The 288,358-nt window shown below is 41.9% G+C and overlaps 1 protein-coding gene across 1 annotated transcript; it reads right to left on the reverse strand.

Moving 5' to 3' along the window:
• Positions 1-8,161: 8,161 nt before the first annotated feature.
• ATG10 (autophagy related 10) lies at positions 8,162-226,444 on the reverse strand. The gene is made up of 8 exons (XM_033923911.1): positions 225,952-226,444; positions 207,070-207,195; positions 197,877-197,990; positions 138,894-139,032; positions 109,229-109,326; positions 15,008-15,105; positions 10,375-10,496; positions 8,162-9,070 (listed from the first exon to the last, which is right to left on the reverse strand). The coding sequence occupies exons 2-7, from the start codon at positions 207,193-207,195 to the stop codon at positions 10,385-10,387; spliced, it is 687 nt and encodes a 228-aa protein (XP_033779802.1). The 5' UTR covers positions 225,952-226,444; the 3' UTR covers positions 8,162-9,070; positions 10,375-10,384.
• Between the last annotated feature and the right edge of the window lie 61,914 nt (positions 226,445-288,358).

A 288,358-nucleotide genomic window follows, 5' to 3' on the forward strand; every position in this document is an offset into this window, starting at 1 on the left:
AAACACTCACAAACCGGTGCACTCGTAAACCGAGGTACCACTGTACTTTGATTAAGACCAAGGTTAATGATACTGTAAATGTATACTACAGTACTTTGTTATAAGAAAATATTAGATGCTATATTTTTAACTTGTAAACCGCTTGGAACTTTGTGGTTAACGGGCTATAAACGTGGAATTAAATTGTCCACGCCTAAAAAGAAGGATGTCCTGAGTTAGACCTGTTTCAGTCACTTCCAGGGTACAAAAAGATGCTCTGAATGAGAAGCTGACCATTGGGGGGGTGGGGGTTAAGGCATGATACTTCCTTAATCCCCCAGTGGTTGTTTGTCTCCCTCTCTCTCCCCCTTGGAAGTGAAACTGAAAGGTGGTACCAGGATCTTTGATAGCTTCACGTATTATAGGATAGGATAGGGATTGGGACTTGTATACTTCCTTTTTGTAGTTTTACAATCACACTCAAAGTGGTTTACATACAGGCACTTCAAGCATTTTCCCTATCTGTCCCAGTGGGCTCACAGTCTTATCTAATGTACCTGGGGCAGTGGAGGATTAAGTGACTTAGCCAGGGTCACAAAGAGCAGCACAGTGTTTAAACCCACAACCTCAGGATGTTGAGGTTGTAATTCTAACCATTGCACTACACTGTCCTCAAAGAAATACAATGACAGATAAAGGCCAAATGGCCCATCCAATCTGCCCAATCTACTATCTCCTCCTCTCCCTAATATTTTATGATTTCTTTTGCTTATGAATAACTGTTGGGTATATGAAGGGGGGTATATTTGATGCGAGTTAGAATTTGATGATTTAAGTGATGTTAAAGTATAAATGATTGTATTATATGTTACACTTATTGTGAGTTTTAAAAATGAATAAAGATTAACAGAAAACAAAACAAAACAGTTTTTGAGGCTTTTTCTCCACCTGGTTTGGATCTTAATATTGGATCTTGGAGAGGTAGCCCACTGCTGGTGAGTGACATTTTTTGAATTTTTTGTTTGTCACTACGATAGTGTTCTTGATAGACATTTAAATATTTGAAAGGTATTAATATAGGACCAAATCTTTTCCAGAGAAGGGAAATTGGTAAACCTAGAGGACATAAATTCATGTTGAGTGGTGGTAGGAGCAGTGGCGTACCTAGCACATGTGACACCCGGGGCCCATCACACCCTCCCCCCCATCTGTATGAAAAACATGATTTTTAGTAACAAGCCACATGTCACACATGAGTACCTAGGAAAAGGCAGCATCTTACATACTGCAGTTAGCAGTACAACATCAATATACCCATTGTAAAACTAAACAAGCCAGACTAGTACAGATCAATCCTGCAGTCAATCCTAACAAAAAACCATGTCTTTCGAACACACAGAACACAGAAAACACATTCGCCTAGTATGGAATATGTAATCACAAACTAACCCCTCCCTCTTTTACAAAACTGTAGTGTGGATTTTACTCACGGTGGTAACAGCTCTGACGCTCATAGAATTCTGAGCATCAGAGCTGCTACCACCACGGCTAGCGCTAAAAAACGCTCCACAGTTTTGTAAAAAGGGGGGGAGGGGGGGATAAAATAGAAATACATAGACAAAGGTTAAATTGAATCAGTAAGAAGCTGGACTCTGCATACAGTGCACCACAGAAACAGTGACACATGTCTCCTAAAGCAATAAATAAATAGAAAATTTTTTTCTACCTTTGTCTTCTGTGGTTTCTGCTTTCCTCATCTTCTTGCAACTTTCTTCCTTCCATCCACTGTCTGCCATCTCTCTTCCCCTATATGGCATCTTCTCTCCTTCTATGCCCCTTCCAGAAACTGTATGACTCTCCCTTCGATCTCTCCTTTCACCCCCATTGGTCTGGCATCTCTCTCCTCTCCTTCCCTCTCCCACACCTCTCCTCTGCAATCCCTTTCCCTCATTTTCCTTTTCAATTTATTTTCTGCATCTGTCTAGATTACGTTCTTACTACCCTCTCATCAATGTCCTTTTTTACTGTCTACCTAAATAAAGCTTGCCATCTCTTTCCCTCACCCCTCCAGTGTTTCCCTAACTCAATCCTTTTCTCCCCATCATGTGCCCTCCTTTTATTTATCCCCTCCTTCCATTATGTACCCTCTTTCTCCAACCCTTCCATCTAGTACCTTCTCTCTCTGTCCACTTCCATCCAGCATCTACTCCCCTCTTTCTCTCCTTTCATTCCTTCCTGCATTTGCTCCCTTATCTCTTCCATCTGCACTTCCATCCAGCATAGGCTCCCCACTACCATCCAATGTTTGCCCTTTCTCTCGCCATCCACCCCTCTTCAATCAGCATCTGCCCCCTTTCTTTCCCCCCAATATCCTTCCCCCCTTATGTCTCTCTCCTTTCTCTACATTAATTCTATCAGCACCACCCTTCCATACCACCTGCCCCCTTTCTTTCCCTCCACCACTCTTCCATTCCAGCAATCTTGCTCCTTTCTCTCCCTTCATTCAGCAAGGTCCCATGATGACTGTAGCTGCTGGCTGCCAGTCCACCCCACTCCGACGTACTTGCTCTGGAGTGGACTCAGCAGCCACATGCTGGAAGGTCCTGCGATGACTCGTCTGCTGGCTCTGCTCCGGAAGAAGTAAGTTACATCAGAGGGGGTGGACCCTGCAGACGCAGGGAGTTGTGGCAATCACTGCCTGGCTGGCCTGGAACGTCTTCTCCGACGTCAGAATTGACGTCAGAAAGACTTTTTGTCGGCAGGGGAGGTAGGATTGTAGCAGCGGGGCCAGGGGAAAGGAAGGGCAGGAGGACCTGGCCGGCTGTGCACCCCCCCAAGCCGTGCACCTGGGGCGGACCTCCCTCCTCCCCGCCCCCCCCCTTGGTACGCCACTGGGTAGGAGTAAGGTTAGGAAATTTTTTTTCACGGAGAGGATGGTGGATGCCTGAAATGCCCTCCTGAGGGAGGTGGTGGAGAGGAAAACTGTGATGGAATTTAAAAAAGCGTGGGATGAACACAGAGGATCACTAATTAGAATATGAATGGGCTAACTTTCATGGTCTGAATCCTGAAAATGAGATGGTTTGGACAGGCAGGAGTGAGCATAGATGGCAGCTCTAGTAGTTAGAAACTAGGGTCAGTACCATGTAGACTTCTAAGGTCTATGGCCCAGAAATTACAAAGAAAAAAAAGACATTTTAATTTAATCACTCAGTTAGTTTTCAAAGTACAAGAAATAAGTTTCACTGAAAAACTGGATGGACAATTCAGGTCTGTATCTGCCATCATTTACTATGTTACTATGGGTCTCTGGGCAGATTGTGGGTGAATTGTGGGCAGGGTAATGTGTCTTCTTTTTTGTATTCACAAATATGGTAACCCTTCCCTTTCCACACCTCTCCTGCACCTCTAAATCAGCTGCAAAGTGCAGAGATTTATTTCTTCAATCCAAATGCTATGGCTGTCCTCAGCCAGCTCTAGCCATCAACACTACACAGATGAAATCAGAGGTTTATTTCTTCAATCCAAATGCTATGGATGTCCTCATCCAGCTCTAGCCATCAAAACTACACAGATGAAATCAGGGAGCAAGTACTTCCTGCATCATACAGGAAGTACTTGCTCTTTGATTAGGGTTACCAGATTTTCCGGAACAATAATCCAAACCAATGGTCCTGTTCCCAGGCCTGCCCAGCCCCACCCCATTCTACCCAAGTCACGTCCCATTCTGCCCCCAGCCCCGCCCCTCAATCTGTTCATTTGTTGGGAGGGCACCTGCACTTGCGCTGCTGTGACACGATGTCACTCACATGTGCGTGATGTCACCACGTTGGAATCACGCATGCACAGATGCCATCCCGACGTTGCTGCTAACTGGAAGCTTTTAAAAACCCAAAGTGCTGGGTTTTAAAAAGCCATCCAGACATGTCCAGGGAAATTCGGATGTCTGGTAACCAGCGTTCCCGCTAAGCTGCGCTGGGGTGCGCAGGCGCACAAAATATTACCTCGCAGCGCACAAGTTTCTCGTCACAGCGCACACAGTGTAGAGCACAGTTCTTCAACCGCCGGTCCGCAAACAAAATCTTGCCGGTCCGCGAAGGATTCGGTCCCCGCCGCAACGAAAGGCCGGCGTCAGCTGACTTGCAACTTCCTGTTGCAGTCGCTATGCCGGGACTCCTGCCTTCGCCGGGACTCCTGCCTTCCACCGCGTTTGCCTCCTGCCTTGTCTCCGCACCTCCAGACCAGCAGCGGCAGCTGTGTATGCTTTTAACTTCGGCACAGAGCTGCCCCTAATCAATAGTTTAGCGCGGTTTCATAAGGCAGCCTCGGGGCCTTTGCTAGGCCGGCCCACATCGCATCATCGAAGCGGGCCGGCTATCAAAGGCCCCGAGGCTGCCTCATGAAACCGCGCTAAACTATTGATTAGGGGCAGCTCTGTGCCGAAGTTAAAAGCATACAGAGCTGCCGCTGCTGGTCTGAACTCTTGGGCCGCTGAAGGAGGGCAAAAAGCAGCTGTCCTGGAGGTTTCCCTTCCTCTCGCCTTTACAGGTTCCTTTTTTCCACCTTTTTTTTTTTCCTTCAAACGGCAACGGGCCCCAGCATCGACATCAATCAAGTAAGTTCCACTGTCAATCAAGCGGTTCTGCTCGGCCAAAGCTTCCCCTGTGACATGAGCCACCCTCAGGGGAAAGAAAGTGACCCACAAAGGTGAGGGGAAGGGGGGCAGATGATGGAAGTTGGGGGGGGGGAGAGAGAGAGAAGGGGCAGATGATGGAATGGAGGAGATGAGAGAGAGAGAGAAGGGGACAGATGATGGAAGTGAGAAGAAGGGAGAGAGAGCAGAAGGCAGATGGATGTCAGTTGATTTTTGGCAAAAGAACATTATAATGCAAAAAAATAACATTTTCGCTATATTTTCTAATGCTTGGAGTACATGTTATAACAATCTCTGAAAAATTAAAACAGTTTGCCTCAAATTAGATTTCCCCTCCCTCCCAGTCCCCCCTGATAATCTTGGTAGTGTTAGTGACAGCTGTTTTAAAATAAATTTGAGTTTTTCTGGTAAAAAAAAAAAATAAAGAATTTTGTACTTTCAAGAATTAATGCGTTGTTTTGTGTTCTTAAAAATATTATTTAACGTTATTTAATTTAGCGTGTAGGCCTAAAATTCCTTTGAATACCTCGTCCTCATGTATCAGCAACTTTGACAACATATTTATTTGGCTCATAACTTGCTGGCGCCCGATATTTTTAGCTCACAGTGAAAAAATTTTGCTCACAACACCCGCCCGCTTAGAGGGAACACTGCTGGTAACCCTATCTCTGATTTCAATTCATGCATGGTGGCAGTGGCCAGAGCCAATTGGAAGACAGGCAAAGCAATTGGAAAGAAGAAAATCTCCCACCCCTCTACAGTTGATTTAAAGCAATGGCTCCCAACCCTGTCCTGGAGGACCACCAGGCCAATCGGGTTTTCAGGCTAGCTCTAATGAATATGCATGAGAGAGATTTGCATATAATGAAAGTGACAGGCCTGCAAATCTCCTCCATGCACATTCATTAGGGTTAGCCTGAAAACCCGATTGGCCTGGTGGTCCTCCAGGACAGGGTTGGGAACCATTGATTTAAAGAACATGACAATTTGATTTGGCCCAGCAAAAGTCATGGGCTTTTTCCTCTGCTTGCTCAATGGTAGCTACACCCCTGCTGCCTGGTTCAGACCAGCCCTAGTGCAGATATTTAGTAGAACTTAGCTGGAGACTGCAGCTGAATATTTGCCCTAACTGCAACAACATTCTCTAATTAGTAGCAAGGCAGTCCAGGGGCAAAGTCAGGACAGACCAGAGGTACTTTTCCAGGAACTGCCAATGTTCAATGTCACTGCTTGGATAACTATCTGGGCAAGTAAGGCTGCATTACCATAGCAATCCTAATTTGCTCAGTGATCTGTGTACCAAATATCGCCCAGCATCTGGATAACTTACAGCGGCCTGGGAAGTTCTAGATGTTGATTAGGCCTAGTAAAGAATGCTCAAGCCCACAGCAGCCACTGACCTCCACCAGCTGAATATCAGGCCCATAATCTTTAAAATTTTATTTAAAAACCTGATAGAACTCAGACATACAGTATCTTAAGATAGTCTTTTCTAGGTTGCAGCAAGATCTATGTTTGTACTGGTCTCTTCAAGGACTTAGTTAAGTTGAGAAAAAAAAAAGAACTTAATTTTCCAGTGCTATCACTCAGTCAGTTTTCACAGCACTAGAAATAAGTTTCACTGAAAAACTGTTTAAACTATGAAAACAGAGGGAAGAAATCAGCCTCCTGGATCTTCAATTAGCTGACTGCAGGTGCTTCACAGCATGCTGTCTCGGTCTCTTTCTAATGAGAGAGTCAATTTATGGCTCTTCATAAGCATCTGGTGGTAAGCTGTCTCATAATGAATATAAAATTTGGTTGCCTTGAATTGACATTAGACACATATTTTATAGTTTAATTTGATTAACTGCTTGAATGCAGGACAAAAAAAATAACATGTACAAACTTGAAAGTCTCCATTCACCTCCATGACTTATTTGGAAAAAAAAATGTATTGTAGATAATGATGACAAAAGCAGGGCTTGCCTTTGGACAGAGCAAGGTAGGTGGTCGCCCAGGATACTACGAATTGAGAATCACCGGCATTGCCATAGGGCTGATTAGCCAATAGCCTGGGCAGTAATGATGCTTAGTGAAGCTAAGCTTTCTCATATCCTGGTGGGTTGTTTGGATCCCTGTCATCCCACAGACTGGTGGAGCAGCTGTCTTCTCCTCACCCTTATGCTTATGATCAGCAAGAGGAGGGGTGCCTAACAGTACATCAGCTTTCTCTGCAATGTGAAGTCATTAAATGGTATAAGCCACATGACATGGTCTCCCATGATTCATGAGACTGGCCTCATATAGCAATTCTGCTGTCCATGGGGAGCTCAAAGAAATACTCTTGATACGATTGATGTTGTGAAGGAGAAAATTAAAAGTACAGGGAATTTACAATGGGGGGGGGAAGACTACAGGACATAGTGGATGGCAGGTAGTGGGGCACCTACATGGAATGGGATGAATAGGTGGTGGATGAAGAAGAAGGCAGAGAAGGGAAACTATACATGAGAAGATTATAAGGGGGCAAGGAGAGGGAGACCTTATGGTAGATATGTATGGTGAGACTAAACAAGGGATGGGATGGAGGGCAGAAAGAGGAAGAGTATACATAGAATGAGGTGGAATAGGATGAAGTAGGAAAGAGAAAGTGAGATGGGGAAGGGTGAAGTCAGAAAGGACATTCAGGACAGAGGGAGAGGACCAGGATGGAGATGACAACAGGAAAAGGGAGAATAGATTGGGGCTGGGAAGATACAGTTGGAAAGAGAACCACATTTTGGGCAGAGAGCACAGTGGAGCATACCAAATCTGAAGAGGCAAGAGACAGAGAGATGAGGGTATGATGAAGGGAGATTCAGAGTGGTTTAAGATTGAAAATGGATCCAGGATGGCAGGAAAAAGGACTGACAATAGGGAGGAGACTGAGAGGGAAGGAATTTGAGCTGATAAGAGGGTGATAGGCAGGAGAAAGTAAATGAAGATTGTGAGGGTTAATACAGAGGATGAAAAATGGGGACAAAGGTGGTGAAATTTAGAGAGGGAGAGGGAGCCTGGAGCAGTGGGAATAGAAGGAATGAGATGTGTGGGGCTGGACTGGTAGGGGAATGGCACTGGGAAATGGAATGTTGGTAGGTATGTGAAAGTTAAAAAAAGAGAGAGAGTGAAGGCTGGGAAGGACAACAGGGTTAGGAGACAGAGAGGTAGGATGGTGAAGAATAGTGTATAAAAATAAAATATGTGGAATTAGCAAAGAGAAAGAAGAATGAGTTCAACTGGTGGAATTTAAAAGGAATGGTTGAAGAGAGGATTCCTGCCGGCTCAGCTGATGGGGATTTCCTGACATGATCAGACAAGGTAGTTGCTTTTGTGCGTTTTTCACATGGATGTTTTTATTTTTGAAAATGGCCAAAAATGGTAGACGTCCTAAGAACCAAAACGTCTACATTGGTCATTGGGTTTGTGGACGTCTTGCCCAAAACATCCAACCATTTGCTATCAAAAATGTCCCTCCACATTTTCAAAACAGAATACTGTAGACATAACTGAACAACGTTGTTTATCTGCTCATTTTTTCCAGATAACATAAAACATGATTACAACCTGCGTATTTATAGCACTTCAAGAACTTTCATTTCACAGATAAGCGTGAAATTAACTGATAGGATAGCTACATATCAATTTTTTGGCCAACCATCATTTAACATTCAGCATTTATTATTAGTGTTTTACATAATGAAAGTCTAAACTAGGGGAAATCCTAAGAAATATGTATTTTTTCCTCAACTTAAACAACCTATCATAAGATTTTTTTTTAACCACAGTGACAAATCTGTGCACCATGATTAGACATCCTCACTGAGAAATTGCTGCTTGTACTATACAACAGTGCAGAAAGTTCATATATTCAAAGTATGGCAAGTTTTCTTATTCATAAATGAGTGAAATCCTCACAGGAAGAAAGGAGAAAAACAAAAGTAACATACATTTCTAGGGGATAAAAATGAAAAATAAATGTCTGTGGAATCACCTTGAGCTGCATGGTACAATCACAAACATGAGTTGGTGGCAACAGATTCAGCTTGCTTTTGCATTAAGCAGCCTTATTTACTAAAAAGTCCTCCCTCCATCAACCCATTTTTTTTCTATAGGAAAATGGTTAATAAACAGGGTCCTAAGTTTATGTGCTTTATACTGAAGTCAGTCTGCCTTCTTGACTATAATTCAACAAGAGTGAACTATCCAGGAGATCTTCCTTTGCCAGGAGAGGGAAAGAGCAATACATATCAAAAACGATGCTCTCCTAAATGGTTACATAAAACTTCTGTAAGACTGAGTCTAAGTCTAGAATTTTAAGGCTCCTGCACACCAGATTGCTGCTCAGGCTGCTTTCAGTTGAAGTCACTGTTGCCCTGGCATTAAAGTTAATCAATCTCTGAGATCCTTCTCAGGTACCTGGAGAGAACAAGCCAAACAAAATACAAGATGTGAGGTGAAAGTCCCAAAAAATGAATCTGCACATTACAACTGATCACAAAACTGTAATAAGATAAGCAGACCAGATGAATCTTCCAGGATATCCAAGTGCTGGCACAAGGAGGGCAATTTTCAAAAGCAAGTTGCTTGGCTTTTGAAAATGGCTGTTCCTGTCCCTGTAAGTGCATTTACTGTGGGCAAAATGTGCATACTTTTACTGGCATTATTCCGAGGTATTTCTGGAGGAGGGATTAGTTAGGAAAGGCAACAATTAACATAATTTTGCATTTTCACACTATGCATGTTATTTTACATTACATTACATTACATTAATGACTTCTATTCCGCCTGTACCTTGCAGTTCTAAGCGGATTACAACAAAAAGATAACTGGACATTTCCAGGAATAGGAATACAATTAACGACGTAGGGCCTAATACATCTAAACGATAGCTGGACGTTTTCAGGAAGAGGAATACAGTTAAAGGCGTTAGGTCTAAATCACATGTTGAAGGGAGGATCCTAAGAAGGGGAGAGAGGGGAGAGGAGTGGGGTTAGGAAATTAGAATGTATTTCTTGAATAGTATGGTTTTGATTTCTTTTCGAAAAGCTTTGAGGTCAGTTGAAGCTGTCAGTAGGTTGGTGATGGAGGGGTCCAATTTAGCTGCATGTGTTGCTAGTAGGTTGTCGTACATTTTCCATATAAAAATTTATTTGTAAAAAAAAAGGGCAGGTGAAAATTTCTGCAGGTACTTTTTTTTCAGACCCATTTTATAAACGTTCTTTTGTATGTCAAGACATTTTCACACGTGTAAATGGGCTTTTATAAATACCTACATAAAATTATACCAGTGATAAGAAGGCATGTGCGTTTAGGTGATCCACATACAGGAACGTTCATAGTTGGACTCCAGTTAGAGTTGTGATTTATGTCTGATGTTTATAAAGTATGTGTCGCTGCACGCGCCTGGCCCTGTTGCTGCATCGGCGTCACAGGGAAAGAGCCCAGGCTCCGCAATGGACTTGCACCTTCAGCACAGCACAGCACAGCAAAGCATTGGGGCACCGTAATGTCCTGTTTTCAGAAAGAGAGCAACCCACTAGACTCTAGGGGGCTGATCTCTTTCTGAAAATGGGACATTTCGGCATCCCGAAGCTGTGCTTGGGGACGGGACTATCTATCTAAAAATGGGATAGTCCCGTTCAAAACGGGACATATGGTCACATTACCCATACCTGTACCCTAAATAACTATATAATAACATATTAGAAACATATAAATACCTTGTTCTTCTCAATGTGCACTGGTACTACACCCAGATGTTACTATTCCATAACTTAGAGGCAGATTTAGCCCCACAGCGGGTCCCACTACACTCAGCCATGATGTAACGTAATTGACATATCTAAAAGGAAGAAAAAAAGACCCAAGAAAGGAAAGTGTACAAGCAAGTAAAATTATGTTAGGTGCCATCGACTCATGCTCAAGTCCTAGTGACTTGATAAATTAGAGATCTAAAAAGAAATCGGTTTTGTGCTAATTGATTTTAAGGGGCTCATAATCAAAAGAGAATAATGTCCAAAAACCGGCCTAAGTCGGCACTTGGACGAACATTTCTCAAAAACGTCCAAGCGCCGATAATAAAACCGGGTTTTGGACGTATTTAAAAACGACCTAGGCCTTCATAGCGCCACTCAACTCCAAAGCTAAACGGAGCGTTTCGGGAGGTGTGTCGAGGGCGGGAGTTGGGCGGGATGTGGGCCGGCTTAGACTTGGACGTTGTGACTTAGACCATGTAAAACATGGTCTAAGTCACAAAAAACCACCTAAACTCACCAGATAAGCACTGCAAACACATAACACAGACCCCCACACACACTACTCCAGTGATCACCAACCGTCCCCAACCCCCATAAAAATTTTATTCACAACTTTAAATTTCAGCCTCCAGACCATCATCACCTGGCTGCCTGGCATAGGAAAGCCTAGTCGTCCAGCCCAGAGGCAGCTTAAGTCATCTTAGGGGTGGGTTAGGCACCCATAGAGAGGAGGACACATGCCCATAAGCCCCTGTAATCACTGCATTGATACTGAAACATGTGCACTGCCCTATACACCCCAAAACCCTTTTTTACTGGCATATAAATGGCTCCTGCAGCCATATGGGCTATTGGGGTGGTAGATAGGTGGGTCTAGGGGATTCTGGAGGTGGTTTAGGCCTAGGTGGATTGGCCCAGGTGCCTTAGGCCCCACCTGTGGGCGGGGTTTCAGATGCCTGGGCCAATCCGGCCCCATTCTGGAGCCGGCTGGCCTGCCGGACGGGTGGGCTTGGCACCCATCCATCCGGCCAACGTTGAAGGTATGGGGAAGGGGGGTGGGGGGTGGGGGGTTCGGCCGGGCGGGTCGCAGGTTGGCGGGGGGGGGGGCGATTGGGGGTTCTGGGTGGGCGGTCGTTGGGGGGAGGGGGGTTGTGTCGAGTGCAGGAGGGCCTGGGTATCCCTCCTGCCCGTATTGTAGTGGGGGTGGGGGGTAGGGGGTCGCCAAGGCCAGGAGGGCTTGGGCTCTCTCCTGGCCAGATCGAGTCGGGGGGGGAGGTCTCCGGGACCAAGAGGGCTTGGGCTTCCTCCTGGCCAGATCTAGTCGGGGGGTTGCCGGGGCCAGGAGGGCTTGGGCTCCCTCCTGGCCCGATCGTACTCGGTGGGGGGGGGCATGATCGCCAGGGCAAGAGGGCTTGGGCTCCCTCTTGCCCCGATATTGTCGGGGGTGCCGCGGGTGCCCGGGGCAGGAGGGCTTAGGCTCCCTCTTGCCCCGATGTTATGTGTGTGTGTGGGGGGGTGATGTATCGCGGCAGGAGAGATGCCTCATCTCCCCTACCGCGATGCCATCACTCCTCTACTCGAATTGCCGCGACTCGCGGCAGGAGAGACAGGGCATCTCTCTTGCCGCGGGTCGCGGCAGTTCGGGTAGAGGAGTGATGGCATCGCGGTAGGGGAGATGAGGCATCTCTCTTGCCGCGATGCTTGCGGTGGAGGGGTAGGCAGGTTGCTGGGGCCGCTGAGCTGATCGCAGCAGCCACGATCAGCTCAGCGGCCCCTTTTTCGGCACAGACCTGTTTTGACTTGTTCTAAGTCAAAAACGTATAAATGCCGACTAGGCAACCTGCCTAAGGTTTTGGTTATACCTGCTGCACGCCTAGGGGTAGGTCAGCCCACTTCCCGCCCACCGCCCGCCCTTTCCCCTCCTCTAAACACACCTCTTTTCTCTCTGTGCATTTAGAGGCAGCGGAAAGGCCTAAGCTGGTTTTAGATACGTCTAAAAACCAGCTTTTTTTATGGGTACTTGGACGATCAGGCTTTTTGATTGTCCAAGTAGCCATTTTGGACACTTTTTAGACATTTTTTTTTTTTGATTATGAACCCCTTAGCTTATATGATATTTTCAAGATTTGAATTTATTGGAGTACATTTAGGCCTCCTTCTACTAAGTTGCGCAGCTGAATGCTATGCGGCAAATGCTCCAACGCTCATTCAATTCCTATGTACATCAGAGCATTTACTCTGCTGGCCCGTACTGTTGAGCTTAGTAAAAGGAGGGGTTAGTTCACTAACATATCTTTTTTTGTATTGCATCAAAATTCCCCACTATTTATTTACGCCCCAAAGCAAAAGAAACAGTTATTACACAATATACAACACATACAGCTGTACAGGGTCAGGTGAAGTGTTTCATTAAGCGAGATGTTCTAGGAGGCAGCCTTACTCAGCGTGCTTGTCTTCTGTAGATGGGTCATACTCAGCAAGCCTTGTCTTAAGCTCTCTGTTTTCTTCCAATATAAGTTCATATTTCTGTTTGAGTTCTAACATATCTTAAAATCTGTCATGCATGCATAATTGATTTAAGGCTAGATTCGGTAAATGGCACCCAAATTTGGACGCCGGAAAAATAAACTCTGAGAGTTATTCTATAAAGGGCAATCTGTGATGAGTGCTCTTTATAGAATCGAGTGTGTGCTGATTCCTGTGACTAAAATAAGATGCTAGAACTTATGCCCGCATAAATCCTGGCTTGCTTCCTCCTCCCAAAGCATTTTTTTGCCACTTCAGCTTGTCCACGGTGTTCTTTGCTCACATGTTTAAAGACAATAGACTGCTTTCAGTCCAATTCTTTATATGTGAGGTTGCAAACCATTGGACCCCTAAGGAAGGCGTGTTCGCCGAAATATGGACCGTGTAGGTCCGGTTGGATTTTTATCATTGTACTTTTTTAATTGAATTTTCATGGTTTTATATGTCAGTGTTTAATAAATTATATCCACAGTTTTTGTTTTCATCGGTGGCTTGTTTTCACTGTGGATCATTGGGTCTCCCCATTTTTCTTTGTTGTGTTGCTTCCTCCTCCCCAAAATTCTGTAACATTGCATGTAATTTACGGAAATGTCCTTGATCCACCTATGTCTCTCCCATGGCCACACCCCCTTTTGGGTTGCACAGGACATAATTCAAATGCAGTGCTTTATAGAATTGTGCATAGGCAATTGTGCTTGCATATCCTAATTGTTGTCAATTAAAGTCAATAAATTGTTAGCGATTGATTTCTGCCATTAACTGGCTTGTTAACCAATTAAGCTGCATGCACATATTGGGTTTGCAGTGCACTCACATTTTTGTACATAAATTTGGGCAACCTTGCTAAAAGTTGAGTTTTAACATGTTAACCTATGAATTAACACATTACAATCAAATTGCATTCATTAAAAAAGTTTAATTAAAAGAATGTATGAAAAAAATTTGAAGAAACACCCAAAATTTGGGAAAAATTTCAGTGGAAACAAAGGTGATGTATTTTATTGGACTAAATGTATTTTGACAAGCTTTCAAGAGTTATTGTCTCCATCAGTAAGTGGAGAAAATAATCAATTATACTGGTTTAAATAATACAATCTCATCTATATTCTAGGCTGACTGCATATTCTATTGCAGCTCTGTGAAAGGTGGTGGAGGGATAGATAAAGGTGATGAGGCAGTTAATTCATCAAGTCTAAAAATGAAATATTTTTGCCTATGCGCATCCCTAGAACATGTTTAATTTGTATTTAATCACATATATACTAAACACTTTCAATTGCAACCTGTATATAGGGATTAGTAAATATTGCTTACTGAATGCATGTGCTATCAACCATATATGTACCTGTTAACCACTAGTCCATTGATCCTTCTATGTTTTTATTGTAAAAAAAAAAAAAAAAAATGATCGAAAGAATCATCATTCTGGGTTAATCTGTGTATCCCACCCCCTTTCTTCTTGTTATAAGAGGAATCTATTGCTACATTATCCAAAATTGTATGTAATATGTACCACAGAACGGCAATCTATCAATAATCTCATCTAATAATTTATTTTAGTCATATCTACTTTTTCTATATGAAAGTAGTAATTTGGTTCCACAGGAGTTGAAAGTTAACTGAAGCTACTTCTCTATAAAAAAATTATTTTAATGGATGACAAACAGAACAATGTGTTTTTGTTTATAACCTCAATCGAGTTCTTCAATATAAATGTAACCATAAAACAGAATATTGAAAAGCAACAGTCCATAAATTTAGTTTCCTAAAAAAATGAAATGCTTTCGAAAACAAATTTTCTGCTGAAGCAGCTACTTATAATATCAGCTCACAGAACAAATGGGCTAAATGATCCACGTATTCCAGCCAAGTGGCAATCTATTTCCATATTCCCCCACAACTTCTTAATTATAGAGTTCAGGTTGCCAAGAACAAAAGGCCCAGGTTTGGTTGTTCAAGCCCAATAAGGAACAAGATTACAGCCATTATACTGACACTTTCAGGTATAAGCAAAGCTTTAAGAGTTGTAATGATATATAGAGCATAGTGCATAGATTAGATTATCCCTCACCTTTTATCATTGTTTGAACTGGATAATATGGAAGACATGAATTCATTTGTCCGGCAGGGGTGAAGTACAAAATATGGTTGACCATGCAGTGGGTGTTCCTGCAAGAATTAAAAACCAAACTGTTAGTTACCGAAATGATTTGACAAATGGCACACCAAGAAATATCTTTATAAAATTCCAGGAGAATAGGCATGTAACACCAGAGGCATATATAGTATAATAGAATCACGATTATCCTGCACTCAAGCAACTGGCACTCTTACCCAACCAGCCCCAGAAGCAGCAGCGGTCCTAACCACACAACCTCCCCTCCGTCCCTTCCTCCAGCCCCTGAAGCAGCAGCGGCAGCCAGTTAGCAGAGGTAGCGCTTTAAACAGGGCCTTTCCTCTGCTGTGTCGGAAGTGATACGGCAAAGCAAAGGCCCAGCCGGGGCTGGCTGCGAGCAGCCTGTTTACAGCACTGCCTCTGCTGACTAGCTGCAGCAGCTGCTTCAGGTGAGGGAGGGGGCTTGGCAGGTCAGAACTGCTTCAGGTAAGTGAGGAGAGTCCAGGAGGCCAGACCCCCGCGGAGGGAGGGCAGACCTGGGGGCAGTGGGGGAAGTGCACCAAAAGTGTTTGGGGAAGGAGGGTCCAGAAGGTCCAGCAGGCAGAATAAAGGATAGGGGAGATGGATGGATGCTTGACCTACAAGTGGAGGGGGGGAGGGAGGGGAGAGAAAGTGACCTAGACAAGAAAGGAGGGTGGGAAGGGAGAAACAGATGCTGGACCTACAAATGGAGGGGGGGGGGGGGTTGATAGGAAGAGAAAGATAGTGACATGGGAAGGGAGACAAAACCATTTTTAGAGTAACTCTCAAGCAGCCAGAAACTAGTCATCCGGCATCTACCAATCTGCATGGGTGACAGATAACAGAGTTTACTGTACATACAGCTTTCTAAGCCAAGTAGCCTTTGAAATGCTTGATATTAACCAATAAAAATATTGAAAACCTCTCTAAGTAATCTCTATATAATACGCCCTCACATTCATCGCTCCTCACAGTCTGCCTATTTGTCTTTCCCCACCCTCATGTATGATTCTTGAAATCACTAGGAACACTGCCTTTTCCAATCTGCACTCACAATTGTGGAAACTCTTTACCCCAAGGCATTCATTCTAAACCCTCTTTCCCAAAGTCTAACAAACTAATTCAAGCCTCGCCATTTCAATTAGCCTTTTAATTAATATTTTTCCTCTGCTGTTTATATTACAATCATGTGACCCCATTTCTGAAAGCTTTTCATTGGTTAAGAGCATAAGAATAGACTTACTGGGTCAGACCAATGGTCCATCAAGCCCAGAAGTCCGTCCTCACTGTGGTCAATCCAGGTCACTAGAATCTGGCAAAAATCCAAAGAGTAGCAATGCTCCCCCATGTCTTTCTCAATAACAGACTATGGTATATAAAATCTGTAGCTCTAGTGAAACATTATTTTTGTTGCACTTCCTAAAACCTTATTCACCTCCTTGGTCACTCAGCTCATCTAAATAGAATCGTTTATGTCAGCACTTGGCGACTGATATTTTTTATTCAAGGCCCAGAGCTTTGGAATATGTTTCCCCAGCATCTCAGACTACAGTCTTCTTTTCAGCACTTTAAGACAAACCTTAAATCTTTGGTTCCCAACCCTGTCCTGGAGGACCCCCAGGTCAGTCGGGTTTTCAGGATAGCCCTAATGAATATGCATGAGAGAGATCTACATATAATGAAGGTGCCAGGCATGCAAATCTGTTCCATGCATTTTCATTAGGACTATCCTGAAAACCCGACTGGCCTAGGAGTCCTCCAGGACAGGGTTGGGAACCACTGCCTTAAATCCTTTATTTTTGCTGATGCTCTTTATTAGCCTCTTTTCCAACCCTATTTCTGGATGTACTGGATACAGGTCTTAGCAGCACAGCTTCCCTCCTTATGTATATTCCTCCCTCCCCCATCCACTATGTTATCCAAGATTTTGTAGTTCCCCTCCTTTTATGGGCATTTTTTTCCTTGCCATACCATACCATATAGTTTCCTATTTCTTGCAATTTTCAACAAGAAATCAATGCAGCTTACAATAAGATTGGAATCAGTTATTACATTAGCAATTAGAGTCTAGAGAGAAAATTGGGTAGAAATCAGTCATTATGAGGAGAAAAAATAAGTCTTTAAAATTCTTCTGAAGCTGTAATAGGAGGATATTTGACGTAAGTATTGGGATTTGAAGATGGACTCATATTTTTTTTGTTGCACATGATGAGGTGAGGAGGCAGTTTAAGAAATTATGTCTTTCTTGCGTTAAGGAATGAATGACAATATGGAATAAATGTCACATGACATACAGAATGGGGTCATTACTGTTATGGATGTGGACATCCTGGTTAAAGCTCCCTATAGATGGTCTGAGGGTTAATTTGATGTTGACTATTCCCTATATTTCAACATAAAAAATGAGAAAAAGAATGCTGATCTATGAGCACAAAAGTAATTTATTTAAATTCATCCAAGTATACTTTATGAATAAGAGTTTTGGATTATACTGTATATCAGTCTGTGAGTATTAAAATAGAGTATTCCCTCTATTTGACAATGGAACACTCTTGAGAGCTCTGAGACTGTTGCGGATCCACTTAAAAACAAGCCCAGGGGGTGTCAGTATTAACATGTCTCTTAGAAGGTAGTCCTCAGCAACAGTTCTGGAATAATATGCCTCCTACTCCTCAGCAATCATTTAACGGTTTTCTACAGCCATTAAGGACTATTATTAGAACATTCACTCTGAAGCTCATTCAACTTTTTTGTCCTCTGGGCTCTTATTATGCAGAATATGCTAATAAGCTAAGCTTAAATTTGAAGACCTGGATGAAGATAATTTTATTAAAGACAAATCCAGAGAAAACAGAAGCCTCATGGTTGCGTATAAACCCTATTTTTTTTTTTAAACTCCTGCCATGATTGATGATTATGTCCTACTTTGAAGCAAAGCACCTGAAATTTAGATGTTATTTTTATTTTTCATATTAATTTTATGGAGCATATAATAAGCATTTCTAAAAAGGCATTTGCAAAGCTTCATTCAGTTTTGTCTGCTGCAATTTTTTTAAATTATTATTTAACAAATTTCAGACTTTAAAACTGTGGATCATTCTCTCATCATTTCTGTATGAATTTTGTAGATACCAAAATAATCTATTTATAGACAACTGTTAGCCCTTAATGCAGCCTTGCACTTAGGGCTCTTTTTACAAAGCTGTTGTAGCGATTCCCAGTGTGGCAAATGTGATGAAGCCCATAGGAACTGAATGGGTTTCATGGCATTTGCTGCTTAGGAATCGGTGCCATAGTTTAATAAAAAGAGCCCTTAGTTTCAAGTTGTGGCTAAGAGATAATTGTATTTCAATTTTTACCCTGGATTCTTTTTCTTTTTTGAAATGTCTTTATTAGCATTTGCAAAGGGAACATACAACTAGGAGAGGGGCGAGCATAGAAAATTATAACAGGTGGATTCTTGTATATGTGTTTTGTTTAAACTGCTTTACTGTTAATACTGATAAAAGTTTAGATTGTAAGCCGCCCAAGAGGGTTCCCATTGGAGTGGAATAGTAAGATTTTAATAAACTTGGTTGTGCACAGAGAGGATCGGAGCTTCAAAGGAGGGTCTTTGGAGGACCCCAGGATGTGCGGAAGGATCAAATGGGGGAGCTGTAGTGGAGCAAGATGAGATCAAGTGGAATGGGGGACAGGAGGACCCCTAAGATACATGTAGAAGGGGATTAGATAGGGGGGGTTGCATTGTGAGGAGGGGGACACTGCTGCATCTCCAATGTCAGCTCATTGCACCACTGGACTGCCAATAGCACAGCTGCACTTACTGCCTCCTCTTGAGATAATGACACGTTCAGATGTACCATCAGCAATCATGACAATTAGCAAGCTGTACAAACCCTTGAACTGGCTGTCCTGGCCAGCCATACCTCCACCTGCTCATATCATATACATTTCTACACACACACCCCACAACTTCAACGTATGTCATCTAGTTTTACCATTTCTCCTTTTCTGGAAAATATTTGTTTCCATATTAATATATTTCAAGTATTAAATAACTGCATCATATCTCCGCTATCCCTTCTTTCCCCTATGGCAATGTTTATCAACTCGGTCTTGGAGTACCCCCTTGCCAGTCAGGTTTTCAGGATATCCACAATGAATATGCATGAAAGAACTTTGCATATAATAGAGGCAGTAGATGCAAATCAAGTTTATGCATGTTCATTTTGGATATCCTGAAAACCTGACTGGCAAAGGGGTACTCCAGGACCGAGTTGAGAAACACTGCTCTAGGGTATACATTAGAGCACTGTTCTTCAACCACTGGTCCGTGGACCGGTGTCGGTCCACAGAAATTTCCTGCCGGTCCACAGGGTCAGCACATGCATCAGGCTCAAATCAGTGTTCTTCAACCGCCGGTCCACGGTGCGACTGACGCGGCAATATCTTTGAGCCAGCTCCCTCTTTCTCACTGATTCAGTGCACAAAGCCACGGGCAGTGGCTCCTACGCGCGTCCTGCGAACCAGAAGCCTTCTCTCTGATGTTGCAACATCAGAGGTAAGGCTTCCAGATGAGGCACGGGACGTGCAAGGAGCCGCTACCCGCAGCTTTGTGAACTGCATCAGTGAGGAAGAGGGAACCGGCCTGAAGATAACATTGGGGGGCGGCATAAAATGGCCAGGCGGGAGCAGGCCAGAAGGTAAGGCATAGCATGGAGGGAGGAAGACAACAAAGGTAGGGGGATATGATTTCATTTTTGAATTTAGTGATTGAATTATGTCAATTTTGAGAATTTACATCTGCTGTCAGTGTGCTTTGTGTAGTTTAATTTTGTGGTTAACCATTATGTGTTGTTAATAAGATTATATTGTGTATCTGTGAAAAATGAATGGAAAATATAGTGTTACAATTAGTACTATTATGGGGGCGGGCGCTGGGGTGGAGATTGGGTAGAGATGAGCGGGGTCTGGCCCACGACTTAGCCCAGTGTTCTTCAACCGCCGGTCCACAAAATAATTATTTTATTTCTGCCGGTCCATAGGTGTAAAAAGGTTGAAGAACAATGCATTAGAGCAGTACCAAAAGGCATACTTCACTGTTCAGCCAAAAATGAATATTTACTCTTTTTTTGCCAAATACAAACACTAAATATGAATAATGGGCATTGAACTTTAACATAACAAATAATAAAAGAAGTAATGAGAAATCAGAGATCAAGTGATTATTCAGTAAGATTTAGCACATTAGAGTCCCAGATACTTTAACAGATTATTTTCTTTTCAGGCAGCAGTTAGAGAAAGAGAATTAAGCCAGTTACACTTCTCCCTCCGTATTCGCTGTTTCAGCAATCGCGGTTTCGATTATTCACTGTTTTTAGCTAACTGGCTCCTCCCCCCAAATTACATCAGCTCCTTGTGACCCTGGGCAAGTCACTTAATCCTCCATAGCCCCAGGTACGTTAGATAGATTGTGAGCCCACCGGGACAGATAGGGAAAATGCTTGAGTACCTGATTGTAAAACCGCTTAGAAAAAAACCTTGATAGGCAGTATATAAAATCCTAATAAAACTTAAAACTTAAACTTAAACTTCATAGAGAAATTGCTGATTTCAAGTGCTTACAGAGAAAATCGCTGATTCACAGCACTTTCTTCACCATGTTTTTCTTCTCCTTCAGGAACAGGCCAAGTCTCCCACCATGTTATTTGCAGTTTCACCCTATTCACAATGGTTTTTAATAGAAAATAGTGAATAACATATGAAAAAATTATTCGCAGTTTTTCTGTATTTGCAGCTCTGTTAATCCCCTATCACAGCGAATACGGAGGGAGAAGTGTAATAACTAGTGCAGTGTCCTATAAACATTTCAGAAAGCTCCTTAAAATGTATCTATTTGATAAATTCTTATAAGAGATGATCTGTATTGAACAATTTTGATTTGTAATTCCTGAGAATGTCCCAGTTTCTTCAAATTATAAACCACATAGAACTGGAACGCAATGCGGTATAGAAATGATAATGCAATGTATTCAAATTTAAATTACTATTTGGCCAAATACAAATAACATATTCAGAGCTGAATTGAAACCAATATTCAGTATACCCCTAGTCTACAGGCTCCAGTATACCCCTAGTATATGGTCTTCCAGTCTCTTCTCAAATGCCCTTTGGCACAAGCCCCATACCATTTTTGTCATTTTCCACTGGACTACTTCAAGTCTTTTTACATCCTTAGAAAATATGGCCTCCAAAATGGAACAAGATACTCCAACTAGGGTATTAACACTTCCTTTCTTCTGCTGGTTATGCCTCTCTCTACTGTATGTAGCCTAGCATCCTTCTGTCTATGGCTACTGTCTTGTCACTCTGTTTCATTGCCTTTGGATCTCCAACATCATGCTTCTAATATGCAGCTCCTTTTTTCATGTTTTCCACTCCCTCTGGGTGTCCACTCCTGTTACAAATTTTGGTATCATCTGCAAAAAGGCAAACCATGCCTTTTAACCTAAAGTTAGGTAAGGAAGAGTTAAGTAAATTGCTCAATATCAGAAGGAGTATCAATGGGATTTGAACTCTGGCTTCTCTGGCTCTCATCCTGCCACTTTAAACCCCTATGTGGTTTACAATTTGAGATAGACAGCAGATACTATTGGATCCTGAGATGAAAGAGTGTATTCCAGAAGGAGATTAAGAATGGCACTATACTTGGTTGTTGATCTTGGGCAGATAGAATATTTTTATTTTTATTTATCGGAAACCCTGTTAACTTCGACATTATAGTTTTCAAGGGCTCAAAAGGTGTACAATGAACAATTTCTGCCTGTGTTGCCCGGGAATACCCATGGATTTTTCCCCAGAAACAAAAGAGCAGCCACCTGGACCTTCAAAGACTTAAGAGTTAAGCCTTGCTCCAGGTCCCTCTGCAAAAACTCCAGAATTAAAGCACTTCTGTTTACTAGAGGGAAAGCTTGTATTAGAAATAGCAGTGCTCAAAAGATTCTCCTGAATTGGACATGGGCCAAAGATATAGACCGTGAGCAGAGTAGAAATGACAATCTAAGAAACCCATGTTCCTCAAGCAATGCCTGTCAAATGCCAGGTCATAAAACACAAGGAATAGGGATCCTCCATCACTACCAAGCCCCGACCTCCATAGAAGTGGAGGGACTGCAAATAAGTACACCAGATCTATATACGATGGCCAATGGAGTTAGTTTGGAGCCATCAGGGGCAGGAGGAATGGATGCCTGGCTGTTCTTTGGAGAATTCTGATAATCAAAAGCCAGGGTGAAAAGATATGAACAGATTCTTGCTGCACTCAGGGTTGTACTTGCATATTAACACCTTCCTGCAGCTTTAGAACTGAGCATACTTCATATTCTCACACAAGACCACTAGGTTGAAGCACAGAGGACCTCAGTGACCCAATAGGAACTGAAAGGCAGAGAAGCTCAGTGTCCACAACCCTGGCTGCAGGACATTCCAGTGAGGAAGTCTAGCTAAGCTATTCCGGTCTCCTGTTTTTTTGTTAATGCAAGCCACCAATATTAATGCATGGCGATTAATAGAAACTACAAAAAAATAAAATAACAATAAAAAGGCCATTTTTACAGTTGCAGTAAAAACGGTCTCAGTGTATGGGAAAATCCTGTGCAAGGGCACACCAAGGCTATCTTTTACTAAATTTCAGAACTCTAGACACTTGCTTCATTGTGTATTTATAGTTTCCACATTTTAGCATTAGGACCTTTAATGTTTAAATAATTTTTATTGGAAGATAGGACTGCATACAATCACAAAAATACCTTGAACCAATACACATAAGAACATAAGCAATGCCTCTGCTGGGTCAGACCTGAGGTCCATCTTGCCCAGCAGTCCGCTCACGCGGCGGCCCAACAGGTCCAGGACCTGAGCAGTAATCCTCTATTTATACCTTTCTATTCCCTTTTCCAGCAGGAAAATGTCCAATCCTCTCTTAAATCCCAGTACTGTATTCTGCCCTATAACGTCCTCTGGAAGCGCATTCCAAGTGTCCACCACATGTTGGGTAAAGAAGAACTTCCTAGCATTTGTATTGAATCTGTCCCCTTTCAACTTTTCCGAATGGCCTCTTGTTCTTTTATTTTTTGAAAGTTTGAAGAATCTGTCCCTCTCTACTCTCTCTATGCCCCTCATGATCTTATAAGTCTCTATCATATCCCCTCTAAGTCTCCTCTTCTCCAGGGAAAAGAGACCCAGTTTCTCCACATATGCAGTATCAAAGGGACAGAATCAAAAAAGCACAATAGGACAAGATATTCAATCTTTGAAAGTCTTCTTTCTTTACAATTAATACAAACAGTGTCAAATAGCACCTTTCCTCCCATCTGTATCCCTGGGATGCTGCCCCAATTCAACGATCAAATCAGAAAAAACATTTAACAAGTCTATGAATGTATTATGGGATGTGTAAGATCCAGCTGTGTGCCACAGAGGTGAGTGTGATCCAAAAAAGGTTCCCAAGTCTGTCAAAATGTCATCCCTTGCATCAAGGTAAATCTGTAATTCCATACCATTCCATAGTGAGCAAACGTATCATTTGAATGCACCATAGCACAACTGTTTAGGACCTTTGATATTTGTAACATTTTTTCTAATCCTTAAACAATATTTTTTAAAATTATAGGGCTCCTTTTATCAAGCCGCGCTAGCGTTTTAACGCGCGTAATAGCATGCGTTAAAACACTGGCCGCACTAGCCGCTAATGCCTGCCTTGAGCAGGCAGTAGTTTTTTGACCAGCACGGGGGTTAGCGCGTGATTAAAAGTCGCTAGCGCGGCTTGATAAAAGGAGCCCATAATCTACATTTTATTTAAATTGAGCCTGATGACAGAACTCTGATTTGTCGTAGTTCAGCTCATACATGTGATGCATTATTTTATACAGTCAAGGACACATGCAATTATATTTTATTGCTGTATATAAATTTTAATTATTTACACTTTTTGTTGACTGGCTGTGACTTTCTGAATTTTGTGCACTGCCCAGATTTCAAAGCTAGCTATAGTCAACAATGCATCCATGCAAGTCAAACTTTTGCATGCAATTTTATAAACCAGGAACAGTGTCAATAGTATGTAAACATTTCCTTGTGTGGATAATGGTGAATTTTCAAAACATCCAGATGACATCCAGTTACTACATCCCATCGATCCAGACAATCAAGCAGAAATACACGAAATAAACCAAAAATTGAGAAAATTAGCAACTGGTTAAGTGTTAATATGTTAGCTCTTAACATAGCAAAAACTAAAATAATATTGTTCCCTCATAAAGAAGGAATTTCACTCGCAAGCCCAATACTTCTCAAATCCTCACCATTAAAAATAGCCACATTTATCAAGTTACTAGGCGTTATCTTTGATGAAAAGTTAACACACCATAAACAGATTAGTGCCGTCATACAAAAATATTTCTATGGACTACACACAATATGTTCTCTTTCTAAGCTTTTCGATACTAATTCAATAAACATTCTTATACACTCACTTGTCATTTCAAAACTTGATTACTGTAATGCGTTATACAAAGGTATTATGCAAAAGGAAATTAGACGCTTGCAAATAATATAGAACACAGCAATAAAAATAATAGCTAAAGCAAGGAAATGTGATCATGTGACCCCGTTACTTATTAATGAACACTGGCTTCCCGTTTTAAATCTAAATTAAAATCATTTCTATTCAAGGATGCTTATGATTTATAACCGTCCTATTAAGGACGCATGGTAAACAATTCCCCTAATCCTTAACAGGTTTCCTCTCCCTTATGTATTTCCCTTTTTTTGTTACTCTTTTCTTTTTCTTTTTTTTAATATTCTTTATTCATTTTTAAAACTTACAATAAGTGCAACAGCATATAACATCAATATATATTTAAATACATCACTTAATATCCTATTAAAATTTAATTCAGATCCCATAACCCTCCCACCCCCATATTCAATGACTTTCATCAAACATAAGAAGACATATAAGACACCTCCACATTATTTGCACTCATAGGAAAATCAAAATACCCCCCCCCACACACACACACACCTTGGATGTGCATATTTAAGGGGGGAAAAATGATATTCATTCATTACAATATTTTGTTAATGGTCCCCAAATATCCTGAAATTTCCTTCTTCTCCTTTTTTCCTATTGTTTCATTATGACTGTTTTGTCTGTTTACTAGTCTTATCTTGTTGATATGAAGTATTTTTATGTTGTGATAAGTGGACTATGCCTGCTAGGAATGTCCCTAGTGCAGGTCACAGTTCTAATTCAGGCCCTTCCCATATTCCTCCATTTGAATCATTTCATGACCCAGAAGCTGAATTTCCGGACATGTCCTATAGAGGGCGTAGTAGAGCAGCAGGGCTAGGTTCCCATCCCCCTCTGTGTCCCAAGGTGATTAACAGGAAATCCTTTTCACCTGAGGGTTGGGGGCGGGGCTGCAAGCTGCTATCTCTGAGGACTAAGCTTCTGGAGAATCAGAAGGGGGAGGAACAGCAGCAGGATAGGACACAGCGCTCAGGGCTCGGAGCTCCTGATAGCAGCCAAGCTCATGAGTCCATGGAGTTTTCAGAAGCTGGTGAAGAAGTACCTGGCTCTCTTGTGGAGGAACCATTTGCCATGGAGCTGGAAATGAGCCCTGATACTGGTGCTGGGCTGGTTCCTGAAATTGCTCCCATGGAAGTTTGTCTCATGAAAGCAAGTATCTAAGGGTTTGCTAAGATTACTGCAAGTTTATTTTGCCTGCTGTGTTTTCAAGAACTGAATAATTCTAACTCTTGCTAATGAGAGAATTTTCACTGCTATGGAACCAAGCAAGGACTTTATTTTGCAGTTTGTGTTTTCTTTTTGAAAGTTTAATTGTTCTTTCCCGGTGGGGAAAGTGAACTGTAGTACGCTGAGGCAGTGGGGTTTGCCCCATGTTTCGTGGTGGGATAGTGGGCCTAATTACTGGCAATTGAAGACCACATGGAGCACACTGTCTTACCAGCACTCAGCTGCTGAAGAAGCCAGTATAGTAACACTGACTTGGAGCTGGGTTACCACAGTCCAGAAGTTATTATTCTGTTTTGAAAGTTTTCTTTTCTTTTTATTGTGGACTCTGGCTGGACTGTAAACTCAATGAAAACTTACCTCTTTTTAAGAGAGATTTTTGTGATTTGATTTTGGACTCTCTTGTTTTCTCAACCCAGAGACTATTGTCTAACATTATGTGCATGGGAAGCCCTTTGGCTTCAATTGAATGATCCTGACAAATAAGTCGTTGATTTTCTTTTTGGTTATTTTGAAAGATTAAAAGCCTTAATTTCATTGAAGCTGGGACTATTACTTTTGATGGTGTTCCTTATTCTGAATGCTGAATTATCACTTCCTGGTGCAGCCCGCTGCAGCTCACAAGAGTTTTCTTGTCACTGGTAAACCCAGACACCTTGCCTGGAGCTTGCCGGTCACAAACTATTGCCCTTGTTTTTATTGTGCTCCTCCTTAGAAGCTCGAATAAGCGGAATAACAAATTTTAAATAAACTTGGAATCTTCCACTTTGAAAATTCTGTAAGTCACTTGCAGCTCACATTTGGTAAAGTGTCACTAAGGGGTCCTTTTATTAAGGCGCGCTAACCAATTTAGCGTGCACTAAATGCTAATGTGCTCATTATATTCTATGGACACATTAGCATTTAGCACGCGTTAAATCAGCTAGCACGCCTTAGTAAAAGACCTCCTAAATAAATAAAAATACCAGGAAATTTAGGCATTCACATTTACACTTGATCCTCACTATGCACAAATTTATTAGGTTAATACATTCATTTGCATATTTATTTTCTAAAGTTGTAAAAAGTTGCCCTGTTATAAAATCAAACCCTACGTGAGAAGTCTAAAAGGTCATCTATTTTAAGCCTTTTTAATAATAAACAGCATTTCTGATTCTAGGGGTTTATAATTTATACATTTAATATTTTAATTCAAGCTGATTAGGTGTTTTGGGAGGCTACTTAAACTCTGTGTATACCTGTTTTCACATCATGAAATTAAATTTTAGGCACATTGGGGTCCTTTTACTAAGGCGCGCTAACTGATTTAGGGCGCGCAAACTGATTTAGTGCGTGCTAACTATTAGAGTGCGCTAAATGCTAATGCACCCATTATATTCTATGGACACGTTAGCATTTAGCGCGTGCTAATTGTTAGCGCACGCTAAATCAGTTTGCACGTGCTAAATTGGTTAGTGCGCCTTAGTAAAAGAGGGGGATTATTAGGTGACCTTATAATTATGCATTAATTCTCCCTCAGAATTTCCAGTAGTCACACACACTCTATATCAGTGGTCTCAAACTCGCAGTCCGGGAACCACATGCGGCCCGCCAGGTACCATTTTGAGGCCCTTGGTATGTTTATCATAATCACAAAAGTAAAATAAAACAGTTTCTTGATCATATGTCTCTTTAGCTATGAATTATAATATTATTATTAAGACTTAGCCAAAAGGAAATATTTATAAACTATAAAGTTTTACCTCATGCAAAATTGTCATTTCTTTAATAAGATATTAACTATTTTTTCTGAGGCCCTCCAAGTACCGTATTTTTCGCTTCATAAGATGCACTTTTTTTCCACCCAAAATTGGGTGGAAATTTCAGTGCGTCTTATGAAGCGAAGGTAACTTTGTACACAATACAGCATTGTGGCACTGGAAAAAGCACTGAAATCATAACCCGATGATAATGAAGCCATTATCATCACTTGGGACATTCCCATTCCCCCAACCACCCCGGTGTACCTTTTTAAAATGACCCACTCGTTGGGAGTACGCAGGCCGATTGCTACCCGCCGCTGCTCCTGCTCCCTGCCGCTCGCCACTGCGCTGCAACTCAAAGAACGTAAGGGAAGGGCCAGTGTGCAGCGATTGCACGTGGCCGGCCCACAAGCCTTCTCCTGACGTCAGAACTGACACGCTGTCCCTTCCCTTCCCTAATTTGAGTTGCAGCGCAGCGGCAGCGAACCGGGGCCAGAGGAGGAGGAATCGGCGGAGGAGAGGCAGGTTCCAGCACACAGGGGGAGGAAGACAGTTTCCAGCACAGCAGTGGCGGACCGGGGCCAGAGGAGGAGCAATCGACAGAGGATAGGCAGGTTTCAGTGCGCAGGGGTGGGAGGAAGGCAGTTTCCGGCGCAGCAGGGAGGACGGAGGACAAAGGCTGGAAAGCAGTGAGAGCAAGGAAGCATGAATTCGGGACATGGGAGGGAGGGAACACGAGGGGCAAAGGCTAGAAGGCAGTGAGGGGGCACGAACTCGGGACATGGGAGGGAGGTAGGTCAAAGAAGAAAGGCTGGAAGGCAGTGAGTGGGAGAGGGCACAAACTTGGGACATGGGTGGGAGGGAATAGAAAGGGACAATTCTTGGGCCTGAGTGAAGAAAGGAAGGAAGGAAGGAACCTCATGAAATTACCATACAACAAAAGTAAGAAAAAATATTTTATTTTCAATTTAGTGATCATAATGTGTCAGTTTTGATAATTTATATCTGCTGTGTGTATTGTGTGTATATGAAAAATTGAAAGAACAGCTTGGCAGGGAAGGGGAGACGGGTTGCAGAGCCTGATATATATTAGTACACAATTTGGTTCAGAATGTTTTTTTTCTGGTTTTCCTACTCTAAATCTAGAGTACGTCTTATGGAGTGAAAAAATCTATCCCTATAAATCCAAAATGTGGCCCTGCAAAGGATTTGAGTTTGAGACCACTGCTCTAAATCCACCATCATCACCACAATTTACACTTTATAAACGCCTAGAATCAGAAACCTTTTATAATGTATTATATCAAAAGTTTTTACAGATACAAGGTATGGGTGACCATGGATCACAAAACAAACTGTTTTCCTGACATTTCCCTAATGCATATATAATGGATCACAAACATTTCAGGTTTTAAAATGAATTGCACTCTTGCTCAATGGATGAATTTCTCAAAATCCCACAAAACCTGCCCAGCAAAGAAAGCAAGCCACAGTCCCTCTCTGATCCCTTCCATTATGTAATTTCTGAACTATCCACAGAATCACCTGCTTCTGTCCAGCTATTGTAGCAAACAATCTCCTCAAGCACTTCACTGTGCACCTCTAAGTAGGTCTGACCATGGTGGTATATTACAATTAAAGAATCTACTCCCTTGATTTGGAGGACCTCTGAAACCCCTCCTCAGGGGAGGATCTCCATTCTCCAGTGGCCCTATGGGTTCAATGCCCCCTTCCCCCTCCCCTCCCCATAATTGATGCAGAGCTAAAACTTTTAATCCCTCTCTCCAAAACTCTGCCTTTACCAAAGTAAAACTAAGTGACCCCTAGGAGGAACTGATTTACTGTTCTAGATGGTTGAACCTTCCTGAATCCTCCCCCAGTAAAATATTGTCATCAATATTTTACTGGGGGAGGCTTCTCAATTTTACTGGGTGACAACTCTCAGTTTTATTCACTGGTCGGTGCTTTCAACATATTGCCGATGGAAGGCTCACAAGGTAGAGTTGGGCAAAATGACAGATGCGCTGCAAATGGCTCAGCACATGGGATGTAAGGAAACATACCATCACAACTTCCCAAGCCACAACTTTTCATAGCATGGAGACACAGTCAGAAACATTTCATTGTTTACAATGCACCTCTGGCCTAGTTCACCCTTCCCAAATCTGGGGAGGAGGCTCTCTTAATGAAGTATACTGCTGGAGTCCCTCTTTTGGCCAGGCACTGGGAGTAGATGGTATGCCCAACCCAGCATAATCCTGGCCAGCCATTTTGTAGATGCGTGCATATTTTTGCTCCTGCATGCAAGCCTATTTTATAAAGTGCTTACAGATACTTTATAAATTACATTGAATTGATGAATTATTTGGATCAATTTTCTATCTTACATGACTCCCAATCTGGTTTTCATCCCCTCCTTAGTATGGAAACAGTTTTAGCTTCTTTACTGGATCATCTTCACAAATTATTCAGTATATGTAGGAGTGCATTGGTCTTACAATTTGATTTCAGCAGTGTATTTGATCTCGTGTTTAGATGCAATTGGTATTTCAGGTTGTGTTCTCCAATGGTTTGAAGGATTTTTATGCAGCTAAGGCTAGACTCAGGGCCGCCGCGTGAGCGGACTGCTGGGCACGATGGACCACTGGTCTGACCCAGCAGCACCAATTCTTATGTTCTTATGATGAATAATATTGTATTCTAATGCCTGGAGTAACATAAGTGGAGTTCCGCAGGGTTCTCCACTTTTTCCCTCACTGTTCAATGTTTATTAGGTATCCTTGGGCAATAAACAAACAAGTCTAGGCTTGAAATTATGTAGTTATGCAGATAATATAACTATTGTAGTCCCTATTTCTTCGTTAACATCGGATACTCAACCTTTTTTAATCATTCATAATTATAGGGTCCTTTTATTAAGGCGCGCTAACCAATTTAGCGTGCGCTAAATGCTGACATCTATTTTATTCTATGGGTGCCTTAGCATTTAGCATGTGCTAAATCGGTTAGCGCACCTTAAAAAGACCCCATGTCTGTTGAGCAATGGTCAAAAGAATTTAGACTAAAATCAAACTCTAATAAAATTAAGATTTTTTTGGCAAGTCCAGCTAATAAGATTAAAGAAAATTATTTAACATTGAATGGAATTAATTATCCTATCAGTCCAGTTATTAAAATCTTAGGGGTATATCTTGACCGAAACTTATCGTTCGATGCTCAACTTAATGCTTTAGTAAAGAAAAGTTTTTTTCACACTATGGAAACTTCACACAGTTAATCTTATTTTTACTTTGATTGTGCAGTCCTTGGTTCTGAGTACTTTAGACTATTGTATCATCATTTATCTAGGTTATTATCAAAAAATCATTAGGAGGATGTGAATCATCTAAAATTTGGCTGTGCATCTAATTTTCAATCTAAACCCCCCCCCCCCCCTAGAACTTGTAACACCATACCATTGAAAGTTGCACTAGCTTCCAGTAGAGGCAAGAATAATTTTTAAATTTACATGTATTTGTTATAAAACATTATGGGCTCCTTTTATGAAGGTGCGCTAGCGTTTTTAGCGCACGTACTATAGTGTGCGCTAGCCGAAAATCTACCGCCTACTCAAAAGGAGGCGGTAGCGGCTAGCATGCGTGGCAATTTAGTGCGCACTATTCCGTGCGTTAAGGCCCTAGCACACCTTCGTATAAGGAGCCCTATATGATCTTATACCAAGTTACCTTTTCGATCATTTTGAACTAGTAGAAAACAGACATTCTTCACAAAACACAATCTTATGTTTTCCCCTCAATAAAAGGTTGTATATACAAAAGATTTTTAATAGAACCCTATTCTTTCAGGCAGGACTTTGGAACAAATGTTTTAATGGTTTATTCTTAAATTCTTCTTCTTACCAGGCCTTTAGAAGATCATTAAAAACTTATCTGTTTGATAAATATATATAATCTAGATTAGTTAATAATTTTTTCATGTTATATTTTATATAGAATGTACTGTGCTTTGGGGTGTAAATTTGCACTGTTTTTACCTCTTACTGTAAACCGCAGTGAACCGTGAGGTGTTATGGTATATAAATAAATTTATTATTATTATTATTACAAGCCATATTTAGACACATCCAAATATTTATTTATTTGTTTGTTTTTTATCAGCCGAAAGCCCGAAGTTATAATGCCGTAGTACAGATCCATGGTGAGACCTCATCTGGAATATTGTGTACAATTCTGGAGGCCACATTATCAAAAAGATGTGCTGAGAGTTAAGTCGGTTCAGCGAATGGCCACCAGGATGGTCTCAGGACTCAAGGATCTCCCGTATGAGGAATGGCTGGGTAAGTTGCAGCTATACTCACTCGAGGAACGCAGAGAGAGGGGAGACATGATTGAGACGTTCAAATATGTCACGGGCCGTATCGAGGAAGAAGAAGATATCTTTTTTCTTAAAGGACCTACGGCAATAAGAGGGCATCCGTTGAAAATCAGGGGTGGGAAATTTCATAGTGACACCAGGAAGTATTTCTTCACCGAAAGGGTGGTTGATCATTGGAATGATCTTCCACTGCAGGTAATTGAGGCCAGCAGCGTACCAGATTTAAAAAAAAAAAAAAATGGGATCAGCATGCGGGATCTCTTCATGGAAGAAATTAGGGGGGGGGGGACATTAGAGTGGGCAGACTTGATGGGCTGTGGCCCTTTTCTGCCGTCATTTTCTATGTTTCTAATAGCCTAAGCGGCTTACAATAAAAACATACATAATCATAAATAGGACAAAAAAGACAACTATCTAAACATAAACAGAACCAACAGAGTTATCATGCGAAAGTCATCTCTTAATCATATTTTTTTAAACATTCTTATTTCACATTCATCTAAGGCAGGGGTGAGATCAGAGAATTGTATGATGTTACATGTATAAAAAAGAGAAGAGGTAAAGTATGTAAAATCTACTTTTTTATAACTGGACCCACACTTTGGAATGAGATTTCTGGAGCAATACGATTGTGTAAAAATATACTACAATTTGGGAAACTGCTTAAAACACAATTTTTGGTTCATGCATTTGGTTGAAATGTTCAACTTAGACATTTAGGGCTCCTTTTACTAAGCTGCGATTGAGTTTTTAGCGCACACAGAATTGCCGCACGCGCTAAACCCGCGCTACACGGCTAGAACTAAAACCAGCTCAATGCTGATGTTAGTGTCTAGCGCACGCTAAAACCGCTATTGCAGCTTAGTAAAAGGAGCCCTTAGATCAGGGGTGTCAAAGTCCCTCCTCGAGGGCCGCAATCCAGTTGGGTTTTCAGGATTTCCCCAATGAATATACATGAGATCTATTAGCATACAATGAAAACAGTGTATGCAAATATATCTCATGCATATTCACTGGGGAAATCCTGAAAACTGGACTGGATTGCGGCCCTCAAGGAGGGACTTTGACACCCCTGATCTAAGGGCTCCTTTTACTAAGCTGCAATAGTGATTTTAGCGTGCGCTAGACACTAACATCAGCATTGAGCTGGTTTTAGTTCTAGCCGTGTAGCGCGGGTTTAGCGCGTGCGGCAATTCTGTGTGCGCTAAAAACTCAATCGCAGCTTAGTAAAAGGAGCCCTAAATGTCTAAGTTGAACATTTCAACCAAATGCATGAACCAAAAATTGTGTTTTAAGCAGTTTCCCAAATTGTAGTATATTTTTACACAATCGTATTGCTCCAGAAATCTCATTCCAAAGTGTGGGTCCAGTTATAAAAAAGTAAATTTTACATACTTTACCTCTTCTCTTTTTTATACATGTAACATCATACAATTCTCTGATCTCAGTGATGTTGGCTTATATATAGGGTCATATTATATACCAAACTTCAAGAACAATCAAGAACTTCAAGAACAATCAGTGTAATTATATGCTTCTTATATTTATATTTCAATTAATATTTTTTTTGTTGTAGATTGCCATTCAAGTAGCATAACTCAATTGGCTCTGATCTTCATTGATCCTCATATTTTATCATTTTGTTATCCCAGTTGTGGCGTTGCCGGTGCCCGTGTATATGCTGGACGCCGGTCAGCGCTCAGAACAGCCTGTGTCGTACGTGCTTCCAGAAAAGGCTGGAAGTCCTGCTGGTTCCTCAGTTCAATAAAGAAGCATGAACAGGTCAAAACAGTCAGTTTTAAGTAAAAATAAAGCCCCACTTTATTGTGGTTATCAATCCTGAACAGGGTTCAGTCCATTCTTTTCATAAACATAAGAAAACAAGGAAAAATAAAACTGAGTTGTAAAAACAAACAACTCACACCTTTCTTGCAGGTATCACAGGTAAGTATAAGAGTTCAATCCCAATAGTTCTGCCTTTGGCAAACAGGCAGTAATAAGCTTCTTTTAAATAAAGACAGTGCTGTGCCCAAGCCTAGATAGAAGCAGGCTTGGCCCCAACCAACTTAACAGTAGTTGGTGGGGGAGGGGAGTAGCCGAATCCACTACTTAAACTCTGTGAAACACAGAATGCCACAAATGGCCCCACAATCCCAACCAAGGATATTATGTGGATTCTTCCCCAATAAACTACCATCCCAGGCACACAGTCAAAATTGAAGCTTTTCTTACTTTCAAAAACAAACATAAACCAAACAGTCCAGCAAAAATAAACCTGGAAAAAAAAAGGTTTCCAGTCACAGGCACCTTGCAGTGAGCTCTGCACTGCTCACTGCTTCACACAGGTGCAAACGAGTTCCAATAAACAAACTCAAACAGTTCACAAACTTAAGCACAACCAAGCAAAACCAATGTACTTAGCTTTCCTCCATAGCACAAGGTTCTGTATCCATGCTAGTCTCCATGCAGTCCATGGGCTCTGGTTCAGCTAGCTGGTTGGCTTCGGATACAGGGGCTGTATCCACCATCTCCACATCCTGCAAGTGGTGAGGTTCAGGAGAGCAGTCCTGTGAACCTCCTTCCTGAGCTGACCCAGGGCAGACTGACCGGTTTCTCCTCAGTGCTGCCTCTAAAGCACTGAGGTGACCACGCCCTGTTCTGTGAGGGGGCAGGGCAGCCTGAAACTTGGGCTGAGATTTCCCTGAGCTTCTAATTAAGCTCTGCAGCTGTGGGTTAGCTGAACTGGTGGATTTGCTCTGAGGCTGTTCTAGGCTGTTCCCTCCAGATTCCTCACCTCCCCAGGGTTTTGTGAGCTGGGTTTTGAATGGGAAATCAGAACTTTCTTTTTGTTTTATGTCTAACCTATCACATTGGTTAGCTCTATTTAAGGTAAGGCTAGGGTTAGGAGGGGCCCTATCAGGAGACAATCTAGCTTCCCGGCTAGGGTTGTGACACAGTCTAACATTTTTTTCTACATTACCCCCTCTTTTACATTACATTACATTACATTTGTGATTTCTATTCCGCCTGTGCCTTGCGGTTCTAAGCGGATTACAGTTAAAAGAGATCAGGACATCACCGAGAGAATTACATTACAACGATTTAAGTAAATTACATGTTGTGGTATAGAAATACAAGTATAAGATATCTGGATTTATCGATAGAATAACTTGACAGGGTTCAAGTAGTTACAAGGTTCAGTGGGGAAAACAATATAGGCAATTGAAGAAAGATACCTAACTTTGAAGGAATCAGTTAAGTGGATACCTAAGGGAGATGCTTATTTAGGAGTTTGGATATTTTTCGTAAATGAGGTTCAAGGGGATGACTAGTGTGTTATTGCTGGGGAGAGTGCATATGCGATTGGGGAGGGGAATATTAAGTAAGGACGTGTTTTTTGAAAAGAAATGTTTTGATTTCTTTCCGAAACACTTTGATGTCTGTTGTTTTGATCATCAGTTTGGTGATGGTGGGGTCAATTTTCGCTGCCTGAGTTGCTAGAAGGCTATCATAAAGTTTCTTACGTCGGGTACCATTGTGAGGGGGGAAGGTGAAAAGATTCTGAGTTCTTCTTGATCTGGGTAGTCGGTAGCGGCAAAGACGGTTGTTCAGGTAATTGGGGGCCATACCATGGGTTACTTTGAAAAGTAAGCAGTAGAGTTTGAATTGAGTTCTTGCTTTTATCGGAAGCCAGTGAGAGTCTACATAGGCGGGTGTGACGTGGTCGAATTTGCTGAGCGAGTAGATGAGTCTGATAGCTGTGTTCTGAATGGTCTGTAGTTGTTTTATCATAGTATTTGGGCAAGGTAGATAGAGGCTGTTGCAGTAATCTAAGGAGCTGAGTATGAGGGATTGTACAATGATCTTGAAATGTTCTTTGGAAAAGAATTTTCTTATTTTTCTTAGGTTTCGCATGGTGAAGAATGCTTTTTTTATGGTATTGTGTATTTGTGTTTGCATTGTGCAGCCTCTGTCTAGGTGTGTTCCCAGAATTTTGAGAATTTTGATTGTGTTTACATCTAGTTCTGTTAGGGATGATTTTTGTTCCTTCTCTAGTAGTAGGAATTTGGTTTTCTTCGCATTCAGTTTTAACTTGTGGTTCGTCATCCATTTTTCTACAGTTTCCAATGTTGTTTTCAGGCGTCCGTTGGAGGTGGGGTCTTGGATGTCGAAGGGGAGGAGGATGGTTATATCATCCGCGTAGCTGAAGGATGTAATGTTTAGGGCGTCTAGGGCCGTGCCTAGGGATGCTATGAAGAGGTTGAAAAGTATGGGTGATAGAGGGGATCCTTGTGGAACTCCACAGGGGTTTGACCATGAGTCGGATAGAAGATCATTTGACTTGACTCTATATGATCTTGTTTTGAGGAATCCTTGGAACCAGTTGAGAACATTACCTGATATTCCTATGGCATCTAGTATCTGGAGTAGTATGGAATGGTCAACTAAGTCGAATGCTGCTGAAAGATCGAGTTGGATGATTAGTAACTTATTTCCTTTGCTGAGGTGCTGACGGGCTATGTCTAGTAGGGAAACCAGAAGTGTTTCAGTACTGTGATTGGTTCTGAATCCGGATTGAGTAGGGTGTAGGATGTGGTGGTCTTCTAGGTAATTGGCGAGATATTGTGCTACTAGACCCTCTATGAGTTTGACGTATAGAGGTATAGAAGTGATTAGTCTATAATTTGTTGGGTTGTCTATTGGGCCTTTGGGGTCTTTTAGTATGGGAGTAATTATGATTTCACCAAGTTCCGGGGGGAACTGACCTTCCCTTAGGGTGGTTTGTAGCCATAGCGTGAGACCAGCTGTGAATTTAGTGGACGCTGTAGCTAGTAGATAAGGAGGACAATTGTTCAAATCACATGAAGATTTGCTGTATTTTTTATACAGCCGGTCTAGGTCTGACCATTGCGTCATTGGGAAGTCGGTCCAGATCCTATCTGCTGAGGTGGCTTCGTCTTTTGTGGGTTTTGTTAGTATCTCTTCTAAGATGTTTCGAGAGTTGTTAAATGTGGATCTGATTGTGATGATTTTGTGTTTGAAATGGTCCGCTAGTTGGGAGGCTGTTGGAGTTTGGTTTCCTAGGGTGGCGAGGTGGGGTTTGGTATCAGTGAGATTTCTGACAAGGTTGAAACGTTTTTTTGTGTCCGGTTTATCGGTGCCAATGAGTTTGGAGTAGTAGTCTGTTCTTTTTTCCTTAAGTTTGATTTTGTATTGTTTGATTTGGTGTCTCCATTCTGTTTTGGTGTGGTCTTGTTTCTGTTTTTTCCATGTCCTTTCTAATTGTCTGCATTGTCTTTTTAGGTGTAGGAGTTCGGCGTCAAACCATTTGTCTGATGGTCTGCATATTTTATTTTTTGTTTTTAGTGGTGCTAGTTTGTTTAAAGCGGATTCACTTGTGGAGCGCCAGGTGTTTATGAATCCTTTGGGATTGTTTAGGTCTATTTCTGGGTCTACTGTGTCCCAGAATGTGGTAGGATAGATTTTCTTTCTGGACTTGAAGCTTGTTATGTGTGGCGTGGGTTTGTTGTTATTCTGCACCCAGTTAATTGTAAAGGTGTGCTTGTAATGGTCAGACCATAAGGTGGGATGCCATGAGCCGTTGGTGATGTGGATGTTTTGTGTGTTAAGGTTGGGGTTTGTGTGTTAAGGTTGGGCTATATCAAGTTGATGGCCCTTTTCATGCGTGGGTTCGGGATTGAGTATCTGGTAAGATAGGGTGTTGAGGTATGAAAGAATGTCCGCTACTTGTTTGGAGGTGTGGTCTTCTAAGTGGAGATTGATGTCTCCTAAGATGCACTAGCGTTTTTAGCGCATGCTGCCCCCCGCGCTACGTGTGAAAACTAACGCCAGCTCAATGGTGGCGTTAGCGTCTAGCGCGCAGGGCAATGCAGCGCGCACTAAAACCACTAGCACAGCTTAGTAAAAGGAGCCCTATATTCTTAACGATGAACTTAGCTCTATAGTACAGTGGTGTGAATGGGGAATATCGGTTGCAATTGATGCAATATCGATACGCAAAATCACGTATCATGAACATGTGAATAACGAGAACGGACTATATGTGGTAGTTTCCTTCCCTTAGCCTTCAAGTGTAAGGTAGTCAATAGACCTTTTCCTATGTGTGCCATTTTTTTTTCTTCTCTCATAGCACTGCAATAACTGCAATAGTTGTTATTTTCTGAAGAGCTGTATTAAATTGCTTCAGAACATTCATCATTCTATTTATAGCCTCTCCTTAGTGTCATAATGCAGGCTTTCCATAGCAAAATATTCTATTGCACACACTCCACTGGGCTGTTGCTTTGACAAAGATTAGTAATTGAGTGATTTCACCTATGTCAAGGTTTTTAGCAAGGGCAACACAATAAGTTATTGCCACAATTGAGCACTTATGTTTTAAAAAAATATATATATTTTTTTTTTTTTTGGGGGGGGGGAGGGGCTTACTAGAATTTACTCTCATTCATCTGAGCATACCAGGATATAACAATAGAGCTATTTATCTATATCCTTTTCTATTTCTTTGACTTCCTCAGGAAGAACAATGATGGATGTGATTAATGTGCAGTCCTTGATCACTTGCAGTGTGTAAACAGTTCACTGTTCTGCCAGACTGCATAAGTCATGGCAAATTACTCAATTAAGACACCTCTCTTCCCTGATCCAGCATTGTTGGCCATTAAATATAAGGGCTTTCTACATTGTCTTTAAAAGTTGATCCATTTCTTTTTAAATTACACGAATGGAAGCAGATGCTGATCTGTGGAGCTCCCTCGCTTCCCCCAATATTCTGTTCTTAAAGTGGTGCTATTGGAAAGCTCTCCCCCAATTTTTTTTACACCTGTATCTATGTTTTACACCTTGCAGTATTTTTGCTGCTTCAATCAAAATTTTACCCTCCATATGGCTGACAAATTCCAGTGAAAAGATAGGGAGAAGCCCAAGCTCCCAGATGGCAAAATGGGAAGCTCTGCTTAAAACCAAATAGAATAGCTGACTGAAATTACCGAGTATCCAGATTTTCAGAAAAGTTCCTCATGAGAGGCTACTAAGAAAATTAAAGTGTCATGGGATAGATGGCAAAGTTTAGGTGTGGATTAGGAATTGGTTATCAGATAGAAAACAGAGGATAGGGTTAAATGGTCATTTTTCTCAATGGAGGAGAGTAAACAGTGGAGTGCTGCAGGGGTCTGTCCTGGGACCGGTGCTATTTAACTTATTTATAAATGATCTGGAAATTGGAACGACGAGTGAGGGGATTTAATTTGCAGATGACACTAAACTGTTCAAAGTTGTTAAAATGCATGCAGATTGTGAAAAATTGCAGGCGGACCTTAGGAAATTGGAAGACTGGGCGTCCAAAAGGCAGATGAAATTTAATGTGGACAATTGCAAAGTGATGCACATTGGGAAGAATAACCTGAATCAGTTACCGGATGCTAGGGTCCATCTTGGGGATTAGGGCCCAAGAAAAGGATGCTAGGAATTATTAAAAAAGGGATGGTTAACAAGACTAAGAATGTTATAATGCCCCTATATCGTTCCATGGTGCAATCTCATCTGGAGTATTGTGTTCAATTCTGGTCTCCTTATCTCAAGAAAGATATAGTGGTGCCAGAAAAGGTTCAAAGAAGAGCAACCAAGATGGTAAAGGGGATGGAACTCCTCTCGTATGAGGAAAGACTAAAACAGTTAGGGCTCTTCAGCTTGGAAAAGAGTTGGCTGAGGAGAGATATGATTGAAGTCTACAAAATCCTGAGTGGAATAGAATGGGTACAAGTGGATTGATTTTTCACTCTGTCAAAAATGGTAAAGACTAGGGGACACTCAATGAAGTTACAGAATACTTTAAAAACCAATAGGAGGAAAAATTTTTTCATTCAGAGAATAGTTAAACTCTGGAATACGTTGCCCGAGGATGTGATAAGAGCGGATAGCATAGCTGGTTTTAAGAAAGGTTTAGACAAGTTCCTGGAGGAAAAGTCCATAGTCTGTTATTGAGAAAGACATGGGGGAAGCCACTGCTTGTCGTGTATCGGTAGCATGGAATATTGCTACTCCTTGGGTTTTGGTCAGGTACTAGTGACCTGGATTGGCCACTGTGAGAACAGGCTACTGGCTTGATGGACCATTGGTCTGACCCAGTAAGGCTATTCTTATGTTCTTATGGCTTCCACAGAAGTACATAGAATTGTATCTCTTGTTTTGTATTGTGAATAAGCAGTGGATTTCCCCAAGCCATCTCATTAATTGCCTATGGACTTGTTTTTAAGGAAATTGTCCTATTAAGCTAACTGATTTCACCACATTCTCCAGTAACAAATTCCAGAATTTAATTACAGATGCTATCATATCACAGGGCAGTCAGAGAAACCTGCCTGGAAGCTGCTATAGCTCAATAAGTAAAAGCCCTGTGTTCCTCTTCCAGGTCATAAGTTCAAATCCCAACCAGCTCCCCCAGCACCTATTTTAATTGTGGCATTCTACCTTGCAGGTGCACCTTGATGATCTCACAATGAGGTCACCATTGTGCAGCTGCAAACCTCCATTTGCAATGAAGTAGAAGCCATGCTAAGGTCTGTATCTGTTTATTTATGTTTTTAACCTTTTGAAAATGAAGTTATGTATATAATCTATATATTTTTGGCATGCGCTTTATTTGCTGAATCCACCTGTTTTAAGAATGACCTCATTGGCGCAATCCTTAGTGAGAAAAAAAGGGTAGCTTTTTAGCGAGAAACATAAAGCTTTTTTCATGTGCTGTGCTTCAGTTAATGGATCTTTCTCTCTAGTTAGCAAATAGCATTACTGTTTGCCCAGAAAAATATAGAAGGTTTTGCATGCAATATCTTTGTATTGATGTGCCATGTTTATGTGGTGGCTTAGTAAATGTATTTTGAGCTTAATAAAGCAAAAATAAAAACCCAGCAAGCTATTTAGCAGATCGCATTAAGGACATCCAAACTGTGCCTAAGTTCCGTCCATAGAACTCAGGTCTATCTGAAGCCTAAACTATGCTCAAAAGTAAACTTCCTTACAATGCCTATAAGACCTACTTTTACAATTGCTATGCAGCTTGCTAGCTCATGCTGTAGCACACTGGTTACACCTACAGCTTTCTACCCTAATGTTGCTGGTTCGAATCCCAGTCACTCTGTCTGATGGAAGAGAAATAAATAAAAGCATTAAACAGATCCAACTCCCAGTATTACAATTATAATGAAAAACAGCAAAAAATCACCATTCTAATAACATAATAAAATATTATAACATTAAGGACATTGTTTGGATGTCTAAATCTCACCTAAAACCTGATTCTACAAAGGACACCTAAAAAGTTAGATGCCTAAACAGTGCTGAACTCTGCTGAGCGTGATTCTACAAAGGACGCCTAACTTAGGTGCCTAAATAGCACCTAACTTTAGACGCATTTTGCAGAATCAGGGCAATGTGTACAAAACAAACTGTGATTCTTTAGGTAGCTGCATTATTCAACTGCTTTCTCGCATACTAATATTTGTAGGTGGCCATTGTTGATAGAAATCGTGGTTTTGAGCAAGTTAATTTTTTCTGTGAAGATGCAATGCTTCTAAGTTCAAATCATAAAGATGTCATCAATATATCAATAATATTTAAAGGATTTAGTCTAATATTTATAACTAAATGTCTCTCCCATTTTCCCACAAAAATGTTGGCATAGTTTAATGTCATCCTGGTGCTTGCAGAATAGTAGCAGAACCCGAAAAAATGGGAGATGAAAAAGAGCAAGAAAATCAAATGCTCCCAAACCCCAAGAAGTAGAACTGGATAAGGGGGAGAGACAAGTCCAAGAATAGTAATCCTACTGTGAAACAACCAAATGAAGTAATTTCAGTGAATGGGAGAGCCTTCAGTCACACAGCCTCCCTCTGGGAACTCACAAAAGTAATGGCTGTCACTGGCTTGCACCCAAAAGGGTGTTAACTGTGAAACATCCCCGGGCTCTCTCCGTGTAAATTTAGTGATGAAAGTGCACACAAATAGTGCTGAGTGCAAAAAATAAATAAAAAACACACTCTACAATTCAACGAATTTATCATCTGCTGGCTGTACTTTCCACGGAGAAGCTAAGTACTTCCAATTGGTTTTTGCTTTGCTAGATCTGGACGTTTGATTCTTGTATATTGGCCCCCTGGATAAGGGGTAGAGACAATTTTATTGAATTGTAGAGTGTGTTTTTGATTTATTTTTTGCACTCAGCACTATTTGTGTGCACTTTCATCACTAAATTTACACGGAGAGAGCCCGGGGATGTTTCATAGTTAACACCCTTTTGGGTGCAAGCCAGTGACAGCCATTACTTCTGCGAGTTCCCGGAGGGAGGCTGTGTGACTGAGGGCTCTCCCATTCACTGAAATTACTTCATTTGGTTGTTTCACAGTAGGATTACTATTCTTGCTCTCCCCCTTATCCAGTTCTACTTCTTGGGGTTTGGGAGCATTTGTTTTTCTTTATCCTAGTGCTTGCAGCAGTATCCATAATCTGTAGATGTATCATCACTAAACCTGGAAAAGTTATGGGTCAAAATGAAATTTGATTCATTTTATAATTGTTTGTGGTATGTATTGGTGATGCAGGGTGTGTGTCTTTGGAAATTTGGTACACGTAGTTATGCCATTTGTATGGGTCCTATGAGGGAGTGGGTGAACTACAGCAGGTATATAAGGAAGCCACGGTGAAGCAGCTGAAGAACATTATAGTGAAGCTCTCAGAGAACAGGAAACTTATGAAGCTCTTGTTGGAGTTTCACTTTGAAACTGAGGACCAAGGTGCAGTCAGAAAATGCAGAACTATTGATGAGTCCTTGAGACTTGAAAGTAAAGTATTTGCTTCTTGAGGAGTGTAGAGACTCCAAATTAGTGTTGAGTAGCCCAGAAGAGGGCACCAGAGTAAGCAAGGAAGATCTGTCACATAGAAAACAAAAATGTCCAAAAGAAAAACAAACTAAACAAGCCACTAGGATGTAGGAGGGGCCAGTATTTTTAGCAGACTAGCTACACAGAGCAGTGGGGCACCCTAGGGGACATTGCAGTAAACTTCCCAGGTACACATCTTACCAGAAACCTCTTGCATTGTATGGTGAGCCCTCCAAAACTCACCCAAAACCTACAGAACACCAAAATTCTTATTCCTAGAGCTGCCACCTATATGTAGGTACAGTAGGATTTGGATGGGTTTTGAAGGGTTCTCATGTTCCACCACAAGTGTACTATTTAGATCTCTGTAGTCAATTGCACCAATCAGTAGGCTACTCCAGGAACTGGCCATAACAGCAGAAGTTGTCATACAAGCTTCTATGTACTGTTTCATTCACATCTTTGGGGGGAAAGGAGAGGGTCAGTGACCACAGAGGGAGTATGGGAGGGTTATGCCTTAATCCCTTCAGTGGTCATCTTGTCAGTTTTGGGCACCTTTTTGGCACTTATTCATTACAATTCTGGTCTCCTTATCTCAGTCATCCAACTTTTTGCCCTGGATGTTTTCTACAGTGTTCCATTATTGCAGACAAATGTCCAAATCATAATCCCACCCTAGTCCTCCCAAACCACATCTCCAACATGCCCCCTTGAGATTTAGGCACACAGTAGACAGCATAGAAGGCTGCCTACAAAATGGGTTTTGAAAATAGCAATTTGGATGTTCTGGCAAGAAAAACATCCACCCGCCCCTTTATGCACCTTTTTAGACATTTTTTTCTTTTGAAAATGAACCCTCTAATGTAATGTGCACAAACAACTTTTAATTGAGTGGTATCATCCATCAGAATTAGAATAATTTTTGCGTTTTTCTGCTATATTTTCTTGGTCTGTGGCTGCTTTTGTTGGCACATGAGGATCTTCCCTTTCTCCACAAATAGTACAGAATAGTACTCGGCACCGATACCCCTAGTAGTAATGGTTTTCTTGTACAAAGTTTTTATCTGTAGGAACAGGTAATGTCCCAGGTAATCACAAATTATTCATGCTTGGCAATTCAGTTCATGCTGTGATGCTAGTGTTCTTTTCATTTAGCAATGTCTGGATTTGATTAATCGATTTTACATACTGCTTGCATCAACAAGACATTGAGCATTTCACAAATAAAACCAAATGTCATTCAAACTAACATTAATAAACTAGTACAACCCCTTAACCTTCCAGTTTTATTCTCTCAAAAGACTAAGTCAAGTCATCACAAACCATCCCCACAAACTGAGTGAAGAGCTATGCTTTTGGCTCTTTAGCTTGCAAAATGTTCTAAAAACCTCATCTGATATTATGACAAACTAAAATTATATTAATGTTTTGATATCATCTAAGGCCAACCCATGATCCCTCCACTTCAAAACATTATGCAAAAACACATTCTGAATCTTACCTTACCTTAACGGTACTAGCTCCCAGAACTCAAAGAGCAACAACCTTATCTCTGAAAAGGCAGCATTGTAAACCTTGTACCAAACCTAAAACACCAATACACCACCTAGTGAGAAAACAGAACAAACAGGACTGCATGCCACCTGGAAATGTAAACTCCCTGTTAGTCAGTGTCCCTCTTATATCCCAAGTCCAAATGAAAGGGTTCCCTTTCCTGCCTGGTGGGTCCAATAAATCCCTGGAGGGGCCTGTGATGATTTTATTGAAGAATGATTTGAAAAGGACCAGCAGAAGGACTGAATTTTGTATACCTTAAAAACAAATTTTATAAGTGGGCAGAAAGCCAATAGACTAGGCGACTAGCCAAAGGAAGTGAAGGATTCCATATGTGACTGACTGTGTTTTCAAGTGAGGAGTAGATTGCCAGCCAAGTATGAATCACTTGTTTTTTGCTAGTAATAAATGCACTGAAAAGTCCTGGCAAGAGTTGAGAGCCTCTGTCTCCACTAACTAACATGATGTTTTTTGAGACTCTCTCTTGATTCTTGGTTGAAAAGGTTGAAAATCATTCAGTGCCCACCGCTTTGAATGTCAGTTTTGAAACGGCAAAGTGACAGAAAGGTGGTATACAAGTCCCCAGTCCCTCTTCCTTAATATTTGGGGAGCATGGGTCATTTTCAAGGGAAATAACAATACAGGAAGAGTTGGAAAACACAAACAATTACACAAAGAAGGAAGGGACTGGTGAGATATCCTTACAATCAAAAGTGGAGGAAAAAAGACCTCAAAACAACACAGGGGATATACAAACAGCCAAAAGCTGTATCAAAGTAAACTCACTGTCATCACAGGTTTTAAAAAAAAAACTCCACAAACCAATATAACCCACCAGTTCTCTCCTGAGCAGGTGAATACATTAGCTGTGAGAAAATCAAGAGAGTGGGAGGCAGTAACACAGAAAAAGTTGCTTAAAGTTCAATAGCTAGCTTCAATGTTCATTACAAAACAACAGCAAACAAGCAAGTCCGAAAAATTTCACTTATCTGCGACACCTTCCACCACTACTAATCCAAATTTGTACGATCCCTTAACGGGAGACTCCGTTTCACCAAAGCATCATCAGGGGATAACCAATTCCACAGTGGCTCAGTGGCTACTGAAGGAAGAGGGCTTAAAGCTCCCATTTTGAAGTGCCAAACTACCTCCCACAGCATCATGATGTCATCTCCAATGCTTCAGCTGACCTCATCAATCAGCAATGTCATTCATAAAAACGCTCTCCAATCCACTAAATGATTCAATCCACAGGGATTTACTGAATGCAAATTAAATATCCAGTTTTCATTTTCATAAAGCAACAGAAAAGACATTGGTGCTCAGCATCCCCAAGAACTCCCACGAAAAAAAGTGGGTTAAAAAAAAAAAAGATTTTAAATTGCATTATTACATAAATGTTAAAATGATACTCTAATCTAATCTAAACCTTAAGTTTATATACCGCATCATCTCCATGAGAATGGAGCTCGACACGGTTTACAAGAACTTAAAATAGTGGGTAGAGAAGAAGAAAAAGGATTACATGAACTTATGTGTAGAAGGGGGAAGAGAAAGGGGGGAAGGATAGAGCTACAATTTGCTGAAAAGTCAGGTTTTCAGTTGTTTGCTGAATAACTGAAGGGAGCTCAGGTTCCGCAGCGGGGTGGTGAGGTCGTTCCAAAGACCTGTGATTTTGAAGAGAAGGGATTTTCCCAGTTTGCCTGAATAGTGGATGCCGCGTGGAGAGGGGAAGGCTAATTTAAGCCTTTGGGCAGTTCTGGAGGAGTCGGGACTGGAGGAGTTGAAAGACAGTGGGATAAGAGGAGGCAGGATTCCGTGAATGATCTTGAAAGCCAGGCAGGAACATTTGAAATGGATTCTGGAGATTATTGGGTGCCAATGAAGTTTGGCAAGGAGTGAGGAGGCATGGTCAGACAAAGCTGAATTATAAAAACAGCAACTATGGATGCTAGATGCAATCCATTAAACTCCAAAGCATTTTGCAGCCTTATAAGTGTAACAAAGAAATCTATCAAAGAAATACCTTGCAAGCAACATGAATAAAACAATTGTTTAAAAGAAAAATCTAAAAGAATTACATACCAATGAAAGTATCCATCAAGCATGAATTTGGCATTGCTTAAACAAACGCCGTGCATGCTCAGTATCACTTTTAGGTACACTCCTATTTTATGGCATTAATGAAATTGTTTCATGAGCAAATAGCTACGTATACAAGGAGTTGCCTAGTGGTTAGTGTAGCAGCCTGAGAATCTGGGTTTGTTTCCCATTACAGCTCCTTGTGACTCTGGGCAAGTCAATTAACCCTCCATTGTTCCAGATACAAAATAAACTACTGTATGTATATAATACGTAAATCGCTTTGACTGTAAGATATCACGTCCCATTCCCTTTACTATATATTAGGTATGTCTTCCTCATAATATTTTAATAATTGCTAATATTCTTGATTTTAGTTGTTAATACATCTATGCTAGTTAATTATACAAATCCATTCATTTGCAGTGCAATTTGGGAAAAGTTCATTACTTCACATAAAACTTTATCACATATAAGATTCAATTTGATTTTTTTTTTTTTTATTATATAAACTTTTTTATTCACCAACATGAATGATATACACAGAACCGAGAAAACACAATTATTTTCACAGTACAATGCCTCAATACGGAATATCATGGTACCACCCAACTAGAAATCCCAGATAATAGTGAGAGTCCAGGCCTGTACTCAGATAGCCTGGAGCCCTCCAAAACCAAACTAGAAACAACCCCCCAACCGCTCCAACCCAACACCCCCCACTCCCAAACCCCCGCCCTCAACCCACTGGCAATACGGGGACAACTGGCTTCCGCAAGCGATTGACCACCTGGCTCTTTATCATAGGGGGCAAAGTATCCAAATAAGAAGCCCAAACGGACAGAAAAAGCTTGCTCCGAGATCCAGAAAACCGAGCGGACATGGACTCCCAGACCATTAACAGATGCAATTTATTGCGCCAATACCAAATGGTGGGCGGGGAGTCCTGAAGCCAATGAGCAAGAATACATTTCATTACCACAATATAACCCTTACGAATGAGCAGGCTATCACCTGCAGAAAGTCCGCCCAAATAGCCCTCCGCCAAAAAAATAGTCCCTTCCACCGATGAGGGGAGCCGATAACCCACCAAAGATTCCAAATAACCTCGGACCTCCATCCAAAAGGCAGAAATAGATGCACACACCCACACCCCATGAGCCAAAGAATTAGCAACCTGGTGACATTTCAGACAAATAGCCGTAGGAGCACATCCGAAATAAAAAGCCCGCTGCTGAGAGACATATCCCCGATGTAAAACCCGAAAGTGACATTCCTGAAGCTCGGCGCTCTGCACCACCCGAGGTATCCGGCGCACCAGAGGAGCCAAGGACGCCACCCGCGGGCGACATCCCAGGTCCCGGGCCCAAGACGTCAAAAGCCGCTGATAATCCCGCCGTGGCTGCAAAGCCACCAATCTACGATGAAATTGAGAGATAGAAAGCCAATCCCACTGAGCATCGAAGAAAAAGTCGCGTAAAGTGATAGCAAAAGACTGGGTCAATGAGTCCCTGGGCAAGGAGGCTGCATAATGCGAGAGCTGCAGATAAGCAAACTGATCCGTCGCACCCAAAGACCAGGACGCCTGGAGAGTCAAAAAAGGAACAGCGCTACCATCCGTCTGTAGAAACTGCTCCAAAGTTCGGAGCCCCTTCCTCGCCCACCGTTTGAAAGCCACATTTTCCTGTCCCGGACTGAATGCCGCATTGCCCACTATGGGCAGCAGAACACAACTAAAAGGCGAGTGACCCCACAACTGAGAAACACATCTCCAAGCCCGACGAAGCGGCTCCACCAAGCAACTACGGGCCCCAGGCCCCAACCGCACCTTCCCATCCCATTGTAGAAGATAAGGCAGAGCCCACGGAAAAAAATAGTCAACCTCCAGCTCCCGATCGGTATGCTGAGAGCTAAGAAAAAGCCAATCCCGGACATGCCGAAGCAAGCAGGCCAAATTATACAGACGAATCGAGGGAAGACCCAATCCTCCCTGTGCCCAGGACCCCTGAAGAAAAGAACGATGCATTTTACCTTTCTTACCCCCCCAGCAAAATGAAATCACCAGTCTCTGAAGACCCAGGATATCTTTTTTCAAAAGAAAGAAAGGAAGCGTTTGCAAGACAAATAACCATTTCGGGAAGATGATCATGCGAAAAAGATGAACACGGCCCATCAAGGACAGAGGAAGATTCAACCAGCGCCGTAAAAGCCCCTTAGTTTCCTGCAACAAACGATCAACATTCAAACGGTAGAGCGCGGAGACATCCATAGACAACAAAATACCAAGGTACCTAAAAGAGGGTCCCGCCCAGCGCAAAGGAAACTCCGGCCCCCACTCCACCCGCAAAGAGTCCGGAGACGCCATAGCCTCCGACTTCTGCTTATTTAAACGGAAACCAGAAAAATCCCCATACTCACGAAAACACTCCAAAAGAGCGGGGAGGGAGGCCCGAGGATCCGTCAAATAGACCAAAAGGTCATCGGCAAAAGCCGCCAGTTTAAAGTGATGAGCCCCCACGACCATTCCCATGATGTCCGGGTTACCCTGCACATCCCGAATAAGAGGATCCAGGGTCAGGACAAATAACAAAGGTGAAAGGGGGCATCCCTGACGAGTACCCCTACAAATTGGAAAGGGATCAGAAAGGGTATTATTGGCCCACACCCGGGCCACAGGGTTTGCATAAAGAGTCCGCACCGCCTGAATGAACCATGGGCCTAGACCGTACACTCGCAGGACCTCAAACATAAAGCCCCAATCCACCTGGTCAAAGGCCTTCTCGGCGTCAAAGCTGATTATCAAAGAAGGCACCTGATCCTGTGCAGTCCGCTCCAACGCCGCCAAAATACGGCGTACATTTTTAGCAATCGCGCGGCCCTTCACAAAGCCCACTTGCTGATCAGAAATAAGACTCGGGAGTACCAAGGCAAGACGGGTGGCCAAAACTTTAGCAAAAAGCTTAGCCTCAAAATTCAACAAAGAGATCGGCCTGTACGACTCGGGTCTATTCGAATCCTTCCCAGGTTTCAACAGAACAATAATCTGAGCTACATTCAAGTGGCGAGGAAGCTCCCCCAATCCGACCGCCTCGTTAAACACCGAGGCCAACAAAGGCGCCACCTCAGCTCGCAAGATCTTATAAAACTCACTACGTAGCCCATCCGGGCCAGGAGACTTACCCAAAGCGCTAGCCTGGATCTCCCGCTCAATCTCCCCTGCAGTAAACTCCGCCTCCAACTGCACCCGAGAGGAAGCGGAAATAGACGGGAGATCCCGACCAGCCAAATATACCCCCCCATCCAGCAGAGGGTCAGAGGGAGCAGCATACAGGTGCTCAAAGAAATCCCGCAACTCCCTGTTGATGTCTCCATCAGTATGCACTATCTCCGAGTTCCGCGTCTGCAGAGCAGCAATACGCGAACTACCCCGCTGCTGTCGAGCCAGCTTTGCAAGAAATTTACTACTCTTATTCGCAAAACGATAAAGATGATACCTATAGTGCTCCATAGACCGACGAGCGTGTTGATGTAACAGAGAATTAAGCGAACACTGAGCCTCCAGCAATCTAGCCCTATCCGGGAGTGCCTGGGTAGTGCCGTAGCGTCGACGGAGAGAAGAGACCAGTCTCTCCAGCCGAAGCAGCTCTCGCTTGCGCACTTTACGCTGAAAACTAGCATATGAAATAATCTCACCCCGAAGGACCGCCTTTGCCGTCTCCCAAGCCAACGAAGGAGTACCAAAATGAGCTGCATTTGTGTCCTGAAAAGAGCGCCACCGGGCTACCAAATGTTCATGAAATTTACTATCACGATAAAGGTGGCAAGGAAAGCGCCAACCACGAGGGGTCCCCGGAGTCCGAGATAACTGCCATACCAACGCCACCCAAGCATGGTCCGATACCTCTATAGGCCCCAGCGTAGACTCTACGATCTCTGCAAACAAAGAGCGGGAACAGAGAATATAGTCTATGCGAGATAAGGAAGCATGGGCCCGAGAAACGTGAGTAAAATCCTTCTCCAAGGGATGCAAGACCCTCCAGGCGTCCACCAAGTCAAGAGAAGCACAAAGAATCGCAATTCCAGTAGCAGATTTCCGAGATTCCCTCCCCACCCCAGACGATCTATCCCAAAGAGGATCCGCCACCTCATTGAAATCACCCCCCACCAACAGGGGAACATCTCCATAGACCGACAAAAGGTCTGCTAAATGATGAAAAAAACCCACGCCCGGGCTATTGGGAGCATAAAGGTTGCAGAGAATATAAGGTTTAGAGTTCAAATTAACCGAGGCTATCACATACCTACCCTCCGGGTCCCTAATGACAGTCCGTACTACCAAATGAAGATGTTTACCCACCAAAATAGCCACTCCAGCCTTCTTACCCAACGCAGGGGAATCCAGGACATCCCCCACCCACCAGGTTCGCAGTTTGGCATGCTCCGCCGCAGTCAAATGCGTCTCCTGCAAAAAGGCCACGTCCGCCCGGCTCCTCCGCAGCTGTCGAAGCACCTTCTGTCGCTTTATTGGGGAATGAATGCCCCCCACGTTCCAAGATAATAACTTAAGGGACATAAAAATGAAACAAAACTACCCAACCAGGAATCAAAAAATTCAAAAGCCAAGGAAGAGGCGTCCCAGCAAGCCCCCTTCCTAAGGCCACTGCCATGCGGAAGCCAGTGCCAGCAGTCACCCCGAAACAAGAACAACAACCCTCCCCACCCCACCCTCCCCTCCCCCCCAAAACCAACCCACCCCCACCCACCACCCACCCCAACCCAACCCCCAAACCCAACCAGACCAGTCCTACCCCACTAGACTCCTCCCATCCCATCCACCCCAACCCTTCCGGTCCCCACAGGAACCCAATCACTACAGACGCCCCCTCCACAGAAACCCCCCCAAAATAGCAAAATAACTAGACAAACCCCAAAGAGCGACCTTGCAGAAATAGAACCCATCTCCCAATCTCAAGACATCCTCATATAAGGCCTCACTGGCCCAGGAAGGGCCCCCGACCCAAAGGAACCCAATCCCAGACCCCATCCACCCCCATATATCCCTTGAGGATGGTCACCACAAACCCCAAATCACATACTCAACAGGAACCACACAACCCCCACTCGAACTCCCCTCCCCCCCTCCTCACCCATCGCATCATACACACCTCCAACCGCTCGTCCCCAAGCACGCACCACACCCCAGGCAACAAGCTCAACAACACCCGCTCCAGAGGGTGAATCAAGGCCACCGTCCATCCAAAACAGCCTAGGCCGCCCAGGAGTAGAGAGAGGCCCTGGACACCCTCAATAATCGCCCCACAAAACCAAGGGCACTGAGACAGCTTATAGCAAAAGCACAGAGGCTGAGCAGCACCCCCGTCAAGGACAGAAGTCCAACCAAGGTCCCAGCAAAATCCAAGAAGGAGTCCCAAGGTGTAGGCGAGCCAGAAGAAGGAGGAGCTCCGAAGACAGAAATCCAGCAAAAGTCCAGGGACTCCGCAACATCTGGAAGCACAAGATCCGAGCAGTGCCTCCCTCAAAGTCAGAGCCGCACCGGGCCATCCAAGGACCTAACAGAAGTCCAAGGAGGAGACCAGAGCTGCACCCAAGCCAGAAGAAAGCGTGTCCCCGAAGACCGGCTTCCATCAAGCCGGACCAGCAGTAGAGGAGATCACACCAGCGGCACTAGTAGAAGGCAGGTCCACATTCCACGCATCCAGCATGTTTTGCGCCTCCGCTACGGTAGAACAAAACTGAGTAGTGCCATTGTGATGAACCCGCAACCTCGCAGGGTAGAGGAGGGCGAAGCGAACATGGCGGGCCGCCAATGTAGAACACACCGAAGCAAACGCCCGCCGTTGCTGAGCCACTTTTGTAGAATAGTCCTGAAAACAGAGCACCCTGCCGTTTTGATAGGAGAGAGCGCGCTCGCCCCGAGCCGCCTGAAGAATAGACTGTTTGTGAGCATAGTTCAAGATCTTTGCTATTACCACCCGTGGCCGGGCCTGATGAGCTGAACTGAGACCCAGGCGATGCGCCCTCTCGATACGAAGCGGGCCGAGGTCCGCAGGAAAGGTAACGGAGGCAGCCAACCAGGCTTCCAGCGTGCCTCTCAAGTCCCGCTCCGCCACAGCTTCTGGAAAGCCGATGAAACGCAAATTGGACCGGCGTGATCTATTCTCCAGGTCCTCAATGCGATCCTCGAGAGCAGAGATAAGGCGCTGATGTGTTGTCTGGGCATCCTCCACGTGCTGCAGTCTATCCTCCACATCGCTCACCCGCTGCCGGAACGCCGCCGCCTCCTGGCCCATAGCATCCAGCGAAGCCTGGACCACAGCCAGCTTGTGATCCAACGGCAGGAGCTTTTGTTCCAACACATGCTCCATCGCCGCCGTAACTCCGGCCGTGATTTCAGCTATCCAAGCCGGCCCCCCCGTAGCTGCTCCAGGACTCGGCGGCGCCGCCATCTTGATTTCCCCTTGCTTGCCGCGGTCCTTTTCTCTGCGGGCCGACTTCAGCGACATACCACCGCAAAAGCGGCCCGAAACTCACTCACAGAGTCCGGAGGGGGGGAGATATCGGAGGGTCCGGTCCAAAGGCTCAATAGCCGGAGAATGCCCAAAAAGGGAGGGGAAGCTGCGTAGGGCCGCGGGAGAGAGAGACACAGACTAGCGTCCGTCCCGCTGCACGACGTCACGGATCCAAGACTGCTCTATGGAAAGACGATTAAATTCTGTGATCCTAGCTCTCTGGGACCAAGCACAGTCACTCTCAGAAGTACACTGGGAAATCCTTACCAGCGAGTCCAACCCCAGTGCAACACCCGTCTCCACGTGGCTCCTGTTATTTTTCTTTGTAGTAAAGCTGGATGCAGTTGCAAACCTCCCCTCTCCTAATTTCCCCGCGGTTCATGGCCGGAAATGCTTCCTTACAGTCAGCTGCAGACAGGATTCCGTAGCTGTTCCAGGGCACGGCAGCGCCGCCATCTTGACCTCCCCCTGCGTGCCGCGGTCCGTTTCTTTGCGGGCCGATTCCTGCTACACGCCACGGCGAAATCGGCCCGAAACTCGCCCACCGTGTCCGGAGGAGGGGAGGTATCGGAGGGTCCGGTCCAGCGCCTCAAAATCCGGAGAGTGCCCGAAGAGGGAGGGGAATCTGCGGAGGGCCGCGGGAGAGACACAGACTAGCGTCTGTCCCGCAGCATGGCGTCACGTGATCTCAATTTGATTTTTAATGTGTACTTTTATGTAGTCATTTAGGGCCTCTTTTATCAAACTGCGCTAGCAGTTTTTAGAGCAGAGTCATGCTGAATGGCCCACACTGCTCCCGCCGCTCACAGGAACTCAATGAGCGTCAGGAGCAGCGCGGGCCATTCAGCGCAGCTCTTTGCGCTAAAAACTGGCTATATTTTTTATGCTTTGTAAGTAGACATAAACACACATGTAATAATTTTATGTTTGACATAGGTATTTATGTATTATTTTATAATCCTGGACTCCTGATGTAGGCACGTACCCCAAAACATGGCCATGTTGAGTCTCCAATGTTTTTTGTGATCTTTACTATAATTGATAATAAATAGACAAGACTTTTTACATCATTTGGGCTCTGATTTGGGGGGGGGGGGTATGACAATGCTTCACCCTCTTTGGTTGCTACCATGTATATCATGTATATCATAAATCTTTGTACAAATGCTAGTAGTGTTGTTCTGTCCCCACTTTCATGGAGGCAAGGTGTCTGTGTATAGAATGTGTAAACAGAGTGTGTTTATTTGACTCAAGCTCCCAGTGTCCTCTGCTGCAGCCACTGGGCTGAGCCCCCTTTGCTCCAACAGACAGAGCTCATGCTGCATGAATAATGCATAAGACACGTCTAGCTAGAGATGGAGTTGGCCTCCACCTTTCAGCTTACATTGTTGCAAACACTGCATCAATTTCAGCACAAGCACAGCTAGAAGCACTTGTAAAACAGCTTAAGGAGAGAAAAAAGGTTTATTTTTTATTCAGTACATTGTGGAAGAGCAAGTTACTGAACCAGGTTTGTCACAGACCTACCTTGGTAGACAAAAAGCCACAGATCTAGCACACCAGCCCACAGTATCAGAGGCCCTTGGGGGAATAGAGCAATACACAGGGCCCCAGGCAAGAGACACTGAGTCCCAGTATTCTGACAGCTTAAACGCTCCATGAGGAGTTCCAGAACCTCCAGATCACACAGAAACAACCAATCAGGTCAGTCAACTGCCAGTTCAGCAGCCATTTGAGCTAGAGCCAAGGCAGCAGCTACAAGAGCAAAGGTTCTTTATAGCCAGCAAGAAAAAAAGGGAGAAACACTAGAGAATAAACAGAATGTTGCTGTTGCTGACACCACATCTGTGGCCTCAGAATGCAAAAAGGCAGAGACAGACATCGCTTTGGAGGTGCTCCAACAAGAGAAGGAACTAGCCGCTACTGAGGCTCAGATTAAGGTGCCGAAAGAAGCCACTAGGCCTGAAGGCGGAGAGATGTGCCTGCTCAGCACATCAGAATATGTAAAGGCCCAGGCCTCAGCGCAGGAGGGCAAACCATCACAGTCTTGACTCCGAAGAGCCATTGGGCTCAGGGAAAACACTTTCCTCTGCAGCAGAGTTCAACTCACCTGAGGGAAGCAAGTCTAAGGTGAAGCATGCCACGGAGACAAAATGCCATTAAAGTGATCCATATGTAAGTATGCACATGGATGCATTGCCACCGGCTCTCGCTCCAGAAAGGCACATTAAGGGAAACATTTTGAAGCACGGACTCTGGCACTATACAGGAACTTGGCTCAAGTAAAGACTGAGCAGCCATGTCCAATTCAACAAGTTGTGATTAAGCAAGAGGCACCCGAAATGCCATACTCTGCACCTGATTCCAGGCAGACAACATCAAGTAGTCAGCCACAGATAATCACTGCCAGCATGCTACAGACCTTACAGAGGGAAGATCTAGCAACATAGATGGCATGCAAAAAGTTGGAGAAAATGGGACTCACCCAGTTTAATGACCATCCAGAAAGGTATCAAAGGTGGAAAGCTAACTTCAAAGACGCCATAGCTGTCATGAAGCCCACACCAAAGCAAGAGATGAACCCGATAAGATGGTTGGGCCATGAATCATCAGAGAAGATAAAAGAGATTGAAAGATGCATTTCAGCAAGATAATGCCTGGGCCTGCAAGAAATGTGGGAGAGGCTCAAGCAGCAATATGGCAATCCAGAAGCCAAACAACAAGCATTGTTGAGGAGAATAGACAATTTTCCAAAAATTCACAAGCAAGATAATAACAAGCTTCTAGATCTTCTCTTGTATTGTACCATCACTCAAACTGTATTGTAATGTATCTTTTGTGATATCCTTGTACTGTACTAAATCGTATCACCTTAAATTGTACTGTAAATCACCTTGAACCTTTTTAGGCATAGTGTGATTCATAAATCCCAGATTAGATTAGATCTAAGAGATCTGCTCCAAGAACTGGAAGCACTCAAAGCTGATCCATTTATTCTAGGCCTAAGCTACCAAGATACATCCTGTGGCTTAAAAAAGTTTACAGCAAAACTGTCATATGATGTCAAAGAAAAATTGGCATTTATAGGCATGCAGTACAAAGAGGACAATCAAGGGAAGGTCCCTCCATTTATAGTCTTCACAGTGTTTATCAGAAAACTGGCAAAAAGAAAATATGATGCTAGTGCCTCTTCCTTGCCCTGCAGATCCTGCAATTGTGTGGCTTTAATATGATCTTTAACATATAACGCTACTCCCCCCTCCTTTTCTTTCTTCCTTGTATAGCATGGTATAACTACATCCCATTCATGGTACTCCGTGAACCATGTCACCATGATCGCCACTATATCCAACTCATCTTCTTCCATCACAGCTTCTAGATCCAGAATCTTGTTTCCCATACTTAAAGCATTAGTATATACTGGTTTCCAGACTCCTGAGGAAGGGACTTAGTTTCCAAAATACTACCAGTGTTGAGTCAGTTGGTTATTGTTTACAATGAAGTTCCAATTGACACATCTCTTCAATCTCTACTCGGTTTTGTCTGATATTCTATAGAGGTGTTTCTTCCATTCCCTGATTTTCCTTTGCCAATAGTCTATGACATGCAGTGACAACATATGGGCTTAGAAGGAAGGACAGCAAGAATATGGCACAGATACAAGACACTTCATTGAAAAAGACTTTTACGTAGATGATGGCTTGAAATCCTTGTCTACAGCTGGAGAAGCAATTGATCAGCTAAAAAGAACATGAGCAATGTTGACAGAAGCCAATCTCAGATGCACAAAATCGCATCTAACATTCCTGAAGTAATGGCAGCATTTCCTGCAGAGGATCATGTCAAGGATTTAAAAGATCTAGATCTTAGAGTAGATACCCCACCACTTCAAATATGCCTTAGTGTGCATTGAGATCTAAAGAGAGACATTTTTTACATTTCAAGTGTCTACCCAAGAAAAACCATATACACACAGATGTGTTTTATCAACAGTTAATAGTCTGTACGATCCACTAGGGTTCATGGCTCCAGTAACCATTCAAGGGACATCCCTACTAAGAAATCCTTCTCAAAGTACTAATGAGCTGGATGTTCCATTGCTACCAGAAATGTGAAAAGAATGGGAGAAATTGAATGATTCTCTAAAGACTCTTGAAAAACTTCACATCCCACACACTTATGTTCCTGCAGCACTCGGTACTACCTGTCACAGAGAAATCTGCATCTTCTCAGATGCTTCTGAAAAAGCCCTAGCAGCAGTGGCCTACTTGAAAACTACAGATACAGATGGAGTATCCCAAGTGGGATTCATCTTTGGCAGAGCCAAATTATCACCTCAACCTAATCATACCATTCCATACTTCTAATTGTGAGGAATAATATTAGCTGTAGAAATAGCAGAAATTATATTTGAAGAACTTGATATTTAAGTCAATGAAGTCATCTTCTACAGTAATAGCAAAGTTTTCCATGGATACAACTACAACCAAGTCAGGAGATTTATGTATATGTCAGAAACAGAGCTGAACATATAAGAAAGCCAACACAACCAGAGTAGCGGCATTACGTGTCAACAAACCAGAATCCAGCAGATTATGCAACAAGAGCTGTGATAGCATCCCAGCTAATGGAAATTACCTGGTTAACAGGACCAGAATTTCTCCTAAAACCTGATCATACATCTTCAGTTATAGAGAACTCTTTTGAGCTCATAGACCTTGACCCTGACATAGAGAACAGTCTAGAGGTGAACAGTCTTGCCACCAGCATTGTGGCTTCAACTCATCAACCAGCATCCAAGTGCCACCAGAGAGGCAGAACTTCAAATCACCAAGAACAACTTGGCACCACCTGGGAACCTGGACATCAGACTTCCACAAAAAAAACACAGTTCTTCAGCAGAGCTATCATTGATCCAGTGATCTTTCTACATTGTAAATGAATCTAATGATGAGGATGTCATGGGCAGTTGTCCAATCCAGAGATACAGAGACTCTTTTTCTCTCTCTTTTATGTTGCTTGCTTATCTGTGTTTAGTCTCTCATTTCAGCTCCTGTGAGACTGCCAGAGAGAATTTATCTGCATGTCAGAGATGTCAAGATAAGCTGGAAATCACCAAGTCTTCAAGCTCCAGTTGTTTATGGACTTTAAAAGATCTATGTGGTATTATTACACCTCCCCCCCCTTTTTTTTTTTTTTACAAAACTATGAAAGTGTTTTTTAGCGCTGTCTGGCTTGCTGAATGCTCTGTGCTGCTCCTGACAATCATAGAGTTCCTATGACCATTGGGAGCAGCGTAGAGCATTCAGCACGCTGGGCTGCACTAAAAACCACTTCCACGGTTTTGAAAAAAAGGGAAGGGGGTGAATTTAGCAATAATAGGCAGAGGTGTCTGCCCCCACTTCCATGGAGGCAGGGTGTCTATGTAGTGAATGTGTAAACAAAGTGTGTTTAATTGACTCAAGCTCCCAGTGTGCTTTGTTGCAGCTTTATGGCTGTAGCACACCCTTCTTTTCTGCTATGTTCAGAGAAGACTCCATGTTACATAGCACACACCAACAGAAAAGCATAGGATAGGCATTGTTTTCCCATTAGATTTTTACAGTGACTGGCTTTCTCTTAGAAGATCCCAGACAGTTAAACTCTTTAAAACTGTAGCCCTTAATGTCATCAGACTGAACTGTGAGTCTGTTAATTTCTTCAAGTTCTATTAAACAAACTTGTTCAAGGAAACACAGAGTTCAGTCTGATGACATTAACAGCTACAGTTTTAATGAGTTTAACTATCTAGGATCTTCTAAGAGACAGCCAGTCACAAGTGTCCCAGGTAAATGAAAAAAATAAATAACAGCAACAAGTCAATGCGGATTGCTCACTTTAAATTCCATTTAATATTACAAAAAAACACCTCATAAAAATCAAATATAAACTATAACAGGAATCTGAGTCTATGCTACTATAATAAATATAAAGCCTGAACACAGTAACAAAAAAAGGGGGGGAGGGGGTTTCAATAAAAATGAAATAATGCAACTAGACAGAGTATCTCCTGGGTATTTATCGGAGAAGGAAAACGGAGAACTTTATTCCTTTCTATGGCAACCAATTTAAGGAGGCAACATGCTTAATAAAACCTGTTCCAACTGAAAAAGCCAAATGTGCCTCAACAAGCATTACATCACAGCAGTCTATCCTGAAAGTGCTCAGAATATGTCTCACATTTAATCAGGTAGTTAATTCTCTTGTCATCCCAGAAATAATGCTTATCGATTTTTGTGTTAACTTGGTCATAAATTAGGTGATGCAGTGGACAAGATGATTTTCTAACTATAAGGAGTTAGCTTTTAGGTGCCTAAACAATTGCAAGAATGATCATGCTGCTGGATAGCTGTGAAAATAAAGTATGACACCATCAATCCCTGACTGTTATGCAAGAGAACAAAGTTTAAAAATGGTTCCTTTCCAACAAATAGATAAAAAAAGCCACATGAAATAAAGAAAAAAGATTGGGTTCCATAAGGAATTTTTTTCATAAAATCCCATGTTTACTTACACAACAGTGGCAGGAACCAGGGGAAGAAAGTCACAGAACTGTACACCACAAGTAGATTTCTAAGCCTTGAAATGTTTACTATCTATCCCATAACCATATCAGATAGTGACGGAAAACTAAGAACATAATTTTCATACTGGGTCATACCGAAGGCCCATCTAGTCCAGCATCCTGCTTCCAACAGTGGCCAATCCAGGTCACACGTACCTGGCAGAGCCTCAAAAAATAACAAGATTCCATGCTACTGATCCCAGGGATAAGTAGTAGCTTTCTCTGTATTTGCCTTAATAGCAGCTTATGGACTTTTCCTTCTTTTTTTAAACCCAAATACACTAACAGCTTTTAAATCTTCTGGCAACAAGTTCCATAGCTTAACTATTTATTGAGTGAAAATATTTTTTTTTTTCTGATTTAACAGTATTATGCAACCTCATGGAGTGTCTCTTAGTCTTTGTACATTTTGAAAGCATAAACAATCAATTCAAGTTTACCCCTTCTGCTCCACTCATAATTTTATAGACCTTAAACATATCCCTCCCCCCAGTCATCTTCTCTAAGCTTGAAGATATCTAAAGGCATATTTTCAAAGCACTTAGACTCACAAAATTATCTGGTAACCTATGAAACTTTGTAAGTCGAAGTACTTTCAAAATGAGACCCATAACCTCTTAAACCTTTCCTCATATAAAAGGAGTTACATCCCCTTCATTATTTTGGTAGCCCTTCTTTGAACCCTTTCCCTTTTCTAATTCAGTTCTATCTTTTATACGGTGTGGTGACTGGAACTGAACAGGGTACTACTATCTGGGCCCAGAAAGACCCTTTGCCCCTTTACAGTACTCAAGGTGAGGTCAAACCATAGAGCAATACAAATGTATTCTAATATTTTGTGCTATTTTCAATTCCTTTCCTAATAATTCCTAATGTTGTTTGCTTTTTTGGTTGCCACCACAAACTTGGCAGAAGATTCCAATGTATTGTCCACGAAGACACCTAGATCATTTTCTTGGGTATTGACTCCTAACGTGGAACCTAGCATCAAGTAGCTATGATTTGGATTATTCTTACCAATGTGCATCACTGGCACTAGTCCACATTCAATTCCTTCTGCCATTTGGGAGCCCAAGTTTCCAGTTTCCCAAGGTCCTCCTGAATTTCTCACAGTCCACATACAATTTAACTCTGAATAGTTTTGCATCTGCAAATTTTATAACCTTATTCACTATCCCCATTTCTAAATCACTTATAAACATTTTAAAAAGCAAGAGTACCATTACAGATCCCTGTGGCACTCTACTATCCACCTTCCTCCTTTGAAATTTAGCCATTTAAGCTCACCCTCTAATTTCTATCTTTTAACCAGTTCCCAAAGCCCCAACAGAACATTGCCTCTTACATCATGGCCTTTTCAATTTCTTAGGCGTCTCCCATGAGGGACTTTGTCAAGAGCTTTCTGAAAATCTAAATATACTACATCAATTGACTCATCTTTATTCATGTTTGTTCATACCTTTAAAAAATATAGCAAATTGGTAATGGAGATGGAGTTGGCTATAGAGGAGAAGGATACAGATAAGAGAGACTTATCCAAAGAGTGGAGTGCCCGGGGGGGGGGGGGGGGGGGGAGTGTGGGGAGAAAGGAAAGATACTGAGAATCTGAAGAGCGAATACACCTGTAGGTCATTAAGAGGAGTTTGAACAGTATGCAGAGCCAATGAAGTGACTTGAGAGGGGCAATGTGGGCATAACCACTTTGACGGAATATGAGACATGCAGCAGAGATAGTTCAGCAGAAGGCCAGTAAGAAGCAGGTTGCAATAGTCTAGGCAACAGGTGATGAAGGTAGGGATGAGGGTCTTGGCAGTGAAATCAGAAAGAAAGGGTTTGATTTTAATGATATTGTAGAGAAAGAAATGACATGTTTTGGCAGTCTGTTGGATATGTGAAAAGAAGAGAGATGAGTCAAAGATGAACCTTGTCATAGAAGTACTCAGTCAGTCTGGGGGGAGAGTGATGGAGGGATTGGAGGTGGGGAGACCTTGAATAAGGAGTTCAGTGTGGCAAAGATCTCTTATAGCCTCCTCAGTATAGCCTGAAGTAAAGAATTAATATAGTCTTTCTGCTTTAGCCTTGTCCTTCCTGAGTGCCCCTTTTACTCCTTGATTACACAGGTCTGCGACTGAAAAGCTGTTTGATTATTTTCATCTAATTTCTATGAGTTTTGGTGTGATGAAAACAAATAGAATATTGAAAAAAACTCCTAGACATCATGATTTGCCACAAAATGCAAAATTGTCTTCAAATTTATCAATTTTTTAATATTATGGGTTTTAACCAAATGTAAAGTCCAAATTACTATTAATTAATTCACATAAGTGCATTTAAGATATAAAATGCCAAAAAAACCTTAAAGGGGTTGTCCGAGTTAGGTAAATCTGATGGTCAGCAATATATACATAAGCTAAGCAAGTTTTAGGGGAAAACATTCTATTTCCCTAGTTCTCTTTTGGCCCTTTGTTGTTATTTGCAGGTAAACAATCTCTGCCCCTCCCCCCCCCCTGCAAAGGGGGTGAATACAAGTGCTGCTCTGAGTGACATGTCTGACTACTGGGATACTCAGCAGCATGCTGTATGTGTAAGCCTCAGCCCTGAGTCTGTGCTTTTAATGGTAGAAGGGGTTAATCTTTCCAGAAGAATCCAATGGGAGGGAGACTCAGGGCACATAGCAGCAGCTCCAGTCAGTGCAGGGGGGCGTGGCTAGCACTGTGACGACTCGTATAAAGACAAAGAGCTGCAATCCACACATGTGCACGAATCATCATCAGGTTCTTGGTTCTAGGCTGTTCACACTTTTTTATCGCAGTTCGTGTTAGCTCATCATTCTTCAACCATTATGTTATGGCTCTGTGAAAGTGTATTAATTCGCCAGACAGTTTCTGTTTCATCTGTGGTGAATATACAGTGTTGAAGCAACAGCAGAATATTACAGATTTTGTGAAAAAAGTATACTTTGCATACTTTGGACTAAAAATTGGACATCAAGATAAAGTTTGGTAGCCTCATAAAGTGTGCAAACGGAGTGTTGAGGACCTCCAAAACTGGTTCAAGGGTAAGAAAAAATATTTCCATTATGGGATTCCTATGGTATGGCGAGAGCAAAAGAACCATAGTGACGACTGTTACTTTTGTTCATGCAATGTGAAAGGGTTTAATTCCAAATAGAAGCATGGAATCTTCACTCAACAATTCGTTCCATCCTCCATGGCACAGATATACTAGTACCCAAGTCCCCTGCTACCTTGGAAGAGATACCTAACTCCGATGAAGGTGGAGTCATACCTGAACCAGATGATGAATCAAGTTCTTACTTTGAAGATGATACAAGACCAAAATTTTTTTCTCGGGAGGAGATGAATGATTTGGTAAGAGACTTGAATTTTCCCAAAGATGCCACTGAGTTACTCAGATCAAGGCTGAAAAGCAGGAATTTATTGTTGACAGGAGTGTCATCTTCATGGTTCAGACAACGTGAAAAGGAGTTCATTCCTTACTTCACCCAGGAAAACAAGTTGGTTTATTGCATCGATGTCGAAGGTCTGATTGGTCAATTTAAAATCCAATATGATTCAAAGCAATGGCATCTTTTTATAGATTCTTCAAAAAGAAGTCTCAAAGCAGTTTTACTCCACAACGGTGGTTTTTACACTTCCATACCTGTAGGTTATTCCATACACTTGAAGGAAACCTACGAGAACTTGGAATTGGTTCTTCCTAAACTTAAATATGAAGACCATGGTTGGCAAGTGTGTGGGGACTTGAAGGTCTTATGCATGCTGCTCGGGCAACAAGCAAATACCTTTGTTTTCTGTGTCTATGGGACAGTCGAGACAGACAAAATCACTGGACCAAGAAGAGTTGGCAGCCGAGGGTGCTAACAGTCGGTGAAAAAATGTCCTCTGAGAAACTTTGGTACCTTCCCATAAAGTTCTTCTACCACCTCTCCACATAAAATTGGGATTGATGAAGCAATTTGTAAAATCACTTCCAAGAGATGGAGAATGCTTCAAATACTTGGTCACCAAGTTTCCAGGCCTGTCGGAGGCAAAATTGGAATGAGGTCAGGAGGAGAGGAAGCATACAGGCTAAAAGAAGGGAAGAAAGATTGGATGCACAGTCAGAAGAAGAAAGTGCAACCAGAGACTCATGAAATCACCAGACAAGGTAGGAAAAATGATTTTATTTTAAATTTAGTGATCAAAATGTGTCTGAATTTATATCTGCTCTCTATATTTTACAATATGGTCCCCTTTTACTAAACCGCAATAGAGGTTTTTAGCGCAGGGAGCCTATGAGCGTTGAGAGCAGCGCTGGGCATTCAGCGCAGTTCCCTGTGCTAAAAACTGCTTTCGTGGTTTAGTAAAAAGGGAGGGGGTGGGTATTTGTCTATTTTTGTATGGTTGTTACTGAGGTGACAGTGCATAGAGTCATCTGCTTTGACCTCTTTGGAAAAAACCCCGGAATAGGAATGATAATTAACAATTGTATGCGTACAGTGTGCGTTGTGTTTTTTTTTTAAATTTTATTGTTGGTAGATCATTTTGACTTGGTCATTTTAAAAGTAGCTCGCAAGCCCAAAAAGTGTGGGCACCCCTGCCTTAGAGGGACAAAGTGCTAATAATAAAAGTAGAGAGAGAATAAGTTTTTTCCCCCACTTTCTCTGTATATTATTGTTTGGAGAAGTGCTGGCATCTGAAGTGCCTCAGCAGTGCTGGCAAGGACTGTGGCTTGGAGTAGCCAGTAGCCCTTGGAAGGGCAATCTAGGATTCTGAGACACTGAGAAGTCATATTTTTTATTTTTGCTTATAAAGAGATGGCAAGGACTGTCCAGTCCTTGAACTGTAACTCCAATAACAGACACTGGAATTCTGTAAAGTGAACTGTGTGACAAGTGGTTGTGAAAAGTGGGTTATTTAGTTTTGGATTTTCTTTTTTCTTATAATAAACCCGGTGAAGTTTTGTTTGAACTGAATCCAGTGTCCGGGTTTCCCTTTCACCGACCACATAAAGAGCGCATAAAAATCTTACCTGTGGTCCGAGTGGAGTTTTCCCACTTGCTCGGGGCCTGGTCTGGCCACACTAGTAGTAGTAAATTAGGCATAGATAGAAGGCACACAGTACTATAATAGATGATGGCAAATAAAGGCCAAAATAGTCCACCTAGTAAGGTAGTTAGGATTGGAACCATGGCTTGGGCAGGTTACACCCCACCTCTTGCCTAATGGCATGGAGGAGTAGTCATACTTCAAGTTTCAAGTTTATTTAAAAATGTATTATACCTGGTTTATTAAGGTTCTGTAAGTATTAATGTATGATTATTTTGAATATTTGAAATCAGGGGGGAGGGGGGTGAAAATGATTCTTAAGTATTTTATTGTTGGACTAGTCTTTAAGCCCGTTACATTAACGGGTGCTAGAATATATGTATGTCTGTCTGTCTTTCTGTCTCACTCCCTGCCCTTGTGTCTTTCTTATTTTATTTCTGTCTCCCTCCCTCCTATTATTTGTCTTTCTTTCTATTTATCTCTCTTTCTGCCCCCTATGCAGCATTTATCTCCCCTTGTCCACCTTCCTGTACAGTAGCCATATCAGCATTCCCTCCCCCTCCATTTCCTTGTGCATCAGCATTTCCCCCCTCCCTACTTCCCTGTGCAGCATTTTCCTCCCTCGGGCTAGAATATATGTGTGTGTGTCTGTCTTTATTTCTTTCTCTCTCTGTCTCCTTAGCCACTTTTTCCTGTCCATTCTCCCTTCTTTTTACCTCCCCTGTGTCCACGACCACCCCTTCACTGCTCCCTTTATCCAGCAACAGCCCTTCCCCCTTTGTTTTACCTCCCCCCTGTCCATCAGTACCTCTTCCTTCTCCCCCTGTCCAACAATAGGCATCCCTTCCTTTTTCCCCCTGTCCATCATCACCTCTTCCTGCTCCCTCTGTCCAGCAGTAGGCCTCCCTTTATTTTTTCCCCCTGTCCATCAGCATCTCTTCCTGCTCCCCCTGTCCAGCAGTAGGCATCCCTTAATTTTTTTCCCCCTGTCCATCAGCACCTCTTCCTGCTCCCCCTGTCCAGCATTAGGCCTCCCTTCATTTTTCCCCCCTGTCCACCACCACCTCTTCATTGCTCCCCTTATCCAGCAGCAGCCCTTCTCCCTTTGTTTTACCTCCCCCCCTGTCCATCAGCACCTCTTCTTGCTCCCCCTGTCCAGCAGTAGGCCTCCCTTCATTTCCCCCCCTGTCCATCAGCAGGTCTCCCTTAATTTCCCCCGCTGTCCATCTGCACCTCTTCCTGCTCCCCCTGTCCAACAATAGGCCTCCCTTCCTTTCCCCCCCTGTCCATCATCATCTCTTCCTGCTCCCCTTGTGCAGAGTTTTTTAATTAATCGGATAGAGTCATTGCGGCCCCCCCCCCGCCCCCGCTCCCTTTCACTTGTAAGTCGGCGATTCAAGAAGCCTGTGCAGCAGTCTTCACACGCTGCTTCGGGTCCTTCTACTGCGCTTATTTGCTCTGCCGCGTCTCTGATGACATCATCAGAGACGCGGCAGAGCAAATCAGGGCAGTAGAAGGGCCTGAAGCAGCGTGTGAAGACTGCTGCACAGGCTTCTTGAATCGCCGGGTAGGTATTCGGGTCAGCGGCAAGGGAAGGGGTGTGAGCGGCAAAGAACTCCTCTGGTCTGTTGCGGAGGGCGGCCCGGCTCGATTTATTGATTCGTTGGGGGGGGGGAATGCGCTGTGTTGGGGGGAAGGGGGGGGAATGCGCTGTGTTGGGGGGAAGGGTAGGCAGACGCGGGGACCGTCCAGTTCAAGAGAGGAGCCGGGGGTGAGGAAGGCCGCCGCAGCTATGGAAAATTTTTTTTTTATTTGAAAGCCGCCGCCGGGGCCGCGCATGCGCAATTGTTTTTTTCGCTACAGCTCACGGAACACGTTTTTTTTAGTGCGCATGCGCGGCTTACCATTTTATTATATTAGATGTAAGTGCTGTTTTTCAAATAACTTGAAAATGAATTCTTGTATGCACTGTTCTTGGTTTGAAAATGAATAAAGATATTTAAAAAATAAATAAATTATTATACCGCCTCATCAGGCTTCTAGGTGGTGTACATTAATCATTAAAAACAATCAAGTTAACAAACTTGACTTTCTGGATAAAACAAATTCTCTATACTCAAATAAAACTGGTTTCCACATACAGAAAGATCACTTATTCGTCTCACAACAAAAATGTCTTATTAGTTAGACCAGGGGTGCCCACACTTTTTGGGCTTGCGAGCTACTTTTAAAATGACCAAGTCAAAATGATCTACCAACAATAAATTTTTATAAAAAACACAAAGCACACTGTATGCAGAGAAAATGTTAATTATCATTTATGTTCTGGGGTTTTTTCAAAGAGGTCAAGGCAGAAGAATCTATGCAATTTCACCTCAGTAACAACTATACAAAAATAGACAAATATATCCCCCTCCCTTTTTACTAAACTGCGATAGCAATTTTTAGCACAGGGAGCTGCGCTGAATGCCCTGCGCTGCTCTCAACGCTCATAGGCTCCCTGCACTAAAAAACACTATTGCGGTCTAGTAAAAGGGGGCCATAGTGCAAAATATAGACAGCAGGTATAAATTCTCAAAACGGACACATTTTGATCACTAAATTGAAAATAAAATCATTTTTCCTACCTTTGTTGTCTGGTGATTTCATGAGTCTCTGGTTGCACTTTCTTCTTCTGACTATGCATCTAATATTTCTTCCCTTCTTTCAGCCTACTGTATACTTCCTCTCCTTCAGACCTCATTCCCTCCCCCAACTTTTTCTTCTTCTCTCCCTGCCCCCTCCCATTTCTTTCTTTCTTCCTGCCCCCTTCTTTCTTTCTGTCTGATTTTCTGTCTACCTGCCCGCTTTCTTTATGTCTCTCTGCCTGCCCCTTTTCTTTCTTTCTGTCTCCCTGTTCCCCCTTCTTTCTTTCTTTCTCTTTCCCTTCTTTCTTTCTGTCTCCCTGCCTACCCCCTTTCTTTCTCCCTACCCTCCCCCAACCCACTGCCACCGCCATTGAGGAACAGGCCCCCAAGCCACAGCCACCCCAAACTCTCCCTGCTTCCTGATGCAAATGTATCGGACTGACCAGAATTCCTCTCCCCGACATCAATTCTGACGTCAGAGAGGAAGTTCCGGGCCAGCCAGGCAGCGATTGTTTGGCCCGGAACTTCCTCTCTGACGTCAGAATTGACGGCGGGGAGAGGAAGGCTGATCAGCCTGGAGTTTCCACATCCTGTTTATGGCATCGGGATGCAGGTAGAGCACGACGGCAAAACGAGACAATCATGGAGCCCGGGATAGGCTCCACGATCGACTCGCATTGTCTTCACGATCGACCTTTTGGGCACCCCTGACTTAGACCATCACCAATCTGCAATCCTCATCTCACTAGACCTCACCACAGCCTTTGAGATTGTTGATCATTCCGTACTTCTCAGATGTTTTCAATCAATTGGTATCACTGGAACCTTTTTGTCATGGTTGAGATCCTATCTCCAAGAACAGAATTACACAGTTTAGTTTCACAATATTTTATCCAACCCATTCACCTTATCTTGTGGAGTCTCCCAAGGATCAATTCTTGCCTCTCTACTATTCAATATGTTTATAACACCTTTACTTACTCTTGCTCAATCCATTGGTTTTAGCATTTTCATTTATGCTGATGACATTCAACTTCTTCATCCCATCAATCCCTCTGACTCCTCACAAATCAGTGAGATAAACTCCCATCTCAGTGCTATCACAAACTGGTTAAGTAAAAAGATACAGAGGGAACTACAAGAAGCAAGAAAAAGCACAAAGGACCTTCAAGTACTGGCAAATTAAACCTAATTTTATTGGACCCAACAAAGACTGTGTTTTGGTGTATGTCAGGATTAATCAACGGTATGTCAAATCAAAAGGCCAACTCTCCTGGGCCCAGGGTCACAAGAAGCTGCAGTGGGAATTGAAAACAGTTCCTTAGGATCAAAGTCTGCTGCACTAACTATTTAAGCTACTCCTCCACCCCTGATGATTTAAATCTGGCCTACAGATTTGTTCATTTTTACCACAAGATTTGGGGGGCCTAATCAGCAGTCAGGAGATGGGAGTGGCAAGGATGCTGGGCATAGACAACTCAAAATCTTTTGATTCACTTTTCCAGTGCTGGGCGGTAGTTAACTACTTTGTAGTTTAACTACATTTTAAGTAATTAACAATACAAAAATATCTCAGCTGTGTTTTTAAGTTCTTTTGCACTGCTTGCTTACTGTCTAACATCCCAGGTATATAGTTCTCTTGTGATACATCATCTTTGGTTCTGGAGCAAGTGATCAGATAAAATGAGAAACAGCACTGGGATTGGATGGATACTTAAGAACATAAGAATAGTAATACTAGGTCAGACCAATGGTCAATCTAGTCCAGTATCCTCTTCCCACATATGCCAATCCAGGTCACAAGTACCTGGCAGAAACCCAAACAATAGCAACATTCCATGCTACCAATCCCAGTACAAACAGTAATTGGATAAAATGAGGAACTGCATTGGGGTATTTTCTTTTGTGTTATGGCACAGCTATGCTTGTTCAAGATATAAGAATCAGTTACTGTTTAAATAAGCCAGAATGAATAGTTTAATATGAGGGAATTTCATGAGAAACCAAGATTGAAAAGCGATAAACTAGATGAGAAAAGTTTTGTAGTGATCGGTAAAATTCTGTGTGCGACTTGAGATCAGTGGCAATATCACGCACCAACTTCATCAAGCATCTCAAGGTGAATATTGCAGGCTGATGCACAGATTGTCCACTTGTTAGTGTCTCATTTACATATAATTTTTCATTTATATGGTGCTGGCTTAAAAGGTTAAAATGTAGCAGCAGTACTACTGCTGCAATATGTTAAAATGCTGTTGCAATTAAAACTATCTAACAACTATTTGTTGTAGACCCAATGAAGGTACTGTGCGCCGAAACATGGCAGGTGTTGGGTCAATAAAGACTTGTCCCCTTTCACTGAGGTCCTTTGGGCTCAGTACATAGGCCCATAATGCCAGCTGCCTCTTATCTGAAACACACTGTCAACATCCTTTAGTGTTTAAATTCCTTAATAGGTTTTCACACAAAGTGACATATTTTTGAAATTCATCATTTAAATGTAATCACTGTTGCCCACTTAGGTACTGCACACATTAATTTCATCTGACACTGGGTTGGTGAGATCTCTTTTGAAATAGTCCATAATAACATCATTTACCAAATTACATTAAACCTATTCCTATGTTCATTACTTTATTAATTTGTATCATCTTTCAACCGATACTCTTTCCTGTGACCCTTTCATGAAAGGCAAAGTTCTTATACCACTATAGAAGCTGGGACATAATGCTGATGTATGGCCCTCTAAATGTATGTTTTTGTGCTGCTGCTATATAACTGAATTCTGAAGTGATGCCTCAGTTAATGCTTGGAAGCCAGGCATATTGCAAGTTAGTATTAATGATTAACACCATTCATCAGTATTAGCAGCTATAATCTAATCTTCTCGCCTATGGTCCATTTCAGATCATGCCCTGCCCACCTCAGCTAGTGTTAGTAGAGCTGGAAACGGATTACTCTCAGGTTTGCTTCTATTTCTATTAACTATTAGTTTGCTTCACTTGATTCAGAATTTAGTTTACAGGAAAAATGGGTAATTTATATGTTTTTATTACCTAAAACGGGGATTTTAATAGCTAAACTTTTGTATCTTAACACTCGGGGCTCCTTTTAGTACGCTGCGCTAGCGGTTTTAGCACGTGCAGCTTTGCCGCACACGCTAGACGCTAATGCCACCATTGAGCTAGCGCGCAGCACAAGCTAAAAACGCTATCGCAGCTTAGCAAAAGGAGCCCTCCGTCTAACAAAAAAATCATTATTACCTACTATCCTCTTAGTTTCTTTTGACAAATCCCCCCCCCCCCTTTTATGAAGCCGTGTTAGGGTTGTTGGATTTTTTTTTTTTTTTTTTTTTATTCAATATGTTTTATTGAATTTTTATAACACAATACAGTTTGAGAACATGAATATCAAAACAAAACACCAGCCGTGGTGGTAAAAGATCCGATGCTCATAAAATTCCTATGAGAGTTGGAATTTTTACCACTGAGGCTGGCGATAAAAAATGCTAACGCAGTTTCATGAAAGGGTTGGTTTTTTTTTTTATTTTTCATGAGATAAGAGTAGTCTACATACAAGTGAGGTAATGGGTATGCAAATTTATCTCACTAAAAATATAGTGAACCATGTTAGATTGCATGAATTTCTGTTTGTTGGTGCCAAATGTTTGAACCATGAAAGATTGTACGTATTCTTGTTTAAGGACATCTGTCTATTAAGGACAATGGTGAATTTAGGACTTCTATACACATTATTTGAATTATGTTAGATTGCAAGAATTTCTGTTTGTTGGTACAATTTGAAACCTGAATGAAGTCCTTTAAATCATTCAGGTTTCAAATAGTTTGACTTCAAGGACTTCTGTTTATTAGGATATCTGTTTATTAAGGACATCTGTGGATTTATGGCACTACTTTGGTTTTGATTATAATTTACTGCTCCTATTTTTAGTGCTCCCATATTAATTTGAGTTTGAGGTGGTTATTTTAAAAAAAGAATTATCATTGGGGTTTTTTGTCTTTTTTTGTTTGTTTGTGTATCATTCTTTTTTAAGGCCAGTTCAGCAGATCTGAGGTTGCACAATGCTTTGTATCTTTTGGCTTTGTATTATTGACACTTTCTTTTCTTTTTTTTTAAATTCTTTATTCATGTTCAATATTTTCAATAAGTGCAATACAAATTAAATACATTTTATATTTAAGACATCACTTAATATTTTTTCAAGAAACAAAGCAATCTATATCCCTCCCCCCACCCTATCCCATAACTATTATACATTTTTTAATAGATAATCAAATCTTCAAAAAGCTCATTATGATATACATTTCATATCCATAAGAGATAATAAGCACTATTATTATTATTATTATTGACACTTTCAAGTAACACTCAATATTTATAAAGCTTACTTAAGGGTAGATCATAGTCTTTTTTTTTTCTTCAACATACACATATCCTATAGCAGTGTTCTTCAACCTTTTTACACCCGTGGACCGGCAGAAATAAAATAATTATTTTGTGGACCGGCAAACTACTAGGACTAAAATTTAAAAACCCCGTTTACGCCCCATCTCCGCGAGCTCGGTCCCCGCAAACCATCTGATCCCATCTGTACAAGCCGCAATTATGATTTTATATTGAACGTATTTTATTAAAGTATAAAAAGAAACAATATTCTGAACAATTGTGATTTTATAAATACAAATATACAGAGCACGGACCAACAAAACCCCTGTCTCCCCTCCCCTTCACATATATCCCCTCTACTATCAAGAAAACTGAACAAGCCAAGTTATTATAGAATGCTACATAGAAATATCATGCTAACAGAATACTGCAGTCCCCAGTTATGTCTCTAGCAGGATATATATTTCAAATCTGATATATTCTAATGACAAAATAGAAATAAAATTATTTTTTTCTACCTTTTGTTGTCTCTGGTTTCTGCTTTCATCTTCTTTTCACTCTTTTCCTTCCAGCATCTGCCCGTTCCATCCAATGTCTGCCCTCTCCCCCTTCCATATGTATCTGACTTCTTTCTATGCCCCTCTTCCCTGTCCATCCAGCCTGTTCCTCCTCTCTCCTTTTTACATCATTAATTCCAGCTTCACTGCCTTCTTCATTTTTATCTCTCCTACACCAGATCTAGCATCTTTATCCCTCTCTCATTTCTCTGCTGACCCCCTTTCCAGCATCAATGTCTCTCTTCTTTCTCATTCCTCTCTCTCCCCTTTCCCTCATCTGATCTCTCCATTCCACCCTGACCCCCTTCCCCTCCTGTAATCTCCCTGCCAGCTGTTTCCTTCCTTTTTTCTTTCTCTCTTCCCTCCTCCCTCTATCCAACATTAACTCTCTTCCCATCCCTTTCCCTCCTCCCCTCCCAGCAGCATCTCTCCTTCTTCTCCCTTCCCTTCAATCTTCCCCTCTATCCAACATTAAACTCTCTTCCCATCCCTTTCCCTCCTCCCCTTCCAGCAGCATCTATCCTTCTCCCTTCCTTCCTCCCTCTATCCAACATTAACTCTCTTCCCATCCTTTTCCCTCCTCCCCTCCCAGCAGCATCTCTCCTTCTTCTCCCTTCCCTTCACTCTTCCCTCTATCCAACATTAACTCTCTTCCCATCCCTTTCCCTCCTCCCCTTCCAGAAGCATCTCTCCTTCTCCCTTCCCTCCTCCCTTTATCCAACATTAACTCTCTTCCCATCCCTTTCCCTCCTCCCCTCCCAGCAGCATCTCTCCTTCTAATTCTCTCCAAGTCCAGTAACAGCTCTCCCTTTATCCAGCAGCTTCCCAGCCTCCTACAGTGGCTTCCTCCCCTTCCTGCAGCTCTCAGTACTTGCCTGCAGGAAGTTGCCGGTAAATCACTGCCCTGGCAAGTAGGAGAGCTGGTGGGAGGGGAGACAACCACTGTGAAGGCTCCCCAGGATCTTGCTCGCACACGCTGACCTTCTCCCTCCACCTGCACCTGTATCTGCAGCTCTCTCCATTCTACTCGCGACTTCCCCACGGCCCTCTTCAGCAACTCAGCAGGGGCGGCGATCAAAACAGGCTGCCGACATCGGGACCTTCACTCTCTGAGTCCCGCCTATTTTGTTTCAACTTCCTGTTTCCTAACAGGCGAGACTCAGAGAGGGAAGGCCCCGACGTCGGCAGCCTGTCTTAATCGCCTGAGGCTGGGAGGAACATTAGTCGGGAGGAACCGCAGTCGGCAGGAAATTTAACTGCCGACTGGATCTCGCCGGCCCTGCGCGGACCGGCAGAAATTTTTTGCGGACCGACACTGGTCCGCAGACCAGCGGTTGAAGAACTGTGTCCTATAGCATATCTTCATAAGACCTCATCGGTACTGCTGTGCAAAACAAGTTTTTTACCATACAGACTTGTGGCACCAAAATCGTCACTAGTCTTATCTTATTTACTTTATTTAAATACTTTAATATTTTTTATTTTCAATAAATTATGTTTATTTAAGTTAATACTCATCTTTCTGTATCAGCCCGGAAGGGGGATTTTTAGTTCCAACATAGAACTGTGTTTCGTCGTGACTTTTTCCAGGAAGTTCCCCTTGTGCAGCCGAGTTTGTTAGTCCTATATCGTGTGTTTGTATTATTGAGGCCAGCAGCGTGCCTGATTTTAAGGCCAAATGGGATAGACACGTGGGATCTATTTATAGAGAAAGGTAGGGGAGGGTCTTTGGGGTGGGCAGACTTGATGGGCCCTGGCCCTTATCTGCCGTCTATTTCTATGTTTCTATGTTTACCTTTTAGCCTATCTTGTTGAACTAGTTCACTGTATTAGGTATTCTTAAATAACTAATAGCCTATATAACCCTTGACCCTGATACACTTGGCTTTTGAAATTAAAGTCCTTCACCTGACAACAGTTTCACCACAGTTGCAGTTTGCAAGGTAGAGGAGAGAAGGTATGTGATTTTTAGACCGGCTGAAGCTACATTTTTAACTGATTTGGGAAAGATTCCACAGATGTCTAATGACTGCTTTTTTAATGTTTTAAGCTATTGCAAATAGGTGATACTTGTTGAATAATACCTTCTGGGTATGTTTTAATAATTTTTTATGTGATCTTATTTATTAGCACAGTCTGTGATTTTATGTTCTTATGTTTTTGATTGAATCATTTATTATGAAAATACTAATATATTTTTATTTATTGTCAGTTTTTACAGTCTCTGATGCAGCCCTTATATTTATGATTTTATATGATGAATAAATTTTGCACTGGGGTTTTGGACCTCTATTTTGATCCACTGTTTGTTTGTTTGTTTGTTTTGGGGGGGGTTTGATCCCGGATCTTGTTTGCTTTCTTGGATCTATCTCCTTTAAAGGCAAATTCCACCCTGGTCAACTTAGAGAACCTCCTTTCAAATAAGGCATCCTCTTTGTCAAAATGATTCCCAGTTCTTACGAAACCTAAAGCCCTATTACTTACACCATCGTCTCATCCACACGCTGAAACTCCAGATATCTGCCTGCCTCTGGCATCCTGCATGTTCAACAGGGAACATTTCTTTTTTTTTTTTTAACTGTATTTTTTAAGTGCATGGTAAATAAAGAATAACAACAACACAGTGTAAGGATTTCAGTATACAGGTGTCCGCAAGGCAAATACAATGAAAAGGCACAAAAATCTGCAAATCAAAGCTCAGACATATCAACTATTCAGAGTGGTGTTCAAAAGTATGATACCAGTTCGAGGTATGTCCATGGGAGTGATAGGTAAACAAAAGAAAAAGGAAAGAAGGAATTCTTGCATTCCCCACATTGCTATAATATACAGTAGCAGATAAACCTGAAAAAAAAAATATCTTAGATGATCACAGAGTCTAGGGACCTTTTAACAGTACAAGAATAATATAACATAACAGAGATGGATTCCCCCATACAGTATAGAAATGCACCATTTTCACAAAAAAGTCCACCCTGTAATAATAAATGAGTACGAAGAGATCATCTTAAGAATAACTAGGGGTAAGAATTAGATGAAGAATCCACTGTCTGTATAATGTCCAAGGTCAAGAACATATCAAGAGTGTAAAGAACAGTAAAATCAAATCTCCCGGTTCCCACTAACCTTAGCAAGAAAGGAGAAAATATAGAGCATGTAATAGAGAATGACATTGGATATGAAACAAACCCCACCAAGAAACAGAGCATGGAGGTGGCAACCCCAGTGAAAGCAAAAGCTGCAACTCGTACAGGACTATGGGCACACACCACAGACCAACTCTCTGAATTCAAACATTGTTCCACCTGCAGAGCAGTCTGAGCGCTACAATTAAACTGGAGTTTTGTCATTTAAAAGCACCAGCAATCTCTGCCACAGTTCTTTATAATGTTGCCAGTCAGGTTTCATGCGAGAGTGATGCACCCACAGTTCAAAATGTGCTACAGTAGCAACTTTGATGCTCCAATCCATATAGGTAAGGGCTTGGGTAGACGCCCACTATTTCATAATTGTTTGTTTGGCGAGAATAATGTCAAAGGACAGAAACCATCGGATTACCAGAGGGAGACCCCGATCCACAAAAACCTGCTCATCACCAAGCAGCAAAGCTGAATAGTCCTACTCCAAAGGTGCCTGCAAAACCTTCTCCAGAACCTGAAAAATGTCATTCCACAGTAGCAGCTTGGAACATTCCAAGAAAGTATGAAGGAGTGTGCCTCTCTGGGATGTACATCTCAAGCAATCCTCCGATGGCCACAAGCTTATCCATGCCCCTCGCACTCTGGGAAGATAGAAGAGGTGCAGAAACTTAAATTGAGTTTCTTGCATAGAGACTGTTTTGACATAAGTACACAGACCTTGAAATTGATTGCACAAATCGCCAGGCATCATGGGGAAATCTAAATCAGTCACCCAGACATCCACCAGGCATTGTAAATATTGATCTCCTCTATAAGCCATGCAGACCTTATACCAAAAAGACAATCGATTGGAGGTACAAAGGGGTGGTAGTAAGGTATTTGGTAAGAGGGCCATCCTCCGTGCCATGCCCATGCATTAAAGACAGTTGGTAATAATAATTATGAATTTGCAAGTATTGATAAAACTGTCAGGTAGTTGCCATGACCGCTGTAACTGTTGAAAAAAGGGGAATTGCCCACTGCCAAGGGATAACAGTTGAGCAAATGTCTGATGATGGTCTTTTCCCCAGGGTTTAAAATGTTCCACCGCTGACACCCGGTGGGAAAGCCAGGTTGTAAACAAGAGGAAAATATGGTGACGCTCGCTCAGAATGCGATTCTTGCTTTCTCCACCACCACCAGGCCCTCCGGAGTGGTTGTATACAGGAGGGGGTCTCCAGTTCCTCCCAACGGCACATTGTTGCAAGAAATTTTTCGGAGAGTATTTGAAGAAACCTGTAACCTCCTCAATAATCCAGTGTTTAAGTGCAGCAACACTGTAAAGTCACAAATCAGGTAATCCAAGCCCCACCCCCCTTCTTGGCCTTAGGACTGGTGAGACAGTCATATTTGATGTGGGCCCTCCTGTTCCATATAAAGGAACTCACCATAAAATGGAAATAAAGGATGTCTTTGCCGGTAATCCACAAGGGTAAGGCCTGAAGGGGGTAGAGTATTTTAAACAAAAGCACCATCTTCACCAGTGCCATTCTTCCCATGAGAAACAGCAGGAGGTCTTTCCAATGAAAACATAATTGTTTTAGTTTCTCAAGGACAGCTCTCATGTTTTTCTGATATAGCTCTCAAGCATCTAGACTCAAAATAATACCAAGGTATTTAATGTGGCCTTCAGGAAGACCCACTCCTAAATAATTATGCCAAACTGCATCTTTGTCAAGTGGTAGAGCTTCAGACTTATCATAACTGATGTGGAGCCCAGTAAAGCTGCCGTAGTCATTTATGAGGGTCATAGGTCTTGGCATAGCGTGTTCCACATGGGAAACATAAAGGAGCATGTCATCCACAAACAGGCTAAAATGAAATTCATGCTGGTCCACATCAATACTGTGGACTGATATATCCAGTCATATTTTTGTGGCGCAAGGAGAAACAATAAAGGAGACAATGGACACCCTTGACACGTGCCCCGATGAAATGCAAAAGAAGGAGAGAGACAACCATTGATGAGAAGCTGGGCTGTGGGACTGGTGTACAAGCTCTGTATCCAAGTAACAAATTCACCTTCATAGCCAAACCTCTTCATGGTCCAAAAGAGATGTTGCCCGGAAACCATGTCAAAGGCCTTCTCCATATCCAGGCTGGCTATCAGCGATTTAGCTTCCGGACAATGTTTAGCCTGTAAGATAGAAAGCACTTTCAAGAGATTCAAGGATGCGTACTTCCCAGGAACAAAGCCAATCTGGTCAGGATGTATAAGCAGAGGTAGCAAGGTGTTGAGCCGAGCTGCAAGGATAGTGGCTAGCAGTTATCCTGATTCAGAAGTGAGATGGAGCGGTACGACTCTAATTGGTCCGACTTGGGCAAGATGACCACATGTGCTTTATTTCACAGGGGGTCCAAAGAAGTCTTCACTAGAAGTCCCTCAAATAATCTTTGCAAGGGTTCCTGTAAATCAGAGCAAAATATCTTGTAGAACTCGGGGCCCAGGCCGTCCTGTCCAGGGGACTGAGCCAACTTTAGCTTTTTAATAGCCTGAAGAATTTCCACAGTAGTAATAGGAGAGTTCAACTTCTGTTTATGGTTCTGGGGTGATGGATAACAGTGGCAGTTCTCGGAAGAAGGAGTCTCGCACCTCCAAATCCTCTGGTCCAGCACTGTAAAGCTGCTCACAGGAGGAGACAAATTGGTACATGATATCTAAATAGGCTATATACCTATGGCCATCTCTGCCCACTATATTGGTGATTAGAAGCTTGGATTTTGTTGGTCTAGTCAAACATGCCAACAAACAAAATACCTGCTTTGTTGCCCCACCGATAGAAATTATAGTGATGAGAGCGCATAGTGTGCTTTGCCCGTTGGTTAAGCAATATATTAATTTGTTCTCTAATTGTTGCATTTGAGTTCTGAGTATGGGAGTCATCTGAGAAATATGCTGCCTCTGGAGGACACTTAGTTGAGAAGTCAGGGAAAGTAATTCACCCTCCCTACGCTTCTTCTGCGCAACACTATAGGCAAGTATATGGCCTCTCATCACTGCTTTTACCGTGTCCCATAGGGTCACCGGATTAACTTCCCCTGTGTCATTAAGAGTCATATAGTCTTTCCACTTAGACCAGATAAACAAGTGGAACTCAGTGTCATTGTACAAATAAATGGGCATACGCCATATCCTAGTGTTGTCCGTAACAGCAAACTGCAATGTAAGGTGCACCATCGTATGGTCTGAAAAAGCTAATTCCATAATGTGTGCAGTGATCAGCTTGGGAAATAGGGAGTCTGACAAAAGCAAATAGTTCAGACGGGCATACACTCGATGGGGATGAGAATAAAAGGTAAAATCAAGGTCATCCAGATGTAGTGCCCTCCATGAGTCCACCAATACAAGTTCTTGAACCAAAAGATTTACCCCTCTACTGGTAGCGGTCTTTGGCGGTTTACAATCAATCAGAGAATTTGCTGTGGTGTTAAAGTCGCCCCCACAGAACAAGCTGATAGCCCTAAAAAGACAATAACTTAGCACTACTGAAAAGAATTTATGGTCATATACATTGAAGGAATAGATATTTCCCCACAAGCCACCCACAAAAAAGTTATAACCATCCTGGGGGTAACATAAAACATAACATAAAACACACTTCTATACCACAAATACTGCTAAGGTCTATATGGTTCACAAAAGATCATGTGTACAAAAGATGAGAAGAAAGGCAGAGCATGCCTAATTTTCAAAATATTCAGTAAAAAGATACTTTTTAAGACACGTCAAAATTGTAGATAAGAATCAGTTGACATAATTAAGAAAGTCAAATCCTTATCCCATAGTGATGCATGAAAGGACAGCAGACATGGTTAAAATCTTTTAAATTTACAACCCATGGCAGATGGAAAAGAGAATAGTGCATGTGATTTCCTGGAATGTTTGGAGTTATTGATTCCAAGAGATATTCTGGAATTAAACCTGCCAGTACCTTAAAGCAGAAACAACCAAACTTGAACTTATTTGCGCTTCAATCGGTAGCCAATGCAATTGACAATAGTAAGTGGGAGGGTTGGGGTTTGATTTTTACAGAGATTAATGTTGGAAAGCTTATTGAAGGAATCTATATATTTATGTTTTTCTTTATTAGTCATTTGGGTGGGTGGGAAGGAGTAAAAATGATTGTTTATGTATTTCTGAATGATGAATGTGATTTTTCTAACAAAATTATTCTATGTACAATTGTTTATTGTACTTTGATAGTTTGGAAAATCAATAAAGATTAATAAAATATATATATATAGTAAGGCGTAATATGATCATACCGTTGCATTCGTTTTCTGACTATGAAAGGGGAGTTGTTTATGTATCAATGTGGCCACTCCCCGTTTCCTATCAGAAAAAGAAGAGAAACCCAGCTGTCCTACCCAATCACGCTTCAGCTTAAAATGTTCTGTGTCAGACAGATGAGTCTCTTGAAGAAAGGCTATAGAAATACAAGATATCCGGAGATGTCAGAATTTTTGACCTCTTGATCGGCAAATGGATGCCATCAACATTCCCCCCTCCCATAAAGCATGTCACTACAACCTCCTTGTCCCAAAAATAAAAATTCCACAACAATTTTGGTGGCAGAAAGAAGAAAACATAAGAAAGAAAAACAATACACAATCCCTCCCCCAACATTTACTCAACCCCCCTCCATAAGCATTCATACTCTTCACGCCAACAATCAACCCTCCCCCCTCCCCCTTTGGAAGACTAGAAAGTTTACCCCTTTACAATAATAGAGTCCAGCTGAGGCACAGAACCAAACATTTTGATGAATATGTACGAACTTGAGGAAAAAATGGTGAACAATAACAGTATCAAGAGCAATGCGCCCCCTCACGTTCCCCCTCCCCTCCAACAGTGACAGCAGGTCCAAAAGATAGAGCTATCTTAAGCAAAGTAAAAAGTGAACATTTAGAGCAGGTCTTGCTTCCCAGTGTCCCAAGCCTAATACAGTACTCAGTCCCTGGGACCCAGGACACTCCCCTCAAAGCAACGCAAGTCAGGCTCAGTGGTAGGCCATACAAAGAAAACTCCCTACCCCTCAATGAGCCGCAACCCCAAATACACAATAAGTATAGTGAGCACCCCACATTTAAAGTAGGACATGTCAGGGCTCATTGATAAACAAACTGGAAAACCAGGGTCAAAAATCACTGTGAAGATCTCCGCTGGCCAGACTCTCTTCCATGTTCCGCAGCAGGTGGAAGTGAAGTAACAAAGCACTCCATCTGACACACATTATCAATAAAGAGAATTTTGTTAGCATGATGAATCCTCACTCGTTTGGGGAATAACAGCGCAAACTTTATGCGGCGGTTGTACAATTCCATACAATAGGTGATGTGGCCCATCTTTTAGCCGCCACTTGTGCTGAGAAATCTTGGAATAAAAGGATTGTGTGATCACCATATTTGAAGCTCTGGGATTTCTGATACTTTTGCATGACCCACTCTTTATCTGGAAAATTCAGGAAACATGCAATGACTGGTCTAGGCTTCTGATCATTCTCTTGTACCGCTCCAGGAGGATCAGGGCTGATGGTACAGCAGCCTGGAATAAGCCTGTTAACCAGGATTCCAAGGTGGGCCATAGATCTCTGTCTTTAATAGAACCAGGCAACCCAATAAATTGGATGTTATTCCGCTTGCTTCTGTTTTCAGAGTACTCTGTCCAGTATAGCTTTGGATGAAGACTCCAGGTTGAGAATGCGCTCCTTAAAATTGTGGGCCCTATCCTCCTGTTGTGTGATCCGGTCCTCCGCCCACTGAATCCTGCTTGCCTGGTGATCAAAATTTTCTTTCAATCGCTGCATGAATTATTGATAACTTATCATCCATTACGGCGGTGAGATTCTTTGTTAACTTCTGCACCGCTGCCTCATGCAGAGTGAACATCGGGCCGGCAGTGAACTCCACCATCTTAGCGTCTTAGGCTTTAGGTTTGTCCCGAGTGGTTTTTGAGCCTTATCAAGGGTGCTGCCTTTTCCAAATCCAGAAATTGAGGTAGCCAAAGAGGGAGTCAACATGAGGGCGAGAAGAATCTCACAGAAATTCACTGATATTTTTTGATATTTTTGAAAGAATTACTAAAAAGTGCCCCAGAGCTGGTGTGAGGAACGTGCACTCAAGTCCAGAGCATCACGCGACCCCCCCCCCCTCAAAAAAAAAACAGGGAGCAGTTCTGAAGCTTTTATTTTTCAGTTTTCTACCTAGAATCCTAGATTTGTCTTCCAGAATATTTCTCCTATATTTCTGTACGTTGCTGATACCCATGTGCACCACAACCGCCAGCTTCTCCTAAATTAAAGGTTAGAACACAATTATAGAACATAAAAACATGACAGCAGATAAAAGTGTCTGCCACAAAACTCTAAAGAGTTTTAATATAAAAGGATCAAAGAATGGTAACATGATGTGTTTGCAGAGGAGAGAAAAATGGAAACAAACATCATGAACTCAGTTCTATAAATGGTGTCCAGATTTGGGTACTGATAAGAATTAGAGTTAAGCACTATTCTATAAATGGTGCACAGAGCTGGTATAAATTCTCACGCCTAAATTAGGCACGGACCTCCTTTATTCAGTAAAACTATGTGCAAATTCCAGGAATTCCCCTGATCTGCCTATTCCCCCCACCCCCCACCCCCACCCCATGGCTGTGCCCCCTTTTCAGATCTGTGCAATCCTGGTGCCTAAAGATGTGCATGCAAATTTAAATCAATGACAAATAGTGTCGATAATCAACTATTAGCACACAATTTTCAGTGCTAATTGGCTTTTCAATTAAATTGTGCACCCATTCTTTTTTTTTTTTAAGTTTTCATTATTACATACCAAGTAAACAAACACTTGTACAGAAAGTGAATTAGTCTGAGTACAACTTCATAAAGTATAAATCATACCTTAATACAATTTACAAAGAAAAATTAAAAACTAAGAAAAATTTGATTAAGTCGCTCAAGTCCTCAACCTAGGATTCCAAGATTACACATAGATGAAAAATAAACGAAAAAAAATACTACAATATAGCAAGATGAACTACAGATAGTGCTGAGGTAGGAGCATCTTCTGTGCACCCATTCTTGTGTATGTAATTTTGAGCACTGCATATAGAATTATTTTTTATTTAAAATTTTTTTAAATATACATTTCCCATAATCATAAAAAAGAAACAAATATAATATGACTACTAATTACCATCATGGCTGGAAAACACATGGCCATATTTGCACAGAAATAATTGATTTATAACCAACCCATACCTAGGGAGAAGAAAGAAAAACTAAAAACACCAAAAAATATGAATACAGTCGACTCCACCTAAGTGCACATTGGTTAAGTGCACACTTCGGTTATTCGTAGACTATCACCACAGTCCCGATTTTTTTACATTAAGGTCAATGGATGTAAACTCCGGATATCTGCAATTTGGATAAGCACACAATCCGCTTATGCACACTGATGTCATAGGTTCAACCTCTATTCTTTCACGTTAAGTTCACTCCGGTTAAATGCAATCACGTTCTGACTGGGAATGGCTAGACTTCACACAGCAGCTTAAGCGCTGGGACAGCTGGGAAAGTGAGTGCTGGGACAGCTGGGATAGTGAGTGCTCCACTTCCACTCAAGCTGTAGGGCATAGCTTTCCTGTACTTTAGGCTCCAGCAGCCCACACACCATATTTAAACTGAGCCGGCTTCGCTACAGCCTCACCCTACCATCTCTCCCACTCCTATTAAGCGCACACTCCTTTTAAGCGCACGTTGAGATTTGGTCCGAAGGGTGTGCATTTAAGTGGAGTCGACTGTACAGTAGAAATCTTACAAGATCTTTCCAATTCTGAGTAATTTGCTGAATGGCGACCCCTGTTAGAATTAATAAAAGTTTATTATTGTTAGCTGATATCGGACTCTGTGTTCTCATTGTTGTTCCAAATAATATTGTATCATATGATAGTCCAACATGATTTTCTAATAATTTATTAATTTGGGGCCAAATTAATTTCCAAAAGGAATTAATACAGGGACAAAAGAATAATAAATGATCTAATGTCCCCACTTCTATCTTACAATGCCAGCATCTATTAGATCTACTACTATCTAATTTCTGTAATCTTGTAGGGGTCCATAAAACTCTATGTAATAAAAACATCCATGTTTGACTCATAGATGCTGACCTTGTAGTATGTATTCTCCAGGACCAAAATTTTTGCCATTGAGATGCAGAAATTGTCTGTCCTATCTCAATACTCCAAATGTCCCTAAGTCCTGTTCTCTTTTTTTTGTTAGAAAATTCATATATAATCTTATACCATTTTGCAGCTTGGTGTCCTAGAAAATCTGCTTGAAAACAAAGGATTGGCAAACTATATTGATTATTAAGATTCTTCCATTCAGGGAACCCTTCCTGAATAGCCTGCTTCAATTGCATCCATTTAAAATATTGTGTTTTTTCTAATCCAAATTTTTGTTGCAATTGTGAAAAACTAAGCAGTGATCCATTTATTATTACATCTTTTAAAGTACGTATACCTGCTATTATCCATTGTTTCCATACTATTTTAAATCCACCAATTTTGATCCTGGAGTTTACCCAAATAGATTGATTTAAAGATTTAGCCAATGAATTTGTTGATAAATTGCTTATAAATCTTAATGTTTTCCATGTATCTATTAGAATTCTATGATCTTTATAACTCCTGGGCATTGTTATACTAATGAAATGTTCTGGATGTAAAGGGAACATGAGGCGCCATTCTAAATATAACCAATCAGGTACATTTTCCATGAGATCTGGGAGGATCCAATACATACCCTGTCTTAAAATATAGGCTTGATGGTACCTATAGAAATTTGGAAAATTTACCCCTCCCTCCTTAATTGTTTTTTGTAATGATGCTAAAGCGATTCTGGGTCTTTTCCCAAACCAAACAAATTTTGTTAGTATACTGTTTAACTTTTTATAAAATGACCCCTGAAAAAATATTGGGATCATACTCATTTGATAACAAACCACAGGTAAAATCATCATTTTAATTGTTTGAACTCTTCCCCACCAAGAAAGATGTAAAGGATTCCATTGCTCGCACATTTCTGTTATTTTCTTTAATAAAAGTTTTTCATTCTCTTTTACTGTGTCATCAATTGTATTTTTTATAAGAATACCTAAATATTTTAGTCCTTCCTCTTTCCATTTAAATGAATATGAATCAAATAATCCTTTGGTACAATGGATATTAATTGGAAGAACTTCAGATTTTTCCCAATTGATTTTATATCCAGAAAACTTTCCAAACTTTTCTATTAAGTTAAGTAGATCTGGAATGGTGTCTTCTGGTTCTCTTAAATATAATAAAATATCATCTGCATACGCAGATAATTTAAATTCCCAATTAGAAAATGTGATTCCCTTTATTCCCTTAGTTTGATTTATTGCAATTAATAAGGGTTCCAGAACGATATCAAAAAGTAAGGGAGATAAAGGACAACCTTGTCTAACTCCCCTTAGCAAGTTAAATTTATCAGATAAGTTATTGTTTATATTTAATCTTGCTCCAGGGGAGCTATATAATGTTTGAATCATTTTAATAAAACCAGGTCCTACACCAAACCATTCTAGAGCTTGATACATAAACTTCCATTCTACTCTATCAAATGCTTTTTCTGCATCTAATGATATTAGAAAAGCTGGATCATTCAAATTTTTTGCTAAATTTAAAGAATGAAATGCTAATCTAGTGTTATGTGAAGAGTGTCTTTTAGCAACAAATCCTGTTTGATGTACATCAATGATAAAAGGAAGAGCTTTTGCTAGCCTTATAGCTAGCACTTTAGCAATTAATTTAGCATCTACATTCATCAAAGATATAGGCCTATAGTTTGTTATCAATGTCGGATCCCTGTTTGGTTTTGGCAAGACAATTATAACAGAATCAGCCATAGTTCCTGATATATTTCCATTATTCATTTGATATTGGTATAAATTTAATAGATAAGGTAATAAAGTATTTTGAAATGTTTTATAATATTCAACAGTATATCCATCTCCACCTGGAGCGGATCCAACTCTAAGAGCCTTCAATGCTGATTCTATTTCTTTTAAATATATATGTTCTTCTAAGCTTCTTTTTATATGATCCGGAACATTTGGTCCAATAAATGACTTTAAAAACTCTAAACCATCTTGTTCTTTATTTTCATAAGTATTAGAAGTATATAAATCCTTATAAAAATCAAGAAATTGTTTTATAATTTCTTCAATGTTGGTGTGTGTATTGCCCTGCTTATCTTTAATTGCAATTATTTTAGTTTTTCTTTTTTTTGCTTTAATAAAATTTGCTAACAATCTTCCAGCCTTATTTGAATTTCCATAATACTGTACTTGTCTATAGAACATATCTTTTCTTACAAATTGAGAAGAAATCTCATTATATTTAACTTTTGTTTTTAATAATTTCTGTAATGTATCATGTTCCCATTTTATAATTAATTTATGTTCTAGTAATTTAATTTCTTGCTCCAATTCTATAAATTGTTTTTTAAGTTGTTTTTTCTTATATGCGGAATATGATATAATATTTCCTCTCATTGTTGCTTTATAAGCATCCCATAAAATTTCAATATTTATGTTGTCTGAATTATTAATTTGAAAAAATTCATCCATTTTTACTTTAATATCTTCTATAAAGTTCATGTCTGCAAGCAAAGCATTATCAAATCTCCAAATTGGTTTAGAAAAAACTGATATATCATCCTGCAGATCAACCCACACACCAGCATGATCTGAAATAATTATAGGATCAATAATTGCTTTTATCACTCTTTGTGCAATATTATTAGAAACAAATATATAATCAATTCTTGAAAAGGATTTATGGACCTGAGAACAAAAAGAATATTCCTGATCATTAAAATGAAGGATACGCCATATATCAACTAAATCACAAGATTGTATCAAATTGTCTAATCCTAATGATTTCATAATTTTACTTGGTTTTTTATCCAAAATAGGATCCATTACAGCATTGAAATCTCCAGCTACTATTAAATTAGAAGCAGCCAGTGGTAGTAATATCTGTTGAATATTTTTGAAAAACTCCATTTGATTTGAATTAGGAGCATCTGAGTATTTCTCAGATTCATTTTAATATGTACCCATCTTCCTAGTGGATCAAATTTTATTAATTTGAAATCTGCTATGAATTTCTTATTTATGAGAATAGCTACTCCCGCTTTTTTACCAATAGCAGGTGCAAAAAAACATTTGGACACCCAACCCCCTATTAGTTTATTAGATTCAAGTCCTGTCAGATGGGTCTCTTGTATGAAATATATGTCAGCGTTTTGCTTATGAAGAAAATTCAGTATTCTCTTTCTTTTGATTGGATGGTTAAGACCATTGACATTAAGAGAATAAATTTTAAGAGCCATCTAAATTAATAAGTAATGTTTGAATTAGAACTCTATAATAAAAGTTTAGATCAGACATCCACACATGTATAATATTTATTCCTTTTCTTATTATCAATTCCTTACTTATATCTAATTCCATTCCCCTTTTCCGATCCCCCTCCCATCCCTCCCCAATTAACAAAAGTTGTGTACACTTGGCCTCACGCATATCAAGATCAGCAATAACACACTCCAAGAAGACCTTAAAACTTTCAATATTCAATTTAAGTCATCTGAATATTAAAATTATATTAAAATGTAAGTAATAATTCATATATTTTAGTAATCATGAATTAACTAAATAAATTTCATATATATTTCTTAATATATCAAAATTTTTATATTCAATATTATTAAATCTTTAATATCTTTTTATTATTATATATATATTTCTTTTTTTTTTTTCCCCTGTTAAATATAAATTGTTTATTGTAAAAACAAATAAATATATATTGTTTATCTTTACTTGCAGCTTTGTCTCTGGTTTTACAGCCTTTTTAATGTGTTTCTTTGCATCCAGTAGTGCAAGCCGATGGTTAGAGTCCAAGCAAAGATCTTTGATTTATGCCTCAATTGAATCTGCGACCAAAATTAGCTGCTTGGTTTTGGCAGAAACTGAAAGCATTAATGAAATCACAGACAGATATTGTTTATCTTTACTTATATTCTAAAACTTTAAAACGTTTCCCCCCTTTTTTTTTTTTTCCGTTTTTATTTTTTCATCTTTTACTTTATCATCGTGATATTATTAATATGGGAGTATAATGTTATGTGAAAAGTGATTCCACGAGCAAAGATTCCTCCCCCCTACGAGAGATCACCACGAAACCACACACCAGCTATTATGTATTTTTCTCTTTTTGTCTCTCTCTCTTCCTCTCTCTTCTCTTTTCCTTTTCTTTTCTTTACTGTCCTTATCTTCTTTCTTCTTTTTTTCCCTTGAAGGAGAACAGTTTAAATAGGTCTTTACAAGTTTCCCTTTTCTTGTAGATTACACTAAATTAAATTACACTTTCTGGTGGAATTCAATTTGTCATATATATAAAATGGAAAAAGTAATGGCATTACAACAAGGTTATATTAAAAAATTTAATAAAATATGGGGACCATTGACAAATTATTCTACTGATCAGATATCATAACACATGTATAGAACATATAGAGGGGGTAGGGAAGGGAAAAATATTGTAATAATAATATGATATAAAATTTTGATAAAGGGTTTCTTTAATTTACAATGTAAGAACATTTATTGATAATTTCAAGTGTTTCTTCATAATTGAATGTAATACATGTATTTCACTTGATGTAAGAATTTAAAAAAGAATAAAAATTATTTACAAAAAAAAAAAAGAAATCTTACAAGATCTAATTAATAGGTCTTGACATATCTGGGCTATAACAAATTATACTAACTCCTAATTACAACATCCCAACCTCCTGTAGAATTAGGGTGCATACTTTATTACTACAGGATTGTGTCTGGTTTTCTCACTCATTACCAGTGTCATTAGTTAGTTCCCTTGTCAATTTTAATTTCAAATGCCTTATGTTCCTGCGCAGTTTTTGAAGTTCCCTTTAAGTACCCTGATCATAAGGAGCCAATATTTAAGATTAACCCTGATAACTCGCAAGCTTACCTGGAAAAATCTCTCCCTTCTGTACCCCCCCTACCCAAATACTTTGGAGTTTAAATTTGTTCTTGCCCACTCTGCTGTCCAAAATTTAGCTGCTTCCAAAAAAGTGGTGCTGGAGAGGTATGTAGCTCAAGTTTACCTGTACAATATGTTACATCAGTGCAGTCTGGCTCAACTTATCCAAACAACTTTGGTCCTGCTGGAGGGCAGTTATCTGGGTATATTCAGCGACACTAATATCTGAACAAGAATTCTCTGTGCATGAGTTTCGATCGCTCTTACAGCTGTAGGGCGTGCGTCCAATCAGATCATTTGCATGTAAACTCGGTTGTGTATCAGTTGCTTGGCAAAAATCAGCCAGAGAATAGGCTAACAACGATCCCGTCAGTGAGTTTAGTGAATCAGGCTCCTAGTTAGCCAAACAAAAATATCTGGTTAACTTTTCTGCTCACTGTAATGTTGAATACTATCCTTGTCCAGAGTGTTGATGATTTTATGACCTGTTTCACCAAACAGCAACCCTTGACATTTTTTGCATTCAATATGATAGAGCAGTGGTCTCCAATCTTTTTCATGTAAATGGCCGTAGTGTGATTTGAAGCTTATATATACTACTAATTTTGTGAATTGCCTTGACCTGCTTGTTCAGACTGGGTATCAAACATTAAAAATTAATACTAATATTGATTCTATAACACTTCAAAGATATATTATAAAAACATACTTTATTTTGGTTTGTCAATAGTAGCAAATTCCATAAATGAAACACCTGAGTAACACACTTAAGAGATTGTTTGCAGTTACTATATCAAGTGATTATTAAACATGAAATATTGATTCTACAACACAAATACATGTAGGATATATTTAAATTCCCATAACTGTGGCCTGTCAACTGTAGCAAATATCATTAATGAAATACCTGTGTCTGCATATAAGAAGGATCTTGTGATTTTTCTATATGACTCCTATATATTATTGAGGCTTTTCCTACCCTCTGGTTTAGTATATATGGTGGCACTAAAAATAAATATGATTTGAAGTGAACTATGTATAGGATTTTTGACCTAAGCTTACTACCCCCAGTATAAACAATATATTGTCTGAATATTGTTTGGCTTCATAGCAAATTGTGGTTCATAATTTGTCTTGTACATTCATAAGGCTTAAGAGACTGTTTGGAGTTAGTCTGTTCCTCAGTTTTGACTTTAAAACATTCATATTGGAAATTTCTGTTCACACCAATAAGTGGAGCCAAAAAATGAAGAAACATTTCCTGAACACGAATATGAACCCTGACCTTTGACCTGTCCTACAGACTTATACATGTATGGTGCAAGTGTAGTAGGAACCTACACTTGCCCTAAATCAATACTTTTTTAAGACATTTAGGGGGGAATTCGTGGAAGGCCATTAAGCAAGTTAGCAAACATGCTAATCACTAGAGGATGTATTTAGTGGTTAGTGTATGCTAATGCATCTAATGTCCTTAATGCACTATCTGAATAGACAAGATTGAAATTAACAAATTTAAAGGATTTAAAGAGCATTTCAGCCAATTGTTTGAGGAGCACAGTGGAGGACTGTGGGGCGGGGTCACACATTGGAGACCACTATATTAGAGTAAAATGAATGCAGATTCCTTATGTATTTGCAGATTGCAAAATCTACAGAATACAAAAACATAGAAACATGAAGGCAGATAAAGGCTAAATGGCCTATCCAGTCTGCCCATCCACTATTTCCTCCTCTCCCTAAGAGATCCCATATGCCCATCCCACACTTTTTTGAATTCAGACACAATCTTTTTCTCTACCAGCTCTACCGGGAGCCTATTCTGCCACCCTTTCTCTAAAAAAGAATTTCCTTAAATTACTAATTTCAAGTTTTAATAAAATTTGATATACCACCTATCAAACTTCTAGGTGGTTATACATATTTAAAATTATAAAATTGGGATAACAAACATTGTGACAAGAAAGACATACTATAACAATAGGGATGGAGGTACGAAGTACATTTCAAAATAGGAAAGAGAGCCATCTTAATGTCATCCTCTTAATTTCATCCTATGACCTCTCATTCTGGAGCTTCCTTTCAAATGAAAGAGACTTGCTTCATGTGTAGTTTTGCCACATAGGTATTTAAATGTCTCTCAACATTGTTGATAAGCTGAGGCTTTTTCTCCACCTATTATAAATGTACTTTCATGGGGTATCTCCACCACTAGGCTAATAACAATTTTTTGCTGATTGTATTTAAATGTCTCTATCATATCTCCCCTCTCCCACATTTCCTCCAAAGTATACATATTTGAGATCTTTAAATCTGTCCCCATACGTCTTATGATGAAGCCAACCTACGATTTTAGTAGCCTTCCTCTAGACTGATTCCATCCTGTTTACATATTTTTGAAGATGCAGTCTCCAGAACTGTACACAATATTAAGAACATAAGAACATGAGCAGTGCCTCTGCTGGGTCAGAGCAGAGGTCCATCTAGCCCAGCAGTCTGCTCATGCGGCGGCCCATCAGGTCCAAGACCTGTATAGTAATCCTCTATCTATACCCTTCTATCCCCTTTTCCTTCAGGAAATTATCTAATCATTTCTTGAACCCCAATACCGTACTCTGTCCTATCACACCCTCTGGAAGCGCATTCCAGGCATCCACCACCCTTTGGGTGAAGAAGAACTTCCTAGCATTGGTTCTGAATCCGTCCCCTCTTAATTTTTCCAAATGCTCTCTCGTTCTTGTAGTTTTTGAAAGTTTGAAGAATCTGTCCCTCTCCACTTTCTCTATACCCTTCATGATCTTGTAAGTCTCTATCATGTCCCCTTTAAGTCTCCGCTTTTTCAGGGAAAAGAGCCCCAGTTTCTCTAATCTTTCAGCATATAAAAGGTTTTCCATACCTTTTATCAATCATGCCGCTCTTTTCTGGACCCTCTCGAGTATCGCCATATCCTTCTTAAGGTACGGCGACCAAAACTGGACGCAGTACTCCAGATGTGGGCACACCATCGCCCAATACAACGGCAAGATAACTTCTTTCGTTCTGGTTGTAATACCTTTCTTGATGATACCTAGCATTCTATTCACCTTCTTTGAGGCCACTGCGCACTGTGCCGACGGCTTCATTGTCTTGTCCACTATTACCCCCAGGTCCCTTTCTAGGGTACTTTCACCCATTACCAACCCTCCAATCGTATAGCTGTACTTCGGGTTTCTGTTCCCTACATGCAAGACTTTACATTTCTCTACATTAAACTTCATCTGAGATCTCGTCGCCCACTCTCCTAGTTTGTTCAGGTCCCTTTGTAAATCTTCAGTCCTCTTTAGTCCTAACTCCACTAAATAGTTTGGCGTTGTCTGCGAATTTTATTACTTCTCTCTTCGTCCCTGTTTCTAGATCATTTATAAATACATTGAACAGCAGCGGTCTGAGTACCCACCCCTGCGGAACACCACTCGTGACCCTCCTCCAGTCAGAGTAATGGCCCTTCACTCCTACCCTTTGCTTCCTACCCGCCAACCAATTTTTGATCCATCTATGTACATCTCCTTCCACCCCATGATTCTTCAGTTTCCGTAGTAGGTGTTCATGGGGTACCTTGTCAAAGGCTTTTTGGAAATCTAAGTATACGATGTCTATGAGGTCCCCTTTGTCCATCCGTTTGTTAATTCCTTCGAAGAAGTGCAATAAATTCATTAGGCACGATCTTCCCTTGCAGAAGCCATGTTGGCTTGTTTTCATCAGTTTATTCCTTTCTAGATGCTCATCGATGCTGTCTTTTATCAACGCTTCCACCATCTTCCCCGGAATCAAAGTCAAACTTACCGGTCTGTAGTTCCCCGGATCACCTCTCGATCCTTTTTTAAAGATGGGCGTAACATTTGCTATCTTCCAATCCTCCAGGATCACGCCTGTTTTCAGGGATAGATTACAAACCTGCTGTAGTAGTTCCGCTATTTCCTCCTTTAGTTCTTTCAATACTCCAGGCCCAGAGATTTGTCAGTTTTTAATCTATCTATCTGCTTGTGTACGTCTTCAAGGCTTACTTCCATGGATGTTAATTTTTCTGCTTGATCTCCTTTGAAGATTTTTTCAGGTTCCGGCACGTTGGATATGTCCTCTTTTGTAAATACTGATGAAAAGGACATGTTTAGTCTATCTGCCACTCCTTTTTCCTCCTTCACCACTCCTTTCCTGTCTCCGTCATCCAGGGTCCCACCTCTTCCCTTGCCGGCTGTTTCCCTTTAACGTATCTGAAGAACGGTTTGAAATTTCGTGCTTCCCTGGCTAGCCTCTCTTCATATTCTCTTTTCGCTCTTCTAACCATGAGGTGACATTCTTTTTGATGCTTCCTGTGCTCTTTCCAGTTCTCCTCGGTTTTGTCCTTTTTCCATTTCCGGAATGATTTTTCTTATCTCCTATCACTTTCTTCACTTTTTTAGTTATCCACGCCGGGTCTTTTGTTCGGCTCTTTTTGCATCCTTTTCTAAATCTGGGGATATACAGATTTTGTGCCTCGCTCACAGTGTCCTTCAATAAAGACCAGGCTTGCTCTACATTCTGCAATTTCTTTGAGCTGGTTCCTAAGTTTCTTTCTTACCATTATTCTCATCGCTTGGTAGTTACTTTTCTAAATAAGGTCTCACCAGGGTCTTGCCAGGGGCCCTGAAATTCAGTCCTCAAGGTCCATAACTCAGCCTGGTTTTAAATTTTCCATAATGAATATGCATGAGATCTATTTGCATTCATTGCTTTCATTGCGTTTAAATAGATCTTATATGTAATCATTGTGGAAATTTGAAAAACCAGGCTGGGTTATGGACCTAGAGGCCTGGATTTGAGGACCTCTGATTATTCCATTTTTCTTTTTCATTGTAAGTGGTCTATCATACTCTATGAGTAAGTTCTGCAGCATATACTCAAAGTACGTAATGATAGGAAGAGGTGAAAGGAATGACAAGTAGAGAAGAAGGAGAGAGAAGAGGATGAAAGACTGGAGAGGAGGTAGCAAACAAGACTACAGAACAAAAGAAGAAAAGGGAAGTGAAGGCAGACCAAACCAAATCAGAGTCATGAGGAAAAGATGTCAATCACTCAGCCGTAGGCTATTCAGGATATACTTTATTGTTAGAAGCACTATGTAGACTCGATACAGACAGTGTTTCGGCAATGATACCTTTATCAAGAGTCTATTAAACCATAAAAATAAAGATAAACCATTTTAAAAACACATACGATTAATATTGCACAATAATATTAAATAAAATTGGATAAAACTAAACAGGACAATCCATATATAAAAATCAGTACATAAAACCAATGACTAAAACATGCACAATACATATTTTGAAAAAATAATGAGTAAAGAAAAAAATCACCTGAAGCCCAATTGAAGTTACAACTGTCTTATTTTGGTCACACTGCCAGAAGAGAAAGATCATTGGAGAAGGACATCATGTTTGGGAAGATCGAAGGAACCAGATGAAGAGGGCGATCTGCAATCAGATGGCTGGACACATTGAAAACAATCATGGGGATGACACTGGAGGACCTTACCGGTCTAGCACCTAATTAACTAACAAATTATAGGGATGGGCAGCAGTTTACAGTAACAGAAGAAATGTCAAATGACATCAATTCAAGCACTTCCCCCCCCCTTTGGCCTATCTCCCTGGAGGTCTAGTGGGGTCCACTGGGGAAGGAGCATTGCAGATCCACCTCTGGTACTAGCATTATTGTGATACTATGGAGGAAGGTTATGGCCGCCATATTGGATGCATCCATGGCCAACAGCAAAAATGGATCAGCATCTCTCAAGACCCATTGGATCCTGCCAGACCACCATAGAAGTAGGCCTGGGAGGGGGGCCCAGGGGGTGTTAGAAAAGTTTCAACGTGTTGTCTACTGTGCCAACTCAAGGGACTAACCCCCAGAAGATCTTCTAAATTATATGGAAAATGACATGAAACAAAAATTTTCTGATGACTGTCCTCAGCAAATTAGGCCCATAGATGGTAAGTTCTCTGAGCTTAACACAATAATAAGTTATTACAGTATAACTGACTCAATTTAGCTACCAACAAAAAGACAGAAGCTAAATACATATAAAATGACAAACTATATATAAATATGCCATAAAATCTTGCAACTTATGTCACAAAATTTTCTGTTCTCTGTTGAAGATTGTTAGCTGGCAGAGGCTACAATAATCTGGAGGCATTAGCTACTCTGCTATAAAATACCAAAAGGAAGATTAAGCTTCACTGTGGGCACAGTGATTTTCTGTTAATTGTGACTTGATTTTCCACTTGAGATATAAGAACTTCGATAAAATACTGCAAGATTTAAAATGATCCAAATTCACTATAAATCTAGAATTAATGTAGAAATTATAAACTGTTTTCCCTTTTGGGCTCCCAAATGAAACAATATTTAGAACACATCATTGCATGTACTTTTGTCTGCTTTAACTATTTGAATTTCTTGCAATAAAATAACATTGAAATTCATTGCCTTGAGGTATAAAAAAACTCCTTGCATCTTTTAATGGGATTGCTTAATTCCCAGTTTAATGATTTCATACATCATTAAATTGATCACCAATCTAACCACTTTGCTTTTCTCTTTTATTACCAGTAAACTAAGAATTAATAATGACTTAACAAATATCTACCGTGTGAGTAGTAACATACGTGATATTTGTACAATGATTACACATACCCCTAGTTCACAAAACAAACCTTCTTAAAAAGCATTCTCTTATTCTGTGACCACTTCAACCCTCATCTCTACTATTAATCAGGTTGCCAGTAAGTCATGAATTGGCAAAGCTTTAGAAGGGCAAGCGCATACATGTATTTGAATTTAGTCTACCCAACAAAACTGTAAATAACCAAGCTCCACCCTCACTCAACTTTTAACTCTCTTTATTTTATTTTTTAACACTCTTTCCCAGTCATCAATGCATGCCTTGTAAAGGAAAAGATTTATTTATTTTAGTATTTATATACCCCTTATAGCCTAAGTGGTTTACATTCAGGTGCTCAAGCATTTTTCCCTATCTGTCCTGGTGGGCTCACACTCTAATGCGCCTGGGGCAATAAGGGGAATAAGTGACTTGCCCAGGATCACAAGGATCAGCATGGCATTTGAACTCAGCAACTTTTGGCGATTCCTGAAGATGCGTTTAAGGACTGTTTCCAGAAGTGGAAATGACGTTGGGAAAAGTGTATACGTAGGGAAGGGGAGCACTTTGAAGGAGACCCAATGGAATAAGTTGTAAGATTGTTTAATACATTTTTATAAAATCAGTCCTGGAACTTTTTGAACAGATCTCATATGTGTAGATGACATCATCAAATTTGTGGATTAGAACAATTTAAATTTTTATTAGGAGTCTAGAATGTTATTAACTACCTAATCAATAAGTAGCAATTCAGTGGAACCTTGGTTTACGAGCATACTTCATTCCAGAAGCATGCTCGTAAACCAAATTGCTCGTTTATCAAAGCAAGTTTCCCCATAGGAAGGGAAACTCGCTTGATTCGTTCCCAACCCCCCCCCAGGCAATGCTACATCCCCTCCTCTCCCCCCCTCCCGAGAACTGGCATCGCACCCTCCCCCCCCCGTGCAAACAGGCATCCCCCGCCAGCCCAAACAGAAGCCTTACCCCATCTGGCACCAGCATGCAGCCCCAGTATGTGCCAGTGCCGGTGAATGAAGATCCTTCCTGTTGCCTGGGCCTTGAGCATCTGCACATGCTCAAGGCCTTCTGGCTCTCGCTCATCTCCAAGAATCTTGGAGAGAGTGAGAACCAGAAGGCCTTGAGCATGTACAGATGCTCAAGGCCCAGGCAACAGGAAGGATCTTCATTCACCGGCACATCCTGTGGGCTGCATGCCTGTGTCAGATGGGGTAAGGCTTCTGTTTGGGTGGGCGGAGGATGCCAGTTCGCGAGTGGGGGAGAGCGATGCCGGTTCTGGAGGGGGGGCATTCGCGGGTGGGCAGATCGGGGGGGGGTGTTTGACTGTATATTATTCTTCACTGTCCACATTACATCCTTGCATTCCATATACCCCCAAATTCAAGCTTCACTAGACAGTATAAGAGTACATCTTTACTTCTACATATTTGCTACTATCACAAAACACTAGTCTCTTTTCTACAGTTGTAACTCAACCACTTCTGGCTTTGACATGATCCTTGTATTAATAGAATTAAAGTATATTGTGCTTTATTACCATAGTCCTAACCTATTTCACTCTGTGTTTTTCAGTGTTCAGCATTGCTTTATTAATGCGTACCACTCCATTCTCCCATAGTAGCAAGACAATATTATCAGCTTCGCTATTCATTTTGAGAGCACAGCATAATAAAATAATGCAAAATACAGTTTCTGACTTAATTCAACATCTCTTTAGAGTAAATGTTTGTGGACAACATCAAGATTATATAACAAGGTGACAAAAACAAAATTATTTAGCTATTACAGGTACAAGATCCTTTATTAGAAATTCTTGGGACCAGATATATTTTGGGTTTTGAAGCTTTTCGGATTATGGAATGGTAATGTTAAGTCAGAAAAAGAAAGGCTATAAAACCATAAAATTGCAACTCTTTTGTCATTTTTCCAGCCTTCCAAATTGAAATGCACAGAGAACAGGAGAAACACCCGCACATTTATTGGTTTCAGTGTATGTCATGTCAGGGAAATTGACCACTTCAAATTTCGGTTTTCAGAATTTTGGATAAAGGATCTTGTACTCGTACCTGTATTATATACAAGCTGGAAGCTATGAGTCAGTCTTACGTACATAAGAACAGCCGCTGCTGGGTCAGACCAGTGGTCCATCGCGCCCAGCAGTCTGCTCAATGCCCTAACCGAGACCAGCCCTACCTACGTTCGTTCTGGTTCAACAGGGACTTGTCCAACCTTGTCTTGAATTCCTGGAGGGTGTTTTCCCTTATAACATCTTCTAGAAGAGCATTCTAGTTCTCTACCACTCTGTGGGTGAAGAAGAACTTACTTACATTTGTACGGAATCTATCCCCTTTTAACTTTAGAGAATGCCCTATCGTTCTCTCTACCTAGGAGACGGTGAACAACCAGTCTTTATCTACTAAGTCTATTCCCTTCATTGAATGTTTTGATCATGTCCCCTCTCAGTCTCCTCTTTTCAAGGGAGAAGAGGCCCAGTTTCGCTAATCTCTCACTGTACGGCAACTCCTCCAACCTCTTAACCATTTTAGTCGCTCTTCTCTGGACCCTTTTGAGTAGTACCGTGTCCTTCTTCATGTACGGTGACCAGTGCTGGACGCAGTATTCCAGGTGAGGGTGTTCCATGGCCCGGTAAAGCGGCATGATAACCTTCTCCGATCTGTTCGTGATCCCCTTAATCATTCATAGCATTCTGTTTGCTCTTTTCGCCGCCGCCACACATTGCACAGACGGCTTCATTGACTTGTCGACCAGTACTCCCAAGTCTCTTTCTTGGGGGGGTCTCTCCAAGTACTGCCCCGGACATCTTGCATCATGTATAGGATTTTTGATACCGACATGCATTACCTTACACTTATCTCTTTGAATCATAAATATCAGGAGAAGAATCACATAGTAAACATAAAACAATCAACTGCACTTACTGAGGTTACCTTACCCTCCAAAGGTGCGTATACAATGCATAATAATTAACCCTTAGAATGCCAATACCAATAAAAGGCTAAATACAGACCCTGGTATCATACCATGCTTATGCTGCATTCGAAAATGCTTTGGAAATAGAGCCAAAGTTTGAGTTGGCAGCAGTCCTAGAGAGGCAATGGTAATCTACAAACAGTTTGTTCACTCTTTTGTCTTTTCTAAAAAGCTATTTCAAGCTTACAGAAATCCTACCAGGTGTGCTAAATTGTTGTCATTATTAACCTTTAGGAAATACAGGCAGAGACAAGTAGCACTGCTCTGAAGTTTTCTTATACAGTTGTATAGTGTACTACAGTACTTAAGGATGTTGAAGACATTGCATGCTAATGCATAAGCAAAGAGCAAGAGCACAATATGCAAAAGTCTGCTGTCACATAAAGACAAGAATGTAGCTTAGTGGTTAGAGCTACAGCCTCAGCCTCCTGAGGGTGTAGGTTCAAACCCTGCACTACTCCCTGTGACCCTGGGCAAGTCACTTAATCTTACACTGCCACAGACTGTGAGCCCACTGGGACAGATAGGGAAAATGCTAGAAATACATGTATTTAAACCGCTTTGAGTGTGGATGTATAACTACAAAAAGGCAATATACAAGTCTCAGTTCGTTTCCTTTCCAAATACTGAAAAGCCTATGTGTTTAGGTAAGCTGCTAAGTGTGCAGTCCTTTACTTATATAAATAACTTGTTTAGAGCAGTGTTTCTCAACACGCGGTATGTGTACCCTTAGGGGTACGCAATCTGCTTGTTGGGGGTACGCAGCACTGGTTGCCAAGGATATTGCCTGCCCACCTGCCCCCCTCCACCGAAGCCACAACCGTGGATCCCTCCTTACTGCCCACTATCCCTCTGCCGATGATGCCACTGGGGATCACTCCTTCCTGCCCACCTCCCTCCGATGTCACAGCTGACATGCAGGGCCTTAAGGTAGTAATGAGATGCAAAATATGCAAATGCATATTTTGCATTCATTACTATGCAACATGACTTCTGTAATACACCACAAATCATATTAAGTCCACAGAACCGCTGGGGTTATTTTACTATCCAGAAGCATCAGGTTGCAAAAGTGTGACCCGATGTACCCAGGCCTGCAGATCTTCCACCTCCCCCCACTAGACCACCAATGATTTATACAGATAGCCCCTATCTGTGGGAGGGGCTTGTACAGGGGGGAAGAGTGCACAGCTTCAGGTTACCATATTTGCTAAGTCAAAAAAGAGGACATTTGACCCCACCCCATTCATGCCACACCCACAGTGCTTTGCCCCACCCCATCCCTGCCTCCAGCTAGTCTCGCCCTTAAACTGCCCCACCACCCAGCACAGCCCCTCTCTCTCTCCAGCCAACCATCCAGGCCAGTCGGAGTCAGGAATGGCTTTTGTGAGTTCCCCCCATCCCTAATAATTTCTCTGATGCTGCAATTTAAAAACTTTGGTCAGCCAGCAGTATTAGCGATGTGATCCTTCTGCTGTTGGCCTGCCTCGGAAGTCATCATTCTGCAGCATCCTGCCTATGCAGAAACAGAAGTACTGCAGAATGAAGGCTTCCAGAGGGGGCTGACATCAGAAGGATCACACTGTTAACACTGTCAGCTGCTCAAACTCCCTCCAGTCACCTGGACAATCCTCTAAAATGAGGAAATGTCTGGGTAAATCTTGACATCTGTTAATCCTAACACAGTTTAAGTAGGCGGAATGGAGGATATACAGGCTGCGGCTTTGCTGGAGGACCTTTCCAGACTAGCACAAAACTGATTTCTTTTTAGATCCGCAATTCATCAAGTTGCTTGGACTCAAGCATGCGTCAATGTCACATAACAAATAAGCAAACAGCTCCTGGGCCACAGGTATAATGCTGCTTGCGAAGTGGCTAACAAGCAGCTTTATTCCTCAAAGGCAGGATTCAGCAACCTGCGGTACCAGGATCCCGCAGGTTTGCGAATACTGTAGGGAATCAAAGAACAGTAAAAGGTGATCTTTCACTGCACCTTGACGAGTACCCTCCTTACTGTTTAAAATATTTTATTATAATTTTCAAAGATAACTATAAACCCATATCAAATAAGAACCAAAAACAATAAACCAGACAAAAATTCCCCAAATCCTCTCAAGAATCACTTAACATATAAGAATCCAATAACTCTCACTTGCATACACCTTTAGGAATCTTAAGGCCCCTGTCTTCAAGTATTTTTTTCTGAATAAGCAGACACAGCGCCACCATAAATTGACATGCACATCACAATTGTTCTTCCAGTAATTTACACTTGCCTTTACTACTAATCATTTCTATAGTGCTACTAAACCTAGCAGCTACTGAGACTAAATAATCAAAGATATTTTGTAGCTTTTGGAGTAGCAGCTGGAAGAATCATAGACTTCCAAATAATTGTCCTAAGAGACAATGGAACATCAACACACAAGTAGGGGCATTTTCAAAACACTAACCCCCTCCCCCCTTTACAAAACCATACCGCGGTTTTTAGCGTCAGCCGCAGTGGTAACATCTCTGACACTCATACAATTCCTATGAGCGTTGGAGCTGTTATCGTCGCGGCCGGTGCTAAAAACTGCGCTATGGTTTTGTAAAACGGGTGGGGGGGGGGGTAAGACATTCAAAAATGGCATAAATCGACCCTTGGATGTCCTAATCGCCAGGACATCCAAGTGCCTCTTTTCGAAACTGTGTTTCTGGATGTCTTGCGAGGCATCCAAGCCACTTTGCATCCAAAACTAAAGGGGACATGTTGGAAGCGTGTTTTGGGCAGGCTTAGATTCATAAAATATGCTTATGCAACCATAACCATAACAAACAGTTAATAAATAGCTCATAAACACTTCAATCAATAAATAGATAAAAACCTCATCATAATAATTACTCAATAAATAAACAAGGCAAACCACTCTAGAATCAGTAAAAGAGGAGATGATTTACCCAGCTGGTATAAAATCACAAACTACTGCTCTGACAGCTGGATTTTTGCAAAACATGGTCATGTCAAGCAACTGTTATTAGTTCCTGGGAACCCTTAAGTACCAATAAAGACTGAATTTCTTTACAAGATCTGCTTCTTTGCCTTTTTCCATGTTGGATCTAGCAGACCATCTGCTTTGTTGTTTTCTTAACCTTAACTTGGTAATCAGGGCATTCGTTTACAATTTGCAGAGCTACAGTATTTGTAATATACATTATGTATTAAGCTCTGGGAAAAACACATGTATTTGGAAGAATGTATATGGTTTATTAAATTTAATATTCTGCCTTTGTTCAAGAATAAAGCAGATCACAAAACAAATCAATTAAAAAAAAAACTAACAAAGGAAAGAAATTTCATCATGTAAACATGAAAAGATAAAATAAAGGAACATAAGAAACATGATAAACATATAGACAGTGACAACTCCCTTATATTATTAATAATACAGACATGTCAAAATCTGGCCCACAGTGTAATAAAATTTGGCCCACCAAACAATTACAAAATTTCACTTAAGCTGGCCCAACGACAGACAGGTACAAGCGCCGCATCAGATATAAGTTCATGCGGTTTCCTGCTCTCACATTAAAGCAACCTGTAGAGGATCGCTGGTCAACTGTAGCGATCCTTGCAGGCTGCTGTAGCCTCAGCAGCACATTTCCTCTGCCGTGGTCCCATACATTAGAGGAGGGACAGGACCGCGGAAGAGGGAACGTGCTGCGGAGGCTGACGGCAGCCTTCTAGGATCGCTAAAGCTGACCATCGATCCTCTGCAGGCTGCTTTAATGTGAGATCAGGAAGCCAAGATGGAGGGAGGGAAGGAACAGAAGGCCAAATCTCGAGCCAAAAGGAAAGATGCCAGACCTCCGGGGAAGGGAAGGGAAACAGAAGGGAAGAAGAAAGAAGGAGACCCTGGCATGCAAGTTATCAGAAGACAACCAGAGCCTGGGACCACAACATGATTTGAATAATGACCCAACAACAAAAGGTAGAAAAAATAATTTTATTTTCTGTTTTGTGATTACAATATGTCAGATTTGAAATGTGTACCCTGCCAGAGATAGCAGGTGTGAACTAGGACCTAAAAGAGAGGAAAAGTCTCTTTTAATTTATTTTGTTTACATCACAGAGCCGGCTTGGGGTTGGAGAGATTGTAATCCTATACTTCTACTAAGACTAAGGGGTCCTTTTATTAAGGTGCATATGCGCTAAATCGGTCACCGTACCTTAATAAAAGGACCTCCAAGTATCTTAATAAAAAAATCTGGCCCGCGACTTAGATTTTGGTCCCTTATGTGACTGAGTTTGACACCCCTGCTCTAGAAAGACAAAATCAGCTAGGATGCATTAATGATATGTAACAACTACTCGATTCAAGTCTGTCAGTGCACAGTCATTAGAGCAAAAAAATGCCCAGGAGGTAGGAAAAAACCTCAGAACCCTTCCCACACCAACCAAATCAATCAAGTGTGGAAATATCTTACAAGGGTAAACGTTACCTCATTGGTATAAAAAAAAAAAAACCTCCTCAACTGGACTGCTTCTAAATAAGCCTTGTGCAATGCAGAGAACAAGAAGTCAAAAAGGACAAGTAATATACATTTAAATCCTCATCCAGTGCTACAGAGAAAATAGAAATAAAGTGATGTGAATGACTTATCTCAGTCTCAATCAACAAGTGAGGTGATTAAATTTGCAGACGATATGAAGTTATTCATAGTAGTGAAGACGCAGGAGGATTGCGAAGATGTACAACAGGACATAAGCACGCTACAGAAATGGGCCGCGACATGGCAAATGAGGTTTTTTGTTTTTTTTTTAAGTTCAAATATTTTTATTGATTATGGTAAGAAAAAATACAAAATCTTATGAAAAGATGTACATATAATCACAGTCATCTCTCCAACAACTCAGACATGCACATGAACACATTTGTATACAATTTATATCCTGCTCACAGTGAATTTTCTAAGTACATGTATCCTATGAAATATACATATGGTAAAGACACAAAAAGGTCAATCAGAACAGTAATCAAGTAATGGTTTCCATATATCGTAATATTTAGACATTAGATGAGATTTTTCAGCGTAGATTTTTTCATATTTACCAGTGTTACAAAGAGCATTCCACCACATGTGAAACTCAACTTTAGTGAGATCCTTCCAACAATATAAAATTGTTTGTAAAGCTAGCGCCAACATAATGGTAAGTAAACATTCTGAGGGTTTAGATATGGGGGTTGATAATGATTGACTCATACCAATGAGTATGGCAGGTGACCTTGTTTCTTGTATCTGAAGAACTGCACATACAGTTTCCCAAACTCTATCCCAGAAGATTTGGACGTGTGAACAGGAGAAAAGTAGATGTTCCAAGGAGCCCTCATCTGAGTTGCAAGACCAGCTAAGAGGGGACATTTTTGTGTCAATTTTATGAGACAATTGTGGGGTCCATACGGCTCTGTGAATCACAAAGTAAATAGATTGCAATAGGGAAGCTGAGCGAATGGATTTGAAGAAGATCTTCCAGAGCTCTTCCCAATCAATAGCATCGGATGGGAGGCTAAGTTTGTAATTCCATTTCTGTTCTAGTTCCGTAGATCCAGGAAAAGCTGTCATCTGCAGTATTTTATACCATATTGATGCGGTGAGTACCTGTCCATTGTTCCTATGTAGAAAACTTCGTAGACCAGAGTCAACGTTGGAGGTGAGTATCTTAGGTGTGGCATTTCGAATGCAATGCAGAAGTTGTAGCCATCTGTAATGTTGAGCGGCAGGAATTCCTTTGTTCTCAACAAGTAGTTGAAACGGGGTCCAATCAGCTGCAGTCATTAAATCTTGCACAGTCCAAATGTCACAACCCTGCCATTCTCTCCAGGATACATTTGAGTTTTGGATTTTAAAGCGATCATTCCTCCAAATAGGAATCAGGGTCGATGTTTCCCATTTATCCTTAAAAGTTAAGTCAAGATTATGGATGGTTGATTTGTAGGCTTGAAGAATAGGGTCAGTGGCGTCCATTTTAGGCAGTAACGCACCCGCCAATAGTTGAAGTCTATGTTCCCCATATAGCTCTCGTTCAATCAGTATCCATGTTGGAGGGTCGGGATCTCTAACCATAAGGTAATGCCCCAGCGACCATTGTCTCATGATGAATGCATTATGGTAGTGAATGAATGACGGAAAGTTGACCCCTCCAGATTTACGTGGAGCCTTCAATTTGTTTAACGCAATGCGTGGTTGTTTAGAGTTCCATAAAAACTTCGTGAGTATGGAATCAACTTGTTTGTAAAAATGAGAGGGCAACTGAAATGGAAGCATGTAAAGTATATAGTTGATTTTAGGGGTCAACATCATCTTGATGGTCTCAAGTCTTCCCCACCAAGTCAACGTCAGGGGAGACCATTTAGTTACTGTCGATTTAAGAATTTCCAGGAGATGTGCACAATTTAGTTGTATAGATTCAGATATGGTAGGACCAAAGAGCACTCCTAAGTATTTCATAGAGGAAGAAGACCATTTAACCCCATGTGATGTTATGTCAAATTCAGCAGCCGGGCAAGTGATCGACATCACCTCCGTCTTGCCCGTGTTCAATTTATAACCTGATACCGCAGCATATTCCTTGATGGTTTCCAGCAGGTGAGGAAATGAAGCAGGAGTCATGTACAGCAGAACATCATCCGCGTACGCCGATAGTTTGAGTTCATGACTTTCCATCTTTAGACCGGTAATCCTAGGGTCGTGACGTATGTTTTGTAACAAGGGCTCGAGTGCCAGATTAAACAGGAGTGGCGAGAGGGGTGGCAAATGAGGTTTAACGTGGATAAGTGTAAGGTGATGCGTGTCGGTAACAAAAATCTTATACACGAATACAGGATGTCCGGTGCAGTACTTGGAGAGACCCCCCAGGAAAGAGACTTGGGAATACTGGTCGACAAGTCGATGAAGCCGTCTACGCAATGCGCGGCGGCAGCGAAAAGGGCGAACAGAATGCTAAGAATGATTAAGAAGGGAATCATGAACAGATCGGAGAAGGTTATCATGCCGCTGTACCGGGCCATGGTGCGCCCTCACCTGGAATACTGCGTCCAGCACTGGTCGCCGTACATGAAGAAGGACACGGTACTACTCGAAAGGGTCCAGAGAAGAGCGACTAAAATGGTTAAGGGGCTGGAGGAGTTGCCGTACAGTGAGAGATTAGAAAAACTGGGCCTCTTCTCCCTTGAAAAGAGGAGACTGAGAGGGGTTTGATTTGTACGACTTGCTAGGTGGAACAGTTGAGCATCAAGAGTTCTGTTAAAAATTCCACAGTGTATAAGTCCTTCAAATTGGAGGGTATCATATCACAGGACCCTACAAGGTTCATATTTGGGCCTAAAGGCCTTCCTCGGGGTCCTAAGATTATTGCATCAAAAATGTGTAAATACGCAATAAAATGCCTAGAAAAGCAATTGTTGTACTGCACATCCACTGAAGTGATCATCCAGCTCAACTGTTCACACTTCCTGTTGTTTTTTGTGGAGCATAGTGTTTTTTTTTCTTTTGGTTTTACTTCACAGAATAAATAAATGCTAAATTTCCGCCTGTAAATATAGTAAGGGGCTCATTAAAAAAAAAAAAAAATAGACATGCAAAAGACGGCATAAATTGGCACTTGGATGTCTTACTAGTCAAAACATCCAAGTAGGCATTTTCGAAACTGACTTTTTAGACAGCTTTATGGTTGTTTTGTCTTCAGTGCGTCTAAATTTTAAGAGGCAAGATTAGGATGGGCTTAGCATTTGGACATTTTACAGCGATAATCAAACATTTTACAAAATGTCCAGGGCACAGTATGTTGAATATTTCCAATAGTATCCCTCTGAGGAAGGCATCTCCTATATGCCGAAATAGGGATCCTTATTGGGACCACTGTTTCAAATAAAAACTTTATCATTGGTTGAAAAGACACCTCCCTTGCCTTTTTTTGTTGGACTGTCTATATCCCAATACAAGGTGTTCTTCTCTCTGCAGGGCAGTTTGTACATTTTGGGCTAGACCTGTTTTTAAAACAAAAAAGGGCAAAAAGGTAAACAGAATGATGAGATGACCATTGGAGGTAAGGAAATATGGCCCCCATACACCCCCTAGTGATCAATAGCCCCCTCCCACCCCTAAATATCTGCATGAAACAGTACATTTCTGTTTCAAGCAGATATTTGGGGGTGGGAGGCGGTCAGTGACCACTGCAGATAATATAGCCAGTCCTAGTAGAGTTGCAAGCAGGTCTCTGGAGTAGCTTGGTGAGCAGTGATAGCACAGATAAGACTTCTTTTTTTAAATTTTAACGTATGTTGCTTTAAAGGTATCCCATTGTATTGGGATCAAAGCTCTGGGGATTCATGGAAAGAAAAATAATCATCTATGGATTCCGCTTAGAACTGCAAGGTACAGGCGGAATAGAAGTCATCAATGGGACCCAACCCATATGCCACCCTAACTAGTACACTTATGGTGGAAAGTGTGAACCCACCAAAACCCTCTGTTTGCCTGTCTTGAATAGATTGCATGCTCTGTCAAGGAAGTACTCTCTGAAACACATTTAGTGTTTAGAGCTGCATACATCTAGTAAAGCTAAAGAAATGACAGTAGTAGTAGAACCCTGTAATAATGGGCCCTAATCCAGTTACTATGTATTGTTATTGCAAAAGGAATAACTTCTCCCCTCCCCTCCCTCTTTCCAGGGCTTATGAGCATTACATGTAAAGAGCAAAATCCAGCCTATAAAAAGACCAGCTATTTTACTCCTAACACAGAGGTGCCCAAGCAAAGACAGGGCAATACATTAATATCTAATAAAGAAATAGCTATATTTTGCCACATACAAGCATAAAACCTTAACCATCATACATTTACTTTAGGAAAAGAAGAGAACATTTTTCATTTTACAAATACACACAAAACTAAATCACCATATCAAGTGCACCAGAGTATAAATATTTATAGCAAACACACAGGATAGATTATCCTAACAATCCAAAGTGAATTCAGCCCATATTGCATTGTATAGGGCAGGGGTGTCAAAATGCAATTCTAGAGGGTCATTAACCAGTTGGGTTTTCAAGCTATTCGTTAGGGATCAAACTGGCTTGCAGCCCTCTAGGACTGCAAATATTCTTGGTATAGGGCTTCCTGTTAGTATCCTGTAAGCATTTTTAGCTGGTGAGCATCAGTTAAAGGGCTGTAAGAACATAAGCAGTGCCTCTGCTGGGTCAGACCACGGGTCCATCCTGCCCAGCAGTCCGCTCACGTGGTGGCCCATCAGGTCCAGGACCTGTATTGCGAACTCTATACCCTTCAATCCCTTTTTCCTTCAGGAATTCATCCAATCCTTTCTTGAACCCTGATACCATACCCTGTCCTATCACACCCTCTGGAAGCTCATTACAGGCATCCACCTCCCTTTGGGTGAAAAACTTCCTAACATTGGTTCTGAATCTGTTCCCTCTTAATTTTTCCATATTCCCTCTCGTTCTTGTAGTTTCTGAAAGTTTGAAGAATCTGTCCCTTTCCACTTTCTCTATGCCCTTCATGATCTTGAAGGCTCTATCATGTCCCTTCTAAATCTCCACTTTTCCAGGGAAAAGAGCCCCAGTTTCTCTAATCTTTCAGCATATGAAAGGTTTTCCATACATCTTATCAATCGCATCGCTCTTCTCTGAACCCTCTCGAGTATTGCCATATCCTTCTTAAGGTACGGCGACCAATATTGGACGCAGCACTCCAGATGCGGGCGCACCATTGTCCGATACAATGGCAGGATGACCTCTTTCAATCTTGTTCTAATGCCTTTTTTGATAATACCCAGCATTCTATTTGCCTTCTTAGAGGCCGCTGTGCACTGTGCTGATTGCTTCCTTGTGTTGTCCACTATTACCCCCAAGTCTTTTTCTTGGGTACTTTCACCCATTACCAGCCCTCCCATCGTATATTTGTACTTCGGGTTTCTGTTCCCTACATACAAGACTTTACATTTCTCTACATTAAACTTCATCTGCCATCTCATCGCCCACTCTTCTAGCTTATTCATGTCCTTTTGTAATTCCTCGCAGTCCTCTTTAGTCCCAACTCCACTAAATAGTTTGGTGTCGTCTGCGAATTTTATTACTTCGCACTTCGTGCCTGTTTCTAGATCGTTTATAAATATATTGAACGGGTAGCGGTCTGAGTACTGACCCCTGCGGAACACAACTTGTGACCCTCCTCCAGTCAGAGTACTGGCCCTTCACTCCGACCCTTTGCTTCCTACCCGCCAACCAATTTTTGATCCATCTATGAATGTCTCCTTCCACCCCATGGTTCTTCAGTTTCCGTAGTAGGCGTTCATGGGGTACCATGTCAAAGGCCTTTTGGAAATCCAAGTATACGATGTCTCTGGGATCCCCTTTGTCCATTTGTTTGTTAATTCCTTTGAAGAAGTGCAATAAGTTCGTTAGGCACGATCTTCTCTTGCAGAAGCCGTGCTGGCTTGTTTTCATCAGTTTGTTTCTATCTAGATGTTCATCAATGCTTTCTTTTATCAGCGCTTCCGCCATCTCCCCCAGAACCAAGGTCAGACTTTAATTCCCCGGGTCACCTCTCGATCATTTTTTAAAGATGGGTGTAACATTAGCTATCCTCCAATCCTCCGGGATCACGCCTGTTTTCAGGGATAGGTTACAAACCTGCTGTAGTAGTTCCGCTATTTCCACCCTAGGGTGGATTCCGTCCGGGCCTGGAGATTTGTCACTTTTTAATCTACCTATCTGCTTATATTGACACAGCTTATATTGGTGATAAACTTATTTTATGAATTAAGGAAAGTGCTGCATATACTCAGATTATTTAAGGCTATGAGTTTTAACTGAATAACAAAATGTTTCTTTAAGAAGACAATCTTCTGCATGCCAACATAAAGTGCTATTTATGCACATCCCCAACCTGTTGTGTAATTGTGTCCCATGGCCCCTGTAGTAGACGAGCTTTGTAGCTTTCATGAACACCTTCCCATATCTCATCCAGCGTCAAAGGTCTTCCATCTGTAAATAATGATAAAGTATATATATATATATATTACTACATTCATATAGAAACTCTTAGGAACAAATATTGAACATCGCTATTGGTTCAAGTTTCAAGTTTTATTAAAATTTGATGTACACGCAATATCAAATATTTCAATGCGTATTACAAATTTAAAAAAGTGGACAAACAATAAGACAAAATAAAATATATACCTACAAATGTATTAACGATACAAAAGGAAAGGGGGGCCACAAATGAAGATACAGAAGAAAAGAAGAAAAAGAGAAAGAAGGCGAAAGAAGAGAGGAGGATTTGAATCCTGTGAATCCAATTTTGTCAAGTCAACTTATCATATAAATACTCACAAACAGCAGAGCAAAGTACTCTAGTTTAATGAACTTCAAGCAGTTAAAAAATTGGCATTGGTGACAAGTGCGAGCTTCTGAAATCTTGATCTGAAAGGCATTATTGGTGGTTTACCTGCTCCTCCATTGCTGTTGCTATGGGAAAGAGGAAACGAAAGATACATACCTACCCTCCTGGTGTAGGACAAGCTCCATGAGTGATCCTGAAGAAGCAGTTTAATCACATGTGACAACTGACAAGCCAGACCATGGGCAGAACCAAAGGAAAGCAAAGGGAGAAGGCAACACGTGGAGTTCCCAGGAACTCCCTCTTCTGCCCTGAAAGTGTATGATTAGATAACTACTGCAGAGAGGTACCCTGCCTAGATCTCTTCTACATTGGGACCTTTATGTGAAGAAAATAAATAAAAACAAGAGAAAAAGGAAGCCGATATGGTTCTCCAAACTAGTGGTGGAGAAAATAAAGGCGAAAGAGTTGGCGTTCGTGAAATATAAAAAAAACCAAGAAGACGAGTAGAGAAAGGACTACAGGGTGAAAAAATTTTTGTCTCCCTCTTTTACATTTATAGCCATTTGTTCTTCCGCCCATGCTTTCGCCAGACATATCTCTATGTCTGGCGAAAGCACAGGCAGAAGAACAAATGGCTAAAAATGTAAAAAAGGGAGACAAAATTTTTTTCAGATATATTAGTGAAAGGAGGAAGATGTAAAATGGAATTGCTAAACTAAAAGATGCTGGGAATCGATATGTGGAGAGTAATGAGGAAAAAGCAAATGTGCTAAACAAATACTTCTGTTCTGTGTTCACAGAAGAAAATCCTGGAGAAGGACCGAGATTGTCTGGCAAAGTTACACGAGAAAATGAAGTAGGTTCTGTGCCGTTCACGGAGGAAAGTGTTTATCAGCAACTTGAAAAACTGAAAGTGGACAAAACGATGGGACCAGACGGAATCCATCCCAGGATACTAAAATTAAAGTTAGGCGCGAGACGTTTTGGCTCTAGTTGGCAACAGTTCAGATAAACGAGACATTACTTTCCTTTTTTGAATTTTGGTTAAATCCACGTGGGTGGCAGTATTCTTCAAATATCATCATTCGTGATTCTGAAGACTCCTGAGGCAGGCCTGTTGGCCGAAACATGTACATGTCGAGTCATTGAGTCATTGAATCGTTGAATGTACCATTGTGCTATTGGAGGAATAAAGATCTTCACATTATCAGATGAGTTGGAGGACACTTTCTTAGTGCACATCATTCTGATCTGGACAATTCCATTTTGGTTTCTTTGCACTTTTTCAGCATACACTACTGCTGTTGGACCCCTGGAGAACACTGCACCCCTATGGGCAGGATATTACCGTCACGTCCTAGGTACATAATTCTTTCTCAAACATAGATTATGCGCTGATTTCTAAACCCATTATACCTTAAGTAGAATCAGCATCTACAGAGTCTACTACTGTTTTGGACCATGTAAGTATTTCTGTAACTTTTCAGGATTTTCAGCCAAATCAATCTATACCTTTCTAGTACTTTAATAACACTTAGTTCAGAGACCCAGTTTTCATTCATATGTTATACAATCCATAGACGATTATTTTTCTTTCCATGAATCCCCAGAGCTTTAATCCCAATACAATGGGATATCTTTAAAGCAACATACCTTAAAGTTAAAAAAAAAAGAAGTCTTTATCTGTGCTATCAGAGGGACACCTCCAAAAACAGGTGTCCAACTATAAGTCCATCTCCCTGATAAACATGGATGAAAAAATTATACTACAGTATTAACTAATTATCTGATGGCATCGTTAGAGGGCTCTATCTATCCAGATCAGACAGGTTTGTATCTAGTATGAACTGTATCAATAGCACTCAATTGTGCCTCCAACTGATTACTCCTACTAAATCTATGGTGTCCTTAAACGCTGAGAAGGTCTTTGATAGAGCGGAGTGGCCCTATGTGTTTCAAGTTTTGCCCTGGTTTGGCTTTGGGAAAAATTCATGAACATGATTAAATTACGTACTCTAATCCTACTGCTCAGCTCTATATTAACAATACGGTGCTTATCATTTACATAGAGGCATCAGGTAAGGGTGCCCTTTCTTGCCCTTGCTGCTCAATTTGAATCTTAAATTCTTGTTCTGTGTGATCAGACAATTTCAAACTATATATGGTATTTTGGTGAGTAAGGTAGAATGCAAACTCTCTGGTATGCAGATAATGTTCACTTCTTCCTGTCCAAACCTGAGGAATCCTTTCCTCCTTTACTTGAGCTAATTGGATCATAAGAACATAAGAATTGCCGCTGTTAGGTCAGACCAGTGGTCCATCGTGCCCAGCAGTTCACTCACACGGCGGCCCTTAGGTCAAAAACCAGTGCCCTTCCTGAGACTAGCTTTATCTGCGTATTTTCTGGTTCAGCAGGAACTTGTGTAACTTTATCTTGAATCCCTGGAGAGTGTTTTCCCCTATAACAGCCTCCGGAAGAGCGTTCCAGTTTTCTACCACTCTCTGGGTGAAGAAGAACTTCCTTACGTTTGTATGGAATCTATCCCCTTTTATCTTTAGATAGTACTCTCTCGTTCTCTCTACCTTGGAGAGGGTGAACAACCTGTCTCTATCTACTAAGTCTATTCCCTTCATTATAGTGAATGTTTCAATCATGTCCCCTCTCAGCCTCCTCTTTTCAAGGGAGAAGAGGCTCAGTTTCTCTAATCTCTCGCTGTACAGCAACTTCTCCAGCCCCTTAACCATTTTAGTTGTTCTTCTCTGGACCCTTTCGAGTAGTACCGTGTCCTTCTTCATGTACAGCGACCAGTGCTGAATGCAGTATTCCAGATGGGAGGCGTACCAGAAATAGCTAAGAAGAAAAAATTTAAAAAATTTAAATTGAATCAGGTTGGGCAGACTGGATGGACCATTCAGGTCTTTATCTGCTATCATCTACTATGTTACTATGTTACCATGGCCCAGTACAGCAGCATGATAACCTTCTCCGATCTGCTTTTGATCCCCTTCTTAATCATTCCTAACATTCTGTTCACCCTTTTCACAGCTGCCACGTATTGCGCGGACGGCTTCATCGACTTGTCGATCAGTACTCCCAGATCTCTTTCCTGGGGGAGTGTCTCTGAGTACCCACACCAGACATCCTGTATTCGTGTATAAGATTTTTGTTACTGACATGCATCACCTTACACTTATCCACGTTAAACCTCATTTTCCATGTTGTGCCCCATTTCTCAAGCGTGTTTATGTCACGTTGCAGGTCTTCATAATCCTTCTGTGTCTGATTAACTTTGTACCGTGTTTCCCCGAAAATAAGACAGGGTCTTATATTAATTTTGGGTCCAAAAAATGCACTAGGGCTTATTTTTGGGGATGTTTTATTTTTTCATGTACATCAATCATCTCTCCCTTCCTCTCTTCTACCCCAATTCTTCCTCTTTTCTTTCTTCCCCCCCCCATGTGCACCATCATTACTCCCCTCTCACCCATCCCCTTGTGCAGCAGAAGCCCACCAACCCTTCCCACCATGAGACTGACATACCTTTGCTCCGAGACCTCCTAAAGTAGCAGGGGTGGGGGTTGCTGAATCGACGAGTCCGATTTTTTCAGCAAATCAGGCAGCACTAGTGTCAGGGATGGTGTCGGGGGGGGGGGAGGTTCGGGGGTCGATCTTACCTAGGGCTTATTTTTGGGGTAGGGCTTATATTAGGAGTATCTTTAAAAATCATGCTAGGGCTTATTTTCGGGACAGGTCTTATTTTCGGGGAAACAGGGTATCACCTGCAAATTTAATCACTTCGCTCATTGTACCAATTTCCAGGTCATTTATAAATATGTTGAAGAGCACGGGTCCAAGCACCGAACCCTGCGGCACTCCACTCATGACGCTTTTCCAGTCCAAGTATTGTCCATTTACCCCCACTCTCTGTTTCCTGTCCGCCAACCAGTTTTTAATCCACATGAGTATGTCACCCTTAATTTAATGGCTCGCAATTTTTCAAAGTAGTCGTTCATGTGGAACCTTGTTGAACGCCTTCTGAAAATCCAGATATACAATGTCGACCGGCTTGCCCTTGTCTATCTGCATGTTTACTCCATTGAAGAAGTACAGCAAGATTGACTACACTATGTCAGAGCTTATGCCCTTAAATGCCCACTGTAACAAAGGCATGGTTCAAAGATTTCCTTTCCAATGGTAAAGCCAAGAGTTGAAATAGCAGGGCATTTAATTAGTTCCTACCTTCCTACATCCTATTAAAATGAATGAGAATAAGAACATAAGAATAGCCTTACTGGGTCAGATCAAAGGTTCATCAAGCCCAGTAGCCCATTCTCATGGTGGCCAATACAGATCACTAGTACCTGGCCAAAACCCCAAAAGTAGCAATATTCTAAGAAAGTTAAAGGTCTATGTGCACAATGGTCTCCTCTCTTCCTAAGCTGATGGTAAGGCTGGCGACAATTAAGATGTCCATTGTCCTTATAATAATGCACAAGTATGGTGCCTGCTTTCTTTTCTAAACAACTGTATAAAGAAATTGATAATCTATTAATAACATTTTTAAGAAAAAATAAGAGACCCAATATAGAACCGCAGACCCTTCAAAGGACTAAATACTGGAGGGGTTAACTTTCTCCATTTCTATAAGTACCATGCAGCTGTTATTCTCAGACAAAAGTCACCTTGGTGGATACAGCTGGAAGCACACCAAATGTTGCCCAAGCAACTTATATTCTTGGCACATCTTTACCTAGGAATTTGTGTGAAAGTTCTCTTTTGCTAACTACGTCTTAAGCTCTTGATCAAAGGTCTGGTCCTGAAAGCAAATACCTCAATGGTGGAATAAATGTTTTCAGTTTGATGGGCATACACTTCAATGGCAAGTGTGGATGGATACTAACCTACTACTACTACTAATAAAATTTCTGGATTGCTACCAGATGTATGCAGCGCTGTACAGTCATGAAGGAGGCAGTCCCTGCTCGAATGAGCTCACAATCTAATCAATCAATCAAGATAAACAGGATACCAGGGTAGGGGTTGCGGTTAGCAGGGGATGGTTAAACTGATGGCTAGGGTGATAAGCAGAGGGAGGGAGTTAAGTGTTGAAGGCAGTCTCGAAAAAGTGGACACTTGACCAAGTTCTCTTTGGATCACAAATTATTTCATTTTCATAAGAAACTTCTCTTTGCCATTCTCATAGTAGTTCAAATGGATGCAGTTCCACCACAGCAAACATGATTTTGAAATGTATCTTTGCTTTTCTTGCTAAGGAATCTGGTTTATCTGTTCTGTTTGCTCAGGCAATTGCTACATCACTGTCTTTATCATTCATTTACCAACAGCTACAGTATGGCCCTCCCAGCCCCTCTATATATGCTGTTAAACATATCTGGGGAACTGAGGCCAACAACTTGTATCTGATGCTCACTAGCATGCTTTTTGAACTAGAAATATTCAGCCTCCTCAACTCACTCTTTTTTTCCTTGTGGTACACGGAGTGATTTGGATGCCAGTGTGGCTGCAATATGAAAGTATCTCCTTTGGATCTCTGATGGTCTTGTATAACTGCAAAAGGTACACAGGCTCATATGCCTTTTACTGCCCTCTTGTTCGGGGTTTCTGGCACAGAGTCAGGGGGCAAGATCTGTGGGATTCTGCATCTTCAGGTACCTTTGTCACACTATTTATCTACAATATTTGTATTCCACACTAACCAATGTCTTGAGCGGATCACAAAATAAAACATATATAATAAAATATATATATTTATATACAGTGGTACCTCGGTTTACGAGTGCACCGGTTTGCGAGTGTTTTGCAAGACGAGCAAAACATTCGCAAAATCGGCGCCTCGGAAACCGAGCGCGTTTCGATTTGCGAGCGCCCCACCTGCGAACCAGCACCCTCCCCCCCGCGAACCGGCATCCCCCCGCCATGACCTGAGGTCCCCCCAACCCACCCGAACCCTCTTCTTACTTTTCTGTAGCCGCGGCAGCGGCACCGGCACCAGCATGTCCTGTGCGTGGTGCCGGTGCCTGAAGATCTGCTTCCTGTGCAAGGCCTGAGAGTTCACGTCGAACGTGAACTCTAAAGGCCCAGCACAGGAAGCAGATCTTCAGGCACTGGCACCACGCACAGGACATGCTGGTGCCGGTGCCGCTGCGGAGACTACAGAAAAGTAAGAAGAGGGTTCGGGTGGGATGGGGGGGACTTCAGGTCACGGCGGGGGGGTGCCGGATCGCGGGGGAGGGGGCCTTCGGGGGGAGCAATGCTGGTTCTCGTGGGGGGGAGGTGGGGGGGGGGACATATCAAAGCAAGTTTCCCTTACTTCCTATGGGGAAACTTGCTTTGATATACGAGCATTTTGGATTACGAGCATGCTCCTGGAACGGATTATGCTCGTAATCCAAGGTACCACTGTATCAAACTTAAAACCAACAAACTTCTGCCACCCATTTCTTCAGATAGATATTCAAGCTCATAATCCAGATTGAAAGTTCATCTTGTCTAACCTGTTTCAAAGTTCTGTTCAAACAGGTATGTTTTTAAACCCTTCTTGAATTAAGTCAAGGTTTTGTAGTGTTCTCAACTTTGATAGCAATGAGTTCTGTAGTTTTGGCCCAACTATCCAAAATACAGATTTTCTATACTCCACCAGTCTAACTACATGAAAGGAGGGAATCTCCATTAGGGTCTGAATGGCAAATATAATGCAAGAGTCATCAAAATTCAGTCCTCAAGGTCCACAAACCAATCTAGTTTTCAGGAATTCCACCATGAATATGTATGAGATGGAAGCAATGAATGCAAATGGAGCTCATACATATTCATGATGGAAATCCGGAAAACCAGGCGGGGTTATGGACCTCAAGGACTGGATTTGAAGACCCTGGCTACAATGTTCTAATTGCCTCAGTCCTTGACCTGAGAAACCTCAGTGTTCACTTTAGGTGGAACTCTCTATGTTTGATTTATGAGCAACTGCAACTGAAAAGGTGGGGCATTTTCAGCAATTCAGAGAGACATGGTCCTTTCTAAGATTATTTCTGGAGAATTCTGCTTAGCTTTGGCCTTTGCAATTATTCTTACTCTGGAATTGGGTGGGATGGGTGGTGAATAGGGTGTTACTCACTGTCCTGCATTCTGAATCTTTGTACAACTCTCTTATAAGAAGATTCAACAAAATCCTGAACAAATTTTTAGATTGAATCAGTTTGTGAAGACTGGATGGACCATTCGGGTCTTTATCTGCCTTCATCTACTATGTTACTATGTAACTTAAAAAAAAGTAATTTTGTATAATATTGTAATAATATATATATATTGTAATAATGTAATAATATATAATATTGTAATAATATATATATATATAATATTGTAATAATATATATATAATATTGTAATAATTTTGTATAATATTAAGCTCCTGAGCTATTAGGCAAACATCTTAAAGAATAAACACAGTCATACGACTGATAATGGCTATGTACTGCAAGTGGAGCTGTTGGCACATAATACAGAGATTACCTACCAGCAACAGCAAAGCTTAAATCCAGCTAAAAGCAGTCATGTTTCAACACCTCCTATTCCCTGATGCTGACGAGCTAAACAACCTGTTTTGTCTCTGGGAGCTCGTCTCTGGTGTTTAACTGCTTATGGCGAATACTAATTATATGAATGATTCTCTTAAAATGGAGAACCCTGTTACCTTTACCTGAAGTACTAACACCCCTCTCCCTGAAACACACGCACACACACACACACACTGTATATAGATAAGAACTGCAATCCATTCAACTACAGCTACAAGCTACAGCTTGAGAGATTTTTACCTCATCTCTTCCCTTCTCCTATGCATAAATTACTTGTCTTAACACTATGCAAAAGCATTTTGAGTTTGCAGGAAGCTCTTGGCAGGATAGAAAGCACTTTTTAACCTTTGAAACATACTATCACCCTACCAGATTACACTAACAGTGGGTAGATGGGGGAGGGGTGTGAACATAGTATGTGTATAAGGGATACACTTTATATACATACAAGATCTCGTGGTTTGTAGCTAATTTCATATATGCCAGTGGTCTCAAACTTTGCAGGGCCACATTTTGGATTTGTAGGTACTTGAAGGGCTGCAGAAAAAAATAGTTAATGTCTTATTAAAGAAATGACAATTAGCTAAAGAGACATATGATCAAGAAACTATTTTATTTTACTTTTGTGATTATGCTAAACATACCGAGGGCATCAAAATAGTACCTGGCAGGCCGCAGGTTTGAGACCACTGATATATGCTGTGCTGCAAGTTTTCCCCTCTACCATTAGTACTGAGAAAAGTGAACAGTGGAGTAGAATATTCTAAATGAAATATATTAGCATTTATTTATTTGAGTTCTATTCCGCCATTACCTTGCAGTTCAAGGCGGATTAGAAAAGGCCATTTCCAGAGGAATTGAAGAGTAGAGTGGGTTGCTTCAGAGAATTGGGACAAGTCTTGCGATGTTAAAGCCCACCTATCACCTAAGTAGGTTATAAGCATTCTTTCCTTTCACTTAAATGCTCTAGTTAGACAGAAATGATTCAAAAATCAGAAGAATGAACATAAGAACATAAGCAATGCCTCGCTGGGTCAGACCTGAGGTCCATCGTACCCAGCAATCCGCTCACGCGGCAGCCCAACAGGTCCAGGACCTGTGCAGTAATCCTCTATCTATATCCTTCTATCCCCTTTTCCAGCAGGAAATTGTCCAATCCTTTATTAAACCCCAGTACCATACTCTGCCCTATTACGTCCTCTGGAAGCGCATTCCAGGTGTCCACCATACGTTGGGTAAAGAAAAACTTCCTAGCATTTGTTTTGAATCTGTCCCCTTTCAACTTTTCCAAATGCCCTTTTGTTCTTTTATTTTTCGAAAGTTTGAAGAATCTGTCCCTCTCCACACTCTCTATGCCCTTCATGATCTTGTAAGTCTCTATCATATCCCCTCTAAGTCTCCTCTTCTCCAGGGAAAAGAGACCCAGTTTCTCCAATCTCTCAGTGTATGAAAGGTTTTCCATCCCCTTTATCAGACACGTCGCTCTCCTTTGAACCCTCTCAAGTAACGCCATATCCTTCTTAAGGTACGGCGACCAATATTGGACGCAATACTCCATCCAGTACACCATCACCTGATACAACGGCAGGATAACTTCTTTCGTTCTGGTTGTAATATCCTTCTTGATTATACCTAGCATTCTATTCGCTGTCTTAGCGGCCACTGTGCACTGTGCCGTCGGCTTCATTGTCATGTCCACCATTACCCCCAAGTCCCTTTCTTGGGTACTCTCATTCAATAATATCCCTCCCATCGCATAGCTGTACCTCGAGTTTCTGCTTTCCACATGTAATACTTTACATTTCTCAATGTTGAATTTCATCTGCCAACTCGTCACCTATTCCCCTAGTTTGTTCAAGTCCCTTTGCAATTCTTCGCAGTCCTCTTTAGTCCAAGCTCCACTAAATAGTTTGGTGTCGTCTGCAAATTTTATTATCTCACACTTCATCCCTGTTTCTAGATCATTTATGAATATATTAAATAGCAGCGGCTCGAGCTGAGCCCTGCGGGACACCACTCGTGACCCTCCTCCAGTCCAAGTAGTGGCCTTTCACTCCTACCCTCTGTTTACTACCCTCCAACCAGTTTCTGATCCATCTATGTACGTCTCCTTCCACCCCATGGTTCTTCAGTTTCTGGAGTAGACGTTCATGGGGCACCTTGTCAAAGGCTTTTTGGAAATCTTGATATATGATGTCTATGCGGTCTCCTTTGTCCATCCGTTTGTTAATCCTTTCGAAGGAGTGCAATAAGTTCATTAGGCACGATCTCCCCTTGGAGAAACCATGTTGGCTGGTTATCAGAAGTTCGTTTTTTTCAAAATGTTCATCGATGTTTTCTTTTATCAGTGCTTCTGCCATTTTCCCCGGAACCGAGGTCAGGCTCACCGGTCTGTAGTTTCCCAGGTCACCTCTTGATCCCTTTTTAAAGATGGGTTTAACATTGGCTATCTTCCAATCCTCCGGGATCACGCCTGTTTTCAAGGATAAGTTGCAAATTTGCTGCAGTAATTCCGCTATCTCCTCCTTTAATTCCTTCAGAACCCTTGGATGTATTCTGTCCAGACCCAGAAATTTGTCAGTTTTTAGTTTTTCTATCTGCCTGCGCACATCTTCAAGGCTCACTTCCATGGATGTTAATTTTTCTGCTTGACTTCCATTGAAGAATTGCTCAGGTTCCGGTATGTTGGATGTGTCTTTGTTTGTAAATACAGACTATAAGAACATGTTAAGCCTTTCTGCCACTTCTTTCTCCTCCTTCACCACTCCCTTCCTGGCTCCGTCGTCCAGCGGTCCCACCTCCTCCCTAGCCTGCTGCTTCCCTTTAACATATCTGAAGAACGGTTTGAAATTTTGTGCTTCCCTGACTAGCCTCTTTTCATACTCTCTTTTGGCTTTTCGAACCACACGGTGACATTCTTTTTGATATTTCCTGTGCTCTTTCCAGTTCCCCTCAGTTTTGTCCTTTTTCCATTTCCTGAATGAATTTTTCTTATTGCCTATCACTTCCTTCACTATTTTGGTTATCCTCGCCGGGTCTTTTGTTCGACTCTTTTTGCACCCCTTCCTGAATCTGGAGATATATAGATTTTGAGCCTCGCTCACCGTGTCCTTGAAAAAAGACCAGGCATGATTTACCGTTTAATGATGAAGACTATATGAAACCTCAACGAATAAACATTGTGCAACAAATTTCTAACACACAACTTAAAAGTTGTAACTTTGTTGAGAGGAAAGATCTCAGAAATCCTGCTACGTTCAATAAATGAACAACAAGATAATAATGCAGGTAGGATTCTCATTCATCTACCGAAACCTCTCACTCAGTGATTTAAAGCATTTGAACTTATATTGTTATGTATTATATGCTTAGCTCAATAAATAAAAAGGTGCACTTATCTTAAAATTTGAGAAAAGTGCCTCAGTGAAAAAGTGCTTTAAGCAGTGCAGTGTTCGCCCGACGGGACCCGTTTCGCCAACAATCAATGCCTTCTTCGGGAGTCCTTTCCTGAAGTTAAAAGTTGTCGCTATGGTTCTTTTTCCTTTCGGTACTCCTACCTCAACCTTGAACTTGATCATATTATGATCACTGTTTCCCAACAGTCCCACTTCTTCCACTTCCTTTGCAGGTCCCCTTAACCCATTTAGGATTAGATCCAGAATAGCATTTCCTCTCGTCGGATCTCTAACAAGCTGCTCCATGAAGCAATCTTGTGTAGCCTCCAGGAATTCTGTCTCCCTAGCGCATTTTGAGCTTCCAAGACTCCAGTCTATCCCGGGGTAGTTGAAGTCTCCCATAATAACCGTGTTGCCGCTTTTGCATTCTCGCTTCATCTCGGCTTCCATTTCTCCGGTTTGCCCGGGTGGACGATAGTATTGGCCCATCTTTATTTCAGGCCCTTTCCTTCCCGGTATTTTAACTCATAGAGATTCCAGCTTGTTGGTCGTCTCTGCTGTGTCCATTCTTGTCGATTGTAACATAGTAACATAGTAGATGATGGCAGATAAAGACTCGAATGGTCCATCCAGTCTGCCCAACCTGATTCAATTTAAATTTTTAAATTTTTTCTTCTTAGCTATTTCTGGGCAAGAATCCAAAGCTCTACTCTGTACTGTGCTTGGGTTCCTATTGCTGAAATCTCCGTTAAAACCTACTCCAGCCCATCTACGCCCTCCTAGCCATTGAAGCCCTCCCCAGCCCATCCTCCACCAAATGGCCATATACACACACAGACCGCGCAAGTCTGCCCAGTACTGGCTTTAGTTCAATTTTTAATATTATTTTCTGATTCTAGATCCTCTGTGTTCATCCCACACTTCTTTGAACTCAATCACAGTTTTACTCTCCACCACCTCTCTCGGGAGCGCATTCCAGGCATCCACCACCCTCTCCACAAAGCAGAATTTCCTAACATACCCTTCAAGTATTTGAACGTCTGAATCATATCTCCCCTGTCTCTCCTTTCCTCTAGGGTATACATATTCAAGGCTTCCAGTCTCTCCTCTTACGTCTTCTGGCACAAGCCTCCTATCATTTTCGTCGCCCTCCTCTGCACCGCTTCAAGTCTTCTTACGTCCTTCGCCAGATACAGTCTCCAAAACTGAACACAATACTCCAAGTGGGGCCTTACCAATGACCTGTACAGGGGCATCAACACTTTCTTCCTTCTACTGGCTACGCCTCTCTTTATACAGCCCAGCATCCTTCTGGCAGCAGCCACTGCCTTGTCACACTGTTTTTTCGCCTTTAGATCTTCGGACACCATCACCCCAAGGTCCCTCTCCCTGTCCGTGCATATCAGGTTCTCTCCTCCTAGCATATACTGTTCCTTCTGATTATTAATCCCCAAATGCATTACTCTGCATTTCTTTGCATTGAAATTTTAGTTGCTAGGCATTAGACCATTCCTCTAACTTTTGCAGATCATTTTTCATATTTTCCACTCCCTCTTTGGTGTCTACTCTGTTACAAATCTTGGTATCATCTGCAAAAAGGCACACTTTTCCTTCTAACCCTTTAGCAATGTCACTCACAAACATATTGAACAGGATTGGCCCCAACACCGAACCCTGAGGGACTCCACTACTCACCTTTCCTTCCTCCGAGCAACTTCCATTAACCACCACCCTCTGGCGTCTGTCCGACAGCCAGTTTCTAACCCAGTTCACCACTTTGGGTCCTAACTTCAGCCCTTCAAGTTTGTTCAACAGCCTCCTATGAGGAACTGTATCAAAGGCTTTGCTGAAATCTAAGTAAATTACATCTAGCATATGTCCTCGATCCAGCTCTTTGGTCACCCAATCAAAAAATTAAATCAGGTTCATTTGGCTTGATTTACCTTTTGTAAAGCCATGTTGCCTCAGTTCCTGTAACCTATTAGATTCAAGGAAGTACACTATCCTTTCTTTCAGCAACACTTCCATTATTTTTCCAACAACTGAAGTGAGGCTCACCGGCCTGTAGTTTCCTGCTTCATCCCTCTAACCACCTTTATGAATAGGGACCACATCCACTCTCCTCCAATCCCCAGGAATCACTCCCGTCTCCAGAGATTTGTTGAACAAGTCTTTAATAGGACTCGCCAGAACCTCTCTGAGCTCCCTTAGTATCCTGGGATGGATCCCATCTGGTCCCATCGCTTTGTCCACCTTCAGTTTTTCAAGTTGCTCATAAACACTCTCCTCCAGAATCTACTCCATTTTCTCATGTAACTTTGCCAGACAATCTCGGTCCTTCTCCAGGATTTTCTTCTGTGAACACAGAACAGAAGTATTTGTTTAGCACATTTGCTTTTTCCTCATCACTCTCCACATATCGGTTCCCAGCATCTTTTAGTTTAGCAATTCCATTTTTCATCTGCCTCCTTTCACTAATATATCTGAAAAAATTTTTGTCTCCCTTTTTTACATTTTTAGCCATTTGTTCTTCCACCTGTGCTTTCGCCAGACGTATGTATAGGGCTATTCCTCCTCCTTTTTGTCCTGACCTGTCCTGGCGATAGAGCTTGTACCCCGGCAGTGCTGTATCCCATTTGTTTTCCTCATTCCACCATGTTTCAGAGATTCCAATGATGTCTATGTCTTCTGCATTAGTATATATGCAATTTAGATCCTGGTATTTTGTTGTCTTCATTTCCCTTCCCTGTGCTTCGGTCTTTAGTTTCTTCTCTTTTGCTACAATCTTTCTAACCTCCTCTTCTGGGTTAGTCAACTCCTGCAATTTGTCCCTTGTTTCTTCCTAGCCTTTTTTCCTCTTAGTAACTTCACGGGATACCTTCTTCCGAATCGTCGATGCTTGGTCGACTGTCGGCTTTCCCCTTCTTCTTAGTTTAAAGCCTGTTCTATTCCTCTCTTTATGTTGTTTGCTAGAAGTCTGGTTCCCGCCACGCTCAGGTGCAGTCCATCTCTCCTGTAGAGCTTGCTCTTGCCCCAAAACGTTGTCCAGTTCCTCACGAAGTGGAATCCTTCTTCCTCACACCATTTCCTCATCCATGCATTTATTGATTGTAGCTCCTCCTGCCTTTTCACATCTGCCCTCAGTACCGGTAGGATCTCTGAGAACGCTATCTTCTGGGTCCTCATCTTCAGCTTCCTTCCCAGAATCTTGAACTGTTCTATCATGTAAGATCATGAGTAAGAAACTTCAAAATTAGAGGTCCTTTTACTAAAGTATGTTAACATAAGAACATAAGAATTGCCACTGCTGAGTCAGACCACTGGTCCATCATGCCCAGCAGTCAGCTCACATGGCGGCCCTCTGGTCTAAGACCAGCACCTTAACTGAGACTACCCCTACCAGCGCACGTTCTTGTTCAACAGAAACTTGTCTAACTTTGTCTTGAATCCTTGGAGGGTGTTTTCCCCTATAACAGCCTCTGGAAGGGCGTTCCAGCTTTCTACCACTCTCTGGGTGAAGAAGAACTTCCTTACGTTTGTACGGAATCTATCCCCTTTCAACTTTAGAGAGTGCCCTCTTGTTCTCCCTACCTTGGAGAGAGTGAACAACCTGTCCTTATCTACTAAGTCTATCCCCTTCAGTACCTTGAATGTTTTGATCATGTCCCCTCTCAATCTCCTCTGTTCGCGAGAGAAGAGGCCCAGTTTCTCTAATCTTTCGCTGTACGGCAGCTCCTCCAGCCCCTTAACCATCTTAATCGCTCTTCTCTGGATTCTTTCGAGTAGTACCTTGTCCTTCTTCAGGTACGGCGACCAGTGCTGGACGCAGTACTCCAGGTGAGGGCATACCATGGCCCGGTACAGCGGCACTTAGGCCCCAATTTGCCTAAAACCTAGGTGCCAAGTAGTGTGTCACTTAAGTGCAATTCTATAAAAGTTGGGCCCATTTTATAGAATCATGCTTACTGGCGCCTAAAGTGGGCTTAGGTAACGATAGACGTCCTAACCTTAGGCGCACTCATTTAGGCCAAGGAAACCTGATATAAATAAGGTGTACCTAAGTTAGACACTTACCAGCACCTAAGTCCAAAACAGGCACCTACATGAAAAGCATGCCCACGATCAGCCCAACCATGCCTGCCTTCTGGTAGGCAACTTGGACTAGGCGTTTACCTCAAAGTGGTAGGCACCTTCCAGGTTAGGCGTCCACTATCCAATTAAGTGCAATCAGTAATTACAAGGTGCCAATTGTTAATTATCAGTGCCAATTAAGCTAGGCGCACCAATCTAGGTACCTAACTTGAGACATCATTTATAGAATCAAGGCCTTAATGCATGGTTTATGCCTGGAAACAGGCTCCCACACAACCACATTAAGGGATTTTGTAGTATGCCTGTTTCTGTACATTAAACCATCTGTTACTTTTAAAATTAAATTATATTTTACTGTTAGGGGCATTACATGGGTAGAGAATGGGCATGGAAGTGTGCTACACTTACAACATGTTAATTGGCTAATGCACTGTTAATGCAGGATCATTTACTCCTATAGCAGCCGGTAAATGACCCCACATTATCAGCAGGTACTGCTGTCTTAAAGGGGGGATTTGGGTCTTGGGCCCTCTTCAAACCTGTAATACTCCTTAAACAGCTGGCGGGGATGCTGAAGCCCCACCAGCAAAAGAAATGCAGTACCTGAGCTGCTACCCCTACTCCTTGCACTGCTTTTGTAATGCAGAACTCAACAGCATGCCTCCTGCTGCCGATGTCAGGACTTCTTATGCATGCTCAGTTCGCACAACTGAGCATGCTTGGGGAGTCCTGGAGATGGTAGCAACACTGTCAACTCAGGCAGTGCACTTCTTTGGATGGTGGGACTCCACCGGCAAAGATATGTTTAGAGCAAACGGACAGATTCAGCATGGGTTCATGCAAGGGAGGTCTTGTCACCAATTTGCTACATTTCTTTGAAGGTTTGAGCAAACATGTATATATAGAACAATGGACTTGGAGGCTCATTTTCAAAATACTTAAACACACAAAGTACCATAGAAACCAATGGTAGTTTGTGTGTCTAAGTGCTTTGAAAATAAGCCCCATAGTTTATCTACACTGTCAGAAAGCTTTCAAAACAGTTCATCATGAGAGACTCCTGAGAAAATTAAGGAGTAGGATAGGAGGCAATGTTCTGTTGTGGATTAGGAATTGGTTATTGGACAGAAAACAGAGGGTAGGGTTAAATGGCCATTTTTTTCAACAGAGGAAGGTAACTAGTGGAGTGCCACAGGGATCTGTACTGGGTCTGGTGCTATTTAACATATTTATAAATGATCTGAAAATTGAAGCATGTGAGGTTATTAAATTTGCAGATGACACTAAGCTGTTCAAGGTTGTTAAAACGCATGCAGAATGAAAAATTGCAGGAAGACCTTAGGAAATCAGAAGACTGAGCATCCAAATGGCAGGTGAAATTTAATGTGGACAAATGCAAAGTGATGTACATTGGGAAGAATAATCCAAATCATAGTTACTAGATGTTAGGGTCCACCTTAGGGATCAGTGCCCAAGAAAAACATCTAGGTGTCATCGTAGATAATAAGCTGAAATCTTCCACCAAATGTGTGGCGGTGGTGGCCAAAAAAGCAAACAGGTTGCTAGGAATTAATATAAAAGGGATAGTAAATAAGACTAAGAATATTATATGCCTCTGTATCATTCCACGGTGTATTCTGTTATCTGCCTAGGGTCAGGAGGGTACAAATGTTTTAAATAAATACATTTGGAGAACAAAATGGAGAATATCATTAGCCCTCTGTATATTTCCATGGTACAACCTCATTTGGAGTACTGTATGCAGTTCCAGTCACCCCATCTCAAAAAGGATATTGATGAACTAGAAAAAGTGCAGAAAAGTGCAACAAAAGAACTTAGAGAGAGGGTGGACTACCTACTTTATGAAGAAAGGCTAACAGGTTAAGGTTTCTCAGCTTGGAAAAAAAAAAAAAAAAGCTGATCGGGGATATGATAAAAGTTTAGGGAATCACGAGCAGGGTGAAACAGTTAAATAGATAATATAAACATGAAACTAAGAACCAGCATAATTAACAGAAATCATACATACAAATTATTTTTTTCATGCAAAAGCTATGGAATCTTTGCCAAAGGATATGATCAAAGTGACTAACATAGTAGGTCGAAAAGAGGTAGAAGTTACTGGAAGAAAAATCCATAAAACATTATTACTCTAGCATACCTGGGGAAACCGATGACGTTATGGATTCTGTCATCATCGGACATTTAAACTGAGGCTACCTAGCCACGCAACAATTTCTGTCGCTTAGTATGGAAGAGTGTGACGATGAGCAGTAAGCATGATTTAAATCATGAGATGTGATATATTGAGCAGTCCGGTTAACCAGATTTACTAAAGCAGTGTTTTTGTTTCAGAGAAATACGTTCAACTACCCTGACGCAGCTTACAGCGAAACGCTGGCTAGCTAATGTGGGAGGAATGCACTGAAGGACGCTATGCATAGTTCTGGGAGACAGGCAGCAGAACTGAAAAGCAGAACAGCTGCTGTCAACAGATAAGATAAGATAAGTACTTATCGCCTGAGCTCCAAATACACTTTGCAACATACAGGAATTCATTTGAATTCATTTAACTGTTTGAACTGTGTTACAATAAGAAATCTAAGGTTAACTAGCTCCACCTTGAAATATAGAGTTAACATTGAACAAGGAGGTTTTTTTTTAACCTATGAGGTTGTTACCCTTTCTAGTCCTTAAGCAAGATTTGTTCTGGCTTTGCGCAGGGATCTGAGGCTTTTTTCCTCCTGATAAAGTACTTCTCATGGCATTAGTAATAACAATTAGGGTTTATGACATATAAGAACTGGGCAGGTATACTGTATTGGATTTAATAAGACCTATTCTCCCCTGCATATACACGGTAGTAGAAACCATCATTTATCCCTTGAAATGTGGATTTAATAGGACCTATTCCCCCTGCATATACACGGTAGTAGAAACCATCATTAATCCCTTGAAATAAGATATGAAAAACATGATCCTTTTCAAATCTTCCAAGTACTTGTGATGAGCTTAAAGACCTCAATATGTACTGTATACTTTGGAGGAAAGGCGCGAGAGGAGAGATATGATAGAGATATTTAAATACCTATATGGCATAAATGTGCATAAGGCAAATCTCTTTCAAATGAAAGGAAGCTCTGGAATGAGGGGGCATAGGATGAAGGTAAAAAGGGATAGACTCAGAATTAACCTCAGAAAATACTCTTTCATGGAAAGGGAGAGTGAATGCATTGAATGGCCTCTCGGCAGAGGTGGTGGAGACAAAAAATGTATCTGAATTCAAGAAAGATTGGGACAAGTACATTGGATCTTTAAGGGACAGGAAGGAATAGTAGATAGTATGGATAGACAGACTAGATAAGCCATATGATTACTGATTAGAAAAGGCTTCTCGACATTATGGAAACTAAGAACCATCAGAAAGTACTTTGATGCAGCATCATTCCGCTTACTGGTGCAATCTTCCATTTTAAGCTTACTCGACTATTGTAACATCATTTATCTGGGATCTTTCAAAAAAACCATTCAAAGACTCCAAATTATACAAAATTTGGCAGTTTGACTGATTTTTGGTATTAAAAAATGGGAACATATAACCCCCTACTATCAAAAACTTCATTGGCTGCCCCTGGAAGCAAGAGAGTTGTTCAAATCTGCTTGTCTTTGTTTCAAATCTATTCTAGGCCTGGCCCCTATATACCTGGACTCTCATTTTAATCTGGATAGTTCCATCAGGCCCACACACAGAGTTCATATGTTTAACCACCCAACAATAAAGGCCTGCCGATACAAAAGATACCTGGACAGAACTCTTGCTTTCCAAGCAGGCCAACAGAACGATTGGCTGGGTAACATCATTAAGCACTCCTCATCCTACTTTAGCTTTAGAAAACTAGTAAAAACAAACTTGTTTAACCGATTTGTAACCTAAGAACTCGTATAGCCTTAACTCTGTATTCTACCTACATGTACTCGATGACCCTACTTTGTGTCTAATACTCTGACTTTCTCCCTTTCTCTGCTTACCTACATGTATTTGACGACTTTCATTGAAATTATTTCGCTGATTGTCCAGCTCTTCTTATTGTAAACCGCTTTGAACTACTATGTCTTTGGCGGTATATAAGAATAAAATTATTATTATTATTTTATCCACCTTCATTTTTCTCTGTTTCAAAATAGCTCATTTTAGGTTCTAATGTTAACCATAATATAACAAAAATAAATCCAGTCTTTTTTTCCTATATGCTTTTTTAAAATTTTATTTTTAGTAAAATATTACAGAGAAATGGAGCTATCAAGTTCAATAGAATTTATAGAAATCTTGTATTAGAAACAAGAGTAATGCTGTCACTGAAGCAGGACATGATACTGGCCCCTCCTGAATGTGTGCATAACCCTTGCAGTGTCCTCAATAAAGGTACACAAGAACCCTGCAGTGCTGTACTTATTCATACATAGAAACTATCAACCCCTTATCCATACTAATACGAGAACCCCCCTGCAAGTGGTGTTGGAGTCGTTCGAAAGGATGTTGAGGTTCCCCCATTATCCATATAGTGACTTGGAATTCTATAAGTATATAAGAGAACAGTGGCTAAACTATTGTCACCATAACAGGACTCCAGATATTGAACCTGTGCTGTTTTGGGAATGCTCCAACGCTTATAGGAATTGAATGAAGCTTGAATGAATGAATGATTGAATGAAGATTGAATGAAGCTACCGCAGCTTGATAAAAAGGGGCCATAGTGTTTACAAAGTTTCCAATGGAAGAGCCTTGCCATTTTTCTCTTGTCAGAACTTTGCAGCCAGCTATGAGTAGCTGTGTCCAACTTTTCCCTACAGAATCCATATAAAGTTCCTGAAATAATAAGTTTCCCACTATATTTGTGCATTTGCTACTTATTTTTCTTTGTCTACTGATTCAATTCTTTAAACAGCTTGCTTGTTTTACAAATTCATTTGCTTCTACAACTACTTGTATTGATGGATTCTTGCTATTTTTTTCTATTCATCAGAATGCCTGTTCGCATTCAAGGCTGCCGTTTTAAGTAGGCATGGAGGCCTGTAATAGTAGCTCTATACATACGATTTATTTCTGTAACAGCTACATACTGGCTAAGTCATTCAATTTTATGGGCTTCCTTTTTACCTCTACATAAATATTATTTTTTTGTTTTTCCTGTCTTAGATGAAGAGTGTTCAGCATTAGCAGATTTTCTGATTCTAAAGACAGTATGAGATGCAGGATCTTGGAATAGATGATATCATTCAATCCAGAATATGTTTGATCTTTAGTCTTTTGGCATTATGCCTACAATTAACTAAGCCTGCTGGCCATTTTTCATAAATATTTCAAACAAGCACAGACAATGTATAGTTTTAAGTTTTAGGCCAAACTTTGCATTCAGTAATCAGTGCTCATTGTGCTTTACAAATGTTTTAATTGTTCAGTACTTTGCATGATTCCACCACAGAAAAAAAAGGAATACATCAAATAGACAATGTACATGACAATTTACCAGTTGATTCACTTTGAAGGACTGCCATAGCAGCTGGACTTTAAAAACTTTTTTTATATATTTGCTTTAGAAATTTGTCTTCCTCCACTTACAGAATGAAAATGTAATAAAGTCTGCCAGACTATTTTGGGGGCCACCAATTTTGTCCTAAGAATATTCAAAACTTTTGTTGGCATCCAATTATTCATTTTGCTACTGCCTAATAGCCAAGGCCTTCAAGGTGGTTTACAATAATCAATTGACAAGAAATGGCCTTGATTATCCTGGTTATCCAGAACATGTCAGAATCTAACTTAGCAAAACAACTTTGTATAGTAAAAAGCTTTTCCGATAACACTGCAATGACTTGATTTGAACAAATGGTTCACCAAGACAGGGATCCTAAAAAGACAGGTGTGACAGTGTGAAATCTCTTAGATTCCCCTTAATATAAGACCATTAGGAAGGTAGGGTCCATTGAGCCAACCTCATATGAAGGTGCGCCAAGGGTATAACATATACCGTTAAAACAATGTGACCTAACAACCTCAATTTCTGCTGAGCTGATATTGTTAAATATGGAAAAAACTGACTTCAATGAAGTTACTATCTCCAGAGAGTGATCAAATTTTATATAATACGCTCAGAGATATGAAACTCCAAAAGAGGGGGTGTATCACCACCTTCGCAGTAAGAGTTCACCATCCAGTCATTGCAAACTTTATACATATGATCACTCTCTGAGACTTGAATGAGGGCAGAAAAAGGTGACAGGCCGAACTTTCCGCTCGACAAAGAGTCTTTGTGGCCGGAAGGAATCGTCCATCTTCTGCTCTTCTCTCTCCTCCATCCCTTATGTAGAGGAAGAAGAGCCCCAAGAGGGAAATGGCTGCAGGAGCTTCTGCTCACATACAACCGCTAATCACGGAGATTTACAAACTTGTTAAAGCTTCATTTTGAATTGAGAACTTTGAAAGTTTCTACTTGGTCTCCTGAAGCAGATCTCAAACGGGGCCACGTTGGGTCCCCTCAGATCATTTTCAAAAGTTAAGTGAAGTGTTCATTAATTATTCCAGTGATCCTTTCGCCTATTTGAAATTTAAGATATTTATAAATCATCCAAGAAAATTAAGAAATGAAATAATTTAAAACGTAAAAAATATAAATAAAACTCATTCAAGTCTCAAAGAGTGATCATATATATAAAGTTTGCAATGATGGACGGTGAACTCTTACCTCGAGGGTGGTGATACACCCCCTCTTTTGGAGTTTCATATCTCTGAGCGTATTATATAAAATTTGATCCCTCTCTGGAGACAGTAACTTCATTGAAGTCAGTTTTTCCATATTTATCTTGAATGCTTTTCTGACTTCCTTTATTGAATCTACATTCCCTGATTTCTCTAAGGAAATGGAGCTAATATTGTTGGTTTTGGCAGACCTGCAATATGAAAGAAATCATGTTTCTTATGTACTACTCTGGAAGAAAGGCCCTGGCCTGAACCATGTCTAAAAGGGCTCCTATTAATCCCAATGTCTGAAGGTAATCAAGATGGGTTGGGTAGGTGATTACGAATGCTACTAGCTTCAACACCCAAAGAGCGCTGTACATGTATTCTTGTGCTCCTTCCTTCAACATGCTCTTGACCAGCCAATCATTCAGATAGAGAAATGCACACACTCCCCGATCTGTGTAGTGATGCTGCAACTACTGCTAGTCAATTTGTAAAGACTTTAGGAGCTGATGAGAAGCCGAAAGACAGAATGTAGTACAATTCCCTTCTAAGAATTGCAGATATTTCCTGTGGTTTGGATTTATGTGTATGTGGGTGTAGGCATTCTTAAAGTCCAGAGAGCATAGGTAATCTTGTTCCTGGATCATGGGGAGTAGACTGGCCAGGAAAACCATCATGAACTAATTTGCCAAGTATTTGTTTAAGTCCCTCAAGTCTAAGATGGGGCTGTATCTTTTCCGTGATCAGGATGTACTTGGAATAGAATCCTCTCTCTTTTCCCTAGTGGTATAAGTTTGACTGCTCTAGCCTACAAAAGGGAAAAGTTCCTGCTCTTACAGCTTAGTTTTGATGCTCTCTGGGGCATAGACTCAAATTGTAAGGCATAACCCATCTGATCTATTTTGAGACTTCATTTGAGCTTTCTGATCAAGGACTTGTTGCTGAACAATTATTGTAGTTTCAATAAATGTAACTGGTGGTTAGTATAGACATCTCTCTTGCCTCTTTTTTTGCTGGTTTGTCTTATTACGAGACTAGTCCCCCTTCTTTTGCTTTTGAGAACACTTATCTGAGGTTATAAAAGGCCACCTTTCTTGGACAAAATTCAGCCTCCCTCCTACTAATAGTTCAGCTACTTTTATTTTGGTTATGCTCTCTTGGAGCCAGTCACAAGCTTGCTCCCTGTTTTGACTGAGGAACTGGCTCAAGATCTGAGGTTTCTGCAGCCATGGATCAGAGCAAGAGGCCTGGGAAGTAGGGAGGAAGCAGCATACAACTTTGAGAAAAATAAACCCTTTTACTATTTCCACCCCGATACCTCCTGGAAAAGAGGGCAAGGACAGTAACTTGATGGCATCAAAATGTTTCTTGATATGGTAAGCAGCCTCTTCCACCTCGTCACCAAAAAGATGGTCTCCACAGCAAGGGATGTTCGCCTACTTTTCTTAAACCACTGGCTCTAGGTCTGAGACATGTAGCCAGGTAAGTCCGCACATGCCATTACCTTTTGTGGAGGACATATATTCCATATCAAAAGCAACACAGGTTGCCCAACCTGCTTTCAAAAATCCTTCTTCTTGGCTACTATCTGGCAAAGTTCTTCAGCTTTATCCACAGAGAGAGTGTCCATACCACTCACTAAGTTCCACATATATATGTTCATGAAGAGCAGGTAAGAATGTATGTGTGATGTTAGCATTCTGAAATACATTCCATCCTGAAGAATCCAATTTTGTAGCCTCCTTCCCAAGGGTCACCGAAGAGTGAATCTTTGAGGGCAAATTCTCGAATCCAGGAGCCTTCAGTACTTTGTACATTGATCCAGCCTTCTTTTGAACAGGAAGAACAGAGAGTGGGTTCTCCCACATCTTCATCTGTACAAACTGAAAAATTCTGTACACAGGCACTGTTTTAGCATCCTTTGGTAAGGAAGTAAACTTAAGGATGTTCAGCAATTCAGCCCTGTGGTCATCCTCAATTTCTAAATTAAATAGGATATACTTAGCCATCTCCTTGAAAAAATCAGTAAAAGAGGGCTCCTCAGAGGGAGATCTTCTCCTCTTATGTAGTGGCAAAAGGTCTACAAGGATACCAAGGGACCCCCTCCTTTGAAAGATCCTCTGTTTATTTCACAGACATCTAAGAACAGTCCATAATCAGGCTCATGAAAATACTCCTCCATAGGAGTCAGTCTGCACCTACCTTAGTATACTGTCAGGAAGGTCAGATGAAGGCACTTTGGGATGGGAGACTGTCAGGTCCCTGAGGAAGCTCTCTCCCTGGACTGGAGACAGACACCCCTTTGGGTCTCAGCTTCAAAGAACACATGACAGGTAATGCATGGGTCTCCAAAACAAGCTGGAGATTCAGCAGGCCCAATGTCAATGCCCCCAAATGCTGGAGTATTATGGCAAGCCAATAGGTACTCCATCTCTTTTTGAAGAACCACCCAGAAATGTTCCTCTATATCCACCATCAGCAAAGGCAGGGGCTCAGCCAGAGTGGTCAAGATTCTCAAAGCCATCAGAGTAAAATCAATGGATTGGTGGAGGCTGATGCATCATCTCCAGGCCCTGGAAGGGGAGCTGCCTTCATGGCATGGATGTTTCTCAGGTATCAGTGAAAACCAATGCCTCAGTTTTCTTACTACTGTGCCTTGAGCAGGAACGATGATTGGTCCTTCTTCGCTTCTGCCCAACATACAATCTCAGGGTCCCACTACTATACTCGGTGTCAAATCAGAGGGAGACCTCATCAATGTTGAAGCAACTCCAATGTCCAGTGTAGCTTAAGAAGCCATAGAGACTGAAGCTGCCAATGCCGATGTCCCTGAATATGACTTAACAGGGCACCAAAATGTTGTTTGTGCTGCTTCTCATAATTTCTAACACTTCTTTTTCATCTTTGAACAAAGTTAAGGTCAGGTCCCAGATACCACAGGCACCAAAAATAGGTGATCATACAAGCTGTCTTCAGTTGAATCCCTCATGAAAGAAGTAAAGAAACTGAGAGAGAGGAGGTGGCAAGACTGAGAAGCAATGAAATGGTTCATGAGACGTCAAATATTTCCAGCAGTGGGGAAGAAGAGGCTGTGCTGAGAGAAAACAGCTGGACTCAGATTACGGAACCCTGCAAGATTGGTACTGTGACTCCACCCACCCTTGAACTGAAGAACTGGTATGCTGCCCTGGAAGTGGAGGAGATGAAGCATCCCAAGGGGAGGAAGAACAAAAGCTTGAAATCACCAAAATTGCTGGATCCATGACCACTAGGAGGTGCAAGGTAATGGTGGTTGATAATTCCCTTCTGAGGGGTACAGAAATGTCCATCTGCAGACCAGACATGATGTCCTGGGAGGTATGCTGTCTGCCTGGTGCCAAGATCCAAGATATTACGGAGAGATTGTCAAAATGCATCAACCCTGATGACTATTATCCGATGCTGCTCATCTACGTTGGTATCTACTAATAATACTGCCAGGTACCCCTGCAAACGTATCAAAAGTGACTTTGTGGCTCAGAGAGAAGGTGAAGCAGTCAGGTGTGCAGGTGGTATTCCTGTCCATCCTTCCTATTGAGGGTAAGGGCCAGGTCAGAGAAGCATGCATCCTGGAGATGAATTTGTCACTACGTGGATGGTGTCATTGGGAGCGTTTTGGCTTCCTGAACCATGGGATGATTTTCCAAGTGCTGCTGAGGAGGGATGGTATACATCTATCAAAGAAGGGAAGAAGTGTCTTTGGTGGCAGGCTGGCTAATCTATTGAAGAGGGTTTTAAACTGGACGTGATGAGGCAGGGTGCTCAAAGCCCCCGAGTATAAGTCCTCAGGTAAGCAAATCACTGAATACCTCTACACGGATGGGAAAAGGAGGCAATGTGTGAAAAGCAGTATATTCTAATACTCGAAGTATGGGAAACAAGATTCTGGATCTAGAAGCTGTGATGGAAGAAGATGAGTTGGATATAATGACGATCACAGAGACGTGGTTCATATGACTGGTATGTAGTTATACCAGGCTATAATCTGTTCAGGAAAGACAGGATAGGAAAAAAAGGAGGGGGAGTAGCGTTACATGTTAAAGATCATATTAAAGCCACACAACTGCAGGATCTGCAGGGTAAGGAAGAGGCACTGTGAAGATCAGATAAGAAAGTTATGTAATAAATTTGGGCGAAGTAAATGTTCTTTGTATCCATTTCCATCTTATATTTTTTTGAAAAATCTCTTCCCAGGCTGTTTCTTGGTTAACATTACTGATAAATTATCTCTTAGACAATGGTTATTTTCCTGTGTGCAAGGGACATATAGCTCTTACCCCTTTTTTGAAAGGTGTTAGTTAGACTCAACTGTCCCATTGCATTACCGTCCGATTGCCAACATTCCTTAATTAACTAAGATGATTTAGGCCATTATCTCTAAACAACTTTCCAACCATATAGATAAAATTTTCTTTCCTCTTCAACATGGCTTTTGACCCAATTTCAGCACTGAAACTCTACTAGTATCTTTGATTTCTAACATTCAAAGTTTACTATCCCAGAATTGATATGCTATCTTTTTACAATTCGATCTTTCTGAGGCTTTTGATGTAGTCAACCATGATATCCTGATTCCATTACTCTCAGATACAGGATTATATCAAAAAGTTTTAAAATGGTTTCTAGGATTTCTTACATCGTGTTCATGTTTCTTTAGTCTTTGCATGTTGAGAAAAGTTTGCCATCTTGTTTCATCAATATCATTTCACAGTTCAAACTATTATCCTGGCACAGTTGGATTATTGCAACTCTATCTATATGGGATTAAGTTTCAAGTTTGTTTAAAATTTGATAAAAATGCTTATAAAAAGAATTTCTAAGTGAAGTACATAGAAATGGGGAATACCAAACAATTAAAGTTAAAACAGACTTAATGAATAATGGACGATTTACAAACAGAAACATGACGGAAAAAAAAGGGTAGAACTACAATGTTTGTAGGAGAGATAACAATAATGGAAAAAGTATAGGGTTTGGGGACACAACAAGATCAAAATCTTTTAGAGGAGGTGGTGTAGGGCAAAGGAATAAGCATTGTTCTGTTTGGACAGGATTGGATTAATGTTCTTAAATTTCAAACGTGTCCTTAAATAAAAAAGTTTTCAAGGAACATTTGAATCTGTCTAAAGAGGTTTATTCTCTAAGGTGGGCTGGAAGTGAGTTCCATAATTGGGGAGCAGTGATTGAAAAGATTTTGTTACATCTACTGTTAATGATTTTTAATAAGGGCACTGAAAGTAAATTTTGCTTGCCTGAACGTAAGTCTCTTGAAGGGCAGTGGGGTATTAATAGTCTGTCTAAGCAAGTAGGGCAGTATGTTTGTTGAATTTTTAATGAGAAATGGCTACAGTTGATTCAAAATACTGCAGCCAGACTGGGAAAAAAGAAGTCTGATCATGTGTCACCTCTACTGAGGAATCTTCATTGGCTTCCCTTTAGATTGAGAGTTTGATTTAAATGTGCCTATATAGTTTTTAAAATCTTACACAGATTTTTTGTTCCTCTAATCATTTTATCTCTAAACACCATGAAATCTTTGGGTACAAGAACAACTTACATGTATAAGCTCTCTTTTCCATCCTTAAAAGAAATAAAGTCTGCCAGCAAAATTTACTGTTTCTTTCCATATCTATTAACAGCGATATGGAATGAATTGCCATCTTATATAAGATCTTGTCTATTTCTTCAGATCTTCTGCAAAACCTTGAAAACTGACTTGTTCCAGCATTTTTAGGTAATAGTTCCAACAAGTGTTAATAGATTCCTTTTTTGTAATCTAATTATGTACACCAAATCGAGCTCTTAACTCTATGAGATGATTTGGTATATAAGTCTAAGATTTAGATTTGATTAGATTACATTGGTGTGATATACAGGCCTCCATCACAGACAGAAGAAGTGGACAGAGATTTAATAGTAGACATTGAGAATATATCTAAAAAAGGGGAAGTTTTACTAACAGGTGATTTTAATATACCGGATGTTGATTAGGGTATCTCTATTGCGGGATCTTCTAGAAGTAGGATGGGGTCACACTGGACTTAGTGCTTATAAATGGGGAAAGTGTTTCTGATGTTACAGTGGGTGATCATCTGGCATCCAGTGATCACTGCATGGTACGGTTTAATATTAACACGGGTATAAAGAGGGCTCATTCAAAAGTAAAGGTTCTAGACTTTTAAAAAAACTAACTTTGTTCAGATGGGGGATTAGGTCAAGGAATTGTTAACTGGATGGAAACATCTGGAAGGAACAGAAATACAGTGGGCAAAACTGAAAGGAGTTATTGTAAGGGTGACAAACCTTTTTGTGAAGCAAGTAAGTAAGAGTAAGAGGAAAAGAAAGACGCTTTGGTTCTCATAAGTAGTTGCTAAGGAGTAAGGGGTTAGCTTTCATAAACTACAAAAGATCACAGAAAGAGGAAGACAGGCAAAAATATCTGGAAAAGTTAAGAGAGGCTGGTCGAGTAATCAGGAAAGCAAAGATACAAATGGAAGAAAATATAGCTGACATGGTAAAACGGGGAGACAAGACATTTTTTAGATATATCATTGATAGGAAGAAGTATGAAAGTGGCATTGTGAGACTCAACAGTGAAGGGGAGGAATATGTAGAAACTGAAAAACAAATATTTCTGTTCTGTGTTCACGGCTGAAGCGCCGGGAGCAGGACCACAGAAGACAATTGCAAATAGGTGAAGGAGGATTGGTAGATCAATTTTCAGAGGGTTATGTTCATGAGGAGCTAGCTAAATTAAAGGTGGACAAAGCAATGGGGCCGGATGGTGTATATCCGAAGGTGCTGAAAGAAATTAGGGAAGTTCTGGTGGCTCTGCTGACTGACCTTTTCAATGGTCCCTCTTCACAAAAGTGGAAGTAAGGAAGAAGTAGGAAATTACAGGCCAGTAAGTCTGACTTCTGTGGTAAGCAAATTAATGGAAAAACTTTTAAAACAGAGAATGGTCAAGTTTCTGGAATCTGGTGGATTACAGGACCAGAGGCAACATGGATTTACTAGAGGTAGGTCTTGTCAGACAAATCAGATCAATTTCTTTGACTGGGTGAGAAGAGAATTGGGTAGGGAGTACGCTAGATGTGGTATACAGTACTTCCCCAATATTCGCGGGGGTTCCTGGAACAGAACCCCCGCGAATGTTGAAAAAACACGAATACGGTTTTTAGCGGGGGAGGCAGGAGAGGGCCGTGTGAATCTATCAACCTGTTTGGCCTCAGAGAACATAGTTTGATATAAATTACCTGTTAAAACTGAAAAAGAAAACATTGCCTTTTAATTATTGTATGCCATGTCTTGCAGTTAGTAGCTTTCAAAAATAGCTCCTTACCTAAATAACTAGCTCTGAAGTATAGCACAGGTGCTTGATAGCTGCTGGAATACAAGACATGGTATTCATAGCGGATCACTTCTGATTCTGCAGGGACCACAGTGACTTGAAAATCATCTGCAACAACTCCCAGCTCATCCTATTACAAAATAATGAAGACATTTAAGTTATTAATGTGTATGTAATAGAAATCAGGAATGAAAGTTCAGGGTTCTTCCACGACAACAGTTTAAATAACCAAGATAGTGAATCGGTTTCATTGATAAAAGAAAATGTTTTTCACTGGAAACCACATAGGCTCCTTTTATTTTCAGTTTGCTAATGCATTTAGGCACCCTTTTATTAAGCTGCATTAGGTTTTATTTGGTTTTTATCACAGGTCGCTGAGGTAAAAGCTTCAATGCTCAAAGAATTCCTATAAGTGTCGGAGCTTTAACTGCAGTGACCTGCAATAAAAAAACACACTAATGCAGCTTGATAAAACGGGGCCTTAGTTTGTTAACCACTTTGAACTCTATAATGAAGGATCTGGCAGTGGTATACCATATTTGAAAATTATAAAACTAAAACCAGAAGGCTTACCAGCAGCTACATTTACTGCTCTGGCACTCCTCTGATGAAGCTTTGACAAAGCAGAGGCCATTTGATAGGAGTACTAAAATTTGAAAAATCTGTTTGGATAAATTTTGAAATGACTTTCTTTGCTACCCTGGTAAATCTACACTTGAATGGTGCCTTTCTCCTGGAAAGTTAATTTTTTCATGTTTGTTTGAATTTTGAAGTATATATAAAATTATTTGGGACTGTTTTTGCATATCATTAGAATAGTAGAATTTTTCTGACCAATGATGGTGATTTTTTTTTCTACTCATGAGTTCAATTACATTGGGTAATTTGTGTAGTTTACTGAGGTCTTTTCGCCTTGAATTTAATTCCCCCTTTACAAAACAGTAGTGCATTTTTTAGTGCTGGCTGCGGCAGTAACAGCTCTGACACTCATAGGAATTCTATGAAGAAGAAGAGAGGAGTGATGAGGGTTGAAAGCAGACTTCCTAGAGCAGGGGTGTCCAACCTGTGGCCCAGTGAAGTATTTTGTGCGGCCCCGGTCGAGAGCGATGCAGTGTTTTCCTCTGCTGCCCCTGGGTGTTTACCGTCTTGCCGACTCCCTCTTCTGTCTTGCTGCAGCGTTTGCAGTTTTTTATTCTGCCTATGATCGATGGATGGTAATGAGGGTTACCCCACCTATATAACTGAGGCTTTTTCTTTTGTTTTGCTATGAAAGCAACACTGCTCTGGCAGCTGGTGTGTTTGGTAGTTCTAAATATTTCTGGGGGGAGTTTTTTGTTCTGTTTGTGTGGTATTATTACCCTTCCCCCACTCCAGCCTCTTTTTTCAAAACTATTGTAGACCATTTAAATGCAATGCATTGATTGGCTGATTTGGCAACATCATTTAGATCAGGGGTGCCCAACGCGTCAATCGCGATCGACCGGTAGCTCAGGAAGGCAATGTGAGTCGATCGCAGAGCCCATCCCGGGCTCTGTGATAGACTCGTGTTGCCGTCCCGATCTAGCGGGCCTATCAGCCTTCCTCTCTCCGACGTCAAAGACGCCGACGCCGGGCATTAGGCTGTTTTTGTCATTTCGGGGGGAGGGGGGGGCGTGGTGGCGTGGCGGCGGCAGCAGCAACAGCCTGAAAAAGAAATCATCCTGGCCCGGGTCGGTGTCATACTCCGGAACTTCTACCTCTTCCAGCAGCCCTCTCCCTTCTACCTGCTTCCGGCCACACCCCCTGCTCCGCGGCTCTCTTCGGCAACTCAGCAGCAGCGATCGACACAAGCTTCTGACGTCGGGGCCTACCCTCTGCGAGTCCCGCTTGTTTCAACTTCCTTTTTCCACAAAGGCGGGACTCGTAGAGGGAAGGCCTCGATGTCGGCAGCTTGTCTTGATCACCGCTGCTGACGAGTTGCTGAAGAGAGCCGCGGAGCAGGGGTTTTTTGCCAGGTGCAGGTAGAAGGGAGAGGGCCAGATGGTGAGGGAGCAGAAGAGAGAGAGAAAGAGAGAGGGGAGGGAAACAAAAGGAAATATTTCATACTGGGCTGGGCCGGAGTGGAGAGTGGAGGGAGGGTGGAAAGATTCTGGCTACAGGGTGCATTAACAAAGGAAAAGGGGGGAAAGCTGAAAATGGAGATAGTGACACAAAGAAGAGAAAGAGTAAGCAGGACCTACTGAATAAGGATAGAGATACAGAGGGGACATGAAGAGGAGGTGAAATAGAGACATAGAAGTAATGCTGAAAAAGTGTGTGGGGGGGAGATAAAGACATTGAAAGGGCAAATGGTGAACATGGGGTAAAGACAAGGACAGAGACAAATGAAGATTCTGAAAAAGTGGTGAGATAGGGATATAGGTGAGATGGACACAAAGAAGGGTAATGCTGGAAAATAGGTGGAATGGTAATTCTGACAGACACAGAAGGGAAATGCTGGATCAAGGAGAGATGGGGCTCAGGCTGGATGGAATGAGGAGAAATGCCTTGTTGGCCCGGAACTTCCTCTCCTACGACAGAATTGACGTCAGGGAGCGGAATGCTGGTCAGCGCGATGCTTCTGCAGGGAAAGCTTGGGATGGTGGTGGCTTGGGTGCTGTTCCCCGATGGCGGTGGCAGCAAACCGAGTGGCTTGGGGGAGGGCACGGAGAAAGAAAGGGGGCAGACAGGGAGACAGAAAGAAGGGGGAACAGGGAGACAAAAAGAAAAAGTTGGGGGAGAGAATGAGGTCTGGAGGAGAGGAAACATACAGGAGGCTGAAAGAAAGGAAGAAAGATTGGATGCACAGTCAGAAGAAGAAAGTGCAACCAGAGACTCATGAAATCACCAAACAGCAAAGGTAGGAAAAATGATTTTATTTTCAATTTAGTGATCAAAATGTGTCGGTTTTGAGAATTTATATCTGCTGTCTATATTTAGCACTATGGCTCCCTTTTACTAAACTGCAATAGCGTTTTTTAGCGCAGGGAGCCTATGAGCATTGAGAGCAGCATGAGGCATTCAGCGTAACTCCCTGTGCTAAAACCTACTATTGTGGTTTAGTAAAAAGGGAGGGGGTGTATTTGTCTATTTTTGTATTTTGTTACTGAGGTGACATTGCATAGAATCATCTGCCGTGACCTCTTTGAAAAAACTCAGAATATGAATAATTAACATTTTCTCTGCCTTTCAGTGTGCTTTGTGTTTTTTTTTTAAATTTTATTGTTGGTAGATCATTTTGACTTAGTCATTATAAAAGTAGCTCGCAAGCCCATAAAGTGTGGGCACCCCTGATTTAGATGCATTCTCCAAAGGAAATGGCAGTGGTGTATTTAACATTTGTACAATAAGATAAACACTTTCTTTTTTTTTAATTCTTTATTCATTTTCAAAATTACATTAAGTGCATATATATATATTCAATCACATTAACAACAAATACATCACTTACATTCTATCCTTTGTACAATACAACCGTTTTGGTGAGGTGGGAGGGCCCTTTCTGAGGCTTTTTTCCTTCATTTTTGGGTGAACTGGACTATGCGGTTCCTGTTTACTTTATTCGACATTACCACACTCATTTTGAAAGTGTTTATCTTATTGTACATTGAGTTTTCATAACATCTGGGTTTCTACTGGCTATGTATTTAGCATTTGTGACACCCGGGGCCCATCATTTTTCGACACCCCCCTCATCTATATGAAAAACATGATTTTTAGTAACAATCCACATATCGCACAAGAAGAGAGTACCTAGGAAAAGGCAACATCTACATACTGTAGTGAGCAGTAAAACATAATACACCCATTGTAAAACTAAACAAGCCAGATTAGTACATATTGATCCTGCACAGTCAATGCTAACAGAGAACCATGTTTTTCATACACACAGAACACAGAAAACACCTTCACCAAGTATGGAATATGTAATCACAAACTACCCCCCACCCCACCCCTTTTACAAAATCGTAGCCCGGTTTATAGCAATGGCCACAGTGTAACAGCTTTGAAGCTCATTGAATTTCTATGAGTTTCAGAGCTAATATCGCCGCGGCTGGCAATTAAAAAGCCTGCCTCTGCCCCTCTCTCCTCCCCGCTTTCATAAAGTGAGGGCCAATTTGAGTCCAAAACGGGTGAAGGAGAGCTGACAAATATGTTCCTATTTTGGGCCATGACATCAATAACGTTTCTCGTCATTCATTCCTACCAGAACATCTGGCCCTAATCACACATGCAGAACACAGATCAACCCTATGGAAATACAGGAACACAAATTAAAAGTCCCAGTATACATATACAAAACCCTAATGCCAGGCTCTGCATGCATGTAGTACAACACCAGAGAAATAGAAACAAATGCACAGACAGCAGATGTAAATTCTCAAAACCAACATATTTCAATCATTAAGTTGAAAATAAAATCATTTTTCCTACCTTTGTTGTCCACCGCTCTCCTTCCTTTTCTCCCTTTTTATGGTTTGTTATCTCCTCTTCTCTCCTTCTCCTCCTCTTATTGCCTGGCATTTCTGTCCTCCCCTTCCCTGTCCCAGAGGTCTGGCATCTTTCTTTTTTCCCTCTCCATCATTTCTCTAATGCCCCCATCCCCCAAATGCCTAACCTGGAACTTTATAATTAATACCCCTCCCCCCAGCCCTGCTTTGTACTTGAAAAAAACAAACCCATATAGTCCAGGCCCAGCATGTTCTTACTTCTTTCCTGTCCAGTCCGATGTCCCTTTACCTTCCATCAAGCTGAAAACACTGCCGACCTCGGCAGTGATTCAGTGACGTTGCCCACAGCTCCCCTTCCTGCTTTCCGTTTGCTGCAGTCCACCCGGGCGGAAACAGGAAGTTGCATCATTGGCAGACATGGAAAGCAGGAGGGGGAGCCGCAGGCAATGTAGCTAAATCACTGCCAAGGCCGGCAGTGTTTTCAGCTTGACGGAAGGTAAAGGGACATCAGACCAGACAAGAGAGAAGGGCCGTGAGAAGGGGAAGTTCCCGGATCATGACTCCAAGGCTGGGAACACCCCTTCATGCTTGCACCCAGGGCGGTCCACCCCTCCCACCCTGCCCTTGGTACACCACTGCTCCCTCATTCACTCCCACCCTCATGATGCCACATGACCCAGACAGCTGCTTATCACAATGCTGTGAGCCAATGAGGGAGAGAGAGGAAAGAGGCAGGACTGCTCAATCAACCTCACTGGCTCTCAATTCTGTGATGTTCCACCTGTACAACCAGGAAGGGTGCTGGTTCCCTGCCTTTTCCTTCCTTGCCTAGGTGACTAAATAAGTTCCATCTAGGCAGTCTCATCAAACTTTCAATTATCGCTACAAGATGACTAAGTTTGGTCAGCCCACATCCTGCCCACCTCCTGCTCTGACCACCCCTCGAAAAACACCTCTTTTCGCTCTGGGTGCACAGCGGCAGTCAAAAGGCCTAAGCTACCTCTAGGTCCGTCTAAAACCCGTTTCGATTATCGGCACTTGGAAACCTGTCTTTTAGGTCATCTAAGTGCCGATTTAGGTGGGTTTTTAGATGTATTTTTGTTTTGATTATGAACCTCTTAGCCTGCTGGACTCCCTACACATGTAGGAGGCGGCTTGACATTGTGTTACACAGAGTACAACTGCCAACTGCTACAGATGGCTAGCTTTGTGAAAGAATGTTATATGATGATGAAAATCCTGCATCCTCAGTGGTGAACATAGATGAACTGCCTGTGGATCTCCCAGCTGGAGTAATGGCTTAGGAGCTTAATTGTTATATGTCAGTTTATGATGACCTTCAGACATCTGCTGATATAAACAATGCTGAGATTTTGTTCAGACCTGCAGTTTGCAGTTGAGGATGCTGGAGACTCAGATGATGAGCCAACAGGGCTGGAAGTTGGCAACACGTGTGACGCAAGACCTACTGTGACATTTGCTGCTGCATTACACAGCTTGAACAATGTGAGGGCTTATCTTGAGGATAATGGATGCCAGAGCTATAAACGTTATTATGACTTACTTGACTTAGTTTACATCATGAATACACAAAACACTGTACAGCAATCTATTACTGATTTTTTCCCATTTAACAGACTTGACAATGGTTATGTGCGAAAAGTTTTACTGATGATTTTGGAAAAAATTTTTGTCTTACAATGTTCAGGAAAATTGCTGACTGTTCTATAACAGTAATAAATAAGTTGTGCCACACTGGCTCTGTATGGTTACTGCAATAATGCTATGAAAGGATAACATCGGTTATGTGCACACTCTGTTAAGTGCAAGTTAAACTTCGGTACAGAGACCTTGCACTTAACTCCAGTGTACTGTGTTATGAGGAAGAAAAACCCCCAAAAGTAGTACCGTATTTTCGCGGATATAACGCGCACCATTGTAAAACGCGCACAGGGGTATAGCGCGCAGAAATCACGATGATATGTACAAAAACTTTTCTATACCGCGCTCAGGCATATAACGCGCATGCTGCCCGACTCTCCTCTGGCCACCCCGACTCTCCTTTCGCTCTCCCCGACTCTCCTCTGGCCACCCCGACTCTCCTTTCGCCCTCCCCGACTCTCATCTGGTTGCCCCGACTCACCCTGGCTTTCGGTGCACTGCCCCGACTCTCCTCTGGTTGCCCCGACTCACCGTTCACCCGCCCTGACTTTCGGTGCACTGCCCCGCCTCTCCGTGCCTGTCCCCCTTGAAGTCCTGTCCCCCCTTGAAGGTCTGCCTGTCCCCCCTTGAAGGTCTGCCTGTCCCCCCTTGAAGTCCTGTCCCCCTTGAAGGTCTGCCTGTCCCCCTTGAAGATCTGCCTGTCCCCCCTTGAAGTCCTGTCCCCATCCTGAAAGCCTGATGCCCCCCCTCGACGTCCGATTCTTCTCCCCCCTCGGCAGGACCACTCGCACCCCCACCCCGAAGGACCGCCGACTCCCCGACAATATTGGGCCAGGAGGGAGCCCAAATCCTCCTGGCCACGGCGACCCCCTAACCCCACCCCGCACTACATTACGGGCAGGAGGGATCCCAGGCCCTCCTGCCCTCGACGCAAACCCCCTCCCCCCAACGACCGCCCCCCCCCCAAGAACCTCCGACCGACCCGCGACCCCCCTGGCCGACCCCCCCACCCCCCTTCCCCGTACCTTTGGAAGTTGGCCGGACAGACGGGAGCCAAACCCGCCTGTCCGGCAGGCAGCCAACGAAGGAATGAGGCCGGATTGGCCCATCCGTCCTAAAGCTCCGCCTACTGGTGGGGCCTAAGGCGCGTGGGCCAATCAGAATAGGCCCTGGAGCCTTAGGTCCCACCTGGGGGCGCGGCCTGAGACACATGGTCGGGTTTGGCCCATGTGCCTCAGGCCGCGCCCCCAGGTGGGACCTAAGGCTCCAGGGCCTATTCTGATTGGCCCACGCGCCTTAGGCCCCACCAGTAGGCGGAGCTTTAGGACGGATGGGCCAATCCGGCCTCATTCCTTCGTTGGCTGCCTGCCGGACAGGCGGGTTTGGCTCCCGTCTGTCCGGCCAACTTCCAAAGGTACGGGGAAGGGGGGTGGGGGGGTCGGCCAGGGGGGTCGCGGGTCGGTCGGAGGTTCTTGGGGGGGGGCGGTCGTTGGAGGGAGGGGGGTTTGCGTCGAGGGCAGGAGGGCCTGGGATCCCTCCTGCCCGTAATGTAGTGCGGGGTGGGGTTAGGGGGTCGCCGTGGCCAGGAGGGTTTGGGCTCCCTTCTGGCCCAACTACACAAAGTACGGGGAAGGCGGGTGGGGGTGTCGTGGGGGTCGGCCAGGGGGGTCGCGGGTCGGCTGGGGGACGGGCGGAGGTTCTTGGGGGGGGGCGGTCGTTGGGGGGAGGGGGTTTGCGTCGAGGGCAGGAGGGCCTGGGATCCCTCCTGCCCGTAATGTAGTGCGGGGTGGGGTTAGGGGGTCGCCGTGGCCAGGAGGGTTTGGGCTCCCTCCTGGCCCGATATTGTTGGGGAGTCGGCGGTCCTTCGGGGTGAGGGTGCGAGTGGTCCTGCCGGGGGGGGGGGATGTATCGGACGTCGGGGAGTCGGCCGGGCAAGAGGGCATGGGCTCCCTCTTGCTCCGATCGTGGATGCGGGTGCGGGTGGGAGCGCGTGCGAGCGGTCGTTCGGGGTGGGGGTGCGAGCGGTCCTGCTGGGGGGGTGAATCGGGCGTCGGGCGGGGTGGGAACTATGTTTAAAAACTTTTGTATACCGCGCTCAGGCATATAACGCGCGAGGGGTATGCGCGGTTCGTAAAATCACGTATAACGCGCGCGTTATATCCGCGAAAATACGGTATTAGCTTTATTATTGCATTTAAGTCCACTACATTTTAAAAGAAAACATACCGGTGCTTTAAAAGATAAAATAACTTCCAATGGGAACGGGCATCCTTCACAACCATCTGTCCAGAAGTGAACTGTTCTACAGCAATGATTAGAGCAGTGTTTAAGAAAATGTGAGAGATAAGACAAGCAGCCTTGGTTTACCACATCTCTACATTTGATGGTAAAAGAGGTAGTTTGTACTTGCTCCCATGGAAACAAACACTTTGAGATTAGGCTATGGCAGAAAAAAAAAAAAAAAAAAGTCATGCCATGCTTTTCCTTAATAAGAAAAAAAAAATAAAAAACCTGAAAGATCATTATTATTAAAAATTGGTTTGCAGCATGTTTGTGAGCATTTAGAAAAATAATTCCCTGAATGAATATTGTCCTTAAATACTACAGAAAGCACAGGGCTATGAAGGAAGAAAGAAAATGAGAAGGTCTTTCATATTTCAGGTCCAGAGACCTTTGAACATACAGCAATTTGTTTTGTGGCTAGAATTAATCTGAAGGTAGCTGATGGATGATATAAAGATTTTGATTTTAATGTGAGGAAATTAACTCTTCTTGCTGTAAATTTTGTGACAAAATGGAGCCTTTCAAGAGATCAACATTTTGCAGGTAAAAAGAGAGATGTTTTTAGAACCTTGCTGAATCATACACTATGATCCCTTTTATTAAGGTGCACTAAAAGCTAAGACACCCCTGTGAATAAAATGGGCATCTTAACATCTAGGGCTCCTTTTACAAAGGTGCACTAGCGGTTTTAGCACAAGCCTGACTCATTTTGTACCTTCAGCCCCAGAAGAGGGAGGGTGGTGATAGCTGTGCAGGCTCAAAGGAGGAAGGGAACAAGGGGAGAAGCTTATGGGGGATATGGAAGATAAGAGAAATGGAGATGCTGGACTATGAGGCAGGTGGGAGGGAGCAGGGGAGATGCTGAACTATGAGGGGGAGGGGTAAGCCATTGAGCCACCCCAGGTTGGAGTGGCAGGAAGCACGACTAAAGGATTGCCTAGGGCATTAGATACTCTTGGGCCCAGTTCTCATCAAAAGTAAAACCCTATCAGAAATTCAAAGTGTAAAATCAAACACTAGTTCAAATGACCTAAGTGCTTTCCACTAAATACTAAATCGATTAACAGAACAGTCTAGTTTAACGCAATGTACAGTATAAACACACTTTTGAAATACTTCCAATGATAGGGTTACCATACATCTGGGAAAACCCAGACATGTCCTCTTTTTAGAGGACTATCCGGGCTCTCCAAAACTTGGTGTTTGTCTGGGTTTTAGAAAGCCCCTACAAGCTGGAGGGCCTCCGAGCATCCGCACATGCGAGGAGCTTTCTGGGAGTGTGGCTGGAGGGGGTAACCGGGCAGTGCTAGAGGCGGAACTGGGCAGGGCTTGAGTCAGAACCAGGTGGGGCTAAAGGCAGAATGGGGCAGGGTTATTTATCCTTCTTTTAAAAAAAAAAAATATGGTAACCCTACCCAATGAAGATTTTCCGTTGAGTACAGTAGAAAGCAGGGCTACCAACAGTTCTGGCTTCACCCTATTGTATGTGTGGGTTTGTAGTTCTGATTTTCACATTGATTTCCTTATGAAAATCAGAATGATAAATCCAACATATATTGGGGTAAAGCTAGGACTGGATTGGCCTGTTATGCCACTTTGATGGAAGTCTCAAAGCTTTCTTCGTGGCCTTAAATCTGATGAACAGTAGGCTCATCATCAGCATCCGCTTCTTGAATGCTGCAGGATGAACAGAATTCCATGAAAGCAACAAAATCTAATTTTCTTGATTACAGGAAAATAAAGTCACTTAAAGAGATGTCAGGGGGAAGCCACAGAAAGATATATAAAGAATGTGAGAGAGATGATGGTGAGAGATCTTTGAGATAGTGCTGTGAACTTCTAAAAGCTAAGTTACTCAGCATTTCATATTCTGCTTTTTTCACTCTTTTCACTGTTTCAGCATTATATTTGCTTAATTTCTCTTCTCCTCCCTGTTTCTTACTTTAAAAAAAAAAACCAAAAAAGCACAAAAAATAAATCCTTCTCTTTCCTTTGTTAAATCTTATTTCCTCTTCCTCTTCATAGGACTAAGGGTAAGACTTATAGTCCCACCCACCCCAGGAACCACTGTTCATATATAGAGAACCAAATAATCAGGACTACTCAAATCAAGTCACTTCACAACCAATCAAGATGACCTTTATTCTATGCAATCACTGTGGTGCTTTAATTCCAAGACACACTATTTGGAGGCTTAAGGCTTGCCCCATATGTCTTCAACTTGCTAGTATTAAGGAGGAGCTTTGCAAACTTAATTAGGAATTGAATACAATTAAAGCAGCTTCCATCACTCCACAAAATCATACCAACTTACCACTTCTACCTCAAAGAATAAAACAGCCCAGGAATAAATGGGTCACAGTAGACTCAGGAAGACTGCGACATGTAACACAGAAACATCCACCTTCACTAATATTACCTCTACAGAATTCCTTCGCTCCTCTAGTGCACTGCGATACTCAAGAAAACAGAAGGGAGGTGGGACTGGAACCAATGAAGATAACTCAAGAGAACAAGCGCACCCTAAGCACAAATAAAAAAGCCCAAAACAGAAAACTATTACTGTTGGGGGATTCCATCATCAGAGGCATTAACCTTGGAACACAGGGCAAGGAGATCAAAATAGTGAAATGTCTTCCAGGATCCTCAGCTACCAGGAGTTCCAGGCAAATATTGACTATAGTTAAGGAAGAAACTAAGGATTTTAACACTGATGTTGTTATCCATCTGGGAACAAATGACCTGGCCAACAACTCCACATTTGCAGCACAGAAAGCTTTTCGGGAGCTTGGTGAGGGTTTGAAACCTTTTGTAAAGACTTTAGCTTTTTCTGAAATGCTGCCTGCATATGGAAAGGGAGAGCAAAGAGTGAAAAACACAGAGGACTTTAATAGATGGCTCAAAGCCTGGTGTCATCAAGAAGGCTTCAGGTACATAGGAGGATGGGGAAATACATGGAAGGACAAGAAGCTATATTGCACTGATGGGCTACATATTATTACAGCAGGAAAAAGAAACTTGCAGAGAAATTTAGACAATATGTTTCTAGGCATTTAAACTAGAAGGTGGGGGTGGTGTATGTATGAAGGACAATTATAGAGACTACCCTCGGCAAAAGAAAAGATGTGATAGTAGTAAAGATTGCAACATAAACAATAACATAAACTCATTTCTTAGTATTGCAACGGAAAGTGAAACGAAACAAAAGTCCATACGAAAAAGGAGATTACCGCTGAAAAATAGCTGGAAAGCGATGACCACAAATGCTCGCAGTCTAAGCAACAAAGTTCATGATCTGCAAGCCCTGATGTTAGAGGCAGATCTAGATATTGTCGCTATCACAGAGACATGGTTCAGTGAATCCCATGGATGGGATGCAAACATACCGGGATATAATCTTTTTAGGAAGGACAGAGATGGTCAAAAAGGTGGAGGAGTAGCTCTCTATGTAAAGATCAATATCCAAGCGACCGAAATGCAAGGGACCTGGGGAAAGGAAGAAGCGATATGGATTGCTCTGAAAAGAGAAGATGGAACTTCTATCTAGGTGGGTGTAGTCTACACACCGCCGACTCAATCACAGCAAATTGATAAAGATCTGATTGTGGATATCCAAAAGTTTGGAAGGAAAGAGGAGGTTCTGCTGTTGGGAGATTTCAACCTGCCAGATGTGGACTGGAATGTTCCGTCAGCGGAATCGGAAAGAAGTAGGGAGATTGTGGATGCCTTTCAAGAGGCTCTGCTCAGACAAATGGTGATGGAACTCACAAGGGAAAAAGCGATATTGGATCTGGTACTAACAAATGTAGAGAGTATCTCTAATGTTCGAGTGGGTGCTCATCTGGGAAGTAGCGATCATCAAACGGTTTGGTTTGATATAACGGCTAAAGTGGAGAGCGGCCGCATGTTACTTAAAGTTTTAGATTTCAAACGTACGGACTTTAATGCAATGGGAGAGTACCTGAAGAAAGAGCTGTTAGGATGGGAGGACATAAGAGAAGTGGAAACACAGTGGTCTAAGCTGAAAGGAGCGATAAAAATGGCTACAGACCTTTATGTGAAGAACATCAATAAAAACAAGAGAAAAAGGAAGCCGATATGGTTTTCCAAACTAGTGGCTGAGAAAATAAAGGCGAAAGAGTTGGCGTTCGTGAAATATAAAAAAAACCAAGAAGAGGAGTGCAGAAAGGGCTACAGGGTGAAACTGAAAGAAGCCATGAGAGGGATACGAAAGCACAGGCGAAAGCACAGGCAGAAGAACAAATGGCTAAAAATGTAAAAAAGGGAGACAAAAATTTTTTCAGGTATATTAGTGAAAGGAGGAAGATGAAAAATGGAATTGCTAAACTAAAAGATGCTGGGAACCGATATGTGGAGAGTGATGAGGAAAAAGCAAATGTGCTAAACAAATACTTCTGTTCTGTGTTCACAGAAGAAAATCCTGGAGAAGGACCGAGATTGTCTGGCATAATTACACGAGAAAATGGAGTAGATTCTGTGCCGTTCATGAAGGAGAGTGTTTATGAGCAACTTGAAAAACTGAAGGTGGACAAAGCGATGGGACCAGACGGGATCCATCCCAGGATACTAAGGGAGCTTAGAGAGGTTCTGGCGTGTCCTATTAAAGACTTGTTCAACAAATCTCTGGAGACAGGAGTAATTCCTGGGGATTGGAGGAGAGCGGATGTGGTCCCTATTCATAAAAGTGGTCAGAGAGATGAAGCAGAAAACTACAGGTCGGTAAGCATCACTTCAGTTGTTGGAAAAATAATGGAAGTGTTGCTGAAAGAAAGGATAGTGTACTTCCTTGAATCTAATGGGTTACAGGATCCGAGGCAACATGGCTTTACAAAAGGTAAATCGTGCCAAACGAACCTGATTGAATTTTTTGATTGGGTGACCAGAGAGCTGGATTGAGGACATATGCTAGATGTAATTTACTTAGATTTCAGCAAAGCCTTTGATACAGTTCCTCACAAGAGGCTGTTGAACAAACTTGAAGGGCTGAAGTTAGGACCCAAAGTGGTTAACTGGGTTAGAAACTGGCTGTCAGACAGACGCCAGAGAGTGGTGGTTAATGGAAGTCGCTCGGAGGAAGGAAAGGTGAGTAGTGGAGTCCCTCAATGTTTAGTGCTGGGGCCAATCCTGTTCAATATGTTTGTGAGTGACATTGCTGAAGGGTTAGAAGGAAAAGTGTGCCTTTTTGCAGATGATACCAAGATTTGTAACAGAGTAGACACCGAAGAGGGAGTGGAAAATATGAAAAAGGATCTGCAAAACTTAGAGGAATAGTCTAAATGCCTGGCAACTAAAATTCAATGCAAAGAAATGCAGAGTAATGCATTTGGGGATTAATAATCGGAAGGAACCGTAAATGCTAGGAGCAGAGAAGCTGATATGCACGGACGGGGAGAGGGACCTTGGGGTGATAGTGTCCAAAGATCTAAAGGCGAACAAACAGTGTGACAAGGCAGTGGCTGCTGCCAGAAGGATGCTGGGCTGTATAATGAGAGGCGTAGCCAGTAGAAGGAAGAAAGTGTTGATGCCCCTGTACAGGTCATTGGTAAGGCCCCACTTGGAGTATTGTGTTCAGTTTTGGAGACCGTATCTGGCGAAGGACGTAAGAAGACTTGAAGCGGTCCAGAGGAGGGCGACGAAAATGATAGGAGGCTTGTGCCAGAAGACGTATGAGGAGAGACTGGAAGCCCTGAATATGTATACCCTAGAGGAAAGGAGAGACAGGGGAGATATGATTCAGACGTTCAAATACTTGAAGGGTATTAACGTAGAACATAATCTTTTCCAGAGAAAGGAAAATGGTAAAACCAGAGGACATAATTTGAGGTTGAGCGGTGGTAGAGTCAAAGGCAATGTTAGGAAATTTACAGAGAGAGTGGTGGATGCCTGGAATGCGCTCCTGAGAGAGGTGGTGGAGAGTAAAACTGTGACTGAGTTCAAAGAAGCATGGGATGAACACAGAGGATCTAGAATCAGAAAATAATATTAAAAATTGAACTAAGGCCAGTACTGGGCAGACTTGCACAGTCTGTGTCTGTATATGGCCATTTGGTAGAGGATGGGCTGGGGAGGGCTTCAATGGCTGGGAGGTTGTAGATGGGCTGGAGTAGGTTTTAACGGAGATTTCGGCAGTAGGAACCCAAGCACAGTACCGGGTAGAGCTTTGGATTCTTGCCCAGAAATAGCTAAGAAGAAAAAAATAAAAAAATTTAAATTGAATCAGGTTGGGCAGACTGGATGGACCATTCGGGTCTTTATCGGCCGTCATCTACTATGTTACTATGTTTATCATTGTAAATCCATTTCTATCAACCTCTGCTGCTGAGACAAAAGAGGAGGAGAGGTTATAATTATTTTTAATCATTATTTGTACTTGAATTTCAGTTTTTGTTGTTAGGTGCCATCAACTCATGTTTGAGTCCTAATGACTTGATAATGATATCAAGTTTTCTTGGCAGAATACAAGAGAAGATTGCTGGGTCTTTCTTCTGTGCAGTATAAATCCAATGTTGTTGCATAAAACACGATTCTCTGCCTACAAAACTGCTCATTTGCTGCTGCCCAGATGGGTGGTACATCGTTAGTCTGACATCTCTGCTGAAACCTGTTCACCTTAGGAAGACCAGCTGGTAATGAAAATAGCAATGGCATAGCTTTTGGCTTCACAAATGCACGCAAGCCCCAGTGGTAGGACAAGCCATAGAGGCCCTTTTACTATACTGCCCTAAAAAGTGGTGTGTGCTGTTTTTAGCACGTGAGTTACTCATGACACCCAAGGCCACATTTTTAGCATGGCTCTAATAAGACAGCTGAGGGGACATATGATAGAGTAGTGGTTCTCAACCCTGTCCTGGAGAACCACCAGGCCAATCGGGTTTTCAGGCTAGCCCTAATGAATATGTGAGAGATTTGCATATAATGACAGTGACAGGCATGCAAATCTGCTCCATGTATATTCATTAGGGCTATCCTGAAAACCCGATTGGCCTGGTGGTCCTCCAGGACAGGGTTGGGAACCACTGTGATAGAGGGACAGAGGTCTATAAAATACTGAGTGGAGTGGAACGAGTAGACATGAATCACTTGTTTACTCTTTCCCAAATATACAAGGACTAGAGGGCACACAATGAAGCTACTAGTAGTAAATTTAAAACAAAACAAAGAAAATATTTCTTCACACTGTGGGTAATTGAACAAATTCCTAAAAGAAAAGGCCATAAACCATTATTAAGATGGACTTGGAAAAATCAACTGCTCTCCAGGGATATGAAGCATGAAACCTGTTTTACTCTTTTGAGATCTTGCCAGGTATTTGTGACCTGGAATAGACATTGTTGGGAACTGGATACTGGGCTTGAATGACCTTCACTCTATCCCAGTATGTCAATTCTTATGTACTTATGAAACAAGAAATAAGGTTTTAATAAATTCTATTAGAGCATGATACCAAAAAGCCTTCAAAGACTACCTCCAGAACCACACTATCACCTACATTTTTTCCAAGATAATATATACTAAAAATGAGTGCCCTGAGTAGGATAGGGATCACATCCTCAGCAAGAAAACACTGTACCATGTTATATCTATATTCTCCGCTAGTTTGGTTTGGGTACCCTGGCACAAGACGGGGGTCACTGCATACTTACCCCAGCATTTCCCTTGAAAATATATTGTGGCCTATCCCATACAAGGCTTCATATTCTTTTTCTAGGTTACTGTTAAAAGTTCCTGCCTAATGTCCAATAGTTATACCTTTTCCTCAAGACCCAGTCCCATGCTCTCCACTTGAAGAGCGTGCATGTCCACAGTACCATTAGGAGTACATATTTGCTTTGCCAGTACTGTTATGTTTAGCTGCAGGCACGACAACATTCATTGAGTCATTCTGCTGCCCTAGTAAACTTTGCTGGTTGATGGTCCGTAACCTTGGAAATAGCATGATTATCACACCAGAAATCTCTTTGTCATGTTTCTCTACTTGTCAAACAAAGATGATTGAACAAAGACAAGCTCGAGGGGAGAAAAAACAACTAGAAGCGGAGTGTAGAATAGGAGCTTTTTGCCAACTAGCTTTCTCCTTTCTAAAGGATACCCCAGTCCCTTCTTGCTACTGCTGCTGCCACCACCCAGCCAACTGGAAGACGCCTATTTCATCCCTTCCTGCTGTCATCACAGGCTGATTTAATAGGAGTTGACCTTGGGAAGTTCAGTAAGAGTAATTGATCTTTACTTGTCTAGGCTTCCTCTGGTAACAGGTTGTTTGTGCAGTTCTCAGACTAAATGCTCCCTCTGTTAGAGGATTAAGGGAAAGTTAGAATAGCTATATTGGATGGGGGAAGAGTGTTGCACAATGGTTAAAGCTACAGCTTCGGCACCTTGAGGTCATGAGTTCAAACCCATGCTGCTCCTTGTGACCCTAGGCAAGTCACTTAATTACCCCCCTCTCCCCCCCAATTGCCCCAACTACATTAAATTGATTGTGAGCCCACTGGGACAGAGAGGAAAAAATGCTTGAGAACCTGAACAAAAATTCATGTAAAACTGGGGAGACCAGTATAGAAAATTGAATAAATAAATTGATGTAAACTTAAATCATTTTAGCTTTTATTAGATACTTCTACTACGAGAATTCGTGGGAGCCATTTAGCACCAACCAGCAGCATCAAAGCACACTCCTGTTCAGTACCACTCTGCTGCTGAAGCCGGAACTCGATGCAGCGACTGACAGGGTTAGCAGCACCCACTACACCTCTGGACTACCAGGGATTCCAGCGGCAGAGGAGGTAAGATGGACAGGGCAGGGAGGGGGGACAGGGTGCAGAGCCTGACAGAGGAGGGAGGGAAGGGGGTTGTGTGCAGTGCCTGGGAGCTGGGTGCAGAGCCTGATAGGGATTGGAGGGAAGGGGGTTGTGTGCAGTGCCTGGCAGAGAGGGGGCTGGGTGCAAAGCCTGACAGGGGATGGAGGATGTGAGCGAGTTCTGTGAGAACTGACGGCAGCCATTCAGAGAGTGGCGCGGGCCCAGGCTGGAGCATGAAAAGCTCGCTTCTGCCTTGTGCGCCGCTGGCCCCAAGATAATGAGGCAGCCATCCAGCAAGGGAGGGGCAGGAGCACGGAAAGCTCATTCCTGCCGATACACCACTGACCCACCAGAATTTAAAGGCTGGGAGGCTGGGAGGGTGTGCTGGGACTGCCTATCACTTAAACCTGCCCTACCACTTAGACTTGCCCTGTACCCTGTCCTGGCCTACCACTAGACCACCAGAGGAGGTACAGGGGACAGAACAGGGCAGGGCAGGGGGGACAGGGTGCAAGGCCTGGCAGGGAAGGGAAGGGGGGACAGGGTGCAGAGCCTGGCAGGGATGGGGGGACAGGGTGCAGAGCCTGGCAAGGATGGGGGATAGGGTTAAAAATTTATATTCGCTCCATAAAACGCACAGACATCTCCACCCACTTGGGGGGGGGGAGTGTGTCTTATGGAGTACAAAATACAGTAATCCTCTTATAACAGAAGGGAAAAGCCAAGTCACCTTGGTCCTTTTAAATATTTGACACAATTCAGTTAAGTCAAGACAGCACTCCCTTAAAAACTCTCCTGAACCAAAGTGTCACTTTACATCAAACCAAGAAGCAGAACTTAACATAAATCAGCTTCCTTTAACAGACAATGAGAAGATTACTTAAAGGTCTGTTGAATTATATGGTTTAAATTTTAATGGAAACTGAAATCATTTATCAAAACCTCTACACAGACCAGCAGCTTCATAAAAACTCTATTCAGTAGATAAGCTTTTAAATTCACAATTACACACAGAGCCAAATAATCTCACGAGCTCTATATTGTTTAACTACACAAACTCTCAAAATTTACCCACAAAATATAACTAAGGCAGCTTCCAACACAAAGCTGCCTCTCACAAAGGCTCCCTCCCAACAGCCTCACTGTAATAGGGGGAGCAAGGAAAGGAGAGAAACACAGGACACAAGGCAAGGAGGGTGTGAGGCACTGCATTGAGGGAAGGGTGAACAAGGAGGGAAAGAGATGCTGCATGGAGGAGGGAAAGAGATGGGGGCATGGAGAGGAAATAGAAATGAGTCCATGATAGAGCTGAGAAGGAAATGGGGGCCTAGATAGTAGATGAAAGATAGAGTGGAAACTACAGATAAACAAGTGGTTTATGACTGGATTTCAGGATTTTTTTTTGTTTGTTGCATTTTCTTTAAAAATATCTTACGTATTATTCATGATTAATTACCAACACACAACACAATTAATTGCAATAAAAATTTTTAGTCTTCTTGCAGCCTATATATATATATATACATACTGAATATACATATACACACCACCCTGTTCTCAAACACCTGACAAGTTTTCTGCTAATAGCCTGTTCTGTAAATACTGGGCTTGGTATATTGTACAACAGCTTTATAAACCAAGATAGATCGATCCTTTCATTATCCACATTTTGCCCATTGCTTCTGTGTTGACATTAATAAACCATAAAGTTTTCTCCCTGTCACTATCAGTTTATTATATAATAGTTCACTGTAGCCAAACCTTCACAGTTCACAGGAGAAAGTCTGAGAAGGCAGAATTGAGACATCCAGCTCATAATGCCCCAAAACACTGTGCTTCTCACAGCAATTTTCAAAACAGGAAAAATGTTAGTATTTCCTTTTTTAAAACATGCAAAAATGAATGCCAAAAAACAGGGACAAGGCCATCCATCTGGTGGCATTGGTACAAAATAGACACACAGATATCCCTGTAGAGCAGAGGTGCAACCTAGTGGTCAGTGTGATGAACTTTAATCAATGATAACCAGGGCTCATATTCCACTGCAACTCTGTTATTTTAAATAGTCATCTCTCCAGAAACAGGGAAATACGTATTGTGCTTGACTGTACACCACTTCCATAGCCCTCAGACTTGCAGGTGTCTTTAATATTTAGGAACAGTAGGTATGACTATTTCTAGAGGGCTCATAATTTAAAGCACTGATTATTAACCTTTTTTTGAGTCATGGACCCCTTTAAGAATCTGATGAAAGCTATGGACTCCCTTCCCCAGAAATATTCACTTAAACACAATTTTGCATGCAATGAATATGATGTAATTTATTTATCGAGATTTTGTCGCCTCATATATATATGGCATACACAAAGTATTATTAAATTTTAAAGTAAACAATCTTTAAAAAAAAAAACCTTTATGCAAAAGGTAATGGCCACTCATAATTATGAAATACAACCCTCTTGTGCAAATTAAAACAGATATACTGCTACTACTGCATCTACTCTCTCATTATCTGTGAGAAAAATCAACAGTGCCGAGCTGTCTACTGAATATAAATGTTAATTTTTATCTGACCCTCACTGAAACCCATCCATGGACCTGCTAGGGGTCCAAGGACCCCAGGTTAAGAACCCCTGATTTAAAGGTTTTTAAAAAAGAGAGAAAAAAAGTTGAAGTGGAATTTGAACCTGGGTCCTCTTGTTTACCATCCATTCCACTGATCACTAGGCTCTATTCTTCAGACCTGCTTGCTACTGTGTTCGGAATGCCCGCAATATCTGATGTTAGGGAGCCTAGTTCCCCTTTCCAATGTCACTTTCAGGGGTGAGGGAGGAGGACAGTAACCACTGGGGTTTCACAAGGAGTCATACCTTTATCCTTCTACTGATCAGCTACTCAATTGGGTCACTATTTTGTACCCTGGACATGACTGTAATACTTAAGACATCTTTCTTTTTTGATTTGGATAATTCTTCCAATTCAATTATCACTGTTGGATGTCCTAATTCAGGACTTCCATATTCCTGCCCTAAACATGCCTACAACATTTCCGCTTGGACAAACTGCAATGTAAAATGTCAAAATTCTATCTTTTGAAAATCGCAATTTGGATGTTTTGGGCAACTGGACTATTTTGGGGCATTTTGAGATATCCATCTGCTTTGGAAAAAAGCACCTTAGTGTCTAAGTAATTTTTTCACAGCACCTCTAAGCAACATAGTTCCTCTTAGGTATTGCCCCCCCCCCCCCCATTCAACATCATTGTTATTGAGTCCTACCTTTGCTTGCAGGGATACCCAAGCCTAGCCAGTTAGTTAAAGTGGTCCGCTGCCTGAGCCCCAAGTTCCATGCTGCCTGAGCAGTGAGGAAGCAGTCAGCATGCTTTTATCCAGCGTGTGCTCTCTCTCTCCCCTCTCATCCAGCATGTGCCCTTTCTCTACCTCTTCTAGTATCTGTCCACTTGCTTCTCTCTTCCATCTAGTGTCTGCTGTCTCTCCTCCCCCCTTCCATCCAGCTTCTGTCCTCCGCCCCCTCCCCACTTTCATCCAACCTCTGCCTCTCTTCTCATGCCCATTTTTTTCTAGCATTACCCCTCTGTCCTGCTCACTTCCATCCAGCATTTGCCCTTTCCCCTCCCCCCACCACTGCTCCTGCTTCCCCAGACTAGCAGTAAAACAAAGTACAAGTAGTTGTCGACTTATGACCACATCCATTTCCGACTGACCAGTCAAAACCCAATTCGGTCATAAGTCAAAAAAATGGCTGCCTTCAAAAAAATGGTCTCCATGGCAACCTCATGAGATTGCCAAACCTCAAGGCACTCTTGTGAGATTGCCACAGGAACTCACAACAGCCATTTTTTTCTGCAAGACTGCATGGACAGGAGTGCAAGAGGAAGATTGCTCCTGCCCTGCCTCACTACACTGGACCGCCAGAGTCTAAGGTAGGCCCAGGAGGAGGCCAATGCTGGTTCCAGAGGGAAGGAAGGAAGGAAAGTAGCTGCCACAGTTAGGTCCAGTCGTAAAGTCAAACAGTTATAAGTCAGGTAGGTCGTAAGTCAAACATTACCTCTACAGCTAATGTGGCATTGCATTGTACAAATACCCAAAAATGCAAAAATGTGAACAAGTAAGCTAACTCATAAAAAGTACATTAACACAAGAGAGAAGATTAGCGCTTTGCACATGTGCTGGCATCCTGTGTTTAAAGGCACCATTTTTATTTATATTTATTTATTTCATTTCTTCCATTTGTGCATCGCACATATCTATACAAGCTCTAGGTAGTTTTTGAACAGCACGGTTTGCCTTAGCGGTCCAAGAAAATTTTGAGGCAAATTAGTAAGTTCTGGTTGTATACCTTTTAGTTTCCATTTCACATTTTTGATTTGTTGACTATGGGGCTCATAATAATAATAAAAAGTTTAAAAAGTGGCCTAAATTGGTACTTGGATGATCAAAAAACCTGATTGTCCAAGTACCCATAACCAAAGCTGGTTTTAGACATACCTAAAACCAGCTTAGGCCTTTCCGCTGCCTCTAAACGCATAGAGCGAAAAGAGGCATTTTTTAGAGAAGGGGAAAGGGCGGGAGGTGGGCCAACCTAGACATAGTAGTACAGCAGGTATAACCAAAACTAAAACCAGGCTGCCTACTCGGCACTTATACATTTTGTCTTAGGCCAAGTAAAAATAGGTATAAGTGCCGAATAAGGGGCCGCTGAGCTGATCGCAGCTGCCGCGATGAGCTCAGTGGCTCCAGCAATCTGCCCACCCCCTACCGCAACCATTGCAGCAGGAGACATTGGTCATCTCTCTTGCCGCGAAGGCAATCGGCCACCCTCCCCCCCCGAACCGCAGCACTTCGGGGTGAGGATAGCAAGGTGGTGGCTGATCGCTGTCATGGCAGGAGAGATGACCAATCTCTCCTGCCGTGATCCACCCCTCCCCCCGACAAGATCGGGGGCAGAAGGGAGCCCAACCCCATCCTGTCCCGGCGACCAGCGAAACCCCCCTGACACAATCAGGGCAGAAGGGAGCCCAACCTCTCCTGCCCCACCGAAACCCCACCCGCACCTGGCCAACATGATCGGGGCAGAAGAGGGCCCAACTCCTCCTGCCCCGCCAAAACCCCCTACCCCCACCCCCACTAAGATACAGGCAGAAGGGATCCCAGGCCCTCCTGCCCTCAATGCACCCACCCACGATCGCCCCCCCAACCCCGCTCGACCCCCCCACCTAGCATCCCACCACCCCTGATACACACCCCCCTGTACCTGAACAAAGTTGGACGTTCAGGTCCCAAACTCGTCCATCCGGCAGGCCTGCCATCCTTAGAATGGCGAGCCTTAGGGCCTGATTGGCCCAGGTGCCTCAAGCCCCACCCACAGGTGAGGCCTTAGGCGCCTGGGCCAACCGAAATTGGCCCAGTTGCCTTAGGCCCCTCCTGTGGGCAGGGCCTTAGGCACATAGGCCCATCCCAAGTTTAGGTACAGGGGAAGGGTGTCGGAGGTGGGGGGTCGCTAGGTGGGGGGGTCATGGGGTTTAGGAGGGCCAAGCGGGGATTGGAGGGTGATCATAAGGGGGGTGCATCGAGCACAGGAGGGCCTGTGATCCCTCCTGTCCGTATCTTAGTGGGGGGGCAGGGGGTTTCGGCGGGGCAGAAGGGGTTGGGCTCCCTCCTGCCCTGATTATGTCGGGGAGTCGCCGGGGCAGGAGGGCCTGGACTCCCTCCTTCCCGATCCGATCAGGGTGGGGGAGTGGATCGCAGCAGGAGAGATTGGCTATCTCTCCTGCCGTGATCGTTGCTGGGGGAGGGGGGTGTGGATTCTGTAGCCGGTGTTCTTTTTGACAGACACCAGTTACAGAATCCAGCTTTGAGGTGAAGGACTGGCCCCTCCTTCAACTAAAAGCCCTTGTGTTGGGCGTTTGGGTCTTAAGCTTTTTTTTGGTTGGTTGTTTTGGTTGTTTTTTTGGTTGTTAGTGTAGACGTAGTGGTGGTCTGGGCATTTAAACAGCTGAACGTAGAGGCAGGCTATTTTTTTTTTTTTTTTTAAACCCTTTTGGACGTTTTTTTTTGAGAATGGACATTTTCCCTGCGTCTACTTTCAGCGTTTAGGCCCTGATTTAACATAGTGTGTCCTGATTTTAGGCAGCTGTAGGCGTCCTACAGCTGTCTAATCAGCCAATCGGGATGCACATTTTTTTTTTTTAAATGCTCTCCAGGTAGGCTTTCTATATTGAAGGCGAGGCCCGCAAGACACCTAAGCTCGCCTAAGAGCCTTAGGCGGGCCTTAGGCGAACCTAGGCGGCCCTACGCATCTCCCTAGTAGAGGAAGAGACGCTTACAATGTAGGCCAACAAAATGCTGGTCTACATTGTAAGTAGACGCGGCCGCTATACTTATTGCGGCAAGGGATCTCTCTGCTGCTATAAGTATACCGACCGCCCCCCCCCCCCCCCCGACACTACCGATCGCTGGCAGGAGGGTGCCCAATCCCTCCTGCCAGAAGACGCACCCCATCCGCTCTAAGGCGCCTGGGCCAATCAGGCCTTAGACTTAGTGGGGATGGGCGGACCCGCTATGCCTAATGCCTGATTGGTCCAGGCTTCTAGAGCTTGGGCCAATCAGGCCTTAGGCTTCGGAAGGATGGGCCGGGAAGGGGCGGGCCCGCCACATTTCGACGAGACGGGCTTGCCGGCTGGACGGGCAAGTCCCGTCTGGCCAACAAGGAAAGGTTAGTTTGGTTGGGGGGAGGTTTGAGGGCTGTTAGCGCGGGGGGGGCGGTGCGGAGGGGGGGCGTCTTCCGGCGGGAGTTATTGGGCACCCTACTGCCAGCGATCGGTAGTGTCGGGGGGGGCGGTCGGTAGTGTCGGGGGGGCCATCTTCTGGCAGGAGGGATTGGGCACCCTCCTGCCAGCGATCGGTAGTGTCGGGGGGGGGGCGGTCGGTATACTTATAACAGGAGGGATTGGGCACCCTAGGTTCACCTAAGGCCCGCCTAAGGCCTTAGGCGAGCTTAGGTGTCTTGCGGGCCTCGCCTTCAATATAGAAAGCCTGCCTGGGGAGCATTTTTTTTTAAAAAAAACGTGCATCCCGATTGGCTGATTAGACAGCTGTAGGACGCCTACAGCTGCCTAAAATCGGGACGCACTATGTAGAATCAGGGCCTTAGGGCCTAGGCCAAAAGTGAACTTAAACATTTTTTTTATGATGCCCCTCTGTGTGTTTTCAACCTTTGCATTTTAGATTATGCATAAACCTTGAAGAAGTCAATTCGGCAAAACTGATCTGTCGGATTTGTTTGTTGCTATTACAAAGAGGGCAGAGTTTCCTAACAGCACAGCTCAGTTATTATCCTTCATCTTCATGAGGAACCAGCTGAGCCACTGCTTGCAAGTTTAAGATAAGTGGTTCTTAATTTTGTGGTAGTATTTTGGTCATTTTGAAAGAGTTTATCTGCTACATTGTTACTTGTCATGGCCTGCCGGTTTGTTATTTGAAACACTGTTGCAACGCTGCAACCATTTTATCAATCAGCTATCTCAATTAGGATTTTGTCTCTGCTTTATATCTCTGTATAGCTTTTTTGTGTCTGTTGACATAATAAGACACAATAGCCAAGGGCTTTAAAATTATTCATTTCATTGAAGATAGTCTAAAGATAATTCAATTAATACTTTAAAATAAAAGAAGGTGTTTTAGGATCATCCAGTAATAACCAACAGACTGACAATTTGTTTGTGGTTTTAATGTCTGAGATCCTCTTTTCCATCACAAAAAAACCTCTGTTAAATATCTCTCATATCTCTTCTTTTCTTTGGTTTATTTATCTTTACATATCCAGGGGGGTGGGGGGTTGGAGGGAGGGGAATAAATATTGATAGTGATATTTGGGTAACTTTATTATTTATTTGTATTGTATATTAGGATATATTATGATATTATTATATTCTGGAAAATGAAATTATGGAATGATATTTATGTTACCTGCATAGATAATAGTGTAATATCTTTTTTTCTTTCATTTGTATGACACTGTTTTTGATTAAAAATCAATAAAGAATTTAAAAAAAAAAACACCCCTCTGTTGTTATATGGTCAAGATGTTATGATGCTATGCATTGTACAAACCCATGGTTGCTGGCTCTGCCAGGGATCAAGAAGTGATGTCAGAGGGGATAGAATTGGCAGCCATGGGTTTGTAGCGCAGCTCCATGATGGCTGTAAATTGTTCTGCCCCTGCTGCTACTAGTCTGGGAAAGCAACAGCAGGAGGAGGTAGATGGAACAGGTCTTAAATATGCCATGGCTCCCCCCATGAGTTTGATGTGGCACCCAGTTTGGGAACCACTGTATTAGCATATAGATCAACATAATTACAGTCAAGCCTCGGTTTATGAGTGTACCTGTTTGCGAGTGTTTTGCAAGACGAGCAAAACATTCTCGCAAATCGTGACTCACAAACCAAGCACTGACTCGATTTGCGAGTGCCCCCCCGCCCGCTAACCGGCATCACCCCCCGCCCGCAAACTCTGCCCCCCCCCACGAACCGGCATCCCCCCCCCCCTCACGATTGCAGCAGGGGAATCCTTTAATGTCCCAAGATACATTGGGAGGGGACCAAGGCCCTGATTAGCTTATGGCCTTAGGCCCCTCCCAGTGCATCCTACTGGGAGGAGGAACGGCCACCAATTTGAAGAGGTGGCCTTATCAGTATGAGGGAGTGGGCATCTCTCCTGCTGATGTTTCATGCAAAGGTACAAGGGAGGTGTGTGGAAATGTCAGAGGGATGTTAGGGGTGTGGGAGGTGTCGGGAGAGGGGCTGGGGGTTATCAGGAGGTTTGGGGGTGTTGAGGTATGTGGGTACTGGGCTCAGCGGGAGGGGGATGTTTTTGGAGAGGGGCCAAGGGGATCAGTGGGTTGGAGGGATGGAGGGAGAGAGGAAATAGAGATCTCCTTTCCAGTTCAGCTGACTGCAGGAGGGGAATCCCCAATCAACTGAGCCTGTAGGACTCCCTGAAGCCGCGATTTTGGGGAGCCCTGCCGGCTCAGCGGATCGTGGATTCCCCTGCCGCGATCAGCTGATGGCAAGTTGTTCACTATTTTCAAGCTCCTCCCGTCAAAGATAGGCGCCAGAAATGGAGACCAGGGTTTTCCAGGCCTACATTTCCAGCACCTATCTTTGCATGAATCGCACCTACATAGCTACCAAATGCCACTTCTATCACTGACCATGCCTACTTTGGCATTTGGCGGCCTAAAGCACATATGCAGGCGTGATTCCGGTGTCTTTTATTTAGGCACTGGTAGGTGCTTTATTTTTGCCATTTTAAATGTAGTTTCTCAATTAACTTAGGCGTCTATTGGTGCCTAAGGGCTCCTTTTACAAAGGTGCGCTAGCGGTTTTAGTGCGCGCGCTAGCCGCTACTGCCTCCTTTTAAGCAGGCAGTAGTTTTTCAGCTAGCGTGCGCTAATCGTGTGCGTGCGCTAAAAACGCTAGCGCACCTTCGTAAAAGGAGCCCTAAGTTTCAGCACCATTTATAGAATATCCCCCTTAATCTCAATTCATTTATAAATTGAATAAATTATAGAGGAAAACCCAAAACTGCTCATATTATCGCTGCTGAGAAAGAATGAGCTGAGAGCATTTCTGAAAATGAATCTTAGAGCAATATTTTTAAAAAATTAGCCTGTGAATTGATCCTTGATTTTCATTTTATAGCCACTACTAAGGGCTCCTTTTATCAAGCCGCGCTAGCAGGGTTAGCGCGCGCGACTTTTAATCACGCGCTGGCCAAAAAACTACCGCCTGCTCAAGGCAGGCGTTAGTGGCTAGCGCGGCCGGGGGCTTAATGCGCGCTATTACGCATGTTAAACCGCTAGCGCGGCTTGATAAAAGGAGCCCTAATTCTTTTGGGTTTACACAGAAATTATTTTCACACAAATTTAAATGGGAAAAAGACTACATAGCTAATTGTAACTTTAAAAACTCATACTTTCTAGAAAAAGATTCAAGTCAGTTCTATTACATTTATGAAGCAATTTGAATGTTCCCAGTCATCCTCAAGACTGTTTAAAAACAAGATTTCAGTATGTTAAGAGGTTAATTTGTTCTTATTTTTCTTCACCAAAGTATTTTGAGTATCCTGAAGGCATTCCAAAACAGGAAGCCACATAGAAACAGAGTCGGGTACATTAATCTCACATAGATCTTTTGGAAGGCACATTTCTAACTGCTTTGTGAAAGAACCTTTTCTTATGCTGCATGCTCTTACATGCAGCCAAAGCGGTCCAAAAGACATGAGACATTCTTGCACTGAAGATTGCATACAGCCGTCAGTTATTCAAAACCTTTTCTACATTACGCTGGACGGTTAATTTACAAAAAATACAATCAGCAAAAAATGTATAATTTGCAATTTAAAGGAAATGAGAATGCTTCATATACCTATAGTAGGCTACATCCTGCTTCCCAAGGGAACAAATCAACGTAGAAATGCAAAGCCACTTAAAGTGAAATGTGTACAAAGTGAGAGAATGTGGCTACTCAAAGCCAACAACCAACCAGCGGCATGGAATTCATAATAACTATGAGATCATTACCACAAAACAGGCAGCTGATATTCCAAATATAGCCAATAACGTATGTGGACAGTGTGATGATTTCTGATCATAGATCAAATAAGCTTCCTAAATGCAAACAGTACATGTTCCAGGAGCCCCTCTGAACTTACCACTGCCAGAATTCTCACCCTTCCTCCGCTTTAAAGCAGTCAACAAGGGCAATATCAAAATCTTAATCTCCCTTCTAATTATCAGGTTAGGGAAATTATTTTGGGCAGTACCATATTCTGTAAATGCAAAGTGAGGCTAACTGTTACCCAAGCTGCCATAAGAACAGCCTCACTGGGTCAGATCAATGGTCTATCTAGCCCAGTATCCCGTCTTCACGGAGGCCAAGCCAAGTCACAAGTACCTGGTAAAAGCCCAAATTGTAGCAGCATTCCATGTCACTGATCCATGACATGCAGTGGCTTCCTCCATGTCTGTCTAAACAGCAGATTATGGACTTTTCATCCAGGAACTTATCCTAACCTTTTATAAAACCAGCTACATTAGCCATTCTTATAACATCCTCTGGAAACATGTTCCAGAGTTTAACTATTCTCTGAGTGACAAAATATTTCTTCCTATTGGTTTTAAAAGTATTACTCTGTAACTTCATCAAGTGTCCCCTAGTCTTTGTAAATCTTGATGCAGTAAAAAAAAAAAAAAAAATTGATCCACTTGTGCCTGTTCTACACCACTCAGGATTTTGTAGACTTCAATCAAATCTCTCCTCAGCTGTCTCTTTTCCACGCTGAAGAGCCCTAACTTCTTTAGTCTTTCCTCATACAAGAGGAGTTCCATCCCCTTTATCATCTTAGTTGCTCTTCTTTGAACCTTTTCTAGTGTTGATATATCTTTTTTGAGATAAGGAGACCAGAACTGAATGCAATACTCAAGATGAGATCGCATCATGGAGCAATACAGAGGCATTATAACATTCTTAGTTTTGTTCTCTTAGTCTTCTGTGGCTGGCGTCATGATTGTAGCAGGTTTCCAGGTCTTGTCACGCCTATGTAGTACAAACTGATGTCTTTATATATTTATTCGATTATATAGCGGGTTCACGGACTTGATTGAGAACAGGGTAGTCTGTGGGTCAAGAAATTTGAATTTTTGGCGGGAAAGTTTGTAGGCTGACCTGATTGAGAACAGGGAAGTCTGTAGGTCATGAATTTGAATTTTGGCGGGAAAATTCATTGGAGGTCCAAGTTTCAATTTGAATTTTGGCAGGAAAGTTCATTGGAAATCCAGGATTGAATGTTGGATATTGGCAGGAGCATTCGGGATCCAATTTTTAATGTATGGAGAGAGAGTCTGAGGTCTCATTTTTAAATTCTGTCAGAAAAGAGGCTGGGACTTTTTGAGATGGAGGAAGAAGGCATTTGTTCTCAGCCCCAGTCCTTTTTGCACTAAACTTCTTTTGGATGAAAGGTTGCCATGCTTTTTTATGGAGAGCCCTTTATCTGCATTGAAGTTATTGGGGTGTCTTGCAATTTCCATTGCCTCTTTGATTCTTCCTTGCCACCAACGGTCTTCTTTCTCCAGGATTTTTGTGTTTTCAAATTTAATTGTATGATTATATTATGTGTGTATATATGAAAAATGAATGGACAAAATGGTGATACAATTAGTACTATTAAGGGGGCGAAGCGGAGATTAAACATGGTCTGGCCTACGACTTACTCTGTGTTTTGGATTTCGGCCCCTTAATTTGACTGAGTTTGACACCCCTGATATAGGGTTTTAAGAATTGCAGCATCAAGTTAAAAAAATGTTGCACTATCTTCGGTCCAAAGTCAAATAAGCACTCAGCATAGCATAATTATACTGGATTGTGTCACTTAGCAACCAATATTTCTTCAAAAATGCTTAGAGTATGATTTCTTTTTGTGAGTTGTGTCTGCATTGTCACGGCACAACATCCAGCAGTAGTCGGCCATCATACTCTCATTCCAGGAATCTTGGTAATGAAGTTCCATTAACTGAATGTCCTGGTGAAAACATTTTCCTTGCTCACCACTCACCATACTAAGGTTTTCCTTAAAAAAAAGTCAAGATGTGAGTACAAAAAGTGTATTTCTAATGACATGCGACAGCCAAGTTTCTGATCTGAGTCAAGGAGATTCTGAACTCCTTCCTTGTATGAAGGAGACTTATGGTTGTCCAGAAAGTTTTCCACTAACCACTTGAATGCCTCCCAAGCTTCAAGGGGAGTGTGTGGCGCAGTGGTTACATCCTCAGCACTCTGGGGTTGTGGGTTCAAACCCACATTGCTCCTTGTGACCCTGGGCAAATCACCCCCCCCCCCCATTGCCCCAGGTACATTAGGTAGATTATGAGCCCGTCGGAACAGACAGGGAAAAATGTTTGAGTGCCTGAATAAATTTACCAAAATGCCACCATCAATATTTATTTTCCTCCCTCCAACCCCCCTCCCAAAGATTTAGATCACAAATAAGATCATTGAGCTCAGCTTGTGTAAAGGTATCTGGTTCTGAATCTTCATCATTCATCACATAATCAGGATCAGATAATTTTGGATTGTGACCAGCTGCTGTATCTTCATGACATTCCTCATTATGTTCCACAGAAGCAAGTCCATCTTGTGAAGGTACAGGGGCAGGCAGTGAGTCATCATGAGGAAAAGGCCTAATAGCAGAATCAAGAGTAGGATATATAATTTTATGCTCAGTTTCAGCTGAGAATCTACTTGTGTTCACAAGGCAAAAGTAGCAATCTTTAATATGGTCTCGTGGTTCCCTCCATATCATTGGGATTGCAAATGACATTGCTGCCTTTCGTCGATTGAGCCAGTCACGAAGTCCATTGGAACAACTGGTACAAATGATATGTGGAGCCCAAGACTTATCCTGGTCACCCAGTGGACAGCTAAAGTACAATTTGTATACCTTCTTCAGATCTACAGTAATTGAGCAACATTGTGCTTTCGTCATGAATGACCTACAGACGTAAAGGAAACTATCTGGATGATTAGTACAATGTCTTGGCATTATAAAGATATTAATCACCGTCTGTAGCATAAAATAAAAATAAAAATAATAATAATAATAATTTTATTTCTTATATACCGCTATATCCTAAATTCGAAGCGGTTTACAGTGAAGTCGTGTCTAGAGAGAGTACAGTGTTAACAATAGGATACAGGATACAAAGTGAGCAGGTACTGGGGTGATTACAATAAGGTACGAGATATTAACACGAAAAACAGTTACAGTATGTTTACAATGAGGTTCAGGGTATTGGGGTGTTTACAATAAGGTACAAGATATTAACAAGAGAACAGTTACAGGATGTTTACAATAAGAAACAGGAAGTACAAAGTGAGTGGGTACTGGGGTGATTACAGTAGGTTCAAGATATTAACAAGAGAATAGTTACAGGATGTTTACAATTAGATACAGGATGTTATACTAAGTTATAGGATGATACAATATGAACAGTTACAAGGGATCAGTGCTGTTTACAGCTAGATATATATGATGAGCGTAAGAGAGGTACAGCATTAAACGTTGGGGGAGGGGAAAAGGAGGGGGAGGACTTTCGAGGCGGTTTTTAATTGGTAGGGGGGGAGAGTTTAGGTGGTGTTGAAGAGGCGGGTCTTCAGAGATTTTCTGAAGTCCACGTATGATGTGGCTTCGAGTATTGGTTTTGCTAGCCATGTGTTCAGTTGGGCTGCCTGGAAAGAAAGCATTCTGTTTAGGTACTTCTTGTAGTGACATGATTTCAGGGATGGGTATGTAAAGAGGTTTGTTCTGCGGGAGGTCTTTTTTGGGCAGTAGGTGAGGAATTGGGAAGCTAGGTAAGTTGGTAGCATTCCGAAGATCGCTTTGAAGCTGATGCAGGCAAACTTGAAAAGTTTGAAAAGACAACTGCAGTTAACCCTCCTTATAAGTTTATCCTATAAACGCATGATATATCGCCCAATTAACGTTCATAATTATATATATTGAGCCTCATTACAAAAATGTGACAACTAGTGAAAAACTAAACACAGATTTGAAATCAGAATGAAAAATACTACATAACCCTCCCAACATTAACTCTGATGAAAATGATGTGTTGACCTGTGTTATCAACCACTGTCAGTTTCAGAAAACATAGATGCCTTTGATTTTAAAATAGCAGACATACATGTTTAAGTGCCAGCCTATAAATGTGTACAAATATATTCTGAAATACCATTAGAACAGATGATGACCCAGAATTCACTCCAGTGCTATACAAGCCCAAAAATATGAGTCTTAACTCTGAATTTTATCTATTCACTATGGGGCTCATAATTGAAAGAGAAAAACATCCAAAAACCGGCCTAAGTCGGCACTTGGACGAACATTTCTCAAAAACATCCAAGCGCCGAAAATAAAAATGGGTTTTGGACGTATTTCTAAACGACCTAGGCCTTCATAGTGCCGCTCAACGTTCAAAGCTAAATGGGGCGTTTTGGGAGGCGTGTCGAGGGCGGGACGTGGGCTGGCTTAGACTTAGATGTACAGCATGTACAACCGAAAGTTATACAGCACAGCATTGACGAAATTTGAACGTTGTGACTTAGACCTTGTAAAACATGGTCTAAGTCACAGTTCTTCAACCGCCGGTCCGCGGACTGGTGTCAGTCCGCAGAAAATTCCTGCCGATCTGTGCAGAACCAGCGAGATCAACATCTCCAATTTCCTGCCGGTCCGCGCAGGAGTGGCAAGATCGAGGAGTTGTAGTTGGCGCAGGGCCAGAGAGATAATGGGGAGCCTCAGACAGTGTGCTTTCTCCCCTCCCAGTGGCTCTCCTTACTTACAAGCGCAGCGATTCAGGAAGGAAGCCTTGGAGCTTTTGCTGAGTCGGGCCGCCTCTGATGATGCAGCTTCCGCTTTCCTCAGAGGCGGTGCAACCCAACAAAGGACTCGAGGCTGCCTTACTGAATCGCGGCGCTGGCAAGTAAGGAGAGTTGCTGGGAGGGGAGAAAGCCACTGTTAGAGGCTGGGAAGCTGCTGGGCATTGGTGGAAAAAAAAGGGGCAGCTGCTACTGGACCTGGAGAGGGAGAAGGAGAGATGCTGCTGGGAGGGGAGGAGGGAAAGGAGTCTGGGAAGCTGCTGGGCAAGGGGGAAAAGGGACAGCTGCTACTGGACCTGGAGAGGGATAAGGCGAGATGCTGCTGGGAGGGAAGGAGAAGCTGCTGGGCAAGGGGAAAAAGGGACAGTTGCTACTGGACCTGGAGAGGGATAAGGAGAGATGCTGCTGAGAGGGGAGGAGGGAAAGAAGTCTGGGAAGCTGCTGGGCAAGGGGAAAAAGGGGACAGCTGCTACTGGACCTGGAGGGAGGGAGAAGGAGAGATGCTGCTGGGAGGGGAGGAGGGAAAGGAAAGGGAAGAGAGTTACTGCTGGACAGGGGGAGAAGGGAAGGGAGAAGAAAAAAGGAAGGAAACAGCTGGCAAGGAGATTAGAGAAGGGGAATGGGAGAGACAGGAATGAGATGGGAAGGGGGTCATCAGAGAAATTGAGAGGGACAAAGATGCTAGATCTGGTATAGGAGAGATAAAAATGAAGAGAGCAGTGAAGCTGGAGTGAATTATGTAAAAAGGAGAGAAGGGCATAGGCTGGATGGAAAGGGGAGAGGGGCATAGAAAGAAGACAAATACCATATGAAAGGGGGAGAGGTCAGACAGTAGATGAAAGGGGCAGATGCTGGATTGAAGAGACAGAGAGGGCAGACGCTGGAAGGAAGAGAGTGAAAAGAAGATGAAAGCAGAAACCAGAGACAAGAAAAGGTAGAAACAAATAATTTTATTTATATTTTGTGATTAGAATATATCAGATTTGAAATATATATCCTGCTAGAGCTGGTGTTAGACATAACTGGGGACTGCAAAGTCCAGGCAGTGACTTAGGTTTCTCTCTGACCAGGGGGGCAGTTGCCCTAGTTGCACTCCACTAACCCTATTCCTGCTATGTGTGACTGCGGTATTCTGTTAGCATGATATTTCTGTGTAGCATTCTGTAATAATTTGGCTTATTCAGTTTTCTTGATAGTAGAGGGGATATATGTGAAGGGGAGGGGAGACAGGGTTTTTTTTGATCCTTGCTCTGTATTATTTGTATTTATAAAATGACAATTGTACAGAATATTGTTTATTTTTATACTTTAATAAAATACATTCAGTATAAAATCATAACTGAGGCTTGTGCGGATGGGATCAGATGGTTTACGAGGACCGAGCTCGCAGACGGGGTGGAAATGGGGTTTTAAAATTTCAGTCCTAGTAGTTTGCCGGTCCACAAAATAATTTTTTTTCCGCCGGTCCATAGGTGTAAAAAGGTTGAAGAACACTGGTCTAAGTCACAAAAACCCACCTAAAGTCACCAGATAAGCACTGCAAACACATAACACAGACCCCCACACACTACCCTAGTGCTCACCAACCTCCCCCACCCCCATAAAAATTTTATTCACAACTTTAAATTTCAGCCTCCAAACCATCATCACCTGGCCGCCTGGCATAGGAAAGCCTAGTCGTCCAGCCCAGAGGCAGCTTATGTCATCTTGGGGGTGGGTTAGGGACCCATAGAGAGGAGGACCCATGCCCATAAGCCCCTGTAATCACTGCATTGATACTTAAACATGTGCATTGCCCTATACACCTCAAAACCCTTTTTTACTGGCATATAAGTGGCTCCTGCAGTCATAAGGGCTATTGGGGTGGTAGATAAGTGGGTCTAGAGGATTCTGGAGATGGTTTGGGGGGCTTACCATGACCTATAAGGGAGCTGTAGGGAGGAGAAGCCATGGCACCCTTTTTGTGAAGTTCACAGCAGTGCCCTGTAAGGTACCCCACTATTTAGGTGGCATGTCTGGGTGTTCAATCCATCACTTTGCAGACTCTTCCCACATCCAACAGGGCTTGTTCTAGATGTTTTGACTTGGAAGGAATGTTGGACAAAAATGTGGTATAAAGATGGACGATTTAGCAGCTTGGATGATCAGATCGGCAGGACATATAATTAGATGATTTTCGAAAGTAAAAAAAAGTTGGACATCTCTTTCGAAAATGTGTCTTAGGCTCTTTTTAACTTTGGACGACTTGCGAGATGGACGTAAACAGACTTAAGACATCTTTTTCGATTATGCTCCTCCACACATTTAATGGACTTTATATATTGGACAATGATTAAAAATACTGTTCATTTAATTCTTAAAAATAATTTTGGGATGTATTTTAGACTTGTGATGTGCTCTATATGGCGCTGTTTGGCGTATAGATACCATTTAAGTGGGTTCCTGGAGCCATTTCAGCTACTGATGTCTTTCCTTCATGAACAAAGAAAACCTTGAAAAACCAATGATGTGAATACAAACATTTTCCTCAATACTGGCTACATATAAGTTAGTGACATCTGGAGTCAACATTGCACCCATCGCAGTGCTATGAATTTGACAATACAAAACACTAACCCCCCCCCACACACACACACCCTCCTTTTTATAAAACCGTGCTAGCGATTTTTAGTGCGGGCTGGTGCACTAATTGCTCTGTGCAGCTCCGACGCTCATAGAGCTCCTATTAGTGTTGCCCAATTTCTGATTCAAATCAATTCACTGATTCACTTCGGGTGAATCAATTCAAATCGATTCATTTAAAAAAAATAAATAAATAAATAAAAAATCGGCCTGGCCGATTCGGAGCCCAACCCTCCTCCCCGTGTCTCCTAAAGCAGGTACGGCCAGTCCACTGCCACTCCTGCTTTAAGGGGCGGGTGGAGGGTCAATCAGGAAGTGCTGCAGTGCTTAGGCTGTGGGTTTTTCACTAACCAAGGGACCAAGCCTGCCTAGAGCCGCACACAGGAATTCATGTGCTGGGCTCAATGTTGACGGAAAAAACATTGGTAGTAGACCCAGGAAGTAGGTGCAGGATTCCTGTCCCCCCCCCCCCTCGCTGTTGCATTGACGAACATCAGTAGTAGACCCAGGAAGCGGGCGTGGGATTTGTGTGCAGGATTCCTCTCCCCCACGCCCCCCGGGGATCGAATGGAGCCTTTTACAAGGAATCGGAGATAGCCCACCATTTAGTTGGAGTGGTTTTTTTGAGTTCCTGCTTTCCGGTGGTTGTTACTCGGGTCCCTTTGCATTCTTCGTGCGCTGCTAAGCTTGATTAAGTTAAGCCACTACGTACCTGTCTTCAACCTCTAGCTCGGCTCTTAACATAACTTATTGATCTAAAAGGCCTAAGTAAAAGTGCAGTTAAGTGCAAAATTCTAAACCATATGAGGCAAGTCACAATACCAGATCAAAATTGATTAGCTACTTCTGGTCACCATAATTGTTGCTGATCAAGTAGCAAAACACATAGGGCTACTTTTTACTAAGCTGTGGTAAGCACTATATATGCTTACATATATCCATACTTATATCCAAGCAGGCTGCCGTCATCCACCGCAGCACATTCCCTCTGCCGCTATCCTGCCCCTGATGTCAGAAGAGGGACGGGATCGCGGCAGAGGGAACGTGCTGTAGAGGCAGATGGCAGCCTACTAGGATCGCTACAGCACTGATGATCCTTTTCAGGCTGCTGAAATTGGCCGAAGGAAAAAATGGAAGGCCAGGGGAGAAGCCGGAGGACGCCACAAAGAAGGAGGGAACATGCAGGCCTTCAGGAGGGGGGCCCTGGTGTAGAAGTACACGGACGGAGGGAGGGATGGAAAGGGTGGTCCAAAGAGATGTGCATATGCCGGATGAAGGGGGGGAGAAATAATGGGTTTAAAAATGGAGAGATGGTGGGCAATGGGACTTAGGGAGGGAAGGAACAGAAAGAGAGAGAAGATGGAAACAAGGGATGGTGTAGAGGAGGGGAGGATAGAGATACTGGATAGGAGGGTAGTTGGGAAGAGAAAGGGAGAGATAGTAGACCCTGGTGTGGTGGGGAAGGAGGGAGAGATGCTGGATGAAAGGGTAGTTGAGAAAAGGAAAGATGGTGGATCTGGGGTTGGTGGGGTCCATTGCTGCAGCTGCGGGGATGGAGACATAAAAAAGGAAAGATGCCTGACCTCCGGGGGAGGGAAGGGAAACGGAAGGGGAGGACAGAGATGGATGGTTAGTAGCATGGAGAAAGAAGGAAACGATAAATGAGCAGGAGACCCTGGAAAGCGAGTTATCAGAAAACAACCAGAGCCTAGGACCAACATGATTTAAATAATGACCAGACAACAAAAGGTAGAAAAAATTATTTTATTTTCTGTTTTATGATTACAATATGTCAGATTTGAAATATGCCAGAGTTGGTATTAGACCACGAACGTGAGCTAGGATTTAACAGAGAGAGGAAAAGTCTTTTTTGTTTGTTTATTTTGTTTACACCACAGCACCGGTGTGGGTAAGAGAGGGCAAAGGGTATGAAAAGGCTATAAAAGGGGTGAAGAGGCTAGAAAATAAACCCACCAGGATGTTTGAAAAACAAAAAACAAAAAACACCCAACTGGGCAGGAAAATAGAATCAAAAAATTAATTCAATAGGCTGAATCGAATCAAAATTTTTTTCCTGAATCAGGCAGCACTAGTTCCTATGAGCATCGAAGCAGCGCAGAGCATTCAGCATACCAGCCATCACTAAAACCCACTTGTGCAGTTTTGTAAAAGGGGGTGGTATATAACATAATTAGCACACAGTGCAATGTTGACTACTGCACAATGAAGATGGAATATGATGGAATAAATACCTTAAAGATGGAACTAGAGAGATCACTTCAATGGCTGCATTTTATGCTTTATTTGTATGAACAGCCTCAATATCTAGAGAATAAAATACTTTCTGATGATATAAACAACTTACAAAAAACTTGATAAATCTTGCATGTAAAACTACATTGCTGAACAGCTGATCTCAGAAAATGATATATAAAAACTGACAGAAGATCCAGCATAGACCACTTTGCAGACAAATGCCCAGTGATTAATTCAAATTCTGATATAGATAAATAAAATATGCGGATATTTTACCAAAAGGAAATGTACGTTATCAATTGAAAAGACTTGAGTCAAATCATCTTTCTGCAATAATTCAACCGCTTGTTGGATCTGAGGCCTAAGATCTCCTAAGAAATTTTTGTAGTATGCTTTATCACATAATTGACATCCGATTTACATGACATACTGACCACAATTCTGAACAGCTGCTCCTCACTTATCTGCTGGTTAGCAGCTTCCGAAGCCACTGTTTAACTAATCAGAAGAGGAGCATGCTGAGAGACCCTACTGGTTGACACACTTTATTCTGGCTTTTATAGGTGTACTGATTTCTGTTACTTTGCAGTCATAGAAAATCAGATGTGTGAATTGAGGCAAATAGAGATACAGCTTTGCAGATTTTATAGGATGATACTTCTGTTCCTGAAGCATAAGAATTCAAAATGTAGTAGAGTATTAAATTCAGGAAAAAGTTCCCTCTGAAAACAAAACAATGTCTACAGCACATCCATACCACTACAGTTTTGCTTTACGAAGCCTCTTGATGGCTTGTCAGTATTTATTTGGGTTACTGTCTGCTTCTCCACCTATACTCTCTGCCAGAGCACACAGTCCAGGTCCTTCTGCTCCAAATGTTCAACAGTTTGCCCCAAAACTTTGCCTTCATGCACTTTTTTTTTTTTTTTTGCTGCTTAACAAACATTTGTTTGCGTGCCATTTATTGTAAGGGTGGGCATGCAATAAGCAGCTGCCTATACTATAACCTGAGTATGTATAATTCCCTCTAATAAACAATATTTATTTGGTTGGGACAAAGGCCAGGACCGGAAGCAGTTTCTCATGTATACAATAATTTAAGCTGTTGCTCTTTACTGAAATGAAGTCTCTGGACAAACAAATACGATATGGCCGAGGCAAGCACTTAGCAAAGGAAACAAATACAAACGGAATAATTTACAACAATGTTTCCCATTACAGTCCTGGAGTGCCAATCAAGTTTTCAGGATATCCACAATGAATATGCATGAAATTGATTTGCAAACACACTGCCTCCATTGTTTGCAATCTCTTTCATGCATATTTATTGTAGATATCCTGAAAACCTGACTTGCTATCTAATCTAAATCTTTGACTTATATACCGAGTCATCCATGATACACAGGGCTCGACTCGGTTAACAATAATTGTAATTATATGAAGAAGTTATCATCATTAAAAGTTATCTGCTAAATAACATTGAAACAGAACAGTCTTCAATATTTTTTGGAAGAACAAAAGTGATAAGCAAGATCTTAATTGAGAAGGTAAGTCATTCCAAATCGCAGTTAATAAGTAATGCAAAGAATGGGTAATTTTGCTAACAGATTTGTTGCCTTTTACAGATGGAAAGGAAAGTTTGAACATATGAACGATTCTACAACTTGAAGATCTCGTAGAGTTTAAAGATAAAGGAATCAAGGGATCAAAAAGTCCATATAGAATCTTAAAAACAATTCACACACATTTAAACTGAACTCTCAGTCAAAAAGGGAGCAAATGTAAACTCCTCAATAGAGGAGATACATGATGGTATTTTGTTTTCCCAAAAATCAATCTTGCAGCAGTGTTTTGGATTAACTGGAGTCTTTTTTTTATTTCCATTGCTTAAACTCACATATATGGAATTACAATAGTCCAGTTGTGCCAAAATAATAGAATGAACCAGTATTGTGAAATGATGTTGGTAGAACAGATGACAAAAACTTTACAATGTACACATACTGAAAAAACATTTCTTAGTTAAATGGTTTACCTGACGATGAAAAGAAGGGAAGAATCTAAAATAATACCCAACACTCTTGAAGAAGACTCAATTGACAAGGCGTCGCCGGAGTTAAGGGTGATTGAGCTGGGGAGAGTTGCAATTTCAGGACCATACCAAAGTAATTTTGTTTTTATACTATTCAATTTCATTTGAACCTGAGATGTCCAAGACTGTAATTTGGAAATGCAGAAATTTATGTTATCTGTAAATTTACTCAGATTGGGATCAACTTCAAGTAGGGTGAAAATATCATCCGCATAGGTAAATAGTGATTCAATAGGACTTGGGAAGCACTGATTTACAATGTCTCCAAATCCCTGATGAAGCCCAGTCTTCTGTCTTTATGCCTACTACTGTTTGTAGCAGGAAATCAATACAGTCTGAAGTTACACTTCAGGTTAGTGCTGCCAAGAGACTCAAGGACTCTAAGACTCTTTAGCTGAGATATTCTTTGATCCTCAGGAATCCTGTAGATTTTGGGTGGTAAAATGTCCTTCAGCTTAGATTTAAAAGCCAAGTTATGATGCCTAATGCTGAAAAATCAGGACAATGCTCCTCAGCTTTTTTCCATCCCTAAATCTGCCCCTGTTGCAACCCACTTTATAGGCTTTTAAAATTATGATTTAATAAAATTGTGTTAGATGACAGGCTTAAACAATAGTTTCTACAAGGTGCAATATCAATAATAACACAAGGTGATGTACAGGAAGGGTTATTCAAGCCAGAACACATACCACATGCAAGTCGGCTTGGGTTGTATATATTATCATCTGCCCTTGCCCCTTGGTATACGTGGGTCGCACCAAGCGTGCAATGCAGTTGAGGCTCAATGAACATAAATCTAGAATAGTCACAGGCAACCAGTCAGCACCCTTAGTCCAACGTTGGCTATCTAAACAACATGAGTTAGATCAGATTAGGTGGATAATTATTTATGCTCTATGTATACAAGGGATGGAGGGAGATTTGGAAGCCAAGTTAAATTATCTGGAACAAAGATGGATATATTGTTTAAATACTGTTATTCCTCATGGTTTAAACCTTGAATTGGAATGGTCATCCCTTCTGTGATTTTTCCCTGGGAGTGAAAACCCTTCCTATAATATGATGGGAGGATAGTAAATATTGATTGACATTCTGTTGGTAGTTCCCTCCCGGGTTGGGGTGATGTAGTGGTTCGGGCTTTTGGCCCCTCCCCCTTCACACCTCATTTCCGGGATCAGGGAGATTTAAAGACGCTCTTTACCACGCCGTGGCCATCTTGAGAACTTAGATCGGGTGGTTACGTCGTGAATATCTAGCACCAAAAAGGTATGAATACATAGTTATATCTATAGTGTGAATGTTATTTGGTATTATACTTAGCGTTTCCCTTACTAAAGCGAGGTTTCTCGTTGCAGGGATAGTAGCCCTGAGGAAACCCCCTCTATGGGTGAAACATGTTGGCTTGTTTATCCCTTAACAACCACCAATTACCATCCCGGTTAAGCTAAGTATTCATTCTAAAACTCTTTATGAATATTTATTATTTTAAGCTATTATAAGAGTAAAATTAGAAAAAAATATATAAAAAAAACGATACACTAGTTTCACACTTTGCACCGACCCAGTGACGATCATGTGCGTAAAGCCAGGGGATATGATTGTTTGATCCCCTGGTGGCATCTCTGAGGGCCGAGAACAACTATTGTAACTCTTTTGTTACAAAAAAAAATTTTTCTTACAAGGCATTTAGGGTGACTTAGAACATCACCTTGTGTTATTATTAATAAAATTGTGAGCATAAATTCAGGCACTCAGCCCTTGTATATTTTCAGAGAGGTATGTTCAGGAGCCTGTGGCACTTATTTTCAAAACAGAAAAACATATCAAAAGCAGCACAAAGCACCAGATGGACATCTTTCATGGAAAAATGTCCAAGTCATGATTTTTAAGCCTCAGATTTGAGACAGTTTTCTCAGAAATCGTCTAAAATTGCAAGATGATATGTTGGGGGGGGGTGTTTTGTGTGGAATATAGATGGGCCCAGAATCTGGATGTTTTGTTGGGTTGTCAAGGGCCGCAATCCATTCAGGTTTTCAGGATTTCCCCAATGAATTCGCACGAGACATGTTTGCATGCACTGCTCCCATTGTATGCAAACAGATCTCATGCATATTCATTGGGGAAAACCTTACCTGACAAGGGCCAAGGTTGGACGCCCCTGGGATAATGGAATAAGACAAAAATAACCAGGCAAAAATTGGTACATTTTTATCTGGGCCTGTTTCAATCGAGACTGAGTCACAAAGAGGTGCCCTATCTGAATATCTGACCACTGCAGGGATTAAGACATGACCTCCTCACCCTCCAAAGATTTGACAGTATATGCTAGACTCTACGCAACTTCAGATATTATGGTCTTTCCTATTAGAGCAGCGGACTCGTCTCAGGAGCAAGCTATTAGGTACAGTAGGTTTTTAGGTGATCCTAGGAGGGGTCATGATACAAAACAGCAATCCCCATTGAGATTTATTGATTCAACACCACAGAATCAGTCAAGTTGGTAATTGTAAAAAAAAAAAATTTAAAAACACTTTATTCTATAACTTAGTGTCTTAATTTAGGTGTAATGAAGACATCTGGGTACTCCTAAATCATAATAGAACACCAACTTAGAACCACATTAGCATACCACATTTTAAATGGAACTACTTATACCAGGTCACTGGCTGACCTAAGTTGGTGCACTTAAATGTGGCATTCAGTTCATGTAACTGATAATATTCAGAGTTGTATACTTGGTTTAACAATTTTTTTCCTGGTTTATATAAAAAAAAAAAAGTTTTATTTTTAACCTAATTGACCTGCAGAATCTATTTGCTAATTCAATTCTATCCAAGGTCATTTATACCATTTTTCCATCTGTTTTGCTGCAATATTGCTATTCTTTTTTGCTTGCAACGTTGCCTTTGGCTGTTTAACTGCACATTTTGACCAAATGTTACAGCAGGAAATTTAAAAAAATCTGTTGGCAGGATTTGCCTGAAGCATAATAAGCAGCCTAATAGTAAAGGATGTTTTACATGAGGCAACTGGGATACTGAAAGTCTATTTCCTCAAGATGTCAGTCAAGATATTAAAATCAGTTTAACTATCTTAGACAAGTTCCAGACTCCCACTTAAAGAGAATTATTGCTGTTATGCTGTCTGCAGCCAGTACACCTTACTATATCAAGTCGAGTATGCTGGTAGAAATTAGAGGGGTGGTAGCACATAGTAGATTGGATTTAATTATCAGTACTTACTGACTTGCAGGTTAAAATGAAGAACTGCAGTTTCTCCATTTATTTCCTAGTACTAAAATGTAGTTAATGTATTTTTCAGTTTCTCTCTTAAGTCACACTAATTCAGAAGACATGAAAATGATTTTATAAAATGGTAGCCAGCAAGTAACGCCCGGGCAATTCCCCCGGAAAGTTTCCATCCACCAAATGCTGTTGCCATCTAGAACAGTGGTTCCCAACCCTGTCCTGGAGGACCACCAGGCCAATCGGGTTTTCAGGATCGCCCTAATGAATATGCATGGAGCAGATTTGCATATCTGTCACTTCGATTATATGCAAATCTCTCTCATGCATATTCATTAGGGCTACCCTGAAAACCCGATTGGCCTTGTGGTCCTCCAGGACAGGGTTGGGAACCACTGATCTAGACTATAACCAATGCATAGTTCCCACCCGGACAGTATCCCCTCCTCCCCCGGTATCATCTGTGACATGTTTTGGTGATCGCTATAAATCGTTCTTCCAGCGGAGCAGCAAACGAGAAGAGCAGGCTTATCAGAGCAGATAATAGGGGGGGGCCGCTAACAGCATCAGTCAGCTTCCGGGACCCCTCAAGACAGCATTTTCAGCTGACTGGCACTGCCAGGAGGCCCAAAGATTTCAAATGAGAGGTACCCATCCCACCGGGGGAGAAGGGGAGAAATGTTATACCTGATTTAGGGAGGAGGGGGTAGGGAGGGGTAAAGGAATGGGAAGGGAGAGAAGAGAGAGATGCTAGACCATGGCAGAGTAAGGGAAGGGAAGGTATTTTAGAGATAGGAAAGTATTTTTAGTGATGAGAAATTATGAAGAATGGTGGGTTATCATTCTTCATATATCAATAAGACAGTAGCCTGAAAGACCTTACATTGTATATCAGTAGGCGATTTGTTTATAACTTAGCTGATATTTTTGGAAGTGATTGTATTGTAGTGTGCTAGAATTTGCAGTATTTTCAAGAAACATGAATGGTGACTACTGTTTTATATCTTCTAAAGGGGTATGCTGGCGACACCTTCATTCTTCTCTGGATTGGCACAATTTTATAAAATGGCTTTAATTTTTTACAATTGTTTTTTTAGTATTGGCTATATGTCTGATTTGATGATAATATTGTTTTTCCTTATAAGTAAAGTGTGTTGTACATACATTATGTTTGGTCTTGTAAATATTATGGTGGGAAATTGTCTATCATAGGTGGATGGGAACTGGTTAGGGAGGAATTGAACTGGGTAGTAATTTTCCAGGTGGGTGGCAACTGTCCAGGTGGTTACTAATCTAGAACCCAAAAAATATATACAATACACTTGAATATAAACCTGTCCAAATATAAACCGAGGTAACTCCTCCCCCCCACAAAAAAAAAAGTGGGGAAAAGGTTGACTCAAATATAAACCAAAGGTTTATATCCAAGTACGGCAATATTCTCTCTCCTTTCTCTCCCCCCCAGCACCAATAATGTTACCTTCCTTGAGGTGTCCTGTCCCGTACCAATCCAGCAGCCCATTTCAGGCCTTCCCCAGATGTTCCAACTATAAGCCAGGAAAGAAGCAATTTTCTTTTCAGAGATAATAATAAAAAGATTTGACATCGATATGTAAAAATTTCTTAAGAAAGAACTGAATATTTCATGGGGTGTCCTAATTTTTTCACATGACTGTAAAGGTCCTATCTTTAAGTAGTATCATTTAGGCGGTTAAGTGCTGACTATCACACTTAACCACATAAGAGATAACCAGCCACATGAACCCAGATATTCATTGTTGCTGTTCAGATATGGCTAGTCATTGAATATTTGGCTACAATGACAGTGGAGGTTAAAACTGCTCGCTGCTGTTGGTTGAATATATACTTCAAAATATTTAAAATTTCACCTTTTCTATATTGAACAATACACATCAGGTTGTGTGAATTTAAAGAAATGTACACACACAAACTTTTTGGCAGCCAAGGATCACCAGAAGAATGTGCACACATATCTTTGCAGTTATCATATCTGTCACATTATCTACCCAAAATATTACATGGTCCAAGATTCCAATTCTACATAGGAGACCTTGCTAAGCAATTCATGCATTTTAGGATTTTTCAGCTTCCTAAGTAATGCTAAATTAAACTTTGCCATCTGATACTGGTCAACAAACATGTTCTGCGGAGTTAACATGTGCAGTACTGAATCTCATGTCTCATACTTCACCCTAAGATCATGCCAGTCTTTTCTCTAAGCACTGTGTACATTCCTCCTCTGCACATCACAAATTCATCATCTAGAAAACGGTGATATAGCCGCTTTTCCACCTTGCTCAGTGGAAAAGAAAACAATTACAGCATCTGCATTAAAGCAAGTCACTGTGATGAAGAAACATGACTCAGAGGTTCTATTACTGCTATCAACTGGCCACCACAACTAGGAACCGTTTATGTCTCACTCAAAGTAAATCCCAGAAACAGCATGCTGGAATGTTTTTCAGCCACAAAAAAACCACAATTTCCACCATTACAAAAATACAAGCAACAATGTTTTAAAAATGCCCATTGTGGGGCGATCACCTCAGTAAAATGGTCATTCCCCTAACATGAATGAACAATGCTTTCTAATGTTATCTTAACTCATTAGCTTAGAAGATGAAATTAAGAGCTAGCATGCTATTACAAGCAACTTGCAAAAATATCAAATTTATATATGAATTTCAAATCACAACAACTAGGATCTTTGACTCCTAATATTCACCATGATGGAAGATTATCCTTGAGTATTACATTTACAAAAGATGAGTATGCACACTGCTTTAATAAAATAATTTACCTATAGCTCAATTTTTGAGATTACAGAGATTGTGTTCCACAGTCCTGAATGAAGTTTTAAAAAACACAAGCAGTTGTTATGCACGCAATATTAGAGAACAATAATGGCCTATGGACTTCCCTTTTAGGAAATTATCTAAACCTTTTTATAAACCCTGCTAAGCTAACTGAATTCACTACATTCTCCAGTAACAAATTCCAGAGTTTAATTACACATTAAGGGCTAGATTCACTAAGGACACTGATCGTGTCCTGACCACTTTGCGACGCCAACCCGATTCACTAACCTTACGCCCGATCCGATCTGTGCATGCAAATGAGGAAGAATGGGATGCTAATGTAGGAAGGCAGCAATTCACTAAAAAATTTCATGAACACCAACTGGGCTGGCCGATCAAAAAATAAGCGACTGCTGAGGATCAGTCGCTCAGGTCCTTTCCGACTGACCTGCTCTCTGCCCCGACTCACCGCCCTGCTCTCTGCCCTGACTCTCCTCTTGCCACCCTGCTCTCTGCCCTGACTCTCCTCTTGCCGCCCTGCTCTCTGCCCCAACTCGCCACCCTGCTCCCTTTCTCACAGTGCGAGCCTGTAGTTTTAACCCACAGGTTTAAAGCAGGTGAAAATCACAGGCTCGCAAAGTAAAAAAGTTTTTTTTAAAAAAAGTTTCAAGCTCTGTAAGCATGCGCAGACCATCCACAGGCAAAGAAGATGGTCTGCGCATGTATCGGGATCGCTCTTCAGCGATCACTGCAGTCAATTGGGGGTGTGACTCCGATCGCCCTCATTTGCATGAGGATGCTTCATGAATCAGCCCCCCGGCCAAGGATCAGATCGGATCGGATCCGTGGCCTTAGTGAAGAAATATTTTCTCCAGTTTTAAATCTACTACTTAGTAGCTTCTTCGTATGCCCCCTAGTCCTAGCATTTTTGGAAAGAGTAAACAAGCGATTTGTATCTACCCTTTACACTCCACTCAGTATTTTATAGACCTCCACCATATCACCCCTGAGCCATCTCTTCTTCAAGCTAAAGAGCCCTAGCTGCTTTAGCTTTTCCTCATAGAAAAGTCGTCCCAGCTCTTTTAGCATTTTCATCACCCTTCTCTGTACCTTTTCTAATTCCACTATATATTTTCTGAGATATGGCGATCTGAATTGTACAAAATATTTGAGGTGCGGTCATACTATAGAGCAATACAAGGACATTATAACACTTTGCACTTGCTCACATTAGCCATCTGTCATTTTGACGCCCAGTCTCCCAAAGTCCTTTTGCAATTTTTCACAATCCTCTTGTGATTTAACAACTTTGTGTCATCAGCAAATTTAATTATCTCACTAGTTATTCCCATCTCCAGATCATAGATAAATAGATAAATAAATAAAAAGAAACAATCCCAGCACAGACCCCTGGGGAACACTACTATTTGAGCATAATAGTGAGAAAGTTATAGGACGTAGAATTTGATTTCCTTTCTCATTCCTGTATATGAGGTTTTTTTGGTGATACAAGAACACCACAAATTTACCCATCTCCATTGAGAATATTGACCATTTAAACCTACTCTCCAGTTTCTGTCTTTCAACCAGGTCTCAATCCATAATAGGACCTTACCTCCTACTCCATGACTGTCTAATTTCCTCAGAAGTTTTTTATGAGGTACTTTTTCAAATGCTTTTTGAAAATCTAAATACACAATATCAACCTGCTCACCGTTATCCACATGTTCATTCACCCCTTCAAAGAAATGCAGTAGATTAGTGAGGCAAAATTTCCTTTGACTAAATCCGTGTTGGCTTTCTCTCATTAAGAGGCTATTAGAGCCAAAAAAACATCCTTTAAAGAATGGAAAAAAGATCCAAATGAAGAAAATAAGAAGAAACACAAGCACTGGCAAGTTAGATGCAAAGCATTGATAAAGAATATGAAGAGAAACTTGCATCAGAAGTAGAAAACCTGTGAGGGAATCTGTGGGACTGTTGGATGACCAAGGAGCAAAAGGGGTGCTCAGGGAGGATAAGGCCATAGCTGAAAGACTGGATGAGTTCTTTGATTTGGTCTTTACGGAAGAAGATGTAAGAGATCTACCTGAACCAGAAATGGTTTTCAAGGGTGATGATGTGGAGGAACTGAAAGAAATCTCCGTGAACCTAGAACATGTACTGAGCCAAATCGACAAGTTAAAAAGTGATAAATTGCCAGAGTACTAAAAGAACTCAAACATGAAATTGCTGCCCTGATCTGTAACCTGTCGCTACAATCGTCTGTAGTACCTCAAGATTGGAGGGTGTCCAATGTTACGCCGATTTTTAAAAAGGGCTCCAGGGAGATCCGGCATATTACAGACCAGTAAGCCTCATTTCGGTGCCAGGCAAAATGGAAGAACCGATTATAAAAAATAAAACAGTGGAACACGTAGACAAACATGATTTAATGAGACGGAGTCAGCATGGGTTCAGCCGAGGGAGATCTTGCTTCACCAATTTGCTTGACTTCTTTGAAGGTGTAAATAAACATGTGGATAAAGGTGAGCCGGCTGATATAGTATATCTAGATTTTCAGAAAGCTTTTGATAAAGTTTCTCACGAGAGGCTCCTGAAAAAATTAGTCATGGGATAGGTGGCAAAGTTCAGTTGTGGATTAGGAATTGGTTAGCGGATAGAAAACAGAGGGTAGGGTAAATGGTCATTTTTCTCAATGGAGGAGAGTAAACAGTGCCGCAGGGGTCTGTACTGGGACCGGTGCTATTTAACTTATTTATAAATGATCTGGAAATTGTAATGACGAGTGAGGTGATTAAATTTGCAGGTGACACTAAACTGTTCAAAGTTGCTAAAAGCATGCGGATTGTGAAAAATTGCAGGCAGACCTTAGGAAATTGGAAGACTGGGCGTCCAAGTGAATGATGAAATTTAATGTGGACAAATGCAAAGTGATGCACATTGGAAAGAATAACCTGAATCAAAGTTACCGGATGCTAGGGTCCACCTTGGGGGTTAGCGCCCAAGAAAAGGATCTGGGTATCATTGTAGATAATATGATGAAACCTTCCACCCAATTTGCGGCAGCAGACAAAAAAGTAACCAGGATGCTGGGAATTATTAAAAAAGTGTTGGTTAACAAGACTAAGAATGTCATAATGCCCCTGTATCACTCCATGGTGCAACCTCATTTGGAGTATTGCATTCAATTCTGGTCTCCTTATCTCAAGAAAGATATAGTGGCGCTAGAACAGGTTCAAATAAGAGCGATCAAGATGGTAAAGGGGATGAAACTCCTCTCATATGAGGAAAGACTAAAACAGTTAGAGCTCTACAACTTGGAAAAGAGACGGCTGAGGAGAGATATAATTGAAGTCTACAAAATCCTGAGTGGAGTAGAACGGGTACAAGTGGATCGATTTTTCACTGTCAAAAATTGCAAAGGCTAGGGGACACTTGTTGAAATTACAGGGAAATACTTTTAAAACCAATAGAAGGAAAATTTTTTTCACTCAGAGAATAGTTAAGTTCTCGAACGCATTGCCAGAGATTGTGGTAAGAGCGGATAGCGTAACTGGTTTTAAGAAAAGTTTGGACAAGTTCTTGGAGGAAAAGTCCATAGTCTGCTATTGAGAAAGACAAGGGGGAAGCCACTGCTTGCCCTTTATTGATAGCATGGAATTTTGCTACACCTTGGATTTTGGTCAGGTACTAGTGACCTGGATTGGCCACCGTGAGAACGGGCAACTGGGCTTGATGGACCATTGGTCTGACCCAGTAAGGCTATTTTTATGTTCTTACTCCATGCTTATGTATATGTTCTGTCATTTTGTTCTTTATAATAGTCTCTACCATTTTACTCAGCACAGACATCAGACTCACTGGTCTATAATTTCCCGGATCACCTCTGGAATCCTTTTTAAAAATCAGCATCACATTGGCCACCCTCCAGTCTTCCGGTACTATGCTGGATTTTAGAGAAAAATTACAAATCACTAACAATAGCTCTGCAAGTTCATCTTTCAAATCTATCAGCACTTGGATTACCATCCAATCCAGGTAATTTACTATTGTTCAATTTGTTAAACTATTGTTCAATTTGTTCAATTGTTCATTATATCAGTGTATCGCAAACTGTGTGCCGCGGCATACCAGTGTGCCTCCTGAGATTTCAGGTGTGCCACAGTACACTGGGGAAGAGGAGAGGTGCCGGCACCTCACAAAGAGGTATGTCCTGTAAGCAATCTCCTAACGCCGGCACCTCTTCTCTCTGACAGCCCTTCTCCCCAGTGCAGGTCCTTCTCTCAGTGCAAGGCCTATTTAAAGGGCCCTTACGCATGCACTGACATTGGCACGCTGATGTCACGTGCACTTCTGGTGTCTTGAACCAGGGACAATAAGTTTAGTGTGCCCCGGCTCGAAAAGGTTTGCGAGACACTACATTATATCTTCATTGTCGGTTTCTGTGATCTATCAGCATTGAATACAATTTGTGGCACTGGTAACTCCCTCACATCTTCCTCAGTGAAGACCAAAGCAAAGAATTCATTTAACTCTTTGCATCTTATGGAGCGAATATTCAACCCCAAACACCCCCCACCCCGTTACCTTATTTTAGTTCCTCCGGCAGTCCAGCGATCCAGCCCTTCCCTCCGGTTGACTCCCGAACTAGTTGCAGCAGCATCAGAGTGGCGCATAGATTTTCACGTACCTGCCTTGTCCCGCACCACTCCGTGAATAGCTGCTGTCAGTTCTCGCCTGCCACTAGGCCTGCCTGCCCTGTGCCCTGTCCCGGCCTACCACTAGACCATCAGATGGGGGACAGGGTGCAGAGCCTGGCAAGGAGTGTGGGGTTGGGTGCAGCGCCTGGCAGGGAGAATTTGGTTCAGAATGTTTTTTTTCTTGTTTTCCTCCTCTAAATCTAGGATGTGTCTTATGGCCAGGTGCGTCTTATGGAGCAAAAAATACGGGAAATGCTGTTGTATTGGATTTCCTGTGTGAAATTATTCCAAGGATTATATCAGATATGACCACTGTTATCAAACGATCCCAGCAGCATTACCTTCAGCATCAATTCATGCTCTCCACTAAGAACTAGGTCTAGAATTGCTTCGTCTCTTGCAGTTCCTGAACCAGCTGCTCCATAAAGCAGTCTTTGATTTCATCAAGAAATTTTATCTCCGTAGCATGCCCCGATCTTACATTTTCCCAGTCAATATCGGATAGCTGAAATCACCCTTTATTATTATGTTACCCAATTGTTAGCCTCCCTAATTTCTGATAACATTTTGGCATCTATCCTTTCATCCTGGACGGTAGTACACTCCTATCACCATCCTTTTCTCCTTTACACATGGAATTTCTACCCTTAGAGATTCCTAGGTTTGTTTCAGCTCCTGTAGAATTTTCAGTCCACTTTAATTCAAGGCCCTCCTTAACAAATACCTCCACCACACACAGTCTTCTCCAACCATAGCTCACATTCGTAAATTCATGGTATTCACATTGTGGCCACCCCTGTAGCCCAGAGCAGGGCTCAGTAGAGATACAGGTGGCTACAAAACACAGTACATTAGCGTGTGACCCGGGATGGAGTCACCCTGCAGGACTGGACTGGAGTTAACCAGAAAATCAAAACTCACAAATCAGGTTCATGAAAATATAATTCAGCTTTACTGATCTCCAACATAAAGTTAAACAGTTCATCAGAAAAGATGCAAATATCAGTAGGCCAAAACACCAGCAAAGCAAAATGCAAAAGGCAAAAAAAACAAAATAAAGTCCAAGATGGCAACTAAGGGTTCAGCTCTCCTCAACCAGCACAAGCCTACTCCTAAGTAGTTTGTGCAATATACAAAAAATACAGTTCAGTGCACTGGTTCCAACAATTCCACAGTGCTTATAACTAAATCCAAGTAGCTTGTGCAATATACAAAAATACAGTTCAGTGCACTGTTTCTAGCAACTCCACAGTGCTTAAAACAAAATAAAGCCTCTGGCAGGTTTATGGTAATGCCAGGAATAGGAGATAGCATTAGGTTTTGCAAATTAAAGCCAACAGATAGCTTTTCAAAATTCCCTCCCAAGGTGGAAGCAAAACCTCTCCCCAATCTCACTAAGCTTTCTCACAACAAACCAAAAACCAGCAATTTAGAGAAAAGGAAAAGAAAAACAGCACACAAACAGTTCAACAGCAATAACACTCACTGTTTGTGGCAACAAGCCAAGTCCACCTGCATACTCTCAGGATAATTGGTTTCCAAGCCAGCACAGGCTTCCTCAAAATCCATAGGTTCCTCGCTGAGACCTGACAAGTCCTTAGCTGGTTCAGTCTCAGTCAAATCCATGGGAACAGGACGGTTGTCCCTGTTTGGCTTAGGTGGATCTTTAGGGAGGCAAGACCCAAACTTCCTCCCTAACCGGCTTCCTTGTTTGAATGCCACTGCTGGCTTATCTACCCTAGGGGCGTGGTCTGATCTGGCAGTGTCAGCAGTAGACCAGGGGCCTCTAGAGCTCCCCTGGTGGAGGCTTATATTATCTTCCTCAAACTCATCCTGGAAGATCCTGGAATTTTCATGCCGGGTTTCTACTTTTACCCTTGTTTTTTTTAGTTTATCTAGAATTCTGGCAGGGCTTGCATCTGACTGGTCACAACATGGGGGAGGGGCCTGCACCACCAATCCCCGTGAATATGGAAGGAGATCTGTATTCTGTTTAATAGCGCTATGTGCTCCCCAAAATCCTAACTCATAAGTTCAAACTCATTCATGTAATGTGACACTCAAACAGACTAGCTATTCAAAAGATGGTACCAAAAACAAGCCTCAAGAAAAAGTATAGTGGGAGAGCGCCATCTTGAAGGGGATGGAGGTAGAGACAAGATGAAGGAGGTTGACAGAGTAGGTACCACTTAGTCAGGTGGTGGTCTTAGATCTCACATTGTTTTGTTTTTTGGTTTGTTTTTTTTACACTGGCCCGTGCTTGGAAAACAGCAAACATCTCTGGTCTAAATTAAGTTTTATGTATATAGCTGCATATGTAAGTCTTACTTAATATCGGCACCTTCAAAACAGTAGAGATAAAAGAGGAGACTTGAGAAAGGGCAGCAGACAAAGCCAAGGATAAAATGAAAGTGGTAAACGGGATTGCAGCCCAGACTGATCTTAAAGTACTACGAGCTGCAGAGAGGTTAATGTAAGCCATGATGACACAGTCATCCAAGGAGAATACTAACCAGGTACAACCACTACCATTACTTCCTTATGTTCCTTATTTTCATGTTCACTTAAATTCTGGAAAAGAATGGTGATCATAGATGTCAACACTTAATATTTTATGAAGATGCTTTATGGAACATGTTACAGACTAGAACAGAGGTTAAAAGTAAATAAGAAAGTACAAATTATATTACCTCCTAGGATTTCTGACAATTTAAAATAACAATGAAACATATTTTAAGTCAATGTATTGATTGCCAACATCAGAGATCATCAGTTCTGCAGCATGTTAAACCATCAATATCACAGTTTGTGTGTGTCACTCAAAGGTGTTTTTCCAGCCTTTACTTATTTTCCATCTACTCACTAAATCAAATAGAAAAGGCTGAAGTGCTCTGGGCAAGACTATCATGATATACTGTATGAGATAGTACAGGAAGCTGCTTAGCAAGGCATGCTGCAATAGAAGAAAAATCAGAATCAAACAGACCGCCACTGGGGAATCCCTTTGGGTAAATTTGGCCAGAGGGAAGGACAAATGCCTGTATCTTGGCGTAGTATACAGACCCCCAAGACATCAAGATGACCTAGATAAGGAATTAATTGGAGATATAGAGAATATCACCTTGCGGGGTGACACAGTATTGGTAGGTGACTTCAACATGCCTGATGTGGATTGGGTCACACTTTCCTCTGCTTCCGGCAACAGCAGGAAGCTATTAAACTCTTTGAATGGAGCAAGACTCAGGCAACTGGTATCTGAACCAACAAGGGATCAGGCAATACTGGACCTAGTACTTACCAATGGGGAAAGTATCACAGAGGTCTCGGTGGGTGAAACTTTGGCCTCCAGTGACCACAATATGATATGGTTCAATCTCAGGAAAGGTTTCACAAAATCTACCTCAATGACCAAGGTTCTCAAATTCAAAGACACAAACTTCCAAGACATGAGAGACTTCGTTCACCAGGCGCTACAAAGCCAAGCAGACACTGACAGCGTGGAAGAAATGTGGTCAACTCTGAAAGCCACCATACAGGAAGCAACAACCCGCTATGTTAAATCAGTAAGCAAACGGAATAGGAACAACAAGCCACAGTGGTTCTCTACGGAGATCTCGGACATCATCAAAGAGAAGAAAAAAGCATTCATCTCTTACAAACAATCAGGGACACAGGACTCTAGAGTAAAATATCTGGCCAAGTCAAGGGCCGTCAAAGCAGCAGTTAGGGAGGCCAAATTCTGCATGGAGGAGTCCCTAGCAAAGAACATCCAGAAAGGAGATAAATCTTTCTTTAGGTATATCAGTGACAGAAATAAGAACTCGGGAGGGATAGTACGTCTCAGAAAACCAGACGGAGACTATGTAGAAACGGACTCGGAAAAAGCCCAACTGTTAAATGAATACTTCTGCTCAGTCTTCACCCGCGAGGCGCCGGGAATCGGCCCTCAGCCACAAACAAGGGTTAAATCAGTTGACCCTTTTAGTAATTTCAAGTTTACACCCAGCAGCGTCTATTGCGAGCTGTCAAAAATCAAGGTCAACAAGGCAATGGGGCCTGACAACCTACACCCTAGGGTGCTCAGGGAGTTGGGTGATGTCCTAGCGGAACCGCTGTCCGCGCTCTTCAATCTCTCCCTTAGTACAGGTAACGTCCCGATGGACTGGAAGACAGCTAACGTCATCCCACTCCACAAGAAAGGCTCCAAGATGGAGATGGCAAATTACAGACCAGTGAGTCTCACATCGATAGTGAGCAAACTAATGGAAACCCTAATCAAACACCAATTGGATAGAATCATGGACGAGGAGAAACTACGGGATCCCCGCCAACATGGATTTACTAAGGGGAGATCCTGCCAATCCAACCTGATCAGCTTCTTTGACTGGGTGACGAGGAAGCTGGATGCTGGTGAGTCCCTGGACATTGTCTACCTAGATTTCAGCAAGGCATTTGATAGCGTACCACACCGCAGGTTGCTAAGCAAGATGAGTTCTTTAGGTTTGGGCGACACATTGACAAATTGGGTTGGGAACTGGCTTGGAGGTAGGCTTCAGAGGGTGGTGGTGAATGGCACCCCCTCCGAAATGTCGGAGGTGATAAGTGGAGTGCCACAGGGCTCCGTCCTGGGCCCAATCTTGTTCAACATCTACATAAGAGACTTGACAGAAGGGCTCCGAGGAAGAATAACATTATTCGCCGATGATGCCAAGCTAAGCAATTTAGTGAACAAGAGCACAACAGACAAAAATTCGATGGTAGATGATATGATGCATGATCTACTTCTACTGGAGCGCTGGTCTAGGTCCTGGCAACTCAGTTTCAATGCCAAAAAATGCAAAGTCATGCACCTGGGAAGCCGAAATCCATGCAAGATTTACACCCTAAATGGCGAGATCTTGACAAAAACTGAAGCAGAAAGAGACTTAGGGGTGATTGTCAGGGATGACATGAAGTCTGCAAACCAAGTTGAGCAAGCTTCATCCAAAGCAAGGCAAATCATAGGTTGCATACGCAGGAGTTTCGTCAGCCGTAAACCTGAAGTCATTATGCCACTATATAGATCCATGGTGAGACCGCACCTGGAGTACTGTGTGCAATTTTGGAAGCCACATTACCGCAAGGATGTACTGAGACTGGAATCGGTCCAGAGAATGGCCACCAGGATGGTCTCGGGACTCAAGGAGCTCCCATACGAGGAGCGGTTAGGGAAGTTGCAGCTCTACACACTCGAGGAACGTAGAGAGAGGGGAGATATGATCGAGACTTTCAAGTACCTCACGGGTCGCATCGAAGTGGAAGAGGATATATTCTTTTTCAAGGGTCCCGCGGCAACAAGGGGACATCAGTGGAAAATCAGGGGCGGGAAACTGCACGGTGACACTAGGAAGTTCTTCTTCACCGAAAGGGTGGTTGATCGCTGGAATAGTCTTCCACTTCAGGTTATTGAGGCCAGAAGCGTGCCAGATTTTAAGGCCAAATGGGACAAACATGTGGGATCTATCCGCAAAGATAGATAGGGAGGGTCATTGGAGTGGGCAGACTTGATGGGCCGTGGCCCTTATCTGCCGTCTATTTCTATGTTTCTCTATGTTTCTAAGTTGACCTCCACAGTCAGACCACTACTACCACCTCTAGGGTACCTCTGGCCACCGCCCACTGCCCACCAAAACTCCCATGCTGAAAGCATTTTCTTCCTTTAATGAATCAGTTCATGTGCATGCTTTCCTCCTGCCTCCCTCACATACCTTATGTAACCCTGGTGGTCCAGTGGAGGCTGGGACAGGAGGGATCCCTCCCGTCTCCTTTCCCAGCGCTATTCTAATTATATTTATCTCGCTCCCGCCTTCCCCATGTACCTTCAGTATCCCTGGTGATCCAGCGGAAAATCATGGCATGAGCGACCTTCTTTCGCTCCTGCCCATGCAGAACCACTAGCTAATTAGTTGCAAGCAGTGTCTCACTTCCGGTTCACCACACAATTGTTTCCCACATACTCACCTTTATAGGACCCCCAAGGACCCCTGAAGAAGACTTTTTGTCAAAACGTGGACAGTGTTGGGTCCTGTATACCTAGCAGACTAGGTCCTTTAAGGCTCTTATGTGGATGATTTACTTTTATGTGGATGGAATTATTTTATGTGGATGATTTTAGTGTACCTTTGGAACTTTGATACTTTCAAATAAAGTCCATTTGGGAACATCGTCACTCCAGAGTTTTTTTGGTTTTCTCTGGATTTTCTTCTTTGTGGATATTTTGGGATCAGTTCCTTTTGTTTTTTGCTTATGAATTTATAATGCATGTGTATAAACCTTTTTCTGATGACATTTACTAAATTATTAATGAACAGGCTAGAGCACTGTACAGACTAAAATTTAGCAGTTTTTGTAAAAAATCAAATCCTGATTTTTGCCCACATAAAATCTTTTGATTACTGCTTTGAAATAGCTTCCTTATAACAGACCACAATGTAATATGAAACGCAAATCAACAATATTGCAAAGTGTGTGTCAAGATAAACCAACAATAATATTTGAAAGCAAACAATAAAATGTACTTAAAGCAATCAAACACAAGCTTAAAAACTTAATTTGTTTTTCTAAAATGTAGTGTCTATTTGCTATCAAACCTATAATGAACTAGCTGCTGGAGATTCTCAAGCCCCACTAGCTTAAGACCACCACTGAAGGCACCCAGAACTCCTTACTGCCCTGCTTGGTAGTCATCAGCACACCACACATACTCAATTTTACACCTGTGAGAAAACTGAACATACGTGGCTCAGAAATGCCTCTACTTGGTAGCAAACAGTTCTGGGCGTCTTCAGAGGAAGTTTCTGTTAGTAGAGCCTGGGACAGTGGTTCTCAACCCTGTTCTAGGGGACCCCCCAGGCAGTCGGGTTTTCAGGATATCCGTAATGAATATGCATGAGACATATTTGCATGCCTGTCTCCTCCATTATATGAAAATCTCTCTCATGCATATTCAATGCATTTCACTTTATACTTTAAATTTTAATGCCCCATTGTAGCCATGGTACTAATTCTTTCAGAATTCACTAGCATGTATACCATGTTATATACATTCAAGTTTTAAGAATTTCAACAGTTAAGTTTTTGTTTAAGCATGTTTTATTGTCTAGCTCCCAAAAGTCTTTAAAACAGCTAGCAGGTTTCAGGTCACTGGATGCTGGTTTGGTTTTTTTAAATCTTTATTGAATTTCCGAACTATAATTGTGCAAGCAACATCTATGAATAATATTGCAAGAAATGCACAATGAACTTACAGAGAATAATATACAATTATTTTCCCCCACCCTCCCTCCCAACAATCAAGTAAAATAAAACTTACAAGAAACATTCCATAAATTTCCTTAATCCAATTCTAATGTAAATCCCTCCCCCCCCTGGATGTGTATGTTTAAAGATCCATAAATAAAATCAGATATTATTCCTTACAAAATTTAGTCAATGGTTCCCAAACATTCAAAAATTTCCTATATCGCCCATGTTGTATGGCCATCAGACGTTCAGTTTTAAAAATATGACAAAGAGATTCCCACCAAAAGGTGTAATTTAATCTGTCCCAGTTCTTCCAATTCCTCAATATAAGTTGTATGGCCACCCCTGTCATTATAAAGAAAAGCTTGTTATTCCGAGCCGATATTTGGCTCTTAGCTCTCATTAACGTACCAAATAGAATGGTATCGTACATCAATGCCACTGAATTTTTCAATAAATTGTTCACTTGATCCCAGATGGATCTCCAAAATTTAAGTATCAAAGGACAATAGTACAATAGATGATCTAGCGTCCCAGCTTCAAGATGACAATGCCAGCATCTATTAGACTTTGAACTATCTAATTTCTGTAACCTAACAGGGGTCCAAAAAGCTCTATGTAACATGAAAAACCATGATTGTCTCATAGATGCAGACATCATACATCTCATCATCCAAATTCAAATTCATGGCCATTGAGATGCAGTAATCTAATGCTTTATCTCAATGCTCCAAATGTCACTAAGACCAGTCTTTGGTTTTTTAATCAAAAATCCAGATATTAATTTATACCACTGAGCAGCTGTTTAGGCATAAAGCATCATGTAGTTTTTCAAGCACAATGAAAAATGGTCAAGAAGGGTATGATTTATAATACTTAAGTAGGCATAGAAACCAACAAACTAGGACATATTTTGTCATTTCCCCAAGAATTAGACTTATTTATTTACTTATTGAAGACTTTCTATACCGCCTTTAATTTCGTATGCAGAGCAAAGTGATTAACAATCTACACAATAGGTATTAGAAAAGAACTACAAGTTCAGATAGGACAAAATCAATCATACTCAAGTACACTCTTTTAAACAAACACATTTTTAAAAAAAGGAAGGTCAGAGCCCTTAAGTGAAATGTGAGAGGTTCATTTTTGCCTCTAATTTCAGCTTGTTTCTTTTAATACAATAAATTCCAAGATTCTCAGGCAATGTAATTTTAAAAAAATTGAAAACCTTGATGTTAATCCCCCAATAAAGTGCATTTACAAACACTGACCTCATCAGTGGTAATACATGCTTCATCTTCTTCAGCATTCTTCTCCAGTTCCAATTCTGTGCACAAGACCTTTGATCGGAAAAGTGTTTTACTCATGTAGCCTTCATTACATTCCTGTTTCGAGAGAGAGAAACACATATAAACATAGAAAATTATGGCACAAAAAGCATCTGTAGCAGGTGTTATCCAAGGACAGCAGGCATATATTCTCACATGTGGATGATGTCATCCATGGAAACCGGCACTTTAAAAGTTTAAGACTGCCCATACCACACGCATGCTGGTGCCTTCCCACCCAATGTTGGTTTGCAGGACCATCTGTTCAGTAACAAACCTATGAAGCCAACTAGAGGAGGGAGGGTTGTGAGAATATATGACTGCTGTCCTTAGATAACACCTGCTACAGGTGGGTAACTATGCTTTGTCCAAGGACAAGCAGGCATTATAGAAACATAGAAAAATGATGGCAGATAAAGGCCAAATGGCCCATCCAGTCTGCCCATCAACAGAAACCAATATCTCTTCCTCTCTCTAAGAGATCCCACAAGCTTATCCCATGCTTTCTTAAAATCAGACACAGTCTCTGTCTCCACCACCTCTTCCGGGAGATTGTTCCACACATCTACCACCCTTTCTGTAAAAAGTATTTCCTTAGATTACTCCTGAGCCTATCACCTCTTAACTTCATCCTAAGCCCCCTCATTCCAGAGCTTCTTTTCAAATGAAAGAGACTCAACTCATGCACATTTACACCACGTAGGTATTTAAATGTCTCTATCATATCTCCCCTCTCCCACCTTTCCTCCAAAGTATACATATTGAGATCTTTAAGTCTGTTCTATACACCTTATGATGACGACCACGCACCATTTTAGTAGCCTTCCTTTGGACCGACTCCATCCTTTTTATATCTTTTTGAAGTTGTGGCCTCAGAATTGTACACAATATTCTAAATGAAGTCTCACCAAAGTCTTTTACCTTTCCCTATGTACCCTAGCATCCTTCTAGCTTTCACAATCACCTTTTCAACCTGTTTGGCCACCTTAAGATCATCATATACAACCACCCACTTTTATGTCATGCACATAAGTTCTTCACCTCCTAAACTGTACCATCTGATTTCAAGAAAGCCTGGGATAGGCATGTGGGATCTCTTAGAGAGAGGAAGAGATAATGGATGGGCAGACTGGATGGGTCATTTGGCCTTTATCTGCCATCATTTTTCTATGTGAGAATATAATGCCTGCTTGTCTTTGGATAAAGACCATACCACCTATTGAGTCTGCCCATCCATATTTACAAAGCCCTACAATCCCCTTCTCTCCCTCAGAGATCCTCTGCATTTGTCCAGTGCTTTCTTGAAATAGAAGGCCATTCCATGCATTTACCACCTTTTCCGTAAATAAATATTTCTTTAAATTACTACCAATTTTTTTTGCAATTCTTTAAGCAACTACTGATATACTGGTGTTCTATTGATCTCAAGACTGGTTGATGTTATGTCACTTGTAAAGCCACAGCTAACCAGAAAATGAATCAAGATTCCCATTGTCTCACATTTTAAGTCTTCCCAGCTTTAATGAAACTAATTAACCACACCTTATTAAGTATAAAGCCCTTAAGTTATAATTCTACAAGTGATAAAGCTTCAAACGTGCTTAATTAAACTCAAAGTAAAAACTGTAATAGCTGAATCTGATACACAGTGGGAGTGCTTGGTACTGTGTACTGCATTATTACAGTATTTTTCCTGTTTTATTCTCTATTACATTTTGCAATTATTCCAAGCATTCTATTTACTTTTAATTTTTTTTTGTCACTACCAAATACCGTATTTCCAGAATAATACCATTGTCTGTTTGTTGAGTGCTAAACTTTAGCTTGGCACCAGGCAGCATGTACTTTGCACTTATATACTTCAAATTAAGTTGTCATGTAGTTGTCCAGTTCTTAAATCTCACAAGATTATCCTATATTATAATTCCTTACAGCCAGTTTGTATTGTCATCCAAGTTGAAAACTCCCCCTCTTGTGTTACTTACCATAGTTGACAACCCCTTAGGAGGAAGGGGTTGTGGTCACTGCTTAAAAGTGACACCTAATAGTTTGATCTAGGACACAATTGGTGCTCTGGAAGTCCTAATGCATCACCTCTTACTGCAGGGGTGTCAAACTCAATCAAATAAGGGGCCGAAATCTGAAAAAAAGGCTAAGTCACGGGCCAAATTTTTTTTTTTTAAGATACTTAGAGGTACCTTTATTAAGGTATGCTAACCGATTTAGCACGACCTAAATGTGAACCTTAATAAAAGGACCCCTTAGTCTTAGTAGAAGTATAGGGTTACAACCTCTCCAACCCCACGCTGGCTCTGTGGTGTAAACAAAATAAATAAAAAAGACTTTTCCTCTCTCTTTTAGGTCCTAGTTCACGCTCGCTGTCTAACCCCAGCTCTCGCGGGGTACACATTTCAAATCTGACATATTGTAATCACAAAACAGAAAATAAAATTATTGCCAGGGTCTCCTTCTTTCTTCTTCCCTTTCTTTTTTGAAGTTCGAGGGATGGATTGAACAGCGCCGAGCTCATTTCTTCTTCTGCTTGTCCCGTGTAGCAGTGTGTGTAAATGAGAGCTTCCCAGCACTGGGGATCAGCAGGGCAGTGGAAGATATTTCTGTGTCTATATAATTCTCACTTCTTGTGCAAATCTCTCTGGAGGCTGAACAGATGGGATCTTGCATCTCTGATAGCTTCAGCTGCAGGGCAACTAAAAGGTGATCCCTCTCCTTTGGGCAACTGCCCTCTTTCAGCTTCACTGCTTGGTTTCATTTCAGTTAATTCTGCTCGTGATTTGTTTTCAATTCCTAGTTCTTTTTCATTTTTTTTTTCCGCGGGTTTGCCCACGTGCTGGGGATCAACTCTGTGCGAGTGATCCTTCGGCAGGAGATCGCAGACATTTTGAAGTTTGTCTGCTTTTGGAGGTGCTCTGTAAGCCTGAAACTGCAGTAAACCCTCCGGACAGCCTGCAGATTGAATCGGGTCTTTAGGTTCGGGAGCCATCTCTCCCCTGGTTCATCCACAAAGGGGTAGATCGCAGACTGCTACGGTTCCTAGGAGCTATGCCAGGAGATATATTTTTTAATTGGATACTGTGGAACCACATGGATTGAATGGGGAAATAGAATGGATTTCAGTCATTGGGTAGAGGTTGGGCCAATGAGACACAGGGGGAGGTACTAGATAGTTAATGATACGATGTAGTATTTAAACTCTGGGGTTAGATGCCGTCGCCATCTTTCTCTTTATACAAACTAGAGTGAGGCAATGAAAGGGCATGAATTAGGAGGGGTAGCTTGACACGAAAGACATTAATGTAATGTAATGTAATGTAATTTATTTCTTATATACCGCTACATCCGTTAGGTTCTAAGCGGTTTACAGAAAATATACATTAAGATTAGAAATAAGAAAGCTTAATAGCTTCCTTTTTCCTCTTATACATGGAGACCCTTGATACAGCACTAGTCGGTGCAAAACATGTCACGTCGGATCAGACTCCCAGGCGTTGGCTGATATAAAGCTAAGTACACAAATCACCTTTTTATATAAAGAAAGAAATTAAAAAACAGACAAAATATTAGTATTTTATTGTTGAAGAATTGAACGTAAATGGGCAGCCAATGATGAAGTGCCATGTAATTCTTCCTGCAGTTATAAGATAGCACAGCGGTGGAGTGGTGGGGCTGAGGCTTACTCATAAAAGATACGAGTCTTTATTATCCAGTTCAATAGGACAAGCTTGTTACATGAATGTTAGGACTGGAAATAGATAGATATTAAGTAGATTTCGGAGGGCACAGTTATTACACAGCATTACAATGTGTCTCCTACACCTTCTCATCAGATTGTCAAGCTTCTGGAACGGTGTCGCATTTTTGTTGCTTTTATATTCAACAGGCAGGCTTTTAATGTTTTTGAAGCACCGAGGATTTCGATTCTTCCCAATCACCAGTTGCTAGAGCTTTTCACTACCATCCATATTGCAACTGAGCAACAATGTCAATCGTTCCTTTGGCACCTTGAATCCAACAGTTTTGCTGTGTTTGAAAGCCAATATTCCATCAGGGATGGCACACCAGTATAGGCCCGTCTCATTGGTGCTGAAAAAGTCACATGGTTCATATCCACCAATGACTGATGGCAACACTTCCATGACCCATCTTTCTGCACCAAACTCAACAGCATCTTGTTTTTCGCCATGCTGCTTCTTAAATTTTATGCCATTATGAACTTTCCACCTCTCTAGCCATCCATTTGTTACTTTGAAGTCTTCTATGCCCAGTTCTTCGGATAGCTGTGCTGCTTTCTTCAACAGCAGAGGCCCACTGATTGGCAGTTGCCGACTTCTAGCTTCAGCAAACCATCATAGCAACGCCTGTTCAACGTCTCCAGCCTTTCCAACTCTTTTCCGTTTCCTGGTAGGATTGCTGTTGTTTTGCCAGTCTTTCAATATGGCTTGCTTTCTTTTTGTGAATCTGAGAAATCTGGCTAGGATGAACGCTGTAATGTTTTGCAATGTTCAGCCAAAGACAATTACTTTTGTCCAGTGTGGTGGACACGTTCAGCCAGAGCCAATGACTTTTGATTAGCCATATCTAGAGGTTAATATCCAGGCAGATACCAAATTGTTATATTCTGAGAATGAAAAGCCATTACTGAAAAGGCTAGTGCTGTGGGAAACCTTGCCACTTTCTTTGTCAGGTAAAATCTTTCTATATAACATGTTGATTATCTCGCACTGGCTTTACATCTTGCAGTAGTTGCCTGTGTCTGTGAGGTATAAGGATTATTTGTATCTGTATAAGGCATTAAGGTGACATTTATGGGGAGGGGAGCATCCCAGGAAAAACATTAATGTTGCCATGAGGGAAGGATGGATAGAATCTGATTAATTTGAAACTGTATAATTTAGCTCGAGGAAGGCAAACTATTTGGACCTGGATATTGGGTATTTTTTACTCCACCCCAGGAGACTTTGTTATTGCCCTTATCAGGCTCTAACTTGTTACATGCTAAGTCTATTAGTTTGGGAGACAGTGTTGCTAGCCATTTGGTTTGGTTTTATGAAGAGTAGTTGGTAACAGATCTACTATAAACTTTGTTTAAATCCAACCTTATTGCCTATGATTGAAAACAAAGATTTTCCTCCAGGATTATTAGGGGGGAATCTTTAAGCAATAGAGAAACAGAAGTTTGAGGTACATGGGAGATATGATGGATGACTATGAAAAACAAATCCCCTTTTCAACTCTTAGTACCATCCTTTGAACACCATGCTACAAATCATTTTGGTTATATATAAGTTTACCATTATATATTGGGTCTATCAGAGCAGGATTTGATGGTAGAAGCAGCACAAAAATTAAATAATTATTTGGACCTAGGAGAGGATGGTAAAAAAATCTTTTAACCTATTTGCAGAGGATTTTGCTGTCTCTTCTCCCAGAACTCCCTTTGAATACTCTATCTGCTGCTTGGTCAGAAGATTTGGGAACTCAGAGACTCTTCTGAGATATAATCAGAAAAATCTTTCCTGTGTATTTTTTAATATGATCCTCAGAGAAGGTTAATATAAGGAAAGATTATGTTTTTATCTTGATAGTCTTCTTTCTAGTAGACAGACACATTATTCCTGAACCTGTGGGTAATCGATCTATTCCAGTGAGAATTCTTGTAGAGATCCTCACTCCTCTGAGTGCACCAAGCTTAGAAACACTTCCAGGCTTTCACATATACAGCTAGAGTAACTTTCTTCCCATATCTTAGAAGGGTGGACACCACACCATCCGAATAGCCTTTGTGCGTAGGTGCCATGAACTCAAGAGCCCTGATATAAGACCAAAGCTTTCCAGATCCTCCAGGGCAATTGGGCCCTGTTTGAGAAGTCTTGGATGACATGGAAATCTGAGACCTTGGTCCCTTTGCAGATGGACCAGATCTGCATATCACGGTTGCCCCGGTCAGTCTGCAGAATCACCTGCCCTTGGTGTGTCATGATGCTTTGCAGAAATCTGCCTATCATAGGCCACGGAGGGAAGATGAAAAGAAATCCTTTCTTTGGCCAAGTTTGCACCAGGGCGTCCCAACCTTTGCTTCTGAGCTGCTTTCTTGCTGGCTGTTGATACCATCAGATCGAAAGTTGGGTGCCACCACTGATTAACAATGTAGGTGAAGGCTTCCTGAGGCAACAACCACTCCCTAAGATCCAAAGTCTTCTGGCTGAGGAAATCTGCTTGCACATTATCCACTCTTGCCACGTATGCCAAAAGCACCAAGAGATGGGACTCTACCCACCAGAAAAACATCTGTGCTTCCAAGCATAGAGGAGCACTCTTGGTGCCCTCCCTCCCTTCTCCTTCCTGGTGACTGACATAAGCTATTGCTGTTGAGTTGTCCAAGAAAACTCATACTGCTTTGCTCTGCGAATGCCTGAATTGCCAGGCGGATGGTTGAACATTCCAAGTGGTTAATAAACTGCTTCCTCTGAAAAGGGGACCAGCATCTCTAAACCAGATGCCCTTCACAGTGTGCACACCAGCCATTTAGGCTGGCATCCATCATGAGGATCACTCATGCAGAGATGTAAAGTAGAACTCCTCTAGCTAGTGACTCAGGCTCCAACCACTAGACTTAGCTGCAATGTGCTTCTGCTGTCCAAAGAAGCTGCTGCTGCAGCTTATCCCTCTGCAGGCACCATCAAGAAAGAACTGCATTCTAGAACAGAGACAAGTGCACCCATGCCCAGGGAATCACATCCAAAGCTGTTACCATTGATCCCAGCACCTGCAAGTAATACCAAGATGTTGGAGCTGTCTCGCTCTGAAACTCCCATATCTGACGCAGGAATTTCTCTCTCTGGGCCTCCAGGAGAAACACTGTGTGGATTCTAGGTGGCTTTTCCTAAAGTTGACCACCTAGCCCAGCCTCTGAAATAGCTGAATTATTCTTTGCACAGTCGGTCTGACCAGATTCAGACTGGGCTCTTATCAGCCAATCGCCAAGATAGGGATATAACTGTATACCTACTCTGTGTAGGTGAGCTGAAACTGGCACCATTGCCTTGGTGAAGGTGCGAGGTGCATGGCCAGACCAAAGGGTAAAGCAATGAACAGGAAGTGATGCTCAAGCACATGGAAATGCAAGAACTTCCTGTGCTCTGGAAAAATGGAAACATGCAGAAAGGCTTCTGTAAAATCCAGTGAGGAAAGAAATTCCCCAGGCACAACCGAAGCAATTACTGATCTCACCATTTCCATCCAAAAACGTGGTATCTTGAAGGTCACATTGACCATCTTGAGGGTCTAGAATCAGCCTCCAGCCTTCTGAGCCTCTTTTGGGCACTATGAAGAATACTGAGTATCTGCCAGAGCCTAAGTCTTCTTCTGGTACGGGCTCTATGGCTTCCAGAAATAGCAACTTTTGTAACATTGCTTGGATTCTGACCACTTTTTCTGTCTTCCCAGCCTGAGAGTCCAGAAAGAGATCGGGAGGAGACGAACGAGCTCAAGCTTGTACCCCCTCCTGTATAATATCCACCACCCAGCGGTCTGTAGTAATCTCTGCCCATGCTTCCCAATACCCTCCCCCCAATGCATGGAGGCCAAGTTGACAGCTTGAATTTATAATTGCTTCTTGGGAGTGGCTATGAAACAGGATCCTGAAGACTGGGGGTACCTGGCACCTCCAAATTTTTGTCTTGAGCTTTGAAATGATCTCTTGCCTGAAGGCCCTCCCAAAAACTGGCGATATCGCCTTGAGGCCTGAAAATTACTGCACCCTGATCCCTTAGGGGTTCTAGGTCTGCTGTCTGGTAAGATCTTTGGCTTGATTTCTGACAAGATTTCAGCTGGATTTCTGCCAAGTACTTGTGAGCTGGATTGGTCAACAGGATACTGGGCTAGATGGACCACTGGTCTGACCCAGTATGGCTATTCTTATGTTCTTATATTCATTGTGAATATTCTCAAACTCTTACTGGCTACAGAATCCCCAGGACATGTTTGGGAACCAGTGCCCTAGGTATAAGTGGCTTTCAACAGAAACAAAAGGGAAAATTAATTCTTCTACTTGCTGCAGCCAGTGGCACTGTCCACACACTGTTACTTCAGAGGAGAGGTTGGTGCCATAGCAGCATAAGGATGGTGCTACTGGCTGCAGCAAATAGGAGAATGAGCTGTTCTGGCTGCTAGAAGGTCTCTTCCAGGTGGCAGGGCTTGTGGATCCCTCAGCTCAAGTATTTGTTGGAGGTCACTGGTGCAGTAGCAGGAGTGGAGGCAGTACGTGCAGGGGTAGAAGGGAAATTGTTTGCCCAATCAATCACTCAGTGCTCAGGACCATCCAAAATATCATCTCTGGATATGCCTCTGTTACAGGTGTAATCAGCATGGGTAAATGTTAACACCTACTTTATAGATTTGCCCCAATCATTCTTATCATCAGTGAGGATGTAACAGGGCAGCCTAACAGTCAGTCACACTGTGCCTCTGAAATGGATTTTGCTGTTTATGGCAGCTTCTTTTAAAGTTTCTATACCTCAGCTGCTCCTGCCTGGGGAACTAAACTTCCTCTGACGAGACTGGTAACTAGCAAGAATGACTATGGTAAGAGAGAGAGAATGAAACTGAAAGTCACATTCTGACTTCAGGGTAATGAATTATTATAATGCACCACTGCTGTTCTCTTCATCCTGATACCAAAAACGTTGAAATGAGCCAGCACAGGGTAGGAAGGAGGTAAAGGAGAAAAACTGCCATTTCTTGCACAGTCCCAGCCCCCATGGCAAGAAATCTGCTGTAGGACAGATGGAGGGGCACAATTAGAAAATGCAAAAACACAATAGCAGATAAAGATTAAAGGCCCATCTTGTCTAGTTACTGCAACTCACTTATTCACTGGACTCATAAATTTATTATGAAAAACAAAAAAAAAATTTTATCTGTACAAATTGTCTGGTTGATTTCTATAATGCACCCTTCTCAGGTTCAACAAATACTTTTTGGATTGCACTGAAGACTAGGGTACAAGAATTACATTACTACTTGCTACTTTTTTCAGATTCAATTGCACATTTGTAAATATTAGGAAGAGATTCCTCAAATACAGGTGACTTCTTTCTGAAATGATAAATCTCTGTACCTTCAGATCCTTCCACTCCCAGCCATCTCCTATTTGTTGAGAATGTTTGATGAAGTCCACACAATGCTGCTTAAATTTTCTCTCTCCCAGGAAGGTGTCACCTTCTGCCTCTGGGTCAGACGACATCTGAACAAAAACACTGAATTTTAATACTAATAGCTTGCAAGTGCCCAGAAGAAACTGCTAGTGATATTACATACCACCAAAAAAAAAACCCCAACTCTCTTAATGCATTATTTTCTGTCCCATTTCCATCCCTTCTCCTGTGAGTCACTTTCTAACCCCTTCTGTTATCAAGTTGTGCGAAAGGTTTTAAGCGCAAGTCGGCAAGGTAAGTGCTCCGACGCTCATATGAATTCTATGAGTGTTGGAGCATTTACCGTGCCACACCGTGCTAAAAACCTCTAGCGCAGCTTGATAAAAGGGGCCGTAAATTCTCAATTGTTCCATGCCTTTAGATTTTCTAGTGGCGAAGGACATGAACAGATGCTTCCACTAAAGCTAAACTCTCTACTGGTGCTCTGCCTGAAAACTTTTTTTCTCTTGTCATCACATTATATAATATGCACTGTGTTTATAACACTCCCAGCCCAGAATTTCATAGTGCTTGTGGAATACAAGAGTAATTGTAATGGATGTAATGAAATATAGAGAATATGCCTATTCCACTGTGCACAAAACCAAGCCCCAGTATGCAACCCATGAAACAGCAGGCAATCTAAGTCAGACTGTACATATATACTGTATTAAGTGCCAGCAACTTATGTTTGAGTCTTAGCAACTTGATAATTTAAAGATTTTTTTTTTTAAATTGGTTTTGTGTTAGTCCAGTAAGATCCTCCAGTATCAACCCCATGGTTGTTTTCAACATGTCCAGCCATCTGATTGCAGGTTGTCCTCTTTGCCTGGTTTCTTTGATCTTCCTAAACATGATGTCCTTCTCCAATGATCTTTCTCCTATGGTGTGACCAAAATAAGAGTCGTAACTTCATCATTTGGGCTTCAAGTGACATAGCCAGTTTGTTCTCTTCCAAAATTGATTTGTTAGTTCTTTTGGCTGTCCATGGCACACACAAAAACTTTCTACAGCACCAAAGCTCAAATGAAGTCAATCGTCTTTCTGTCTCATTTCTATAGTGTCCAGATTTTGCATCTGTAATTATCTACTGAGAAAATGAGTGCATGGACATGTCTGATCTTCCTTTAGAGTGTTATTTCCTTGCCCTTGAATACTTTGTCGAGAGCCTTCATTGAAGAGCAACCCAGTGCTATTCTGTGGAGTATTTCTTCCCTGCTAGTTGTTTCTTTGTTTATACATAGTAATATAGTAACATAGTAGATGACGGCAGATAAAGACCCGAATGATCCATCTAGTCTGCCTAACCTGATTCAATCTAAAAATTTGTGGGGGTTTTCTTCTTCTCTTTAGCTATTTCTGGGCAAAAATCCAAAGCTCTGCCCTATACTGTTCTTAGGTTTCAACTATTGAAGTCTCCGTCAAAGCTCACTCCAGTCCATCTACACCAGGGGTGTCAAAGACCCTCCTCGAGGGCCGAAATCCAGTTGGGTTTTCAGGATTTCCCCAATGAATATGAATGAGGAGATCTATTAGCAAACAATGAAAGCAATGAATGCAAATAGATCTCATGCATATTCTTTGGGGAAATCCTGAAGCTCCCTAGCCCATCCTCCCCCAAACGGCCATATACAAACACAGATCGTGCAATTCTGCCCAGTACTGGCCTTAGTTCTTCAATATTTACTATTATTTTCTGATTCTAGATTCTGTGTGTTCATCCCACGCTTTTTTGAACTCCGTCACCATTTTCCTCTCCACTACCTCTCTCGGGAACGCATTCCAGGCATCCACCACCCTCTCCGTAAAGAAGAATTTCCTTGGAGATTGAAATCCTTAAGCTCAAAATCCTTATCGATTTCCATGTTCATGATCTTAGTCTTGTTTATGTTCAGTTCTAATCCCATGTTATGACTTTCGGCTTTGACTTTTCCCAGTAGATGCAGCATGTCTTCTTTGCTGCTGGTGATGAACATTGTATGATCTGCATAGCGGAGGTTGTTTGTATTTCGGCCACCAACTTTGAAACCAACGCTCTCTTCTTCCAAATTTGCTTTTCTGAAGATGGCTTTGCCATAAAGTTTGAAAAGGTAAGGTGACAAGATGCATCCTTTCCTGACACCACGTTTTACTGGAAACCAATCAGTGTTGCTATATTCAGTTTTCACTGCTGCTTCTTGATTTTCATAGAGGCTCTTTATCAGTTGAGTTATGTGTATGGGTATTCCCATTTATGCAAGAGGTCTCCATAGTTTATAGTGATCCATAGTGACATAGTAAATAACGGCAGATAAAGACCTGAATGGTCCATCCAGTCTGCCCATAAGTTATACTCATTAAAAAACACATGATTAGAGTAACTTGTCTAAGACTGGTAGATCAATTATTTCAATTTTGAAAAAGTTTTAAAACCTGGTTGTTTTCACAATAGTTAATCTGATTTTAGCTGTCATATAGTAATTTTAAGTAATTCAACATACTTTTTTCTAACTTTTTCCATCCATCTAATCTAACCAATTTCTGTTTTTATCCCCCAGTTTTTACTTGTTATGTTTCATTTTTTAACGAACTGTAAACCAAGTCGAGCTCCTTAGGGAGTAGATTTGGTATATAAAATGAAGATTAGATTGTCTCTTCTTTGATATTTCTGGGCAGTAAACTGTAAAGTCTGGTATTGTCCTAGGTTCCAAATGCTGAAGTTTCCATCCAAGCTCACTCCAGCCTATCAAACCAACCAGTTGTTTGCAGGACATCTACCATAAAGTCTGGCCAGTAACATCCTCCTGTTCCACATTAGTGGAGCTCACATTGATGCCCACCCCAACCCATCCTACACCGAATCACCATATATGGAACACAGACCGTGCAGGTCTGTCCAATAACGGCCTTAGTTCTTTACTTTACATTCATCATTTTCTAATTAGAGATCCTCTATTTTTATCCCCCGCTTTTTGGAATTCCTCACTGTTTCCTCTCCACCACTTCCCTCAAGAGGGCATTCCAGGTATCTATCACCCTCTCCGTGAAGAAGAATTTCCTAACATTGCTCCTAAGTCTTCCTCCCTGTAACCTCAAATTATGCCCCATTTTTTTCTTCTCTGGAAAAGATTTGGTTCTATATCAATACCTTTCAAGTATTTAAACATCTGTAACATATCTCCTCTGTTCCTCCTGTCCTCCAGAGTACACATCTTTAGTTCTTCCAGTCTCTTCTCATACTTCTTTTGGTTCAAACCTCTTACCATTTTTGTCACCTTCCTCTGGACCACTTCAATTCTTTTTATATCCTTCGCCAGATATGGCCTCCAAAACTAAACACAATACTCCAAGTGCGGCCTCACCAACAACCTATACAGGGGCATCAACACCTCTCTTCTTCTGCTGGTTACTCCTCTTTCTATACAGCCTAGCATCCTTCTGGCTGCAGCCACCACCTTATCACACTATTTAGATGCCTTTAGATCCAAAGAAACAATCACCCCAAGGTCCCTCTCGCCATCTGTGCTTATCAGCCTCTCACCTCCCAGCACATACGGTTTCCTCTGATTTCTACCCCCCAAATGCATCACTCTGCACTTCTTTGCATTGAATTTTAGTTGCCAGATGCTAGACCATTCTTCTAACTTTTGCAGATTCTTTTTCATGTTTTCCACTCTCCCGGGGTATCCACTCTTGGTATCATCCGCAAAAAGGTTAACCTTACCTTCTAACCCTTCAGTAATGTCACTCACAAACATATTGAACAGAATCTGTCCCAGCACCAAGCCTTGAGGCACTACACTACTCACCTGACCCTCCTCTGAGTGAATTCCATTTAACACTACCCTCTGGCATCAAAAGCTTTGCTGTAATCGATGAAGCAAAAGGATAGGGGCTTTTGATATTCTTTGCTCTTCTCCAATATCTATCTAACATTGGCAATAATGTCTCTTCTTTCTTGACCTTTTCTGAAACCAGATTGAACTTCAGATAGTTCTTGTTCAATGTATCATTGTACCTTCAATGTATTATTTTCAGTAATATTTTGCTAACATGTGGAATTAATGCAATCACTCTATAGTTGTTACAGTCCTTGGTGTCACCTTTCTTCAGTATAGGTATGAACAGTTATCTTCTCCAATCAGTTGGCTATGTTTTTTCCTTCCAAATCTGCTTACAGTCGAGTGAGGGCCACCTTCTAAGCTTTTGATTAATTCAGTTGGAATACCATCGATACTAGGTGACTTGTTTTTCAATAAAGCTTTAATTGCTGCTATGACTTCTTTTAAAATACCTGGTTCTTCTTCAGCGTCAGTTTCCAGTTCAATTTCCCCAATGTTATCCTCATTGCCTTTTTTATATAAATTTTCTGTATATCCTTTCCATAAGTCAGGAAAATTGATATCTAGGACTACATGGCAAAACTGTGATAGTATTTGATAGAACAAAGAACAAAATTTCAGATTTACTTAACTTCGAAAAAATAATCAACGAAAACTATAATACTAACCGATACCTTTGCCTGAATAGATTTTGTTTTATGTATAACTCTGTTTAATTTTCCTGTAGTTTGTTATCTTTAGTAACAAAAATCAATAAAGTATAATAATAAAGAAAAAAAAAACCTGATACCATAACACCAGCAAATAAATTAAAAAAAAAAATGTTAAGGAAAAACCATATTCTGACCTACAGCTGCTAAAAAAGAAGCAGCTTTTGCATCAATATTCAAAAGCATTTATCCAGTTAACTTCAGGAATCAATGCGACATGTACTTAAAATGTCCTCAGTCGCTAAATGTACAAAGTTTAACTGAACATCTATGTCCAGACAAATGTTATCCATTAGAAACTGAAAGAGCTGCACATACCTTATGAAATGCAGGATGGCCACCCCAGTACTCTCTCATTTGAGAAGGGGCAATCAGAACTGCACACAATGTTCAAGATGCTGTCACCCATGTATTCAGACAAAGGTTATTACAATATTCACAGTTTTTGTTTTATATTCCTTTCTGAATTGTTCCTAACTTTCTATTTACTTTCTGGAACACAGCTATTGAGCTGAGAATTTCAATGTACCATTTTAATTTCTTTATAAAATTATGCAATTCCCAGCTCAAGCTTCTAAGCAACTCACAAACAAACATAAGATATCATAAAATATGAACAAACAATAAATACAGTATAATATGCTTTAAAAATATATAGTATATTACCTTCAATGGCTCCAAGATTCTGTTTCTCCATGGAGTTACTAATGTAAAATCTAATACTGTTTACATATAGTTACATTTAGTTTTCCCTATGCACATCATTTTGTTTTAATCAACATTACATTTTTCCTGTCATTCAGATGTCCAGTCGTGCAAAGTCCTCTTTCAATTCCCTAGTGGCTGCTTATGCTTTAACTACTTTGAAGAATGTTGTGCCATCTGTAAATCTGATCTCTTCATTCATTGCTCTGATTACTGGATAATTAATAAAGTTGTTAAACAAGACTGTTTAACACAGATGCCTAGGACAATCTACTCCTCACCTCTCTCCCTTAGGAAAACTGGTTGTAATTTTTTTTCTTGTTTCCTATCATTTATCTAACCCAGTGTCTAGCAAACTATTTCTAGCTGTGGCACACTAAACAGGGCACCTGGACATGCATGGACATCGACACAATGACATCACACGCACATGTGATGTTATCACGTCAATGTGTAAGGCCCTGCAGTCAGGGCCTAGAGCCAGCAGTGTGTGTGTGTGGGGGGGAGGGGGGGTTGTCAACAGGAGAGGCGTACATAAGAGTAGAGATGCCAGGGAGGAGGTAAAGCGCTGGTGCCAGCTGACTGTTTACAGGATGTGCCTCTCTCCATGGCATCCTGTAGGCAGTCAGCTGGCACCCATAGCAACTCTCCTCTTTGCCAGCATCTTGCGATTTAAAATATGCAGTGTCACCTCAGTAACAACTATACAAAAATAGACAAATATACCCCTCCCCTTTTACTAAACCGCGATAGAGGTTTTTAGCACAGGGAGCTGTGCTGAATGCCCTGTGCTGCTCATAGGCTCCCTGCGCTAAAAAACACTATCACGGTTTAGTAAAAGGGGGCCATAGTGCAAAATATAGACAGCAGATATAAATTCAGACACATTTTGATCACTAAATTTAAAATAAAGCAGACACATTTTGATCATTAAATTTAAAATAAAATCATTTTTGCTTTCTGGTGATTTCATGAATCTCTGGTTGCACTTCCTTCTTCTGACTGTAAATCCAATATTTCTTTCTTTCTTCCTTTCATTCTGCCTCCTGAATGCTTCCTCTCCTCCACACCTCTTTCCATTCCCTAACCAACATCTCTCTCTGTCCCTCCATGAGTCCAACTTTTCCTTCCTCTCCCTGCCCCCTCTCCTTTAACATAAGAACATAAGCAGTGCATCCTCTGGGTCAGACCCGAGGTCCATCATGCCCAGAAGTCCGCTCACGCAGCGGCCCATCAGGTCCAGGACCTGCATAGTATCCCCTATCTGTACCCTTCAATCCCCTTTTCCTTCAGGAAATCATCCAATCCCTTCTTGAAACCCAGTAGCGTACTCTGTCGTATCACACTTTCTGGAAGCGCATTCCAGGTGTCCACCACCCTTTGGGTGAAGAAGAACTTCCTAGCATTGGTTCTGAATCTGTCCCCTCTCAATTTTTCCGAGTGCCCTCTCGTTCTTGTAGTTTTTGAGAGTTTGAAAAATATGTCCCTCTCCACTTTCTCCATGCCCTTCATGATCTTGTAAGTCTCTATCATGTCCCCTCTAAGCCTTCGCTTCTCCAGGGCAACTATAGAATCAGCTTGGAGAAGCATAAACAGACTGAAAACTGTAAGCAGGTGCAGGAAGGACAGGGCAGGAGTCCAGAATGTCTATCTACTGGAAAAGAGCTTACCAGGGTAAGTACATAATCTCTTTTTCTAGTGCAAAAGGTGACAGTAGGGATGCACAAAAGAGTCCCCCAAAAAGCTAGATTGGACTTGCTGCGCCAACCTTTAAGACCTTTAAGATCCAAAAGCAGGGTCCTATCTTGCTGCCACATCCACTCTGTACAACTTGACAAAAGTGTGAAGAAAAGATCACGTTGCCACTCTGCAAATCTTCTCAGGGGATACAGCTCTAGCTTCGGCCCACAAAGAAGCCACACTCCTGGTAGGATGTGCCTTGACAGAAACAGGAGATTGTTTCTCAGCAAGAATGTAGTTTGACAAAATGGCTCTATAGATCCATCTGGAAACCGTGACCTTGGAAGCAGGAGCACCCCGCTTAGCTAAATGAGTCAGCACAAACAAATGGTCAGAGAGATGAAACTTGTTAGTAACCTCCAGAAAACGTAATTTCTTCAGCAGTTGACCATGTGTCCTGGAACCAGTAGGCTGAAAGGCAGACAAACACACTTCCTGATTAACGTGGAAAGCCGAAACCAACTTTGGAAGGAAGGAAGAAAACCCCCAGTCTCCGAAATACAGAGCCTGTAGGTAAGACACACATCGTGCCGAACCAGTGTCAAAGTTAAGATGGAAGCATCTCGATGGGGCTCAAAAGACGCCTTGGAAAGGCTAGACAGCACCAGGTACAGGTCCCCGAAAGGAAAAAGTTGCTGAACCAGCAGTCTGACATGAAGAGACCCCTGTAGAAATCTTGCAACAGCAGAAAGAGACACCAACAAGGACTGATGCTCCCAGGTCACCTGAACCCACACAGAAGCCTTTATCCAGACCAGCCTGAAGGCAGGCAAGAATCATTGGGATTGGACCTGAATAAGGGTCCACCCGGTCCTGGGCATACCAACATTGGAAGGCCTTCTACGTCTTAACGTAAGCTGTAACCATGAATGACTTCTTATGCTCGAGAAGAGTATCAGCACCAATAGCAGAATATCCTGTGTGCTTAAGAGCCACACTGTAAGAGCAAAGGGACCCGGAACCTCCAATGACACTAGATTCAGCAAGAGGAGGTCCAGATGATCACTCAACTGAAGGTTGCAACTCCTGCGCAGACACATCAGATCTGCGTACCACGGTCCATAAGGCCATTCTGGAGACACCAGAACTACATGGCCCAGAGGAGGCCGCAATCTGTCAAACATCAGCCAAAGACGAAAGACATACAGGAGAATCTCCTGAGGCCATGACTGCACTAGCTTCCAGGCTCTGATCTGCAACTAAAGAACATAAGAATTGCCATCTCCGGATCAGACCCTGGGTCCATCAAGTCCGGTGATCCGCACATGCGGAGGCCCCGCCAGGTGTATCCTGGCATAGCTTTAGTCCCCATATCACTGTATGCTTATCAAGGGAGATGTGCATCTAATTTACCCTTACCCGTATCACTCTATGCCACTCTTAAAGAGATGTGCATCTAGTTTACCCTTAAATCCTAGAACGGTGGATTCTGCAATTACTTCCTCTGGGAGAGCATTCCAGGTGTCCACCACTTGCTGCATGAAACAGAACTTCCTGATATTCGTCCTGGACCTATCCCCCCTCAGTCTATGTCCTCTTGTCCGTGTCAAATTGGACATTGTAAACATCTGCTTTCCCTGCTCTATTTTGTCAAATCCTTTCAGTATTTTGAAAGTCTCGATCAGATCCCCTCGCAGTCTCCTCTTCTCAAGGGAGAACAACCCCAGTCTCCTGAGTCGTATCTCGTAGTCCAGGTTCTCCATACCTTTCACTTTCACTCCATACCGATCCGCTTTCTTGATTCTTGCCATAGGCAGGAGGTTGAAGCAGGCCTGACCTACGCACTTCACTCAGAACACTGCTGCGGACAGGGTTCATTTGCATGGATCTAGAATTTGTCTGCTGAAGAAGTCTGCTTGAACATTGTCTATTCCTGCCACATGCGATGCAGTCAGTGCTAGGAGGTGATGTTCTGCCTAAAGAACAAGAAGGCGGGCTTCCTGAGCCAGAGGAGTGCTCTTGATCCCTCCCTGGTGATTGAGATAGGCTACTGCCATTGCATTGATGGAGAAGACTCTGACCACTTGGCCCTCCAGAGTCTTCTGCAATATCATCAGAGCTAGCCAAATGGCTCTGAGCACCAACTGGTTGAGTGACCATTTTCGCTGAGAGAGCATCCAACTCCCTTGAACAGGAGAACAATTGCAATGGGCTCCCCATCCCTGAAGGCTGGCATCTGACATCACTACGATCCAGAAGGCAACAGGTAGCAGTCCACCCCACAAAGCAATTGTGGGAAAAGCCACCAATCCATGCTTGCTCGGGCTTCCAGAGTCCAAAGTAGACAGGCTTGCAAGGCATCCCTGTGCAGAGCCTAGCGAGAGAGCAAAGCATGCAGAAGAGGACACATGTGCTCCCTCGCGCAAGAACCACATCCAGTATGGCAACCATGGATCCCAGAAATTGAAGATAATTCTATGCCGACAGAGCTGGCTACTGTAGAAGGGGAGGAATCTGGGCAGAAATCTGCGGGCTTCTGGCAGAAAAACACGGTCCACAGCCGAGTCGAGGAGAACTCCCAGATATTCCAGCAACTGCATGAACATCAGATGGCTCTTCCTGAAGTTGACAATCCAGCCCAGGTCCTCCAGCACCTCACGTAAGGGTGAACTTGGAGACCCATTATTCGCAAGTAAGCCACCATGACCTTGGTGAAGGTCTGGGGCGCTGTCACCAGCCCAAACGGCAGAGCCAAGAAACTGCAAAAGGTTGCGGTGGGCCTGAATAAAGGAAATGTGCAAATATGCTTCCATGAGATCCAAAGAGGCAAGAAGTAGGGAACCTTGTGAGCTGTATTCATGAGCTGAAGATCCAGAATAAATCTCCAATCTTCTAAGCTTTTCTTGGGCATGAGAAAGTGTATAGAGTATCTGCCTGAGTGTTCAGACGGCACCGGCTCTATAGCTTGAATATCCTGCCAGCGCTTAATGGTGGCTTGAACCTCGAGTGCTTTCTGGGCAATCTGTAGGAGAATCCACAAACCAATTTGGCAAAGGCTGGGCAAATTTCAGCTTGTAGCCCAAACTAAGAAAGTCCAAGATCGACTTGTCGGACGTAAGGTGCATTTAGATGGGAAGAAAGACGGAGAGCTGACCCCCTATATGAAGAGGAGCATCCCTCGGCCTGGCCCCACTGTTCCTCTTCAGCAGGGGGCGCAGACTGGAGGTGGAAGGCTGGGAACACCTGTAGCCATTTTACTGTCATCGGTAGCCCTGTGAAAATATCTGCGACATGTTACTTGCATACAGTTGGAATTGATGTGAGCCACGAAATTAGAACGACAAGAACCCTGGGAGGGTCTGGGTCTGCTAATAGGCAGAGTCTTAGGGTGAAGGTCCATCCCAGAATCCATGAGGTCATCCAGACCTTTGCCAAGCAATAAGTGCTCCTGAAAAGGCAGTGTAGCCCAAGTATCCTTGGAAGTGGAATCACCAGCCCACTGTCTGAACCAAACCATTCTGCAGGTAGCAGAGATGGAATGTGCTGACACCTTTGCCAAACCCGCATGTCATACAATGCATGCACCATATTATCCATCCTAACCATGGGGTTAGGTGAGAAACTAACTGCATGGGTCAAGGAGTGGCTGAGTGGAAGACTTCAGAGGGTGGTGGTCAATGGCACCCTCTCTGAGACATCGGAAGTGACTAGCGGAGTGCCGCAGGGCTCAGTCCTGGGACCATCCCTTTTCAACATATTCATAAGGGACTTGACCCGAGGACTACAGGGTAAAGTAGCACTGTTTGCCGACGACGCCAAACTGTGTAATATAGTAGGTGAAAGCAATCTCAAAGATAGTATGATGCAGGATCTGATCATATTGGAAAACTGGTCCTCAACATGGCAGCTGGGCTTCAACGCTAAGAAGTGTAAGGTCATGCATCTCGGTAGCAGAAATCCATGCAGAACATACACCTTGAATGGAGAAATACTAGCTAAGACTTCAGAAGAACGGGACTTGGGAGTGATTATCAGCGCAGACATGAAGGCAAGACAAATGATGGGATGTATCAATAGAAGCTTCGTCAGCCGCAAACCTGAAGTCATAATGCCACTCTACAGAGCCATGGTGAGACCTCATCTGGAATACTGTGTGCAATTCTGGAGGCCACATTACCGGAAAGATGTGCTTCGAGCTGAGTCGGTCCAGCGGATGGCCACTAGGATGGTCGCTGGACTCAAGGGTCTCTCATACGAAGAAAGACTGGGCAAGCTGCAGCTCTATACCCTAGAGGAGCACAGGGAAAGGGGTGACATGATCGAGACATTCAAGTACGTCACAGGTCGTGTAGAGGTGGAAAACGATATATTCTTTCCCAAGGGACCCTCGGTCACAAGGGGGCACCCACTCAAACTCAGAGGAGGGAAATTTAGTGGTGACATCAGGAAGTATTTCTTCACAGAAAGGGTGATAGATCACTGGAACAAACTTCTGGTGCAGGTGATCAAGACCACCAGTGTGCTCGACTTTAAGAATAAATGGGACCCCTGCGACGGTCGAGTTAAGGAACTAAGTCATTAGCACTCAGACTTAATAGGCTGGGTAAATCGAGTGGGCAGACTTGATGGGCTGTGGCCCTTTTCTGCCGTCATCTTTCTATGTTTCTATGTTTCTATGTTCTATCCCTGCCCAAAAAAAGTTCAGGAGGGGAAACCACTGCCTCAGTCTCCAGTGTGCATATTTGAGACAGGCGTGTGCGACAAAAGACTTCGCCAAAGCAGCTTTAATGACCCAAAAATCTCAGTTTATATTAGAGTATATACAGTATAGTTTTCATTTATTTTATTTATTAACCTTTAAGGTTGACTAACATGGCAACCACACTACTTTATCTTGAATTACAAGAGACAGACATTGGTTACGACAGTACCCTATTTGCTGCAAAACACAGGCAGCAAATATTTCCTCACAAAAGTCCTGATAAACCTCTGCAAACATATAGCGTTCTCTGGTGATTTGAAGTGTACATAACCGTTTAACCATTTCACAGACTATTTTGCTATCACGCTTCAGAAATTTTAAGGTAATACATATGGATTGAAAGCATAGAATTACTATGGTACATCTCAGTACTCCAACAGAAGCATGCTAAAGACAGAAAATAAAGGAAATTACACAACATCAGTAGATCTAAACCAGATAAACCTAGATTACAGCTGGCACTGACAGGATGCAAGATTCACTCCCCCACTGAGCATGGTTAAAGGTGTTTTTCAGCAGTGAGGAGGGAAAAATCAGAAGAGATGACAAGAAAGATAACATTAAACAATCTTGAGCTTAGTGATGCATTAAAAATAAATAAAAGCAACATAAAAAGAGAAAAAAATAGTAAATGGAGTATAAAAAATATACATAAGATCAGTGCTGCTAAAAGACTTGGGACAGGACGCACAACGCTCCGACAACATGGTAAAAAAATATTGTGTTGGGAGTGATTTTCTTTTTCAGGGCTATGCACAAATAGCATGCAAATCATATTATGCTATTTTTGCAGAGTAGTCTCATAAAGAGGAGAGGAATTGTGTCTGGTGCCTGCTCAGAAGAGCAACCACTAGGCATAGCTCCTCCTCCTGCCTGCAACTGCTGCTCTTCTCTACCCAGCTGATGGCGGCTCTGAAGCCAAGTACAGTATATCTAAGCACAGCTCCTACATGCAATGTAGCGTTGAAAGATTTCAATAATCACAAAATCTGTGATGAACTGATCTCAGGGCTGGCTAAAAAGTCAGGCATGATTAGGTGGTTGCCTAGGATAGTAGCTTGATAAGGAAGGGGACAAACAGCAGCAGTGCTATAAAAAGTCACCTTAATAGTTACATAAAATTTCCCAATAGTCCATTTACCCATGTAAATGGCTTTTGCACATTGGCCCCTGCAGGTCCCACCTCCGTGAGGACAGGAAGTTGCTGCAGAGGCATCTTCCAGGGCAGGCCGACAGCAGTGGCTCACATCATTGAGCTTCCGGCAGCCTGAAGAAAACTGAACTGCAGTGCCAAGGTAAGAGGGGAAGAGCTACCGGATTCCTTGTAAGCCAGTCCTGCCAAGGTGCCTTCTGGAAGGCTAGACCAGGAACAGGGAGAAGGTGGATCCAGGGGGTAGGGGGTGGGTTCATGTGTCCTCTTTTTTTTCAGGTCAAAAACATAGTAACCCTACATTAAGGTTATCAGGGTTAAGTTTATCAAAATCTCAGAGATGTGTCTAGGTCAGTGGTCTCCACCCTGTAAAGGGCCAGGGCATGAAAACAAGAAAGCTACAAGGGCCACCAAAAAATTTCAAGCTTATTGGTACACATACTCAGATCCAGATAGGCATAGGCTAACTATGTACATACCTCAGCCCAAAGGTTTAGGGGGGCATATCATATATGCTGAGGACTCAGGAGCCTTGAATTGACAATTGTCTAGATTTTTTTATTTTTTTTTTTAAATTCTACAAATTTGTAAATTTCCAGGCTTGAAGTCAGAATGATAGCTAAAGTATCAGGGTAGTTTTCACAATTTAGCCTTTTATAGTCTCCAATGCTTCCCCTTCAAATGCAGAGACAGTGATAGGAAATCACAGGAAGAAGGGGCTGCGCCCTCCCTATGGGGCTTTGGAGAAAGCTGTGGAACCAGTGAGTATTCGGGGGAATGGGATTGTTGAAAGGGAGTAGGAATTTAAGAATGGGTAAAAGTGTTAAGGGTCTGCTGCACACTGAGTTAAAGAACCGGAAGCAATGATGGTGTGGAGATGGGAACACTGGTTAAGAGAGTACATGCACTCATTTATGTTTCTGTGTCAGTGAGGAGAGTGTGGCGCAGTGGTTAAAGCTAGAGCCTCAGCACCCTAGGGTTGTGGGTTCAAATGCACGCTGCTCCTTGCGATCCTGGGCAAGTCATTTAATCCCCTCATTGCCCCAGGTACATTAGATAGATTGTGAGCCCACCAGGACAGACAGGGAAAACTGCTTGAGTACCTGAATAAATTCATGTAAACCGTTCTGAGCTCTCCTGGGAGAACGGTATAGAAAAATGAACATAAATATAAATAGAGCTTCCCTTGAAAATGTGGGCTGCTACAAATGTACATGTTTGCATACTAAAGGAAGGGAAGCATTTACCCAGCTAGCTATTACGTTTCCTGGGCAATTTCCTTTGAATGCTGTCCTAATACGAGGGACCGCTGAAAAGTTCTTAGCCCAGCCAACATAGTTGGGGGAAGTCTCCAACGAGGGCTAGGCATTTAGTCCATTGATTTTCCAATTTTTTCGTCCCATATTTTTCCAACAGAATGAAAACAGTGGAAAATAACTGTACTAAGTATATAGCCCTCGATGGAGACCGCCCCAACTTTGTTGGTTGGGCTAAGAACTTTTCAGCGGTCCTTAATGCTACAGAAAACAAGAAACATGATGGCAGATAAAGGCCAAATTGCCCATTCTTCTGTCTATCACAGGTGTCAAAGTCGGTCCTCGAGGGCCAGAATCCAGTCGGGTTTTCAGGATTTCCCCAATGAATCTGCATGAGATCTATTTGCATGCACTGCTTTCAATGCATATTCATTGGGGAAATCCAGAAAACCCGACTGGATTCCGGCCCTCGAGGAGGGACTTTGACACCCTCTATATCCTTTCAGAAACACCAAAGAAAGTGATGACTTTTATTTTGCTGCTTCCATTTATGAAGCTTTTCTTACAAGTAAAACTTTGTAAATATATACCATTACACTGTCTGTTGGCACCTCTAGTTTGTACCAGAGGCGATGGAAGGTGAAAATGGCTTATAGAATCTCTATGGTTTTGGCTCACTGCTGCAGAACTGCCAAGTTACTCAGCTCTAGGAAGGAGACTTTCTGGATAATCCATTAGTTAATTTATCTCCAAATTCAGTGTGCTATTTGTAGTCTCTGATGCTACCAAATGAAATCAGTGTTTCACATCTCATAATGTACCGAGATACGGGTGCAGAGATTCAGGACTAGTTCAGAATCTCCCTTCTGGAACTGGGTAGCTTGGTAGTTCTTCAGTACCATCAAGCCTTTCCATTTAAGGCATGTGCTCATCCACCAAGTATTACTGCCCCTATGCCTATAGATAGGCTCTAAATTTTTTCCTTGCTACTTCTGGAGAAGTGAAAATGTGTGTTTGATGGGGGAGAGGATAGGAGTGATAGGTTCTACACTTTCCCTGCTACTTCTGGAGAAGTAAAATGTTGGGGGAGGGGGGCGAGGTTAAGAAAGAAATAAATCACAGAGAGGGTGAAGGGGGAAATCCTGTTAGGGGGGCCCACAACTATATGCTTGCCTAGGACCCAATATAGTGTTAATCCATGCCCCACACATACTACCAATTTTGTAAACTTGCCTTGACTTGCTTGTTCAGACTGGATATTAAAAATTAATACTAATATATTAATTCTACATCACTTCAAGGATAAAGTGAGTTTTTAAAATATGTCTTGGATTGCCAACTAGCAAATTTGATAAGTGAGGCACCTGAGTAACACACTTGAGATCGTTTGCAGTTACTATATCAAGTGGGAAAGACTGAAATTGATGCATTTAGAGCAGAGATCTCAAAGTCCCTCCTTGAGGGCCGCAATCCAGTCAGGTTTTTAGGATTTCCCCAATGAATATGCATGAGTTTTATTTGCATGCACTGCTTTCATTGTATGCTAATAGATCTCATGCATATTCATTGGGGAAATCCTGAAAACCCGACTGGATTGCAGCCCTCAAGGAGGGATTTTGAGAACCCTGATTTAGAGGATCTGAAGAGCATTTTAGCCAACTGTTCAAGGGTTACAGTAGAGGACTTCAGGGGCTGCGCATTAGGAGCCTAGGAAGTAGAGAATGACACGGTGACAAAATTCATCACCGTTCCCGTTCCCGCGGATAACCGCGGGAAACCATCTTCATGTCATTCTTTAAAGAGAGAGGGAAGAATCAGAGTATGAATGGCCACAACCACTGACCTGCAGGCTTTGCTTTGAAGAATGCTGGTGTAGAAGGACTGAGATTGAAATAGATACTAGAAAATGACATGAGATTATTTCCCGCGGTTATCCGCGGGGACGGGAACGGTGATGAATTTTGTCACCGTGTCATTCTCTACTAGGAAGCACAAAATGGAGGAGTAACTTCATAGTTAATTCAGCAGGCTGAGAACCTGCAGCTACCTGTGACTTTGGGCAAGTCACCTAACCCAGTGGTTCCCAACCCTGTCCTGGAGGACCACCAGGCCAGGCCAGCCAGGATAGCCCTAATGAATAAACATGGAGCAGATTTCATGCCTGGTACTTCCATTATATGCAGATCTCACTTATGCATATTCATTAGGGCTATTCTGAAAACCCAACTGGCCTGGTGGTCCTCCAGGACAGGGTTGGGAACCACTGACCTAACCCTCTAGTGCAGTGGTTCCCAACCCTGTCCTGGAGGAACACCAGGCCAATCGGGTTTTCAGGCTAGCCCTAATGAATATGCATGAAGCAAATTTGCATGCCTATCACTTCCATCATATGCAAATCTCTCTCATGCATATTCATTAGGGCTAGCCTGAAAACCCGATTGGCCTGGTGTTCCTCCAGGACAGGGTTGGGAATCACTGCTCTAGTGCACAGGTGTCAAAGTCGGTCCTCAAGGGCCACAATCCAGTCGGGTTTTCAGGATTTCCCCAATGAATATGTATTGAAAGCAATGCATGCAAATAGATCTCAGGCATATTCATTGGGGAAATCCTGAAAACCCGACTGGATTCCGGCCCTCGAGGAGGGACTTTGACACCCCTGCTCTAGTGGCCTAACCCTCTAGTAATACATATGTGCATTACTACCATGCAAATATGTAAGCCACTTTGATTTTAATCACAAAAATGTGGCACTTCAAAATCCCATACCCTTTTCCTAATGAAGCAGTGTATAAGGCTGCAGATTTACCCAGGGCGCCTAACACCCTTGCATAGACCCTGATTTTATTTTTTTTTTTGTTCCAATTTCTTTAAAGCTATTACATCTCAGATGCCTCAAGGTTGGCTTCTCCAAGGCTAAGATACTAAAAACTTAACACCAGCGCTAGAAGCAATTAGGTCAGGAACTGTACGCATGCTAACATGCATGGCATGCATAAAGCCTTCAAAGAAGAGAGTGGGGAGTGGGATAAAACACGTCAACTTTGGGACAAACAAACTTTTATTTCTATAAATTAAAAATAAATATAAGAGCACATCAATAAGAGCACATGTATAAAAAGTCCTATGGACATAATGTCCTTTTATTGAAAGGATCCAGCCAATGACCCGACACGGTCCATGTTTCGGCCCCCAGGTGGAGGCCTGCCTCCGGGGTGTGTCTGTTGGTCCACTAGGTGTCACTCCAATGCTGGAAATACAAACTTTAAAAATTCTTTTAAAATACTAAGAGCATTTAAAAGGCTCATAGAAAATTCAAAATCAACAGGGTACACAGAAATCTCCTGCCACAAAGCCTCCATCATGCATGCTAATCTATGCACTGAAGATCAGTGCAAATTGTATTGAAATTGACTCAAATCATTTTTAAAATTAAATTGCTGATATTCGGCTTCTTTTGAAAGGAGAAAGAAGATTGTGCAGCCTGAAGTGCTGATAGTAAGAAAAAAAAAATCTGCAAGTCCGAGCAAAGCCAAGGGTGAAGGTGGGCATTGGCACATGGCGTCCTGCGCTTTAGTGTGAGTCTTACAGGTGATTTAATTTATAACATTTTATTGAAGGAAATAATATAATACTACAAAGCTACAAAAATTTGACAGGGGAGTTTAAATTTCATAGTGCAGGGGAAGGGTACCAGTGCTCTTGCATATCCTGTTTTGCTTGGTACATGCACACAGGGGTTTTGCAGTAAGCGTAGTTCTTGTGTGCATGCATCGGTCAAGATCCTCTCCCTTGTTTTTGCATTACTACCATGCATAAAATGTGCATCCTATTTGCTTTCTGGGTCTAGTTTTCAGCACTGTTCTTGCACTGTGGGATGTACACTCTTGCCTCTAATGCCAGCTTTGAGCATCAGACTTCAAAAGTGTCTAGCTGCATATTGCACTAGAGCCCCACCAGGATTAGCTCCTAATGCATCCAGACCTTGCTAAGTGAAGTGATTAGACTTTCCATGTTGAACTGGAGATATATAATAAATACTGTATTTTCCAATCCTGCAATATTTCAAACTGTGTTCTAATGCAATTTAATTCCCTGAGAAGGGGCAAGGGCAGTATAGATGTTTTATTAGCCTCTTAGTCTTACTGGATCACGTTAAGGGAATCAGACTAAAGTTAGAGTATCTGCCTATATAGGAACTCAGTAATCCAGGGGGGAAAGAAAAGAAAAGAAAAGGCATCCCAGGTCTTGTGTAAGTTCTACTGAAATGCTTTACTCCAGTCAATTGACTAACGAAGGGTATGTGTATGATAAAGTACAGTAGGGCATTAAAACACATACTAAAGATAGCATCTGTAAAGCACTTCACTTCTCCACCCAACTGCTTCTATGCAACCTCAAACTCCCCCCCCCCCCAACACCTCCGCCCCCCCTCCCCCAGCAAGTCAGTCTTCACATTCCCACCGTACAAAATATACTGTATATGTTTTAAATAATTTTCAGGAACACGGTATCTGCCAAGCCTCTAGCAATTTAAAGTTTAAACTAATAGGTCCCCTCTCCCTCTGATTGGGCGTCTTCCAGCACAAATCATCTCTTTATCCAGTGCTAGAGCTCCAGAGAGCCCCCAGGCACTCCCCTTCCCCCTCCAGACAGGGGCAGAGGCGTGGGCTGCGCTGCACTGCACTATAATAAATGCAAAACGAAGGTGGGCACGAAACATACCGGCTAGAGAGGCGTGAGCTAGCTGCCGAGAAACTTCTTCCAGCAGCGAGCGTGAGAGTCAAAGAGGTAGCGCGGCTTCCGGGCTGCAGTGGCAGAGGGAGGGAAGCCACGTGCACGAAACAGCAAATGCTATTCAGTGCGGCGGTTTCAAGCCGCCCCTGCTGGGGAATTGCTGTAGTCTAGCTCGCGCTCCTACCACCGGCGCTGAGTGCGTGCGTGCACTAGGGAGGGGCGGGGGGAGCTGCAGCGGGGCGGCCAGCAACCTCAGCTGTAGGAAGGCGGGAAAGGGGAATGGGGGTTAACTTGAGCTCCACGGGTTCTGGGCTCTGCTCGTGCTGTGCGCTTTTCTCCCTTTCCGACAGGACCCTCCGAAATGTATTCTTGGGAAGACTGACAGCCCGGGTCAAGAAACAGCTGTTGAAGTTAATGTTTCTTCCTCCCACTTCGTCTCATGCTTGTGACCGGCCAGCACAAAGTGAGATTCGTGCTGGCGCTGCTTCCTTCCTTTCCAAACGCAATTAAGAAAAAAGTATGTTTGCTCTTTGCTGGAACAGCTCAGAAATGAAACCTTCTAGCTCCTGAGTTTCTGTAAAATAATGCCAGTGGATTTGTAGCTGTGAAATATTTTGGCCCTTTCGTTTATAAAGGATTTTCTCCTTATTTGGGGGCACGGGCAAAACGGCTATAAAGTGTTGTTGTTGTTTTTTTGTTTTGTTTCTCTTTTATGTAATATATTGCGAACTGCTTTATAAAGCTTCGGGAGAGCAGACAGCTTTGGGGGGGAAAATGAGGTGCTTGAACTTTTGTATATAAAATAATTTGCTTGTTCTACCCTTTTTCATTTACCAGCAAGAGAAAAAGATCCTCTGTAAGTGACCTCACTGTTCTATTTGCCAGTCCATTATTGTGATATTTTGGATTTCCGTTGGAACTTTCTGACAGACGGGATATAGGTATTTTGGAACCCGCAGTTTGACAGCTGCTGTGAACGTCGGTGGGAGAGTATTGTTTATTTACCATATTTTATATGCCGCTTATATCAAAGCAGCTCACAAAGAAACATAAAAATTTAAAAACTTGACCAAATAACATATATTTAAAATTAAATACATTCCACACACATCCATTCAATAACATAACTTACAGTATCCACTCCAACTTACTTGGCTATTAGACCATGCAATCAGGCAGTAGGAAAAGCATGTAAAAACTGGAACAGTTTTTGATCAGTAATACTTAGTTACAAGTGGCTAAACTTGTGGAAGTAAAGAGGATAATTTTGTAAAAAGGCAGCTACTATAGGCATTAGTTATGGTGCCTGTTTTAAGCTTATTGTAGAAAGTAAAGTAGGCACCTATTTTGCTTTATGGAATACCAGCATAAGTGGCATAGAACATGCTTGCATCTAGGCATGACAACTTAAACTAGCCCTATAGCCAGTGTAAATGCCTGCACCTAGATGTAGGCTTGTTTCGCTTTCTGGCTTTTATTCATCATCAGACCTTAGTTTTGTTTAAAGTGCTTGTGCTCTATATTCTTCGTGTTGTGCAAATCGATAAACTTTTCTTATACAACTTTAAAACTTTTGTACTTAGCTTTAGCTATTTCTTCATTCTTTTTTTAAACCTCGGGAAGCTAAAGCTAAGTACAAAAGTTTTTTAAAGTTGTATAAGAAAAGTTTATCGATTTGCACAAAACATAGAATATAGAGCACGAGCACTTTAAAAAAAAAAAACTTAAGGTCTGATGATGAATAAAAGCCAGAAAGAGAAACAAGCCTTCAAATAATTTGGCTGGTGGTTGGCTGGAACTGAAGACCATAGAGGTACTTAGAAAGGTATTATCTGAAAAAAAGATCACTTAGAAATTAGGCACTTTGAAGTTTATTATATGCCGTTGTGGATTGATGGTGCACCTAGATGTATGCATGAAAATGCATAAATTATATAGAATTTCTATAATGTAGTTGCATATATGGTGACTCTACCCATGCACAGGCCCACCAGCAGAGTAAGTACCAGCAGAGTATGGCGCATACTTTGCTACTAGTTAATATTATATAAAAGGTCTGTGTGAATGACTAATATTACTAATTACGTTCCTTCAAGCCACCAAAAATTAAATGGTACCTTATAGAATTATCTTCTTAGTGATTTATGCAGAAAAAGATGGCACAGCAGATCTGAACTTCAATGAGAAGTTTGCTGGTATAGGGCAGAATTTGCTTTGTAGAACAGATTTTGGTTCTATAAGTTAGCCCGAGAGCGAGTCTCGATGGGCTTGGGTAACACGGGGCTGGATGGCTCTCATGTCAACCCATCGGGATTGGCTCTGGGAGGGCAAGTAGGAAGGACAGGCTAGCGTTAGCTGTTAGGATTGGGTAGGGCTGTCCCTTTGGGTTTGAGAGTCGGGGATTGGTGGGGAATAGGATGCGGGGCGGGGTTAGTCAATTTTAATGTAGAAGCAGCCGCAGAAGTCGGGGTTTGCTAGGTTCATGGCGGCGGGTTTTTCCCACCCTCCCTCCCCTTTTTGTTGGGTTTTTGATTGGTTCACGGGTTGGGAGCTCACAAGTTGCAGGCGGGGTCTGAGCTGCAAAAAGCCGGGGCTCATCTGGAGATGAGCAGCAGAAGGGCTGCTGGTTCGGAAGCGGGTCCCAGGTGGGCTGGTGACCCGGCCGAAGGGGCAGGGCAGCACCTGCCACCCCCTTGACCCTTGCTAACAGGGGCGGAGCCAAAAAGCTGTTTATGGTTACTGTGTTGTAGCTTGATGGTTGTATAATTGGTTATTTGTTATTCTAATAAACAGAGCTGCGACTCGTTTTTTCCAAACTGTTGTTGTGTGATTTATTTGAGGGATATATGTGTGTGTGGTAGGGGTCAGGGGGGATGTGCGGAGTGGGGGGTGGGGGAAGACCGAGGGGCCATTCTAGACCCAGCTGTTACTAGAATCCCAACCTCTCACCCACCCCATTCCTTTTCCTGTTTTCAAGGGCAGCCAAACACTTTTTTGGCTGGACAGTCTAACCAACTTCCAGCTTCACCCCAAGAGCTTGAGTTGCTGATGCTGTGTTGGGCAACATGTTGGTTGTGCCATTGCCACAATGGTTTACCACATTCCACTACCTGTGCCAGCTTTCCTTTTAAAGACAGATGAAATGGTCTAATCGGGACTAGGGAAGCCAGGATTTTAAATCTATACCTCCTGTGTCCCAGAGCTCTAAATGCTCCCAACACTACTATGATGCTCTATACCCTCTTTTACTAAGCTGCAGTGGAGGTTTCTACTATGGCCCAGAGCGCTAAATGCTCCGATGCTCATAGGAATTCTATGAGCTTCAGAGCATTTTCTCCCTAGGCCACGGTAGAAACCTCTACCGCAACTTAGTAAAAGAGGGCATATGTTAATTTGTGACCCTAGGCAAATCGTTTTATCTCTCATTGAAACAGGTACCCCTTTAGAATGTGAGCTGTGACATCTAGCACTTATCACCATATTAAAGATAGTTTCCTCAAAATAAAGTTTGAACTCTTACAGTTAGAAATGCAATTCATAAATCATAAAATGTCATTAATTTGTCAGCAGGTAGGGGGTAGAAATACTGATGTTAAAAATCTTACATTGTATTCTTTAATATTTATCTCTTTGTTCTTTTCATATTTCTCTAGAATGTCTTTAAATACTTCTTACATACCGTAGATACTATAATTAGACTGTGAGCCCACTAGGACAGAGGGGGAACATTTTCTAATGATTGAAAATGTAATCCTTATTTCTAATGTATTAGTATTTTAAACTGCTTAATACTCAAGTACAAGAGGTATATCAAACAAAACAGGGAGGGGGTTAGGGTGTTAAAGTATTCATTTTATGCATTTTAAAAGTTTATTATTTTATAGATTCATTTACTTTGGCACCCTAGGACCTTATATTTATTCCCTGATATATGTTTTTAAAATTTCTGGTGTCAGGTCTTATTGCTGTAAGTTTGTTTAATAGCTTAATAGAGGGGTTTTTTGGTATGATTTGGGGGAATTTAAAGGGTATTCATTGATCATATTATTAAACTATATTTGTTTGTGTAATTTCACTAATGAAATTCCACATAGGTAGGCAATGAACTTTTATTTTGTTGTTATATTTTATTAATTATTTGTCCACTTCTTAGAAAATATTTATCTATTTATATTGGTATCCATTAAATTTTTTAGTTTATAGGGGTTGATTAATTGTAATTGTATATGGGGAGGTAATGTGTTAGGTTGCCTGAGGGAGGGATATGGCTACTAGTCTAAATATATGATAAGGGGAGGGCTGGGAATATGGGGAGAAAGGGGGGTTTAAGGGGTTTAGGATGTGTATTGAATAAAGGGTGTATTTGCGTGGTGTATTTGATATACTATTATGAGTTCTCATTTGAAATTTTGCAATGAATTTTAAATTGTTTTCTTTAAATGTTAATGGCCTCAATCAACCTGTTAAGAAGAAGAAAACACTCAATTTTTTAAAGTAGCAAGATGCGGATATATGTATGATACAGGAAACTCATTTGACTGCGGGGGAATCTATGAAACTGGGAGGTTGGGTCAAGCAGTGTTTTTTGCGCCGGCTGTGGGAAAGAAAGCGGGGGTGGCTATTTTAGTCCATAAGAAATGTTCAGCTGTATTTAATTTTATTTCTGCAGATCCTTCAGGAAGGTGGGTTCAGGTATAGATGACCTTGGGGAAACATGCTCTGACACTGTTTTGTGTTTATGCCCCTAATTCAAATCACATATAAGTGAGACTGACCTCAATTAAGTAACCACCCACAGTGAGTGATCAACAAGATTTTGGTCCGCTCAGATATGAAACTCCGAGAGAGAAGGGGAACCCTTACTTCCAAAATGGGTTTACCGTCCAGTCATTGCGAACTTCTAAATGTTAGATCACTCTCTGAGACAATATATATAATTAAAGTTTTCTTCTTAATTGGACTTGTTCTTTTTCTTTTCTTTGTAATAATTTATGTTGGTTTGCATACAGACAGAGATACCACCAATTGTATGAAAAAACTTCACTTATCTTTGAACATTTTGAGGGTTCCCAACGTGGCCCTGTTTCGGAATCTGCTTCAGAAGACCCGAACAAAAATTCTTAATTAGTGTGAAAAGTTTAACTTATCTCCGTGGTAGTATGGTCGTATCTGCAATGCAAATATGTTGAAAAACAGCATCTGCTATATGGACACAACTTTATGTCCACTACACAGTGCTACTTAAAGTATGTCATTGGCAAAAATTCAGATTGGAAAACACTTAACTCTTTACATACCTTTGTAGAGTGTACAAAATTATTTCAACCAACAAGAACGCTGACATTCGATCCTTCTTTTAAAGGAAAGGGGAGGTACACGACGTACTTTGCGTGCTGACATGACTCACAAATGAAAAGAAATTCATAAAAGGTTGCAATAAATTAACACTTTCAACAACACTGACAACACCATTGTCGGACTTGTAAAGCACGCTGCTTATACTCATCACAGAAAAGCTATCCACTCGATCTCATTGTTAAGTCCATTCGGGTGGAGTGAGTTTAAAGAATAGATCCATTTCTGTTCTTTTTTCCACAAGATGGAGACAGCAAACTACAGACCTGTGAGTCTCACATCAATAGTGTGCAAACTAATGGAAATTCTAATCAAACGCCAATTGGATATGATCCTGAACGAGAAGAATCTACGGGATCCCCGTCAACATGGATTTACTAAGGGGAGATCTGCCAATCCAACCTGATCAGCTTCTTTGACTGGGTGACGAGGAAGCTGGATGTTGAGGAGTCCCTGGACATCGTATACCTGGACTTCAGTAAAGCATTCGATAGCGTACCACACCGCAGGTTGCTGAACAAGATGTGTTCTATAGGATTGGGCGACACATTGACGAAATGGTTTGGGAACTGGCTTGGAGGTAGGCTTCAGAGGGTAGTGGTGAACGGCACCCCCTCCGAAATGATGGAGGTAATCAGTGGAGTGCCGCAGGGCTCGATCCTGGGCCCGATCCTATTCAACATCTTTATAAGAGACATGGCAGAAGGGCTGCGAGGTAAAATAACATTATTCTCCAATGACGCCAAACTAAGCAATGTAGTGGGCAAAAGCACAACAGACATAAATTCAATGTCCGACAACATGATGCACGACCTACTCCTACTGGAGCGCTGATCTAGGTCCTGGCAACTCAGCTTCAATGCCAAAAAATGCAAAGTCATGCACCCGGGCAGCCAAAATCCATGCAAGACTTACACCCTTAATGGCGAGATCCTAATGAGAACTGAAGCAGAACGAGACTTAGGGGTGATCGTCAGTGAGAACATGAAGACTGCCAATCAAGTGGAGCAAGCTTCATCCAAGGCAAGGCAAATCATAGGTTGCATACGCAGGAGTTTCGTCAGCCGTAAGCCTGAAGTCATTATGCCATTGTATAGATCCATGGTGAGGCCCCACCTGGAATACTGTGTGCAATTCTAGAGGCCGCATTACCGTAAGGATGTACTGAGACTGGAGTTGGGCCACCCGGATGGTCTCGGGACTCAAGGATCTCCCGTACGAGGAACAGCTGGATAAGTTGCAGCTGTACTCACTCGAGGAATGCAGAGAGAGGGGTGACATGATCGAGACATTCAAGTATCTCACGGGCCTCATCGAGGTGGAAGAAGATATCTTCTTTTTCAAGGGTCCCGTGGCAACAAGAGGGCATCCGTGGAAAATCAGGGGTGGGAAACTGCACGGGGACACCAGGAAATTCTTTTTCACTGAAAGGGTGGTTGATCGCTGGAATAGTCTTCCACTTCAGGTTATTGAAGCTAGCAGCGTGCCTGATTTTAAGGCCAAATAGGATAAACACAGAGAAAGGTAGGGGATGGTCATTGGGGTGGGCAGACTTGATGGGCCGTGACCCTTATCTGCCGTCTATTTCTATGTTTCTATATAATAACAGGGTCCAAAACTGAATACCTTAAATCTGCAGGGTCATGTTGCTGGTTTGTCAGTGTTGTTGAAAGTGCTAAAAATAGCGGCGTTTTTGGCTCAAAGTAAGGGCTTTCTTAACTAAAAATGATTGTGTCTGTATTAAAGGAGGCATAGCCCCTGATGAAACCAGAAGTGAAACGGTTGGGCAGCCGTCGGGCATAAAGATAAGTGCCTTTCCTTTACAGCACTGTATAGCACTTTATAGCACTCTATGCACTTTATAATTTATGCAGAGCCGGAAAAGAAAATTAATTTATATAAAAACATTTTTGCACATGCTACTTGCTAAGACCAGTGATGAAAACATCACCCCAGTAAGGATACAAATAGAAATACTAAGTAGTACCTTGGGTGTTTGAGGTCTAGCGGAAAAATACATTTAATGTAGTTTTGTCCTCATTATCTGGAGATTTGAAATGTGTATCAAGCCAGAGCTGGTGTTAGACAGCAACTGTGAACTAGGACCTAAAAGAGAGAAGAAAAGTCTTTTTTATTTATTTTGTTTACATCAAAGAGCCAGCATGGGGTTGGAGAGGTTGTAACCCTATACTTCTACTAAGACTAAGGGGGTCCTTTTATTAAGGTGTGCATTTAGCACACGCTAAATTGGTTAGTGTACCTTAATAAAAGATCCCCTAAGTATCTTAATACAAAATTCAGCCCGCAACTTAGCCTATGTTTTAGATTTTGGCCTCTTATGTGATTGAATTTGACACCCCTGCAATAGAAGAAGTGGAGAGAAAAACTGTGTCTGAATTCAAGAAAGCATGGGACGGGTACATGGTAGTGCTGCCCAATTCACGATTCGAATCGGTTCACCGATCACTTCAGGTGAATCGATTCGAAACCAAAAAAAAAATTGGTTCCCGATTCGGCTGACCCTCCCTCTTGCCCCCTAAAGCAGGAGCGGCAGCACTGCTCTTGCTGACCAACTGCTGCCACACGTTCTTTAGAAGGCAAGGGGGGAGGGTCAGTTGGGAAGTGCTGCTATCCGGCTTCCCCCCCCCTCCTGGCATATCTTTTCCCTCCCCTGGCGTCCGTTTCCCTCCCCTGGCATTCGGCTTCCCACCCTTGGCCTCCCACTTACCCCCCAGGCCTTCCCGCACCATTTACCTGTGAGGAACAGCCTGCAGATAAGATCGCGATGCTAGCAATCTTTCCACTGCTTCGGAGCTGTTTCCTCTGCGATCCTGCCTCCGGCGTCAGAGGAGGAGCGGGACCGCGGCAGAGGAAACAGCTCTGAAGCAGTAGAAAGATCGCTAGCATTGCGATCTTATCTGCAGGCTGTTCCTCACAGGTAAACGGTGCGGGGAGGCCAGGGGGGAAGCCGGACACCAGGGGAGGCCAGGGGGAACATGCAGGCCTTCCAGGGGGGGTGAGCAGTCCTTCGGGGTGGGGGGGGGGCTGGGACAAGCCTTCAAGGGGGGGGCAGGCCTTCAGGGGGAGGTTCAGACTTTCAAGGAGGGGACAGGCAGGCCTTCAGGGGTGGGACGCAGGCCTTTAAGGGGGGGAAAGGCTTAAAGGAGAAAGCAGGCCTTCAGAGATGGTGGCACATGCCTTCAGGGGAGATGGGCAGACCTTTAGGGATGGGGTGCAGGCCTTCAGGGGGGGACAGACCTTTAGGGGAGGGGGGCCCTGGTGTAGAAGTGCACAGAGGGAGGGAGGGAAGGCGGGGTTCAAAGTGACGTGCATATGCCGGACTTGGGGGGGAAGAAATAATGGGTCTGAAAATAGAGGAGAGGGAGAGAGATGATGGGCAATGGGATTTAGGGAGGGAAGGAACAGAAAGGGAGATAAATTGGACACAAGGGATGGTGTGGAGGGGGGATAGAGATACTTGATAGGAGGGCAGTTGGGAAAAGAAAGGGAGAGATGGTGGACCCTGGGGTGGTGGGAAAGGAGGGAGAGATGCTGGATGAAAGGGTAGTTGAGAAAAGGTGGATCTGTGGATGGAAACAAAAAAAGGGAAGACGCCAGATCTCCTGGGGAGGGAAGGGAAACGAAAGATGGATGGTTAGCATGGAGAAAGAAGAAAGAAGGAGACCCTGGTAAGCAAGTTATCAGAAGACAACCAGAGCCTGGGACCAACAAGATTTGAATAATGACCAGACAACAAAAGGTAGAAAAACTAATTTTATTTTCTGTTTTGATCGCTGGACTAGTCTTCCACTTCAGGTTATTGAGGCCAGCAGCGTGCCTGATTTTAAGGCCAAATGGGATAGACACGTGGGATCTATTCACAGAGAAAGGTAGGAGAGGGTCATTGGGGTGGGCAGACTAAATGGGCCGTGGCCCTTATCTGCCGTCTATTTCTATGTGATTACAATATGTCAGATTTGAAAAGTGTATCCTGCCAGAGCTGGTGTTAGACCGCAAACGTGAGCTAGGATTTAACAGAGAGAGGAAAAGTCCTTTTTGTTTGTTTATTTTGTTTACACCACAGCAGCAGTGTGGTTAGGATAAGGCAAAGGGGGTGAAGAGGTTATAACATAAACCCATCAGGATGTTTTGGAAAAAAAACAAAAAAAAAAAAACCACCCAATTGAGCAGGAAAATCGAATCGAAAAACCAATTCAATAGGCTGAATTGAATCGAATCAAATCATTTTTTTTTTTTCCTGAATCGGGCAGCACTAATACATGGGATCTCTTAGGGAGAGCAGGAGATAGTGGATGCTGCGGATGGACAGACTGGAGGGGCCATTTGGCCTTTATCTGTTGTCATGTTTCTATGAGTGATTTATCATTACATTACATTACATGACTTCTATTCCACCTGTGCCTTGCGGTTCTAAGCGGATTACATTGGAAGATAGCTGGACATTTCCAGGAAGTTACAACTTTGGAAGATAGCTGGACATTTCCAGGAAGTTATATTACATTGGAAGATAGCGGGGCATTTCCAGGAGGATACATTACATTGGTAGATAGCCGGGTTTCAAGTTACATAGTGAGGTTTCAGGTTATATTTTGTGACATAGAGAGGGGTTACCAGAGGGATGGGTAGTTCGCAGGATATTTGCAGAGGGGATGTGAGGAGGGGGAGGGTAAGTTAACTGAATATGTTTTTTGAATAGTAGTGTTTTTATCTCTTTTCGGAATGCTTTAAAGTCAGTTGTTGTGGTCAACAGATTGGAGATGGCGGGGTCAATTTTCGCTGCTTTTGTCGCTAGGAGGCTGTCATATCCCCAAACAAACAGGGAAGCAAAGTACAATCTTATGGCACACTTCTAAAATTGAATATATGCAAAGAAACAAAGACTAGAAGTGGCTCTATACTTATAACTGTGATTAACACACTCTTATTCTTCAGTGCTCAGAGATTACTTGATTTCAGACCATGGGACCAAGTCCAAGCAGATGAACATCTGTAATTTTCTCCTCTAATCATCGCACTGACTTTTAAAGTGTGAATATTTTCAAAAATAGAAATGTGAAAAACTGCATGAATTTATCTGAAATAATTAGAAGTATATAGCAGATTCTGGGTTCTGACACGTTTCGCGATTCTGCTTCCTCAGAAAACCCATAAGATGTGTTCTTTGACGTTCAAAAATAAATCTGTCCAATACAGCCTTAACTTCTCCTGTGAGAATGCATAGCAGCCAATTAGCTAGCGGCTCTGCAGGGGCAGGAGCGAATGAAGATTGCTCCTGCTGCAGTTCACTGCTGGACCACCAGGGACTTAACAGGTATGCAGAGTGGGCAGGAGAGAGAGAAAAGTTGCTTAAAGTTGGCCCGGGCAGGAGACAGAAGGAATCTCTCCTGTCCTGGCCCACCACTGGACCACCATGGATTTAAAAGGTACTGGGGGGGAGGGGGGTAGCGGTTGGTAGATAAAAATTGTTAAAGTTAGCTGGGGCAGGAAATGGGAGAGATCCCTCCTGTCCTGGCCCACCAGGACTTATGTAGGCCCAATAGAGGCCTGTAAGGCATCAGGAGGGAGGGGGAACAGGGTACAGAACCTGGCAGGGCAGGAAGGAGGGGGACTGAATGCAGAGACTGGCATGGCAGGTGAGGGAGGGGGGGCTGGATGCAGAGCCTGGCAGGGCACTGCACTTGAATATTAACACCCCCTCCTCCCTCGGTTTATATTCGAGTCAACCTTTTTCTCCTTATTTGGGGGAAAAAGGTTACCTTGGTTTATATTCAGATCGGTGTATATTTGATTATATACGGTAACCTCCAAAAGTCAATCAGCAAATGAGTGTCATGTGCTAATTTAACATTAAAATAGGAAATATTTTGATATTGCACCAAATCTAACTTTAGGTTACAAAATCTTGGCAATTATTTGCCTTGTAAAGAAACCCATTGGGCTTCTAAGTTTGAGTGTTGTGCTCATAAGTTGGCCTCTTTAGAAAATTTACTACAGCTCAGTGCCTAAAATTAAGATAAAATTTCAGTAAACTTAAATTTAGGAGCATAAAAAGTGGGTAGTAGTGGGACAATAATAGGGCAAGAGGAAAAAAAATCTTAGCACTGCTTTTCAGCACTAGGGCCCTGATTCTCTAATCAGCGCCTAGGTTCATATATCACAGGTAAATGAACGGCAGTCCTAAAATTTATAAACATAACTTTTAAACTCCTAAATTAAGGTGAATTTTTGAGCTGAAAACTTAGGGCCTCTTCTATTAAACTGCACTAGCAGTTTCTAGCGCAGGGAGCCGCGCTGAATGGCCCGCACTGCTCCCGACGTTCATAGAGTTCCTATGAGCGTCGGGAGCAGCACGGGCCATTCAGCACAGCTCTCTGCGCTAAAAACTGCTAGCCAGTTTACTAGAAGAGGGGGTTAGGCTCCTAAATTTGGCTAAGAATAGGGCACAAATTTAGGACCTCAGCCTTTCTTGAATATTGGGCCCACTGTACTGTATATCTAGGGACACTGGTCTTTCCAGCTAGCTAGTAACAGGAAATGTTTAAATGTAAAGTTTTTATACATAAAAAGCTATAACTGGAACAGAGACATGAGTTCTTAACCAAGGCTGTACTGGATGCTGATATAAAATATTCAGGGAGGCTGCATCTGTTCTTATGCCTCCTTCTGACTTGAGAGGGGAGGTTAAGAGTCTCATTTGTTTGGGCACTGTTTGTTTATTATACTTCTACTATACAGATCATTCCTCTCCTTAAGACTGCTAGATAATTGCAATGACCAGTGATTAGAACATATGACCTGCAACTAGAAGAACCCCACATGAGATGATGGGTCTGATCTTGGCATTCTCTTGATGTACAGACCACCTGGTAGCTGGAACACAGTACAGGACAAACTGTTTAACCTGATCTCTCACTTCAATACATCAATCTGATCATCCTGGGTGATCTAAACCTGCACTTGGAATTGCATGAGGACCCCAAAGTCCATTCCTTTAAAAAGCCTACCAGAACAAATATCGCTACTTTCCCATGCAATCCAATTTATAAGGGTGGTCACTTCTTAGACTTCATCTGTAGTATATCTAAAGGCCTGAAATTTCCCCTGATAGACCATATTAAATGGGAACTAGTTAAACGGTCCAATCACTATCTTCTAAATCTCTACCTAAAACTGCCCAAAACTGTAATATCAGCAACCATTGCATAACTTTCTGTGTTTAGGCATAATAAGATATCGCCAGAGGAATTCTGGAATGAGATTATGGATCAACTGGAGCCTATGAGCGAAGATGGTGACAACTCCATAATCTGGCAGGCACTTACAACAGCTCTAGATAAGATTTCCCCAACCAAATACCTATTACACTGTCCATTTTAAGACAGCTTGCCACATCCTTGTTTATTTGAGCCAAAGGGCCCATCCTCAATGCGCAGAATACACCCGCATATTAAAAAAAAAAATCCCCGCCAAACCAAATTGAAGATCGGCAGGAGATAGGCCCATTCTCTCCCGTTGCGATTGCTCCGGACACCGACCCATGGCAGCAGGAGGGATGTCCACACTCTCCTGCTGTGTCACACAATTCCCTGACACTACTACCCACCCACCTTCAGCCCGCAGCGGGAGAGATGCCCCTTCTCTCCCACTGCATTGCATAATCCCCTGACACTATTATACTCACCCCCGCAGCGGGAGAGATGCCCACTCCCTCCTTCCATCACCCCTTCCTACCGTATTCACGAAGTCCAACCAGATGGACACCTACCTGCTCGGCTGGCAGGCCCACCTCTTACAAAATGATGGGTCTTCCCCTTCCCGGTGCCTCCTGAGATGTGCTGGGGAGGGACCTAAGGCTCTGACTGGCCCAAGCGCATAAGGCCTCTCCTAGGAAGGGTTTTAAGTGCCTGGGCCCCCTCCCCCTTTCTCTGAACTTAAAAAAAAAATGCCTACTCCCTCCTGCCTCAGCCACCCAGATCCCTACACATATACCCCAAATCCACCCTCTTACCTTATTCAGACAAGCAGGTTGGATTCCCATTCCTTCCTGCCGGCAGGCCTGTCTTTTCATAATAGCAGGCCTTCTTCCTGGTGCATCCTGGGATGCACTTTGAGGGGCCTAAGATTCTGATTGCCTAAGGCCCCGCCCATAAAAAAGCTGCACTTTAACACTACCAGCACCTCTAGATTTCAGAGCATTAAAAATCAGTGCTTCATTTTGTGCATCATCTGGGCATCAATCAGAGTACTCATTTGAATACTGATGAGCCCGCTGTAATCTATTTACATATGATTATGGGAGGCTGCTACCAATCACAGATTAGATTGCAATTAGTCATTTTGGGCATCAGTAGTTGAAATATTTTGACGCTAAACTGGTTAAAAGTGGTTTAGCTTAGATCGTTACAGACACGATGAGTTTTGAGCATATATAGGGTTGCCAGATTTTCCCACTGTAAAATCTGGATCCCCTAGACCCGACCCCAGGCCCCTCCCAGTTCTGCCCTAATCACGCTCTAGCCCCACCCCCCACTGCCTGCTCTTGTCCACAAATTGCATTGGGCATGGAGGAAGTCTGCGCATGCACAGATGTCATGCGATGACATCATACATGTGTGCATGATGTCATCACGTGTCATCCACGCATGCGCAGACTTTCTCCCTGCCCGATGCGATTTGAGGAGGCTTTTCAAAACCCAGACAAAGTGCAAGGTTTTGAAAAGCCGTCCAGACATCTGGTAACCCTAAGCATATGGGCCTCAGACTGAAGGTTGTTACAGGATACAGCTGCAGTCTGCTATTGCTATTATCTATGAAACTGTACTAGTGATTTAATCACAGCTCTGAAACCATGAAGACTGTGAAGCTTTGTTTAAGACAGGGGTGTCCAATGTCGGTCCTCGAGGGCCGCAATCCAGTCGGGTTTTCAGGATTTCCCCAATGAATATGCATGAGATCTATGTGCATGCACTGCTTTCAATGCATATTCATTGGGGAAATCCTGAAAACCCGACTGGATTGCGGCCCTTGAGGACAGACATTGGACACCCCTGGTTTAAGAATACAGTTGCAGCTTGCATTGCTGTGTTCTTTGAAAGAATACTACTGATTAAAATACAGAATCTATGAAGATTTTTCTAGGAATATATCTGCAGTATTCTATTGTGAGGAGTTTCTCTTTGGTGTAATGTCTACAAATGGGTTAACTTTGCATATACCATGACAGGAATGAACCTTACTCCCTATGCTAGAGTATATTGGAGATTCATTCTCACAAAGCTGCAGCTGTGAAAAAGTTAAATCGCAAATGCTTGGAAGATATGAGCTTAGAGGCTCACCCCCCCTTCATTTAAATAATTGTCACACACAGTTGTTTTTTTTAAGCCATTGCAGCATTACATTTTCTGGTGCACCATCAACTTAAGCAATCACTTTATATCTAGGACAGGGAGTCCCAAACCTGGTCCTGGTTCATGAGAGATATTTGCATGCACTGCTTCCATGGCATGCAAATCTCTCTCATGTTTATTCACTGTGGATATCCTAAAAACCTGACTGGCTGGAATGCCTCTATGACCAGGTTTGGAAACCACTTCTACGGTATCAACCAGGCTTTCATATACAGCACAAACATGTCTGGCAACACTGAAGAATGATGAGGCATAATAAAAAATAAAACAGCCTGTGTAAGTAAGGTAAGAGATTTCTCTTCCAACTTGGTCTACTTAAGATAGTTGTGTCTTTCATGTGCATATCTATGACTGTTGGTACCCCTTTTATGTCCATCAGTACTGTGCAGAGATGTGGAGGCTCGTTTTCAAAGCACATAGTCTTACATAGTTTGGAATTCTATGTGCATTGTAAATGAGCACTTAAGCCTCCTACAGGAGAATCTTTTTTTCTCAGTTTGAATGAGGAGTGTGGAATTCCTGTTCTCTTCAACAGTTTACAGGATATACCTAATGACTATACATGAGACAAATTTGCTTGAACAGTGATTTAGTTGTAGTCAAAGTTGTCATATACAGTACATAGTTATGAAGGATATCTTGAATGATCTAGTGGATTGAGGTCTATGAGGATCAGAGGTTGTCTACCTGTGGCCTGATTCTGGAAGAGTTGACTGAGTGAGAGAGCTTGATTTGGTGCTTGGCTGCCACCTGACCAAGCTATTCATCTTTCAATTGTGTGAGAGGTTGCTAGGATGCCTTAGCAGTTGTATCTAGCTGAAGTGATGATAGCTGTCTGTTATCTGGTGACTGGCTACTTCCAGAAGGCAGCTGAAAGCTTCAAGTTGAATCGGGTAGTCTCTCCCCAGAAGTGTCAAGGCTTCTCTGAACACCAGGGTTGCTTACACGCTCAACTGCATCTATAATACAACAGCAGAGACAGGAGACTTTTCCTTGAAAGCTCATTTTCCCAGTGAGTTTGTAGACAGGCTTGCCAATCCTCCAGCATTGTCAAGTTTACACCCCATGATTCTGCTGCTGCTGAGATTTTTCTAAGAGAGAACATCAAATGTGTTTCAAAGCTGAAATTAAATCTTGGCACTAGCTTCTCATATCTTCCAGGGATTCTTGAAGAGTAGGAGTTCAGTCAATGTTTGCAATGTGAACATTTAAGGAGAAAGACAACAGGAACAAATTAATTTATTAATTTATTATTTGGTATAACAAATGCATTTTGGATTTAGTAACCATATACCAATTTATTCTTTTTAAAGAACAAAATGGAATTAACTTCCATAAAAAAATATTTAAACAGAGACAGCAAAGCCAATCTAGTCTGGCAATATTACATCCCAAAGAGAAAATGAACAATCTAAGATCAAAAATCAAGTATTCATTTCCAATACATCTAATGGTTCTCAGTATGCCATGATCTATTGAATTCTGATACAATTTATGCTTCCACCAGGACACTATTCCATGTCTCTGATACCTTGTCTGTGAGGAAATGGTTTTGTTATATCGTGGTCCTCCTTTCAGTCTCATACTGCAAACCCTTGTTGAAGAATGAATGTTTCTCTCATCTACCTTCTCTTCTCCACTATTCTGATGTAGGATATACCGTACATATTTAGAACTAAGTTGCAAGAATTTCACCTCCCTTCTTTATTCTGTGTCTATGGAGAAACATGCCTTTCTACATCAAGATCTAAACCACATTTCATATTTTTTTTCATATCAATATTTTGTGGGCTCTTTTCTGGACTGCCTCAATTTTTGTATGTGTTTTGGGGGGCTACAGTCTCCAGAACTGTTGATAATACACATACCCCTGGATTCTACATATGGGCTCAGGGGGAGAGTGTGGTACAGTGGTTAAAGCTACAGTCTCAGCACCCTGAGGTTGTGGGTTGAAACCCATGCTGCTCCTAGTGACCCAGGGCACCTAAATCCCATAGCATATAATCCAAAAGGGGCATGGACATGGGAATTCCAAAAGGTTGTGCAGAGTATTACAGAATAATGAGTGTCCATGCCCAACTTGACCACTGGGATGTACACTAGATTTCAGCAAACATAAGTCTGTGCCCATTATAGAATACTGCTGAGCACTGATCTTTTCTGGCAGTCATTTTTCATCACCATTTCCAGAATCCTCCCCTGTAGCTCGTTAAAACAAGTATTAAAATAAGATTTCCCAACATTTACTAGTACTTTTGTTCAGTTTAGCTGTGTCTACTATGTATTATACAAATTCTTTGCACATAAAAATTGGAGAATTTATATAGGAAGAGAGTGGTGCAGTGGTTAAAACTACAGTCAGCATCCTGAAGTTGTGGGTTCAAACCCACACTATTCCTTTTGGCCCTGATTCCCCCTCCCCCTCCCTCCCATTGCCCCAGGTATATTAGATAGATTGTGAGGCCACTGAGACAGACATGGAAACAGGCTTGAGTACCTGAATAAATTCATGGAAACCATTCTGAGCTTCCCTAGGAGAACGTTATGGGCAGACTGGATGGGCCGTTTGGCCTTTATCTGCGGTCATGTTTCTATGTGGTATACAAAACTGAATAAATAAATATAGACGGTGATTTTTTTAAAATAACAATAATTTGGGGCAAACTATAGATAATGTACACTCTCTAAGGATTTAAGTCCAGTTTTTTCAACTTGTGAAGCTCTGTTTTACAGAGAATGTACAGATTGGAATTGAGATGTCTAAGTCAGGATATGCTGAATTCAGTGATATTGTAGAAAAGGATGTGCCAACGTAGAGCTTTTCTAAAACACTTGCAGAAGTGCAAGTGTGTTTGTGATCATAAGGAAGAGGAAGGGATAGTAAATGGGCAGACTGGATAGGATATATGGTCCTTATCTGTCTTTATTCTGTATGGACCAGATTTAGTAGATGACACCCACATTTGGGTGTTGCCAAGTGCTATTCTATAAAGAATTTATGCCTGCTGAAACCAGAAAAAAAAAAAAATCTGGTTTGTTTTAAATCTACTACTTAGTGGCTTCATCACATTCTAGCATTTTTGTAAAGAGTAAATAAGCAATTCACATCTACCTATTCACACTACTTAGTATTTTATGGACCTCTATTATATCTCTCCTGAGCCGTCGCTTCTCAGAGTTGAAGAGCCCTAGCCACTTTAGCCTTTTGTCATAGGAACTCATCCCTTCCCCTTTATACTTTTTGTTGCCTTTTTCTGTACCTTTTCTAATCCCACTATATCTTTTTTTAGAGATACAGCGACCAGAATTGCACAGTATTTGAGGTGCAGCCACCCCACGGAGTGATACAAGGGCATTATAACATTCTCATCTTTGTTTTCCAGTCCTATCCTGATAATTCCTAACATTCAATTTGCTTTCTTAGCTGCTGCCGCACACCGAGCAGAGGATTTCAACATATCATCAATGATGACACTTAGATCATTTTTCTTTGCCGTGACTCCTAATGTGGAGCCATGTATTGCAAAGCTATACTTCAGGTTCCTCTTTCCCACATGCATCACTTTGCACTTGTTAACATTAAACGTCATCTGCCATTTTGATGCCCAGTCTCCCAGCCTCGTAAGGTCCTCTTGCAATTTTTCACAGTCTCCCCCAGACTCAGGTTACAATGCATAATAAGAACTTAAGAATAGTCTTACTGGGTCACACCAATGGTCTGTCTAGCCCAGTATCCCATCTTCTCAGTAGCCAATCCAGGTAACAAGTACCTAGCAAATAAACCAAATAGTAGCAGCATTTCATGCTACCAATCCAGGGCAAACAGTAGTTTCTCCCATGTCTGTCTCAATAGCAGATGATTGACTTTTCCTCCAGAAATTGTCCTATACCTTTTTAACAACCAGCTATGTTAACCGCTCTTACCTCAATCTCTGGCAATATGTTACAGAGCTTAACTATTTTCTGAGTGAAAAAATATTTCCTCATATTAGTTTTAAAAGTATTTCCATGTAACTTTGAGTGTCCCCCTAGTCTTTGTAATTTTTGATGGAGTAAAATATTGATCCACTTGTACCCGTTCTATACCACTCAGGATTTTGGAGACTTCAATCATATCTCCCTTCAGCTGTCTCTTTTCCAAACTGTAGAGCCCTAACCTCATTATTCTTTTCTCCTACAAGAGAAGTTCCTTCCCCTTTATCATCTTAGTCGCTCTTCTAGTTCCACTATATCTTTTTCTAGTTCCACTATATCTTTTTTGAGATAAGGTGACCAGAACTGAATGCAGTACTCAAGGTGAAGTCGCACAATGGAGCATTGCAGAGGCATAATATTCTTAGTCTTGTTTACCATCCCTTTAATGATTCCTAGCATCTTGTTTGTTTTTTTGGCCACTGCCACACATTGGGCAGGTTTCAACGTATTGTCTACAATAATATCCAGACTTTTTTTCATGGGCACTGACCTCCAAGATGGACCCTAGAATCTTGTAACTATGATTGGTTATTTTTCCCAATGTGCATCACTTTGCATTTGTCCATATTAAATTTCATCCACCGTTTGGATGCTCAGCTTTCCAATTTCCTAAGGTCTGCCTGCAATTTTTCATAGTTTGCATGTGTTTTAACAACTTTGAACAGTTTAGTATCATCTGCAAATTTAATCACATCACTCGTCGTTCCAATTTCTAGATCATTTATAAATAAGTTAAACAGCACCAGTCCCTGTACAGATCCCTGTGGCACTCTACTGTTTACTCTCCTCCATTGAGAAATATGACCATTTAACCCTACCCTCTGTTTTCTATCCAATAATCTATTCCTAATCCACAACTGAACTTTGCCACCTATAGCATAACTTTTTAATTTTCTCAGGAGCCTCTCATGAGGAACTTTGTCAAAAGCTTTCTGAAAATCTAGATACACTACATCAACCAGCTCACCATTATCCACATGCTTACTTACACCTTCAAAGAAGACAAGCAAATTGGTGAGGCAAGATCTCCCTCGGCTGAACCCATGCTGACTCTGTCTCATTAAATCATATTTGTCTACGTTTTCCACAATTTTATTTTATTTTATAATTGTTTCCACTATTTTGCCTGGCACTGATGTCAAATTTACCAGTCTGTAATTTCCCAGATCTCCCCTGGAACCCTTTTTAAAAATCAACATAACATTGGCCATCATCCAATCTTCAAATACTACAGACAATTTTAGCAACATGTTACAGATCACTAACAGCAGATCATCAGTTTCATGTTTCAGTGCCCATCCAGACCAGGTGATTTATCACTCTTTAACTTATCAATTTGTACGTCTTCTGGGTTCACCAAAATTTCTTTCGGTTCTTCTGTATCTTCATGCCTAAAAACTGTTTCCGGTTCAGGTAGACCTCTTACATCATTTGTAAAGACTGAAGCAAATAATTAATTCAGTCTTTCTGCCAAGGCTTTATCCTCCCTGAGCGCCTCTTTTGCTCTGATCATTCAAGAGTCCCATAAATTCCCTTACAGGTTTTCTGCTTCTTATGTATCTAAAAAAGTTGTTACTATGAGTTTTTGCCTCTTTGGCAAGTTTCTCTTCATATTATTTTTTTATCTTTCTTTATCAGTGCTTTGCATCTAACTGTGAATATTTTAAACTCACTTAATGTTGTAATTCTCAAATGTATGGACCTTCAGTTTGCAGCCGGGGACACAACTACCTGTTGCTTTACTTTTCATCAGTCCAGCCCTTATTAATTATTCATATTGAACTCATTTTGTGATTTCTTTTTTTTTTGTCTTTGTTTTTATTTTTTACTTAAAATTTTCTATATATTCTTATTGAAGGAACATCACTTAGCTTATAGTGATCCTGTCCTCTATTCACCTCTCCCAACATGCATGTTTCATAATGAAACCTTTCTTCAGGGTCAAGGGAAACATTTGAAGGAGCTAACTCGGACTTGTAACAACTGGCCTGTTAGATGCAATAATATATAGGAGCCACTGTTGTTTTGTCAATCGAATCATATACTGTTTATGTCTTTGTTAGTGTACCACCAAAGGCTAACCGTGAATATTTTAAACTCACTTATAATTCTAATTCTCAAATGTATGGACCTTCAGATCGTAGCCGGGTACACAACTACCGGTTGCTTTACTCTTCATCAGTCCAGCCTTTATTAATTATTCATATTGAACTCATTTTGTGATTTTTTTTTTTTTTTGTCTTAAAATTTTCTATAAATTCTTATTGAAGGAATGTCACTTGTCCTCTATTCACCTCTCCCGACATGCATGTTTCATAATGAAACCTTTCTTCAGAGTCGAGGGAAACATTTGAGAGAGCTAACTCAAACTCACATTCGCCTCCCCCCTTCATGTGCACAGTTCAGCGGGGGTTGAGGATCAGTCCAAATTCGGTCAGACTGGCAGCCCAAAGATCTCACATTTGGAGGACTGACTGAGGCAAGGATTATTCTCCCAGATCCAGCTACTGCTTAGAGCTGAAGCAGGCTGCAGCACCTTCAAAGCACATGGCATAGTGAGTAAGGCTATTACAGCCTATGTACAGAATTGGAGGAGAGGATCTGAAAAATCTATTTTTGAAGGCTTCTACCACATTCTACAGGGTTCCCTCACCTCTAAAATCCTGTTTTCTGATTTTTTTCCTTTTAGTAAAGTCATTTTTGAGCTATTTTTTGGTGCCAACATAAGAACATAAGAATTGCCGCTGCTGGGTCAGACCAGTGGGCCATCGCGCCCAGCAGGCAACTCACACGGCAGCCCTCCGGTCAAAGACCGGCACCCTAACTGAGACTAGCCCTACCTTCCGTATGTTCCGGTTCAGCAGGAACTTGTCTAACTTTGTCTTCCCATATGACAGACTCTGGAAAAGCATTCCAGTTTTCCACCACTCTCTGGGTGAAGAACTTCCTTACATTCATACGGAATCTATCCTTTTTCAACTTTAGAGAGTGCCCTCTCATTCTCCCCACCTTGGAGAGGGTGAACAACCTGTCATTATCTACTAAGTCTATACCCTTCAGTACCTTGAATGTTTCGATCATGTTCCCTCTCAAAATCCTCTGCCTGAGGGAGAAGAGGCCCAGTTTCTCTAGTCTTTCGCTTTACAGCAATTCCTCCAGCCCCTTAACAATCTTAGTTGCTCTTCTCTGGACCCTCTCGAGCAGTACTTTCGAGTAGTCCTTCTTCATGTACGGCGACCAGTGCTGGACGCAGTACTCCAGGTGAGGACGCACCGTTGCCCAGTACAGCGACATGATAACCTTCTCCGCTGTGTTCGTGATCCCCTTCTTTATCATTCCTAGCATACTGTTCGCCCTTTTCGCTGCCGCCGCACATTGCATAGACAGCTTCATCGACTTATCGATCAGAACTCCCAAGTCTCTTTCCTAGGAGGTCTCTCCAAGTACCACCTCGGACATCCTGTATTCATGCATAAGATGTTGAAGAGCACAGGTCCAAGCATCGAGCCCTGTGGCACCCCACTGGTGATGCTCTTCCAGTCCGAGTAATGTCCATTTATCCCCACTCTCTGTTTCCTATGCTCCAGCCAGTTTTTTATCCAAGTGAGTATTTCACCCTCAATTCCATGACTCACAATTTTCCGAAGTAGTCGTTCATGCGGAACCTTGACAAACGCCTTCTGGAAAATCGGGTCGCCCTTGTCGATCGGGTCGCCCTTGTCTACTTGTTTACTCCCTCGAAGAAGTGCAGCAAGTTTGTCAAACAAGATCTGCCTTTGCTGAAACCGTGCTGGCTGGCCCTCATCAGACCGTGTCCATAAAGGTGATCAATGATGCGGTTCTTTATCAGCACCTCTACCATTTTGTCAGACTCACCGGTCTGTAGTTTCCCAGGTCTTCCCTCTAACATTTTTTGAAGATCGGCGTAACATTTGCTACCTTCTAGTCCTCCGGAATCTTTTCCGATTTGATCGACAGATTGGCTATTAGCTGAAGCAGTTCAGTTATGGTCCCTTTCAGATCCTTGATGAATCTCGGATGGATACCATCCGGTCCCGGGGATTTATCACGTTTAAGCCTATCAATCTGCCTGCATATCTCTTCTAGACTGACCGTTAACCCTGTCAGTTTTCCATTTTCGCTTCCAGCATATAGCCTGATGGGTTCCGGTATGTTGTATATATTCTCTTCAGTAAATACAGACGTAAAAATTCAGTCTGTTGGTAATTGCTTTGTCCTCCTTTAGTGTTCCCTTTATTCCTTGGTTATCCAACAGTCCCATCGCTTCCTTCGCAGGTCGTTTCCCTTTAATATATCAAAAGAACGGCTTGAAGTTTTTCGCCTCCTTGGTTATTTTTCCCTCATAGTCTCTTTTGGCCCCTTTTACCGCCTTATGGCATCTGCATTGATGTTGTTTGTGCTTATTCCAGTTTTCGTCAGTTTTTGACCTTTTCCATTCCTTAAACAAAGTTTTTTATTCTCTGATTTCTTCCTTTACCTCTACAGTGAGCCATGCCAGTTCTTTGTTCTTTTTTGATCCCTTGTTGATACACGGTATATAAAGATTTTGTGCCTCGGTGACCGTATCCTTAAAAAAGGACCAAGCATACTCTAACGTTTTTACAGTGTTCATTCTCTTCTTAATCTTCTTCCCCAACATGCACCTCATCCCTTCGTAATTCCCTTTACAGAAGTTCAGTGCCATGGCCGTGGTGCTGGACCGATGTTTTGCCCCTGCGTCCAGGTCGAAGCGGATCATATTATGGTCGCTGTTTCCCAGCGTCCCTTCTACTTCTACATCTTGTGCCGATCCTCGCAGTCCATTTAGAATTAAGTCCAGAATTGAGTTTCCTCATGTATTTTCCTTGACAAGTTGTTCCAGGAAGCAATCGCCTACAGCATCCAAGAACTTGGTCTCTCTAGTGCAGATGGAGGTGCCTAAGTTCTAATCTATCCCCGGACAGTTGAAGTCGCACTGCTCCAATATATCCCCGGATAGTTGAACACTGCTCCAGTTGCCATCTTGAATTTCCCAATTTATTTTTTCCCAAAGTTCTCCAGATCCTTCAAATCACCTTATTTTGCCTCAAAACCATCAGGGATGAAGTGTTCAGGCTCTTTTACCCCTAATTCATGCAAGGTTTGCACTGGTTGAAAAGCACCCATGCACCATGTGCCACACAGCACTTGAAGGGAGGGGCGGGAGTGTTAGGCTTAGCTACCACTTTAGTCTCTAATGCTGAGAAACTCATAGGGGACCTGTCTACTGGGAGAAAATCCTTCCCAGAGCCCTGGAACAGTAGAATACCTAAGCATAAGTGTGTGAAAGCCACCTGAATTTGTTAAATCAATTTGGAGACCTTATTTAGATAGCTGGGATCCTCCTGTGAGGTCTGGCAGCGAGCCATGGGTTGCATAAAGGGGCTTGGGCTCCCAGGATGATCAGTGTCATTGGCAGAGGCTGACCAGGATCCTATCAGGGACTTGGAAAGCGAGGGTTCAGTTTGTATGCCCTTGCTGTCACAGAGCAAGTCTTCGCTGCTGGGCAATATTGGGTTGCAAACAGAAGCAAGTACACAGGAAGCAGTGGTGACCCTCAACCAAGGGAACATCCCACAGTACACCAGCTGTTCAAGCCTTCAGCCTTAGAGCTTATTACTGACTCACTGCAGGACTTACAGTTAGACTAATGTAACCAATCGCTGCCTGGCTGGCCCAGAACTTCCTCTCTGACATCTGAATTGATGTCGGGGGGGGGGGGAGGGGGGAAGGCTTGTGCAGTCTCTGCATGAAGATGATCTGTTAGTGTGACAGTGGCTTGGAGAAATAGGCAGTGGCACCAGGAGAGAGAAAGAAAGACAGAAAGAAAGAAAGAAAGGGGGGGGGCAGAGAGAGAGAAAGAAAGGTGGGGAAAAGAGAGAGAGAAAGAAAGGGGGCAGAGAGAAAAAAAGACAGAAAGAAAGGATTCATAGTCAGAAGAAGGGGGTGGGGAGGCAGGAGAGAGAAAGACAGAAAGACAAAGAAATGAAAAAAAGGATGCACAGTAAGAAGGAAGTGCAACCAGAGACTCATGAAATAACCAGACAACAAAGGTAGGAAAAATGATTTTATTTTCAATTTAGTGATCAAAATGTCAGTTTTTAGAATTTATATCTGCTGTCTATATTTTGCACTATATTTAAGGGTTTGGGGGGGGGGGGGAATCTGGGGGAGGGTCCTGTCCCATTTTGAGGAAAAAAATAAATGGTCACGTTAAGTTAGACTCCCTGCAGGCCCCTTCTACTCAGTGTTCTATCCTGAAGAGAGTGAGAATGCAGCCCATGTCTTTTCCCTAACATCCTGAGATGAGTGTTCTAGTCATGGAGCACTGGGATGCTCCTGAGGGTTCTTTAAAGGTAAACAAAACAATGACTAGGCTGTATCCTATGGCACAGGAGTAGCAACAGGTGCTCATTAAGCAAAGGTGCTCAAGTAACAGGTGTTCACTCAGCCTAAGGTGCTGGGAAACAGTGATCATAACATGTTCGAATTTGAGCCGATACCGAGAATCACGTCGCAAAAGAAATCTACTGTAGGGGCGTTTAACTTTCGAAAGGGTGACTATGATAAAATGGTTAAAAGGATCAGTTGCAAAGATTAGGACTGTAAACCAGGCTTGGATGTTATTTAAAAATACCGTCTTGAAAGCCCAGACCAGATATATTCCACGTATCCGCAAAGGAGGAAAGAAGAGGAAATGAGAGCCGGTGTAGTTAAAAGGTGAAGTGAAATGCTATTAGAGCCAAAAAATCCATTAAAGAATGGAAAAAGGATTTGAATTAAGAAAATAAGAAGAAACACAAGCACTGGCAAGTTAGATGCAAAGCCCTGATAAAGACAGCTAAAAAAGACTATGAAGAGAAACTTGCAAAAGAGGGCAAAAACTCAGAGCAATTTTTTTAGGTACATCAGAAGCAGAAAACCTGTGAGGGAATCTGTGGGACCGTTGGATGACCAAGGAGCGAAAGGGATGCTCAGGGAGGATAAGGCCATAGCGGAAAGACTGAATTAATTTTTTGCTTTGGTTTTTATGGAAGAAGATGTAAGAGATCTACCTCAACTGGAAATGGTTTTCAAGTGTGATGATACAGAGGAACTGAAAGAAATCTTAGTGAATCTGGAAGATGTACTGAGCCATATCAACAAGTTAAAAAGTGATAAATCACCAGGACCAGATGGTATACATCCCAGGGAACTAAAAGAGCTCAAACATGAAATTGCTGACCTGCTGTTAGTGATCTGTAACCTGTCGCTAAAATCATCTGTAGTACCTGAAGATTGGAGGGTGGCCAATGTTGCGCCAATTTTTAAAAAGGGCTCCAGGGCAGATCCAGGAAATTACAGACCAGTAAGCCTCACTTTGGTGCCGGGCAAAATGGTAGAAACAATAATAAAAAAATAAAATTGTGGAACACATAGACAAACATGATTTAATGAGACGGAGTCAGCATGGGTTCAGCCGAGGGAGATCTTGCCTCACAAATTTGCTTGACTTCTTTGAAGGTGTGAAAACGTGGATAAAGGTGAGCCAGTTGATATAGTGTATCTAGATTTTCAGAAAGCTTGTGATAAAGTTCCTCACGAGAGGCTCCTGAGAAAATTAAAGTGTCATGGGATAGGTGGCAAAGTTCAGTTGTGGATTAGGTTATCGGAGAGAAAACAGAGGGTAATTTTTCTCAATGGAAGAGAGTAAACAGTGGAGTACATCAGGGGTCTGTACTGGGACCGGTGCTATTTAACTTAATTATAAATGATCTAGAAATTGGAACAACGAGTAAGGTGATTAAATTTGCAGATGACACTAAACTGTCCAAAGTTGTTAAAATGCATGCGGATTGTGAAAAATTGCAGGCAAACCTTAGGAAATTGGAAGACTGGGTGTCCAAGTGGCAGATTAAATTTAATGTGGACAAATGCAAAGTGATGCACATTGGGAAGAATAACCTGAATCAGTTACCGGATGCTAGGGTCCACCTTGGGGGTTAGCGCCCAAGAAAAAGATCTGGGTATCATTGTAGACAATACGATGAAACCTTCCGCCTAATGTGTGGCAGCAGCCAAAAAAGCAAACAGGATGCTGGGAATTATTAAAAAAGGGATGGTTAACAAGACTAAGAATGTCATAATGCCCCAGTATCGCTCCATGGTGCAATCTTATTTGGAGTATTGCATTCAAGAAAGATATAGTGACGCTAGAAAAGGTTCAAAGAAGAGCAACCAAGCTGGTAAAGGGAATGGTTATGGAACTCCTCTCGTATGAGGAAAGACTAAAATGGTTAGGGCTCTTCCATTTGGAAAAGAGATGGCTGAGGAGAGATATGATTGAAGTCTACAAAATCCTGAGTGGAGTAGAACGGGTACAAGTGGATTGATTTTTCACTCTATCAAAAATTAGAAAGACTAGGGGTCATTCAATGAAGTTACAGGGAAATACTCTTAAAACCAATAGGAGGAAATTTTTTTTCACTGAGAGCATAGTTAAGCTCTGGAATGCATTGCCAGAAGATGTGGTAAGAGCAGATAGCGTAGCTGGTTTTAAGAAAGGTTTGGATAAGTTCCTGGAGGAAAGTCCATAATCTGTTATTGAGAAAGATATGGGGGAAGCTACTGCTTGCCCTGTATTGGCAGAATAGAATATTGCTATACCTTGGATTTTGGCCAGATACTAGTGACCTGGATTGGCCACCGTGAGAACGGGCTACTAGGCTTGATGGACCATTGGTCTGACCCAGTAAGGCTATTCTTTTGTTCTTATGTGTTCACTCAGCCTAAGGTACTCAAGTAACCAAGTACATGTTCCTGCCGAGGAAGGCATATTATTCAAGGATATGCAGGATCGCAGAGTGGATGTGGTCCTAAAAAGGCAGCTCAAAACTTTGGCCTTAGGGATCAAAGCAGCTGCTGCAGTCTCTTTTGATGTACATGCTTGTCATGACAAGATGCATGGGCTCACTGTGGCAGAGGGCAAGCCTGTACCATAGCTGAAGCTAGCAGGGGTGGATTATGCTGCCGATACCTTCTACGATGACATCAGAGCCATGAGCAAAGTCTCAGCTTATACTCATAACATAAAAACATAACATAACATAAAAATGTTTTTCTATATCGCAAATCCCTTACGGTTCTATGCGGTGAACACAAAAATTGAAAATTGAATATTATCAGTGAATTACATTTAAGTTACATTTAAATTACTTTTATAATATAATTTAATAATCTACAAATATTTAGAAAATATGTTTTTACAAGCTTTCTAAAATACATGTAAATCTTAGATATTCTAACCAATGGTCCAAATTCAGAATCCCAATGCAGCTTGATAAGATAGTTGCCGATTTTATAAATCTTGTTTGAGTACAACCTTTAACTGCAGGGAACTTAAACAAGATAAATTATGCAAAGAACATCCCTGAGAAGCAAATAAAAATTAATTCATCAGATATTTTGGTATTAAACCATACATCGCTTTATATATCAGACACTGTATCATGCTTCTCGCAATAATTTTTTGAAATTTATAAACCGAGAAGAGAGCTTAGATCTGTAAATGGGATGAAATTAAGTTTGGAGGGAAGAATGTTAATTATGCATGTTAGGATTGGAGCATAAGTGATATCTGTGGCTGGTGTAGAATTATGGAATGCCCTGTCTGGTATTTTGCGATTCTGTATTGGGAGAATGAATTTTAAGAAAATGCTGAAAACGCAATTATTAGCCAATGCCTTTCTATGCTAATGCTTATCCCATCTGAAAATATCATATTCAGATTTCCCTGACAGTAATGTATGATTTAAAGCCTGTTTATATCTCTGCATTGTTGGAATTTGACTTGCTTAGCATGCAAATGTGAATTGGTTTTATCATCTACTTTGGAATTGATCATTTGATCTGACGACTATTTGTTTTCTTAATTGGTGAAATTAGTATTGACTCGATATACTGACATTTTAAATTGGGGGGGGATGCTTATGATGTTGTTCAGCCATGTCTATGCTATATGTGGATATCATAGGGAAACAAGATTTTATGTATGTGATATGTAAACTGCATAGTCATATACTGTATACAAATTTTTAAATAAATAAATAAATATATGGAGGTGCTTTTTCGATAGGGCATATAAGTCTAAGGTTGGATGTTTTGGGCAGACATCCACAAATCCAGGAGAAAAAAATATACATTTTCAAAGCTACCGGATATCTGAAAATGACCTAGGTATACATTTTGTTCCTTAGGATATCTGCCTATTTTGGCCATTTTCAAAAGTAAAAACAACATCCATTTGAAAAACACACAAAAGCAAGTTTTGTAGACGTACCCAACTACCTTGTCTGATCGGGACAGAAAAATCCCCATCAGCTGAGCCATTTTTGGGTATTGCTGCTGGCTCAGCTGAAGGGGATTCCACCTGCCAGGATCAGCTGGAGTCCTATACCCCTCCCCTTCCAACATCCCTCCCACATCCCTCAACATTCCTGCCCCCCCCCCAATCACTGGATAACCCTGCTATTAGGACATCCAAGTGCCAACTTAGGCAGGTTTTGGAACATTTTAAAGTTTTGATTATGCAAAATCCCCCCAACCCGGAAGCATTTAAGCTTGAACAAAACTCTGCCCTCTACAGGGAGCCAGTGTAATTTTTGGTAAAATGGGAATACATGTTCAAATTTCTTTAAATTAGAAATCAATCTAACTGCTGTATTCTGAACAATTAGCAAATTTCGAAAAAGAGACTGCTGCCCCGTCAAATAGATTATTACAATAATCTAGAAGACTCAATACTAACAAATGAACAAGTAACTGAAAAGGAACTCTATCAAAATAAGATCTAATAGATCTTAATTTCCATGACATAAAGAATCCTTTCCGCAAAACATGATTGGCTTGCAACAACATAGAAGAGACTAAAGGATAAATATTCCTCCCTACAGTTATACTTGGTCAAAGTGGCTAGAAAAAAATTTGATTTTTCTCTATTCAACTTTAAAATAATTCAACCTTTGAGATCTCAGGAGATGAAAGAAAAGTGATTGGAAGAACAATTGTGAACTATAATATTTAATATCTAGATCTAATAAATGAATGCCCAAAGAGGAAAGATAGTTATTAGAAAGAAAGGGGGGGTTGATATAGGAGAACCCTGGGGAAGGCCAATTTTGCTTCATAACTATGAGAGGTCAAAAATCCTCAACCAGTGGAGAGCATTACCAGATAAATCAAATTAATCTAACAAAGTCGAAATGCACAACTAAGAACCAATTGTAAATATCAAAGCGTTTAAAGCCCCACTTAGTATTCCAAACATATTCAAAAATGATGCAAGAACTGTTTCTGTACTATAATGTGGTCTAAAACCTGATTGAAAATCATGCAACAATATTGTTCCACGTGATTCATCTATTGGTTATGGGCCAATCCCTCCATCACCTTGATAAAAAGAGGAATCAATGCTATAGGTGTATAATTTTCTACCTGAGAGATTTGATCTTTTTACTGTCCTTGATAGTTGGTGTTACTATGATGTAGCCCCTATCCATGGTAAAAATTCAGCCCGCAGAATACTCTGGATCAGGCAATGAATGGGAGATTCCACCTCTAAGGCTACTCCCAGCAGGCTCCATTTCAAAGGACAGATGTTGTTTTGAAAGAGTTTGGACTATCTGATGGCCTGCATGACAGATCGCCGGCCAAAATCTCTGCCTGACAGCAGACTGCAAACCTCTAGAAATTCTGGGTGATCTAATTTCATAATTCCAGGTAGGAGCCTCATCTTACAGATCATATCAGGGATCAAGACTGAGATGTACAGGACCTAGGCAAAGCCTAGGCCAAGCCTCCAGTTCTCGTCCCATATCAACCTCTAAGACAGCATAATGAAACCAGGATTGAAGTCTTCCCCTGAGGATAGGAGGAAGGCTCTTAGCATATGAGTAAATCAAGGAAATTTTTTGTTGTTTACCTGCAATGAGATCACTTTCTTTTACAGAGATAAATAAAAAAAGATTTGACATCGGTATGTGAACATTTCTTAAGAAAGAACTGAATATTTCATATGACTGTATTTATTGTTTGAAGTAACATGATTTTGAGGAGGGTGTAAAGTGTTTGATAGAGCAAAATGAATTGTGTGAATGTTTTAGGGTTTTGAATTCTGTGTGTTTTGTTTTTAGTAGTATATTGATACAGTCACTCTTCCTGAAGAAACCTTGTGGGAAACTCAGATCTGAGTAGACGAGTGTTGATGAAGTGAAGCACAGTTTGGCACTTTAATTGCATAAGTTTTCATGTGGGGATTCACCGTCTTGCTGATCTGCTCTGGTTGGCAAAGTGAGGACCCCATTGGCCTCCATACCAACAGATACTTTTTATTCATTCTCTCTTAAATTTGAAGGTTGTGCCATAAAGGTGGATATATTGGCAGTGGCTGGATGGGAACAGTATAAATACAATGATGGTCCCTGATTGAGTCTCATGTGGCCCTTACACAGAAGGTGAGAGTACTGAACACTTTACATATATTCTTTTATAATACATTTTATGTGAGTAATTGAATGATATATACTGTATGTTAATTTAGATCAGCTTATCTTTAATTTCATATGGGATTGTATTAATTATACTCCTAAATTTAATTGGCCAATTACTTTGAGTATTGGTCAAATACTTTGAGAACAGATTTGTAGTTCAGGGAGTCTCCCATTTCCCTCCTTCCTATGTGTTCCTATTACCTGCTTTTGGTACAAACTGAAGGGGTCAGCAGAGCCCTCTGGAGAAGGAGGAGGATTTGAAAACCTGGAATGGATTCCTTCTGCATGGCTCGCAAGCATGGGGAGAATACTCTACTGTCCAGAATGGCACACCTATCTACTAGAAAAAATATTAGCAAGGTAATAACCTAATCTGTTGGGGGGGGGGGCTCTAATAGACTCTTTCACGTCACCTTTTAACTGTGCTGGCTTTCGTTTTCTCTTCTTTCCACTATTGCTAATATGTGAAATTCATTTTGTCTGAGCTTCCATGATGGTATTTTTAAATAACTCCATGCCTGGTTTATAGTCCTAACCTTTGCCACCAATACTTTTAGCTTCTTTTTAACCATTTTTCGCATTTTATTGTAGTTGCCCTTTCAAAAATTAAGTGCCACTACAGTAGATTTCTTTAGTGACATCACTCCAGATATCAGCTCAAATTTGATCACATTATGATCACTGTTTTCCCAGCGAACCCAACACAGTTACCTCCCGTACTATGCCCTGCATTCCACTAAAGACCAAATCTGAATAGCTCCCCCTCTTGTTGGTTCCTGGACCAGTTGCTCCAAGAAGCAATCATTTACGACATCTAGGAATTTTACCTCCCTTGCACTCCCTAATGTAACATCCAATCAATGTTGGGGTAATTGAAATCATCTATTATTATACTGTTGCCCAATTTGCCAGCTTTCCTAATCTCTGAAAACATTTCTTCATCTGTCTGCTCAATCTGTCCTGTGGGGCAGTGAGTAGTATAACCTTACCTGTAAATTCCTTTGTTTGTTTATTCATTTCTACAATGTTACAAACTTACATACTGAACTATAACATTACATCAAAAATACATACACCATCAACAATAAATACTCCCACAATACAAGAAATATAAACCATAAAATACATAGGCGACCAACACCTTATTATTATCTTTTTCTTTTCATTAATAACATTCATTAATAAATCTCAAACCCTATATTTCATTAATAAATAGCCTCAAACCCTATATTTCCCTTCACACATGGAATTTCTATCCATATGTTTATTTTGTTTGATTCAATTCATATAGCAACCCCTCCCCCTCCAATTTGATCTACTCTTTCCTTGTGATATAATTTGTACCCAGGTAACAAAGTGTCCCATTGATTGTTCTACTTTCACCAGGTCTCTGAAATGCCTATTATATTACCTCATCATTCAGTGCTATATACTCTAAACTCTCCTATTTTGTTTTTTAGGCTTCTAGTATTTGTATACAGACATTTCAAATTGTGCTGCTGCTGAGAAAATGATGGAGATAATTTGGGTCCTTTACTCTGCCTTCCTCTTAATCACTCCTGGCTTTCTTTCACCATTATTGAAACCTGTCTATTGGGACTTCCTAAATATCCTGTTTCAATAGTTTACTTCAAGGATACTCCATACTGAACTATCCACTTGGTGACTGTTGGCTTCCCTTACATCTTAGCTTAAAAGCTGCCAGCAGCCTGGTTTCATCCCAGTTAAGGTGGAGTCCATCCTTTCAAAATAGGCAGCCCCTTTCCCAGAAGGATGCCCAGTTCCTAACAAATCTAAATCTCTCACCCCTGCACCATCATCTCAACCATTCATTGAGACTTCAGAGCTCTGCCTGCACGTGAAACGGGGAGCATTTCTGAAAATGCTACCTTGGAGGATCTGGACTTCAGTCTAAATTTGACTTCCAGAACATTCCTCTAACATTTTCCTATGTCATTGGTATCTACAGTACATGTACCAAGACAGCCAGCTCCTCCCCAACACTATCTAGAATCCTATTTAACATACACTGTGCACCAGGCAGACAAATGACCAGGTGATTCTTACACCCACCAGCCACCCAGTTATCTACATGCCTAATGATCGAATCGCCAACTACAACAGCTATTCTAACTCTTCCTTCCTGGAGACACATCATCAGTGTGAGAGGATATTGTATACCCTGGGATTATTTCCTACTTCACCAGGGTGGTTCCTCCAAGGCAGCACAGGGGCTGCCAGACAGGAGATAGGACTTCTCTGCATATTGTAACCACCGGGATCTCTCAGAACATCCATAGGCAAAACTGGGCATGCTACTCAAGATGGAGTTAGCCTAAGGTGTACACTTTAATGCTAAGAATCAAGGGCATCGGCAGAGCAAAAGTCAGCTGTAAAAGTAAGGCAGAAGGCTGCTCTAGCAGCAAAACACCATGCAGGCTGACACAGGAAGTCTATCTAGAAACTCTCAGACACAAAGCCCATTGGGAAAGGCAGTCCTTCTCTGTCCAGGAAATATAAAAAAATAAAAATAAAAACAGCCCAACATCCAACTTTTTTTTTTTAAAATTCATTGTCTCAGAACTTTGTAAAATATATTCTTAATTTCTCCGGTTCATTATATTGTATGGTTTTATTTAAATGTGTTACCAACATTGAGGCAGGATATCTGAGTCCATAATGTGCCTCCAGCTGCTTCACATTTGCTGGATTTGATAGAGAAATTTGGGAAATTTTCAGGATACAAAATAAATTGGAGTAAATCAGAGATTCTTCCACTAAATGTACATTGTACTAAAGGATTATTTGATTCATTTCCATTTCTTTGGAAGGAAGAAGGTATAAAATATCTAGGTATTTGAATAAAAAATACGCTGGAAGAGACAATGAAAGTAAATGAAAAATTTTTATTGCAGAAGGTCACAGAAATGTGTGAGCATTGGAATCCATTACATCTGTCTTGGTGGGGAAGAGTTCATACTATTAAAATGATGATTTTGCCTGTGGTTTGTTACTAAATGGGTATGTTGCCAGTTTTTTTTCCGGGGTCCTTTTATAAAAAATTAAATAGTATTCTTACAAAATTTATTTGGCTGAGTAAAATAGCAAGAATTGCTCTAGTATCTTTACAAAAGCCAATCACAGAGGGTGGGGTAAATTTTCCTAATTTTTATAGGTATCATCAATCCTATATTATGCGTCAAGGTATGTATTGGATCCTCCCAGAGCTCATGGAAAAGTTCCCAGATTGGTTGACGTTGGAATGGCAACTCACGTTTCCTCTGATATTAACAAGATTTAACAAAACTAGGTTGGTATGTTCAAAGGTGAATGGTTTTTTTTGAAATACCTCAGCCCCAACACTCCACCGCTATGTTTACTTCAAAACAGCGGGAGATTTACGTGGTAACTCATCATAGGTATTAGTTTTCTAAATGCTGTGGCAATTTTACGATATTATTATCATTTTTGTAAACTAAAGTAATATATTTATATAAACTAAAATAGTATAGTATATGTACTTAGCTTTTACACACAGCTGGACCTGGGAGTCTGACCCGACATGTTTCGCACAAACAGTGCTGTTTCAAGGGTCTCCCTATGTGAAAGCAAAAAGAACAATCCTTAGGGAACCGGCAGTAAAGTCTTTCCCTACATACCTCCCCCCCATATGAATTGGTTAAAGATCATTTAGTCAAACGCTTACCGAGGCTGCCGTTGTCATCCGACTCACAAGTACAACTTCTGTGAAAGATGGCGCCGGCATTCTCAGGCTGCTTTTAAATTCAAGCCCGGTGGTGACCACTCCCCCCCGGAAATCCCATTGGGTCATTCATCTACCAATCAAAGTAACCCAGTCAATCTCTCCATTCAGTCCCCCTGGTTCTACTGTATCTAGAGTGAAAATCAGCCTTTGTTCTGCCTCATTCAGCCTCCGTAAATCCTTCCCACCATCCCTCCCCGTAATCCTTTTGATCACTCGCCATCTGATCTGATCAACCCCATGGTTATATCTCCGCCAGTGGGAAACTAAAGGTGCCTGAATAACATTATTAACAATACGTGATTTATGTTCAGTAAGTCTAGTTCTAATCTTACGATTAGTCCTGCCTATATACACCAATTCACATGGGCATATGATCGCATATATTACGTCCTGTGAAGCGCAGTCAGTAACCGCATTAGAGTAAAGACTCACTGATCTTGCCGGAACCCTCCATGATTCACCACTAATGGTGGAGGGGCACCACTGGCATTTGCCACATGGGCTATGATAACCTTTCCCCCTCTCTTCCCTCTTACCATACTTCAAGGGATCACATCTCTGTCCTAAAGTCTTACCCCTGGAGTACGCTATCCGGGGGAAATCATCAAAAATTGAGTGAAGTTGTACTATATGCCAGTGTTCTCTCAAATAACCCACCATTTGTTTAGTTGCCTTTGAATACGGGAGTACACATGTCATTGGCTCGTTGACATCCTTGTCAGAGCGCCCCAGCTCACCTAAGAGTAAATCCCTCTGGGCAAACTTAGCTCTCAAATACGCTTGGCGAATGGATTTTTCCGGATATCCTCTCATCCGGAACCTATCTGCTAATAGTCCTGCCTGCTTTTTATACTCGCTCAACGAAGAGCAAAGTCTACGAGCCCGTAGAAATTGGGCCACAGGGAGGTTAAACTTAAATTTAAATGGATGGAAACTATCAAAATGTAGGATAGTATTACGCATAACTGGCTTACGGTATACAGAAGTCTGCAGTTCTCCTTCCTGGACCTGAATATTTATGTCCAAAAACACCATTTGGGTACGGTGAAGTGTCATGGTGAATCTAATATTAGCGTCAACCGTATTCAAATGGTGTATAAAACTGTCAAGCCGTTCGCTCGTGTCCCGCCAAATGAAAAAAACATCATCAAGGAACCGGCACCAGAATGCCACCTGCGGAAACCATTGGGACGAGTATACATGTTCCTCTTCAAACTTAGCCATAAAGAGGGCCGCCACCGAGGGGGCCAGCGTGGCCCCCATGACAACCCCTTGGATCTGTTGATAGAAAACCCCTTGATACTGAAAATAATTATTGCGAATAACCCATTTAGCTAATTGCAAAATGAAGTCAGTTGCTATATGTTGGGGGGAACTGCGGTGGCACAGAGACTCTGATATAACATTAAGTGCCTCTGTCTGGGGGATCTGAGTGTAAAGAGAAGTGACATCCAAGGTCACCATCCACTTCCCCTCCATATTGATTTCAGTTGTTATAAGTTTGTGGAGAAAATCAGAAGAGTCCCGAATGTAAGATCGTATCTTAGGGACCTCATTCCTTAAAAAATAGTCAACGAACTTAGAGAGAAGTTCCAGGATTGAACCACGGGTGTTAACTATAGGTCGCCCAGGTGGATTACTCAGAGTTTTATGTATCTTGGGTACAAAATATATTCTGGGGACAGATGGAAATTTCTCATAAAGAAACCTATATTCTCTATGAGTGATCATGCCCTTCTCCAAATGTATATTTAGAAATTCCAATATAATCTTCCCCAGCTCTTCTGTGGGGTCGTTATCCAATTTCATATACGCTTGAGTATTGGCAAGTTAGCGATAGGCTTCAGCCTCATAATCTTGTCTGTTTAATATCACCGTGGCGCCCCCCTTATCGGCCTTAATTATAATAATTTTGTCTTCTTTTAGCAGCTCCTGCAATCCCTGTTGCTGGAGATGAGTGATATTATATGGACCCCTATCAACCCAATGTTGTTGAAGAAGATACAACGCTTTGCTGACCAGTTCTCGAAATGTCTGAATTAAAGGGTCCATAGGCCCGGGGGGGATCCAATTTGATTTTATTTTACAGATCTCAATTGTTTTTTCATCGCTGGCATCACATTCATCCAGATCATTTATAATAGGTTGAACGTCTATCATCCCTTGGTCACCAGAATTCTCATTTAACTTCTGAAAGAATACCTTGAGCTGCATTTTACGAACAAATGTATGTAAGGCCACATGGAGTCTAAAAAAGTCCGGGGAATGTGTCCGGGCAGGACACGAGCGAACGGCTTGACAGTTTTATACACCATTTGAATACGGTTGACGCTAATATTAGATTCACCATGACACGTCACCGTACCCAAATGGTGTTTTTGGACATAAATATTCAGGTCCAGGAAGGAGAACTGCAGACTTCTGTATACCGTAAGCCAGTTATGCGTAATACTATCCTACATTTTGATAGTTTCCATCCATTTAAACTTAAGTTTAACCTCCCTGTGGCCCAATTTCTACGGGCTCGTAGACTTTGCTCTTCGTTGAGTGAGTATAAAAAGCAGGCAGGCCTATTAGCAGATAGGTTCCGGATGAGAGGATATCCGGAAAAATCCATTCGCCAAGCGTATTTGAGAGCTAAGTTTGCCCAGAGGGATTTACTCTTAGGTGAGCCGGGGCGCTCTGACAAGGATGTCAACGAGCCACTGACATGTGTACTCCTGTATTCAAAGGCAACTAAACAAATGGTGGGTTATTTGAGAGAACACTGGCATATAGTACAACTTCACTCAATTTTTGATGATTTCCCCCGGATAGCGTACTCCAGGGGTAAGACTTTAGGACAGAGATGTGATCCCTTGAAGTATGGTAAGAGGGAAGAGAGGGGGAGAGGTTATCATAGCCCATGTGGCAAATGCCAGTGGTGCCCCTCCACCATTAGTGGTGAATCATGGAGGGTTCCGGCAAAATCAGTGAGTCTTTACTCTAATGCGGTTACTGACTGCGCTTCACAGGACGTAATATATGCGATCATATGCCCATGTGAATTGGTGTATATAGGCAGGACTAATCGTAAGATTAGAACTAGACTTACTGAACATAAATCACGTATTGTTAATAATGTTATTCAGGCACCTTTAGTTTCCCACTGGCGGAGATATAACCATGGGGTTGATCAGATCAGATGACGAGTGATCAAAAGGATTACGGGGAGGGATGGTGGGAAGGATTTACGGAGGCTGAATAAGGCAGAACAAAGGCTGATTTTCACTCTAGATACAGTAGAACCAGGGGGACTGAATGGAGAGATTGACTGGGTTACGTTGATTGGTGGATGAATGACCCAATGGGATTTCCGGGGGGGAGTGGTCACCACCGGGCTTGAATTTAAAAGCAGCTTGAGAATGCCGGCGCCATCTTTCACAGAAGTTGTACTTGTGAGTCGGATGACAACGGCGGCCTCGGTAAGCATTTGACTAAATGATCTTTAACCAATTCATATGGGGGGAGGTATGTAGGAAAAGACTTTACTGCCGGTTCCCTAAGGATTGTTCTTTTTGCTTTCACATAGGGAGACCCTTGAAACAGCACTGTTTGTGCGAAACATGTCGGGTCAGACTCCCAGGTCCAGCTGTGTGTAAAAGCTAAGTACATATACTATACTATTTTAGTTTATATAAATATATTACTTTAGTTTACAAAAATGATAATAATATCGTAAAATTGCCACAGCATTTAGAAAACTAATACCTATGATGAGTTACCACGTAAATCTCCCGCTGTTTTGAAGTAAACATAGCGGTGGAGTGGTGGGGCTGAGGTATTTAAAAAAAAACCATTCACCTTTGAACATACCAACCTAGTTTTGTTAAATCTTGTTACCATTAAAGAGGGTTGGTGTTAGAATTAATAATTAACACACTGGTATTGGACTAAAGCTCCTCTGATATTAAGCCATGTTCTCAGTATCAAAATGCCTAGGTTATATAAAGAAAATAGAATATTTGTAGATACATGGAAAACCTTAAGATATGTTAATAACTTAACACCTATTTCAATACTTAAATCAACGTATCAGACCCTATGGCTAAACTCCAAGATTCAAATTGGCGGATTTAAGGTCATCTGGAAACATTGGATGTATACGCACTTTAGATGATGTTATTTCTAATGGTAAGCTGCTTGACTTTTCACAATTGCAACACAAATATGGTCTTCATAAATCACAAAATTATAAGTGGTTGCAATTGAAGCAGGCCATTCAGGTAGGGTTCCCTGAATGGAAAAATCTTAGTAATCAGTATAGTTTATACATAGTAACATAGTAGATGACGGCAGATAAAGACCCGAATGGTCCATCCAGTCTGCCCAACCTGATTCAATTTAATTTTTTTTTTTTTTTTTCTTCTTAGCTATTTCTGGGCAAGAATCCAAAGCTTTACCCGGTACTGTGCTTGGGTTCCAACTGCCGAAATCTCTGTTAAGACTTACTCCAGCCCATCTACACCCTCCCAGCCATTGAAGCCCTCCCCTGCCCATCCTCCACCAAACGGCCATACACAGACACAGATCTGCAAGTCTGCCCAGTAACTGGCCTAGTTCAATATTTAATATTATTTTCTGATTCTAAATCTTCTGATTTGCCATTCTTGTGTTTTCAGATGGATTTTCTGGGACACCAGACTGCTCAGTGGTGCAAATTAATATCTGAATTTATGAATAAGAAACCAAAGACTGGTCTTCGGGACATCTGGAGCATTGAGATTAAGCATCAAATTACTGCGTCTCAATGGCCACGAATTTGGTCTTGGAGGATGAGATGTACAATGTCTACATCTATGAGACAAACTTGGTTTTTTCTGTTCCATAGAGCATTTTGGACCCCAGTTCGTTTACAAAAGTTAAATAGCTCTAAGTCAAATAGATGCTGGCACTGTCATCTTGAAGCTGGGACATTAGATCATTTATTATTCTATTGTCCATTGATTCTTGCTTTTTGGAAATCAATATGGGGTCGAATAAATTGTATGTTGGAAAATCCAGTGGCATTATCTTATGATACTGTACTGTTTGTCATGTCAATGAGGGCTAAGAGCCAAATATCATCTAAGAATAACAGGCTTCTCCTTATTATGACAGGGGTTGCCATATAACAGATGATGAGAAATTGGAAAAATTGGGATCAATTGAATTATACCTTTTGGTGGAACTCCCTATGTCATATATTTAAAATGGAAAGAGTAATTGCCATGCAGCAGGGGAATTTTAGGAAATTTCAGGATATTTGGGGACCATTAACAAAATATTTTAATGAATGAATATCATTTTTCCCCCTTAAATATGCACATCCAAGGTGGGGGGAGAAAGATGGGGGTATTTTGGTTTTCTTATGAGTGCAAATAATGTGTAGGGGGGTTATTATATGTCTTCTTATGTTTGATGAAAGTCATTGAATATGAGTGTGGGAGAGTTATGGGATCTGAATTAAATTTTAATAGGATTTTAAGTGATGTATTTAAATATATATTGATGATATATGCTGTTGCACTTATTGTAAGTTTTAAAAATGAATAAAGAATATTAAAAAAAAAAAGATGGAGTTAGCCCTGCAGGACAAAGAAAATAAGGAAAAATTTAGAGTGCAAAAAACCCAAGTTCTGTTGTAGGGAAACTTTTTCCACACAGGTTTATTTGTCAGGATGTGCCAAATCCACCCAGTAAGCTCAAGCACAACAAAAATGACCATCAAGAAAAAAAATCCCTTGTACAACTTTCAGGATTTTCCTTTTTCAAAAACAAAACTTTCCTTTTTTTTTCCTAAAAAGTTTCTTTTATCCTCAAAGTTCTTTGCACTAGCCTGCCTAATGCAGGTTCCAGGTCAGTTCAACTTCCGTAAGTTGTAGCAGTCCAAGCATTTAAACATTTATCAAGAAAACACAGAAGCCTCCAGCTGCTAACAAGCAGAGCTGGGGCCAGGGAGTTTGCCAAAAGTTTGCCTTTCCAAAAAAAAAAAAACCAACCAAAACTTCACAAATTATTTTCACCCAGGATTGTAGCAAACTTTTCCCTATAACAGTGGCAAACTTCAGCTTCCTATTGGCTTGGGCTGTAAAGATGAGAAAGCCAGGATACAAAGAAACTGTTTCTTTCTAGGCACCAGGCTGTGCCCCACCCCCACACAGAGTTTAAAACAGTTGGGGTTTTTCAAACACAGGGTACTTAACTCTGGTACCACAATCAATACAGTTCAGTCAGCAAATGCAAAGAAAAAATTTCACCAAAAGAAAACAGCAAATGCAGCAAAACACAGTCATTTCAAAAATGTTCCAAACTCACAGCGCTGCATTCAGTAGTGCTTGGCAGCCAAACCCATATCCATTAATTCAGGTTCCTGGAACAGCTCTTCTGGAATCAGCCCTTCCTGAAACTCCATCTGCTCCATTTGGTGCTGCAAACTCTGTAGAAGAACCAGCTTCCTCTACTTCCATTACCCTGACTTGAGTTGAGAAATTGCTCCTGGGGGCAGGCTTGTTCCTCTTTCCTATCCTCTCCAACAGCTTAAAGAAATCTGTAGGCTTTTCATGGGGAGAGCCCTGCCCTGCCTGAGCTTGTGGTTCTCTTGGGCTCCCACAGTGGCTGTCAGGGAGACTGCAAGACTTCCTATAAACAGGACTGGATTTAAAGTCTATGTTTCTAGGTGTGTTTAAAGGAGTGCAGTAACTGGGGAGGGTATCCATATCCTCCCATTCTGGGTCTGACCAATCATCAGGCTGTTCTATCTGGCTTTGTGGTTTAGCCTGTGAAGACCACTTTCTGAGTTTACATCCACCTTTTCTATGCAATTTTACTGGGACCACAGCAGGCACAGAGCCTGACTGGTCACAATATGCAGTTCTACATATCTCTGTAGGTCTCTCTGTCTCCCTCAGCTCCTCCAAGTCTGCTACTCTAGCCTCAAGGGAACAGACTCATTCTCTGATAGCAAGGAGCTCTTTGCAGCAAGTACACACATATAACTTCTCGCCAATTGGGAAATAATCATACATGTGCCACTTGGTGCAAAAGACTAGATAGCACCCCACTTGCTGATGGATTTATAATCTTCATCTGATTAATTAAAACTTATTAAGGTACTAGAATAGAGAGCCTTAGGATTATATTGTATGCTTTATATAGTGCTTGATTCTTAGCATGTAATGAAATGTAAAAATAATGTGTAATAAACAGTCCTCTTGTTGTTCTTATTAGAATAATTGACTATAAATTAAGACTATAAGTAAAGAAATAAACTAGGGGTGGGTGGGAACGAAGACTAAGCAGACCCTGCTATGCCTGTCAGAGACTATCTCTAGCAGAAAGTTCAAGTTTAAAAACTATAAAACTATAAAAAGTTTTTATACTATGGAAACTAGCAAAGTACGAGTAGATCTAAACTGAGAGCAGTGGGGAATGACAAATTTGAATTTTTACTGCCTCAGATTTGATTCTTACCCCTCCCCACCCCCTAGACCTCCAATCAATTTCTCCTGCTGTATTCCATCTTCCCCCACAAACCCCAGTGCTCCTATTCAAGTAGCACCATCATAACAAGACAGCACAGGTACTGGGTCACCACAAACCCTCAGCCTTAATCTCCCACACTGAAGCTCAGAGGGGGTGTGACCACTGCTTCCATGAGCACAGAGTGGTTTAATGTCTGTGTTCACTGTCTTCTGCTCCCATTGCCACTGGCACAAAAGCACTGAGGCTTACAGCAGGTCATGAAAGTTAAGGGATCAGGTGTCTGCAATAGGAATGGTCTGTAGGGGGCAGGCAAGACTATAACCATCCTGTACAATCCTGCCACTTTAGGAGCAGGTCATCTGTAAATCTAGGCCTGGATGTAGAGACCCTGTTAGCATTCTGTCTGATGTAAGATGCAGTGTAATTTCTCTCTTTTACAGAAAAGATAGGGAATGTATTTCCTGGTCATGACTCATGATGGTCTGAGAATTTTGAGATAAAGCTGAGTATCCTCAGCTTAGTAGTCTTTAACAAACAGGAAATGCTTGACCTGAAGATCATTGCTGCTATTATAAACTGTTTAAAAATGGTAAAAAATCTGATTGAAAACATAGATTACCATGGTAACGCTTGTTTACATAGCTGATATTTTCTGGCAGTTGGAATGCAATTAAACAACATTCTCATAAGGATATTCTGTTGAATTTAGCAATGGTTTCTATTCATTCTCTATATTTATGCACTTTGCAGTATGAGGTGTAGCAACAAAGCACTATAGGGTTGCTTGGGGTGTTTATTAGCATCTTTGCCAAAGAAAATTTCTAGGGTTGCAAAGTAGTTGATACTTGGCTTTGATTAAGGGAGGGCAGCTGCAGGCAGGATCACTTTAAACCAGCAATTACCAGTATTCTACCAACCACTAGCTTCCACAGCAGCAGGTCCTTCTCCCTTCCTCTCCCTCTTTCTACTTCCCAGAGCTCCTGGTTTCTTAATACAATTCAAGGAAAAAAGTGTTTAAAAAGTTTAGTGTTAGGTGGTCAAATAAACACAGCACTGATAACTAATTTACAAAATAGACCTCAGAATCCAAAGGATAAATACTCAGGAAGTCAAAGCACTGGGGTACCTGGTGCAGGGGGAGGCCATGATGTGGGGGTGTTCTGCGTGGCAGGAGGGATTGGGCACAAAATATCTGTGCCATTGAAAAAAAAAAACCAAAACACAGGCAGACCTGTTGGTAACCGTGTTACCAAGAAGATTAGACAAATCAGTTTTTACGATCGCTAAAACCCCACTTGGAATAGCCAAGCGATGTTAGAGCATCAATCACTTGCCTCTTTTGAATGGGGTTTTAGCTGATTAGCATGGCCAGTTCAGAAAATGGGCAATGAAGGGGAAAAACATGCGGTAGGCCATTTTGTACATTAGGTCGGTAACCGATGATCGCTGACTGTAGTACATCTAGCCTGTAGTACCCAGGTGCTGTTATAGAATAAGTTCCTATTGCACATCCTTTGGGTGCCTCAAATGGAGATTGTCAGTTATGGAATTCTCCCCTAACTCCCTCATTCTATAATTTTACTTCCATTTGTGCGCAAAGATAACAGAATACTATCACTACTGTACATATAGGGCATCCAGAGTTGGATGTCGGAATGATGCGCTCTAATCACAAATTCTACAAATGCAGTTCCGAATGGAATTGTCTTTATAGAACACTAGCTTAAGTCATTTTCACACCTGACTTTAGTTTCAAGCATTTACACCTAACATAGGCTATTGTCAGGTGTGGAAGTAGACACTGCCTCCTAACCCATGACTTTCTAATTTCCTCAGGAGTTGTTCATGTGGTACTTTTTCAAATGCCTTTTGAAAATCTACATACCTAGTATCAACTGGTTTACGTCTAGGGATACCATATGGCTCCAGAAAAAGGAGTTTGGATTGAGACATCTGGGCTTTACTTTGACTGAAAGCAATGGAAGTAAGGAAGACAGATTGAGACACTTGTGTTTTACTTCCAATGGAAGTAAAACCCGGATGTCTCAATCTGTCCTCTTTTTTCTGGAGACATATGGTAACCCTACTTTACCTATGTAAACATGTTTATTCACCCCTTCAAAGAAATCCATGCTGGCATTTGGCTCCAATGTCTGTCTGTTTGCCACCTTTCAAAAGCAACTACCTATTCTTGCCTAATGATTATGCTGGCCCTCTTTGTGTGGAACATATAAGGTTTGTGTATACCAAGCAAGAAAACTGTGGAGAATGTAAAAGAGAGATGGATTGTAAGTAGGTTTTGTAGAGGACAGAATTATAATTGGGAGAGGTGGAAAGAGTGGTGCCAGACCTTGGAGAAGGGAGGGGAGCAAAGGAAGGAGAGGAAATGCCATAGCATGGAGAGGGCGGGAGAGGGAGAGATGGAAGGGAAGGAGAGGAGAGAGATGCCAGGGCATGGGGGAGGGAAGAGAAGGAGACTCAGATGCCAGACCATCAGGAAGGAAGGGAGGGAGGAAAAGGAAAAAAAAGGAAATGCCAGAGTATAGAGGGAGAGATGGAAGGAGGAGAGAGATCCCAGGGCATAGGAGAAGGAAAGCAGATGTCAGACCATGGGGTAAGTTGGAATAGGAAGGAGGGAAGGAAAGGAAAGGAGAAAGAGATGCCAGAACGTGGGAGAGTGAGTGGAGACAGAATGAGAAAAATGGAAGGGACAAAGAGGGTGGACGCTGGATGGAATGGAGAGTGAAGAGAAGATGAGGAAAGCAGAAACCAGAGATGACAAAAGGTAGAAAAAGTGTTTTTGTTGCTTTAGAATAAAGTATTGATAAACATTTATATATAGAACATGGAGTGTACATTTAATAGATATCTAGAATTAACGCTTTTTTATAGCAGCTCATTGGGAACAAGAATTTAGTTCCTTGATTAAGATATCTATATTTTATTTGCATTATAGGCATACATTGAAAACTTATTTGTTTGAGAAGTTTCTGGGGACATAATTTTGTTGCATCAATGTGATTTACTCTGTAATTCACTGCTTACATACAGTTTTCTTTGTTGCGTTACCTGCAGTGAACTGCAAGGTATTGTGGGATAGAAATAAAGTTTTATGTTATATGTTTATTCACATTCTGGTGTCAAATTGTCACATCAAAAACACCAACACAATTTCCATCCACACAGAGACATACACAAGCACTGTGTCAAGTAACACAGAACCTTGCGAGTGGATACTCAGAAACTTACTATACCATACTAACACCAAGTCCAAAAACTCAAAGAGTGCAACAACTGAAATCTCAGTACTGCAAACATTCTAGAACACTAGTACATCTCCACTTGGGATAAATGAACAAGCTGGGCTGCTATGGATTCCTACACAGAACACACATGTTAACATAAATTCCTCATCTTAGTGACACATGGAAAAACACAGAACATTACTTGGTAAAGAATATGCAACTACAAATCAAAAATAAGCTCACTTGTAGCATGACTAAGAAATAATGGTTGCTCACAATAAAAATACACAGTACAGCAATTTTAGAAATCCAAATATGCAGGCAAACAATGAAATGGAAAACCCCAAAGACTAGACTTTGGCAGCTGTGGAGCAAACTAGAAAGAAAAAGAGAAATGTACTTCTTCTTCTATGGAACAAGGCATGCACATTTTCATTCTTTACAAATTGAAAATAATAGAGAAACAAGAAAAAATGAAGGCAGATAAAGACCATTTGGCCTGTCAAGTCTGCCCATCCATGCCACCAACTATCCCTTCCTCTTTCCTAAAGATCCTATATACCTGTCCCAAGCTTGCTTGAATTCAGTTATAGCTTTCATCTCTACCACCTCCACTGTGAGGTTGTTCCATGAATACACCATCCTCTCCCTGAAGAATTATTTTCTCAGGTTACTTTTGAGTCTGTCCCTTTTCACCTTCATCTTATGTCCCCTCATAGAAAACAGAAAAAAGATTATGTTTTCTTTCTGATTAGTTTATTTTTCCAATTGAGTTGATCTTGGTCTCTCTACAACCACTTCCTATAGCTTTCTCCCAAGACATTTTCTAGGTTCTCACTCCCATTTTTTTGTTCTCTGTCCATATCTTCATTTCCTTCCTTACATCTCTCTTGGACAATTCTTCTTTTTCTTAATCTTTTCTCTCTATTTTTGCCATTTTTCTGCCACTGAGTGATGGTGTTTTTTCTCCCATGGCCCCACTTTTCTAACTTGCTTTTCAGCTTTTACTGACTTATGTAAATGAGGCCCCACAATGACTCTCTGCAAATGGCCCCTCCAGTTCTCAGTCTCCCCTCTTTTCACCATTCACCTACTTATCAGCTTTCTACTTTTTATGCTTCCTCCTAGTCCTCTCATCTCCACCTACATATCTCATTCCTTTGCCAGCTTCCTGTTCTCCTGTCATTTACCCACTTTCTAATACCCCATTTCTACCTTCTGTACTCATCTTCCCCCTGGACTCATCTATGCCTCTCTTCTCCCCAACTTCTTTTCTGTCACTTATCCTCTCCCCACCTCTAGTCCTTTTTTATGACTTACCTCCTTATCAAGTCTCTCATTCCTCCATTTACCTACTCCATTTCCATCTTCTCTCATTTTCATTGAAGAACTATGCCCTTTCTTTGTATCTTCATAAACCTCTTTCCCCAACATCCATTCTCCTACCTTTTCCCTATACCTCCTTTTCCCTTTCACTAGCATCCACCTACCTACTCCTTTAATAATCATTTACCCCGCCTTTTTCTCCTTACCTTCAGCATTCATCTTCTGTCCCTCCAGCTTCGCCTTTCCTTGCTTATGCCCTTGTCACCCAGGCTATAGGGAGCTCCAAGCTTTCTGAAGCTGAAGGAGATAGTTTTCTTGTGAGCCTTGGGTTCCCTTCCCAAACTTTTGTCCTGGGTCCAGCCCTGATTACAGTAAAGCAATATTTGTTAGCTAGACCTATGAACTGTAAAGTACTCAATATTCTCTACTGCATGTATTGTCATTCCTGATTAGCCAGAGAAACACATGCACAACTTTCATAATATAACTTTTCAACTGTACCATTCACTTCGATTCTGATTTAAGGCCAACTACATAGAACATAATTATACTGGTGGTTCTGACTGTTCCCATGAGGGCCAAATCACTTACATGCAGGGAAAAATAAACCTATGTACTCAATTTAAAAAAAAAAATAATCATAATTAATAGCTGTATTTCAGCATGGCACAATCCATAAACCTTAACCAATGGCAACATAGCTTCGGAACCAAATGACATCTTCAATTTCCTGTGCTGCATTCATAATTTAACATAAACACCATGTTTAAATTTAATAGTGTATATGTAATATTGGTATTTTAATAGATAGCTAACGAAAATAATTAGGCATTAGTTTGGTATCCTGCTTTATGTGTTCAATGGATTTGATTTATCAACCATTTCATCCTCATTTATGCCTATGAGAAAAATACTTGATAAATTAGACCCAGTGCATTCATGGATTCTCTTTTCACATCCTCTTTAAGCTAAACTGAATTAAACAATCACACCACTTTTTTTCATCTGCGCATTAACATGATTTATATTAGAAATTGTTTTTAATGCTGTGCTGCTCATTAACAAAATCATTTTCAATGCAGAGGTTAATATTCAAGTTTATATATGGTATCATCAGCATTTGCTGTAATATAATCCATTATGAAGACATTAAAGATTAATGACTACTTATTCACTGTTTCATTTCTCTTTTCTTTAAAGTGATTATATTTTTGTAGTTTATTTTGTTTCATTTATTTTTGAGGGAATGACTGTGGCCATGAAGGTTAATGGGGAGTTGGCAAGAAATCTCATTCTTCTTATTTACACGTTTGGGAAGCCTTAGGAGTTGATTTTCAATTATTAAGAATCAGAGAATTTTCCCGATGACTCTAATTTTGCAAAGGATTTTTCAGTTCTCAGCTCTTGTTTCTAGGAGCTTAGCCATCAACACTTTTATGGCTTGGTCTGATTGTTTTTTTATTTGTTTATTTAAAACCTTTTATATGCCATCTCTTTTATTAAAACTAAAGGGTTTGCCTCCTAATAGACAAATATTAGGACAAATTTAATTTGTTAAGCTGTATGTTTGTGTGATTTGTTACCTATATTTTAGATATTTTAGCAATTTGTACATCGCCTAGAACTTCGAATAGGCGATTAATCAAATTATATAATAAACTTGGAAACTTGGAAATAATATTTTTATAAATGTTTTTTTTCATGTAAACCCCTGGTTTCTATATATTACATTACATTACATTACATTAGTGATTTCTATTCCGCTTGTACCTTGCGGTTCAAAGCGGATTACATAAGAAGAAGCTGGACATTTCCAGGAGGGTACATGACATTTAGGTTAAGACATAGTTACAGAATGAGTATAGGCTTGGTAACATTGGATGAGAGCAGTTATATTACATTACATATCAAATCTTTTTCCAGGCGTTGGTAGGTAATATGAATCGGTAGGAAGAATTAGGTTGGTTTTTGTTTTTTTTAAATTTTTGGTCGGTTGAGGATTTGGTGTCAGGGAGTGGGTAACCTGGTCGGTGTATGTGGAAGAGGAGATTAGGTGTTATGAATATGCTTTTTGAAAAGTAGCGTTTTGAGTTCTTTGCGGAATGCTTTGAAGTCAGATGTTGAGGTTAATAATCTGGTTATGGAGGGTTCGAGTTTTGCTGCATGCGTTGCTATGAGGTTATCGTAAAGCTTTTTACGATGAGTGCCGTTGAGTGGTGGGTATGAGAATGGTGTCAGTGTTCTTCTTATTCTGGGTGGAAGGTTCCGGTGTAGGCGATCGATTAGATAGGCAGGTGCTGTACCGTTGAGTACTTTGAAGATTAGACAGTATAGTTTGAATTGGATTCTGGCTCTGATCGGTAGCCAATGTGAGTCTAGATAGGCGTTAGTTATGTGGTCATATTTTCCGAGGGAATAGATTAATCTGAGAGCCGTGTTCTGAATGGTCTGAAGTTTTTTGATCATTTTTGTAGGACATGGTAGATATAGGATATTGCAGTAGTCCACAAGTCCTAGTACCAGGGATTGAACAATGATCCTGTAGTGTTCTTTGTCGAAGAATTTCCTTATTTTTCGTAAGTTGCGCATTGTGAAAAATGATTTTTGGGTAGTTTTGTTGATTTGAGTCTGCATAGTGCAGCATCTATCTATCAGCACTCCCAGGATTTTGAGGGAGGTCTGGATTGGGTATTTGGTAGTTTTGATTTCCAGGTCTGTTATGGATGGGATTTTGTCCGTTTCAAGCATTAAGAATTTGGTTTTATCCGAGTTTAGTTTTAATTTGTGATTTGTCATCCATTTTTCTACTTCGTCCAGTATTGTTTCCAAGTGTCCGGTAGCGGAGTTGTCTTGGGTTTCGAAGGGGAGGAGGATAGTTATGTCATCTGCGTAACTGAAGGATGTTACATTTAGGTTGTCTAGAGTGGTACCAAGGGAAGAGATGTAGAGGTTGAATAGAATGGGTGAAAGTGGAGAGCCCTGAGGGACTCCACATGGATTAGACCATGTGTTGGATTTCGTGTCGTTTATCTTAACTCTGTAAGTTCTTGTTTTAAGGTATCCTTGGAACCAGTTGTACACCACCCCTGAGATTCCTATTGCATCAAGTATCTGGAGTAGTATGGTATGATCAACTAGATCAAAGGCTGCGGAAAGATCTAGTTGGATAATTAGGATCCTGTGACCTTTACTGAGGTGTTGTCGGGCTATGTCCAGTAGTGTTGCTAGTAGAGTTTCCGTGCTGTGGTAAGATCTAAATCCTGATTGGGATGAGTGAAGTATATTGTGGTCTGCTAGGTAGTTAGAGAGGTATTGAGCCACAAGTCCTTCAATCAGTTTGACATAGAGTGGGATTGAAGCGATCGGTCTGTAGTTGGTAGGTGTGTCTACAGGACCTTTTTGGTCTTTCAGTATGGGTGTGATTATGATCTCTCCTAGATCTCTCCTAGATCTTGTGGGAATTGGCCTTCTATGAGAGTGCTTTGTATCCACTGCATGAGGCTGGTTTTGAATTTAGGGGAGGCATTTGTGAGTAGATACGATGGGCAGTTGTTCAAGTCGCATGAGGTGTGGCTGTATTTTTTATATAGTCGGTTCAGTTCAGGCCATTGTAGAGTTGGGAAGGTGGTCCATGTTCTGTCTGCTGTTATGGCTTCTTCTGTTGTGGGGGTAGTTATTAACTCGTTGAGTATGGTAGTTGAGTTGTTGAAGGTAGTTCTGATTTTGATGATCTTGAGTTTGGCATTCAGATGTGGGTGCCTACATTTGGGTGTGATTCTGAGATGTGAATGCAACTTTATTATCTAACAAATCATTAACAACCAATGCTTGACATTAATTGGCACCAATTAGGATTTGCATGTGCATCTGACTGTGTGGTATTCCATAATGCTTTGTGCTAAATCTCATAGCATTCAACTTAAAAAAGGGTGTGGCCATGGAAAGGATGGGAATGGGGATCGTGGGTCCCGTGGGACTCCCACGGAGACCCCTCCCAGGCCCATGGGACTCCCACAGGGATGGACCCAGGGTTCCTTTGCCGAAGCCTACCTAATTTCCGGTCCGGGTCCAGCACCGTGCTGAGCTCCTGATGAATCAGCAGCAACAGTCTCTGTCACATAGGCAGTGAGCTCAGCACATAGGCACATAAGCTCTGTGTGCCTAAGTGCTGAGAACCATGTCTATGGGACAGAGACTGTTGCTGCTGATTCGTCGGGAGGTGTCACGTGCAAGATAGAGTGGGAGGACAGCCTGCATAATTCTAGAGTGGGGGGCAGATTTCTCCTCCTCTCCCCTAGGACAAACCCTAACTAATATGCATCCAATATTATGATCTTCCATTCTATGCCCTCATCACTTTGGATCTAGCCTTGGCCAACTACAGTGTAACACATTCTAATGTTTGGACATTATTACCAAGTCTTTAGAAGTCACTGACCCTCCCATCCCGAATGAGCTGTTAACTTCACCAGTCATGTGCAGCGTGCAAGGCCCGGTTCTGCACGAGCCGCGATCTGTGGCTCAGAGCTGAGCGGGGTTCGGTGGACACCAAGGGCTGCTGAGCTGAAGCTGCAAAAACCCAGCGAGGAGCTGCAACCTGGGATCTTGTACTGCAGCAAGTGAGGATGAAAGCTGCTCTGCCGCTACTGGAATCATACAGCTTTCTGAAGCCCCGTGAGCTTGGATGGTCTGCTCTGTCTACCTATAGCTTGCTATTTCTTTCCCTCACTCTGGCTCTCTTATTCCACTTCTTCTTATTTCCTAGTCTGTCATTAATTCTATCATCTTTCTCTCCCATCATTCAGCATTCCCCCCTCTATGCTCCCCATCTATCCAGCATTTGTCCATTCTCTCTCTTTTCACTCCAGCATCTTCCCTCTCCTCCATTTCTATCCAGCTTCTGCCCCTTTCTCTCCTGCTTCTGTCCAGCATCTTTCTCCTCTCTCCCTCCTTTCTTTATCTGCCACCTCTGCCACCCCATCCATATTTCACCCTTCTCTCTCCCCCTTCCATCCAGCATCTGCCCATCTTTCCCCTCTTTCAGCCCAGCATCTGCTTCATTTCTCTTTCTCTCCCTTCTATTCTGTGTCTGCCCCATTCTTCTCTTTCCTCCCTTCTATCCGCATCTTCCCCCTCTCTTTTTCTTTATATCCATCATCTGTCTTTTTCTCTTCTCAGGCATTCCAGCTTATCTATTATCTATCCCCTTTCATCCAGTATGTCTGATCCCTCCCCCTTTCTATCTAGAGTCTGTCTCCTCTCACCTCCTAGTGGGCAGGGGCAAAAGAAAAGAAAGGGATAAATGCTGGACCATGGTAGGAGGAACCAATGGACAGCAACAGAAGAATTTACAGAAGATGGGAAAGCAAAAAAAAGAAACTGGGACCAACTTGATGGAAAAATAAGTTTCCAGACAACAAAGGTAAAAAACGGAATTTATTGACTAAAATATATTAGCTTTGGGAAATGTCTTTGTATTGTGTTCAAAAGAAAAGGAAATGCATTTTATTTCTACAGTGTTGAAGTGCTTGCTGGCCCTTGCTGTGGCTGGTGGGGATCCCCAAGCACCGCCAGCAGAGGACCTCCTCTAGAGACAGCCAGAACTCCCCTCCACCAAGCGCAACAGTCGCTGGCAGCATCCATGAGACACTGAGGTGCCAGTATCTGTAACTCAGGGACGCTATTGCTGCCTGCCAAGCTTGGCAAAAAGAAGCCCCGGCCAACTGCAGAGGAAGTCCTCAGCTGACAGTTTGGGGGTCCTCATCAGCTGAGTATTTATACTTTCTATTTACATTAGAGGCTCTGGTAGATATCTGTTTACAAAGTATGTATTCTTCCCAATTCATATTTCCAAATTAATAAAGTATCTTTGCTTATTTGTAAATGGGTCTCTACCAGAGCCTTTAATTCAGTAGCGTAATTAAATGAAATAACTATTTCTGAAGTTTATAGGGATGGGTGGTGACAGATTTGATTCCAGCGGGGACAGGTGTGGACAGGTTTGATTTCTGTCCCATGCAACTCTCTAATGGACGTGTCAGGGGCATTTTTGTAAAGGTGCACACGTGGCAGGGCATTTTCAAAACATATGTCTAGGTCCGATTTGGACATATGGCACTAGACGTTAAACCACCATAAGTCTAGAAATAATCTTTTTTTTTTTTCAATTCTCTATCTGGACATCCAGGCCATTGGGACGCCCAGACAACCAGGACGTTTTATCTTTATACTACATTTTTGAACAAAATTTCATCTAAGTCCCAAATGCCCAGAACAAGACCATTTGGGAAAGATGGGCAGATCCTGTAATGGACTGGATACCCAGACATAGCAACAGAGCAGTGGAGCACTTTAGAGGGCACTGCTGTGAAGAAAGTTCTTCGACATCAGAAAGTTTTTCGACACAGCTTCACATCAGAAAGTTCTTCGACACAGCTTCATTCCGACTACTGGTGCAAGCCTCAATCTTAAGCCTGCTCAACTATTGTAATATCATTTATCTGGGGTCTTTCAAGAAAACTATTCAAAGACGCCGAATCATACAAAACTCAGCAGTGCAACTGATCTTCAATATAAAAAAATGGGACCACATAACCCCTTACTACCAAAAACTTCACTGGCTACCCCTAGAAGCAAGAGTGCTGTTCAAATTTGCCTGCCTTTGTTTTAAATCCATTCTGGGTTTGGCCCCCCTATACCTGGTCACCCACTTTAAATTGGACTATTCCACCAGGCCAAAACGCAGAATACAAATATTCAGCCACCCAATAATAAAAAACTGCCGATACAAAAGATTCTTTGACAGAACTCTTGTGTTTCAAGCAAATCAACAGAACGGCTGGTTAGGTAATCTTATCACGCACTCTTTATCCTACCTTAACTTCAGAAAACTAGTCAAAACAACCTGTTTAACCGATTTGTAACCAAGAACTCTTAAAGACTTTCCCCTGTATTCTACTTACATGTACTTGACGTCCCCTACAATATGACTTTCACTCTGTTTCTCGTCTTCCCCACAAATATGCAGGTATTCTAAGACATCACTGTTATTCTAAAAATTCATTGTATTCAAGGACTTCATTGTTATGTCTTCGCTGACTGTCCAGCTCTTCTTACTGTAAACCGCCTCGAACTACTTTGGTGGTATATAAAAAATAAAATTATTATTATTATTATAAAGGGTGCCAGATAAACATCTCACCAGAACTCCCATATAGGTTATGGTGAGCCAACCAAAACCCACTATACCTACCTATCTACAACCCAAATAGCCCCTAAGGCTGCAGTTGGCACCTATATGGCAGTAGAGTAAGGGGTTTGGGGGGCTCAGATTTTCCACCATAAATGTGGTAATTAGAGTGGCTTATGGGACTTGCTACTCATCTCTATGGTTCACTAGCCCACCCACCAGGCTACTTAAGACATTTACTAGGCTTTCCTATACCAGGTACTGATAGGTACCTGGAGATAGGTATGTACTTTTGTATTCTGATCTTTGTAGGTTGTGAGGGGGTCCATGAGTACTGGGGAAGTGTGGGGGTGTCCTACCTTGATGCATGCAATGGTCATCTGGTCAATATGGGCACCTTTGTGGCACTTAGACCCTTCTAAACAGGTCTAGTTTCAAATTAGAGAATGACACGGTGACAAAATTCATCACCGTTCCCGTCCCCGCGGATAACCACGGGAAATAACCCCATGTCATTTTCTAGTGTCTATTTCAACCTCGGTCCTTCTACACCAGCATTCTTCAAAGCAAAGCTTGTGGGTCAGTGGTTGAGGCCATTCATACTCTGATTCTTCCCTCTCTCCTTAAAGAATGACATGAAGATGGTTTCCCGCGGTTATCTGCGGGGATGGGAACGGTGATGAATTTTGTCACCGTGTCATTCTCTATTTCAAATGTATAAGTTCTGTCCAGATTGTCTTGCAAAATGTTTGATTATCGCTGCAAGACATCCATGTCTAACCCACCCTTGAGACTGCCCAAAGCCCATCTATAACATGCCTCTACCACGCCCATCTCATGCTCTGACCATACAGAGGCTGGAACACCTCGCTAGACAAAGAGAAAGACAGTTTTTATTATCAGCACTTGGACATCCAAGTGCTGATTTAGGATGCTTTTTGGACTTCTGTGTTATTATGAGCCCCATGGTTAAGTAACCTGTGGTTAATATTTTTATAGTAAACAAGCCCCAGAGGATGCTGTGAGCTTGAGGGGAGGGGGTGTTAGAAACACCCACAAACGCTTATAGTGAGTATTTATTAAACCATTATGAACTATCCTAAAGGAGAGGACATAGCAATTGGAACTGGTACTATTCCAGCTTCCACAAAATTTTTCAAATGTGATGGTTCTAGAAAAACGTAGGTATAACTTTGATATTTAACAATGCATTTGCATGGAAATTGTAGGAAATAAGTAGCTCCTAAAGACAATACTTGCTGACGAAGACCCAAAAAGGCCTTACGTCTGCTCTGTGTTACCTTGGATAAATCAGGAAAAAAACAACACATTTAAGCCACAGAACTTAACATCCTTATGTCGGAAATAGTCTGAGGATCCAGTTTTTATCGGGTTCTAATGCAAATGTCACTACCAATGTTATAATCACTGACTGAGTGTTTTCCAGAAAACCTGTCAAGTCTAAACTAGGAGCTCCTTTTACTAAGGTGCGCTAGCGTTTTTAGCGCATGCACAAGATTAGCACGCGCTATAGCGCACGCTAGCTGAAAAATTACCGCCTGCTTAAAAGGAGGCAGTAGCGGCTAGCGCGCGTGGCATTTTAGCGTGCGCTATTCCATGCGTTAAGGCCCTAATGCACCTTTGAAAAAGAAGCCCTAGGTGTTTCGTTATTTTCAACTTTTTCCTTCTCCAACCCACCAGAAGTTATATAAAAAGCTCTGATTAAAGGTGGCATAGACTCCTTAGAAATCTGTAAAGTTTCCTCACAGTACTTTTTAACCATGTTTTTTGGTGACAAGAGAGGAGTTTTAGGAAAATTCACTAATCTTAGATTTAATCTTCTATTAAAGTTTTCAATTGTTTCCAATTTTTGATGTATCCACAGTTTATCTTTGACCAGTTCTTGTTGGCAATCTAGGATTTTTCCCCCCGATCTTTTTCTACTTTTTAGAGACTCTTGGAGTGATTATTCAGTTGCTCTTGATGTTTCCCAACCTGATTTTCAAGGAAAAGTAACCCCTCAGCAATTTTGTCCAGACGTTGATTCACTGATTGTTCCATTTTCCCAATAGCTTTACAGCTATGATGGAGACAGTGTCTCCATCATACCTCTGCATTGCTCTGAATATACCCTCCGACCTCATACCAGCTGTTTCTGTCCCAGGCAATTGCCCAGAAAATATCTGATCTTCTCCTCTCCTGGGGACACTTGGTGAAGTCGGAGCACTCAACGGCGATAGAAGCCCACCACCACCCAGAGCAACTTCCTGCACTCCAGCATCAGCGCTCTGTGGTAACTTGTTCAACGTTGCCAGATGTACTGGTCTCAGAGGGGTCTCACGTAGTTCGGCGCTCAGCGTGATGTCCCAAAACGCCAGAGTGTTATCTCCTCCTGATGCACCAAAGGTCACCTGAATTTACTGCCTCAGCTGCAGACGCCAAAAAGTTTTGTATAGAGGTTTGGGCAAAGGCCGAGCCAGCGCTTTTACCTGACCCTTCCTTTTTTTGCCCATCTTCCACCGAGCTCAAATTGCATCTGACCTCCTTGCCTCCATCTTGCTCCATGTTCGCTATAAGTGAATTGTCCGCAATATCTTCTTTTGCCTATTATTTTTTCCTTTTTATGAAAAGAATATCTCCTCTGATTTCTTTTTCTTTTTTCTAACATCTTGCTCCCTTATTTTGGTCTCAGGCAAACATTGATATGTATAATTTCCCATAAGATTATTTCCTGTTAAAATTAATCGATGTAATTGTCTTCTAAATCAGGTGTTTACCTGTGTATTTTCTTTTTGAAATCTACAAAAAAAAAAAAAAAAAAAAGAAAGAAATACCCACAAATGTCTGTTTTTGGCACAATTTCCTGCATATGCTCAGTTTAGTCAGTGGAGACTGGCACTGACACCTGCAAGTAATTTAAAGTATTTTAAGAGTTTGGGAAGTAAAATTAATTACATAATCAGGTTAAAGCAGTGCTGTGACATGGTTTAAAATTGTTTTATCCTATTTGCATTATCCTATGATACTGTGATATTTGGTATGGAAATGAGAGCAAAGAGTCAGATTTCTGCGAAAAATAATAAATTACTACTTATAATGACCGGTGTTGCCATTCAACAAATTACATATAATTGGAAGGATTGGAGAAGATTAAATTATAACTTCTGGTGGAACTCTTTATGCCATATTTATAAAATGGAAAGGTTTATTGCATTGGAATGGGGATACTTTAAGAAGTTTCAGGATGTGTGGAAACCATTAACAAAGTATTGTAAAGATTAATTTGAAATTGTTTCCCTTATACTTATCAATTTAAGGGGTAGGGAGGGGGGAATTTTATTTTTACATGTTTTATATGATAATGGAATATAAGGGTGGGTGGGGTGGGAAAAGGGAAGGGATATGTTTTTATGTAATATATCAATGATTGTTTGTAAGTGATGTAGTTAATGTTAATCTGAATGAATATATTTAACACAATGTAATTTTGAAAATGAATAAAGAAATTTTTTTTTTAATTGTTTTATCAAAAAATGATGGGTTTTTAAGGCTTAATTTTGTGTTTACATAGAAACCTAGAAACATAGAAGATGATGGCAGAAAAGGGTTACAGCCCATCAAGTCTGCCCACTCTGCTTACCCACCCCCTGTCTATGCCCTAATGACCCAATTTCCTTATCTTGACCCTCGTAGGGATCCCACATGGGTATCCCATTTATTCTTAAAGTCTGGCACGCTGTCTGCCTCGATCACCTGCACTGGAAGCTTGTTCCAATGATCAACCACTCTCTCTGTGAAGAAATACTTTCTGGTGTCGCCATGAAATTTTCTGCCCCTGAGTTTGAACGGGTGCCCTCTTGTGGCCGAGGGTCCCTTGAGAAAGAAAATATCATCTTCCACTTCGACACGTCCCGTGAGGTACTTAAATGTTTCGATCATGTCTCCCCTCTCCCTATGTTCCTCGAGAGTGTAGAGCTGCAATTTGTTCAGTCTCTCTTCGTACGAGAGACCCTTGAGCCCCAAGATCATCCTGGTGGCCGTCCGCTGAACCGATTCAATTCTGTGCACATCTTTACTGTAATGTGGCCTCCAGAATTGCACACAGTACTCCAGATGAGTTCTCACCATAGCCCTGTACAACGGCATTATGACTTCAGGCTTTCTGTATTAGTTCTCTACTATAAATCTGCAGGCATGAGCTTACTATAGAATCTCAATGCATGAATCTGATTTGGCTCCAAAAGTCAGTTGGGAACCTTGTTGCAAGTCACAGCTTGTAGAACGTAACTTACTTAGAACAGAGAAAGAAGTGTATAGAAGGGCTGCTGTTTATGAAATAAATCTCTGACTGGAAAAGTGAGAATTTGAGAGTTGTGTGAGCACAACTGAATAGGATCTTATTTGTATTTATCTTTAACTATTCTTTTGTTTTATTTTCACTTAATTTTCTGTTGTTGCTTTTTTTCCTTTGGTCTTCTTGTTTCTATTCTTAGCATTAAGTTAGTGTTTATACAGATTGTGAGCCTATTGGACAGCTAGGGATGTTTTCAAAGCACCTAATATTTGATACTTTATTGTTTGTGAAGCACTGTGAACTTCAAAGAGGTATTGGCGGCATACAAATAAAAATTGTATTGTATTGTATATAGTCAGTGGTGTTGCTAGGAAGGTTGGCGCCCGGGGCAGTGGTGTCCAGTATTGCCACACCTGGCACCCTGCTCTTTCCCACAGCATGAGTGCGTCTCCTCACGCTTCCCTGCTGCTTGAGTGCCCCGCCTCTTGTGTACCTCTTGTAATGTTTGCCAGCAGAAGCAGCGTCTACCACTTGCTGCTCATGCTGGACTCGCCTCTCTTCTGACATTACGTCCTGGTCCTGCAACCAGGAAGTGACATCAGAAGAGCTTCAAAGCTGGCAAGAGCAGCAGGTGGAAGATGCTGCTCACACCAGAGAACATTTTAAGAGGTACACTGGGGAGGAGAGGTGCTGGCACCTCCTTGAACACAGCACCCAGGGCGGTCCACCCCCACCCCCACCCCCTTCTTATGCCACTGTTTGTAGTGTAAGACAATAATTCTCGAGTGATTTTCCCACAGATTTCTTTGAAGGTAGGAAAGTTGAGGGCAGAGCTGGGCTGTTCTGGCAAGGGATTTCTGTTTATAAAAGCAGCAGAGACCCAAGAAAATTAATTCAGTCATTTGCTGTTTAATTTGTCAGTTGGCTTACTTTGAAAAACCTACATAGGGGAAACTGCTACTGCGGTTAGGGGCTCATAATCAAAAAAGAAAACTGTTCAAAAACTGGCCTAAGTCGGCAATTGGATGAACATTTCTCAAAAATGTCCAAGCGCCGATAATAAAACCGGGATTTGGACGTATTTCTAAATGACATAGGCCTTCATAGTGCTGCTCAACGTCCAAAGCTAAACAGGGCATTTCAGGAGGCATGTCGAAGGCAGGAGTTGAGCGGGACATGGGCCAGCTTAGACTTAGTCGTACAGCATGTGTAACCGAAAGTTTAACAACAGAGCCTACATGGAACTTGGACGTTGTGACTTAGACCATGTCAAACATGGTCTAAGTCACAAACACCCACCTAAACTCACCAGATAAGCATTGCAAACACATAACATAGACCCCCACACACTACCCCAGTGATCACCATCACCCCCCCTAAAAATGTTATTTACAACTTTAAATTTCAGCCTACAGACCATCATCATCTGGCCGCCTGGCATAGGAAAGCCTAGTCGTCCAGCCCAGAGGCAGCTTAAGTCATATTGAGGGTGGGTTAGGGACCCATAGAGAGGAGGACCCATGCCCATAAGCCCCTGTAATCACTGCATTGATACTTAAATGTGTGCACTACCTTATACACCCCAAAACCCTTTTTTACTGGCATTTAAGTGGCTCCTGCACCATAAGAGCTATTGGGGTGATAGATAAGTGGGTCTAGGGGATTCTGGAGGTGGTTTGGGGGGCTCACCATCACCTATAAGGAAGCTGTAGTGAGGAGAAGCCATGGCACCCTTTTTATGAAGTTCACAGCAGTGCTCTGTAAGGTACCCCACTATTTAGGTGTTATGTCTGGGTGTGCAGTCCATCACTTTGCAGACCCCTCCCACATCCAACAGGGCTTGTTCTAGGCATTTTAGACTTGGACGGAAAGTTAGACGGAAATGTGGTATAAAGATGGACGATTTAGCAAGATGTATAATTAGACGATTTTCCAAAGTAAAAAAAAGTTGGATGTATCTTTCGAAAATGTGTCTTAGGCTGTTTTTAACTTTGGATGACTTGAGAGATGGACGTAAACGGACTTAGATGTCCCTTTCGATTATGTCCCTCTTACTGTTTAACAAGGCTATAAAAATATATATATTTATTACAGTCTCTAAAATTTCCAATAGGATGTGATAATGAGCAGTATCAATTTAATTAAATTGAGAACTGCTTTTGGAAAAATTTCATTAAAGGTCTTGGAGTTTAGAGACAAGAGTTTCTCATAGTGAGAAGCACTAATAGAGAAAATTCCAGAAACTCAAGGATAGTGCATCTGTCATACCAAAAGTAAAGGGATAAATCTATGAAGGTTTCCCTTATTCTCCGAAGTCTGTGTGAGAGAGAATGAGTGTGACAGTGGGTTCCAGAGCAGCTGAAGCCAGCAGCCCCACAGAATTCCAAACACTCCCACAGAGAAGTTAGGGAACAAAAAACAATAGTGCAGTTAGGTAAATTTTGATAAGGAAAATACATTTATTTTATTTTACAAGATAATTATCTATAGTCCAGGTACCCAGTGAAGCAGGCTAATAGATAGTTTCCCTCCTGTTGTTTTATTTAAGTCAAGTGTAGGGAGAAGATGAAAAGAAAATCAACTCAAGAAAGGAGAAGCACTGAACAAATCAAAGAAAGTGGGAAGACTTCAAGAATTAAGGCTTTTGGGACTGGTATAATCTAAAAAAAATTCTCATAAAGTTGGGGTTAACCAACATCTAGCGCTCCTTTTACCCAGCTGTGCTAGTGGTTTTAGCGCATGGCCTTGCGCTCTACACGCTAACACCTCCATAGAGCTGGCATCAGTATTTTCCACGTAGCACGGGGGGTTAGCGCTCGCTAAAAACGCTAGCGTACCTTAGTGAAAGGAGCCTCTAGTGTAGTGCCAGACATCTCCGTCTGTGGAAATTCTTGATACTTTATCTCACTCTATATCTTGTATTTCTTTTTAATAGAAATATTGTCACTTTAGTAGCTAAATAAGCTGTGTTTTTTGAAACATTGTTCTAGCTTTTTGTTTTTTAAGATTGTAACACTGAGACAATTTAAAAAGTTTTGACAATTCAACATTACTTTAACTGGTTTGAAAGAGTACAATAAGTTCTCTTTGCACTTGACTTGTGTTTAGTAATTGGGGTTTGATTCACATTTGGTCTCACATAATTCTCAAGTTTTGCTATAACTTTATTTCACCCATTTGGGTGAAGTTTAAATTTTCACGTAAACCTGGCTCTTCTTACTGGGAGAATTTTTGCTGACTAACTTAGCTAAATGCCTACTGACAATTTTGAGAACTGTAGATTAGAGAATGACACGGTGACAAAATTCATCACCGTTCCTGTCCCCGTGGATAACCGCGGGAAACCATCTTCATGTCATTCTTTAAGGAGAGAGGGAAGAATCAGAGTATGAATGGCCAGAACCACTGACCCACAAGCTTTGCTTTGAAGAATGCTGATGTAGAAGGATTGAGGTTGAAATAGACACTAAAAAATGACATGGGATTATTTCCCGCGGTTATCCGCGGGGACGGGAACGGTGATGAATTTTGTCACCGTGTCATTCTCTACTGTAGATTTCTTTCAGGGTTGGGACAAGTTACAAAATAATAAGTCAGCACACCCTGTTTGGGCGCCATCATTTACACTATATTTTAGCAGCTATAAGTCTGGTATCCAAAGTTAAGGCCCTTTATAGAATCACACTTAGCATCGATCTTTTCTAGCACCCATTTTTAAGTGTCATTTTATAGAATCCAGCCTCATATG

This window comes from Geotrypetes seraphini, chromosome 1, assembly GCF_902459505.1.
Source record: "Geotrypetes seraphini chromosome 1, aGeoSer1.1, whole genome shotgun sequence".
NCBI classification, from domain to species: Eukaryota; Metazoa; Chordata; class Amphibia; order Gymnophiona; family Dermophiidae; genus Geotrypetes; species Geotrypetes seraphini.

Excerpts from the sequence above, each read along its gene's own strand:
- ATG10 (XM_033923911.1), bottom strand. The coding sequence starts at position 207,195 with ATGTCGTCTGACCCAGAGGCAGAAGGTGACACCTTCCTGGGAGAGAGA. Across the intron at positions 139,033-197,876 it reads CATGTATTACCACTGATGAG|GATGAGCTGGGAGTTGTTGC; the intron begins GTCAGTGTTTGT and ends ATTTTGTAATAG. Across the intron at positions 10,497-15,007 it reads AGTTCAAACAATGATAAAAG|ATATGTCAATTACGTTACAT; the intron begins GTGAGGGATAAT and ends TCTTCCTTTTAG.